At 38.2% G+C, this 288,358-nt stretch overlaps 2 protein-coding genes across 17 annotated transcripts; both read right to left on the bottom strand.

Annotated features, from left to right (window-relative positions):
• Positions 80,728 to 89,203, bottom strand: KCNJ8 (potassium voltage-gated channel subfamily J member 8). The gene is made up of 3 exons (XM_003126434.6): positions 88,797 to 89,203; positions 87,442 to 87,872; positions 80,728 to 82,396 (listed from the first exon to the last, which is right to left on the bottom strand). The coding sequence occupies exons 2-3, from the start codon at positions 87,813 to 87,815 to the stop codon at positions 81,496 to 81,498; spliced, it is 1,275 nt and encodes a 424-aa protein (XP_003126482.3). The 5' UTR covers positions 87,816 to 87,872; positions 88,797 to 89,203; the 3' UTR covers positions 80,728 to 81,495.
• On the bottom strand, positions 111,547 to 248,599 carry ABCC9 (ATP binding cassette subfamily C member 9). Of its 16 annotated transcripts, none has more exons than XM_021092242.1 (41): positions 247,333 to 248,445; positions 244,328 to 244,387; positions 242,854 to 243,015; positions 239,047 to 239,188; positions 234,171 to 234,292; positions 230,192 to 230,358; positions 228,900 to 229,142; positions 226,512 to 226,706; positions 223,972 to 224,124; positions 223,315 to 223,470; positions 221,644 to 221,778; positions 219,680 to 219,842; positions 214,659 to 214,699; positions 213,597 to 213,739; positions 204,905 to 205,013; positions 200,483 to 200,590; positions 191,444 to 191,516; positions 190,343 to 190,448; positions 179,089 to 179,127; positions 177,572 to 177,673; positions 175,024 to 175,108; positions 173,089 to 173,169; positions 163,749 to 163,886; positions 163,477 to 163,602; positions 159,319 to 159,415; positions 155,934 to 156,163; positions 154,566 to 154,714; positions 154,261 to 154,330; positions 151,251 to 151,408; positions 146,958 to 147,050; positions 141,423 to 141,525; positions 130,273 to 130,374; positions 129,333 to 129,453; positions 127,529 to 127,659; positions 126,383 to 126,461; positions 123,367 to 123,475; positions 121,956 to 122,059; positions 118,685 to 118,818; positions 116,577 to 116,639; positions 115,532 to 115,707; positions 111,547 to 112,018 (listed from the first exon to the last, which is right to left on the bottom strand). In XM_021092242.1, the coding sequence occupies exons 3-40, from the start codon at positions 242,993 to 242,995 to the stop codon at positions 115,570 to 115,572; spliced, it is 4,650 nt and encodes a 1,549-aa protein (XP_020947901.1). In that variant the 5' UTR covers positions 242,996 to 243,015; positions 244,328 to 244,387; positions 247,333 to 248,445; the 3' UTR covers positions 111,547 to 112,018; positions 115,532 to 115,569. The 16 variants fall into 16 exon arrangements, with proteins under 16 accessions (XP_020947901.1, XP_020947904.1, XP_020947903.1 ...); XM_021092245.1 differs by lacking the exon at positions 115,532 to 115,707 and adding an exon at positions 246,856 to 246,970 and having other exon boundaries at positions 248,094 to 248,444; XM_021092244.1 differs by lacking the exon at positions 115,532 to 115,707 and adding an exon at positions 246,856 to 246,970 and having other exon boundaries at positions 247,329 to 247,454.

The raw sequence follows: 288,358 nt of genomic DNA, 5'->3' as shown, positions 1-288,358 counted from the left end.
GAATAACTGACCTCCTGATAGACAAAGATGGGATGCTCAATCCATCCACAGACACCAGGCCTGCTTTGCTCAGTGTTGCATTCCCTGTGTCTAGTCCAGGGCGTGGCAAACAACGCATGTGCAAAGAATGTGATCTGGGGGATAAATGAGATGAAGGGCACGTGATGCTAACAAGCCCCTGCCTCTTTAAAAGCTGCACTACCATGATCTTTGTTGGATTCAACATCATTGTCTTCTGAATCCTCAGATCTCTCAGGTTTCTGACCTAAGTTTAGCAGGGAAAGTGATTTCCTTACTCCTCACTTTTCTGGGTGAGCTCTCCTCTGGCCACATCAGGCACATGCTCCTTCCGGATCAGTCCTGGATCACATGGGAGCTATTCTTGGGTTTTGGAACCATCAGCTCTTGCCAAAGGGTATGGAGCTGCTTGAAACTACATAACCATCTGCATCCATCCACCCTCCTGAGGCAATGTGCCCTTTCTCTCCTCCTGTTTACTCTTGGCCAGACTTGTGCAACAGGCCCTGAATATGAAAGTAGAATTTGTTTTATGTCATTATAAAGACATCCTTGGGACAATCAACCTCCCTTATTTTGGGAGTTCCCTGGTAGCCTAGCAGTTAAGGATCCAGCATCGTCCCTGCTATGGCTCAGGTCACTGGTGTGGTGGGTGTTTGAGTCCTGGCCCAAAAACTTCCACGTGCCTTGAACATGGCCAGTAAATAAATAAAAAATAAAACATCCCACATTTAGTTGTTTTTCTCTCCAGTCCAATTTTCTTGTTCTTTTCTATCTGATTTATGTGCTCTTGCTTCTTAGCCCTGAAGTATCTGAGATCTCCCCTGTTTAGTCCCTTTTTCTGAAGCCAGCCTCCTCCCTCAGTCTACCTCAGATCAGTTTCCTTGCTATAAAGACCACTGAAGAAGACAGTGCCTTCAGGAGGCCTCTCCAATTGTGTTGATAGCATTCTATCCCTTTCTCATTGCTGCATGAAATGAAATGAGAAAGGAGTTCCCTGGTGGCCTAGTGGTTAAGGATTTGGTGTGGTCACTGCTGCAGTTCAGGTTTGATTCTTGGCCTGGGGACTTCTGCATGCCGTGGGCATGGCCAAAAATTTTAAAAAGTAAAAAAAGAGCTATTATTCCTCCACTCTCTTGGTGTACCTTGGTTGTAAGAGGCATCACAGAGACTCTAAAGTTGCTATAGGAGTTCCCGTCGTGGCGTAGTGGTTAACGAATCCAACTAGGAACCATGAGGTTGTGGGTTCGGTCCCTGCCCTTGCTCAGTGGGTTAACGATCCGGCGTTGCCGTGAGCTGTGGTGTAGGTTGCAGACGCGGCTTGGATCCCGCGTTGCTGTGGCTCTGGTGTAGGCCGGTGGCTACAGCTCCGATTGGACCCCTAGCCTGGGAACCTCCATATGCCGCAGGAGCGGCCCAAGAAATAGCAAAAAGACAAAAAAAAAAAAAAAAAAAAAAAGTTGCCATAAACCTCAAACCCACAGCTTGTTAATGGTGGGTCATTCAGAGGATGTGAGTAGCAATCAGGATGGGACCGAGAGATTTTCTTGTTTGAAACCCACCTAGGTGATCAATATAGATTTAGGTTGCCCTTGGGTACAAGATAGCCACCGAATAGTGACTGTAACAAGCTAATACTAGAATTAGTGGAAATAGGACAAGTAGATATAAACCTACTGCTTTCTTCAGCTTCTTGTGTTTATGTTCAATGTCTTTCATAATTTGGGAGAAACTCTCTGCCATTATCTCTTTGATTATTCCTTCTGCCCCATTCTCTCTGGCCAGAGACCTGGACATATTCACAGAAGACAAATAAGGTCAGAGCTGCTGACACAAAATGAATGCGAAGGGACTGGAGAGGTGGGCTGTGCGAGTCCTTGTTGGCTCATGGTTAAAATTCAGCTTTGGACGTTCCCATCCTGGCTCAGCAGCAACAAACCCGACTAGCATCCATGAAGGCACAGGTTTGATCCCTGGCCTCCCTCAGTGGGTTAAGGACCGGGCATTCCCGTGAGCTGTGGTGTAGGTCACAGACGCGGCTGGGATCCTGCACTGCTGTGGCTGTGGCATAGGCTGGCAGCTGCAGCTCTGAGTCGACCCCTAGCCTGGGAACTTCCACGTGTTCCATATGTGGCCTTAAAAAGCAAAAAAACCAAAACAAAAACCAAAACAAAACAAAAACTAGAGAGAACTGTATAAGCATCTCCCTATACTCATCATCTGTTCCAGCAAGTACCAATTCAGGCTCACACCTTTTCCCTTTGTGCTCCTACTTAGCTTCCCCCACACCCAGATCATTTTACAACAACAGCCAGATACAGTTTTATTTATAAATGTCTGTATCATTGAAATATGGGAACTGTTTTTTTGTTGTTGTTGTTGTTTTTGGCCACCCCTGTGGCATGTGGAAGTTCTGCGTGGTGCGGAATCAAACAAACCCCGCACCATAGCAGTGACAACTGCCAGATCCTTAACTGCTAGTACAGCAGGGAATTTCAGAACTCTCTCTCTTTTTTTTTTTTTTTTTTTTTTTTTTTTGCTTTTTTAAGGGCCACACCCTTGGCATATGGAGGTTCCCAGGCTAGGGGTCCAATCGGAGCTACAGCTGCCGGCCTAAGCCACAGCCACAGAAATGTGGGATCTGAGCCACATCTGTGACCTACACCACAGCTCACAGCAACACCAGATCCTTAACCCACTGAGCGAGGCCAGGGATCAAACCCGCAACCTCATTGTTCCTAGTTGGATTGGTTTCCACTGAGCCATGATGGGAACTCCCAGAACTCTTTTTAACATAACTCAATACCATTTTCACCACAAAAATATTAATATCATCAAGTATTCCGTCAGCATTCAAATGGTCTCCATTGTTTCAATTTATTTCAAGTTTGTTTTTGTTTAAATCTAGTTCTAAATAAGACTCATGCTGTAACTGGCTGATCTGCCTCTCAAGTGTTTTTTGTTTTTGTAATTTTAGGGCCACACCCAAGGTATATGGAAGTTCCCAGGCTAGGGGTTGAATCGGGGCTATAGCTGTAGGCCTTCACCATAGCCACAGCAACTTGGGATCCAAGGTACACCTTCAACCTACACCATAGCTCAGGGCAACAACGGCTCAGCCCACTGAGTGGGGCCAGGAATTGGACCCATGGCCTCATGGATACTAGTTGTGTTTGTTACCCCTGAGCCATGACAGGAACCCCCTGAAATTTAATTTCTATGGAAAGGCAGGATAAAGTTTGATTCTTTGCCTTTATTTACCAGTCCTATCATTCTCCAAAGATGGCTTAAGAGTTTGCTTGCTCACTTGCTTGAATATTGTTACAAACCATGGACTATACATATTTCATGTGGTTTCATTTATTATTCTTATTGATGTTCTAATTTTCTAACTTTGGGGTGGTGGAAATCTTTTCAAGTGGAACCATGAGTCCTTCAGAAATGATCTGGGCAGTGTTTCTTGCTTTTTGCCTAAACAAGGGAGTTCTAGTTTATTTTGTAAATTTCTTGCTCCAGGTCTGGAATCAGCCATTTCTTCAAGAGCCCAAGATTCCATCCAACAGGAAAATAAAAAATATTTAGAGGTCACAATCTAGGCACTAAAGGTACTCTTACTACTGGGCTTGTCATTATTTCTAGGTCTTTTCAGAGGGAAGAGTTAGGTAATGCTTCAAATACTTTTTTTTTTAAACATAAATTTCCACATGGGTTCACACTGATATTTTCAATTAATATTCAAGAAGACAGATTTTAATTTCATTTCATTAACCTTACCATTGTATTTTCTTTTTCCTTTTTTTTTTTTTGGCCTTGCCATGGCATGTAGAAGTTCCTGTAGCTAACCCATGCCACGGCAGAGACCCAAGCCACAGCAGTGACAATCCCAGACTCTTAACCCACTGAGCCACCGGGGAAGTCATGCATTTCCTTTCTTCCATGCTGAAATTCCTGTTTGTCAGTGACACACACTATTCATTGACTTCGTTCTGCATGACTCACTCAACAGTCTCACTATGACAACAGCAACACTGCTACCAAAAAATATAAATTACTTTAACTGTTAAAGTGTTTTTTACAAAGGCTTTTTGTTCCTCCTTGGAGTATATGCCTTTAAGGATGTGCATAAAGATGACTGAAAGTTATTTGTACATAACTAAATATAGAAATAGTTTATGTATGATAAAATATTCAAAATAAAGTATTCACGTGGATCCCAACTCAAATTTATAAAACAGGCTATATTTAAAGAAGACTAGCTGCTGTTTTTCTTTCCACTGTGTATATTCTCTCTTAGCCTATTGGTAAGTATTTAAAAATTCCTGTGATTTATCCTATTGATATTTTAATATAAATATTAAGTACATGTGTGTGTAAAACATACCCACACTACTGTATATAAAATACATAAGCAACAAGGACCTACTTATAGTATAGGAACTATTCTCTTTATTTTATAATAGCCTGTATGAGATGAGAAAGGAATTTGATATGTATATGTATACATAAATAAATAAAGCTGAATCACTTTGCTGTACACCTGAAACTAATGCAACATTGTAAATCAATGATACTTTAATAAAAAAGAAAAATAGTATATATGCATCTGTGTGTAAATACTGTATATCAACTATAATAAAACACACACACATCTATCCTTTTTTGATAAATAACTGCATATCATACAAATTTTTCTCAATAAAATATCCCTCATGATTCACAGAAATCCAAGAAGCATGGACATATTTCTCACTCCTTTTTAAAGTCTGCCGAATACTCCATTGAGTAAAGATGTATTCTTTAACTCACCAGTCCCATTAAATGGACATTTGAGTTATTACCAGTCTTTTGATGTGATAAATAATGCTGCAATGAATAATCTTGAGCAAAAGTATTTTTGGTTTTTGCTTGTCTATCTTTAGGATTGATTCCTGGTAGTAGGATTGCTGGATTAAGGGTTAAAGGATTCTGTAATTTTTTTTCTAATCTTAACAGGTAGTCCCTGAGGTGCATAACTGTTGTCATTTGTAACATACACACACACACACACCACACTATAAACACTTTTATAAAACTACCACCACTCTTTTAACAGTAATTTGAGAAAATGCTTGTCATTTCTTAGAATGAGAGATGATTGTTCTCCTTAAAAACATTTTAAATGATTTTTCCAAGAATAATTTCGGTGTGATTCTCTCTGTGATTGCTGTTTTATTTTCCTGACGAAACTAGAAAGCACAAAGTGTAAGGTTTAATTTGAATATAATTTCTGGGATTTATGTAGTTTAACAGGTTTTGCACTGCAATTCCTTTTTGGGTTTGTATGTTAGAGGAAAGTCCTAGAAAAAGCCAAAATTGAGAGGAGCTAAATTAGTTGCTATGATTTGCTGGAGATGGACAGTCAGGCATCTAGGAGAAGACTGACAAAACTACCATTTTCACATTTAGAACTTTCCATGTAGTCCTTGCCAGGCTAGAAAATTCAGAAGTATAATACTTTTTCCAATATCTAAAGATGCTCTATCCAGCATGATGGAAAATGATATGAGAAAAGGAATGTACATATATTTGTGGATGGGTCACTATGTTGTACAGCAGAAATCGATACAACTCTGTAAATCAAATATACTCCAAAAAAAAAAGCAAAAATAAAAATACTCTAGCCAGACCTCACAAGATTTACAGCCTGTACAAAGGGCCTTGCCCTGTTTTTGCAGCATTACCATTTGAAGTCATCCAATATCGTATAAGAGCTCTTTTCCTTTTCTGTATTGAAAGCATGGCTGTGTCACTGAAAAAGTTAATCAAACATCTAAATGGAATATCCAGTGTGTAGAAGGAGCACAAATAAAAATCCACCTTTGGAAGTTCCCGAAGTGGTTCAGCGAAAATGAATCTGACTGGCATCCTTGAGGACCCAGATTCGATCCCTGGTCTTGCTCATTGGGTTAAGGATCCAGCATTGCTGTGAGCTGTGGTGTAGGTCTCAGATGTGCTTCGGATCTGGCGTTGCTGTGGCTGGTGGCTACAGCTCTGATTTGACCCCTAGCCTGGGAACCTCCATATATGGCCACAGGTCCAGCCCTAAAAAGTAAAAAACAAACAAACAAAAAAACCTCACCTTTAATTCGGGAGAGGCATGGAACAGGCATGGTTTTAGTTAAAGTCTTTTCCTGGATTACCACATTTAATTTTCTTTTTTTCTTTTTTTTTTTTTTGCTCTTTTAGAGCCTCACCTGAGGCATATGGAGGTTCCCCTGCTAGGGGTCTAATTGGAGCGACAGCTACCAACCTATGTCAGAGCCACAGCAACGTCAGATCCGAGCCACGTCTGCAACCTACACCACAGCTCACGGCAATGCCAGATCCTTTAATCCACTGAGCAAGGCCAGGGATCGAACTCGAAACCTCATGGTTCCTAGTCGGATTCGTTTCCACTATGCCACGACGGGAACTTCATGGCATAATATATATATATATATATTTTTTCATTATAGCTGGTTTACAGTGTTCTGTCACTTTTCTACCACACGACATGGAGACCCAGTTACCTCATCTAATTTTCAAATAGCCTCATCAGCATTTCAAAGTCACCAAATGGAGGATCTGAGGTTTTTCAATCCCATACAGATGGTACAGGTGGTATGACGTAGGAAGTAATCTGACTTCAGAATCCACACTCTGAAGCAAAAAGGCCATAGGACTCACTAATGTGGGCTGTCTAGGGCTGCTAAAAAGAAGTGTCGGGTATTATTTCTAATTTCCAATCAGTGCTACTCTGTTGAGGGAAATGGATGCAATTGCATGGGAAAGTGATAGGAGAATGCATAGGTACTGTTATATTACATGCAAATGTATAATCGTTATCAGTCACAGCAAACGGTATGCGAATGCACACTTGTGTGCATGTGTGGGCTCTTAGACATGCGTGCTGGAGAGCTGGAGTGATTATGAAGGAAGGAATGAATTTAATCTCTAAACTAGACTGAGCTTGCTTCCAAACCTGGTTTCTCCGCTTACTCCCCCGCTAGGCGTGGACAGTTCTTGACTGCTCTGAGCCAAGTTGTCAGCCCTTACGTAGAGATAATAATTCCCTCTTCTTGCCTGACACACATCCAGCCACCCCTCAAATGATAATAGTAGCGATCAGAATGGACGTGTATGGAGATCATCTTTGAAGCATTTTCAAGGTAGCCGATTTCCAAATTTGGCAAAGACACAGATAGTAGGAGAGTGCGGAAGGAAATAGGCAGAAAAAAAAAAAGTATGAAGACTTGAAGGCGGAAACAAACAAGTTGTCCAAGTGTTCAGTGAAAGGTTTGGTTTCTTGTACGGACGTCACTTGGCATATGTGCAGCAGGAAAAGATTCTGCTCAGCATACATCAGAGGGTGGGCATAAAAGGAGGTTAAGATATGATAAGAGTGACTGTGGACACTCCCTGCACCGTCATAATCAGACACTTCACAAGTCTGCACTGTTGAAGCAATGGTATCCTGAATTTTACCTGATTTTATCATGTTGATAACTTTGTGGGAAACGTAACATAAGAACCTGATAGATGGAAACAGTTGATGAGTTGTCCCCTTAATAGCATATCTATCAACTTGTAGTTCTGGATTAAGAGCTTTGGGGGCAGAGTTCCACCAGAAGGTGAAATGAACGCAACATTCATTATATCTTTTCTGTGGTCCTTAGGCCCTAAATCTCAAAACACCTTTATGTTCCTGGATATTGAGGAAAAAGGAACAGTGCAAATTCCAACTAGTCTGGGTCAAACAAGTGACGTAAAACATCTGGTGGTCATTTTGGAATCAAACATTTTCTTAACATTTTGTAAAACAATACATTTCTCAAAGACACGAATGGAATTTTGATCTCTCGAATGTATCGCCTGTATTTTTGCATCTTTACCACCAGATGGCAGTAACAGCCCATTCATCCATTTCTTCCCTTCCTCTCTCCCTCCTGCTCCCCCCTTATTATTCTCCTGCTTGATGTTCTACAAATGGATCAATGGCTCTAAGTTAAAAGTGATGGCTCAAAATTCCCACTGTATTCACTATGACAAGTCAGCATGCTAGAGTCATAGTTCCCCGGTGCAAAAAACCCCGGAAAATTGTACATTGAGGCAAGCACAGGAAGTAAGGCCATATTCTGTGGAAGTTGGAATGTTCTTAAGTAAGAAATGCCTTTAGTAAACAATAAAAGATTTCCTTAGATTCTATGCATAAAAGCGTATGAAAAACTACGAGTTCTGGGTGTGGTGGGGTTCTCTTCTGGGTTTGTGCTACAGGTTGCATGTATGTGACTTTAACAATTATCCTTGTCACATCCTTGGCAGGACTCCTTAAGGATGAGGGAGTGAGTTTATCCAGAGGTGAAGAGGGACCTGAAATGACCCTGGTCTCTGTTCCACTTAATCGTCATTTTCCTTACTCAGTTTGCTTTAATGCAGCATATTTTCTTTTATCAGATATTTTCTCCAAGAGTGATTTTCTTGTTCAACTATCCTGGATTCATAATGAGCCCATGTTTTAGCTTGGGAAGCAATATTTTTTGTGTAACCCCCCCCATTTCTTAAAAATATCTATGAAAACCTTATAAAGGTTGAGAAAAAAACAAACAAACAAAAAAAAACAAACCCATCCTCTAATTGTGCTGAACCCGTCTCCTTGAACAGTCTTCTTTAAACTTGGCTTCATGATGCTGTTTTAAACCAAACATTCACACTCAAAATTTGAGAGACATGGAAAAAGAGCTAGAAATGGATGGGTCTTTTTGTCCATTGTATTTTTAGATTGTGTGGTTTATCTGGACCATTTTCAATAGCTTGGAGTGGTTAGTTAATCTGATTTCAGCGCAGCAGGGAAAGATGATTTTCAGGGGTTCCTCTGCTATCAAGGATGTGACTATAGATCAGGGAACACAAGTGTTATCAGTGAGACATGGTTATCTTTAAGTTATAATCCACAGGAGTTCCTGGTGTGGCTCGGCAGAAATGAACCCAACTGGTATCCATGAAGACGCAGGTTTGATCCCTCGCCTTGCTCAGGGGGTTAAGGATCCAGCGTTGCCGTGAACTGTGGCATAGGTTGCAGACTTGGCTTGGATCCTGAGCTGCTGTGGCTGTGGTGTAGGTCAGCAGCTGCAGCTCCTAGCCTGGGAACTTCCATATGCCACAGGCGCGGTTCTAAAAAGCAAATAAATAAATAAATAAGTAAAATAACAATCTACAGGTCTAAGTGTGACTTGTGCACTTTTGCATGCCAGATACATGGATCTGGGCATGTTTTTATCCTCAGATATACAATGGGGATTTTAGCACCTACATGGGGATTCACTGAGACATGGCAGCCAGACAGGAGATACTCAACAAAAGCAAGGTCCCTTTCTCTCCTTCTCAGCCTACTGCCAGAATAAACATAGACGGATTCTAGCATAACTTAACAAAGGGGCAAAGCACTATCTTCCACATTGGTTGCACTCTAGAAACATTCATTTCCCTGTTTTCCTTTGTCTTGGAACATTTCTTTTTTTTAAATTGAATTTTTTTTTTTTTTTTTTTTTTTTTGTCTTTTTCTAGGGCCACACCTGCGGCATATGGAGATTCCCAGGCTAGGGGTCTAATCGGAGCTGTAGCCGCTGGCCTACACCACAGCCACAGCAACTCTAGATCCGAGCTGCGTCTATGACCTGCATCACAGCTCGAGGCAACACCGGATCCTTAACCCACTGAGCAGGGCCAGGGATCGAACCTGCAACCTCATGGTTCCCAGTTGGATTTGTTAACCACTGAGGGATCGAACCTGCAACCTCATGGTTCCCAGTTGGATTTGTTAACCACGAGGGAAACACCTTGGAACATTTCTAATGGTAATTTACTGGGGAAAAGAATTTTTAGCTCTCATGCCTATTGCAGCATTTTGAAATACCTCTGAGTATCTCCCTCCTCAGCACACTCCCAGAACTGTACTGAATTCGTAAAATGGGAGAAGGGAGAAGGAGAAGCAGACAAGACAAAAGAAATTACTTTTCTTTTCTTTGAAAAGAAACAGTGCTACTCATTGAAATAATTTAGTCGTTACTCAACCAAACCTGGGTCTGTTCACCTGCATGCAGTAAAGCCAATCTACTGACACTGGGTTATGGTGAAAGGAAAGTACAGCATTTATAGCACTTATATACAAGGGGTGAAGGCAGCTAATGATCACAAAGCCCAAACTCTCCAGTGGGTTTCAGGGGAGCATTTTTAAAGGCAAAGTAAGGGAGGGGAGTTGCAGGGTCAGCTGGTGCACAATTCTTTGATTGGTTGATGGTGATGTAAGAGGGCAGTGTCACAGGGGTTAATGTTACTAATTCCCAGACCCCAGTAGGTCTGGGGGCTGTGTGTACATGGTTATCTTGTAGTTAATTTCTTCTACTTGGTGAGGCTTTAGTATCTGTAAAATAACTCAGGAATGTGCATCAGATAGTGTTATCTATGTACTTCAGGGAGGAACTAAAGATTCTGTGACTATTGTATGCCTGATTTACTCTTTAAATGTTTACCAGTTTTGTACACAAAAAGACAACCCACAGAATGGGAGAAAATCTTTGCAAGTGAATCGACTGACAAGGGATTAATCTCCAAAATTTATAAACAACTTCTGTAGCTCCATAACAAAAAAACAAACAAGCCTATCAAAAAATGGGCAGAAGATCTAAACAGACAGTTCTCCAAAGAAGACATACAGATGGCCAAGAAACACATGAAAAGATGTTCAACATCACTCATTATTAGAGAAATGCAAATCCAAACCACTACAAGGTACCACCTTACACCGGCCAGAATGACCATCATCCAAAAGTCTACAAACAATAAGTGCTGGAGAGGGTATGGAGAAAAAGGAACACTAGTACACTGTTGGTGGGATTGTAAATTGGTGCAACCACTGTGGAAAGCAGTATGGAGATTCCTCAGAAAACTAAGCATAGAACTACCATTTGATCCAGCAGTCCCACTTCTAGGTATCTATCCAGAGAAAACCACGACTTGCAAAACACATGTACTCCAATGTTCATTGCAGCACTATTTACAATAGCCAAGACATGGAAACAACCTAAATGTCCATCGACAGAGGAGTGGATCCAGTACATATACACAATGGAATATTACTCAGCCATTAAAAAGAACAAAATACCAGCATTTTTTGCAACATAGATGGACCTAGAAACTATCATGCTAAGTGAAGTCAGCCATACAATGAGACACCAATATCAAATGCTTTCACTGACCTGTGGAATCTGAAAAAAGGACAGACTGAACTTCTTTTCAGAACAGATGCTGACTCACAGACATTGAAAAACTTATGGTCTCGGGAGGAGACAGAGTTTGGGGGGTGGGGGAATGTTCCTGGGCTGTGGGATGGAAATCCTGTGAAATCAGATTGTTATGATCATTATACAACTATAGATGTGATAAATTCATTTGAGTAATAAAAAAAATGGAAAAAAAAATAAATGTTTACCGGTTCTCCTGGCCTAATGGTTATTTTAGTCACTACGTGTTCACACTCCTTTAATCATTCATTCTTAAGTCAGGCTTTTGTGACTCAGGGGAGGCCTGGGAGCAGTGGAATTGGAGGTAGGGGTCTTTCCCAGGAAAGCCCCATAAGACTCTGCTTGGTCACAATTGAAATAATTTAATGATGACTAAATAAGGTAGTTAATGGGTCAATGCTTTGAAATATTCTGTCAAAGGGACAAAGGGAGCATGCTTTAATATATAAGCTTTTCTAAAAGCCTGCATCTTTGCGTGGTGTCTAATATCTGTCTCTGCTAAAGAGCCACAAACTCACATATTTCTGGGAGTTGTGGATCTGGCTACTTAGCATTGACTGATTAATACTTTATTTTCACATAGCTTTAAATGTTATTTTTTAAAATAGTGGATAATGTTCCCATGGAATCTTGGCATTTTGAAGGAATAACTTGTGTGTTTAAAAATTTGCTTGGGGACATCTGAGGTATTAGGAACTCAAAAACCACATGGCATTTTGGCAGACCTGACTGATCAAATGGTATTTGTTCAATGGTTGCCTTATTCTAAAATGTTGAGTGCTCAGTAGCTTCTGGAGCTCAATGTGGTGGTTGAAAAGTTTTCCATTTGGGGAGTACTGATTCCTGATAATCTTCCAGTGGTGACCCAGGGTATTGCTTTTTTTCTTTTTCTTTTCTTTTTTTTTTTTTTTAAGCAGCTCTTCCTGATGCAGATATGGGAAGACTGATAACCTACTCATTATCCTTAGAGAAGCTTTGAAATCCTGTGAAGGTACCAAAATGCAGTACCTTGAGTTTGAGGCATTGAGTGTTTTCTTCAGTAATATCAACTGCATGTAGTGGTTGAACTCTGTCTTTGCAAAGTTAGAATTTTTTTCTCCCTACATTTAGATTTAGACTGCCTCAAGCCTAAAAAAATACTGTTTTGGGAAGCTGTATAGATGCTTTTCCCCCCAAGAATTTCTTTACAGGAGATGAGAAGCCAAGACAGTGGGATCACTGAGGGATGTGGAGACCTACTGCCACTTCCTATGAGGAGATAACTGAACTCAGTGGAAAGAAACTTCAATATCTGTCCTTCACAAGGAATAATGTATAATTGACTCTGACCGTCTTGGCAGGACCATGTAGCCAAGGAGCAGAAAAGGGAGGAAATCTTAGAGTTCCCATCATGGCTCGGTGGAAACGAATCTGACTAGTATCTATGAGGATGCAGGTTCAATCCCTGGCCTTGCTCAGTGGGTTGAGGATCAGGCATTGCTGTGAGCTGCAGTGTAGGTCACAGATGCAGCTCTGATCCAGTGTTGCTATGGCTGTGGTGTAGGCCAGCAGCTACAGCTCTGATTTGACACCTAGCCTGGGAACCTCCGTATGCTGCAAGAGCTGCCTTAAAAAGACAAAAAAAAAAAAAAAAAAAAAAAAAAGAAAGAAAGAAAGAAAGAAAAGGGAGGGACTCTTTACATATGAATGTATATACACATACATATGCATTACATATGTATATACACACATGTAGCAGTTTATAAAATATCAATTTATTTCCAGTTGAAATTCAGGTGTGGGAGGGTGTGGGGCTGTTGTGGGTTTTTTGTTTTGTTTTGTTTTGTTTTATTCCCTGAGGCTCAAAGAGGATCTGGCCCAGCTTTGCTGCAATTTGATTTTTAAAAGACTCTTGTACAAAATCAATCTAATTCTTCACTCCAGGATTTCAGCTGGAGTGGAATGGGATTTCCAACTCTTCCTACATTCTCTCAACTCTGTAACTACTTTTTTATTTTCTTTTTTCTGTTTTAAACTATGCATTATAATTTTTTTTTTGAGCTCTGGCCAAAGACCTTAGAAATTGCACCTTGTAACCATGGCATGCAGAATTTCCCAGGCCAGGGATCGAACCCATGCCACAGCAATGACAACACTGGATCCTTAACCCACTGAGCCACCAGGGAACTCCAGTGGTGATCACCCTTATTTCAGCCCCATTGTGCATTGTGGGCAGGTATCTCAGACATGAGATGAGACTTGAGAAATTTGGCAGTCCACATGCCTGAAACAGTTGCAAAGACTCTTGGTTGTCCCCCAAGAGGAGACACCCACTCTCTCTTTTTTTAAAAAGCAGAACTCCCAAGTTTTAGGTGGGTATGGCTGCCCAGCTTGTTAAAAACTAATTTCTAGTAAAGAGGAAAATAGCAGAAGTAAGATGTGCTTTTTCCAGATCAGTGACTCTTTCCTGGAGTGATTTTGCCAACCCCCCTCCATGTAGAAATTTCTGATTGTCACAACTTGGGGGGAACGTGCTATTGGCATCTAATGGGTAGAGGCGAGGTGATGCTGCTTAAACAACTGAAAATGCGCAATACCTCTTCCCCAAAGAATTATCTGGGGAGGAGAGTGTCAACAGTGTCAAGGTTAAGAAATGCTATTCTACATCATGGCTTTGAAAAAATGTACATGATACAACCACTATAGAAAACAGTATAGAGGAACCTCAGAAAGCTAAATATAGAATACTGCTATATGATCCAGCAATCCCACTCTTAGGTATCAAGCCAGACAAAGCTTTCATTGAAAAAGATACATGCACCCATATGTTCATTGCAGCACTATTCACAGTGGCCAAGACGTGGAAACAATCTAAATGTCCATCGACAGATAAATGGATTAAGAAGATGTGGTACATATACACAATGGAAAACTACTCAGCCATAAAAAGAACAAAATAATGTCTTTTGTAGCAACATGGATGGAACTAGAGATTCTCATACCAAGTGAAGTAAGTCAGAAAGAGAGAGACAAATGCCATATGATATCACTTATATCTGGAATCTGATATACAGCACAAATGAACCTATCTTCAGAAAAGAAACAAACTTGTGGACATGGAGAACAGATTTGTGGTTTCCAAGGGGGAGGGGGAGGGAGTGGTATGGACTGGGAGTTTGGAGTTAGTAGATGCAAACCCTTGCATTTGGATAAGCAATGCGGTCCTGCTCTATAGGACAGGGAACTACATCTAGTCACTTGTGATGGAACGTGATGGAGGATAATGGGAAAAAATATGTATTTACATATATATATATAACTGGGGCACTTTGCTGTACAGCAGAAATTGAAAGAACACTGTAAATTTACTGTAATAAAAAAGGTTAAAAAAAAGAAAATATGTACATACCTTCCTCTAGTCCTTTCTTTTCCTCCAAGCTATGAGTTAAGGAAAATTGGAGTAGTGTCCTCAGATTTAGAAACCAGACGCTTGGGGACAGCAGAGCCACCATGACAGCCCTGAATGGCCTGCCTCCATAACTCCACTACTGCCAGAAAAAAGAAGTAACAAAAAGGCATAAGGGAAATTTATCATCTCACATTTCCATGGGCCAGGAATCCTAGTCAAAATAAGGATTAACTGCGTCAGGATCTCACCTGGCTGAAATCAAGTTGCCGGCCAGAGCTGTCATCTCATTGGAGATGATAAATTTGTGTTTTAGCCACTACGTTTGTGATAATTTGTTATGTGACAATAGAAAACTAATACAAAATACAACTTGATAAGTTTTAACATATGCCTATGTGAGAAATCATAAACAAAATCAAGATAATAATCTTGCTTAGAACCCCCTTAATTTCCCTTATGCCTTTTTGTTATCTATCCCTCCCATCCCATCCCAACCTCCCATATTTCCAGAAACGCACTGACCTGCTTTCTACCATTGTAGATTAGTTTGTATTTTCTAGGCTTTCATAAAAATGGAATATACACCATGTACTCTTTTTTGTTTGACTTGTTTCACTCAGCCTAATTATTTTGAGATTTATCTATGTTACAGCGTATAACAAGTTTATTCTTTTTTTTGGCTGAGTAGTATTCAGTTGTAGGTGTTTCCTATAATTTACTAATTCATTCAACTGTCAGTGCACATTTGGCTTGTTTCTAGTTCTTAGCTATTACAAAAAAGGATGCTATGAATATTTGTGTATACGTTTTTGTTTGGATATATACTTGTATTTTTTTTGGTCTTTTTGTCTTTCCTAGGGCTGCACCTGTGGCATATGGAAGTTCCTGGACCAGGGATCCAATCGGATCTGTAGCCGCCGGCCTATGCCACAGCAATGTGTGATCCGAGCCGTGTCTGCGACCTATGCCACAGCTCACAGCAATGCCGGATCCTTAACCCGCTGAGTGAGGCCAGGGATAGAACCCGAAACCTCATGGTTACTAGTTGGATTTGTTAACCACTGAGCCACTATGGGAACTCCCTGGATATACACTTTTATTTCTCTTGGATAAATACCTAGGGATATGTCTTGATCATATGAGAGATACGTGTTTAACTCTTAAAAATTATTAAACTCTTTTCCATAGTAGTTGTGTCACTTTACAGTCACAGCAGTAGTATGTGAGAGTTCCAGTTACTCCACATACTTGCCAACATTTGACGTGGTCAATTTTAATATTTTTGATATTTTAGTAAACTTTAATGTTATTTCTAAGTCTCTTATCTCTATGTCTCTAATGGGCAGTAATGTTGAGCATTTTTTAATGTATTCTCTATATGTCTTACTTCATAAAGTGTTCCAATTTTGTTCATATTTTTAACAGGGTTATTTTTAATCTTATTATCAAGTTTTGAGAATTGTAATTATCTGGATACAAGTCTATTATGTGATTTGCAGTATTTTCTGTTAGTTTGTGCCTTATCTTTTCATTCTATTAAGAGACTCATTCAAAGAATAGACATTTTTAATTTAGATGATGTGTTCTAGGTACTGTGCACTTGGTGTCATATCTAATAAATTGTATCCTAACCCAAGGTCACCAGTGTTCTCTCCTACAATTTTTTCTCTAGAAGATTTGTAGTTTTAGGTTTAAAATTTAGGTCCATGCTCCATTTTGAGTTAATTTTTGTACATGACACAAAATTATGGATTGAAGTTCATTCTTTTTTTTACATATATAAGCCCTAATGTTCTTGCACCCTTTGTTGAAAAGACTGTCCTTTCTCTGCTGAATGCATCTGCAGCTTTGTCTTAAATCAATTGACCATAGATGTGTGTGCATCTATTTCTGGACTCCATTTGTTCCCTTGATCTATATGTCTTTTTTTTTTTACAATTTTTTTATTTTTTATTTTTTTCTTCTTTTGGCCACCCCATGGCGAATGGAGTTCCCAGGCTAGGGATTAGATCAGAGGCACAGTTGCGACCTACACTGCAGCTGTGGCAATGCCAAATTCTTAGCCCATTGTGCTGAGCCTGGGATCGAATCTGCATCCCTGCATGCTAGAGACCCTGCTGACCCCATTGAGCCACAGCACAAACTCTTATATGTCTGTCTTGACATCAATACAAAACTCTCTTGATTGTTGCAGCTTTGAGTCAGTCTTGAAATCAGGTAAGGTAAGTCCTCTAACTTTGTTCTGCTTTTACAAAGTAATTTTGTCTATCCTTTGGCTGTCATGACTGGTAATGACACAAATGTATTGTCCTTACACCATTTGTTGAAAATTTACACTTTATCTTCTGATATGCAATCCTATTCTCTTATAATCTGTTTAGATATGTGAGGGGTTTTTTTTGGCCACACCTATGCCGTATGGAATTTCAGTGGTCAGGGATCGAACCTGTGCCACAGCAGCAACCTGAGCCTCTGCAGTGACAACACCGGATCCTCGGCCAGTTGCACCACCAGGGAACTCCTGAGATCTTTTGGAGACTTACTATATTGTTTCGTTGACGTATTTACTTAGTGCTTCATCAATATTCAGTTTTAGTTACCATAGCTTTATAATAAGTTTTATTTTCAGAAAGAATGAGTCCATTAACCTTGTTTATTTTATTCAAAAGCAAAAATGCAAGTCAACTATTTTTCAACCATTTCTCTGCCATATACATTTTGATCATCTTGTCAAAAAACTAAAAAAAAATAAGCTATGGTATTTTTATTCAAAAATCAATAATTCAGGAGTTCCCATTGTGGTTCAGTGGTTAATGAACACGGCTAGTATCCATGAGGACATGGGTTCAATCCCTGGCCTCATTCAGTGGATTGAGGATTCAGTGTTGCCATGAACTGTGGTGTAGGTCGAAGATGGGTCTCAGACCTGTTGTTGCTGTGGCAGTGGCATAGGTGGGTAGCTACAGCTCCGATTAGACCCCTGGCCTGGGCACCTCCAAATGAGGCCCTAAATAGACCAAAAAAAAAAAAATCAATAATTTAATTCTTCAGATTAATTTGGTGACACTTAACATTATCATGTTGAGGCTTCTGAATCTTTTAGTATATTTTCTGATTAACTTAGATACCCTCTCCTGTCTTTCAATTAACTTTATGTATTATTTTCTCAATGGGCTTGCTTCACATTTGTTAGATTTATTCCTAGGCACTTGATATTCTTGTTGCCATTAGTAAGCCTATTTTATTTCTAATTTTTATTTTGAAATTCTTACAGTAAATTTCAAAATTCAGGGATGGTGGTGCATACTTGTTATCTGAGCTTTAACGCATGCATAGATTTGCCTAACCATTCCCATAATAATGATACAGACCCAAATCTATCACCCATAAAACTTCCCTTGTGCTGTTTTTTTTTTTGGAGTCACACACCCCTTACTTCTAAGTCCTAACTGATCTGTACTCCATCTCTATAGTTTTACCTTTTCTAGAATGTCATACAAATTTCATCTTAGTGTGTCCTCTTTTGACTGACTTTTATTTAGCATGATGCATTAGAGATTTATCTATGTCATTATACACATGGATTTTTTTCATTAATGAGGAGTATTTCATTTTATGAACACCCCAGAGTTTGTTTATGCATTTGCCCCTTGAGGATCATTTTTGTTGCTTCCTGTTTTGAGTGGTTATGAATAAAGCTGCTATTAAACACTCGTGTATAGGTTCTTATCTACACATAATTTTAAAATTTCCCTAGTCTAAAAACCTAGGAGTGAGATGCTGGACCATGTGTGTGACTTTATAAGAAATTGCCAAGCTACTATGTTGAATTCCTAGCTGCAGGCTATAAAAATTCCAGGTGTTCCACATCCTCCTCATCCATGCTTGGTATGGTCAATTTTTCAAATATGCCAGTCTAATAGGTGTAAAGAATAGATTTAAAAATATAATTTCTAGCGGAGTTCCCATTGTGGCGCAGCGGAAACGAATCTGACTAGGAAGCATGAGGTTGCAGGTTCCATCCCCGGCCTCACTCAGTGGGTGAAGGATCCTGTGTTGCTGTGGCTGTGGTGTAGACTGGTTGACTACAGCTCCGATCGGACCCCTAGCCTGGGAACCTCCATATACCAAGGGTGCAGCCCTAAAAAAAAAAAAAAAGACAAAAATATAATTTCTGATAGTTGCTAGTGCGTAAGAATATAGTTTTTTTAAAAAACATTTAGAATAGCATATAGACCAAATGAGTATTTATCACAACAGCTTAATGAATTAAACGTATCCAGGTAATCAGCAACCAGATCAAGAAACAGGACATTAGAAGAACCGAAGAAGCTTCTTGTAGGCTTCCTTCCATTATGCACATCCTTCTAAGCCCTCTTCTAACCTCTAATAGTGTAGATTAATTTTATCTTTTGTATATCACATAAATGGAATCATGCTGTATGTGGTCTTGAGCCCTCTGTTATTTTTTCTTGCCCTTTATAAAATGCTGAAGACAGAAAGAAATAATCCAGGAGCATGAAAGCATTATAATAAATCATAATTGACATTGTATTATTTTAAAATATTTATTAGAATTTATTAAGTGCCCACACTTAATGATAGGTATTGTGTTAACTCTAATATCGAGAGATAGCATATTATTAGAACTCAGTATTCCTAAAGTTTTCTTCTTGATGTTAATTTCTTTTCTTTTCTTTCTTTTTTTTTTTTGCTTTTCAGGGCTGCACCCACTGCATATGGAAGTTCCCAGGCTAGGAGTCAAATTGGATTTGCAGCTGCTGGCCTACAACACAGCTAATGGCAACACCGGATCCTTAACCCACTGAGCAAGGCCATGGATTGAAACTGCATCCTCATGGATACTAGTCAGCTTCATAACCTGCTGAGTTGCAATGGGAACTACCTATGTTAATTTCTTTAATTGTGATTTTGGCAGTTACAAAAATTATGACGATGGTTTACAACTGATAATTTATTTACTTAATTGTGTACAGTAGAAAATGTATTTTCTCCCCTTTTGGGAAGTGTAAGGTGGAGGCACATAGCTCCTTTCATCACTGTCCCCTTCTCTATCTATAGAAAACTCTATTTATAGAGTTTTCTCCTACTTCTATCGGTCATGGCTCCACACAGCAGCGTGGAATCACTGCCTGCTCACAGTGGAAGTGGTGAAGATATGAGGCAGCTCTTTCATTTCCATGTGGTATTTTCCCCTACAGAAATACCACCATTTCTGTTCTTTCATATTACTCTGGATCTGTGTCAGAATGGTAGAAGCCAGAGTTCCTGATGTGGCTTAGTGGGTTATAAACCTGATTAGTATTCATGAGGATGCAGGTTCAGTCCCTATCCTTGCTTAGTGAGTTAAGGATCTGGCATTGCCATGAGCTCTGGTCTACATCACAGACACAGCTCAGATCCTGCGTTGCTGCGGCTGTGGTGTAGGCCAGCAATGGTAACTCTGATTCGACGCCTAGCCTGCGAACTTCCATATGCGCTGCAAGTGCAATCCTGAAAAAAAAAAGAAAAGAATGGTAGAAGTCCACGTCTGCTGTCACCAAGTAAGTTCAACACATGATTTTGACTTAGTCTGAATTAGCCTTTATGAACTTGCCTTACCAAGTACATGCAAATTTGCTATCATACATTAATACCTAAAATCTTACTTATTTTTTTCTTTAGGACTTGCTGATAATAGGCCATTGACTTCTACCATCTTTAGTAATTCATATTTATAAATACACCCATGTACACATTCATATAACATACATTAGCATACCTGAGTTACTGTTGGGTAATTTTTCTCCTTCATCTATTCCATATTTTATAATAGTCTTGGCCAGAACAAATAGCAATTACATTTTAAGAACTCAGCATCCAAAAAACAAAAACAAAAGTAACAACAAAAACAACAGCAAGACATCAATACTCATATTTTCAAATAATCTAATAGTATCTATTGAATTGAGATAATTATTCTGCATTCATTTCTACATCTCCTGAGACCAAGAACAAATTATTGTTATATCAGCATCATTTTAAAATCCCAGCCATCAGGCAACGCAATTTAAAAACTAGAGAAAACATTTAAAAGGTAGAAGAGTCTAGGGATAGGTACATAGCTGTTTGGAGGAAAAAGCAGCTGTAAGCTTCGAACTACTTTTCCCTACCAGAAAAAGCATTTCTTGAAAGACATGACATTTTGCATAAATGGAATCATTACCAACTGCTGAGATGGCCAGGGGTGGGGTCTTTCCCCCTCTGGATCAGGATGAGTGTTTTGAAATTTGCTCTAGCAGAATTGCAGAGAGAGTGCTTCAACACATGGGTTCTGAGCCAGATGGCTTGGGTTTGAATCCCAACTACAGCGTTGCCTGACTGTTGGCTTTGTGATGACTGTGCTTTTCTTTCCTCATTTATAAAATTGGGATAATAACAGTGCTTATCTCATGGGGATGTGGAAAGGATTAAAAGTGTTTATGCATCTGAAGTGTTAGAAAAGTGCTTGGCTCAATAAATATTGACCTTTATTATTGAATAAATTAAAACATTAAACAAGTATTTATAACACAGTTCATCTTCTAGACCTCATTTTTGTCATTAGTCTGAAAACTCAAAGTGTTTTAGAACTAAAAAGACCTTTAGGAACCATCTATTTTAAATAAGAAGAAAGTAAGGTTAAGGAAGGTCAAATTGTGTTAAATCATTCATCTCGCTAGTAATAAAATAAGGATAGAACAAAAGTCTCTTAGTCTTACTGTTTGAGGGGAATTGACTCGTCTAATTATAACTGGAATTACAATCAAAAGAAAATGCATATTTAAATAGGCAGTCAAAAGCCTTAAGGGTGATGTACGTTCCACTAAATAAAGCTTTCCACTTGGTTCGCCATTTCCCCTCTTCCGTATTATCTGGGCATTATTTTGTCTTTTTTTTTTTTTGTTGTTGTTGTTGTTGCTATTTCTTGGGCCCCTCGGGCCGCTCCCGCGGCATATGGAGGTTCCCAGGCTAGGGGTTGAATCGGAGCTGTAGCCACCGGCCTACGCCAGAGCCACAGCAACGCGGGATCCGAGCCGCATCTGCAACCTACACCACAGCTCACGCAATGCCGGATCGTTAACCCACTGAGCAAGGGCAGGGACCGAACCCTCAACCTCATGGTTCCTAGTCGGATTCGTTAACCACTGCCCCACGACGGGAACTCCCCATGGGCATTATTTTGTTATTCACTTTGGTGGTGATGGATGCTTTGAAATATCTAGTTTCTTTGTATGATTTTTAAATTTGTTTTAAATGCTGCCAGTGCTCAGAGGAGCAGATATCAGAGTTTGACTAGGGGACTGAGTTTCTTAGGTAGTCTGTGATGCCATCCGAGTAGCTCCTCGACTTCTTCTGCTTCTCTTAGAAGAGTAAATGTTAAGTCAAAGATACTTAATCAGACAGGGCACAAAGTAGAGTGAGATATATGTTTCATTAATGTGCTCAAAGTAGACAAAATGGCTATTTTAGACTTCAAAATATGAATTTCTTATTTGCACCCATTGAGTCTGTGGTTAAAGCAGTCACAACATAGCTTTAATGCTGTTCTACATTTATCACTGACCCAGGAGAAGCAGTTATTCTCAAAAATGACCAAGAAAGAGATAGGACAGAACAGAAATGGTATGTTATGCTATACCTAAAAGAAAGCGTGTGTGTGTGTGTGTGTGTGAGAGAGAGAGAGAGAGAGAGAGAGAGAGAGAGAGAGAGAGAGAGACCAAGACCCTATTTTCTGGAAAAATGAATTAAGTGCTAAAAATTCAATAAACTTCTATTACCAGTTTATTAGGTGTCAGCCCTTTTTCTAGGCATTCTGGATACAGTGATGACTAAAATATGTCACAGCCAGTAAGTCTTGGGATCAGGATTCAGCTCAGCCCAGCTAACCGCAGAGAGTACACTCTTATTCACTGCTTCTTAAAATCTTCCTCTATACCAAACCTTAAAAAAATTTTTTTCATTCATAGCGAGTGAAGAAAATTGTGGCATTGCTTTCACACCAACACTTAGCATAAAAGTAACAAACACTGATATCTTGAGGTTGTATCTTCAATCATACAACCCATCTCCGTGAAATTTTAAAGTAATTTTAAAATGTAGATTTTTCTAATCAATTGTTATTTGGTTGTGTCTCAGTTTACACACTTTTATTTTTTGGAGAATAAAATTTTAAGTATACTTACAGTAACACTAAAACACATAAAATACTCAGGAAAAAACTTCATAATGGACATGCAATAACTAAACACTAAAAACTACAAACATTGCTAAGAGAAAGTACTGTCCAGCATGTAGAACAAGAAAGATAAAATAAAAACCATAAATATCACAAAGAATTACAGCCATCTCCACTTGTAGATGGCATCATGTTTACACAGGAATTTTAGCATCTACAAATCAACTAGTAAAGTTGAAAAGTAGAAGTTAGTAAGGTCACAGAATAAAAAGTCAATGTACAGAAATCAATTGTACTTTATGCATATATAGCTAACACTGAAGAAATAAAATTTAAAAGTACCTACTGAAACACATAAATTACTTCAAAAAAATTGGCAATGGGTACCCATTACATATACAGTTTAATTGACAATTATGGCATGAATTTTATATAAATTAAGAAGTTGATTCTAAAATATATAGGAAAATCCATAAAATGTAGAATATCCAAGGCAATTTTTTAAAAGGAAAACGAAGTTGGAAGTCTCAGACAACATAAAGACTTGTACTGAAATAAGAGGTTATTTGTACTGTATAAATATCAATGTATACATACTGTATAAACATCATTTAGGAACATTCACTTGAGATGGATCACAGACCTAAATGTAAAAACTAAACTTATAAAAACCCTTTTAAGAAAACACAGCAGGAAATATTTGTAACCTGGCTTTAGGACATAATATAGACATTTATATTATGATCACTACATAAAGAACCTAACTTTTTCTTTCTTTGGGGGGTCACACCTGCGGCATGTGGAAGTTCCCAGGCTAGGAGTTGAATTAGAATTGCAGCTGCTGGCCTACACCACAGCCAGAACAATGCCAGATCCGAGCCGCATCTGTGATCTACACCATAGCTAGTGGTGACACCTGATCATTAACCCACTGAGCAAGGCCAGGGATCAAATCTGCGTCCTCATGGATACTAGTTGGGTTCTTAACCCTTTGAGCCACAACAGGAACTCCTAAAGTACATAACTTTTTAAAATAGACACTTACACATATATTTCACAAGAGAAGGTACATAAAACATGTATTTTATATAAATTAAGAAGTTGATTCTAAAATATATAGGAAAACCCATAAAGTGTAGAATATTCTACATGTAAAATAACACATGTAAATACATTCATCATCATGAGTCTTTTAGGTAAGTGCAAATTTAAACCACCATAAATATCACCACACACATAAGAGGATTCCTAAAATTTAAAAAGACAATACCTTTGTGAAAATGTAGAACAGCTAGAACACATACACACTGCTAGTAACAATGTGGAACTGTACAACTGCGTTAAAAAGTGATTTGGCAAGTTCTGAAAAAGTTACACCTAAGATATAATTCAACTATTCCTTTCCTAGGTACGTACTCAAGAGTAATGATAACATATGTTAACCCAAAGACTTGTGTAGGAATGTTCAAACAACTTTGTTCATAAAAGTAAAAATTTGGAAACTACCCACATGTTTATTAACAGAAAATGCATGAACAGAGTATGGAGAAGCCATAGCCATATGATGGAATACTATACAGCGATGAAAAGAAATATCTATTGATACACAAGACAATACAATGGAATCCCTAAATTACCATGCTTAGTGAAAGAAGCCAGATACAAAAGAGCATATATTATTATATGATTCAGTTTCTATAAAATTTGAATTAATCTATAATGAGAAAAAGTAGATCAATGCTCGCCTCTGGATGACAGCAGGGATTGGGAATATTGAAAAGGTACACAAGAAATCTTTAGGGCGTGATGGAAATTTTCTGTATCTTAACTGAGGTTGTGGCTTCATAGGTTTATTCAGTTTACACACTTTCTGACAGGCAATTCAATGCGCTTATTCTTTATTTTTATGATCTTGCACTAATCTTTCCAAGCACTTATTTGGAAGGTGCTTACCTATTCTTTGTCCCTCCATATCCCAGCTTCTTCTGATTGGAGGAGGCAGCGCAGAGCTTCCTAAGAGCCAGGCACTGGCTTGGGGGGCTGCAGGTTCAGTTCCCAGGTCTGGCACTTACCTGTCTCATCTTTGACAACCGACTTAGCTTCTCTTACACCTCAAGTTATTTTCATCTGTAAAAGGTTATATATATCATGAAGATATCATTTACCTCAAATTATTATTTACCCTATAAATAAAGTACTCCTTACCTCAAGCCTGACATTAGACTGTATTCAATCCAAGTCTGGTATTGTTAGCCAGTATTGTTATTATAAAATGAAGGGTACAGGCCAAGAAGTTTCAACTCTAATGAGATTGAATCTATCACCCCAGAGACCATTAGGCTTTTCCTGGTGGTCTAGGGTATTTCACACTATTCAGACTTTTATAAATTCAACTGGAATGTCCTATTTTTTGTTTTTATTTTTATTTTTGGAATCTCCCTATTTTTGAACATTCTGAATTATACTGCTGAATCACATCTTCCCATCCTGCTTAGGACTGGTTGTGTTATTTTGCTTTCAAACACTGTCTCTCTTTTTTTTTTTTTTTTTTTTCTTTTTTTTTAGGGCCTTACCTGTGGCATATGGAAGTTCCCAGGCTAGGGGTCCAATTGGAGCTGCAGCTGCTGGCCTACCCCATGGCCACAGCAACGCCAGATCTGAGCTGTGTCTGTGACCTACACCACTACCCTGCAGCATCACAGCCAGATCCTCGACCCACTGAGCAAGGCCAGGGCTTGAACCTGCATCCTCACAGTTACTGGTCAGGTTTGTTACAGGTGAGCCACAATGGGAACTCCTCAAACACTGTCTTCATACTGCAGGTCCTGAAAGTGAAAACCTGTGAGGTTAAGGATTCAATGCCATTTCCCTGAGATAAATATTGGCGCAGCCACAGTTCTGGTCACCCACCGTTAACTCAGCACACTTTCTGGCATAATGCATTGCTTCTTTATACAAAGGTCCAGCAAGAACAAGTCCTTTCTTTACTACAGTCAAAACATTTATGGGAGAGGCTCCCATAAATCGCTCTAGTGCGTAACAAAGGGATAATAAAACTCAGGGATTTGGAACTCACTTTGGTTCTCATCTCTCCAGACCTTTGTGATTTAGAAAGTCCATATGTTAAAATCTCCGAGAGGCTGATTCAGAGAGAGCTCCTTTAATTCAGAGGTTGCTGATGACCTCTTATTTATTTGTTTCCTCTTATTTTTTTTCCAAGCTAAGATTTTTCACGGGACTTTGTATAATTTTTCCAGCTTTTCTGGTATAAACCATCTGTGGTCATTTTGCAGAGTCTCTTTAGGTCATGGGAAAGTTCTGTCTTTCCTGCACGACACATATATGAGTCTTGCTCACCACAGCCACTTTTTAGTAATGGAGAGTTCCATGTGTCTCTAAGGAATTGAGATGGAGTCACAACGCCAGACTTGCTGCCGATCTATAATTGTGAAAAAATTTTAGGACACTCGTACATTTAAATAACTGTTTTTAAATGTGACTTTTGCCTCTTTCTCATAGACAAGCTATTCTAGAATCCGTTAGAAAAGTTTTTCAAATGCTCTGTTTGATATGTTAGTAGTATATTTATGTCAGTATTCCAAATATCTTACACCTTTAAAATGACCAGGGAAACGATACGGACTATGAAATACAGTGTATTGTCAGATACGATGTCATCATTTCTTAGAAAAGTCACGTCTAGTCCTGATTGTCTTTTGTCAAGTCTTTATCACTTATCTTTTCTCATTCAAAAAATTCTTATCTTCCTTCAAGATCCAGTCCTTGTTTCCTTTTTGTTGTTGTTGTTCTTTTTGGCTGCGCCACAAGGAATCCAACCCGAGCCACAGCAGTGACCATGCCAGATCCTTAACCTGCTGGGCCACCAGGGAACTCTAAGACTCAGCCTTGACACCCTTCCTTGCCTACTGTAATCCACAAAGCCTCTGAATTTCAAAATAGAAATTGTTTTCTATTTCGATATTTGAACATACCCTGTCATATATATTTGAATTTTCTTTTATGTATGAGCCTGTATGGAGTGAAACTGAGCTCCTTAAGGAAGGAGAGAGACTAGCTCATAAGATTCCGTTAAATTCTAGACATATACCTGGTGGCTGGTAACCTATGCTTCTTTAAATAATAATTTCTAAAAGTGGCAATATGTACCCCTTTGGGGTATTCTGGGAAATATCAAGATAATAAGGCAAATCTGAAATGATAAAAAATTGCAATACCTTTATGTTTTTCTGTTTTTTCCTCTATGAAAATGTGTGTGTGAACAAACTGAGATCATAAAATATATGATTTTGATATTTGCTTTTTAACAACCCATCATGAATATTTTGTTAGGAAATATTAAAGAGCATAATCTTGCTAACCATCCTTTATTTAACCATTTACCTGTTGTTGGACATTTAAGCTTTCCAGTTTTGATTTTATTTTTAAAGTGCTTTATCTGTATATCCTCTTCCAGAAAATATTTACCAATTTATAATCCCACAACCTATCATAATGCTCTTTCATTCCATTTTTGCAGCTCTTGACATTGTCACTGAGTATATATACATATTTTAAAAGGTTATAGGCAAGGGTTTTCGTATTATTTTTAATCACATTCTTTGCTTATTAGGGAGGTTATCGAAAAGGACATTTACATTCTTTCTTTCGTGAACTGTTCATTTGTGATTCTTCCCCAACTTAATTTGCTGTGTGATGTGTTGCTGTCAGGTTCATAAGAACTTATTATATATTAAGGACGTTATCTGAATCCATACTTGTAAATTTTTAATAGTGCTTATAAATAATTGAATTTAATAGTATTTTCTTTGTGAGCCTCTTTGTATAAAGCGTTAAAATATTTATTTACATTTTCTCCTAACTTTGATTTTTCTGCTTTGAATTTTTTTTAATGGCCACACTCACAGCATACAGAGGTTCCCAGGCAAGGGATTGAATCTGAGCCATAGCTGTGACCTACGCCACAGCTGCGGCAAGGCTGGATTCTTTAACACACTGTGCCAGCTAAGAATTGAACCTGTGCCTCCACAGCAATGCCAGCCACTGCAGCTGGATTCTTAACCCACTGTGCCACAGTGGAAACTCCCTCTGCTTTGGAGTTTTAATATTTAACTTTATAATGCACTTGGGATTATTTGTTTTTCCCTCAAGTAATATATCAATTTCCCAGAATCATTTATTGAGTAATCTTTTTTCCTACTAGTCATACATTTCCTTATTTATTGCACTTTTTTTTCTGTACCTGGGACATGCAGAAATTCTCAGGCCAAGGATCAAATCTACACCACAGCAGCAACCTGAGCCATAGCAGTAACAATGCCAGACCCTTAACCTGCTGTGCCACCAGGGGAACTCCTATTGCATTTTTTAAAACTGATCACATTTTCTTACTCATCACAAGTGTATTACACACCAACTTCTTCTATAACTATGTGTATTCTTTGGCTGTCTCTTGTATTCCACTGATCTGCTCGTCCTTGTTCTAGCTCCACAGGTTTTTTTCTTTTTCATTTTTCTTTTTTTTCTTTTTTATTTTTTTATTTTTGTCTTTTTTCTATTTCTTTGGGCCGCTCCCACGGCATATGGAGGTTCCCAGGCTAGGGGTTGAATCAGAGCTGTAGCTGCCAGCCTACGCCAGAGCCACAGCAACGCGGGATCCGAGCCGCATCTGCGACCTACACCACAGCTCACGGCAACACCGGATCGTTAACCCACTGAGCAAGGGCAGGGATCGAACCCGCAACATCATGGTTCCTAGTCGGATTCGCTAACCACTGCGCCACGACGGGAACTCCCTTTTTCATTTTTAAAGTTTTATTGAAGTATAGTTGATTTACAATGTTGTGATCATTTCTGCTGTACAACAAAGTGATTCAGTTATACATGTACACACACCCATTCTCTTTCAGATTCTTTTCCCACATAGATTATCACAGAATATTGAGTAGAGTTCTCTGTGCTATACAGCAGGTCCCCGTTGGCCGGAGGTCCACAGTTTTGATTTTTATAGCTTTATAGTAAATCTTAACAGGTGGTAAAGTAAATTCTTCATGATACTATTTTGTCCTTTACAAAAATTCACAGTTTTTTCTTGCCCATATCAGCTTTCCAGAAGTCTAGGATTATTCCCCAAGGTAAAAATATTTGTCTGGAATTTTGCATAGAATTTCACTAAGCTTTAAGATTATTTGAGATGGCACCCATCAAAAAATTTATAGCATCAAGATGTTCTTTCAAGTCAGACTGATACTCCTCCCTTGCTGGAAGATAGCTAACTGCCTGCCTTCACTCCAGTTCAAGAGTACAAAGAGTGGGGTACTTAGCTGGTGGTGACTTACATCTACAAAGAACCCTTGAAGAAAAGAGTTTCCAAAGTAGGCTCTCACAGCCCCTATTTTATTCATCTGCTACCCTTCCTTTGAACACTGACATGATTTTTTTTCTCATCAATGAATCTCTAGCAAAAAAAGAAAAGCAAAAAAAAAAAAAACTTAGTGTTCTCTGGTGGCCTAGCAGGTTAAGGATCCTGCATTGTCACTGCTTATAGCTGGGGTCACTGCTGTGGCACAGGTTCCATCTTTGGCCCGGGAACTTCCATGCGCCATGGGCATGGTTACACATGCAAAAGAATTCTCAAGCAATTTATTTTTCTTTGTTGGAACAGACTTTATCAGCATATATTTCCTTTGACAGTTTGGTTTACACTGACCATGCCCATTTCTGAATTCTTAGTGCATTTAATTTTTTTCAAGTTCATTTATTTTATTATTTTTTATTACAGTATAGTTGATTTACAATATTGTGTCAATGTCTGCTGTATAGCATAGTGACCCAGTCATATCCACCTATCTAACTATCCATTTTTTTTCCCATACTATCTTCCATCCTCTTCTACCCCAAGAGATTGGCCATAGATCCCTGTGCTGTACAGTAAAGCAAATGTTTTAATTCTGAAACTTTTTAACACATTGGTAGTGGTTCCCATTAAGCCAACATTTATTAAAATATTGAAGTAAATGTCTTAAACATCTTTCTTATTTGAATAAGATTTAAAAATTTATCCCTGGAAAATTGCCCCAGAATCTCCTTGTCACACTGTAATAGAAACAACAAAAAATAGTTTTCACTCATCTAAACCTCCTTATCTGTCTATTGTTTTTGGGTTCCATTCAGTTTTTCGTTGTCTCAAATACATGTGTACTTGTTTCTGGTGGGAATTTTTGCTAAATGATATGTGTCTTTCTCTTCCTTTGGGATTTGAACTGTCCCAGAACCATTTTTTTTTTCTGTAAATTCTGCTCTTTGGATGAGAGTGTCCACATTCAGTTTCACAAACATCTGAATGAAATGTGTTTATTTTCCTTCAGAAATATGCATTATAAACTAAGTAAGTGGTCTTAAAATTTTTTTAAAATTATAGTTGATTTACAATGTTGTGTCAATTTCTGCTCTACAGCAAAGTGACCCAGTCACACACACTATACACACACACACACACACACACACACACATATACACACGCATTCTTTTTCTCATATTAACTTCCATTATGGTCTATCACAGGAAATTGGGTATCCTTCCCTGTGCTAGAGTAGAATCTCATCACTAATCCATTCTAAATGTCATAGTAGGGCATCTACTCACCCCAAAACCCCAGTCCCTCACACTCCTTTCCCCATCCCTCTTGGCAGCCATGAGTCTGTTCTTCATGTCTGTGAGTTGTTTCTAAGTGAGTGGATTTTGTCTTTAGAAAACTATAAAATAATAATTCAAGGCCTAGACCAACTGAGAATTTTTATGTTTCGAGTGAGTGTGAAAGGAGTAGCCTTATTTTCCAAAACTGACCTTGGGTAACAGTAGCTTGAGATGAGAAAACAAGTCAATGAGTTTGGATAATTCTATATATTTATTTATTTGGCTTTTGATCAACCATTTTGAAGCAAAAACAGCTTATTAGCAAGAAGGATACTTTTTCTGAATTCTTACTCTATGTTCTTCTCAGAATAACAACCTAGTAGAAGATAAAACATATCTAATTGACGGTGGCTGTGAATCCTAGGGAAGTATTAAGTGCAGAAGCACTTAGTGTTTTGGGAACTCAGAGTCTTTGAAAATTTCTCATGTTTTCTATGACAATTAGAAAAAAGAAATCTTGTCATCTTCTCATAACAGCTTCTGTCAGTAATACCAGGAGGATGCTTTAAAGACCATAATTTAGGAACACATTGGAAATAAGATCAAACAACTTCAGGAAGAAAACATTTTACTTTAGTTTCAGGATAAGCTGCAAAATTGGAAATTTTATGTTAGTGAATAAACTTGAGTAAATTATAGACACTAATACTTTAGTCTAAAAGTGTCTTTGGAAACAATCCTAACCATCAGTTACCATAGCAACAAGCCAGTAGGATGGACTGCTGAGAATCATAAGATTTTCCTCTATTTTTGAACTAACAACTTGGAATTTAATGGCAGTAGGATTCTTATGGTATTTGGAGCAATCTTCCATTGGAAATATCTATCTAAGGATTGATGTGGATTCCCAGACACTGTGTATATTTGAGAGACTGAACTCATGTGCATCTTCTATGGTTTGTGAAAATGGAAATAATGACCATTTTCCTTATTTAGAGGGAAAACAACTTTTCTCAGAAAAATGGATTTCTATTGCAAATATTAACTGTAATTTTATGTTATTTTAAAACATAAACATAGGTTATTATCCAATTTGCTTCAGATTCAATTCAATTTTTTTAAGAAAATGCAGTTCAATGATTCCAAACAGTAATAATAGTGTGCCTAACCACAAATATGTGAAGAATTGATTTTATATTTTTATTAAAAAATCTACCAATGACTACCAACTGGATTTTTTTTTTTTTTTTTTTTTTTTTTTTTTTTTTTTTTTTGCCACAGAGTGGCTTTGATGTGGGATCTCAGTTGCCAGACTAGGGATTGAACCCAGGCTTTGGTGAAAGCACAGAATCCTAACCACTAGGCTACTGGGGGGCTCCTTGAATTTTTCTTTTTTCAACGATGCATTTCCATGGTAGAAACTCTTGAAATTTCTACCCAAACATTCACAATTACCTCTTGAATGATGAAATATTATCCCTCGGTACTGATCAGCCCATGGCAGAATATCACAGCAAGAAATGCAACAATTACAAAATAAATAGATAATGCAACCTTTATTATTTATTTTAAAATATTAATTGGCCATCTACTATTACAAAGAGAAACCTTTGCCAACTGGGAGTTTACATTCTAGAAGGTGAGTTTAAGAAAAAAACAGGTATTATATGAGGCAGATGTTGACAAATTATGGCTCACAGACCAAATTTGTCCTATCACCTATTTGTGTTATTATAGTTTCATTAGAACACAGCCATACCCATTTCTTTGCATATTGTCTAGGGCTGCTTTTGCACTAAAAAGGCAATGTTAAGTGGTTATGGCAGACTTTGAACTTTAGAACTTTGATTCCCAAAGCTTAAAATATTTACAATCTTGCCCTTACAGAAAAGTTGGTTGGCTTCTGGTGTCATGAATTGATGGCCATAAGTGATGAATTTCCACATAGAATATTCAGGGAAATACTTTCTGAAGAGTAACAAATGAATAGACCTGAAGACAATGAGGAAGAAAGCCATGCAGATTGGAGAGAAAAGAATCCAGGCAGCATTGGAAGTTAACTGTACGCCAATAAAATTTTAAAAATTAAATTGCATTTGACTAAGAAAAAAAACAAACAATGTGTTCCTGTGGTGGCTCAGTGGTTAGCGAACCCAACTAGCATCCATGAGGACGTGGGTTCGACCCCTGGCCTCACTCAGTAGGTTAAGGATGTGGCGTTGCCATGAGCTGTGGTGTAGCTCGAAGACGTAGCTCAGATCCCTCGTTGCTGTGGCCCTGGCCTAGGCTGGCAGCTACAGTTCCGACTGGGCCCCTAGCCTGGGAACCTCCATATGCTGCAAGTGTGGCCCTAAAAAGACCAAAATAAACAAATATATAAATATAAGCAAAAAATTAAAAAAATCCAGACAAAATAAGAGGAAGTGAAATGAAGTGAGAGCGGGCTCGTATCTGAAAAACATCAGGGAGGCCTGGGAGGTTAGAGGATATCAAGGTAGGCGGAGAGTGGGAAGGGGCTGTCAGAGATAACAAAGGGGCAGATAATGGTGGGGCTCATCCATCCATATAGCGACTTTGCTTTGAGTCTGAGACTGAGTCACCGGGAATGAGACTGAATCATGGGGAGGTACAGAGCTGAGGATATGTCTTGTCGTGGCACGTCTTGTATCTTTAAAGGAGCTCTCCAGCTACAGATGGAGATTAAACTGGAAGGGAAGAGTGATGGGACCAGTAAGCTCATTTAGAAGGTTAATGACAATAGCCCAGGTGAGTGATGATGTTAGCTAGGACCAGGGTGTTGGTGGTAGAGAATGTAATAAGTAGTTGGATTTAAGAGACATATTAAAAGAGTAGCCAACAGGATTTGCTGAGGGACTGGATTGTGATGTGTGGGAGAAAAAGACAACTGAGAATTGACTCTAAGCTTTTGGTTTTAAGCAGTTGAAAGAAATAAGGTGCAAGTTATTGAAACGGGACTAGAGGAAGAAGGAGTTCATATTGAAACGAATCAAGAGTTATTTATTTGTTTATTTATATCTTTTCATAGTTTTTTTTTTTTTTTTTTTTTTTTTTTTAGTTTGACAAATCAGGAATAGTTTTACAACACAAAAAAAGAGCGAAAAAGATCTTTTAATAGGTGAAGACGTCAGAAGCAATTCCTAGAGCTGTAGCTGATGGTGAACTCATATCTCACTCTATTTCTAGTCGATTTCAAGATATTTTTCTTGCATCTCCTGCTCATCCTTCTTCTCTTTCATTTTAGGCTAGTGTATCCATTTCTGCCCCCTCCCCTTGTGAATCCACATTCAGCAAGGTGAGCCTCATTGATGTACATGCACAGCTGCCAAGAGGTTTTTTTTTTTTGGCTTTTTAGGGCCACACCCACAGCATTTGAAGGTTCCTGGGCTGAGGGTCTAATTGGAGCTACAAACTTCCGGCCTACGCCACAGCCACAGCAATGTGGGATCTGAGCCATGTCTGCAACCTACACCACAGCTTAGGGCAACGCTAAATCCTTAACCCATTGAGTGAGACCAGGGATTGAACCTACGACCTCATCATTCCTAGTCAGATGCATTTCCCTTGTGCCATGACGGGAACTCCCAAGAGTTTGTTTTTGAACACACAAATTTTGAGATGGCTCTTAACATCCAAGTGATCATGTTGTGGTGCCAAAGAGCTATCTGAGATGGATTCAGGTAGGTAGTCCAGGCTAGAGAGAAAAATTTGCAAATCATTTTGCCATAGACATGATAAACCATGAAACTGATTGAGATGACCTGGGAGCAAGTATAGGAAGACAAAAAAAAAAAAAAAAAAAAGGCAGTGTAGAAATCCACGGATTCCAAAATGTCATGTGCAAGAGGGTGAGGAAGAACCAATCATGAGACTGAGAAGGTACAACTGGAAGTTAGGAAGGGAACCAAAGGAATGCAGGGTCCTAGAGTTCTCTTATGGCACAATGGGTTGAGTGTTGTTACTGCAGTGGCTTGGATCACCAAAAAAATGTGGGTTCCTGGAAGCCGAGTGGAGAAGTTGATTGAAGATGGGAACAGTGATGAATTGTCTCAAACACTGCTGAAGTCAAGATGAGGACTGAGACTTGAGCTTCAGATCTGGAAATGTGGAGGCCACTGGGGACTATGTAAAAGGCAGTTTCAGTGTAGGGACAATAGACCAACTACAGTGGGTTTTAGAGAAAAACTGGATATTCAAGGAAATAATGTAGCTGTGGGGCAAAGGGAGAGAGGAAGAAGTTTTTCAGTGAAGTCCATCAGAGAAATGAGGCCATTGCTAGAGGGAGATTGGGGTTAAGGGAGAATTTTCTTTTTCTTTTTCTTTCTTTCTTGGCTGCGCCCATGGTGTGAGGAAGTTCCTGGTCCAGAGGTCGAACTGGCACCACAGCAGTGACCTGAGCCACAGCAGTGAAAACACCAGACCCTTAACCACTAGGTATACCCGTATAATAAGAATGATTATAGTATCCTTGAATGCTGATGGAAAGATCTCTTTAAAAGAGAAGTACATGACATGAATGAGGTCCTTAAGTAAATGCAAGGGGTGGGATTCAGCGTGTAAATGGAAGGTTCATCCACAGCGCAGGAGGGAAGATCAAACACATGAGCACATAAAAAGCAGTGTGATAGGTTTTGTGGTGGATCATGTGGATGTTATTCACAATCTGACTCATCTGTCTACAGAATAAGAATCTAGGTCATCATAGTGAGGAACTAGGAAAAAGGATGAGTGAATGTGTTGGGGAAATAAATAGTATTCTTCTGGCCATACTAAAGGCTTATTGCAGGGATGGTCCTTGTTTTAAAGGGAGCCCATCAGCCATGGTTGAAGGCTTTCTCTGGATTCTGTTCTCCTCTTTCGTTGTCTATGAAAACTAGACAGAGAGTAGTATTTAGCCAGGTTTGGAGTTTTGCCGGAGAACTACTATGGAGGTAAAAAGGAGCAAGAGAATATGTGTAAAGGAATAAAGATTCTGATGAATTCTAGAATCTAAGCTAGATAAGAAAGAGGTAAGAATATGAGGCAGGTAAGGGGTGGCAAACACATGGTAGAATAATTGGTGATGCAAAGATAGACCCAAATAAAGCTGAGTCATTGTTAGGGTTGTGGGTAAAAGTAAGTGACTTTGAAAGGCGGAATGTGGTGGTTGTAGAGAGGTGTGCTTAAACTGAGCTTGGGGAATGATGCAATTACTTGTAAAACATATAGAAGGTATCATGGTTCCAGAGGTGACTTAGGTTATGCTAAGGACAACCACAGTTCAAGGAAGGAGGCAAGTGTCTGAAAGGTCAAGTTGATGTTCCCCTTGTGGCTCAGTGGGTTACGAACCAGACTAGTATCCATGAGGTATGGGTTCAATCCCTGGCCTCACTCAGTGGGTTAAGGATCTGGCCTTGGCTTGAGCTGTGATGTAGGTCACAGATGTGGCTTGGATCCCATGTGGCTGTGGCTGTGGTGTAGGCTGGCAGCTACGGCTCTGATTTGACCCCTAGCATGGGAACTTCCTTATGCTGCATGTGTGACCCTAAAAAGCAGGGAAAAAAAAAAAGGAAGGAAGGACAAGATATTGGAAGGATTATCTCCCTGGGTATGGAAAACACCAAAAATTATAGCAGTCATTGTTTTGCAGTGACTGCTGCTAATATCTTCAAGGACTGAGGAGAGGGTCCTGGAAGTCCTCAGATAATTGGAATGCAGAGGCACAGTGAATAATATCACTCCATGGCATGAACTTGGAGTTCTGGAGATTTCACCCAAGAGATGACTAAAAAATTCAAAGATCAAAGTCCTCAGAGTTCCCTGGTGGCCTAGTGGTTAAGGGCCAGCATTGTCACTGTTGTGTCTAGGGTCACTACTGTTGTGTGGGGTTCAATCTCTGATCCCTGGCTGGGGAAATTTTGCATGAAACAGGTGCACCCAAAAAACCCCAGAAAGCAAAATTTTGTTTGCACATTAGAATCAGCTGGGGAGCTTTATTTTTTTATGGTTACACCATAAAAATAATATATTATTATTTTTTAAACTTCATTTGCTTTGTAATATGGTGAAAACTCTCTATGCCAATTTTTTCCTTTCCATTATGGTTTATTACAGGATATTGATAGTTCCCTGTGCTATACAGTAAGACCTTGTTGTTTATCCATTCTATATATAATAGTTTGTATCTGCTAATCCTGAACTCCCTCCCCTACCCACCTTCCCCTCAGCAACTGCAAGTCTGTTCCCCATGTCTGTTATTCTGTTTTTGTTTCATGATTAAGTTCATTTGTGTCATATTTTATATTCCACATGTAAGTGCTATCATTTGGTATTTATCTTTCTCTTTCTGACTTACTTCACTTAGTATGATCTCTCTAGGTCCAACCATGTTGGTGCAAATGGCATTATTTCATTTTTTATGGCTAAGTAGTATCCCCTTGTATTTATATGTACCATATCTTCATCCATGCCTCTGTCAATGGACCTTTAGGTTGCTTCCAGGTCTTGGCTATTGTAAATAGTGCTGCTATGAATATTGGGGTGCATGTATCTTTTTGAGTTACAGTTTTGTCCCAATATATACCCAGAAGTGGGCTTGCTGGATCATATGGGAACTTTATTTTTTGTTTTTTGAGGAAACTCCACAGTGTTTTCCACAGTGGCTAAACCAATTTACATTGGGGAGTTTTAAAACTCCCAGATTCCCCAATCATAGACCACACTAATTAAATCAGAATGTTTGCGGATAGGCAGACAGCATGAGGACGTCTTTCCAGATCCCTAGGTGATTTTAGTTTCAGTAAAGTTTGGCAACTACTACAGTAGAGTCGACCTTCTATTATATCATTTGGTGAGACTCAAAGTAGGACAAATTGATCTTGGCTGAAAGGCAGATTTATTCTGAAAATATCTCTACGTAAATGGGGAGCAGGAAATGAAAACAACATCGAGAACAATAACAAAAACAGCTGTTGGAAATCATCCGGAAACGGAGAGGTTATTAAGATAAGAAAGTTGACAATTTGAGAACTTGAGAGGGTGGTTTAGTTTAGATGATTAGTTTAATATCCATGAGACCTGGTGCCAGATACTTTATCCTCAGGCTCCTCATTTATAAAATGGAATCAAAATATATACCTTTCAACCATGGACAAAATCTGAATGTCCTTGGCAGAGTTCCCTTAATAAATATAAGTTCCTCCACTGAAAATATTTTTGTATCTCCTTATGTAATGCTCCTTCTTTATAGAAATTTTTGGTATGCTTTTTCACATATGTATAAAATTTATATGCTACATATAATTTGTAATATATGTGTATGTATTTACTGATTTGCTATCTAGCCATCTAACTATCAAATAAGATCAAAAGACAACAAGCAATAAGCTTGTTATGTACAAGAATTTTGCCAGGAGTTGAAGGCAGGTTCATTACTCTTCTTTCATGATAAAGTATGACTGTATCAAGCTCCCCATCTTGTGCCTTGTGAGAGAATTATAAATAGTATTTCTGGAAAAGGGAGAGAGGAAAGAGGTCACGTCTTCCTTGTCTTCTAGGTTCTAGATATTAAACTTTGGAGAGGCTGTACTGTTTAATTGTTTAAAATCACAGTCTGGAGTGAGTCATATATGCAGCTAAGTTTTATTTTATTGTTTTTTAACTAACCACTTTAAATCGCCTTTGAGGGCTGTTGAGATGATGCATATGCCAACTGCATAATTAGTACTGGGCACATAGTGAGCATTAGTATGTGTTTTATGGTCACTGTCAATCTTCATCATTTATAGCCACTTTAATCAGGACCATTTACTGTTTTACAGGTCAATATTGCTATTAGAAAAATTCAAAGTAATGTGTGACATAGAGAACAGACTTATGGTGTCCAAGGGAGTTGCGGGTGGGAAACAGATACAGTGGTAGTTTGGGATTAGCAGAGGCAAACTATGCTATATAAACTGGATAAGCAATAAGGTCCTACTGTGTAGCACAGGGAACTATATTCAATATTCTGCGATGAACCATAGTGGAAAAGATTATTAAATATTTAATATTAAAGATTATTGAAATAATATATGTATATGTAAACTGAATTGCTTTGTTGTATGGCAGAAATTAACAAAACATTGTAAATCAGTTATACTGTAATAAAAAACTGAAATGCACAAAAAGAAATGTGTGAAAAAACATAAAAATTCCTAATGTTAGAAAAATTGATATTTTATGATTTTTGACAATTTCCCTGACACTTTGTTTACTCAGGACATAAAGATTGCAAGGACAGGTATTTAATTTCCTCTGACGAAGAGCCTGGCAGGAAGTTGAAAAAAATTGACAAGATGGATTGTTCCTTAAGGCTTCCAAGTTATTTAAGACATGAACACCACTAGGACAGAGACATATCTAGGGAAAAAAAAAATTTTTTTTTTCAAGAGCCAGTGACCTATTGTCCCTTCTTACGATTTGCTGAATGTGATCTTTGCTCAAGAGGAGACACAGAGAGCCAGTTTTGTAGGATTCCAAGAGCAGCCTTCCAGTGATGATAAGCCAATGGCAACATTCTGCAATACTCTCAGGAAATCCACTGCTTTCTGGGTGAAATGGGCCCTCCCAAAGTAGCTTTAACAGCATGCTGTTATTTTACACGAAGCTATGAAAATGCCTGCATGAGAAAGAGACATTCACTCACTTTGATTTTTTTGGCTATTATAAATATGCATAAATTCAGCTTGAAATTTTCAAGTCTTGTAAAAACCCCAGAAAATTTCAGGTCATTTAACAAAACCCCCACTAAGCTGTCTCTTGGCACAATTCTCTTGTACTTAACACGTTTCTATGGGCCATAAATTAAACAAGCCCTCACAGGAGTTTAAACAGTTTATTTGGGGAGTGGTCTTTGACAAAATAAGCTAGAGAAGGGATATGTTCTGGGGAAGAGTATAATTTAGTGCTTTTTATTTTCTTACATTACCAAAATCTTGTATTTCACAAAATTACTTGATAGGTACCAACACAAGTATACAATTAATGTATTGCCATCATGAGAAAGGGACAATGCTTGACTGTAAAGGTCTTGTTCTGTCAAGGATATAGATGGCAATCAGCCGGAAGGGCTCTTTTTCTCCTATACCTAACCAAAGGTTGATTGGCAGACGCTTCCACCATGGCTTTGAAAGTCAAACTCAGCACCGTGGTCTCCACTTTAATCAGAGTATAAATCTTTTTAAAACCATGTGTTAAAGAGTCATGCAGAAAAGGGACATTTATGCTAAAGTTTTGCTTCTTTTTTTAAAAGCAGAAAACTTATACCTGTTTATCCTTAACAAAATCCCAAGTCCTATTGTTTCTAACTAACTTATTAAAGGTGTGACATTTGGCAAATTACCTTAACTCTTTGAGTATGTTAGTCTTTTTGGAGTAAGTATAAAGATTGAATGAACTAATGTGGGTAAAACGCTTAGAACTTAATAGCTGATCACTAAACATTTATTTCTACTCCCTAAATTTAGGCCATGTAGGATTTGCTATGACTTGAAAATTACAGGCAACTTGCTGAATCAGTTTATTTAACATATAATCTCTGCATCTCATTCTTCTTTTTACCTTTACTTGTTTTATTTATTTATTTTTTATTTTTATGGCTGCACCTGAGGCATAGGGAAGTTCCCAGCCTAGGGGTAGAATTTGAGCTGTAACTGAGGCCTACAGCATAGCCATGGCAACACCAGATCCACATCTGTCACCTATGCTGCAGCTTGCATCAATGCCAGATCCTTAACCCACTGAGGGAGGACAGGGATCAAACTCACAACCTCAGGGAGACAACTTTGGGTCTTTAACCCACTGAGCCATAATGGGAACTCCAGTCTTTATTTATTTTTTTAAATGGAAGTATAGTTGATTTACAATGTTGTGTTATTTTCAAGTGTATAGCAAAGTGATTCAGTTATGTGTATATATATATATAAGTCTGTTCTTTTTTTCAGATTCTTTTTCATTACACATTATAAGATATTGAATATAGCTCCCTGTTCTATAGAGTAGGTCATTTTTTTTTTGTCTCTTGTCCTTTTAGGGCCACACCTACAGTATATGGAGGTTCCCAGGCTAGGGGTTGGATTGGAGCTGTAGCTGCCAGCCTACGCCAGAGCCACAGTAATGCCAGATCAGAGCTGTGTCTGACACCTACACCACAGCTCACAGCAACACCGGATCCTTAACCCACTGAGCGAGGCCAGGGATTGAACCCGCAACCTCATGGTTCCTGGTCAGATTTGTTTCTGCTGTGCCACTATGGGAAATCCCAGTAGGTCCTTATTTCAATCTATTTTATATAGGGAGGTGTGTGTCTTTTAATCCCAACCTCCTAATTTACCTCTCCCCTTTCCCCTTTGGTAACCACAAGTTTGTCTTCTATGTCTATAGGTCTATTTCTGTTTTGTAAATAAGTTTATTTGTATCATTTTTTTTTTAGATTCCACATATAAGTGATATTAACCTTTCTTGCTGCAAATGGCATTATTTCATTCTTTTTATGTCTGAGTAATATTCCATACGTGTATATATATCCCATATCCTTTTTATGCATTCATCTGTCGATGGACATTTGGGTTGCTTCCATTCTTACTCTTTTTTAAAAAAGCTAAAATGAAAGTGGGAAATTGAGATCCTACTGTAGGTTCTGTATGTGGGCTCTTCCTCTAAACCTCTACTCCTGTAGATGGGCTCTTCCTCTAAACCCCTATTCCTCTAATGGAAAGAAGCTTTCCTCAGCCATTATGTGTGTTGCAGGTTGAGGTCCCTGAGAAACAAACACTAAGCTGGAGATTAGGATGCAGGAGGGATTTTTACAGAGGGCTCTTAGGCTCAATGCCTGTCAAAGAGAAGGTTAGCAAGCAGAACTAGGGGAGGAAAATGTCAAATTTCAAGACAGATTATGCAGAAGCCTTAGCCAACCCTCTGGGAAGTTATAGGGCCACCCTGAGTTGAGAGGAGAGAGATGAGGAGTTCCTGTTGTGGCTCAGCAGGTTATAAACCTGATTAGTATCCATGAGGATACAGGTTCAATCCCTGGCCTCACTCAGTGGGTTAAGGATCCAGTGTTGCCGTGAGCTGTGGTGTAGGTCGCAGATGTGGCTCTGATCCTGCATTGTTGTGTCCAGCAGCTATAGCTCCAATTCCACCCCTAGCCTGGGAGCCTCCATGTGCCATGGGTGTAGCCCTGAAAAGAAAAAAGAAAAATAATAAAGAGAAGAGAGAGATGGGCCTTTCTAGTTCCACATCAAACAGTTTGTAGATAGAGGCTTTCTTCAAAGAGGAATTGAGTTGGACAAAAGTCGGACAGTTGAGGCAATATTTGAAGGAAGCAGGTAGGGTCTGTGTGCAGGTAGCACTCCTGGCAGTGGGGGTAGTAAACCCTCATCACAGTAAGAGGCCCTGAGCATCTTACTTCAGTGTCCACTAGTCCCTGGGCCAAGAGGGTTCCCAAAGCCTGGGAATGTCTGCAAGGAGCAAGCAGTGTCACCCTGACAGCTGGTGCCATGACTATTGCATCAAGCGGATGTGGTTCCTTATTCGCACAGGTTGATGCTGTGCAAGCAAACACAAGCAGACATTTATCTAATTGAGAATGAGTGGTGATGAAATAGACAAGAGTAAATATTCACGTGTGAAAAGACATCAAGCATTGTGGGTGATAGAGTACTCCCACTGAGTAGGTGCTCAAAACATTTGTTGGATGAATAAGTGCAAGTGTCAGGGGGAGGGGGAGTTGCTGAGAGTCATGCTGTCATTGAAGAGGACACTGCAGAGTTAACTGGTCCTCTAGCCCAGGGAGGCTTTATGGAGGAAGCAGTAGCTACAGGAAAAAGCACTAAGCTTGGGGATGTTTTTGGCTATAAGATTTGTCATAGAAGTTCAAAGTAAGAAATGTAAAGTTGTTTAAGAGGGCTGAGGTTGAGTAGATTGACAGAGTGTTCTGTAAATTCAAATCACAAAAGAAGGGAAGCAGTGAGGAGTGACCTGGTGGAGCACTTTGATCACAAGATTTTAAGGAGTGTATCTGGGTATCATAGACCAAGTAAGGCACACGGAAGCTGGTCTGGGCAGTCACATCATTCTGTAGAAAGATGGCATGGGAGTTCCTTGGTGGCCTAACAGTTAAGGATCTGGCATTGTCACTGCTGTGGCTCAGCTTGCTGCTATGATATGGGTTTGATCCCTGGGCTGGAAACTTCCATATGCTACAAGCTCAGCCAAAAAAAAAAAAAAACAAAAACAAAAAAATAAAAGACAGCATGAAGCTGGGAGTGCTAGAGGAAGGGGTTGTTTCGCAAATATATGAAATGATGAAATTAGCTGTGGTAATAACAGTGAATGAAGCAGAAGTTACAGGCAAGAAGAATTGCAAGAATTGAGAGTTGTCATTGTGGTGCAGCTGAAACAAATCTGACTAGTAGCCATGAGGTTGAGGGTTCGATCTCTGGCTTCACTCAGTGGGTTAAGGATCCGGCATTGCTGTGAGTTGTGGTATAGGTTGTAGATGTGGCTTGGATCTCGCGTTGCTGCGGCTGTGGCCTACAGTTGTAGCTCCAAATTGACCCCTAGAACTGGGAACCTCCATATGCCATGTATGCAGCCCTAAAAAAAAAAAAAAAAAGTAGAGAAAGAATTTCAAGAATTGGTTGAGCAGCACAAACTTGGAAAGTAGGGGATAGATGGCTTCAAATTATTTGGAGTTCTATCCAGCTCGTATGAAGTTATGAAGACTGATTTTTGAAAAGAAAAATATTCCCCTCCACCCCTTTTTTTCTAATGACATCAAGATAAAAACCTACTGATTTGGGAAGGGCTCTAGAGGTCATTTGTTTCAATGCTTCCTTTTTTACAAGTGAGAGAAGCAAGGTGCAGAGGAATTAAAAGCATTCTCTTAATAGCAATGGAGTAGAATAAGTGAAGGCCTTTGAGTCCCAGGTTATTTCCTTCTCTCTCTCTCTCTCCTTTTTTTTTTGTCTTTTTGCCATTTCTTGGGCTGCTCCTGCAACCCGCATATGGAGGTTCCCAGGCTAGGGATCCAATTGGAGCTGTAGCCACTGGCCCATGCCAGAGCCACAGCAACGCAGGATCTGAGCCTCGTCTGCAACCTACACCACAGCTCACAGCAACACCGATCCTTAACTCACTGAGCAAGGCCAGGGATGGAACCCGCAACCTCATGGTTCCTAGTCGGATTCGTTAACCACTGAGTCATGACGGGAAGTCCAATTCCTTCTCCATTTCTCTTGGAGGCAAAGACGAGGATGTGGGTCATTTACAATCCCAGACTGTGGTACTACATTTACAAAAGGATATTAAAAAGCCATAGAGGTAAAAATATTTATTACCAACACTACACCACCATAATATATACTGGAGCTCCACCCTGGGGTCCAATCAGAACCATCTTATGGGCTTTAAAAAGATTAAAATTTTTGAAATATAGATCTCACTATATATATATATATGCATATATATGCATATATATGTGTATATATATATGTGTATATATGTATATATGTATATATATATATATAGAGAGAGAGATTGAGAGAAGGAGAGAGAGAGAGGGTCTTTTTAGGGCCGCTCCCATGGCATAAGGAGGATCCCAGACTAGGAGTCAAATCGGAGCTGCAGCTGCCGGCCTACACTACAGCTCACAGAAATGCCAGATCCTTAACCCACTGAGTGAGGCCAGGGATCAAACATGCGCCCTCATGGATACTAGTCAGATTTGTTTCCACCGAGCCACAACAGGAACTCCACAACGTATAATTTTAAAAGTTCTCTAAGTGATTTTGTTGCTGAAGAGAATTGTTTAAAATGTAACTATCCCCACAAATCAAATAGCAAAAGCAGTAAGTCAAAGATATTATGCCCACAGGAAAAATTGTATTATGCATGTGAAAACCAAATGGAATATATTTTACATGTGTATTTGTGCATCCTCTCAAATCCTTTGCTTGCGTGAAGTTACTTGCAGGAATCCTGGGTCTATTAGAGCATTTTACAGACAGACCAAGCTTGGCTCAGGACTCCCTGCACTGGCTTTACAGGAGACTAATGAGGGGATGAGTTTCATAACTGCCCCAGTGTAAAATATTATAGTAATGAAATATCTGAAATAATATATTTATGTAGAGACAACATGTATTGAGAACAACCCAGTTGTTGGTGAATATTTAAAGATGTGTAAGGTTTTACAAAATTTTTCTGTTTGACAGTTATATGAGTCAGTGTTCCAACAGTCAACAGATGGCACATTTATATCAGGATCATTAGAGGATTTTGTTCTTATTGCTGTTGTTGTTTGACTTTTTTCCCCAAGCCGAAGCATGTGGAAGTTCCTGGGCCAGGGATGGAACCTGTGCCACAGCAGTGACACTAGCACCCGTAGTGACAGTGCTGGACCCTTAACCTGCTACACCACTAGGGATCTCTCGAGGATGATTTAGTAGTGGGTCTATTTAGATGGATGTGGGGAGGATGCAGAGGAACCACAAAGGCTAGTCGGCCTGGCTAGAGTCAGAAGAGCTAGTACTGTTCTTTATCCCAAGGGAATGAGAGGAAGAAGAACTTACTAGAATGGAGAAGAAGAGGGTGGAGAAGGCCACCTTGAAAGCAGTGGAGTTCCATGGTGGCTAAGTGGGTTAAGGATCCGGCATTGTCACTGCTGGGGCTCTGGTTACAGCTGTGGCACAGGTGCCATCCCTGGCCTGGGAATTTCCACATACCATGGGCATGGCCAAAAAAAATTTTTTAATTAAAAAAAGAGAAGAAAGGAGCAGTGACCTTAGGTCAAGGGAGAGAACCAATTCAAGGTGGCTCCACATGGAAGGAGGCAGCAGGGGAACATTTACTCTGACTTCACTCTCCTTTCTCCCGCCACCTCCGAACATTGCGCTCCATTGACCAAACCCATCAAGCCATCAGAGTGCAAGGGAGTGGAGAGGACAGAGAGGGGAGTCATGGAGCAAAGGGCAGGTATCCATCACCAGAGTCCAGAGAGAGAAGCTGAGGCGTTGGAAAGATGAGCATCTATCAGTAACATTGTTAATTTATTCATCAGACATTTACTGAGTATTTGGTATGTGTCAAGCACTGTAATTAGTTGTTGGGAACAAGAAGATGAATAACATCAAGTCCCAGAAATAAGGAAGCTCACAGGCTAGATGGAGGGAACCACCAATCAATGCAAGATTGAAAATTACCTATATGTGGAAGGTTAAAATTCCAAATAAATGAAAACACTTTTGAAGAAGGATTTCAGCAGCTGTTTTTAAAAGGATATGTTCCTCCAAAGATTCCCTAAAGATAACAGGAAATCTACTTCCAGGAAGAAACTTGAATCTCATGGGTGAACAGGGAGAAAAAACAATATCAGGATGTTACATCAAGACCTGATAGCAAGGAGTTGATAAAAGCAATTAAAGATGTGCTGAAGCAATATAGATATTTTCCTAAATCTAGGAAGGTCTGTGTGTTTGTGTGCACCGGGCGGTGGTACACTTACCCAGGAATGCTAGGATGGAAGAACAGGAGAAGTTTTTGTAACAAATGTAGATTCTGTGTCAAATATTAACAAAGAAGAAATTCTTTAGGGAAATTGCACATGTAATTTCTTTTCCCCCTATGTCAACCTGTACCCAGAACTCAGCCCCCATCTCACCAGTTTCTACACGTAGGTGCAAATTCAATCACATCCGTTTCCCAAGAAAAGGCTTTGCAACAATCCTGTCCTATCTTCTGTAGATTTTTTTTTCTTCCTTTTTAGGGCTGTACCTGCAGCATATGGAAATTCCTGGGCTAGGGGCTGAATCAGAGCTGCAGCTACCGGTCTACACCACAGCCACAGCAACCTGGGATCAGAGCCTCTTTTGAAACCTATGCTGCAGGCTGGGGCAATGCTGGATCCTTAACTCACTGAGGGAGTCCAGGGATCGAAACTGCATCCTTATGGATACTAGTTAGGTTCTTAACCCAATAAGGCACAAAATTTTATAGACTTTTTTTTTTTTTTGGTCTTTTTAGGGCTGCATCTGTGGCATATGGAATTTCCCAGGGTAGGGGTCTAATTGGAGCTGCAGCCACTGGCCTACACCACAGCCATAGCAACGAGGGATCTGAGCCTTGTTTGCGACCTACACCACAGCTCAAGGCAATGCAGGATCCTTAACCCACTGAGTGAGGCCAGGGATGGAACCCACAACCTCATGGATGCTAGTCCAGTTCGTTAGCCACTGAGCCACAATGGGAACTCCAAAATTTTATAGATTTTTATGAAAGATTTAGTTAAGTTGGTATGGGGGATAATTATGATTATGAGTGATAGGCCATAATGCTTACCTTTTTCTCTCTTCCTCTTCCTCTTTTTCTTCTTCTCCTTCTCCTCCTCCTTCTTTTTCTCTCCTTTCTCCTTCCAGATTCTTCCCAGGAACTTGCAGTTATTTCCTTCTATCATTGTTAATCTTGTATAAAAAAGTAGTAGTTGTCAAACTTTAGCATTACCAAAATTACCCAGAGTGTTTGTTAAGACACAGCCCTGGGGTCTGTGAATTTCAGTTTCTAACAAGTTCCCAGATGATGCTGATGTTGCTGGTCTGGGAACCACATCTGGAGTACCACGGCTTTAAGTTGTAACACAACACATCTCTGAAGACTGTTTTCACCTTCAGGTGGTTTCATTTCTCTGTCGAGGTCATAGAGCAGGTGTAGAGGGATGATTTCAGGAAGAACGCTCCAGTGACTTTAGGAAAGAATGTCTCACTAAACTGGATTTGTCCTCTACCCTTGCCATCCTGAAAATGTTGTGTCCTTTGCTGAGCTGAATCAAAAACTTTCACATAAAGCCAAATCATAACATACACCTTGATTTAGTTAATTACATGAGAATCAGGGGAAGATAAAATCATCGCATGATTTTAAAAATTAATCTACCACTTGATAGCACTAGCATTTCATATAATTCTTATGTCTACTTTTATTGTTTAAAAAGGTAGACCCTCAGCCTGAAAGCCAAGTCAATATTAAAGAGATTATGATCTACTGAAAAGTCTCTCGGTGTACAAGTTACACTTTGATTTATTGTATTTCACTTAACAAGTATTTATCAATTCCTCATATATGCATAACACTTCCCTGTCCTGGAAGAAATATAAAATTTACAGGAAGGAAACAAACATATGCACAGAACACTAACGAAAGTGAACAACTAAATGATAGAAAGGAAAATCATTGTATCCATGTGGAGTAAGAAATGGCTTACCTCAAAATACCTAGCTGAACTTTTTTTAGGGGGGAGGGGGCTGTGCCTGCAGCATATGGAATTTCCTGGGCGAGGTTTGAACACACACCACAGCAGTGACCAGAGCCACAGCAGTGACAATGCTGGATCCTTTAACCGCTAACCACCAGGGAATTCCAGAGCCTTGATTCTGTAGTTTGTACAACATTTAAAACTTTGGTTGGTGGTATGTGTTTGGAGTAGAAGTGTGATCACATGGAGAAGCGCTGACCCAGGGCAAGCAAGGCTCTAATGGCCTCTGTGGGCTACCTACAAGTAACAGAGCACCCAGCCAGCAACAGAGCAAATAAAGAACTTTTTCTTTCATAATGAGTTGTCTGGGGGAAAGTAATCCAATGTGGGTTCCCATTGTCCAATTATATTGCCAGATTTCCATGGGTTTTTGTTTTTTGTTTGGTTTGGTTTTTAATTTTTCCTTCTAGTCTTGAGATGGCAGCTGTTAACTCTACCAGCCTCTTGTCACATTTGGAGCCAGAAGAAAGAAGGAGGGAAGATTCGGGTAAAGCTTGTCCTTTGTTTCCTTCTGGGAAACACTGCATTTCATATTATTTAACAGAATTTAATTTTCGTATTTTTCGCCATGTGTCATGTAGCCGGATCTAGCAGCAAGGAAAGATAAAAAAGTATTTAGCTAGGTACTTCCCACCCCAAAGACTATCAGGCTTCCATTACCAAGGGGGAAAAAGAGACAAATAATAATATCTACCTCAGGGAGGTATCTTGGAAAGCTGGGTTTTTTGGGGCCAAGCTCTCAGCATGCAGAAGTTCCTGGGCCAGGGATTAAGCCCTCATCACCTCAGCAGGGACCTGAGCTGTATCAGCGACAACATCAGATCCTTTAACTACTAGGTCACCAGGGAGCTCCTTGGGAAGCTGTTTATTACTGTCAGGAAGATAGTAGCTGATCCTGCTCTCCTGATGCAATTAATACTTGAGAATGTGGAAAATAGATTTAATAGCTCAAGCTCTAGCATTCCCCAGCTCTATAATTTCATCCCGGTTTAGGCACTCATAAAGTGTGTGACCTTAAACAAGTTACTTGCCTAACTTGAGTTTAAATTTAACACCTTCTTCCCCAGGGGGTTGGTGATTTTAAATGAGGCGCTAGATGTGGCATCCTTCTGTCAAGGCCTGGCCCAGAGTGAGTACTCAATAAATTAGAGGCCAAGGGAGTTCCCATCATGGTGCAGCGGGAACAAATCTGCCTAGGAACCATGCGGGTTCAATCCCTGGCCTCGCTCAGTGGGTTAATGATCCGGCGATGCTGTGGCTGGGGCATAGGCCGGCCGCTGTAGCTCCAGTTCAACCCCTAGTCTGGGAATCTCCATATGCTGTGGGTACAGCCCTAAAAAGACCCCTCAAAATAAAAAATAAATTAGAGGCCGAGAGTTTTAGTTGCTGAGATCTGTTCCAGAGAAGCAAAAGAACGAGTGTCTCCAGGATGGCTGCAGGAAGGATTATGCTGGGATGAAGGGAATTTAGAGACTGAGACAAAGCTCGTTACAGTTTCTCAAATTATTAGAGTTGTGTATATAAGCAAATTCTTTCCAGTCTACTTTTAGCCTGGCACTGGCCATGCTGCTAACTTTTACAGACTTGAGTGTGTCTGTGAGCCAATGAAAATGAACTGTAACTCAGGAAATGGAAGTAGAAGAGATTTAGTGCACCATTGTAACGTGCTTGCTGAGTGCTATGGGTTTTTTTTCCTCTGAATTGTGTTCTCTTCCTTGTGAGATACAAATGGCATGTTTTTAGGTTATTATCAACAGTTTTCTCCTCCTGATTCAACTCACTTCATTGACGATCGAATCTGCGCTATGGTTTTTTGCTTGATGTTATGAAAAAATAAGAGCTATGTTTGTTCTGGTAGTGTGGGCTGACTGATTGGTGCCAAGAGCCATTATAAGATGGCAGTGCCATTACTGTAGATTCTAGAACTACTCATGTGAAGTGATGTACCTGCAACTGAAATTGAAAGGAAGCAACTGGCAGGAACGCACCCCATCAGAACCCGCAGGTTGTAAAGCTACTGGAGGTCAGGGAAGGAATGCTCAGCTTCATTGCTGGGCCCAGAGTTAGCTACCAAAGAGGACAAAATCAAAGCCATGTTGAGTGGGCAGGACAGGACCAAGGGCTCAAGGGATGCATCCCAAGTAAACGCCACCATGATCTTAAGCGCCCAGGGTCTGTTGAATAACATAAACTTCCCAGCAGAGGTATCTGCTCTTTGGTCTCTGTTGAGGGCTCCCAGTACTAAAAGGAAAAAAAAAATATGGCTCTCCTTCTGCCATCATTCCCCCAAACTCATCTTGATGAGCTCAACCCATTTTTCCTTTTATTTACTTATTTATTTATTTATCGTCTTTTTGCCATTTTCTTGGGCTGCTCCTGCAGCATATGGAGGTTCCCAGGCTAGGGGTCGAATCAGAGCTGTAGCCGCCGGCCTATGCCACAGCAACACAGGCTGCGTCTGCAACCTACACCACAGCTCATGGCAATGCCGGATCCTTAACCCACTGAGCAAGGCCAGGGATCGAACCCACAACCTCATGGTTCCTAGTCGGATTCATTAACCACTGAGCCACGACAGGAACTCCCCCCATTTTTCCTTCTAATTAAAGAAACCCTGCTGTGTGCCCAGCACTGTTCTAGGCAATTCGGACTTGCTGTTCCCTTGTCCTGGAAGGCCTGTTGCTCAGATATCCACATGGCTTACTGCGTGTAGGCTTTCCTCCTTTGAATCTTTTACTCAAATATCACTTGCACAATGAGCCCTTTCCTGGCCTAGATCTTTTTAATCTTACCCCGTCCCTTCCCAGCCCTCCTCCCCTTCCCTACTTTGTATTCCATAGCACACACCACCTTCCGATATGCTATAAGATTTACTTATTTGTGTCATTTATCTCTTATGTTCTCTGAATAGAAGGTAAGCATCAGGAGTTCCCATCATGGTTCAGCACGACTAGTATCAATGAAGGACGCAGGTTTGATCCCTGGCCTCATTCAGCGGATTAAGAATCCAATTAGGTATCTGGCGTTGCTGTCAGCTGTGGTGTAGGTTGCAGATACAGCTTGGGTCAGGTGTTGCTGTGGCTGTGGTGTAGGCCAGCGGCTACAGCTCCAATGACCCCTAGCCTGGGAACCTCCACATGCCAAGTGTGCAGCCCTAAAAAGACGAAAAGAGCCAAAAAAAAAAAAAAAAAAAAGAAGGTAAGCATCAAAAGAAAATCTCTTCTGTTACTGTTGCAGCTCTGCTGCCTAAAATGATGCTTGGCACATAGTAAATCCTCCCAAAAGTATTTGTTGAATGAAAGAATCCACTCCAAACAAGCCCTTTGTAATCCACACAAACTCTAGTGCTGAAGAGTCTGCCCAGGGCTTATTCTGTGTATCTGGACTACATCCATCCTACTTTGACCCTAGTTCTGGCACTGAGACCTTTGACGGGAGGGGGGGGGTCCGGGAAGGTACCACCTTTTACACAATGTGAGCTTAACAAGATCTTATTCTAACCATGCGTATGTCTCTACATTACACTCTCTGCACGTACAGATGGGCCTTCCTGGTTCCTTCTCGGTTACTGACCTAGGTGGTAAGAGTTCATGTTCATTAGTTTCTACAACTCACTTTCAAAGCCCCAACCCTAACCCTGATTTCTCATTTCTACCTTCTGCTTTTGGAGGGATCTGAAGCTCACCCTATCTCATCCTCACCTGATCATGGATAACACCCATTAGATCCGCCAGGAAGCTAATGAAATATAAGTTTTTGTGATCCTCATGTACATGGATCTCATCAAAATCACGGTAAATTTTGTATTAAATATGTATATGACCTGAAAGAGGATCTCAAATTGTATAAACGTCAAGACTCATAAAACCTGAATCCATCCCTTCCCAACAGTTATTGGGCTTCTTATTTAATGGCTCCTGAACGAAGGAATTACCTGTCCTGGAGTTCCCCCTAATTCTCAGACTTTATTTCTCCCCAAACATAAACAAAACATATACTTTCTTTTCCTTCGGTTTTCATTGTAGATAATTCTAAAGTATGTCATCTGTTCACTCCATTTTTAATTATATTTTTCAAGCATGACAAATTTGGATAATGTGGAAACTTGGTAATTATTGTATTATTTAAATAAATGTGTTGAATGATAAAAAATACTAATTATTATTAAATATTATTAAGGTTTTCTGAGTTTTGTGCATTACTCTTGTTTTAGAGGTGAGGAAACAGAGGTCCAGAGATGTTCTATGTTAGTCAAGACCTAAATACCACCTAATTTCTATAGTAGGGTAAATACAGAAAATTTGTGAATTATACCTGAGTATAGGTTTCTGTTATTTATCAAGACTTTTTGGGCTCTTTGGAAAGGTGACAAACAGGAAAAATGTTTGAGGTTCTTGGTTTTCTGAGGTCTTGAGCCAGAGTAACACTTATATCCATATGACTGCATATAAAAATTTACCCTAAGGGGAAAAAAGCAGGAAAAAATTAATTTTACTGGCTTACTACTCCTATTCGTCAAATAAGACCAGTGATCATGAAGACAAGAAAGAATGGTAAGTGGAAATTAACAATTGTACACACAAGAGGAAGTTAAGGACATGAAGCATAATTTGCTTTTCATAATGTCATGCAATAAAACATTTTATAAATGCTGCTGCTAAAAATATGCATTCCCATGTTTGCTAAATGTCAAAAATCTGCTTTTAAAATTCAGTCAGGTAGCTAATTATGGGGTTGGATTAATAACACCTATTGACAATCCTTATGGTGATTATTTCTGGTATCTCAATGTTTTATTGCCAAGAAAGTAAATCAACACCAAAATTCACATCATATTTTTAAGCTGTCGTGATTTATGATTTGGTTGTTTGTGTGTCTGGCTTAAAGTGTGAGTTCAATGGCTGGGATCCTTCTCTCTAAGTGTCTTGCCTAATGCCAAGCATGCTGTTGGCTCTCAGCAAATAATAAATAATTTCAGTCATAACCCCAACATTCTTGTCTAGACAGTCTTCCATGTGGTGGTGGTGTTCCTGTTTCCATATTTTCGTCAATAATAACAGAATGAATTTTGAAATTTATATGCAGATTTAAAAAAAATCTCAAAAGCTTCTCAAAATAACCAAGTGGGAACCAAATTTTATTACAAAGAACATTTTAGAAATACTCTAATTGGTTTGAAGAGTTTTGAGAGTCCATTTTATACCAACACTTTTTAACAAAGAATGTCTTCATGGTATAGTAATCTGGGGATAAGCGGTTGCCATCTCTCCCTATTGATTCTGGTTAATGATCAATGACTGGGCTCCCCTCAAAGAATGGAGATTCCATTGTTTAAATGAGAATCTAGTTTCATTAAAGGTCACGCCAATCAGTTTACTCAATCCCTGGAATTCATAATTATCGTATCCTATTTTCAAAGGTAGGAAGTCCTGCTGCTCATAACTTCTTTATTCTTCCTATATGTTCAAGGATTTTTCAGACCTATGAAATGAAAAGATATCATTCATTAAACACAGCTAACATTTAGATCTGTGGCTGTCAAATAAGAGATGGCAACTCTCAATGGAACAGATTAGGTAAGCCATATAAAGAATGCTACCAACCACTTAAAGGTAATCTAACGCAGCAAAATACAGTTTATTAGAATGCAGCTGGGGCCCTCAGTCCTCTTCCAGGCCCCTGCCTCTGTTTCTTGTCATTTTTTCCTTGTCTTTTTGAAACTGATGATCTGGCTTTTGTAATTGTAATGTATACATGTAAGGATAACCTGACCCCCTTGCTGTACAGTGGGAAAAAAAAAAAAACAAAAAAACCCAAAATATAGGTATATGTCAACTGTACACCAAAAACTAATACAACATTGTAAATCAACTATACTTCAATTAAAAATTTTTAATAAAAGTTAAGTAAATATATATAAAAAAACAACAAAAAAACAAAATAGGAGTATGTTGGAACAATTGGAAACAAATTTTGTGAAATATATTCTGATTAATTCAGTTCTTGAGAAAACCTAGGTAGTATTCCTTTGTAGCTCCCATTTGCTTTCAGCGTTGATTTTCAATTAAGATGTTGCCTGGGAATTCCCTGGTGACTCAGGGGTTTAAGGATTCAGCATTGTTGTTGCCATGGCTTGGGTTGCTGCATTCCCTGGCCCTGGAACTTCTGCATGTGGGCCCCCCAAAATGTTTCCTGAATCCCCAATATATAAAAACGCATAAAATGACATCATTTTACTCAAAGAAGCCTGGCCTGCAGCCCCACCTACTTGGTTTCCCCTTAGACCCTGCAGGAGTGTTTGGGGAGCCACAGGTTTCTTTTGAAAACAAATGGCCTGAGTTGGTTGGAGTCTCAACTCCTTCATTATCTAGTCTCTGTCTACCTAAATAATCACATTTCCTACTTCTCCCTTGTTTTTTTTTTATGCTTTAGCAACATTGAATATTGCAATTTTTAGGACCCATTGGATATTTTAATATTGTCATTTACTGCACAAGCTATTGTTACAGACTAGAATGCTGCCCTCTTTTCTTTTGATCCCTTCCACTCTCAACTTTTTGGTAGACCTCTCAGAAGCCTCTTTGGATTTCCCCAAGAATACTGGAAATACCTGTATCTGTGGTTCCATAATATTTTATGCAAACATTGTGTATCTTAGTTACTGAACAGCTCTGAAATTGTGGACTGCGTCGATGCCCACCTCTGGAGCACGACCTCCTTCAAGTTATCTCCGTATTGTCTCATCTTTTTTGCCTCTGGTCCTTGTCTCTCTGTAGTTGATCACTGAGTACATATACAGGAAATAGGTTAACTCAAAAAAAATTTGTCTTTTTTTCTTTTTTTAACTTCTAAAATTAATGTATCATTGATTTTAAATGTTGTCAATTTCTCCTATACAGCCAAAGGACTCAGTTTTATGTGTGTGTGTGTGTGTGTGTGTGTGTGTGTGTGTGTGTATTTACCTTCTTTTTCTCATATTAGCTTCCATCTTGTTCTATCCCAGGAGACTGGATATAGTTGCCTGTGCTGTACAGTAGGACCTCATTGCTTATCCATCTACATGTGATAGTTTGTATCTACCAACCCCAAACTCCCAGTCCATCCCAAATTTATTTGACTCCAGTGAAAGTTTATTAATTTTCTATAGTAATAGTTGTAAACTTTCCTGGTTGTTGTACTTTATTTTTGAAAACTTGGCCCCACAGAAAACATTGTCATGAAATCTGATGTGAAAAGAAAAGTATATTCTACTGTATTGAATGGAAGCTACTATAACAGTGAAACTCTGGGTAGATTTTTTTGTTTTGTTTGTTTTTGTCTTTTTAGGGCCACACCCATAGCATATGGACGTTCTCAGGCTAGGGGTCGAATTGGAGCTATAGCTGCCAGCCAACACCACAGCCACAGCAATGCGGGATTGGATCCACCTCTGCGATCTACATACACCACAGCTCACAGCGATGCTGGATCCTTAACCCACCAAGCGAGGCCAGGGATGGAATCCTCATCCTCATGGATCCCAGTCAGGTTCTTTACCACTGAGCCATGACGGGAACACCCTGGATAGACTCTTTTTTATTGGGAAAGAATTCCTTATTATAGACATATATTTATGACTTTGAAAGTAAACACCCCAGAAAAAAACAAAATGAAACAAAATGTTTGTGATGCTCCCTTGTTCATTTGGCTCTGGAGGTCAGTTCCTTTAGTTCACTCACTAAATCATCCTCCTATTTTAACATGAAAGTCTTGATTTAAACTTCGACAGAGGGCAAAAAAATAAACAGCCAAGATAGGTCATGTGAGGATAGCAAGCTTGGCTCAATAATCTCTCTTATTCTGGAGTTTGATCAATATCTGTAGGTGAAAATAACTTTTATTTGGTCATTAAAATGTTTATGAGCTAGTTTCAAGTTTTCTGCTTTCCCAACTTGCTGGCATTATAAATGTTCAATAATTATCTATTAGTGATTTAAAGAATCAAATATGGACTTTAAGAAAAAACTTGTTGGGCATCATAGAAACCCTGGAATTTTCATGATCTTTATCTTCACACGCATATAAATAAATATTGATCCCTTACCCCAGTCATCTAAGGACTGTTGAATTTCAGTTATTCGTTTAGTTTGCTGGTTTCCTTCCACATTCCTTCCTTGATGCCAGAAAAACCCCACTTGGCTCTAGCAATTCCAAATCATTCCAACAACTTTTTAAGATTGATAAATATTACACTCAAAACTTATAAAGGCTACGACTGAGAATATTTAACAAATTGTAACTCATATTCTAATAGGTGTTGCAAGTCAAATCTATTAATTAGTGGGGTTTTTTAACCTATTATTTTCAAGATTGCTGTATACAATAAAGGCTTGTAGAGGATTTTTAGCTCTTAGTAAATGAAAGTTTAGAATTATCAATAAGATTGTTGAGATAACAATTAATTTCTTTTTGGTCCATTATATTACCTAATTTGATCTTAACAACAATCTTGTGAAATGATATTTCAGTTCTTCATATATTATTTTTTAAAAAAGGTTTACATTTCACAAATTTGTCCTTGGAAAGTTGATTAATTACGTCTCTGAATATGTAAGGATTCTAGAATCTGTGGTTTTACTAGTTTTGAAATGCTCTCAGCCATTATATCTTTAAACATTGCTTTTGACCATTTTTCTTCCTCTCTCTCTCTCTCTGGGACTCCAAACACAAGTATTGCTGCTCTTTTTACTCATCCTCTATGTCTTTTACTTTCAGGTTTTCCACCAATTTGTTTCTTCATGCTTCATTTTGGATTTATAGGTGTTTATCTCTTTCAGTCCAGTAATTATCTCTTCAGTCTTTTTCATCTGCTGCTATAATTGTTGAGTTCTAATCTATTATATATGTATATACATATGTATATATCCATTTCCAATTTACTGCTAAACTTTTTAATGTTGTCATTTCCTTGAACCTACTGACTATTGGTTTATTTGACTATTTGATTGCTGTTTGTTTGTTTTTCTGGCCCACAGTGTGCAGCAGCTTGATGTGGGATTGAACCCAGGATGCAGCAGTGAAAGCCTGAATCCTAACCATTAGACCACCAGGGAACTCCCATGAGTATTGTTTTAGAGTGTCTTTCTGATAACTCCAATATCTGCAGCTTTCGTGTGCCTATTTCTACTGTCCGTTGTTTCTGCTGGATTATTCAGGTCATCTTATCTCCTCATGTGTCATCATTTTATCATCACCTGAATAGAATTTGCAAATTCCTGCAGGATAAAAGTGGTCCTAAATTCTAGCTCACCTTCTTAAGCCTTTGTTTTTCAATGGATTTTGTCTCATCACTCTTTACTACCTTATTACCTCTTACGTTTTCAAGCAGAATTTTAAAAACACTTTGCCAAATTTTCTATTGTTCTCAGCAAGAATGTAGTTCTGAATTATTTACCCTGTGATTACCCAGAAGCAGAAGACTTTAGTTATTTCTCTGCTTATATATTTACCTATTTTTAAAATAAAACAATCTGGAAAGGATTGTATTTTAATATATAGCTAGTCTTAGGCACATAACAAGCTTATTTCAAAAAATATGTGTATGACATTTATTTGAATTTGAAATGCATTTTTTCTACAACAACCTATATACTGATTAAGTTCTCAGGCCTATTTATGAAAAAAATTGATTTCTCTCATGTCTAGAAGCAAAACCAGATCCTGGGATTCTCTCACAGGTTTTTTACTGAGGATGTGCTCTCAGAAAAGAAACCTGTGAAAAACTGAGGGAAGCAAGGTAGGACAAGGGAAAAAGGCAAGTGGAGATGGGGTTCAGCTAAAGTCTGCCTTCACCTATTCCTTGGTTAAAAATGTGCCACTGTGTGGTCCTCAATTTAGGTCAGGGGGCTGGGCTTTCATACCTGCAAATTAGTCAACCATTGGCCACAGGCTACCCCTAAAGAGAGAGGTTATAACTTTTGAGGCATTTCCATACAAGGTAGCTCCTGTCTGGTAATTCTGAGAGAGAGGTGTAATGATGAGCTCACAGTAAATGGGGTGATTGCTGCTTTCTCACAGGAATCTGGACACAGCATTGACAGCAAACTTCTACATCCGATTAGTTACCTGAAGGGTAAGAGAATATTTTCAATACTGTGGAATTTAATTTCTAAGAATTATTGTGTTTGTTTAAAAATATACATTTTGATTTTATACTCTGAATACCTGCCACACTTATCTCCCTCTGCTGAGGCCTGACCAGCTTTTCCCACACTTCCCAACTGCTAGGCAGAGAAATAGAGATTCTTTTTTTGTTTGTTTTTTTTTGTTTTTTGTTTTTTTGTCTTTTTGCCTTTTCTAGGGCCGCTTCCACAGCATATGGAGATTCCCAGGCTAGGGGTTGAATTGGAGCTGTAGACACCGGCCTACACCACAGCCACAGCAATGCGGGATCTGAGCCGCGTCTGTGACCTACACCACAGCTCATGGCAACGCCGGATCCTTAACCCACTGAGCAAGACCAGGGATCTAACCCGCAACCTCATGGTTCTTAGTCGGATTCGTTAACCACTGTGCCACGACGGGAACTCCGAAATAGCGATTCTTTATGCTATAAGCCATAATGGTAGTTCCAGCATCCTGGCACAGAGTGTTCTGGAAAAAAGATAACAAAAAGGTGAGAATATTTAGAGGAACCATATAATAATGAGCTTGGCCTGCTAGTGAGGAGCTAGAGAATGAGGACTATTATTAGATTTCCTAACTCTGTGGTTTTCTTATGTTATTTTTCCTCCCTTGATTGTCTTTCCTGCTTTTCTCACCTCCACCCATTACTTCCTCACAGCATGCCCCCCACCCTGGTCTTCTATGGAACAGAAAGTCTATACTGTCTTCCTGTTCCTTCTCCTTCAGTAAAAATACAAACCTTTTGAGGATTCTCTCAGACTGGAATTATCCTGGACAAACTCCTCTTTTTCATTTGGACTGTGTATTAGGAAAAAAAAACAACTAAGCTGCAAAGAAATAATTACTGTCCCATAATAAAGTGCACAAAAATTTAAAGTTATGCAGATTTAGATTCAAATCTATCTTGGCTCTATTAATTACTAAAAGTATTACAAATAATGATTAGAACTATTATTATTACTACAGTATATCAATATAACTAAGAAAGTTTGGGAGGGTCTACAAAGAAGAATCTGTAAATCAAATATTTTTAAATTCCACTTAATTTTATGGCTTTGTCTTTTATTGTGGTTTAAAAAAAACCGCATAAGATAAAATGTACCATCTTACCAATTTTTAAGTGTACACTTCAGTAAAGCTATATATATCGACGTTTTTGTGAAGCAGACCCCCAGAACTTTTTTATTGTGTGAAACTGAAAGTCTATACCCATTGAACGACAGCTCCTTTTTCCCCCTCCCCTAATGCTAGTAACCACCTTTATGCTTTCTGCTTCTATGAATATGACCACTTTAGCTACTTTGTATAAATGGAATCATACAGTATCTATCTTTTTGTGACTGCTTTACTTCACTGAGCATAATGTTCTCGGTGTTCACCCATGTAGTAACATGTGACAGGATTTCCTTTCTTTCTTTCTTTTCTTTTCTTTCTTTCTTTTTTTTTTTGTCTTTTGTCCTTTTAGGGCCACACCCACAGCATATGGAGGTTCCCAGGCTAGGGGTCCAGTTAGAGCTGTTGATGCCGGCCTACACCACAACCACAGCAACACCAGGTCCAAGCCACATCTGCAACCTACACCACAGCTCACGGCAACACTGGATCCTTAAACCGCTGAGCAAGGCCAGGGATTGAACCTGCAACCTCATGGTGCCTAGTTGGATTCATTTCTGTGAGTCACAGTGGGAACTCTGGATTTCCTTTCTTTTTAAGTCTGAATGATATTACATTGTATGTATATACCACATTTTCTATATCCATCCATCTGTTGATAGACATTTATATTACTTCCACCTCTTGGCTATTGTGAATAGTGCTGCTGCAAAAACAGGTGTGGAAATATCTTTTCAGTTTTTTTTCCAGTTCTTTAGGGTATATAGCCAGAGTGGATTGCTGGATCATATAGTAGTTCTCTTTAAATTTTTTAGGAGCTCCCATACTATTTTCCACAGTAGTTGTATAATTTTACAATTCCAGCAACAGTGAACAAGAGTTCTAATTCCTCCATATTCTTTTTTTAATTTGTATTCTGTTTTTTATTTTTTTGCTTTTTTGGGCCATACCTGTAGCATATGCAGGTTCCCAGGCAAGGTATCTAATCTGAGGTACAGCTGCTGGCCTATACCACAGCCACAGCAACACCAGATCTGAGCCATGTCTGCAACCTACACCACAGGTCACGGCAATGCTGGATCCTTAACCCACTGAGCGAGGCCAGGGATCAAACCCACAACCTCATGGTTCCTAGTCAGATTCGTTTCTGCTGCACCACGATGGGAACTCCCCAGTTCCTTCATATTCTCACCAACACTTATTGTTATTATTTTTGATAATAGCTAGCATCTCATTATGGTTTGAGTTTGCATTTTCTTAGTAATTAGGGATATTGAGCATCTTTTAAAGTATTTGTTGTATATCATCTTTGAAGAAATATCTATTCAAGCCCATTTTTTATTCAGATTATTTTATTTTTTTGTTATAGTTGACTTGTAGAAACTCCTTACACTTCTGATAGTCACCCCTTATCAGAGGCATGATTTGCAACTATTTTCTAGCATTCCTTAGGTTACCTTTTCTTTTTATCAACCGTGTCCTTTAAGGCACAAAATTTTTAGATCTGATGTAATCCCATTAGTCTACTTTTGCTTTTGTTGTGCTTTTGGTATCATAGCAAGAAAACATTACCAAATTGAGCCTGCAACCTCATGGTTCCTAGTCAGATTTGTTTCCACTGTGCCAAGACAGCAACTCCTGGATCCTGCTTTTATTCATTCAGCCAATCTATGTCTTCTGATTTATATTTATATTTAAATATATTACATTGTAACATTTAAATGTATTTACTTTATATTTAAAGCAATTCATATTTAAATTAGTTACTGATAGGGAAGAACATATTATCATTTTGTTGTTGATCATGTAGCTTTTTCATCCCTTCTTCTCTTTTTTTGTATTTTAATATTTTTTGTAGTGACATGCCTTGATTTCCTCTCATATTCTATTTTGCATATTCTATAGCTATTTTCTTTGCAGTTACATAAAGTGTTTTAAAGTTGCAGCAGTCTACTTTAAATTAATAACAAATATAATACTCTGCATATAATATTCTGCTCATTTACAGCTTCACCCCCTGACTTGATGTTATTAGTATTACAAACTACATCTTTATATACTGTTAATTTTTGCAGTTATAGATGATTTTTGTGATTTTGTCACTTAAATTCTATGCACAAAAATTACTGAGATACAGATTTTTATATTTGTCCGTATATTTACTTTTTTTTTTTTTTTTGTCTTTTTTCCATTTCTTGGGCCACTCCCACGGCATATGGAGGTTCCCAGGCTAGGGGTCTCATCGGAGCTGTAGCTGCCACAGCAACGTGGGATCCAAACTGTGTCTGTGACCTATACCACAGCTCCCGGCAACGCCGGATCCTTAACCCACTGAGCATGAGCAGGGATCAAACCCACAACCTCATGGTTCCTAGTTGGATTCGTTAACCACTGAACCACAACGGGAACTCCCCCATGTATTTACCTTTATCAGAGACTTTATATTTTTACTTGGCTTTATATTGCTGTCTACCAATCTTTTGTTTCAACTTGAAGGACTCCTTTTATCTTTTCTTGTAGAGCAGAAAGGCAATAAGGAATAAGTAATAAGTTCTAGTAATAAGGAACTCTTTCAGTTTTTGATTATCTGGGAAAGTCTTAGCTCCTTCTTTATTTTTATTTATTTTTTTATTTTTGTCTTTTTGTCTTTTGTGGGCCACACCTGTGGCATATGGAGGTTCCCAGGCTAGGGGTCTAATCGGAGCTATAGCTGCTGGCCTAAGCCAGAGCTGCAGCAACGTCAGATCTGAGCTGCATCTGCAACCTACACCACAGCTCACAGCAATGCTGGATCCTTAACCCAATGGGTGAGACCAGGGATCGAACTTGAAACCTCATGGTTCCTAGTCAGATTCGTTTCCACTGTGCCACGACAGGAACTCCTCTTTGTTCCTGGCATTTTACATGTCTCCTTGTGGTTCTCTTTGGGTTTATCCTCATTGAAGTGTCTTTTTTTTCTTTTTCTTTTTCTTTTTTTTTTTTAGCTTCTTGAATTTGTACATCCATTTCCCCCCTCAGATTTGGGAAGTTTTCAGTCATTATTTCTTCAAGTGGAAGTTCCCAGGCCAGGGATCAAATCTGCATCACAATGCTGCAGTGACAACACAGGATCCTTAACCAGCTTCACCACAAGAGAACTGCTCTTTTTTTTCTTTTTGCTTCTAATGATGATTTCAGATGACTTGTCTTCAAGTTCACTAATTCTTTATTCTGCCTTGTAAATTTAATATTGAAATTCTCTAGTGAGTATTTCACCCCAATTGTATTTTTCAGCTACAGAATTTGGTACTTTTTAACCATTTCTACCTCTTTGTTGATATTCTCATTTTGTTCAAACATTTTCCTGATTGCTTTCAGTTGTTTCTCTGCATTCTCTTTTAGCTGATTGAAGGTCATTTTGAAAGTTACTTTAAATTTGTTGTCAAACAGTTCAAAGACCTGCTATTTTTTATAGTTGGTTTCTGGAATTTTATTTTGTTCCATTGATAGAACCATGTTTTCCTGTTTCTTTGTGTGCCTCTTATTATTTATTTTTTTTGCTGAGTTTGGGTATTTATTAAAAAAAAAACCCCAAAACAAACAAACAAAAAAACTACCTCTCTTAATTTTTGCATATTGGCTCCCTGCAGAAGACCTTCATCAATCAGCCTGGCTAGATGTTCCAGGACCTTTAAAACATTTTCTGGTTTCTTACTCTCCTTGGTATTTGCATGTGGAGCTGTAGCTCTAATGTGCTTGGTTTCTCGCCTATTTTTAGAAGCTTCCAAATTATGCCACCAATCCAGTCAGCATTTGGAGGCAGGAGAGACAGAAAACCATCACTCATGCAGCTCCCAGATAAGCCATGCATTGGATGCATGGTCCACTATTTTGTTTCTGTTCAGAGAGATAAGTTCCATTATGGAGGACTTCCAGTTGCACTGCACTAGTATTATGCCACATTTGTGGAGAGGCATGGACTGACATGCAAAATTCACAAATTTCTACCCACTTTCCTGAAATCCTTTCTTAAAGGTATGGTTTTACATTGGCCTGGATTATGTAGCTTCTCAGATGGTCTCTGGATTTCTCACAGAAGTATTCTGGTCTGTATCTCATTGTTAACTTAGTGTCTCTTGTGAAGAAAGGAGGGCCTGGAGCGTCTTAGTTTCCCACCTTGCTTATGTCACTGTATGGGATTGTCTTTTGTAAAGTGAATGACCACCCTAAATTAATTTGTTTTGTAAAACCCAGTTGTTTTATTTTTCTTAAAATTGAATACACTGCTTTGGGAGTTTCATTGCTTCCTGTTCTTTGCGTCTTTCTAAGGAACCTAAACCTATATTAATATTAGTGTTTTGGCATAGTGCCTTCCCTACACATTTATTTATTCTCTTTATATATTGTTAACTACAAGTGAAGTTGTTAGCTAATATTTTCTGTGTTGAGCTATCTTTTCTAACCATTTGGGAAAATCTCTCTTGCATTAAAGTTACATTTGCAAAATGCTTTTTTAAACAATTACCTAAATGCAAACTTTTTTATTGAGCTATTTTTCAAGCATTATTAAATTCAAAACAAAGACTGTCTTCTACTACTACTTTATAAATAGATACAATTACGACTTAAATGATAGATTCCTGGTTAGGTCCTTGCCAAAACTTGTTTAGTATTTCGGCTACCAGTTGGCAAATCATAGAGCAGTAAGTTGTTTGCCCAGATCCCAAAAGAATATAGGTAGCTCACTGAAGAAGCTATTTTATGACATACTGCTTTTATTAATGCCTTGAAATCAATAAACACTGAATGCTGTGAATAGAGAACACAGAGTAGGACAAACTTTGGTTTTGAAAGTCTTTTCTGCCAAGAAAACACTATTTCCCTTTCAGCCCATCCCAATGTATTTGGAGAAGTGCTGCACTTTTTGTATGGGTAAACTACTGCATTTTTCTTTTTGATCATGGGAAAAAGGGACTTGTATTTATTTCCCCCTGGATTATTATTCCAGCCTAGAAGTCTTAAGTAAATTTTCCATGAAAATGGAACACTAGAGGATCTTTTCCTATATAGATCTGGGGGTTTTATTTAGAGTTTGTGTCTAGGGTAACTGGATATTGATTAGGAAAGTTAGTCTATGACTCCGAACACAGAGCTTTATAGGGTTGACTCTCATTCTCCATTCTCCATTTTTTGCTTCGGCTTTGTAACTGCCTCCAGCAAAAGCAGCAGGACTGGCCTGGACATTTCTGACAGATCCTGGCTTGTACATGTTGCCTTTCTCCAACCTAGGCTGCTTCGCCTGACACTCATATTGAGTCATCTTGAAATTTTCACAATGGAGCCTGCTCTCATTGTGTTTCCAGACAAGCTGTCCAGTCTTAACGTACCTTTAGTAAGGATTCTGATCAAAATGATTTTCGCATGATCTCAGATGGAGGACAAGACTATATTTGCAGAGACTAGTGGAAGTCTGGCTCTGGAAATGGAGCGACTGTTTACAGTGTGTAAAACTCAGTGGCCTGGTGGATGTGTCCTGAGTAAGACAGGGACTTAGACTAATCCCTCCGCCACTGTTTTATTATTTACTCTTTTTCCTTTTCCTTTTCTTATCACCTTTCCCTCCCCCACTCTTCAGGCACAAGGATTTCTGGGATGGTGAAGTAACAGCTTACATCTATATCTTTATAACCCTCCTCTTTAGACTTTCAAGGAGGTGAAGCCAGGTGCTTCAAGGTTGTCCTTTTGGAAGAAGGAGGAGAAGGAGAAAGAGGAGAAGAAGAGAAGAAAAAGGGAGAAGAAGGGGAAGAAAGAAGAAGCAGAAAAGTGTTCTAGAATGACATGTTTACATAAGATCACTCCAAACTTGCCTTCTGTGTGTTCCAGATGTTGTGTTATTTGCTGTACGTTTACCTCTCACACTGCTTCACATATACTCAGAACCACAGAACCACTGGAGTTTCCTTTCGCTTTACAGGGGTTGTTACCTCTGTTATCTCTGAAACACTGAAAGTAAAATTTTCCTTTGACTTTGCCCATAAGGGGGTTCTTGTAGCTGATCCCTCTGGGGCACTGAAAGTAAAGAGAATGCAATAGTGTAGGCAAGCGTATGCATTCTCAACTGTGATTTTTGGAGCAGTGGGGGAGGCAGGGGGTAGGAAATGTTACAATTTCTCAGTCTTCCTACTTTTATTTTTTAAAATAAAAAGCTTTGTTAATGAAGTGAATCATATGATGCTCGCTGAGTATAAGCTGTAACTTTCATCTTTCCAGACACGTTCTAGAATAAGATTCCACAGGGTAAGAAGCTTCCCTTGGGCCTGAGATGAAAAGAAGGTCATTTTCCCAGGGGAGTAACCCATCGAGCAAGCATTTAAAATAAACAAACTGCCTGGCTCTGACTTGAAATGAGCAGTAGTTATCGAGATTTACTGCAACTGACTTTGGACATTATCCAAATGCTGAATTAATACAGACTTCTTATTAAATAAAATGGAGTCTCCTTTTTGGCAGATGTGATAGAAAAGCTCCTTTTCCCAGATTCTGGGAGACTCAGTTACCCTCTCACCCCCAACATGGGTCACTAAGCATCGTAACAGGAGAATCAAAGAACTTGTAAGCATCGTGTAAGAGGTCTGATTTCAGTGCTCATAAAACAAAGTAGCACAGTTCATTTGTAATAAACAAAATTAGGACAGCCTTTCAAGCAAGTTTAAAAAGAAATCTAGCAACTCTTAGTTAAAATCACATCATGTATAATCGCATGATTTAAATCATGTAATATATGTGATATACATAACTGTGATAAACATGGTGTGATTTTAATATTTTTGTCTTTTTTTCATAAATAGCTATATTGGTCAGAGGAAACATACCAAGGCAAATCGATTTGACCCTTTCCTAAAGTTCACATTTAGGATGTTCATCTACAAAACACAGAGAGTTGCCTTACATAACCTTAGAGTTTACTTTTAATCTTAACTAAGCATCTATATATCTTCATTCTTTTATAGAAGATGAGAAATAACTCAGCATTTCTAAAGAAACTTGGCTCTCCTATGCCTGCCCTGCTAGCAAGCATTTAAATATAAGGATGTCAAAATTAAGATGTGATCCAGGCTCAGATTCCATAGTTGTAAAATAATTGAGGATTTGGAATTGGACGACGATTGCCTTGCTTTAGGGAAATGAATAGACACAGAATAAAAAGTGAATGACTAAGAGGATAGAACCAACCTCTCACTAGGACCATGGGAAAAATGACCACTTTTTTTTTTTTTTTTTTTTAAAGTGAGCTAAAGATGGAATATGATAGGATTCAGGTAAAGTGAACCCAGTACTTGGATCAGCAGCAAGGGCCCTGGAATATGAGCCTGGATCAGCATCCTCATATTCACCACCTTGACTCTCTTTTAACCAATAGCATATGGCAAAGATGATGGAGGATCATTTCCAGGATTTCGTTACTAAGATTGTAATTTGCTAGCTGTCTCTCTCCATTGCCTTCTTGGCTTTTGTGCTTTGATGAAGCATTCGGCCATGTTGGGAGCCCCATGTGGCAAGGAACTGAGGGTTGCCACTGGCCAACCATCAGCTAGGAGCTGAAGCCATCAATCCAATGTGTCACAAGGATTTGAACACTGCCCACAACCACATGAGCTCAGATTTTTTCCCAGATAAGATGAGACTTATTTGAGCCTCACGAGAGACCTTGAAGCAGAGGGCCTAGCTCAGACACTATGAGATAATAAAACATGTTGTATTTTAAGCCATTAAGTGTGGGATAATTTGCTACACAGCAATAGATACCCAATATGGAGACAGTGAAGATGTGGCTGCTAGTGAAGTATGAAGCTAGGGTGGAAAGCCCCCTCACTGAATGCTGAGGGGGTTGCTCTGTAATATAATGGTGAAGATAAAATCACCTCCCCAAAAATACACTCACACATATTCTTGGAGATCTTGACATTGGCAGAGGCTATTAGCAACACACTGAAACATACTGGGTACATGTTACATATGATATTTTCTATCATTTCTCTTATTTCCCCCTATGTCTCCAATATCCATTATGTCAAAAAGGAAGAGGGATGAGATGTCCCAATGACAGGCCATTCCTTTAAGGCGAGAGATGGGGAAAAGGATGAAAAGAAGAGGCCACATCATCCCATTCCTTTCAAATCCCTTGGACAACAGCCTTGCTTGTGATAGGACAGTAAAAGTTTTTCATTTAATATCTGATTAAAATTTTTTTAAGTGAACAAATGTTTTGGAAGCTGCCCAAGAATTCATTAAGAAATTTTCTACCCAGCCAGAAAGGGATATTTGACATAAGCCACATAGGACAGTGCTTGGGAAATAATTATCTGTTTCATGTCTATCCAAATACCTTCACCCAGTTTACGCTCTTTGTTAAGTGGTCAATGAATGACTACAGCCAAGAAGACTTCTGAGGCTCTGAAAACTGGAGGATGCCTTGGGAAAGGAGTTTTAGGCTCTGAACTGTGACAAAATGCTTCAAACCCTGGGAAGCATCAAGAAATAATTATCTTTGTCCACTGATGTGCAACCAATTGATTTAACATGGAAATTCCCACATGTTTGACAACAGTTTGTCAATACCTGTATGTAGCCTCTGATGAAACCTGACTGGGAAATGTCTTGAGTCAGATACACCTGGATATTAAATTGTCTGAAGATATGATTTGAAAATGACTATGACTTGAAGAGATTTATTTTTCTTTCTCTGTCACTTCAATACTATTGATCATTCCTATCCTTTGGAGAGTCTATTATTTAGGGCTTTTGTGACACTATTTCCTGGATTTTTTCCTTGCCTTTCTTACACTTCTCTCCCCACCCCACCCCGACCCCACACCCCACCTTTTTTTAAACAGATTTTCCCCTCTTTCTGACTCTCTAAAGTTTAGCAATTTTACTTAGCATTCTCTTGCCTTTCCTCTGGCAGGACCATCCATTTCTGTGGTCTCATCTGAGTTCACACACACACACACACACACACACACACACACACACACCCCTGTTCCTCATCTTCCATCTTTTGAATAATGAAAAAAAAAAAAACATAAATCAGAGCTATTCTTCTTTGATCCCATAATTCCCCTTGCTTCCTCTCCAACCAATTTCTCAGTTTTGTAGATTTCCTCTCTCACCAAGAGTTGTGTATATGTCTTTTTTTTTACACTCTCCTTACTCTGATCCTAGTCAATGCCCCCATTTCCTGTTGCCTAGGCGGGTATAGTTACCTCCAATCTGATCTTTCTGCCTCTATTTTCTCTGAATCATCCTGCATATTCTTCATAAGATCATCTTCATGTAGTGAAACCATGATCACATCATTTTTCTAAACTTTATCCTTCCAAATTAAATACATACTCCCCACTTCAACACCCAAAACCTTTACAATATGACCTTTCTGACTTAATCTCTCTTCCTCTTATTTATTTCTTCCATAAAGACTTCATTTTATCCCTTCTTGCTGTTCTCTAGGAAGCCCCTTTCTTTTCAAGTTGGCTCACGGCTACCAGAATAAATTCTCTCTCTCTCTTTTATTAGATGGTGATGATGCTGTTTAAGTCTATTCAATATATTCCCAATGTTCCTAGAGTAAAAATGGAAGCCTTTTGAGCTCTGACCCTCCAAACACTCTTCCCCTCAGTCATATGGCCTTTGTCTTATTTCCATTATCTCAGGCTTTTGTCCTTCTCATAGCCTCTCCCCTGCCAACTTCTTGTCCTGCAAGTCTCAACTGAAATTCCACCTTTTTGGAGAAATTTTTCCTTTTATTTTTTTATTTTATTTTTTACCTTTTAATATTATCCCACCTAAAAATTTTCCCAGGCCCTACCTGGTCAATCACATTACCCAGTTTATTTCCTTCATCACTTTTTATCTCCAGCTGAAATTATCCTGTGGTTAAAAAAAATTGAGGGGTCATGTTTTTGTTTCATGTCCTCCTTCACAATATTATAAAGTCAACTAGGCCAAGCACCTTGTCTAGCTTGCTTATAGCTGTGTTCCCAGCACTTACCAGGGTCATGCCACTTTGCTTAATAAAGGTATGCTGAAGGAATAAATGAATCGATGTTGCTTATTCTGCATTGATTATACTCCTTGCCAGCTCTGCCTGCTGATATAGTGCCCATCATTTTAGCCAATTTTGAAGTCTTCCAGTTCAAAAGACACAAAAACAAAGACACTCTCCAACACTATACACAAAAATAAAACTCAAAATGGATTCAATACCTAAACCTAAGACCAAAGCTAACACTCAGACTAAACCTAAGACTAAAACTAGAGGGAAACAGAGGCAGAACTCTTTTTGGCATAAATCACAGCAATATCTTGTTTGATCTACCTCTTAGAGAAATGAAAATAAAAACAAAAACAAGTGGGACCTAATTAAACCTAAAAGCTTTTGCACAGCAAAGGAAACCACACACAAAATGAAAAGACAACTCACAGAATGGGACAAAATCTTTGCAAATGAAGCAACAGACAAGGGATTAATCTCCAAAATATACAAACATCTCATACAGCTTTATACTAAAAAACAACCCAGTTAGAAGCTCTAAACAGACATTTCTCCAAAGAAAGACAGATAGCTTAAAAGCATATGAAATTATGCTCAACATCACTAATTATTAGAGAAATGCAAATATATATATATATAATAATTATATATTAAAATATATAATATATAATATATATAAATATATAAAACAATTATATATAAATAAATAAATTATATATAAAATATATTTATAAATAAATATAAAAATAAAGAAAATAAAATAATAAAAATAAGTATATAAATAAATATATATAAATAAATATATTTATAATATGTTTAAATATATTATATGTATATAAATATATAAAAATAAATAAATTATATATAATAATTATATATAAATATACATAATATATATAATGTGTTATATATAATAATTATATATAAATGTATATAACATAATTATATATGTAAAATATATATAAAATAATTATAAATAAGTAAATAATTTATATAATTATATATAAAATAATTATATATTTATATATATAATTTTAGAAAATATATTTATTTATTTATATATAATTTTCTTTTCTATCAATATTTCTAACATTATAGTTGCTATATCGTAGTTTTAGCAAATATATATATTATATACATATAATTTTCTTTTCTATCAATATTTCTTACTACCACTAAGGATGCACATTACCATAGCTGTGGCAATAAAAATTTTGGAACATATTGATGACATTAAAAAGTCATTGCTGGTTTTGTTCTGGGCGTCATAATTTTTTTTTTTTAAAGATTCCATATCTTGGGAATTCCCATTGCTGCTTAGCAGTAACAAATTCGACCAATATCCGTGAGGACACAGGTTTGATCCCTGGCCACGTTCAGTGGGTTAAGGATCTGGTATTGCTGTGAGCTTGGTGTAGATCACAGATGTGGCTAGGACCTTGAGTTGCTGTGGCTGTGGCATAGGCTGGCAGCTGCAGCTCTGATTCAACCCCTAACCTGGGAACTTCCATATGCCGTGGGTACAGCCCTAAAAAGAAAAAAAAAAGATTCTGTATCTTTTAAATATGTAATAAAATATTTACAGATAAAAGCATATAATGCTGGGAGTTCTTCAAAACAATCAGAGAAAGAGACAAAGAAGTATAAGGAGGCAAAAGGGGAAAAAACATTGGTCATGAGTTGGTCATTATTGATGTGGATGATACATACATACATGGAGTTTATTATGCTATTCTCTCCACTCCTGCATATGTTTGAAATTTTCTCTAAAAGAAGGTTAAAAAAAGAAAAGCCACATTTTTCTTCCAGTGAAATACAGTTGGCTTTAATGGTGGTTTGTGAATGCAAATCAGAGACAGAATTGTTTTATTTTGAATAAACATACAGAAAATCTTTTATTGAAATGGTACAAATTTCATTTAAATTTGATAAATTCTGCATGTTTATGGAACATTTCTTCTTTGTGATATTTATTATAGTTGCCACTCCAGCATTCCAATTAAGTTCTCTACACCTGTTCCTTTGTACATGACCTCCAAGACGACCCACGTTTCCACAGATATTGCATGTCCTGGACAACCTCATTCCACTCTAGAAACCAGCTTGCTCATTCTCCCAAATCTGGGATAATACTATTCAAGTGCAAAGGCCAAAGGAATGCCAGAAATCCTTCCTGCCTAGTGGTAGTTCCACCTAAAATGGAAATACTGTAAGTTGAGTTAGGTCCCCGGGTGACTTTAATTTTTTAAGATTTAATGTCAATGTCAGATTCAGGCCCTTTAAAGAATGCCAAAATTGTGATCTGTCAAAAAGATCAACATACATAATCTTTAAACATAAATTGTGACCCAATGTTAGGAAACGTCAAAGAGCACTGAATAAAACTTTATTTCCAATGCTACCCTCAACTGGGATCCTCTTCTTATTCTCACCATCACTTGTGGTGGCCCAATTCTCTGCAGGCCCAAAGCCCCACTCACCTTCCAAGAGACCTCAGGTAGTAGGTCCCAGGTGCTCCCAGTGCCAGTTGTTGTCCACATAGCAGCATACATCTCCACAGCCCCGAATTGTCCCCTTGTCACTGTCTGCTCCTGCTTCTGTTCCCAGACGCTACCATCTCTGAACTTGGCATATTCTTTCTTTTCTTCCTTTCTTCCTTTCTTCCTTTCTTTCTTTCTTTCTTTCTTCCTTCCTTCCTTCCCTCCCTCCTTCCTTCCCTCCCTCCTTTCTTTCTTTTTTAAGGTTTCAGCTTAACATTTATTGCACACTCACTGCCAGTCCTCAAAACACAATGGTTAGCAGTTTCACTTTCAAGGGCTTCACAGATATACCCACTTTGTTTTGTGGAAACACATAGGAGGGAACAGTAATTTGAGTGAGGAAAGAGGATTCTAGAGGCTTGGGGATGGATATTTTAGCATAGGCAAATTGAATCTGGCATTTTCTGACCTTTGTTGCAAAACCACTTGTCCAGCCATTCTGTACCTTCTTTTGAGTGAATCTGGATTATATGTCTCAGCTCTGATTGGTTTTCCCAGCAACTCCATTCCATCTTCTTTATATTTTCCAGAAACTCCTCAGGGTTTCCTTCCTACTGATGAAACTCTTTCTTCTTTATAGGACTGCACTAGTTAATCCTGATTTAAAGTTTTTGGGTTTTGTTATTTCAGTGACAAAGGGATGAGCTTATCATTTTGAGTAAAAAATCCCTCTTGCACTCACTCAGTTTTCTAATGATTCTCTGATTTTAAGCCATAAACCTCTGCAGGTGCTTCTGTCAACTTTAAACAATGGAGGAAATTAATATGAAAGAAGGGGAGGTCTGATGCCCTCTATTCTCCTTTCCTCCCTTAAAATACTCAATTCTAAAATATTTATGTTTGTGAAGTCAGACACACAACTTGGGGAAGAAGAGGGAATCTAGTTGCTGATAATCAGTAGTAATCAGTGTCTTTGGTGGAAGGTGGGTCCACTCTTTATTGTCTTCCCATGTAGCTATGGTGATTATTTTAGGAGCCTACTGGATGATCTAGAAAGAAGTGATTTTTCTTCCCTTTTCATTGGTCCCTTTTGCCTTCTCTGCTAGAGACTTTATTTTCAGTCCTTTGGTTGACACCACTGTGGAAGCCCCACCAAGCTATTTCTCCTGCTGCAAAAATAATAGTAATATCACGATAATGATTAAGATTCATTGAAGATATACAATGTTTCATACACTGTGTTGAACACAAATTCCCTCTAAATCCTCAAAATAAACCTATATATATGCTATATATTATATAAAATAAGTAACTGCTATATCACATACTATATACAATATATAATACAGGAGTTTGCATTGTGGTGCAGCAGAAGTGAATCCAACTAGGAACCATGAGGTTGCAGGTTCGATCCCTGCCCATGCTCAGTGGGTTAAGGATCCAGTGTTGCCATGAGCTGTGGTGTAGGTCACAGACATGACTCGGATCTGGTGTTGCTGTGGCTGTGGCATAGGCCGGCAGCTACAGCTCTGATTAGACCCCTAGCCTGGGAATCTCCATATGCAGTGGGTGTGGCCCTCCAAAAAAAAAAAGACAAAAGACAAAAAAAATATATATATATAATACATTTGTATAATTGACATAGTATATAACATATAATACGTATTATGTATCATATTGTTATAAAATATATATGTAAATATATGCTATTCATAATTATATACATTTTATATAATATGTACATATGTGTTATATATGTATTATTACATACAAGATAAATTGCTCTAATATAGTAATAAAATAATTGAATCTAAAGTGTTAGGCTCTAGGCACCTAATTGGTTTACAATTTGTATTCCCAGAGTTTAACACAGCGCCTGGCGGAGAGTAGCTGCTAAATAAGTAATTGTTAAATGAATGAGTATAATTATGCTTCAGCATGAGCTATAAATCTAAAAACTGTGATACTAATAAAGATAAATGCATTTTTAAATGGCACTAATTTTATGGGGTCGTTTAATAGTCAATCAATCTAGGAAAATTCAGTGCATTTACCACACAGTTAGAAAAGTAGATTTCCTGGAGTTCTCTGGTGGCTCAGTGGGTTAAGTGACACTGCATTGTCACTGCAATGCCTCAGGTCACTGCTGTGAAGTGGGTCAATCCCCAAAAAAGATATCCATCAATGTTGATTAGTTTTAAGTGGTTCATTTTTTTTTACCTCTCATTCTCTCTTTCACATACTGTGTTTTCTTAAATTCTGCTAAATTTTATTGAAGAAGTGCTCACTTCAGCAGCACATATACTAAAATTGGAATGCTACAGAGAAGATTAGCATGGCCCCCATGCAAGAATGACACGCAAAGTCATGAAGGGTTCCATATTTTAAAAAAAAATTATTGAAGAAAACTACGCATATAAAAAAGTGTCCAAGTTTTATTTCCCAAGGTGACTCCACCTGAGAAATTACCACATAGTTCAAGAAATAGAGCATTAACAGAATGGAAAAACTCCTCATGCTGTCTTCAAGGTACTGCCCTTAGGCTTCTAAGGATAAATGATGTTCTGACCTGTAAACACCACAGGGTTGTGCTGCCAGTTAACACCTTCAATTTCTCAAATTGTGTTTGAGAGATCTGCCAATGTGAGTAGTTGTAAATGATTAGTTCTCATTGTTCTATAGGATTCCATTGTATAACTATATTTGCAATTTATATATCTTTCTTATTAGAGATGAACATTTGGGTTGTTTCCAGTTTAGGACTAAAATAAAAGCAATACTATGAACATTCTTATACAAGCCTTTTCCATATATACCCAAAGTGGAATTGCTGAATCATAGAACTGATCATATTTAGTTTTAGAAGACCCTGTCAAACATTTTTTTCCAGATGGTTGACCCTCTCCCTAGTCATACATTAGACCCTTCCCCTAGTCATATATTAGAGTTCCTCATCCTCTCCAACATATGCTTTCATATTTTTTGGATTAACCATTCTAGCGTCATAGATGGCAATTCATGGTGATTTTAATTTGCATTTTCAGATTACTAGTAAAATTGAACACCTTTTGGTATGTGTTGCATTTTGGATGTGCTTTCCCACTTTTTTTTTTTTTGCCAATTATTTTTATTTGGTTTTCTGCATTTTCCTTGTGGAATGGTAAGAGTTCCTTATAAATTATAGATATGAATGAATCTTTTGTAGGATATGGGAATGGCAAATATTTTCTACCACTCTGTGGGTTGCTTTTCTATTTGGTGTAATTTAGCATTGTATTAATTAGGATAAAGGCTAAGCAATAGTATAGTAATAAAACATATTGGAGTTACTGCTGTGGGGCAATGGGATCAGTGGCATCTATGGAACCCTGGGAAGCAGGTTCAATCCCCAGTTCAGCACAGTGGGTTAAGGATCTGGATATTGCCACAGCTGCCTTGTAGGTCACAACTGTGGCACAGATATGATCCCTGGCCCAGGAACTCCATGTGGCCACAGGCAGGTAAAAAAGGGGAAAAAAAATAAACAACAACAACAGCAAAAAACAAAACTGTCCTGGTGTGGCCCTAGCCTACAAACCATTCAGTGTTCCAGATTATGTCCATTTTTTTTCCTTTTTTTTTTTTATCGAAGTAGAGTTGATTTACAATGCTGTATTCATTTCATATGCACAGCATAGTGATTCAATATTTTTACAGATTATACTCCATTAAAAATTATTATAAGGTAATGACTATAATTCCCTGTGCTATACAGTATAAACTTGTTGCTTATCTATTTTATAAATAGTAGTTTGTATTTCTTAATCCCATACCCCTAATTTGCCCCTTCCCTTCTCCTCTCCTCACTGGTTAGCACTAGTTTGTTTTCAATATCTGTGAACCTGTTTCTGTTTTGCATAAACATTCACTTGTATTTTTTTGGATCCATATATAAGTGATATCATACAGTATTTTGTCTTTCTCTGTCTTATTTCACTAAGCATAATATTCTCTAGGTCCATCCACTGTGCTCATTCTTTTTTATGGTTAAGTAATATTCTATTATATAGAGAGAATATATATACACATACGCATATACACATACCACATCTTTATGTTAAAGCCTGGTCAAAGCTGGTCTCTGACCAGGTCCAAGGGAGGGGAAAGAAGGTTGAGAAACACAAGCTCAGGGTTTTTAAAATCAAGAATGAGATGTGGTCCATTTGGCTTTTTTTTTTTTTCTTTTTATGGTCATACCTGAAGCATGTGGAAGTTCCCCGGCTAGGGGACAAATCAGATCTGCATCTGCTGACCTACACCACAGCCACAGCAATGCCAGATCAGAGCTGCATCTATCACTTATACCACAGCTTATGGCAATGCGAGATCCTTAACCCACTGAGAGAGGCCAGGGATGGAACTTACATCCTCAGGGATACTGGTCAGGTTCGTGATTCCTGAGCCCCGATGGGAAATTCCTACAGCAGTAATTTTGGAAGATAGAGAAAGCACAGAATTTCAACCCCCAAGACCTGCAGTCAATGGCGGGTACTTGATGACTTTTGAAAAATCTGTTAATATACATAGCTTCGGTGAAAAGTATATTTTCACTGAAGTTTTACACATACCTATTTTATCCTCTACTTTTTCAATATTTGTTTAATACAAACTGAAGTAGCCCAATAATATGTGGAAATCCAGTCTTAATATTTTCGTTTTTTTCAAGAGATTAAAATAAACACTGTGCAAAATAATAGTTTCATTTAAATTATCCCAGAGTATTAGAGTTGAGGGAGGGGTGTCATACAGCACAGCTAGGAAAATCTTCATGAGAACTGGAACAACGACTGAAAATGAGTACTAATGAAAATGTAAATACTTTAAAATGAAACTGGGCTCCAGAGTGGTATGTTGATCTGAAGTTAAAGGCTGATTAAGACTTTCATGAACTTAAACTTGAATCTGTGCAGCAAATTTCAAGGCAGTGTAATTGGAGTCACTTCCTTCCTAGGACTGTGGGGAATTCCCATCACCATTGATGAGAATTGTGCATAAAGATCATGGGAAGAGCATGGCCCTTGGGTTTCCTCTTAAACAGCCTGTAGGATTTGTTATGGTTATTTTAATGCACTGGTCCTTGGAGACACTAATTTCAGTTCTGCCTCTTCTTTTGACATGGTGAAAATGACAAAAGTTGGGGGTGGGAACCCCAAGAGATGTAGATATCTTTTCATTCTTTCTTCTTTTATTATTATTGCTATTATTTTTGTCTTTTGAGGGCCACATCTGCAGCATATAGGAATTTCTCAGCAACGGGTTGAATCAGAGCTGTAGCTGCTGGATTACACCACAGCCACGGCAATGTGGTATCCTTAACCCACTGAGTGAGGCCAGGGATTGAATCCACATCCTCATGGATACTAGTTGGGTTCATTACCCTGAGCCATGATGGGAACTCCACCCTTTCTTCTTTATAACTATTTTATTATTAAAGAGGAAATTTCTTGTTCTATAAATGCCAACTCCTTAAACAACAATAAAAATGATTGCAAACAGTGGAGGGGGGAAAAGTGCTGCCCCACATTCACTAAGCCACTAACTTCTCTGGGAGTTAGACTCTCTTTGGGAACTGAGGTCATTTCTTTAAGTCATTGCTGACATTTGAGTGTCAGAACACTTGGCCAGGGACGGTTAGAAATATCTGTGGCCAGGGGATCAGGAGTTTTACTCAGAGGAATTCTTGAGCCAAGTGGCAAATGGTGAAGAATTGTAGAATAAAACCATGGTATTGGGTAAAGTAGATAAAGTAGGAAACAATGATAGTTCTAAGGATGAGCAGTGTTCTATTTTCTCACCCAGCTCTCTCTCAGTAAAGCTGCCTGCCTGCCTTGTAATCTCAGGTAGGTCTCAATTTTGATTTTGAGATGGGAGTGTCTCTTCTGTAATTCTGGTACCTAAGTCACTTTTCCTCTACTGATTCTTCCCATCTCAGAGTATATGGGTGCAGAATCAGCGTCTACCTTACTTATAAATCTCTGCTCCTTCTTAAAGAAGAGAAATACACCTAGTTAATTTTTGCCAGATGGTGAATGTCAGACATGGTAAATGTTCAATAACATATTACTGGATGAATAAATAAGTGATAAATATGTTAAACCAGAAATAGCTTCTGTGTGTAAAATGCTCCCCTTTGTGCATTGTAGTATGCTACACATTATACTATTTGATGATAGGCAGGTGGCAGGTATCAAAGAATCAGGAAAAGCAACTGGGAGTGAGCAGGTATAAGGTCTCTGCCGCAGAATTTTTAAGAGATCAGATTCATGTTGCAAAGATCTTTTTCTTTATCCTAAAGAATGAAAGTGGTGCATTGAATTAGTCATATAGTAAGAATCAAATTTATTTCAAGGCAGTCATTCATTTCAAGCTTTTGCCCTTTGTGAATGAATTAAACTATTTTAAGCTCTTTATAAACATTAACTCACTTAGCCCTTACAACTTATGAGGTAGGTAATGATTTTAGGTACAGGGAATATGAGGCCCCAAAATATTAATTAATTTTGTCAAGACCTCACAGATGCTAAGTGTTGAAATTGAAATTTAAGCCAAGACAGTCTGGCTGCAGAGTTTATTTTCTTAACCACTACAGTGCACTTCCTCATGAGATGGCACTGGAGCAGAAATCCTAAATCATCACAGGAGGAGACCCAGGAGGCTTTCTGGGGAAGTGTTCTGGGTAGAAGCAAACTCATGATCCAAAAGTATGTATGACTCTGCTTCAAAGAACAGCAAGGCCAGTGTAGTAGAGTGGAAATGACCCAGAGAGAGTGGTAGTAATGAGAGGTAGTGGCTTGTGGGCCTTGGGAAAGGTTTTGATTTTCATTTTTAGAAAAAAGGAAAGCCGTAGGAGGATATTAAGCAGAGGCGTGATGTATTATGATTTAAAAGAATATTGTGGCTTTTGTATGATGACTAGGATGGAAGTGAAGAATCTAAATATTTAATATAAAATAATATTTAAATTCAATACACAATCACACACACATACAGTCTTCTTTTCTAAGACTAAAGAGTTCCAAAATTGCTTAGCCAGTTAAACATATTTTAACAAAAACAGGTTCTGAAATCATTGTAATCTTCTAAAAACATTTGTAGATTTTTATAAATTGATGTGACCTTTTGGGTGATGTGGCTGTCACTAGTTAAATGATGTCCCTGACTGAGGCATGACTTGATATAGGAGGCCTATCGATCTCTTCCATTGACTACCCCATGAAATTGATGGCCATCAGGTCCTTGGCACCCAGCCTTTGGTTGCAGCTGAAAGGTGGCTGGGGGAACCGCTCTGGCTCCCTTGCCAGATTTGCCCCTGGCTGCCAGGGCTCTCTGTATCACATGGAACCAGAAATCCTGCATCTCAGCCCTGATATATCTTAATTGTTACCTGGCCCGCAGCCCATGTTACCTTCACAAACATTGAGCGGCTACTGCACTGAATAGCAGCCAAGCATTGTCTGTACATGTTCTTAATGCAGGGGTTGCAGCTGCCTTCTGGGTCTGTTCAGCTGCTCTGGGGTGGGAGTCGGGGGGCACACAGAACTGCAGGAGGTCTGATATTCACCTCTGTAATCACTGGCAGGCTAAGTCTTATTAAGACAGATTGTTCTTTAGCAAACTATAAAGAAATGTTTCAATATTCTAACACTTGGTACACTGCATGCATATATACTGGGTGATGAGTACCCAGATTGGACTGAAGGAGGCCACAGTGATATAGAGAAGCGGCCATAGTCTGGATGAGGCTTTGCTAATGGATGGCATATGAGATATAAAAGAGAGGAGTAAATGGGAGTTCCGGTTGTGGCTCAGTGGTTAACAAACTCAACTAGTATCCATGAGGACGTAGGTTCGATCCCTGGGCTTGCTCAGTGCATTAAGGATCCTGCGTTGCCTCAAGCTGTGGTGTGGGTCACAGATACAGCCAGATCTGGCATTGCTGTGGCTGTGGTGTAGGCTGGCAGTTCCGTTCCAATTCAACCTCTAGCCTGGGAACCTCCATATGCCGTGGGGGTGGCCCATAAAAGACAAAAGGCAAAAAAAAAAAAAAAAAAGAGAGAGAGAGGAGTCAGGTATGACCCTGGTTTTGGCCTGAGTGACAGGAAGAAAGGCTGGAGTGGGGGGGGGGAAGGAGGGGTGGGAGAAGGGGCAGATTTTGCCAGTAGGAATGAAGCGTTTGCTTTTAGACATGATAACGTTTAAATGTGTATTAGGTATCCATGTGGAACATCAAGTACTTGTTTGATACACAAATCTGGAGTTCAAAGGTGTGGTTAAAATTTTTTAGAAATCATTAACTCAGTAACCTGTGAAATGTTCCTTAATCTGGTTAGAAACATGAGTGTTTTGTTTTAAGACAGCTTTTGAATATAATCATGATTTCCTATGCGGATATTGAAGTAAAATAAAGACAGACCCCAAAAGCTGTATACAAGAGTACCTGAGAGCTCAGCTTTCTGATGTTTAACTATGTGAACTATAAGAATAAACCTGCTGGTTATTAACTCTTTACTTGCCACTGTGCCCTCATCTCTTCTTGAAGAGACAGGAACTAAGGATGATTAGATCAAGCATTGACAGAAAATCTCACTTTAGCAATTGAGATAATGCTGTATTTCTATATGATAGGTCTGAATTCCAATATTACTGAGAAGGAAGTGTAGTTTTAAAATGGGAGGTGGGAGATCCAAAAAAAAAAGTTTATAGGATTTCCATGATATATTAAGCTCAACTAGAAAAGACAAGAGAACTTTCTAAAACTTGGAATAAAATGAAAATCTTAAAATGTAGCTCCCTTGGAACAACAGATCTCAAAGAGAGGGCCCCTCAGAGAGATCTCAGAGGCGAGTGTCATCACTCCGTGATATCTCTTTTACACCCCTCTAAAAATGTCTATTTCTTGAGCTTTAACTAGGGCTTTAATCTTGAGCTTTAATTTCGTGAAAGGGAAATGGCAAAACTAAAGTGAATACAAAAATTTCATTTTAATGAAATATTCAATACAGTGGAGGCTCTTCAGAAGAAGTCAGAAGCCAAAAGAAGTAGCTGTCACTTTGGAGAATCCAGTCCTGAATGAGACAGGAATGTTCTTAGCTCTTCTCCAAAGCTCCTTGGCCGGTTCTGCCAACAGGTGGCCAAGAAACCCTTGGAGGTCACTGTGAGGAACAAGCGAATGAACAGAATCCACTCAGAAATAGATTAGAATTAAGACGTTTCAATTTTTGCTTCAGGCTTCTTACCCTGTGTAGTTTTTTGTTTGTTTGTTTGTTTGTTTTAAGGACAAAATAGGAAAAAAAACCACGATTTTGGGTCCCATGATCCCTTCTATCACATTTCTAGAGTGGACAACAACAGAAACAGAGAGATCTGTGGTGTCGCCCACTGAGCATTTCAAGCAGAATCATTCCTTGGCCAGCTTTTCTAGCCAAGGTCTATATTACTCTGCATGTAATGTAATTCTTGTGTTTCAAATGGAGAGACACAAGGGTATTTCCTACTTAAGCCCATCACTGCCAACTCTGCATGGATGAAACAAGTGTGAGCCATGAACTCTCCACTTTGTGTTACTGTTTATTGACACTGAAAGCACTGCTGTTGGAATATGAGTATCATTTAGTGCATGAAGATCTAGAAAGACAAATGATTGTGTTCCAGCCCTGGGGCAGTCTGTCTGTGCCCTGCATAAATCCTTCAACATCTCATAAAAGACTTTTGTGGGGGGGTTGTCTTGCTGTCAGGATTCTGACGTGTTCTGATTTCCTTCTGGGGTCATAAACTGCACCTTGGGCACCATGAGGGAGGAGTTGTTCCGGCGGATGGAGTTGTTCCTCCTCATGGAATTGTTTCTTCTCATGGAGTTGCGCTTCCTCAGAGAGTTCTGGTGGGACAGTTCACTCTTCTGGAGGGTCTGAATAAGGATGGAAGGCTTCTCGTCCAGCTCTCTGGCACTGCACCTCGGGGCAGCTACCTTCACTGTGTTGCCAAATTTAGAGTAATCCACAGAATACACCCCTTCCTCCTCCGTGACGATGGACACAAAGCGATGGCCCCATCGGATCTCCTCGGCGATGTAGGAGGTTCTCGCTTGTGTGGTAATGCCCGTCGTTTCTACCACTCCCTCCAGGATCACAATAACCTCCAGGTCTTGGTTGGCAAGGTCGGTGGCTGAGATGTCATACAAGGGGCTGCGCTTGTCAATCACGTGGCAGATGATCAAAGGGGCCACCAGAAAAATGTTATTACTCTCAAGCGGGTTATCAACAGGAATGTCCAGCTGGTGAATAGGCACCACCTCCCCTTCGGGTGTTGTGGTTTTCTTGACTACCTGGATGCGCACAGAGGCACTGATGATCATGCTTTTCCTTAAGTCGCCCACACGGAACATGAAACACAGCTTGCCATTTCGGACGGCGATGACAGCATGGCGACTGAAAATCAAGGTTTCTGCCCTTCTGTGAGCCTGGGCTGTTTTCATGAAAATGCAGCCCAACATGACCGCATTGATGATCAAACCCACAATGTTCTGGAGAATCAGGACTGTGATGGCCAGCGGGCATTCCTCTGTCATCATTCTCCCTCCAAAGCCAATTGTCACTTGAACTTCAATAGAGAAGAGGAAAGCAGAGGTGAAAGACCTGTAAGAAATGAGGTCAGAACACAATGCCATCAGATCAGGTTTTCCATCATGAAATAACATGCTGAATTTTTTGTTTTCTTCTTCCAAAGGCTATTTAAAGAAAAATGTACTTTGTATTGAAGTATAGTTGATTTACAATGTTGTGTTGGTTTCAGGTATACAGCAGAGTGATTCAGTTTTTATATATGTATATATAATGGATAAGCAATGAGGTCCTGATGTATGTAGCACAGGGAACTACATTCAATCACTTGTGATAGGACATGATAGGAGATAATATGGGGAAAATAATGTATATATATATATATGTATGTCTGGGTCACTTTGCTACACAGCAGAAATTTAGAGAACACTGTAAATCAACTATACTTTAATAAAACAAAACCGAAAAGATATTCAGCTTAGTTCCCTGTGCTATACAGTAGGTCCTTCTTGCTTATCTACTTTATATATAGTAGTGTGTATATGTTTATCCCAAACTTCTAATTTATCTCCCCTCCCTTTCCCCTTTGGTAACCATACATTTGTTTTCTATGTCTGTGAGTCTATTTCTGTTTTGTAAATAAGTTCATTTGTACTTTTTTTTTAGATTCCACATATAAGGGATATCAGATGATATTTGTCTTCATGTGACTTGCTTCACTTAGAATGATAATATCTAGGTTCATCCATGTTGCTGCAAATGACATTATTTCATTCTCATTTATGGCTGAGTAATACTCCATTGTGTGTGTGTGTGTGTGTGTATATACACACACACACACACATATATATTGTATATACACACATACATACAACATATGTATACATAGACATACATGTAGATATCTGCATCTACCACATCTTTTTTTTAAAGATGATTTTTATTTTTCCATTATAGTTGGTTTACAGTGTTCTGTCAATTTCCACTGTACAGCAAAGTGACCCAGTCACACATATATATACATTCTTTTTCTCACATTATCTTCTATCATGTTCCATCATAAGCAACTAGTTCCCTGTGCTATACAGCAGGATCTCATTGCTCATCCACTCCAAACGCAATAGTTTTCATCTCTTAACCCCAGACTCCCAGTCTACCCCACTCCCACCACAAGTCTGTTCTCCAAGTTCATGAGTTTCTTTTCCATACCACGTCTTCTTTATCCATCAATTATTTATGTCCAAAGGCTATTTATTGCTTTTGGAAATACTTAGCCAAAGTAACATATCAAATGCCTGACTCCAAACACAAACACTTATACATTTTCTCTCTCTCCCTCTGCATGTATCTTACTTCCAGGCTTCTCTGATACACTACTATCAATGCTTCAAACCATGAAATGATGGACCTATTCATGTGAAAGCATTAAAATAATAAATAGACACATTCATATTAATAGGCTTATTTTACTTTGTGAAATACTTCACTTTCATGAAGGCATAGTTTACTTTGTGAAACGTTCTTCCAGGTCGATAACCATTATTTATTGCCTATGTGTGTTCAAGTGACCTGAGTCATATGGAACATACTGAGTAATAAGAGAACTTTTTATTATTTATAACCTTTCAAATCATATTCATTAGTGAACAGTGATTGCATACCTTACATAGAGAGAGTGTTATATTTTTAAAAAAAGAATGTGGTGCCATTTGAAAGGAACTCTGTTTTCTCATTGTCTCATTTTGTTATCTAGAGAATACTGAAGCTATTAAAGGAAAGATTTGAGGTAGAGATTAGTAACTGACTGTGTCAAGATCATATAATTAATAATAACTTGAATCCTCTCAATTCTGGCCTAGTTACTGAAAGAGGCACAGGGAGGGGCTAACAAACGTTAGGGTTTTTCTTGGGAAGCCTTTTCAAACTGTGCTTCTCTTCCTGATCTCAATGTAAACACTGGTTTGGTAGTTTCAGGGTGGACCTGGGCTAAGACTTTTGAAAAGCTTGCAGAAGACTCTGACTTATCTCCGTGGTTGAGAAGCACCACAATTGGTTATTCTTAACTTATTCACGTAACTACATATCCTACACTGTTCTGGCTTCTTAATAGAAACAGTCTCAGTCTTTGTTTGCCCCCAATCCTAATTTCGGACTTTTCTAATTTTATAGAAGACTGGCCATCTGTTAAAAGTATTAGCTGTCTATTAACTCCACACACACAAAGAGTGAGAAAATGTTTAAATATTTGAGTATTGAGTCTATACACTACACTTTGGTGGGACTGAGTGGTAAGCACACACAGATGATTTTCTTTCTATTCAGTCTCATAATCATGGATTTTTATTTTTTAAAATTGAAGTATATTGATGTCACAGATGATTCCTTTAATTAACTTTTAAATGGAGTGTGAAAATTGCATCTTTTACCCCTTTTGTTGCTAAAAAATTCATGGAAACTACAATAATTGCTTTCTGCACTAGCTACACACTAGATATATCATATGGTCCAAAAACATGGCAAAGAATAAGAACATACCCCAGAAAAGGGACACAAACACAACACTGATTTCTAATAACATATACTTGCTTTAGGGAACAGTGTAATGATGAATATGCTCAGAGGTTTCATTTTCATGGCTTAAGAGACTATTCACGTGCCATATTTTGTATGTTGTTTATTTTAGGAAAGAACTTACTTCCAAACATTACATGGTGCAAGACCCAGCCTTTTATGGACACCTGTTGTGCAAAACAGTCTCAAGAGATGAAAGTGTTTAGCTGCTCATTTGTTCTGCTACAGAAAGAAGGAGCTGGACTGAATGGTAAGAGGAAGTAGCTTGGTTTATTTCCTAACTCATGTTAGAAAGGCATCCACATGAAAGGAAAAGTGAACCAGCCTAGAAGGAGAATGGCAAATGTTAGTTGGACATACTGGAGAGTATTACAATGGGTTGTTTTCAGTTTTGGTGATAAGGGAGGACATTGAACTTATGAAAGGAAAGGAAATGCAAAGAATTACACATATTATTGTTCACCTTTTAAATCCCCTTTGGGAGAAAATAGAAAATTTTCTGTTTCTATTTTTTTTGGGGGGGCTTATGTATTATGTTCAGTTTGTTATGATTAATCTCTATGTTGCTCTGAAGTGTAAGTAGTACCATATCATATAAAATAAAACCAGTAAGATTTTCACCATAAAAGATGTCAAATAGTATATTTTTTTAGGCAAGAAGTGCAACTTAAAACGCTAAAATTGTCATGCTGATAAAATCGACTTTGTCTCATTATATTGGCGACACTTTCTCACAGTGAACTGAGTAATCACACAAGCAGGAATCCATCAGAATGAACATCCCACAGAACACATCTTATGGAAAAATAAAAGCTAGTAGTAAAATAGCTTTCAATAACCAGTGCGCTCTATCAAGTTTATAAAAATAAAACCATTGAATAGATACCACTTTTGATGATATGTCTCTAATAAACTGCTTAATACCTTATTTTCCACAGGAAAAGCCCACATTTTGGTCTTGTGAATAACAGCTGTCATTTATTTTTCCAGGTTTACCTTTTGTTTCTCTCATCTTTTTATGAGTATCTACTCCATGTTCATTAAAAACGTATTTTGATAGGAAAAAGATTCACAAATATGAGTGCCAATAAATTTCTTAAAGAGAAATATTATAAGGATATTTGACCTACAAATACTGTTAAATACAGTATTTTAGTTGTTTCCTTTATTTGGTGTACTAATGACCACCTATAGTATATTTTCTTTGAGACAAGTTTAAGACAAGAAAATAATATCTAATGGTAAAGCCAATGGATCAATTCAATATAGTTTCCTCTCAAAATCTGAGCTGAAATCTGTAACATGATCTCTGTGCACAAATACTGTATCCCCTCTCCCCCGCCCCCTAGATATGCTGGCATCTCAGCTACTCAGGGAATGGAAGGATGGATAGTTTACAGTCTGGGTTTCTGCCGCTTGCAGTGGTATGATAATTTCATGAGATTTCAGGGTCAGTAAAGGTCTCGTTCTTTACAGTTTCCTGACAAAATTAGTGCTTGTTCAAGTTGCTTTACTATATGCATTATGTAAATTGTAATATTATTCAAAAAGTATCCTGGAAAAGCTTCTAGTATTATTATGTTTCACTTCAAGTAAATATTTTTGCATTTTATATAATTATCTCTTTTGATTTTCCAGCAAAATAATTAAGACATATCGCCCCAAGTCAATGTTCTTAAGCCATGTGAAAATATGAGAAGAGAATCACTGAAATAAAATTCACTTTTCTTATCTTTGAATATTTATGACATAGAGAAAAAAAAGCAAAATTAGGGCAGTCTAAGAAATGTCTTCCTGTCCTACTAAAACTTTTAAAGAAAACCACAACATTAAGTCACTTCTCCATAGTCTATTCCATGAAAAATTTGGAGCAATTTCCATTAAATTATTTTTTTCTAGTTCTGAATGTTAGCATAACTTTTAATTTTGGAATTCAATGCAAGCAACCAGCTATTTAAGATAATCTTGAAAAAGAAGGGCTTATATTTATTTGTTTAATTTCTAGTGTAATTTTTTTTGCTAGGACATCTCTCCACCAGTGTCTTCCCGTTTTCCTCATGATTTCTGAAAATGTCACAAGTAAGAGAAGTCGTGGAAAAACATTACTAGCATTTGTACAATATTTTTGGTTGATCGGAGGTATTTCCTTGTGGATACTGGAACTATGGACAGCAGCTTTTTCATGCTGAAAACTGAACGTGCATTTTTTTTTTTTTTTTTTTGAGAAGGACACTTTGTGGAATCTTGTGAACCACAACCATTTTTAAATAGCCGGTATAATATTTTAATATTTTCAAGGCCAGCCTGAGTGTTGAAACTCTGTATTTTCAAAGTCTCCTTGTCCATCAAGCTGCATCTAAAAAGATCTTAAAAAGACTAATGCGTTAGGTTATTTTCTTGTTTTTGTTTTGTTTTACTTTTTTTGTTTGTTTCTGAAGGTACTAAAACAAACTTGGGCCACTTAAAACAAAACAGCAGAGTGAAGAAAAGGCAGTTCAGTATTTTTTTCTGTACTGTTTCCATCCCTGCCTCATCCACTGCCTTCTTACCTGACATTCGTCACACACACAGTGGACTCCAAACCGCTCTTCTCTGTCCCGCCTTTCTCCATGTAAGCATAGATGTCCCCATGGGCAAAGGCCACCAGCCACCACATGATGGCGAAGAGCAGCCAGCTGCAGAGGAACGACATGGTAAAGATGACCAGCGTGTGGCGCCATTTCAGGTCCACCAAGGTGGTGAAGATGTCCTGGAGGAACCGTCCTTGCTCCCGGATGTTCTTGTGCGCCAGGTTGCAGGCCCCGCTCTTGGCGATGAAGCGGGCCTTGGGGAGGCGGTCCCGGATGCGCGGTTTGCGCAGGTTCTCTGCCGCGATGCGCGCCAGCACATACTCCTCCGGGATGATGCTCTTTCTGGCCAACATCGTCCCGTCACCATAGCCAGCCTATACACCTGTCTCTGACCTGCCTCTCCTTCTCTCCTGCAGGAGGGAAACGAAGATTAAAAAACTTTTCTCCCCATTTCCTCACCGCTTCAGTCCTTGCATTAAGGGGTGCGTCTATACATTCGAGGTGACGTGCAAAGCTAAATGCATGATCTTACTCATCGAGTCTAGATAACGCTTAAGTTCTGGGATCCCGGAGAAATTAATTGGTATGAATCTGAACTGTTTTAATATTCCTTATCGCTTAGAACACATAAGGGCATAGCCTTAATTAAACAAAACCAGGAGCCGTCCTGTAAACAGCAGGCTCAATGATAATTCTAAGGTTACCCACGTCTGTTGATTAGTGCAAGGATACAAACGCGCAGCGTCTATGAGAAATATTAAGGCCAGCTGGGTATCAGGATCTGATCTATTTACTAAAGTATTCACATGATATAGCAATACTGAAAGTAAAGAGGGGTAATTCTTTTTCCAATATTTTTAGAAATAGGCAGAGCAAAAGGCCGTGGCCTCCTGAGCAGTATAAATAACACGTTTCGTGTAATTCGACAAAATAATAAGTTATGTGCTATGTAACTTGAAAATCACGAAAAAGTATTTCAGACAAGAAAGAAGTGTGAGTTGCATTTAAGAAAGAAAGAAAGGAAGAAAGAAAGGAAGAAAGAGAGAGAGAAAGAAAGAAAGAAAGAAAGAAAGAAAGAAAGAAAGAAAGAGGAAAAGAAAAAAGAATTCTCCACTGGAACTCTATAACTTGAAAACTTTACGACGAAGGGATCAAACATACAAGCTGCAGGAAAAACCCGGATAGCCTTCGGGCTGCGGATAGAGTTAATTAAAGAATGTGCCCCGAAAAATCCATCCGACGCTTAAACCTCTCCCGTGTTTTGCATTTTAAATCATTTGTGGGGGCGCGGACAGCACCCCCCTCCCCTACCCTGGAGGAGCGTTGAAACTTACAGACTCTGGACAGCTGGCGCGGCGGCCGCACCTCTCCGCACACGCCTCGCGGGCAGGTCCCTCGATGTCCCATCTCGGCGCGCGGGAGCAGGGGCCGCGACTGCCGGAGGGACAGTTCCGGGGACCGCGTGTCCTAGGGAGAAGAGTTAAAATAATAAAAGGTGCAAGTGAATCTGAACGCGGGGAGGGCTGGAGGAAGGGGGATGGGTATAGCTCTTCCCCTCCCCCTGCTCGGTTCTATTCCCCGGCCACTGCCGGTGGCGGAGGAGGGGCTGGGGGAGAGGAGCTGGGGGTGATGCTCCACAAGTCAGCCTCCCAGTTCGGTCTTTGACGCGCCCCAGACCTCTGAGGCCTCCGAAATTGCCCAGATGGGGGCGGGAGGGATTGGCTGGGAAGGCGAGTACTGGGAGGTAGGGAGCCAGCCAGGAGGAGGGGCGACGGAGGGAGGGCGGGGCCTGTAGGACCAGCTCCTTTTCCCAGTAGCTGAGACCCCCTGCCGCCCGCGTGACATGCACGTCTTTAAAAGGCTCCCTGCTCAGGGGAACGAACTTTCTGAGTTCACTGACGTAAAGAGATTTTTTTTTTTTTTTAAACCTGGGTAGATAACTGTGCTACTTAAGATTGAATAAAACCAGATATAGAGACCAGAAAATAGTCTCTGAGACGTCCAGACTGTGCGCACACATACTTATTTACATTAAATTCCTGTCTAGTAGGGGTGATACAAGTGAAAGATGTTCTGAAAACCAAAACCCCTACGTATATTTCTTCATCAACCGAAGCTAGTTCTCAGGGACCAAAAAAAGAAAAAGAAAGAAAGAAAAAACACTCAAAGTTTCTTCCAATAAAATTTTTTTTACCCTAAACAGGACTGCTGTCAACACTTTAGAACTCAAACCGTTGTTCTTCAGTAATTGGTTGCTTTCTGAAATGTTGCAGCTTCTCCATCTTGTCTAGATGGCCTGAATGATAAAACAGAGCAATTGCGCACAAGAAAGCTTATACAGTAAATATCTTTCTATAACATTTTGAAAAGGAGCCAGCAAAGACAAATGTGCTTACTCCCACAGGTCAAGCCTCCTGATTTGGCTCTTGTGTTAATGGAAACTTTAATTCTTGGAAATTTCATGTATTTTCCAAGACTCAGGGCAGAAAGTGTATGGAGCATAAACAATGTGTTCATTTAATTACTAAGAGACCTAAAATTAGTCTTTAATGAAGGCAAATGAAGAACCATTTTTTCCCTTTGTGGATAGATCTGCTTAACCCCTTCAAGCCTGAGATCCTAGTCAGATAGTGGTAGCTGTTCCCTCTACTGTCGTGAATTTTTGAACTTTTACAGTAATTTATGTAGTTGTTTTACCACAAGTGTGTGGGGATCAAATTGTACAGTTAATCCCCTCGTTATTCTGCTTTACAATTGTTTGGTGTACAGTTTATTCCCTGTTATTTTAGCTGGGGGAAACATTTGTTGAACACTTCATAAGGGAAGGAATATACATATATACGTGTGTGTGTATATATCACAGTTGCTGTTCTTAAGAGGTAGACAATTGTAGTATGAGACATGACTTTGATAATAAACTCTAGTACAAGCACTGATGTGATTAAAATAAGAACAGAAATATAACTAAAGTGCCCTGGAAATTCAAATAAGAGATATTAAGACGAGAAAACTAAGGAAAGAAAGCATTGTGGATTTTTTGGCATCTGATCTAGTCTTTGAAAGACCAATGTATTTGCATTTGCAGAAAAGCTGAGGAAAGACATTTCACTGAGAAGAAAGGTCATGAACAAAGTGACCAAGAATTGACAAGAGTGGGCCATGTTTTAGTAACAAACCAATATAATCTTCATTGATGAAGCAAGGTAAGCAAAATAACAGGATTGGATGCTTGAGGCTGGTGCTCTCTGGGCAGCCTCTGTTGCCACCACTCTGAACACACAATAGGTTATTCATGTAAGTGTCCCATCTCCTGCTCTGCTCACAGCCCATGAAACTGGGGCTGCTAGAGGACAGGGCTGTGACTTGTTTATCCTTGTATCTTAAGCTTCTAGCACAGCTTAAATCACAGAGCGGCTCAAAGAATACTTTTCAATTGTTGAATGGGAAACATAATATTGAAAACCATGTTGGTGCTTAAAAAAATACATAGACAGTCTTAAATACTCAAAAAAGGAGTCTGGACAGTCTTCAGGGGGTGGCGGTAAGTCACGGAAGGATTTTTTATTAGAGAATACTGTAAGTGCCTGCTTTAGCAGAATCAATCAGGAAAAAGACGCCCAGATGACTTTGATGGTTACAATGCTAAGCAGAGTCCCTTTAGGTGCCACAATTCTGTGATTGGCAGAAGGGAACACTGGAAACTATTGTGTTAGTTAGAGAAGAATTAGGTCTGGGGCTAATAAGCAATGTCAGTGGACAATATAAAATATGTGCAAAAGGAAGGCTATAGAGTCAATATTGGGAAAAGTAAAGTCACAGATGACTCTGACATTTATTGTGATGACAGAAAAATAGTAAGAAAATTGAATGAGAAGAGGTGAACTGTTGAGGAGTATTATGAGAAGATTTACAACAAATAAACCCATGTCTGAATCCTATGAAAATTCTGGTCTTTCACTATAATACATATTTAGGATTCATTTTTTTCCCAAGATATATTCTTCTAAATATGCAATTTTAAATCAAGTGTTGACTTGTTCTGAAATGACAAACTCTGTACCCTACCTAAGTCAAAATAAGGGCACTAAGAATGCACATAATCAAGGTTAATTTTAAGACATTAATCAGTCAATTTTTGTCGATAATAAATCTAAAAACAAATAGCAGCCTTTCAAAGAAAGGTGGGGAGTGTATGCTGTAAAAATATTATAGACTTTCTTTTTTCTTTCCTCTTTCCATTCCCTTCCTGACATCTAAAAAAAAAACTCATTCCTTTCACTGCTTTTTCTGCACTGAGTGGAAGCTGCATGAGGGCAGTAGTTTGTTGTCAGCTACCACAGACCTAGTGTCTTGGAATTGTTGCTACCTCTTAGAAGTAGGTACTCAACAAGTATTTGTCAAAAGAAGGAAAGAAGGAACAGTGCTCTCAGCACAGTGTTTCTCTCTTTCTTGCACTTAGTCTGACTCTCCTCTCTTCTCCTTTTATGTATTTGTAATAATTTCTCACAGTTCTCATGGGTAATCTGAAGCTTAGAAATCTCCTTGGAGTTGAGGGCCATATCTGTCTACAGATTTCCTTACTCATCACCTCTCCCTTCTGCCTTTACCTTTTCATTCTCCTCCCTTCAAACCATCCACTCCTTCCTTCCTCAGCAACTCTCCTAACCATTCCAGATCCCCAATACTTAAACTTATTTAGATATTAAACTTGTTTAAACTTGGCTTTTGCTGCCTATGTTTCTCTTGACAACTATTTAGCCTAATGAAGACATATCTGTATCCCCAAAGGTCCTTCTGGATACACAGTAGCTGCTCAATAAATATTTATTATTGACTGATTTCTAGTTTCTCCTTCTTCAGTTCTTCTCATATCATGGTCCAAATAATGAACATATAAATTTACCTCTGAAAAGTTTATGAAGGAAATCAACGTTTCAAGATCACATTGACTACTTCAGGCTTATCTATGGTCTATTTATTTAATCACTATTTTGCTATCCTCCATTTAAGGTTTTTTTTTTTTAATTTAGGTATAGTTGATTCAAGATATTGTATCAGTTTTAGGTGTATAGCAAAGTGTTCAGATATATATGTATATTTATTCTTTTCATTATTCTTTTCCATTGTGATTTATTACAGGTATTGAATATAGTTGCCTGTGCTTGTTGTGTGTGTGTGTATATATATATAGCATATATATAGAACAGTTAAGAAAACTTTATAATATACTTTATATATATACTGTTCTATAATTTCATAATTGTTCTTTTATAAATGAGGACTAATTTGTGCTTTACTCCTAGAGGAGACCTATAATAGGTTTAGAACAGAACTAAATTTAAATCTTATGATATTCTCAACTATTCAGGAATCCTGTAAGAATCTGCTCATGTTACATACCATGAAATTTATGCAATAATTGGGAAGTAATTCAAGGATATCTATTAACTTATAAGTAAACATCTCCTAAATGCCTTTTAGACCCTGTGAGCATTTTAGTTGTGGATAAAGAAGTTTCTGCAACTCTCTTTCTCTTAAGAAACAAAGTTTGTCAGGTGCCTTCAAATAAGTGGAGGAAGGTTGATTGATGCTTTTTCCATTTATCTACTGCTTTGATTATCAGATAAAAATCAGTGAAGTCTTTGGAAGGACTCTTGAGATAAGGGGTGAAAGAAATCCTTGCATTTGATGACCTCGCCTTTGACTTGATTTGTGAATTTGGAACTCTTGCTTTTCCTGAGCCATAATAGACTTAAGAATTTGGAGAGTCTTCAAAATGACAATGGAAACGATTCATGTTAGCAGCCCAAATAACAGTTGGTCTATTTGCTTGGTATGCTGCATTATTAGTGTCCTCATATAAACCACTTTGGAACATATTGCTTTGGAATCAGCTTAATAAACTCTTACATAAACTAGTAATCAAAACAGCATGTTACAAACTCACTTTTTTGGAGTTATCATGAAATGGAAATGACAATATAACTCTTCGTACTTATCTGTTCCAAAGTGTTCAGAGAACAGTTCTTTTTGAGATATGTATCAAATTCTGTGCGAAAGAGCTTCACTTGCCTTTAAATTAGGTCACGATTTTTCTTCAGCAATATCCATTAGAACCAGCAATGAAAAAAATCTCCATCCAGCTTGCATGTTCAACTCTTTAAACATCTACCAGTTCACAGGTGTGAATCTGTGAGTCAGGAAGGGAGCATTCATAACAATTGCTAATTAATTTTTTTTTCAATATACTAAACTTTAAAAGTTTAAAAAAATTTTATTATAGTTGATTTAAATTGTTCTTTCAATTTCTGCTGTACAGCAAAGTGACCCAGTCATACACACTTTCTTTCTCATATTATCTTTCATCATGTTCCAGCATAAATGATTGGACATAGTTCCCTGTGCTATACAGTAGGACCTCATTGTCTCTCCATTCTCAATGTAACAGTTTGTGTCTATTAACTCTGAACTCCCAGTCCATCCCATTCCCTCCTCCTCCCTCTCCCCCTCGGCAATCACAAGTCTGCTGTCCATGTCTGTGAGTCTGTTTCTGTTCTGTAGATAGGTTTTGTGTCATATTTTAGATTCCATATTTGTGATATCTTATGGTATCTATCTTTCTCTTTCTGACTTCCTTCACTTAATATGAGAATGTCTAGTTCCTACATGTTGCTGCAAATGGCATTATCTTGTTCTTTATTATGGCTGAGTGGTATTCCATTGTGTATATGTACCACGTCTTCTTAATCCATTCATCTGTTGATGGACATTAGTAGTTTACACATTTTGACTGTTGTGAACAGTGCTGCAATGAACATAGGGGTGCAGGTGTCTTTTTGAATGAAAGTTTTGTCTGGATATATGACCAGGATTGGGATTGCTGGATCATATGGTAGTTTGTTTGTTCTTTCTTTCTTCTTCTTTTTTTTTTTTTTTTTTGGTCTTTTTTGGGCTGTACTCTCAGCATACGGAAGTTCCCAGGCTAGGGGTTGAATTGGAGCTGTAGCTTCCAGCCTACACCACAGCCACAGCCACAGCAACGCCAGATCCAATCCGCATTTGTGAACTACACCACAGCTCATGGTAACAACAGATACTTAACCCACTAAGCAAGGCCAGGGATCGAACCTGCATCCTCATGGATACTAGTCCGTTTCGTTACCGCTGAGCCACAACAGGAACTCCTCATATGGTAGTTCTATATATTTAGTTTTCTGAGGAACCTCCATGCTGTTTTCCATAGTGGTTGTACTAATGTACATTCCTACCAACAGTGCAAGAGAGTTCCCCTTTCTCCACACCCTCTCCAGCATTTGTTATTTGTAGTCTTATTAATGATGACCATTCTGACCGGTGTGAGATGGTACCTCATTGTAGTTTGATTTGCATTTCTCTAATAATTAGTGATGTTGAGTGTTTTTTCATGTGCCTGTTGGCCATCTGTATGTCTGGAGAAATGTCTATTCAGGTCTTTTGCCCATTTTTCAATTAGGTTTTTTTTTTTTGCTGTTGAGTTGTGTAAATTGTTTGTATATTTTGGAGACTAAGCCCTTGTTGGTTACATCGTTTGCTACTGTTTTCTCCCATTCTGTAAGTTGTCTTTTTTTTTTTTTATGGTTTCCTTTGCTGTACAAAACTTATAGGTTTGATTAGGTCCCATTGGTTTATTTTTGTTTTTATTTCTATTGCCTTGGGAGACTGACCTAAGAAAACATTTGTATGGTTTGATGCCAGAGGATGCTTTGCCTATGTTCTCTTCTAGGAGAGAAGATGTCTTGTCTTATGTTTAAGTCTTTATGGTTTCTTGTCTTATGTTTCAGTCTTTAAGCCATTTTGAGTTTATTTTTGTGCATGGTGTGAGGGTGTGTTCTAGTTAAAAAGTTAATTTTTATTTTTTTTTTATTTGTATTTTTTGCTTTTTTTAAGGGCTGCACCCACAGCATATGGAAGTTCCCGGGCTAGGGGTCGAATCGGAGCTGTAGCCGCATGCCTATGCCACAGCCACAGCGATGTGGGATCTGAGCTGTGTCTGCAAGCTACGCCACAGCACATGACAACGCTGGATGCTTAACCCACTGAGCGAAGCCAGGGATCGAACCTACAACCTCATGGTTACTAGTCAGATTTGTTTCTGTTGTACCACAATGGGAACTCCAAGATTAATTTTAAGTTTAATTTTTAATTTTAAAATTTTATTGAAGTATAGTTGGTTTACCATGTTGTGTTAATTTCTGCTGTACAGCAAAGTGACTCAGTTACACATATATATTCCTTTTCATATTCTTTTCCACTATATAGTGTATCACAAGATATTGACTGTAGTTCTCTTACCATGCAGTAAGATCTTGCTGTTTATCAATCATTACCTTTCAACACACAGCAAGCTAAACAGGACAAAGTCCTTGCTCCAATGCTTTTTTAGGGAGGAAGCTATTGGTGAACAAGTTGGCAAGTAATACATTCTATAATTATCTACAGTGTTGAGATTTATAAAAACAATAAAGCAGGATAAGCATTACTATTAACAGGTTGCAGAGATTGGCAATTTTACGTAGAGTTCAGGAAATACCTTTGTAAGAGAAGCTGAAATTTGAAAAAAGAATCAGCCAGGGACTCAGGTAGCCCAAGAGCAAAGTATAAAGGCTTTGAAATGGGAAGAAACTTGGTGTATTTGAAGAATAGTAACAAGATCGATACATCTGATGGAAATGAGAAATAGCAGGAGATGAGATGGGGAAAGTGGAAAGTGTATTTATAGATCAATCCATCTCTCCATTCACCCAGTGAATAAAGGTTGAGAGTCTGCATATTCTAGGTGATAAAAAAACACTAAGCTAACCCTTGGGGCAGCTGTGTGAGAATTAGGTTATTTTTCTCATTTTACACACAAGCGGATTTTAGTATAGCACAGTGACATGTGCAATTAAATACCTAGAAAGTGGAAAGATAAAATGAACCCCAAGCATCTGATTCCTAATCCTAAACCCTTCCTTGAACAAGGGGATGATTGTTAATCTATGGTCCAGCTATGTGGGAAATACCAGGTTATGTCATTTTATGTCTCTCTGGGCTTTTATGGAGGAAGGACAGACTAAGATATAATATCTTTGGCCCCCAAATTAAAATACCTTTCATGAGAAGGTGTAAACACTTCTAATAAAGCACTTTTATAAGTTCCCCTGGAGACTCTCTTGCCCACTTAGGTTTAGGAACCTCACAGAATTATTATGAGGACAAGATGACATGGTCCATATAAAGTCCTAAGGATGGTGACTAGTCTGTTTGTTATAAGTACTTGAAAATGTCAGGTCTTATTTAAAAAACTAGGACTGGTTTTGGTTTAGTGATGGTCAAAAAGATCTCAGAGCTGGGTCTGGCAGTGGGAAGGGGGGATAGACTCCTAGATTTCTTAACTATTTTTTAACTATTTTCCCCAGTCTAAGACTAATTAAACACACGTTAATATCATTTTATAGACTTGAGTATTATTTTTGAGACCGCACCAACCTTCAGAATGCTAACTATTCAATGCTTATACTGGCCTCTCCTCAACTCTTGAGTTTAATCAAGGCACAGAACTGAAAGAGGGCCAGTCAAGATACTGGTCATAAAAGAGGGACCCAGGCAATTAACCTGTCTGGTTTATTGTAATATTGTCTCCAGGAGAAAAGTGGTTCCTTCAATCAAGTAGAGAGTACCTGTGGTAATTATTTTCTGCTGGTAGGGTCCAACATGCTAGTCCTAAATAAAGCTGGTAGGGTCTCTTCCAAGAGAAGATGAGGAATAGCAGCTATCACTGGTCATTTTTCCAGGCCTTGAAATTATGCCCTGATTTTCTCCTGCCTAAGAAAGGCAAGCTGTAAGAGCCTGGGATCTGTCTTGCCATAGGCTTTTCTGAAGCTCTTGGAAAAAGAGCAATTCCCAACATATCTTGATCCATTGCTAAGCCTTCACGTCACTGTGTTTTGAAAAGTCTGTGACTCATGCAATGCTTGGAAAGAGAAACCTGACATTTTCCAGAACTCTTGGTAGGGTGACTCCTTATTGCCACCTTGCAAAAATGCCTGCTGAGACGGGATTAGAGAGGTTGAAAGTTTTAAAATGATATTTAGACTCATTGACCCCAGTGATCATTTGCCAGGGTTTTGTTTTGTTTTGGTTTTTTGTTTTTTTTTTCTGCTATTAAATGGCCTGGATTTTCCTTTAGGTAAAAAGTACCTGTGCCAGAAAAGCTTTCACAAGATCATTTTTCTAAACAGGTTCATGTTAGAATTAAATATTTGATAATTATCGCTAATTTAAAAAGTCAAATTACCTCATTTACTCTTAGAATAAATGGAATAATAAAATGATCTCTCTCTGTAAATATACAGAAATTTATTATGCAGTTAAGTCAATCTTTTTTTTTTTAATTGAGGAATTGTGGAAGATGCATGAAATATACCTTTTGTTTTAGTTCACGTAGTTTTAGAATCGTAAAGATGTGGGATCATTGACCAGTCTGCCAATATCTCGGTTGGTGGCTTTAAGCCATGCGCTTAATCACTCTGAGCCTCAACTGCCTGTTTTGTACAATGGAGATCCTACCATCTACCTCTCAGATTTGTATAGATTAAATGAGATAAGTATGTAAAAGATTTAGCACAAGCTGATGACACTTAAAATATAATCTTTTGGGACTTCCCACTGTGGCACAGTGGGCTAAGGATCAGGCATTGCTGCAGTTGTGGCATAGGTCATAGCTGCAGCTCAGATTCAATCCCTGGCCCAGTAACTTTGTATTGCACTAGGTGCGGCCAAAAAAAAATTTTTTTTCTAAAATAGTGATAACTTCATTAATTAGTATTTAATTTATAATTATGTATATTTTTCTTAACCTGCATTTGTTGGTATTTTCAGATCAATAGTTAATAATAAGGGTGGTTACAGGCATGATTTTAGTGATTTTGAGAAAGTGCTTCTGGAATATTACAGTTTACATGGCTATTTTAAGGTAGTGTGCTTTTTCTACTTTTCTGTCTTTAAGATCAATAATGGATGATGAATTACATAAAAGACCTGTTTAGTATATACCAAAATGACCTTTTTTTTCCTTCCTTGTCCTGTATTAAAGTAAATTAAGTCACTAGGTTAAAAAAAGGTCAAACTGGGAGTTCCCATTGTGGTTCAGCGGAAACAAATCTGACTAGCATCCATGAGGACTTGGGTTCAATCCCTGGCCTTGCTCAGGGGGTTAAGGATCCAGTCTTGCCATGAGCTGTGGTGTAGGTCGCAGACAAGGCTCGGATCTAGCATTGCTATGGCTCTGGTGTAGGCCAGCAGCTACAGCTCAGATTAGACCCCTAGCCTGGGAACCTCCATGTGCTGTGGGTATGGCCCTAAAAACAGACCAAAAACCCATGTCAAACTATCTTTTTGTTTGTTTGTTTGTTTGTCTTTTTGCCATTTCTTGGGCCGCTCCCATGGCATGTGGAGATTCCCAGGCTAGGGGTGGAATCAGAGCTGTAGCCACCGGCCTACACCACAGCTACAGCAATGCGGAATCCGAGCCATGTCCGCGACCTACACCACAGCTCACGGCAACGCCGGATCCTTAACCCACTGAGCAAGGCCAGGGATTGAACCCACAACCTCATGGTTCCTAGTCGGATTCGTTAGCCACTGAGCCATGACGAGAACTCCATGTCAAACTATCTTTACACTCCTGTGAGACACTCCACGTGATGAATTATTATTTTAATATAGTGCTAGATTGTTTTTCCTAATATATATTTAAGATTTTTGCATAAATATTTATAAGTGAAATTGTTTTGTATTATTCTTTCTGTCTTATCTCTGCCTGATTTTGGAGAAGCGAGGCTTGGTAAAAGCATATTCCTTTGCTACAGATTGGAATAGTTTAAATAGAATAGGGATTAGCTACTTCTTGAAATCAACTGAGTCTCAGCTTTTTAGGAATATTTCTTGTCTCTTTGAATCTTCTTCATTCTCTTTTCCCCCCTCTCAGATCCCTATTTCAGACCTTCTAAGTCTATCCTCCATGTCTTTTCAGTGCTTTTTTTTTTAATGGCTGCACCCACAGCATATGGAATTTCCAAGGCCAGGGATTGAACCTGAGCCATAGCTGTGATCTGTGCCACAGCTGCAGCAACATCAGATCCTTTAACGCACTGGCAGGTCAGGGAGTGAACCCGTGGCTCTGTAGTGACCCTAACCACTGCAGTTGGATTCTTAACCCACTGTGTCACAGCAGGAACTCCAATGTTTGTTTTTGTTTAAATTGAATTATATTTGCTGTACAGTATTATATGTTACAGGTATGTAACATAGTGATTCACAATTTTCAAAGATTATACTCCATTTAAATTTTTATAAAATATTGGCTATATTCTCCATGCTGTACAATAGATCATCAATGTTATGATTATGAAACATAGTATTTTGTATCTCTTGATCTCCTACCTCTAAATTGCCCCTCCCTGCTTCTGTCTCCCCAGAGTAACCACTAGTTTCTTCCCTGCGTTTCAGTGTTCTTCTTTTCTACCAGCTTGTTCTGTGCCACATTCTAGGTACATTCCATATCTGTTTCCAGTGGAAGGAAGTCTTTCATCATTTAGACCTAATTGCTGTTTAATCTGTCCACTGAATTTTTAATTTTAATGGCCTTTTTCTTTTTTGTGATTTTTAAAAGTAAAGCATAGTTGATTCATACTTTTTTTTTTTGTCCTCTTGCCTTTTCTAGGGCCGCTCCCGCAGCATATGGAGATTCCCAGGCTAGGGATCTAATCGGAGCCGTAGCCACTGGCCTACACCACAGCCATAGCAACGAGGGCTCCAAGCTGTGTCTGCAACCTACACCACAGCTCACGGCAACGCCGGATCCTGAACCCACTGAGCAAGGCCAGGGATCGAACCCGCAACCTCATGGTTCCTGGTCGGATTCGTTAACCACTGCGCCACGATGGGAACTCTGATTTATACTTTTAGTGGCCTTTTTTCCTGTAAAGGCTATTTAGTTATTTTAAATTAATCTGCTCTTTTCCCACCTTTTAAAAACCTATGTATATATACAACTATGTAAAGTCCATACAGATCACAGATAAAGACATCAAACATGTCTATCACCATAGAAAATTTCCTCCTGCCCCTTTCCAGACCGTAATTACTCCCCACCTTAAGTCTGTTTGACGTATTTTATCATCAGTTTGTTTTTCTTGTAGCTGAGCTTGGTATACATGGAATCAAGTATAAAGATAGTCTTTTAGTACCTGCTTTCCTTCATTCTACGTGGTATGAAGGATAACTTCAGCTATCTTGTTTCATACAACAAGAGTAGTATTTCGTTGTGAAAATTAGCCACCATTAATTCATCCATCCTCCTGTTGTTGAGCATTAGGGCTGTTTTTGTTTTTTTGTGGTGTTTTTTTGTTTGTTTTACTCTTATGAATAAAACTGCTCTGAACATTTCCGTACAAGTCTTTTTGTGGACATAAACACTCCTTTTCTTGGACTTACGCCCCAGAGTGAAAATGTTGAGTCCTGGTATAGACGTGTATTTAGCCTTTGTAGAAACAGCCAGTTTTCCGTACTGGTTGTGCCATTTTTCACACTCTCTCCAACAAAGTGTGAGAATTCCATCTTCACCAACACTTGGTATCATTTAGTCTTTGTGGTTTAGTCATTTTAATAGGTGGGTAGCTGTTTCTTTTTGCATTTTTTTTTGCATTCCAGATGAAGAATGATATTGAGGATATGTTCGCATTCTTTTGGCAACCGCACATATTTTAAAACCTCTTATAGATTGTTTTATTATTTCTAGTTCTTGTGCTAATATCCCTACTTATTATGTCTCTTGATTCCCATGCTGGAGGTCTTAATTTAGAATGTGAGTTAATTTGTGGTTGTTGTTGTTTTTTTTTTTTTTGTTCTCCCCAGGAGATCTGTATTGTACCCCCTGATTTTACATTTGCCCTTTCCAGGACCCCAAGAATATCAATATTCTGGAGCCATTTTTATATAAAATTTCAGCTTGAATACATCATCTCATTATTGTAAACTGGAATCATATCAAAGGTTTTAAGAGGAAAGAAGCTTATTTTTCTGAGTTTAAAAAGTCCATATATGGAGTTCCTGTTGCGGCTCAATAGTAACGAACCCCACTAGTATCCATGAGGACACTGGTTCAATCCCTGGCCTCGTTCAGTGGGTTAAGGATCAAGTGTTGCTGTGAGCTGTGGTGTAGGTCACAGATGTGGCTCAGATCTGGCATTGCTGTGGCTGTGGCTGCAGCTCTGATTTGACTCCTAGTCTAGGAAACTCCATATGCCACACTTTTGGCCCTAAAAAGCAAACAAACAAACAAACAAACACCTATATTATTAAGATGTGGTGTATGTAGTGGGTTCTAAATGTTGATATTTCAAATCAGAATGTGTTTTTCAAATCATTAATTCTTTCAACAGCATTTAATTTGAGATATACAGAAACTCAGTGAGGCTGGTGGACAGCTGTTATCATGATTTCTTGTCTTACTTTTTGCAAATGAGAAAATGGAAACTCAGGCTTTCAGTGGTAAGGCCATGCATTCGATATGTGAAAGAGTCAAGACTAGAACTAAGGTCTTCTAATTCCTGATCCAGTTCTTTTTTTCAGCATATTCTACATAGATTTACACAAGTATTTGCTATATATAATAGCACATACATATCGTATATAAACATTTATTCCCAAGGAAAGTTAACTGATTTATTTAATAACTAGTATAGTACATGGCTATATGAGAATGAGCCTGGAGATCGGATTGCCCATGGTTGCATCTGGGTCCCACTAAACCTTTGGCAATTTGGCTAATCTGGACCTCAATTCCAAAGTGGCGATAATAATGCTTACCTCATAGCATTTTTTCAAGATTAAATGAGATTCTACTTGTAAGGCTCAAATCGTATCTTCTCTATATATGTTAGCTATTATTATTATCCTTTCGTCAAGTTTTTTTTTCATTTTTAAATTTTATTGAATTATACTTAATTTACAGTGTTGTGATAATTTCTGCTGTATGACAAAGTGATTCAGTTACACTAGTACACACATTCATTCTCTTTCAAATTCTTTTCTCACACTGATTATCACAGAATATTAAGCAGAGTTCTCTGTGCTGTACAGCAGGTTTCTGTTAGCCAATCATTCCATATACTACATTGTGCATATGCCCATCCCAAACCACCAGTCCATCCCTCCCCCACCCCACCTGTCCCCTTTGGTATCTATAAGTTTGTTTTCAAAGTCTGTGAGTCTGTTTCTGCTGTGCAAATAAGTTTATTTGTATCCCTTTTTTAGATTCCACATATAAGTGATATCATATGATGTTTGTCTTTCAGTGCCTAACTTCACTTAGTATAATAATCTCTAGATCCATCCATATTATGGCAAAAGGCATTATATCATTCTTTTTTATAGCTGAGTAATATTCCATTATATATATACACCACATCTTCTTTATCCATTTATTTGTAAATGGATACTTAGGTTGATTCTATGTCTTGGCTATTGTAAATAGTGATGCAATGGGGTGCATATATCCTTTCAAATTATGGTTTTCTTCAGATAGATGCCCAGGAGTGCCACTGCTAGATCATATGGTAGTTCTATTTTTAATTTTTTTGAGGAACCTCCATACTGTTTTCCATAGTGGTTGTACCAATTTACATTCCCAGCAACAGTATAAGAGGCTTCCCTTTTCCCTCTCCAGCATTTCCTTTCAATAAATTTTTAATGACATGGTTTATGCAATATGCTCTCCACTGATATTTGCATTGATTTCACATTGCTCCTCTCTTCTTTGCCCCTAGGAATTTGCTTCTCTCATAATGTCTGATACAAGAGGGTGCTAGACATTACAGATATTATACAATATTTAAATCATAAATCATTATGTCATCTCTATGCTTTATTGGCACATGTAGCTAAGCTTTATTAAAATATTATTTAAGCCAAGAATTTCCCATGAAATATTAGGCTTGCTAATTTTTTCCCTATGTTTTTGGCCAAAAGCCTAGATGCCTTGTGTTTCCAATATAATATTTTACTGCATTTAATATGTGCTGGAAGTTCAGGCAAGTAGGAACAAAGAAAAGAAATGCCTATTTTCAGGTGAAATTTTGTCACCCTAGCTCTGCCTTTTGCCACTTTCTCTTTCCTGTTTGCCAAGAACACAGCAAATTCTGTGCCTGAGCCAAGTGCTTGGCACTTATAAATGGATGTGATAGGTCACCAGCAAAAGTGGGTGCCTCTATCTAAGGTATGCCTGTGATTGTCATAACTGTTGGGGATCCTTAAATGAGTGGGATGGTGCAATTCTAGATGAGTGTTACTGCTCAGTTTGAATGGGTGGCTGTAAGAAAGTGTTTCCCAGGCTGCGTGTGATGCAGTCATTCCCACAGGGAAATAAAGCTTGAGCTTAAAAAGTCAATATTTGGAGGTGATTACTTATGGCAGGAGATTTTGTCTTGTCTTGTTTTAAAAGAAAATTACATACTTTTTTGGACTTTCCTTCTCTTTGGAGTAAAGGTGGGGTATTCAAACATGTGATGAGTGCCCAAGGATTTAGTCAATTCCCTCCCTTAAGTGCTCATGAGATTGAAGAATAGTTCTCTCTCCCTCCAATTTGCTTCCCTCTCCCAAAACAATCAGTAGCCAGCCCAATCTCATCACTCTTTTTCTGTTGTGACTTGTGTTTGTATTCTTGCTTTCATGTCACTCAGACTGTTACATGCTCCTCAGCAGAAGCCATTATTTCCAATGGCTCAGATCCAGCTACAGCTTTTTAGGACAGAGGTTGATCCTTGACCCAATGGGAAGTAATGCAAATTTGACCAGTCACACATAAGAGGAGAAGATGAGCTGGACAGAGTAGATTCCTCACTTGATATTGGAAATAGAAAATGTGAGAAGTGGAGATAGTGATTTGAGTGCCCAGGTGCTCTAAGATGTCCTCTGGGATAGGAGTGGTCAAGAAGATGAGGAAGGAGTGGATTGAGGGATGGACGAGGGACAGGGGGCAGCAGAGAGGGCAGAAGGAAGATGAGAAGCTTGAGATCGAGGCATAGAATTGGGAAGTGGCCTGGAACCCAGTAATTCTGAGTTTCCTATATTCCAATGGGCAGATATCCTTTCAATGCCATGCTATCTCTCTATTCCTATTCCCTGATGTTTCAGAGTGCCATTGCTGGAGCCAGAAAGACTTTATCACTTGGGGGTAATTCATTTTAACCTCAGTTTTCTCACCTATAAAATAAAAAAATAAAGATAGCTATTCCAAAAGATTTTATTCTATTTTTAATATGGTGGAAAACTTTGTAGTACCCCAAAAATAAATCTTTCTGAATCGTACTTCGTTATTCAAAGGGGGCACTTGGCAGATATTCAACAAATTATCAATCAAGATGAAATGAAAGAAGTTTATTTCCATGAGCCTGCCTTAGTAGGGAGACAACCATCTTTCAAAAATGCTCGGCTTACTACCTTTCATAACAGTTATTATTTTCCCTTTGTTGAACTAAAAAAAGTGTGATCACCATAACCCAGTATTGTGTTGCCATTGTTATCTTAAAAACTGGTGGAAAAGGTGGGTTGAACTTCCTACTTCTGGCAATGTATTGTATTATTGCTTCTCAGCCTTTTGGCTAAGATCCAGTGGGAAAAACTTATGATTTATCGAGAAGTGAAATTTTCTTTTTTTTTTTTTGTCTTTGCTTTTTAGGGCTGCACCTCGTGGCATATGGAGGCCCCCAGGCTAGGGGTTCCAATCAGAACCATAGCCACTGGCCTACACTGGGATCCGCACCGCATCTGCAACCTACACCACAGCTCACAGCAATGCCAGGTCCTTAACCCACTGAGTGAGGCCAGGGATTGGACCCTGGTCCTCGTGGATGCTAGTCGGGTGCTAACTGCTGAGCCATGATGGAAACTTCCAGAGAAGCGAAATTTCTTCCTCAGGTGACTTTTTGTCTGGGAGAAATATTTAAAGAATATTGTGATTGTAAGCCTCTCTTTCTGCCATCCATTCTAAGCACTCATATTGGCTTGTATGCATTTTGTTAATTTGTGTTGTAAAAATGCATAGCAATTATACACTTCCTTAAGGAGGCAAGTTAAGATAGATGTGAATATACACACCTGTGTGTGTGTGGGGGGGTACCTATGCATACTGAGAGGTTGGGAGATGGATTGTAACCTGTGAACGAAGATTATCAGTAAACTTCTTTGGAAGATTCTGTTTATACCTACTTTCAAAGGATTGATGAATATTTCTGGTATCTGAAAGAAAAAGATTCAGGATTTTAAACAATTGCTCTTTACTTAACTAGTGTTGGAACAAAGCTCCAACTACTATGAGTCAAAGTTCAAATACTTAGATATGGAAGAACTGGCCTAAATCCACTTGGCTCTGATAATATTAAAGGTCAACAGTCTTTCACTTAATAAAGACCGATAATTTTGTGTATAAATAGCACACACTGTAGCCCTCTCTAAGAGAAAAATGGGAATGGAGCAACATTAGCCAGAGTTGCACTGTTGCTATTACATGAACAAGTTACTTATTTTATGCAAAGGGCAGATTAAGTGATAAGAATAATGGTCTGAAAACAAAGCTCTTTGCCATTAGTATGTAGCATACATTTGGAGATTTTTTTATTAAAGTATAGTTGATTTACAGTGTTGTTCCAATTTCTGCTATACAGCACAGTGATCCAGTGTCACACACACAAGTATATATACACATTCTTTTTCTCATACTATATTCCATCATGTTCTATCCCAAAGGATAACATAGTTCCCTTTGCTGTAGCACAGGACCGCATTGCTTATCCATTCTAAATGTGATAGCTTGCATCTACCAACGCCAAATGGTCTTGATGGTTGGTGGCAACGAGATCACAGAAGACATTCTTCTTTGTGTCAACGAACTGATTTATAGCCAAGTATGGTTCTCTTGGTCTTTATCAATTTACAAATAGGGCATTGCTAATCCACAGCATGAATGACTAAGGGGAAATAAGCTACAGTCCATAGAAAAAGAAATTATTTAAATCCTACCAAGTATGGTGTTCCCAGCATGGCTGAGTGGAAATGAATGTGACTAGAATCCATGAGGATGCAGGTTTGATCCCTGACCTCGCTTGGAGGGTTAAGGATCTAGGACTGCCGTGAGCTGCAGTGTAGGTCTCAGATGTGGCTTGGATCCCACATTGCTGTGGCTGTGGTGTAGGCTGGAGACTACAGCTCCGATTCAACCCTTAGCCTGGGAACCTCCATATGCCACAGGTGTGGCCCTAAAAAGACAAAATAAATAACTAAACAACTAAATAAATCCCACGGAGTAGATATGTAGAGTGAATATATCAACTTTTATACATCACCTGCAGGAGAAATGTGAAGGTGCAAAGAGGAGTAATCATGACATGTAATTTGCTTTCCTTTCCATATTATAAAGCATTGATAGTAAAATCTACCCAAATCAATCCCATTTATATATTATAAACATTTAGAAATATGAATTCAAACTCAGCAGAATAAGGTACAAATGATTTAATAGGTAATTCAGATGTGGGGGAAAAAAGTTTTACATCTTTGTGTAAAAGCTTTCCTTTTAGATCCCACATTGCTGATTAAACCACAAAACAAAAGAAAATGGCATTCAGAGTCCCTGTTTAGACCTTCTCAGCTGAGATTCAGTTCATTTCACTGTTTCCTTTATAAAGGCATGATGGCAGTTCACTCAATGACACCGAGAAGCTTGTTTTTGGCAGTCCAGGATAGGTTAATGTCAGCAAAGATAGGAAGCATGTGGAAATCACTTTCAGCATGTTATGGCTCCATATTATGCACAATAAAAATGACAGAAACAGACTCACAGACTTGGAGAACAGACTTCTGGTTGCCAAGGGGTAGAGGAGAGGAAGTGGAATGGACCAGAAGTTTGGGGTTAGTAGGTGAAAACTGTAACAAATAGAATAGATAAGCAATGAGGTCCCACTGTATAGCATAGGGAACTATATCCAGTTTCTTGGGATAGACCATGATGGAAGCTAATATGAGAAAAAGAATGTATATATGTGTATGACTGGGTCACTTTGCTATACAGCATAAATTGATACATTGTAAATCAACAATTTTAAAATTTTTAAAAAAGAAATGAGAATGATGACTGAGGTATATTAGTGATTCCCAAACTTGGCTAATTATGAATATCATCTGGAGGCACTTGCTAGAAATTTAGATATAAGCTCTTTCGCCAAAGAGTTTGAGCTAGTTGAGTCTCACTAATACTTGAGCAAACCTGTTGTAAATGAAGTGTAGCTACTAAAGAAAAAAATTAAACTTAAGTTACAGAATACTTGACTACTGTTTCTTATGCTAAAAGGCTAAGACTGGAAGATTGCATTTAGGGAGTTCCTATTGTGGCTCAGCAGGTTACGAACCCAACTAGCATCTATGAGGATGCACGTTCAATCCCTGTCCTCACTCAGTAGGTTCAGGATCTGGAGTTGCTGTTGCTGTGGTGTAGGCTGACAGCTACAGCTCTGATTGGAGCCATAGCCTGGGAACTTACATATGCTACAGGTGCGGCCCTAAAAACAAAGAAGCAAAAAGCAAAAAAAAAAAAGACTGCCTTTAACGTTGGATAATGAGTTAATGAGAGAATTATCATAGTAGTATAAATCGCAGAACTTCAAAAAATGTAGTACAAAATAAGTTATAAAAGATATATTGGGGGAGTTCCCATTGTGGTGCTCTAACTAGTATTCATTAGGATGTTGGTTCAATCCCTGGCCTCAGCCAGTGGGTCGGGGATCTGGTGTTGCCATGAGCTGATGTGTAGGTTGCAGGGGCGGCTCGGATCCTGCATTGCTGTGGCATAGGGTGGCAGCTGTAACTCCCATTCGACCCCTAGCTTGGGAACTTCCATATGTTGTGGGTGCAGCCCTAGAAAGCGCGCACACACACACACACACACACACACACAAAGAATGGATCAATAAACCTTGGGGATAAGTCCAGACATCTAGCTATTTAATTAGAGATGTAATAAATTTATTGATAAAACAGTTCTACTTGATGGAAACTTCCCTAGAGTACATATATAAATTTAATGAAGTGCATAACTGTGGCAGATGTGAAACAAAATTACCAAAGCGTGATCAGGTACTATGTTATCAATTTGTGTCAATTTACATCTATTTGATGGGTCCTAGTTGATACCCAATGGTATCATAGGTGAAAGAGTAATCACCTTCTTAAACTAAGCAAACAGAAAAGTAATTTATTCTACGGTACTAAAGAAATATATTTTCACAGTAGAATGAATACAATGCAGAAAGTGAATAGTTATAGGCATGTGGCTAGTGTGAAATTAATCAATGGATCAATCAACTGTACTTTTTAGGGCCTCTGTGGTCCAGTAACTTGTGTTATATGCTGAGAGCACAAGACAAATAAGACATGGTCATGGACCTCAAGAATCTGTTCCTTAGAAGGGTCTTCTCTTATCTAATCTAGAGTGAAGTTGACTTTTAAAGTGATCATGAGTAACAGCATTAAAGTAGAGGATGAACAATCCTTTAAGAGAAGTATTTTTTTCCCTCAATAGTACCAGTAACCTATTTCACATAAAGGGGTGCATATTTTTTGCTTTTAACAAATATTAAGGATTTAAAATTGGTAAAATCAATTTGGTTAATTAAATGTAAAATTTATTAATGTGAAACTTGATTAGATAAAGGCTGGTCTTTTATAGATATGTACCTATTTAGTAAAAAATTATTTCAAGGTGAGTCATTTCTATATTCAGTAGATCACACAATACATTATTGAACCATTTAAAACATCATCCTTGACTTTATTCAGTCAATTTAGTTTTGTAAACAATTAAACACTCAACTTAAGTGACTAAAAGTTATGAGGAGGCCTGACCACTTAGGTATAAAAATGGTAAATGTGACTTTCTATTTAGTATAATTAGATACGCTTCTGCTGACATTGCCTGGATAGCAGTATAATTTACAAATATTGTGAGGGATTATTTCTGTGGGTAAGTCCCCATATCTCTATGAGAATGAGGTATATAACCTGGTAACAAGCTTCATGTAAATTCAGCCTCACAAAACATTTGCATGCCAGAAATATTCTGAGGAGACTGACGGAATGTTTAGACAATATTTTCAAGATCAAATTAATAGTTACTGATTTTGTTCTGTTTGGCTATTAGGAAACAATATGAGGATTTTTCTCACAGTGAAGTTTTATATATACAATAAAAGGTGACAATTTGAGCTAAATAACAACATTTTTTGGTTCGTCGTTGTGAAATTTATTTTAGGTAAATGTCAGGACTCTATGTTCAGGTGAAGGCTCAGTCATAGGTTCTGGATAAACAAGTATTACTGACTTCCCAAGCTACATACTACAATAAACTGCACACTACAATAAACTGAACACAAGAACTATAAGGAGGGAGCATATATTCTTTTCCCATCAATCATAATTCTTCAAAGTCTTACAATGCACATGGGTCCTCACTTGAAAATCAAGGATATTTACACTAGATGGGCATAGAATTTCAGTTCAAAGTTTGGCTGCTAGCATGACAGTGAAGGTAACTTTTAGTATTTTTTGCATTTATTAATTTACATTTAAGCAAAACATAACATTTATATCCCATAATTTTTTTTCTTTTTTGGCCACTTTGTGGCATAGGGAACAGTTCTGAGCCACAGTTGCAACCTATGCCACAGCTGCGGCAACGCCAGATCCTTAACTCCCTGTGCAGGGCTGGTGATCAAACCTTCATGCCCACGTTGCAGAGATGCTGCTAATACCATTGTGTCACAGGGGGAACTCTATCCCATAAATTTTGATGCACTCTAAACATGCACATTAAAATTAGAATAACATTTTTTGACATACTTTTTTACATGTACATTAAAATTAGAGCAGGAAAAAAGTACACATGTGTGACACCATTGGACACAAATGTCTAAAAGAAGTATACTCTTCTACCAAGAAATAGACACACTATATATATATATATATATATATATATATATATATATATATGTATATATACATATATCCTGTGAAAATAAGGCCACTTGCCTTGCTCCTGAATCTTGAGTAATGTGGAATTTTAGGGCCCAAGGATCCTAATCACATCTAATGATTAATTAAACCATAGAAAGCTTTAGCTGACCTGCCACTGAAAGACTGAATCTAAATTACTCTCTGAATTTCAGACTGGAAAAATCACATCATGCTTGATATCTTAAGAACTATCCTCTTACTAGACAGGGAAAAAAGGAACCTTTGTAATAATTTTTCCAACTTTCAAACTCTTTTCATGATCTTTCTAGTGAATGTTTTGGCTTTACAGAGTTATAAAGGTACTAATTTCTTGGTGACAGGAAATGATTTAGATGAAAAAAAAGAGACCACTAAAAGAAACATAGTACTACTAATGTTAATAATGTAGAAAATATTCTCAGACAATAGATAATGAATTTGAGCATTTAATTTTTCTAACTGATTAAAAAACCTGTCCTCCTTTTATTTTCTTCCAGTGATGTCTGGAGACACCAATAAAAAGGAAAATATTTTTTTTCACTTTTTTTTAATTGTTATTTCCCCATAGGAAAATATATTCTTACAAATAAAAGTATAATAATACTGAGTACTCATTGTAACTTCAATGGGTAAGAGATATTTACAAGACTTAAAGTTATGAGGAAAAATAGCAGTTGAGGAGTTCCCATCATAGCTCAGTAGTTAATGAACCCGACTAGGATCCATGAGGATGAGGGTTTGATCTCTGGCCTTGCTTAGGGGGTTAAGGATCCCGCCTTGCCATGAGCTGTGATGTAGGTCTCAGATGTGGCTTGGATCTGGTGTAGCTGTGGCTGCGGTGTAGGCCATTAGCTACAGGTCTGATTAGACCCCTAGTCCTGGGAACTTCCATATGCTGCGGAGTGCAGCCCTAAAAAGCAAAAAAAAAAAAAAAAAAAAAAAAAAAAAAAAAAAAAAAAAAAATAGCTTACACATTTTATTACTATCTGATATTCTTCAAGGTAATGTGGCTTAATCATTAGAAAAACATCAATAATGAACACATTAAGCAGAAATAGCTTGGGAAGCAAAGCAAAACAAAAAACAGGAAGAAGAAATGTCAACAGAGTAAAAATAATACTCACTGGTAAAGGGACATTGTTACTAATTACGAAGATCAACAATATAACAAGTAAGCATTACAAAAAAAAAATGTGCAAAAGTTTAAGATACCACTTTGCAAAGATTTAGCTGATGATCCATTAAGCAGGTTATGACTGCATTATTTTAAATACACTTAGGGTTTTAAGACATTCTTTCACATGTCTGCACGAACAAAAGAAGCAAATACTCCATCTTCCCGGGCCAAAAGACTTTCTGGAGTGTCATATTCTAAAATATTTCCTCGCTTCATCACAATAACTAAGTCGGCAGTCAGAATGGTGTGGACCCGATGCTGTGAGTGAAAAGAATATACGTATGAGTTACAAATTTCAGGGCACAAGCCAAAGCAGTGGAAAATGCATATTTCACTGATTATATAAGTACTGTTCTTTATCTTAGGGAGACAGGAAATACAAGAAGTTCAGCCCCTCTTTTTCTTTCTTATTTAAAATAGGATTTATTTATAAACTTTAAAACACAGGCCAGTGTGGCTGGGTCTTATACAATCTGTATGAAATGGAGTGTAGCTAAAATAGTAGTTTCATCATTTTCATGTAAGTATAAGTAGGCTAACACATGCAAACACATGCCTGACAAATAATTAAATGATAAGAGGAGCCATTTGCGAACCAGTTGGGTTATAGTTTAGTCTAGACTAAAATTATCTCTTGTGTGGAGACAACGAATTTCCTGGACTAACACACCATTTGAAGGACCCTAGAAGGTAGTTCAATTCTGAGAAGACCATATGGGGAAGTCCATTCTGGCATGCGTGTTAGAAGGAATGGACTTTAGGCATGCTGTCTCTTAATCTTCACAGATCACTGCCACTCATTCACTCTCTCTTCTCACATGGTGCCCTTTGGAGAAAAGCTTTGGTATTGCTAATTAATCACAATTAAAGCTACCACCTACTGACCATACATTATATGTTAAGTACTCCACATACATACTTGTTAGTCATCAGAACCTTCCTCAGAGGTGGGTATTATCTCTCTCCACTTTACAGGGGAGACCACACTGAGGCTCACAGAAATAAAGCAGAATAGATCGTACAGATAATAAGCAGCAGAACCAGCATCAAAACCAGGCTTACTTTGGAGGATGGTTCCCCTGTCCTTATTAGCATCATAGTTAAGAATGCAGGCTCTGACACTAGAGGGGACTCATGTTTTGGTTTCACCACCTGTTAGTTGTGCAATCTTGAGCAACACACTTAACTTTTGTATGCCTCAACTTTCACAGCAGGTAAATGATGGTGGTGAGAGCACCTGCCTTGGAGACAGTGGTGAGGATCAAATGAGATAATCCATGTTAAAAAAAAAAAATCAGAAACTAGTCTTGATACAGATGAGCAAACAACAAATTCAATGACTATAATTTTTTATTTTTAGAATTTACAGGGGACAAATCTTTGCAGTGGGCCTTTTTACTCCTCTTGCTAAGATAAATGCTGTCCGATAGAAATATAATGTAAGCCATAAATGTGAGGCACATGAAATTTTAAATTTTACACCTTTTACAAGCACAAATAAACAGGTGGAATTCATTTTTAATAATGTATTTTAACGCAATATGCCCCAAATGTTATTTTAACATACAACTGCTATAAAAATTGTTAATGAGATCTTTTCCTTTTTTCTATTAGGACTAAGTCTTTGAAATCTGGTATGTATTTCATACAACACCTCTCATTTAGGACTAGCCACATCTCAGGCACTCAAGAGCCACAGGGGACCAGGGGCCACCATATTGGATCTGGACAGAGCAAGTCAAAAACATCTGCATGCGGATGGAAGTGCCAGACCTAGGAATACCATCTGTTTAGCTGATACACAATCTTCCAAAGTCCACCTGAAAGCCACCCCAGAAACAAAGGCTTATCATTTGCCCTGGGCCATGCAGATGGGGTAGCCTCAATGTTCATGCTTTCATAAAAACATACTTGCTGTCAAGGTTGGGACTCACAACTAGAGAGGAAAAGCAGCACATATATATAGACTGTGATAAAGATACCAGTTTAGAACATGCACCACTATTTTCAAAACCCATAGACAAATCTATGTCATTCACTAAATATTGGTAATTAGAAGTATATATTTTAGGAATCATCACACTTTGAAGAATAATGTTTGTTTATCTTTGAGAAAAGACCAGAGCCACTTGCAACCCCATTCATTTAGGAAAAAAAAAAAAAGAGTTGTTTAATATCTGATTTGCATTTCACTTCAGGAACTTAGTTGTTCAATAACCATATCATAGATATGAAAAGAAAATCCTTGGCTTCCAAATCCATAAATAGAATATTATAAACATGGCATTGATAACATTTATTTGTTTTTAAATTGAAAATTTTGGGGTTTATTCCATTACTCCAAATTATTTTTTTGCATGACAAAGGGTGGTGTCAATTGTCAGTGTTGATGACATTTTCAAAATGCTCTGGATAAATCAAGAATGAAGAATAGATCTCTTTCATAAAGAGATGCCATGCACTATTTGGAGGCTTGAGGGCTTCTTTTCAGAAGCCAGAGAAAGTTATATTTTTAAGTTATGCCACAATTTTCCATAGCCATTCACAAAAGTAACAAAATAACTTTTATCAGGCAAGGAAAACTAGCCACACTTAATAGAGCCGAGGCTGCTGTCAGTACAGCAGAAAACTAGCCACACTTAATAGAGCCGAGGCTGCTGTAGGGGTCTGCTGTAAGTCAGTGGAGTTTTTCCTCCTCTGAGCCTGGTAAGAGAAGTTGGTCACACAGTAATTTGTTCTCCCTACAGCTTTCTGTGTATCTAGGGGAGAGAGCTCTAGGTATCCTAACAACAAAACTACTTGGTACACTAATGGTCTTGACGTGTACCAAGATACTTGCTGTCAAGGTTGGGACTCACAACTAGAGAAGAAAAGATATACAAGTATATAGAAAAGTATTCAGTGAATGTAGGAGAATATAAATCAGGTAAGAGAACAAAGTTTTTTGGTGAAAAAAAAAATACAATCTATGTTCAAGCAATCTTCCAGGTGTCAACTAAGTGGGACCACCCAATGGTGCTTCATACAGAATAGAGAAAACTAGTCTTTTGAGTGGGCAAGGGCCTGCTTTCCCCGTTGCCTTTAACAGGCCTTTTCAGGAAGAGCAGGAAGATCTTACTCTCCCCCAAATACTACCTCACCAGTAAGAAAGTTCTTGAAGATATCATAGAACCATTTTTCAAGTTAGCCAAGTCTCTCACTCATTAAATCATTCACACTTTAGTGTGAATGAGTCAATCAGGTGACCGACCCCTGGGCAGAAAAAATTAGAGTTCCCTGGGGGAGAGTGAGACAAAGCGGGTGGGTTTCTCTTAAAGGAGGCCCAGTTTACAGAAGGAGGGCCCTGATGGGGACTCGTTTCCAGGCGCCTTGCAAAAGCTGCACTTCTTTCCCCCATGCATCATTCACAAAACTGGAAGCACAAGCAAGCACTCCACACATAACTCCCATATCTCAACAGTTCAACTTAAGGAATTATCAAAGTAAACAATGCATTCTTCAGGACAGGTAAGGAATGTGTGTGGTACTTTAGGGACACTTACAGAACATCCTGAAAGCATAGAGAAATTGGTCTTTGGGAGAGAGGTGAATGTGGGGCTCCTCTTTTTTGTGCATGGATACAAATGAAAACATATTCATGTGCCTCATTTGTACTGAGCATAACTCGGGAACCTGGTTGAGCTGATGTGTAATACTCTCTTGTTAGCTTCCTCACCACCTCCCACCCCTTTAATCTCTGCCTCACTCAGGGGAGGTTGCTAAGATAACTACCAGAGCATGGGGTACTTGGCAGAGTAGCTCAGGATGGTCTACTTGTTGGTCATCACCAAAGTGGAAAAGAGGCCATTCTTGAGAGCGAGCAAGTTTGGAACAGTATCACACTCCACTAATATACCCTCAGATAAGACTAAAACAAGGCCTGCGTCCAAAATAGAAGAGACACGGTGCTGGAGAGAAAAAAAAAATAAAGGAAGAGAAGAGAATCAGCAAGAGGGAAAAAGTCCAAGAAACTCATTTAAAAAATAATTTTGCTAAACTTTAAGCCTAAATGTCAGTTAGAATCCATCCATCTGCAAAGAAGAGAGAAAACCATGGCGTCTTTGAGGTAAGCTATGATGTGCGTTATTATGATTTAAGCAATTCTTCAATTTGATTGGTGTTAGCTAAAATCAGAGAAACTGGAGTTCCCTGATAGGCTAGTAGTTCAGGATTTGGCATTGTCCCCCCCCCTCCCCCGCATAGTGCGGGTTTGAATGATAGCCTGGGAACTTCTGCATGCTGAAGGCACTGCCAAATCAATCAATCAATCAATCAGGGAAAGTATCTGTCTCTGTTGGTATCTCATTGTCTCCTTTTTGCAAACTTTTAAGTCAACAGAAACAGAGAAATGAAGTGTAAATAGTAGCAGAATAGTCAGTCAAACCTATGAATATTGCTTCTGAAACCGCTCATCAGACAATTAAATTATTAAAAAAAGAATCAGCCCAAATGAAGTACCATCTGTATCTGGGAAAGAAGCACAGGCTGTGATCTTCTGGAATCCTGACATTTTGGATAATCTTTCATTGTAACCCAGGGAAGGTAGGTGGAGCAGGAAATTTGGGAAAAAAAAAAAAAAACCAAAAAAACCAAAAAAACCCAAAAACCCAATGTAGCAGCTTTCAAAGCACAGCTGTTCTTTCTTGCACAGATACAGAAATATTAACAGGAATATATGATTTGACGTAAGTACACTTCAATTACTCAAAAACAAAGAATATTGCATCTTGGAACAAAAACCAAAGAGGGGTAGGTCAACCCTGTCTCCCATACTTACAGCTATTGTAACAACGGTGCGGTCTGCAAAAGCTGTCATTACCACTTTCTGCAAAATGTTTTCCTGCCAAAAAAGAAATAAATAGAGTCTGAATTTTCTCTGGACTACTTTCTCCTGTCATAGTATTTTGTCTCCAAGGACAATGCTTTAACATGCCCAGTCTCTTCTGAGAACTCTCACTCCTAAGTCTTCTGTACTTCTTCAAAATACAAAGAAAACTCAGTGATCATCTGAGAATGACTGACAGATTTATTGCCAGGAAACTGAAAGAGGAAAGTGAAACCAAGTGGGAGGAGAAATGCTCACTTAAGTTATGCCACCAAAAGAATGTATTCACAACTAATCAAAGCCTAACATAGTGTTAAGTTTTGGGTCAGAAAAGGGCAAAATAAAATATATGCCAACAATTTAGATTTTGACCCATAAAAGGACATTCCAGGCAGGAACTATTTTTATTTCTAGTACAAACTGTTGTTATCATTTTATTTTAAAAGATGTTCTGGGTAAAGATTCTATTTCTCTCCTAGGAAAAAAGCCTGATTACTGAAGTCTTGATATGAAGAAGTTATTTCTTCCAATCACGTGGCTTACTGCTACTAATTCATTCTTTTTTTGTTTTTGTTTTACTGCAGCTTATGGAGGTTCCCAGGCTAGGGGTTGAATTGGAGCTGCAGCCGCTGCCTACGCTACAGCCACAGCAATGCCAGATCCGAGCCATGTCTGTGACCTATACCGCAGCTCATGGCAATGCTGGATCCTTAACCCATTGAGGGAGCCCAGGGATCAAACCCACATCCTCATGGATACTAGCTGGGTTAGAAAACAATGAGCCACAACAGGAACTCCCTATTAATTCATTCTTATTCTCCCTCTTTCCCTCTCTCTGATCTCTAGGCAGTGTTATCCTTATAACAACCTGCAATATTATTAAGAACTTAGCAATTAATACTAATTTTGATGTAGTTATGTTTACTTAGTGAGGTGGCTTCATTAAAAAACTCTTATTGCTTTAAATTATGTTAACTCTGAGAATATATAATTTTGTATAGGTACTTTAACTGATTACTCTTGCTTAATACAAAGAAATTGTGTCCAATTGTCATTTCCATATATAACTTGTTCTTAATAATCTTGAAAATGTTTCAACTTTTAGGATAGTTTTACTTAAAGTGTACAAGAAATAAAGTTTTAATTTTTGTTCTTTCTGATGCTAAACTTTTAATCTCAAGTTAACTTCGATAAGAACATTAATCGCTAGCTCATACCATTTTCCGATTAATGTGACATTTTCCTCACTCAATTACAGCCTTCCAGATAGATCTTCTTGGACATGTTTGACACTTTTATGATTTCTTTCAAAAGGCAAAGATTCTGCCTTGTTACTATGAATACATTAAGAAGGTCACTATAAATTCTAGCCATTATTAATTTTAAATGAATCCCTCTTCAAATTGCATTGGAAAATGATTGATTTTGATGATCAATAGATTCTAAGCGGAGATCTGCATACTTTATTTTATTTAATTTTTGCATTCCTTGTTTTAGAATTTCCATGGCACAACACTTGAATACTTGAATACAGTACAGTACTCTCATCAACTGAGCCCTGGAATTTTACTGTTTTGAGCATTAATCAAAAAGTGATGGCAAATTTATTTTATGTTTTAAAAATTTATTTATTTATTTATTTATTTATTGTTTTTCTTAGGGCCACACTTGTGGCATATAGAAGTTCCCAGGCTAGGGGTCGAATCAGAGCTACAGCTGCCAGTCTATACCACAGCCACAGTAACTGCAGATCCTTAACCCACTGAGTGAGGCCAGGGACCAACCCACATCCTCATGGTTACTATTGGGTTCATTATTGCTGAGCCACAGTGGGAACTCCTATTTTATGTTTATTAACAATAGGAATTCCTTTAAAACAAGAGTCAAGTCTTTATTGAAATTCTCAATGTGCTGCATCATCAGTTGATCAAGGCAGTGAATGAAAAGACACTCAAAATAAGAGTACTGGAGATTCAGAACCAATAGGGAAAAATAAATTGTAATTTTCCCGTGCATTTCTTCAACTCGTCAATTTAAAGAAGCCAAGATAATTCACTCACTGTGGCCATGTCGATGGAAGCTGTCGCTTCGTCCATGATGAGAATACTGCTCTTTCGGACAAAGGCCCTGGCCAGGCAGAAGAGTTGTCTCTGTCCAACGCTAAAATTCTCCCCACCTTCAGTGACGACTGCATCTAAATCAGAGAAGGAAGCAAGGACTTCACTAAAGAAATCACACTAGCACTTTCCTGGGGCAAAGTAGTAAAACCCACATTAAGTCTTATGAGAGCATGCTGGAGACCACTTGGTCCTGGTGCAAGGATTTCTCACTGGGAAAGCAAAGACGAACTTGACTTGGGAAAATGAAGGTGATTTTTGGCTCTCCTATATACATATATATTTATATATATTTTTTTGTCTTTTTGCCTTTTCTAGGACCACTCCCACAGCATATGGAGGCTCACAGGCTAGGGGTCTAATCGGAGTTGTAGACACCGGCCTATGCCAGAGCCACAGCAATGTGGGATCGAGCTGCGTCTGCAACCTACACCACAGCTCATGGCAATGCCGGACCCTTAACCCACTGAGCAAGGCCAGGGATCGAACCTACAACCTCATGGTTCCTTGTCAGATTCGTTAACCACTGAGCCATGACGGGAACTCCTGGGATCTCTTATTTTTGACAGCAGATGGTGAATTGCCTCCTTTGAGTAGGATATAAAATAGTGTCAAACATTTTAAAAGTCTGGAAGACCCTGGGGATTATTTAATCATTTAATATGATTGTCTAAGATAATCCAATATAATTATCCAAGGTCCAGAGAGATGAAGTGGCTTGTCCAAGATGACACTGCTAACTGGTGGCAGAGCGTGACAGGAAACAGAATATTCTCAACTCCAATACCTGTTCTCTTTCCATTATATCATCCCACTGGACTACTATAAGCTCCAAGAGGGTAGGGTTGTGTTTATTTATCAGTAAATCCCCAGAACTTATCACTTGGCATCTGACAGTAGCTGAATGAAACACTGCTGCATGGATAAATGTGTTACATCCTCATTAGAGTTTCCTCTTTTGTTTAGTTTTGTTTACGTCCACATTTTACAAACTACTACTGGGAGTTTCGCTTAAGCTCTGTTTCCAAAATAATTTATTTTATTAGAATTCTAATACTTTTTAAGTAAAAGAGTTCTGAGGGAAATTTTGATGGATTATTGTCTCACTCAATCAAATTCTTATAATTTTTTTCATGTTTTGGGGCTATGAATTTATTCTTCAATTTTTAATTTTTTTTGATTTTTGCTCTTTAGGGGCGCACCTGAGACATATGGAAGTTCCCAGGCTAGGGGCTGAATGGGAGCTGCAGCTGCTGGCCTATACCACAGCCACAGCAATGCCAGATCCAAGCCACACCTGCAACCTACATCACAGCTCACAGCAAAACCAGATCCTTAACCCACTGACTGATTGAGGACAGATATCAAACCTGCATCCTCATGGATATTAGTTGGGTTTGTAACCTGCTGAGCCACAATAGGAACTCCCTTATTCTCCAAGTTTTAATGTATACAATAAATAAGAAAGAAGCAAGGATGAGGAATGCGCTTCACCAGAGTTGGCCTGAACCAAAATATCTCTATCATTAATGTAGTCTTTATTAAGACAATGAGCATAAACAATATTCAATGACACAGTGTAAATACAACCCCCCTGTTGCTTACACTGTACCATAACCCCCAAATACTATGCTTATGATTCCAAACAGGCACCTGCAAGTCTCCTGTTAATGATGAGAACTATAAGCATGTAATTGCCTGGCTTTCCAACTATTCATGGGGGGGAGGGGAGAGGCTCTAAATACCTAGGGAAAAAGGTTTATAAGCATTATCTCATGTAGACTTTTCAATCACACACACTCACTGGGCTTTCCAGAGGAGATGTCAAAAATTATTATGGGAAATTCCATCCAGATTTCTGGAAATATTCCCACAGTCTGACACTGGCAAGGTCAATGAAACTCTTTAAAGACAGACTGTCTCAATTTTTGTTTGTGGGATAGCTTTTCCTTGGGACTTAATTATAATCATAAGAGGTATTGTTTTTGAGTAGGTCCCCTTTCCCAAATAAATGAACGAAGAAAGCTGATTTTATTTTGTAGGTTGTTTTAAAAAAAATAGATACCAAAAAACACAATCAATTTGGCAACTACTTATTATGTATTAAAATGAGAATATCAAACAGCTATTATCTTCCTTATGTTTTCTTAAATGAGTTCATAATTTAAGGAAACAGAAATCCAAAACTACAGGAGTTTATTTTTATGAATTAAGAACTGTATCATGAGCTCTCTGTTGTTTCATTAATCACTTATTCTTTTGTTAATGCATATTGTTCTTTTGTTATGTTATTTGTTATATTATACTGCCTCTAGGACCAAAATTATATCAGTGATGGTTTGAGTATATGTTTCATCTCTTACACAAGAACCAAAACTAAAGCTGCAGCTGAGCAATAGAAAATTAGGTGGCATAAGTAAAAGGAATATACCTTTCTGGCACAACGAAGATGGCTGCCAACGTGGAGAAATGCTGACTTCTAAACGGCACCAAGTGCTCTTTGGCCCTAATAGCCTTTTCAGTCTTCTTATCCATTTACTGAGGGCAAGTGATTGTGTAAATCATATGAGCAGAATGACCACAAGGGAACATTCTAATTAAAGTGATCTGGGAGTTCTCATTGAAACCATCCATGAGGATGAGCGTTTGATCCTTGGCCTTGCTCGTGGGTTAAGGATCCAGCGTTGCTGTGAGCTGTGGAGTAGGTCGAAGATGTGGCTTGGGTCCTGCATTTCTGTGGTTGTGGTGTAAGCCAGCAGCTGCAGCTCAGAATCGACCCCTAGCCTGGGAATTTCTACATGCCATGGGTGTGGTCCTAAAGTGAAAGAAAGAAAGAAAGGAAGGAAGGAAAGGAAAGAAAGGGAAGGGAAGGGAAGGGAAGGGAAGGGAAGGGAAGGGAAGGGAAGGGAAGGGAAGGGAAGGGAAGGGAAGGGAGAAAGAAATCTCTACATCAAGAGCAGAAAGACCAAAGAGTTAAAGAGATTACCTAGGGTAGTTTGGAGTGTTCTCATAGAACAGAATGTTATAAGGTCCATCCTCTTGCACTCCATGCAAGAGCACCAGGTTTTGAAGGGTCATAATGACTTTCAGGAGATTATTTTAAATTGAAGAAGACTGACCACTAGAATTATGTGATTCTAGTATGAAATGTAGACAGAGATGTGTATATTTCATTGCATGTGTAAAAAATAAATGGAGCATTTAGAAAATATACCTAGACCTCCTGGTAGAGATTTGACCATATTCTTTAACTGAGCAATTTCTAGAGCTTCCCAGAGTCTGTCATCTGTGCATTTGCACTCTGGATCTAAATTAAATCTGCAGGGGAAAAAAAATCAGTTAATTAGTCAATAAATTTAAGAAAGTGAATTTTTGTGTATGTTTTCTTATTGCTGTTCTTTCCTTAAAAATGTAAATCCTATTTGCTTTGGTTGCTGCTGTATCTGCAACCGTGCTTAGAATAGAGCAGGTACTCAATTCATGCTTGATGGATGAATAAATGACCTTAATAGTATTAGCAATGGTTTTGATGATATAATTAGTACATTTAAATGCATTATCAGATATGATAAAACTCATTAAATTGGATTTGTCTACTTTCACATTATATTTAATGTAACTTGAAAGATGTCTAGTACATTATTCTTACAGAACTGATGTTAAGTACATAAATACATATGCGAACATTTAATGCTATTTCAGATGAGCTATACTGCACTAACCACAACAGCAGTATTCATAATAAACACACTCAGGGATATAGATTTACTACGATATTGCTAAACAATTCGGTACATCCAGAACTTTTAACTAAAGTAATTTTACAGTTGAATATTCAGCAAACCTACATACATTTGCTCTTCAACACAAGGAATATTTAATAAAAGGTGGCAAATGCTTTGCAATCAATTGGATGGGCAGGGGAGAAAGAGAAAACCAAGGGTGAAAGGAATGAGAGACGTGACCTGGTGGGCAATACCATGGTGGACTCTGGAATTGGGTAAACTTTATCTGAATGGAAGTTCTACTACTTACTAAGCCTGTGAACTTGGCAAAGCTATAGCTTCTCTGAGGTTCAGAATCCGCATCCGTAAAATGGGGACACTAATATATATACTAGAACAGTACTCTGAGGATTTCATAAGACAGTGTATTTAAAGCACCTCACAGAGAGTAGATACCCCCATTCTTTTGGAGGGAAAAAGACTGTGGCAGTGTCTTCAAAGCAATTTTGGCTGAAAGAGAAGTTGTGAGTGGTGGAAGGGAATCAAGGTATTAACTAAACTCATTATCTATCGAGGCCAAACCAAGCACACAAGAGACAGGCAGGGTATCTGTAGGGTGGACACCTTAGAAACGCCTGCCAAGAATCACTGCCCCCAAGTATAGCGGATAAAGTTGACATTTGTGGAATCAAACAGGAGAGATGAGCTCCTGGAGGCCCAAAGGATGGGCTTCTATAGGTTAATTTAGCTACTGCATGTGCCCCAGTGCAAAGTGTAGGACAGAATATTTAACCTTAGGTCCTCTCACACCTACTCGAAAATCAATTCTGAGTAAAACCTTCCAGTGACCCAAAGGGTAAATCCTGAGGCACACGAGTTTCTGTTGAACACGTTACTTACCGAATAGAACCGCTGAACAGTACTGGATCCTGTAGAATGATTGAAAGCCTAGAACGTAGTGTGTGCAGGGGCAGTTTTGAAATGTCTATTCCATCAATGACAATCTTTCCTGTAGAAGAACAAAAATGGTGGCATACAGTAGAGTCACAAATATGATATTTGTTTACAAGTTGGAAGTACTTTCCGAGTCCAGGGTTGAAATTCAGAAGATGAAGTTTTCCATTTAAAGTGTTAAAAACATTTTCATGCATCCCTAAGAAAAATACATATTTTGGTGATAGTTTCTCTTTCTCATGTATCTTCTCCTAAAGGGAGTCCCACTTTTTATTCAACTTATGTGGCCCATACAAACCAAAAGCATTTTTTTCTCCCTCAGTGGTCCTCTTTGTTCCAATATCCCTTTATCCTGTTCCCTGTTTTATTTTCCTTCATAGGACATTCTATATATGTTTATTGTCCTTTTTTATTGTCTCCCATCCCCATCTAGAGGATAAGGACACTGAAGATGGGAATTTGAGTCTGTCTTATTCGCTCCTTTATTGACTGAACAGTACAGTACATTACAAGGAAGAAAGTAAATTCTATGACATATGTATCAAATTTTGGTGACTTTCTCCACACTCTACATAGGCTTGTGCAATCTTGCTGTCCCTTCCTTACCTTGATCCATCTATTTTATCATATTGTTTTGGGCAAAGCAATTTTGCCCTTTGAGATGAGCATGCCAGAAGGAGAATGGCAAGTGGAGTTCCTTTTCTAGCTGGATTTGTATTCAAGAGCTGGTAAAGTGATTAGCTTACACTTTCTTCCAAGAATGCTACATTATCTGTTAAAATCTCAAGTGCCTAATGCTAGTAAAAAGAGTATCAGTCAGGAGTTCTTGTTGTGGCTCAGCAGCTAACGAACCCGACTAGCATCTATGAGGATGAGGGTTCGATCCCTGGCCTCACTCAGTGGGTTAAGGATTCAGCGTTGCCATGAGCTGTGGTGTAGGTCACAGACACAGCTCAGATCCCATGTTGCTGTGGCTGTGGTATAGGCTGGCAGCTGCAGCTTCGATTTGACCCCTAGCCTGGGAACCTCCATATGCGACTGGTGTGGCCCTAAAAAGACAAAAAAAAAAAAGAGAGGGAGAGAAACAATCAGTCACTGATAGTCCTCATAGAGCCTGAAATGATGTTTCTGGATCCAGGAGGAAATGGTTAATCTAATATGTTCCATCATAAGCACAGTTTTTAAATGAAAAGTTTCAAGCAACTATCTTTGGATCATGTAATTGACTTATATATAATGCAAATCCCACAAAAATCCTTAAAGTAGTTGTGGATTATTACCAGCCACAGAAAGAACCAGATGCTCACCTAGAGGCAGATGCCTATCCAGATGCCTATCCAAACCCCAAAGAGCCTGCAGTGACCACAGTTCAATGTCATTATCTATAAACTGACCTCTTTATTTCACAGAGCTTTTGTGTAGATTAAACGAAATACTCTAAACTGTCAGTTACAACAAAATTGTGAAGTACTATCATCACTATCATAATCATTACAGATTATAACAGTAAGTACTTCTTGAGCTGATGGAACCTGTTTCATTCAAGATGGCTGGCCTACTTATAACCTTACTGGGTAGATTAAATAATGTGACATATTTTTTTCTAAAGCTGAGATTAAATTACTTTCATGATATTATTATTAATTATTATGCTATTAATAATTTTATGGATGAATAAGTATTTTTGTATATTGTCACCATGTGCTTGGCACTTTATAGCAAAGGCTGCCTCCTAACAAAATGTTCAAAATCATTAAATTACATTATTAAGCAGATGATGGTTATGAGTCATGCACCAAAATTAAAATGCAGATTACTTATCTCCTTGCATTTTTTCCTTTGATGTAAATATATATATGTGTGTGTGTGTGTATATATATATATATATATATATATATATATATATTTTTTTTTTTTTTTTTACAGCTATATCTGCCTCATATGGAAGTTCCTGGGCTAGGGGTTGAATTGGAGCTACAGCTGCAGGCCTACACCACAGCTACAGCAATGCTAGATCCTTATCCCATTGAGCAAGGCCAGGGATCAAACCCAAATCCTCACAGAGAAAGCATTTGTTTCTTAATCCACTGAGTCACTACAGGAACTCCAAGAGATATATATCTTTTTCTTTTTTGGCAGCCCCGCAACATACAGGATTCCCAGGCCAAGGACCAGATCCAAGCTGCAGTTGCAACCTAAGCTGAAGTTGGGGCAATGCCAGATCCCCTCCTTTTTTTTTTTTTTTTTTTTTTTTGTCTTTTTGTCATTTCTTGGGCCGCTCCCATGGCATATGGAAGTTCCCAGGCTAAGGGTCAAATTGGAGCCATTGCCGCTGGCCTACGCCACAGCCACAGCAACTTGGGATCAGAGCTGCGTCTGCAACTTACACCACAGCAATGCCGGATCCTTAACCCACTGAGCAAGGCCAGGGATGGAACCCGCAACCTCATGGTTCCTAGTAGGATTCGTTAACCACTGCGCCATGATGGGAACTCCAATGCCAGGTCCTTAACCCATTGTGCCAGACTAGGCATCAAACCTGCGTCCCAGCACTCCAGAGATGCCACCAATCCCATTGTGCCACAGTGGGAACTCCCAAGAGATATATTTTTAATTTTCAGGAAGTGAGACAGTCTCTCTCCCTTCCTGTTGAAATGCCACCTCCATCTGCTGAGATTCAAAATGGCTTGTTTTCATTTTACCAATATAATAGAATTCTTTAACAATAATCTCTAGAGGTGAGTTTAGGGCTAATACTTTATTTCCCTGCTTCTCTGTCTTTTCTTTCCTCCTAGACTGTTTATCTGGGATACTTGCCTCAAACCATGGGTTGTAGGACACAATGTCCTTATAAATATTTGCTTTTCATTTCTGTAGGAGGAGGTAAATTGATGTTGCTTTTTTTTTTTATTTTAAGGAAAAGCACCACATGGCTAATGAAAGAGTTTAGTTAGTAACTTACCATCAAATATATCAACCATTCTGAAGAAAGCAAGTGATAACGATGACTTCCCACTTCCAGTGCGACCACATATGCCCACCTGAAAAAGCAGCTGTCACTCACAGAGAAGAGGACTCGGAAAAAAGACAGAAAATAGGCAAAAGGATCTTTAACTCAGATAAGACACCATGACAAAACTGCACCTCTATTTATTTACTATTTATTTATTTTTTGTTTTCTGGGGCAGTACCTGCAGCATACAGAGGTTTCCAGACTAGGGGTCAAATCAGAGCTGTAGCTGCTGGCTGTAGCTGCTGGTTTAAGCCACAGCCAGGGACATGTGGGATCTGAGCTACATCAGCAACCTACACCACAGCTCATGGCAATGCCAGATTGTTAACCCAGTGAGCAAGGCCAGGGATTGAATCTGCCTTCTCATGGAAATTGGTCGGTTTTGTTACCACTGAGCCACAACAGGAACTCTCAAAATTCTATTTAAATAGTTAAATTAAGATCATCATTCTTTTCCTTTATAACAATTCCCCTATGAATGATCATTATTAAGATAAAAACATGGGGTCTTCATCAAATCTTCAGTAATTCCACTCTCTTTTTCTTTTTTTTTTTATTGCTCAAATGAATTTATCTCTTTTTCTTTCTATACAGTTGTGTCTGTTTTACCTCTGTGGCTTCATTTTTGCATTTAGTATACAGTTGACCTAGTAAACAAATATTCTATTATATCCTAGAAGTGGTGATATTATAGCAAAAAGTAAAATGAGTACGTTTTTCTGCACCCCTGCTCTTTTTACAATAACGAATATAAATCATGTGGGGACTAGAGCTAGTACAAATGCAAAGGTTCTCAAGACGATATCTGGAATGGCCATGAGCAAAAACCCAGACATTTTAAAAAACATGCTTATTGTTTATTTCCCTGATCTTCATGGGGGAGTGAATGAATTGCAACATAACTTAGAGAACATGTATTTTATCCAATCTTTCTCTTTTTTTTCTCTTTTATGCAGATAATTTGATGTGTAGGGAATATTACAGAAGCCCAGTAAGCCTATACTTGGCGGGGATGGCTGAAGAGCTCAGGTGGTAATGGAGCGGGTCCATCAGAGATTCTGTACAAAATAAAATAAATGGCAGTGAATTCCATACCTTTTGCCCAGGTTTGATGTAAGCCTTGACGTGTTTAAGAACAGGCTTCAGATTATTTTCATATCTGACACACAGATCGTGAATTTTGATCTCTCCTTCCTGAGGCCAATGTTCTGGAACTTGAGAAGGATCTGGAGGGTGTCGATGGAATAGGGGAAGAGAGGGAGACAGAGAGAGAGAGAGAGAGAGAGAGAGGTAGAAACACATGCAAACTTATATACATTTATACATACACACAGGTAACTCTCTTCTAAACAAAGTAATGTGGTACCAAATTCTGGGGCTTAAAAAATTTTTTTTTGGCTGTATCTGTGGGAAGTGGAAATTCCCAGTCCAGGAATCTAACCCATGCCACAGCAGCGACCCAAGCTGCTACAATGATAATGCCAGATCCTTAACCCACTAAGCCACAAGGACTCCTGGGGTTCTTCAAATTAAAATTACATTCGGAGCAAAAGCTTCTTGATTAAGAACTTTTAAAATAGTTTGTGTGCGTGCGTTGTGTTTTTCCGAGCCTTCACTGGCATTTTGTTTCCCAGGTGTGCATCATTCAATTCTGTTTATGATGGTTCACTTGTGAGTAGATTCATGTGTTTAGTCAGTTGACTATCAAACATTCAAGTGCTTAACATGTGAGAGGTGTTGTGCAGGTCGTTGGGAGTATGGAGATGGAGGATATGCCTCAAGGTGCTCACTGGGTCCTGGGGGGTGCATAGAAGCAAGTTGGCCCCTCCAGGACTGCGTGGAAAGTCATATGATGGAGGCCAACCCGAGATGCTCTGAGAGCAGAGATGGCAGTAACCTAAGAGTTCCAGGAGCGTTTCAAGAGCAGATGGTACCTGAGATGAACTGAAGGATGAGTGATAAGGAAATTTGTTTCAAATATATAAATGGAGAGAAAAACAAACACAAAAGAAAGCATAGCATTGGAGTTCCCATCGTGGCTCAGTGGTTAACGAATCCAACTAGGAACCATGAGGTTGAGGGTTCGATCCCTGGCCTTGCTCAGTGGGTTAAGGATCCAGGCGTTGCCGTCAGCTGTGGTGTAGGTCGCGGACGTGGCTCGGATCCCGAGTTGCTGTGGCTCTGGCAAAGGCGGGCGTCTATAGCTCCGATTCGACCCCTAACCTGGGAACCTCCATATGCCATGGGAGCGGCCCTAGAAAAGACAAAAAAAAAAGAAAAGAAAGCATAGCATGTTGGCATGACCAGAGTAAGAGGTGTATAGGTGGATGTTTTGAGATGAGACTAGGTAGGTGGGAAAGGGGTGTCAAAGGAAGGGTCTAGCAGACTGAGCCAAGTTACCTGGATTTTGTCCTCAAAGACCTAGCGAGCTATTGAAGGATTCAGACAAAAGAAAGCATTTTAAGCAGAAAATTTACATCTAAGGATACCTATTCTGTTTTCTGTATTGAACCTCCTGCCAGTTTTATTCTGGCAAAGCTAAGAATCTCAGAATTTTAAGATCCAAGTATCTTGGCATCTAAGTTAATACAGTTTTGAGAAAGAGAATACAACAGGTCATAGGTTAGGTTGGTAATTAATATAACAACATTCAAATATTTTTATCATTCTCTTTCAATATTACTAAATAATATCAATTTGGACTCTGGTTATACTCAAGACTTTTCAGGCCTAAATAACCACATCTTTTCATGCTCAGCAAACAAAGTCAAGATGAAAGGGGATTCTCCCCATGTGGAAGTGGAAAACAAAAGCAAAAAATGACAATATGCCTGACACACAACTAATATTTTTAAAAAATAACTATTTAAGTGAAGAAAAATAATATTCAGCACAGTACCCATGGTGCCTTCATAGTTCTCAGACTCCATAGTCAAGAAACTGTTCACTTTCTTCACTGCCCCCATCTGGACCTCCAGGTCGGCCAAGTTCCTCACCACCCAATTCAAATAATTGGTTATCTGTGTCAGGTGACAAAAAAAAAAAAAAAAAAAAAAGAACACACATAAAATGAAGTAACAGTTTTTGTAAACACTGGATACTAGGGGATAGGATGACGGAGGCAGCTCATGCAGGTACAATTCCTAAATGCTGCAGGCTATCAGAGGCCAGAGAGGACGTCACGATATACAGTTGGCAAAGAAGGTATCTGCTCCTCCTCAAGGATCCTCAAATGTCACTGTTCTGTCAACTGTCCTGATTCCTCTTCACAAGGGATAGTTGTATGTACCTTTGTCTCCACTTACCTCATTTATATTCATATTTAAGTTAGTGTCCCTCACTGGCTTGTGAGCAACTCAGGACAAGAATCCCAAACAGCCTTGGGAGACCTCTGACCAGAGGATTTGAGGTATTTCTAAAAATTGGCTCACAATATCAGAAATGGATCCATGCTGTTCTAAAATGCTGCATTTGGGCCCAAATCTATTTTTTTTTTTTTAATGGCCGCATCCACGGCATATGGAAGATCCCAGGTCGGGGACTGAATCCAAGCTGCAGCTGCAACCTAGGCTGCAAGTGCAGAAATGCCTGATCCTTTAACCCACGCAAGGCCAGGGATCAAACCTGTGCCTTCGCATCTCAGGAGACGGTGCAGTCAGATTCTTAACCCACCGTGTCATGGCAGGAAGTCCTAAAATACCCTCTTATTTGCAGGCTGTCATCTTGTTATGAATTTCTAACTTCTGCCCTAACATCCATGAATAAATAAGTGTTGATAATAACTACAGCAAGTACCTCTGATGCTGCACCAAAGGAGAGAGATTTTCATCCATACTTACTGTAAGTGCATACAGAAGACCCAAGCCCACCAATCCAGAATTGGAAGACCCACTGATGGATGCAATAGATGCAGTGAGGACAATGCAAGCTCCCAGATAATCCTAAAAAGGAGCAAGAAAAAATGTTCAAAGACTTTCCCCAAGCTCTTAAACCAAAGATCTCAATCAACTCAGATGATCACTGAGAGAAAAGGCATTACTCCTTGTGTGTCCTGTTAAATTTCAGAAGAAGGTTACAGAAGGTAGGGAGGAATAACAACTGACATGATAAGGGAGTGATGCAAGACTTTGATTTTATCCATGCAGATATGTCCTGGAGACATTAAATACCTTGTCAGAATTAAGCTGCATATATGGCACAACCAGGATCAGACACGGAGTTTTCTCTGCCTTCCCGCCCTCATCTACAGCATAGTATCAGCAGACAAGCAATTATTTTTTAACTTAACTTACTACCTTAAGTGCACTCATGCTTATCACCAGTGTTGGGATTATTAGGTCTCTTGTATGCTATGCTAAAATCCTTGCAGAAATTTGCCTCTGTTGGGATTTGTATCTGAAATTTTGTCAGCTCTCTGGTCTCAGAGTAGGGGACATTAAATCTACAGATTTCATGAAAATAGGAAGAAGGGTAATTTTTCTTCCTGAATTAGAACTACAGGCATGTCTTAGAGTATCTGAATTGTCTATGACTCCATGATAAACTCTTTTTAGAAATTTGGAAAATTCATGAAGACCAGCTTTAACTCAAAGGGGACATCTGTCCATTTTCTAACCCCCTCTTCTTTCTCCATTTCCCAGCATTTCTAAGCATTGCTATGTCACTTATTTGAAAAAGAAACATTTAAAACTTGTCATGCTGATGTGTCACACATCCCGGAAGCAGATCTAATTTCAGTCATGAACACCTTGTAGAATTATCTCAAGACTCATCTTACTGGCTATGACCTTCTCTAGCCAGAAACATCCCTGATACCTCCAAAAAAGAACTACTAAGCCAGTGATAAGAACTTAATGACAGTAAGAGAGTGTTTAACATATTAATATCAAGAATGAAGTTTCTCAAATCAGCTCACATGTGTGCATCCTTGTGTCTTTTTAAATAGCTCCAAAGATCTAACTGTTGGAGAGCAATCAATTATCCAGCCTTGGAATCAGAGATCTGGGTTCAAATAATGCCTTGGTCAATTACCGGCTGGTTACAATTAGAGGAGTCATTTAAACCCCTTTGAGACTTTGAAAGCAATAGAAAAAGATGAAATATCAGTGAGATTTACCCACTTCCATGTCACAGGATGTCTTCCCCCCTCTGAATGATTTTCAAATGTTTGAAGCAAGCTTAAAAGTTTGTGTGCATCATAAAACATCAAAGCTTAAAACAGGCACTAAAATTTAATTCTGTAATGATTCCCATGATCTTTACAAAGAATAAAGAAAGAAATCATGAGAGTTAATCCTTTGAGGCAGTAAATTCCACAGAGGTAGTAAATGCTCCTTTGATGTCTTCTTCACTTCTTCAGATGTATCCATTTGTTAACAATTTGTCACATCCCAATCAGACAGCTCTTCCTTTCCCCCCCTTTATCTGAAGCAACAGCTACACGAATGCAGCATCTAACCAGCCTGGGCTGCTCTTTTATATTTTATAAATGCCAACATGTTCTCCAAATGCTTCTAAAATATTTGCAGCAATATGAATTATTCCTACCCCTGCCGTTACGAAAGTTAATACTTTCAAAGTTATGTTATAAATGTGTTATTTCCATGTTATCTTTTCTAAAAAGACACATAAAGCATTTGTGTGAAAACTCTCAGAAAGTAAGTTAGCACCAGGGGATACTTCTAGTAAAGCACTCCTGGCTTGATATTAAGAAATATGCCAGTGTCTGAGAATTTTTCGTGGGTAACATATAAGTTAAGGGTTTGGAGCAAGGTATGTTTTTATTAACTTCTACTCTTCTCAGCTGACCCCACTGAAGAGCTTCATTCATTCATCCATATATTCTTTTTTTTCTGATTATAGTTGATTTGCAATGTCCCAATTTCTGCTGTACAGCAAAGTGACCCAGTCATACATGTATATACATTCCCTTTCTTATTTTATCTTCTATATATTCTTTAAAGGTAAACACGACTTCCTTGTTTAGGATTATCAGTGCCTTCCTATTGCACTTATAATAAATCCATCCTCTGATGAATTACAAAAGCTTATATGATATAAAGTCTGGATTCTGGAAACTGCCTCCTCTGACCTTATCTGAGATTCCATTTTGCACCCCACTCTGCTCCAACCATGCTGGTTTTCCTGTTCTTGGCCAGATAAGCTGGGACCTGGGACCTTTTGCCAGAGAGCTTGCACCTCGACAAATGTCCAGGTGAGCAAGAGAATACAAAGAAACTCTGAGGGACTAAAACCAACTACCTGTGCACAGTTGGGATAATTATGAACAATAAGACAAAAAAGGCCACAAACCCAGGGCTATTTCTAAGATGCCAGGAGCAAAAACAGGGTCTTGTGCATGATCCCTGCATGCAGTCCCACCAAAGAGGTGCGTAGACCACCTTAACTATACCTCCTGCCCAACCCATAGATCTGCCCCTAACCACCCCATTTAAGGAATCAGCTCACTGCCCCACTCCCCACTCCCACCTCCGGGAGCAAGCAAGGGCTCTGTTACTTGTTTTTGCTCCCTTGTGCTGTAGCCCAGCTCTCAACAAAGCCCTGCCTGATTTTCTCCTATGGCCCCTTAACAATTTCTACTTATTGGAGTCCAAGGACCCAGGATGGTCCTGGACTATATGGATATAGTCCAAGAATATATGGATGAATGAATGAAGCTCTTCAGTGGGGTCAGCTGAGAAGAGTAGAAGTTAATAACACTGGGAATATACCAACTTTGTTTCTGCCAATGACTCTGCCTAAAATGTTCCCCACAGGTCTCTTACATGAGCTACTTCTCATCATTTAAGAGTCACCTCTTCAATACACCTCTCTGGAGAGGCCTTTCTTTCCTGGCCCTTCCCCAGCCCTGGAGCTGTTCTCTATCCCACTGTCCTGCTTGATTTTTCTCCTCACACTTAGAGCTATCTGAAATTATCTTATTTGCTTGTTTTTTATTTTGTTTTGTTTTGCTTTTTAGGGCCGCACCCATGGCACACTGAAGTCCCCAGGCTGGAGGTCGAATCGGAGCCACAGCTACCAGCCTACACCACAGCTCACGGCAATGCCAGATCCTTAACCCACTGAGCGAGGCCAGGGATTGAACCTGCAGCCTCATGGATCCTAGTCGGGTTTTTTAACCACTGAGCCATGAAGGGAACTCCAGTTATTGTTTGTTTTCCTGTTCATTGTCTAGAATCTAAGTCCACGAAATAGAGTCTTTGTCTAAATTTTACCACCCTCACCTCCAGCAATAGGAATAATGCTAAGTATATTAGAAGGTCCAGTGATTCTTTATGACTAGATTCTTTGACTCCTTCATAAAAGAGTCACTGAATTTTTCTATGAACCAAATATCTTCTAAATCTAGACTTCTGATTTTTAAAGGATTCCCATGAATCATTTAAGTTTCTACCAATCTCATCTCCAGACTTTTAAGAGTTGAGTATGTAAAACTATTACAGGTATGCATACTTAACAAGGTGGAAAGTCCAAAATGAAGTTTTACAGTATTAAAAAAAATTTTTTTTATTAGAGTATAGTTGATTTACAAGGTTCCTTTAATTTCTGCTGTACAACAAAATGATCCAGCCAGCCATACATGCCCAATTTATTTTTTCCATTTTCAATTAGGTTCTTACCCAAGAGACTGGAAACAGTTCCCTGTGCTATACAGCAGGACTCATAACCCATCCATTCCAAATGTAACCACCTGCATTTACCAACCCCAAACTCGTCATCAGTCCCCCTCTTTCCCCCTTCCCCCCTGGAAAACACAAGTCTGCCCTCCATGTCCGTGATCTGTTTCTGTTTTGTAGATAGGTTCATTTGTGATGTATTTTAGACTCTGTGTATAAGTGATATCATATGGTGTTTGTCTTTCTCTTTCTGATTTATTTCACTTAGTATGAGAGTCTCTAGCTACATCCATGTTGCTGGAAAGGGCATTATTTTGTCCTTTTTTATGGCTTGATAATGTTCCATTGTGTATATTTACATCTTCTTAATCCATTCATCTGTTGATGGACATTTAGGAAGTTTTATAATATTTTATCTATAATATGACTATCTCTTAGAAAGCTGTGCTATGTATAAATGGTAGGAGTGCTTTTCAAAGTGAAAAGCACTCTTACTTAAATCAAGAACTTCATCCTTCAGGAGTTCCCTTCGTAGCTTAGTGGTTAACGAACCCAACTAGTATCCATAGGACATGGGATCAATCCCTGGTCTTGCTCAGTGGGTTAAGGATCTGGCGTTGCTGTGAGCTGTGGTGTAGAACTATCTTCTACTGGTAATGCTGGTAACAGGTAAATAGCCTCATCCTAGCAATGGAGTCAGCAAGAGAAGCAAGAACAAATGAAGAGAGGAAAGGGAGGGGGCAGATCAGTAAGTTAAGTCAGTGTATGTTTTCTGGGTCTCTCTCATTGCGCTAATGTTTTCAAAACTACTTCTAAGCTTTTCAGTATGATCATTAGACATTATTATTTTTTATTTTATTTTTTTGGTCTTTTTGTCTTTCAGGGCTGCACCTGTGGCATATGGAAGTTCCCAGGCTAGGGGTTAAATTGGATCTACAGCTGCTGGAACTATATACCACAGCCACAGGAACTCAGGATCCAAGCCACTTCTGGAACCTACACCACAGCTCATGGCAATGCCAGATCCTTAACCCACTGAGTGAGGACAAGGATCAAATTCAAGTCCTCATGGGGGCTATGTTGGGTTCTTAATCCACTGAACCACAATGGGAACTCCAACATTATTATTTTAATTATTAGTCCAGTAACTAAACTATGCCAACATTAATAAGCAAAGATAATGAATAGAGATGTTTTTGACACCTCAGCAATAAGGCACAGTCTTTTTTTTTTTTTTTTTTGGCCACATCCTCAGCATATGGAAGTTCCCAGGCCAGGGATGGAACCCACATCACAGTGGTGACCCAAGCCACAGCAGTGATAATGTCAGATCCTTAACCACTAGGTCACCAGGGAACTCCAAGGTATAGCCTTTTGAAGTACTTTTAGAGCAAATTTTTCAGGGGATGGCCCCACTTCCAAAATCTACAATCTAGTACATTCAAATAGATATGACTCAAAGAGCCAATATGTCTATAGCTTAGTACCTAAATCAAAGCTGTTTCATTATGAAAATATTCTTTACCATTACGTTTTTTTTTTTTTTTTAAAAAGTGCCGTTTGGTTGTCTCTTAGTTATACCAACAAGACAGTTTTTAGTTCATTTCTGGATTACTACCACAGCTCAATTAATGTTTTTCCCTAAGGAATTGGAGATTTTTTGGCAGCATCTGATCAGATTTTACCTCGAGCTGCTGAAGAAAGGAAGCTTCTTTGTGTACAATGTTTATCAAGAAATCTCACAGTAAAATAACTAAATACCAATCTCTTCCCTTCAAACAGTCCAAGAGTATAGATGTGTAAAATTAGCAGATAATGTAAGAGCTTGTTAGCTTCCCATTTTCCATTTCCTTTACCATTAAACTTAACAAGTTCAATGAATTGCAAAGTGATGCTACTGTTACATCTTCTTCCCCTTCCTCTGCGAACATGTGAACAGAAAGACGGCTTCAAGGCAATAAATTAAGAAAGGAGAAGCAGATGGTCTTAATAACTCACTTATAGAGAGTAAATACTTAGGAATCACCAGCAGCATATATTCTACTGCTAAGGCCTTCCACATCCTACCCAATGAATTCAAGGTGAAAAAACTCCTTCAGTCAAAACGATGCAATGGAATGAGAGCATCTACTTAGGAAACAGAAGCTAGGACATATATGAATTAGTCCTGGTCAAAGAGGGCCGGACTATAGGACATTTTATCAGGATAGTGATAAATTATAACTTCCATTGAGTTTGTGAATTCAACCCTCCCTTCCAGAAGGAAAGCCATTGATTCCTAAGTCAAAAGAGAGGCCCCTCATCAGATGATTTTTCTTTCTATGGCCTCATCTGTGGCCTATGGAAGTTCCCAGGCTAGGGTTCAAATCTGAGCATAAGCTTCTGGTATGCCACAGCCAGGGCCACGCCATATCTGAGAGCTGCATCTGTGACCTATGCCACAGCTTGCAACAGTAACCCGGATCCTTAACCCACTGAGCAAGGCCAGGGATCGAACCAGCATTCCTGTGGACGCTATGTTGGGTTCTTAACCCACCGAGCCACAACAGGAACTCCAGATTTCTAATGATCCAGTGACCTCTGTCTTTACGTCGGATTGCAGTGAAAACTGTAATTTTCCAGAAAACAAAGTTGTACAAAGCTAACAGCAACACCATCTCTGACCTCCACATAGCCCTCAGAAGTCCACTGGGTCTATGAGTCCACTGAGTGTCTGGTCCTTCACAGAACAAGATCAGCACACACCTGTCTACAGTAGAGTTATGAACACACAAAAAAGCTCTGGGCCGTTTCACAAAGTAGACTCTCGTGCAAGCTCACCCTGAAGACTCTTTTCACTTTAGCCTGTTGATTCTAAAGAACTTTTTTTTTTTTTTTTTTTTTTTTTTTTTTTTTGGCTTCTTGATGTGATTTTTCTTTTATCCTTTCACCACAGAGCAAGACAAAGCCTTGGAAAGACAGCCTTTAGATAGAGTTACACAATTTTCGCAAATGGAAACACCGATGCCAAAGAACTGGAACTGTTTAGTGCAGAGGGATGAAGAGACAACCCCGTGCTGAACACAAGAACGTAAGCAACATTCAAAGGTTAGGCTGTAGTGACACACTGCGCATTGCTGTGGCCCACTGCCCTTGGCACCTGGGGGAGAAACACTCTCTTCCATGGCCAAAGCAACCTGGGTGGTCCCAAGCTGGCTACTTTTCCCACCAAATTCATTTAGATTCGTGTCCTCTTTTTGATTGGAGTGTGTTGTGATGACCTTTATCATTTATTTTTTCCCAATTAAAAATGACTCTGAAATGAATATGGTGGGCATGGTCCCTCTTCCACAGGGAATCCTGTTTAGCCAGAGAAAGGGAACAACTTGTGACCTAACATGACCAGGAAAAGGAACGAGAGCCATATATTTTTGAAAAAAAAAAAAAAAAAAGATAATAAAGAAAACTTGGATGGGGCTCAGGGATCTACCCAAAATTCAAAAAAGGTGTTTTTACTCTGGTTTCTCTTCCCTCCTTCTCCTGGAGACTGTTCTGTCCACAGAATTCAGTGGCATTGCTCCAGAAAACTAAAATTGAGAATGAGGAGAAGGGGAAGAGAAAAATAGCCACAGAAAACCATGATAGGTTTTCAGAGGAGAAAATTGATCAGTTTTTTTCTGGCTATTTCTCTTTCTCCCCATTTAGGTCATGAGTCCATGAATGAGAGTTGCTAAAATCTCCAGATCTGCATCAGGAAACCTGCTGTCCTCTTACTGAGTTCTGCCCAATGCTGTCCCCCTTCCTGCTACCACTGAATTGTGTTTCTACTGTGGGAACTCCAAGAATATTTGCCACCAGCAGATATTTTTGTTAACCTACTGAGTACTATATCAAAGCAGAGTGAATGGAGGGGGCTGGCTTGATACCGTAGATAAGCTCACTGCAGTCACTGAGCCAAAGAAAAGTTTTCATTACTTGTTTTTTGGAAATGACTTATAAGGCAGAATATGTCCAGCAGTGGGGTCTGGAGAGCGTTCACACCCCCGCCTCCAAAGTCCTGTATCTCAACGTTCATATTTACGACACAGGATCCATTTATTTCAAACTGAACTTGTGTCTCCAGTGATGGGGACCCATCTGCAGAAGCACAGTTGTAATGAGGTCATTTACTTGTGCACAATGAGGAGAAAGGTTATTTCCTAATTGGAGCTATCTACATTATGCATTCAACACTCCTACTGTGGCATATGTTCCTGGATTCTAATATTTATGTTCAAGTAAATATTCTAATGTTTTCGTACTCTAAATATTCTGATGCTAATGAAAACTTGCAGTGTGCTTACAGAACAGAAAGAAGATGAATCTGACTGGTTTTAAATTGTCTCTGGGATTATCCAGAAGAGTGTGTGTGTGTGTGTGTGTGTGTGTGTGTTTGTGTGCGTGTATGCAAGTGTATACGCACATAACTTACTGATACACAATAGATGAAAAAGACAAATCCCATACAAAGGACTTTGAACCTTGACTTCCATCAGCAGATACGCGTGGAATGTTGCAATAAATCAACACGTTTCTTACCAAAATTTACCTTTACTCATCAGAAATAGAAGCAAAGGATTCTTTAACTTTCTTGTGTTGGTTTTTAAGGGAGCGCTCTGGTGATGAGACTAGACAACAAATCATGGAAAGACTACAATACATAGAAAACAAAGAAAAGACACAAAAGCAAATGTAGTATGAGGTAACTGAATGAATGGCAGATTCTGCCTTTCTTTTTCTGAACATCAGTATATTTTTTAGATTTCGACAGGTGGAATTAGAATTTTTTTTTTTTCTATATTCAAGTAGGTCCAGCTGTGTTTTCACCGGGTGACGGGTGAAAGCAGCGGGGTGTGAGTCAAGCTAAACGAACCCATCTGAATCTGGCTGCTGTTCCTCTCTAATCTTCCCTGACCTTCCCTTTCTTGGCAGTCTGAAAGCTCTAATATCTTGTCTTCTGGCTATGAGAGCAGAACATATGGTTTGCTTGAAGATTCTTGTTAAACATTTGTCCATTAACCTGACAGTAGGAAGTGCTAAAGAGTAGAAACAGGAGTTAAGTCAGACCCTCACCTCAAGTCCAAAGCAAACACACTCGCCCCTAAAAAACATACTTGATCTTCAACTTCAGGAAACTCAAATACAAAGGTAAGAATTGACATTTTCCCCTTGTGATCTTATGACTTGCCTTGATTAAGCTATTTCATCATTATAGTTCTCTTATTCAGATATTATTTCATTTCCTTGGAGAAAACAGATTTAAACAACCAAACGAACACAAGCTTAAAACAAGGATTTAGGGTCTGGGTAAGATGTAGGAATAACATTTTGGATCTGTTATAGATCTTAAACACTTCACCTGCTTTTATGCTATTCATAGGTAATTCAAGAGAAATGCTGCCTTGCCCCCTCCCCACCTCCACAGCTACCTGGAAGAAATTTCTCATTATCTAAAATTTGTGGGAGTTCCCCTGTGGCTCAGTGGGTGAAGGATCTGGCATTGTCACTGCTGTAGCTCTGGTTACAGCTGTGGTGCAGTTCAACCTCTGGCCTGGGAACTTCCACACACCATGGGTACAGCCAAAAAAATTTGTGAAATATAACTGTGTTATATTGTGGGATAATTTCTACATAATAACTCAGTGGTAGAGAATCTCTTTAAACTAGTGAGACACTATGACAACTACAGCTTATGAGGGGTCCAAGACACCCTATCAGTCTGTAACCACCCATCAATAGCACAGGTTTTTTTTTTTTTTACTTTCTTTCTATTTTTATGGCCACACTTGAAGCATATGGAAGTTTTGGGGCTAGGGGTCCAATCAATGCTGCAGATGAGGCGTACACCACAGTCACAGCAATGCCAGATCTGAGACTCATCTGTGACCTATACCTCAGCTCACGGCTACGCTGGATCCTTAACCCACTGAACAAGGCCGGGGATCAAACCTGCATCCTTGTGGACACTATACCTGGTTTTTTTTAGGGCCTCACCCTTAGCGTATGGAGATTCCCAGTCTAGGGGTCTGATCAGAGCTACAGCTGCCGGCCTCCATCATAGCCACAGCAACACAGGATCCAAGTTGCATCTGTGACCTACACCACAGCTCACAACAATGCCCACTGAGCAAGGCCAGGGATTGAACCCGCATCCTCATGGATACTAGTCGGGTTTGTTAACCACTGAGCCATGATGGGAACTCCTATATCGGGTTCCTAATCCACTGAGCTGCAACAGGAACGCCAACAACTCAGGTTTTAATTTAGACTCCTTCCCTTCAACCTTATCAAATTCTCATTATCATCTGCCCTCTCTGGTCTGCTGAGTTTGGCAAGAAAGCCTGCATGTGGTAGGGATGCTTAATCAGTAAAAGTGAGGTTCTTATAATAATATGGATAAACATACTTTCCCTTTTCCCAAACAGATAATTATTTTTGGAAAAAAGATGACAGTCAACTCTTCATGTCCACCATAGCAGCTCATTCATACTGTAGAGTATACAGATCAGTCTGCAAAGGCATCCCCTTCCCTCTGGAACTTGGGTCTCACTTGGCTCCTACTTCATTCATCCTCCAGCTGGTTGGCTTACAAACCCCTTCCATGGAAGGTATTATTTCCTTTCATTTATTCATCCATCCATCCATTCAAAAGGTATTTGTCGAGTGCCCTTGCCAATCAGTGAGCCAGGGGATTTATATCATTACATTTAATTCTAACACCCCCTTGAAATAATATTTTTACTCCTATTTTATAGGTGACAAACTAGGATCCAAATAAATTCATTAACTTGCTGGACCAGGTCTGTATCATGCTGTGGCTTGTGCCTAGTCGCCTACTTTATATAAGACAGAAGAAGGCAATAGATGATACACTGAATTTTTTTTTTTTTTTTTTTTTTTTTTTTTACATTGTGGGCTAACGTGATCCTTCACTGGCTCAAAACATAGAAAGTCACCGTGTCTCCCAGGCCCATCCAGCTCAGTGAAGGAAATGAGTACATCTGTTCACTTGTCAAATTTGCTCTTTTGAAAAAAAAAAAAACAACAACCCTCAAGTTATATAAATATTTGCTATTCCATTAACTTATGTAATCTAGCGACTAATGAACACAAAATGAATTTTTTGCTGTGGGGGCTATTTGCCTTGCCATTAGCTAAAAACATAATGACAAATCTCATCTGTAACATAAACAAACCTGAGCTATTTTAAAGTCCAGAAAATGTGAAGTGAGTGATGAATCTCAGTGGAAGCCTAATTTTTACAACTGTCTCCCTCTTTGCATCAGGCCTCTTTTCTGTTTGGTTTCCATTTCGAAATCACAGAATGAACGTACCGTTCTGACCTCTAGCCATCTGTTGGCAGCTGAGAGAAATAAGTAGGCAATGTTGTTTGTGTCTGTCAGTTCCAGCATACGTTGCTTAAATCTGGTTTCATGCCTGCAAAGAACAAAAATATTACGATGTTAGCCACACAACAGGAGAAATAATAAAAACCAGTCACACTTTCTACTACACTATTTACTCAACATGGTGACGAACTGATGGGATGGAAAGATTAGTAAATGGATGCATACTTCCAAATAAAGGCCAGCTGCTACTGCTCTCCTGCACCCTTACTGAAAGATGCTGTGCTGCAGTGTTTCCTTCCTGTCTCAACCCTGCTATGGAAAGGACTCTTTCCGATGACAAAGTGCTATTAAAGATCATTTGAGGAGTTCCCATTGTGGCTCAGTGGTAACGAACCCGACTAGTATCCAAAAGGACACGGGTTTGATCTCTGGCCTCGCTCAGTGGGTTAAGAATCCAGCATTCCTGTGAGCTGTGGTGTAGGTTCACAGACACAGCTTGGATCCTACGTTGCTATGGCTGTGGCATAGGTTGGCAGCTGTAGCTCTTATTCGACCCCTAGCCTGGGAACTTGCATATGCTGTGGGTGCAGCCCCAAAAATCAGCAAAAAAAAAATGTTATTATGGCAAATAAACCAACATAAGTTGTACAGAAATGCAATATGCTCTGAAATTAACTCAACATTGTAAATAACTAGACTTCAATAACATTAAAAAAATGGGACTGGCACATACACACTATTGTATACAGAATGGATGGTCTATGGGGACCTGCTGTATAGCATAGGGAACTCTATTCAATATTCTGCAATAACCCATATGGGAAACGAATCTGAAAAAAGAATGGATAAATGTATCCATATAACAGAATCACTTTGTGGTACAGCAGAAATTAACACAACATTGTAAATTTATACTTCCATAAAATTCTTAAAAATGAAAAAAAATGGTTCAGGAGTTTGGAATTGCCATATGCACACTATTGTAAATGTTATGGATGATCAATAGGGTCCCGCTGTAGAGCACAGGGTAATCTACTCAACATTCTGTGATAACATATATGGGAAAGAATCGATAAGTGAATACGTATAACTGAATCACTCTGCAGTACAGCAGAAATTAATACAACATGGTAAATCAACTTATACTTTAATAAAAAAATTTTTAAATGAAAAAAAAGACGTGCAATATACTCCACCTGGTCTTTATAGCATGCATTTGACTTTTCCAAATGTCATGATTGGAGTTGAGTGGGAGGTACCAGAAGAGACCCAGGGAAGACAGGAAACTATGCATTTGTAACCGGTAAATAGATACTTAAATTTTTTTCTTTTTGCTCAGTGTTTCTGGGATTCAAAGAAGAAAAATGTAGTGGCAGCAAGTGGAGGGTGAGGGTCCTTGGAAATGGCAGGTGTTCTTGTGAATCAAGATACCCTCCAAGTTCCAAACTATTTGTAAGAATGGTCATTGCATGAAAGAAACTCTTGGTGTGTGGTACTTACACAAGGGGCTTATGACACATACAGTTTAGATACTTAATTTGGCCAAATTAAGTTCATTCTTGGTGATCAACATAATCAGACCAAATTCTGTGTAACCTGTGTTAAGAAGGAAACTTATAGTAAAAACCTTATCCGTTCGAACATGTGAGCTACTCTCTCAGAAAACTCATGCTACATGGTGATAAATATTTTCTACACCACAAAAAATAGCCTTTTTTCATTTTTAAGTTATTTTCCCTGAGTAACAGAAACAATGGAAAGCTGGATCATATAATCAAAATAACGGGTTTGAAGTTTGGAGGAAACACCAAATCAAAATGTAGTTTATTGAACTTTCTGTGGCCAGGGCTTATCCTACATAGACCTCTTGTCTATGGATTATTTTTGCAAGGAATAGTCAGATTTCATCTGACAGCCCAGGGAGGGGAGGCGTGATTCCTATTTGATAAGACACTGCTCCAAGTCTCCCTCAATCTTCAAATCAATTTGCAGAAGTTTATAATAAGCCATCACTATGTCAAAAATGAAGAGGTCCAGGGTGGGGTGTTCACTTGGCCCGTGAAGCCATCCATACAGGCCAATATAAAGCAGATACTTGATATCTGTCCAATTAATCTGATCATTCCAATATGCCAAACCAGAAAAATCAGATAATTGAGTCAGACAGCAACCTCTGATCTACAATAATCAAAGGATTCAGCAATCAGAGCCAAATAATTACCTCACTTGGAGTAATGTAGCCTTGACCCAAATGCCATGCACAGGAGGACCTGGGCTGAATGGCAACGGATTGGGGCAGGGCTAAGTAGTCAGGGGAACTGGTCCCTTCGCCATGACCCTTTTTGAGACGGCTAGAGTGAATAATTCTTAGTGGATTTCAACTGTAAACAGATATATCCAATTCCGTATCTGCACCATTGGGTGGATTTTCACCCAGTCATTCAGAAACATTTGGCAAGCACCAACGCTGAGTGAGAGAGACATTAGAACATAATGTAGGAGTTCCCGTCGTGGCGCAGTGGTTAGCGAATCCGACTAGGAACCATGAGGTTGCGGGTTCGGTCCCTGCCCTTGCTCAGTGGGTTAACGATCCGGCGTTGCCGTGAGCTGTGGTGTAGATTGCAGACGCGGCTCGGATCCCGAGTTGCTGTGGCTCTGGCATAGGCCGGTGGCTACAGCTCCGATTAGACCCCTAGCCTGGGAACCTCCGGGAGCGGCCCAAGAAATAGCAAAAAAAAAAAAAAAAAAAAAAAAAAAAAGAACATAATGTATGTACAAGGCATGGCCTCCTCCCCTAGAGGAGCCCATTGTTGAGTGAAGGGGGTAAGTGTGGTCTGAACAAGTAGGAATGATGCAACAGAAGCCAATCCTAAGGGACCTACACCCCGAATGTTACATGAACATAAAGGAAGGAGATGCCTGCACTGACCCCGGAGGATCAGAATGTCAGGGAATGGGTGGACGGTGGGAAGAGAAGGATTAAGCAAGGTTTCCCAAAGGACAGGCAAGATGGGCTGATGAGGTTTTAAGGAAGGGGCTGAATTTTTCAGGTGAACAAGGAAAAACAAAACATTGGATGTATCGGGAACAGTATGAGCAAAGGCACAGAAATAAGAAAACTCAACGTATTCAGGAGATACAAGGTCCTCTCCCTGTGGAGGGCTGTGGTGACGGGGCTGTAGTGATGGAGAGATTGGGGTGGGGGAGGGGGGAGGTTGGACCAAAGCCTATGGCCTCCACTTAAGACAAAGATCAGACACTTTAGTGTGACAAAGTGCTTTGTCTGGGACTCTTCTCACTCTTCCTTTAGTTTGGGGGATACTGTTTCAGATACACCCTTAAAGAGTTTGTAAATGGAGCTGGCAACAATCTGAAGCAGCAGTAAAAGGGGAGGGGTGGAAATGCAGCGAACATTCTTTCTGTGTGTTTCTATTTGGCAAGAAACCTTCTGTTTTCCTAATGGAAACTTTGACACACTCAGTCTGTATCTTTTCATCCACATCCAGCTCATCTTCTGAACATTCTTAGACCTTTATTCTGTCAGACCAAAAAAAAAAAAAAAAAAAAAAAAAAAAGAAAAAAAAAAGAAAAAAAAGTAGGAAAGGTCACTGAAATCTCAGTCTAATTTAACTATGATCCTTTGGTGGTAAACGACTCAAGGGAGTTCATGCTGCATGAGAGTACACCATGAACCCTGAGCGCAAGGGAGGGAGGCGGCCTAATCAGTAAATACTAACTTTCCAAAGTGCTGATGACTCTGGGGACTCTCACTAGCCTGGAAGAAAGGAAGAAATAGAGGGGAAAAAAATGTGTTTGATTCCTAACCACAAGTTCCCAAACGTAAAGATTCTAGAATTTGTTTTCATGGTAGCAGGATTATCCCCACACTGTAAAACCTCCATTGTTTTAAAAATGCTGATGTTTGCAGTATATAATATTTCCTTTAAAAGTCAACCCTGGAAGAGCCACATCTGGATGAGTCTGATGCAGGTGCTCCTACATGAAAGTAGGGCTGTCTTTTGTTTCTTCCAATCATAATTCAAGCCTTAGGGGACATGTGATAGTCTGTCCTGCTGATGACTAACTCCCTAGAATTTTCCTGATGTAAAATTAGGACTAGTCAAGCCCAATTCTGCTCATGTGTCTAGTGAAGATGGTAAATGAAAAATCTAAAACCTTAACTCTTGGTAAAGTTCTCCTTTCATTCGAAGCTGCCCTCATTTTTTTCTAGAGTCTATACCTGATTGCAGTCCTCATCATGTTCAGAAAATGACCTCATCTGGTTCTTCAGGGAGAAAACAGAGGCTGTCTTCTTGCACCTAGCCACTGTTCCACCCACAAGCTTGCCTGAATCTGGGCATCGCTTGTCTCCACCTTCCCTGTTATCCCGTCTATTTTTCCCTAAGGTGTGTATCTGGGGTGGAAATGAAAGGCTATATGTCTTTGTAGTCTTTCTTGATCCACAGCAAGAGTAGCACCTGGCATGTGTTCAAAACTCAAATAAAGTAACTTGAAGGGACTTGTTTGGTGAAAAACATAATTCTTAATATGGTGTACTAATAAGTGCCACTGGGCATTGCTGCCTACTCTTAGAACATAAATTTTGTGTTCATACCTGTATTCAAAGTCAGTATGTGGCTTTTCCATCTCCAATAAAAGGCACTGCACACTCTGATGGGAAAACACACCACTGAAGAAAGTGTAAACACTTCATGATGAAAGCCAGGTAGAATTATGTGATGCATTATTGTGCAATGCCTGTTGCAGATGGTGGTTGTATCTTTATATTCTACTTTTTAACTCAATTATACATTTACATATATACAATATAATTAAATATTTCTTAGGTTAGAAAAATCTCTAATTGAAATCAATACATGTTTACATTTAGTACAGCATAAAGATATAACACTTTAAGATGTTAATTTTCTAGGTAAATGAAACATCTAAAAGATGTCAGCTTCTTCTTTTCTGATTTTAACCTGAACAGGGAAAACAGGACCAGGACCAGGTGATTTTTTTGAGTGTCAAGAAAACACTTTTGACTAAAAGCCTGGGATATTGCTCTATTTACCAACATTGAAGAAAATGGATTAAATTCTAAAATAACTTTGGTGCAATAATATTTCTTTGATTATTACTATTATCAATATATTTAAACTTGTAGATCCAGTGCTTCTTTGCAAACCACTGGGGTTAATGCTTTCCATGCATTATATTAATTAGTGTGACAACTCAAAGAAAGAAAACCGATTTTCCCACCTCACAGATGAGGCTAGGAATTTAAAAGCCTGGTCTAAATCACACAGCTAGTATCTTTGCAACCCAATGCTCAATTCTTTCTTTATTCTGGTTAAAATTTCAAATGATTAAACTCTGTGATCATTTAGTGCCACATTTTTCTTACTGTCATGCTCACAGTGGGCATCCAAAAACAGAAGCCATTATCAGTTATTTATAGGTAAATATTTGTCAACAATGTAACTGCCTAATCAACAAAATGAAAACATGTTTACTCACCTAAATGCCCGGATGGTGGTGAGTCCTTCAGCGGTTTCTGAGAAGTGGCAAAGCAGAGGGAGCTGGGTAGTATCATCAAGTTCCTGGAGGTCTCTAGCACAGAAATAGGTGCAAAAATAAACTTCATATTCATTCAGACCCAAAGTCCACTGTGCTCATTCTAAATTAAGGTTCTTATTTGTCACGGCAACTATTTTCCTCTAGCACTCCATTAACAAAAACTTCAACAGCTGACAATCTAAAGAGGAAGAGAGGAGTTCCCTGGTGGTTGGTGATTAAGCAGCCATGGCGTCACTTCTGTGGCGTGGGTTCAATCCCTGGCTCAGGAATTTCTACATGCTGGCAGAAGGGTCAAAAATAAAAAAAAAAAAGAGAGAGAGAGAAATATGAGTACATAATGAATATGGGTCCAGGCTGAATATGATGTGTGATACAAAAATATCAGCTTTGTATTATAACTTAAGTAAACTGTTGTGGGAACACAGAGGAATGAGCAATTATTCCATATGTAGAAGAAGGGTAGTATTTTTTGAGCAGGTGGAATGTAGTCCAAATCTTAAGCAAGAGAAGGGCTTCCACCAAAGAGACAAGAAGTGCATTCCAGCTAAGGGAACAACAAGAAGCAAATGGAAAAGACTAAAGAACTGGCAAGTTCAATCTGGCTGATGCCCAGGTTCCTTTGCGGGTGTTGTAGGGGAAAAGGCTGTACAAACAATGGGTGTGACTAGATTGTAGAGGATCCTGGATGGGCTGAGAAAAAATCATGGAGGACTAGAAATAAAATGATCAGAACTGTGTTAAAGCAACAGAACGTGGCAGACAGTGTAAAGGACAGAAGAGAAGGAGTGAGTTCGGATAGTCTGTACAAGAAATTTTAAAAAAAATTTCTGAATTAGTGTGATGCTGGTGCAATTTAAAATAGAAGGAGAAGTGAAGTAAGCCAGACAGAGAAAGACAAATATCATATGATATCGCTTGTATGTGGACTCTAAAAAAATGATACAGATGAATTTATTTACAAAACAGAAATAGACCCACATACATAAAAAGCAAACTTATGGTTACCAAACGGGATGGGGGGGTAAATTAGGAGTTTGGGATTAACATATACACACGACTATATATAAAATAAGTAAACCACAAGGACCTACTGTATAGTACAGGGAACTCTACTCAATAACTTATATTAACCCATAATAGGAAAAGAATCTGAAAAAGTGTATTTTATATATATACACATATACATACAGAATCACTTTGCTATATACTTGAAACCAACACAATGTTGTAAATTAACTACACTTCAACTTAAAAAAGTAAAATAAAGAGAAGAGAGTCAATATGGCTTGGTTGATACTTAGGAGACTTGGAAAATAACAGTGCTATTTACCAGGATGAAGGACAGAGAATAAAGACATTTGAAGAGACAGCTAATGAATTTGGCTTGGGCTACCATGAGATTGAATCTCTGTCTAAATGGAACTTCTATTCACTGGTCCACTAGGAACTATATATTTATAGGCATACAAAGTGCTCCATGAATGTCTGGTGGACTAGTGGCTAAATTGGACCCTTTTCCTAAAGATGCACGCCCACGATAACCTTTCCTTAAAACACGTAAGCTAGCCTTTCTAGAAGACAGGCCAAGAGTTATACCTCATATTGTATTGCCAAATATGCATCTTTTTTTTCTTTTGGCTGTCCCACAGCATATAGAGTTCTGGGCCAGGGATCAGATACGAGCTTCAGTTGAGACCTAAGCCACAGCTCCAGCAACACTGGATCCTAACCTGCTGTGCCGGGCAGGGGACTGAACTGGTGTCCCAGGGGTCCCAAGACAGTGCAGATCTCATTGCCCCACAGTGGAACTCCCCTCTTTTTTTCTTTTCAGACTTTTCTCTGCCTTTCTCTAGGTCTTTGGGATTGAGGCAACTAAAATAGCAGCACTGACATGCACCTGAGTCGAGAGAACTGATTACACTGTGATATAATCTTTGCTCATTACATAACCTTAGGCCATTCTGGGCTACCTGGGTAGTGCCATATATACCAAGTCTTTCTGAATTTCTAAAATGGATTTACTCACTTCAGAAACTGCAGGTGAGGGGAGGGAAAGAGAGAAGGGGGAAAGAGGAGGAGGAATATGAAGAAATGTGAAGAGTTTCCTATTTTTAAACATAAAACTAAGTGGCTATTTGTAAATTTGACACAAGCAACATGTGGTCACTACAGTGAGGTTTGTCGTGAAGGGAAAAAAAATCAGGGAAGGAGAGCTTCTGTTTATAGGACTATGTTTTATGAAACCAAACAGGTGAGGGTACAGCTTGATCTTGTATTCTTTCAAGAGGAAACGCTTACTTACAGAGCTAACCACACATTAGGTCTTTGATTTTAGATATTCAAAATTTCATGGCACTTCCTGTAGCCAGTCCCCCATCTTAATTCCCTTTGGTGTTTACGAAATAGTCTGTTCAGGAGTTCCCGCTGTGGTGCAACAGGATTGGTGGTATCTCTGGAGCGCTGGGACGCAGGTTTGACCCCCAGCCTGGCACAGTGGATTAAAGGATCCGGCATTGCCGTATCTGTGGCACAGGCTGCAACTGCAGCTTGGATCTGGTCCCTGGCCCAGGAACTCCATATGCTGAGGGGCAGCCAAAAAAGAAAAAAAAAAATGTCTGTTCAATTGTCTGAGCTTTTCAACATGGGTGAGTCCTGCAGAACCTCAACACCTAGAAGGGTCTTGGAGAGATTTAATATCATGCAGTCATGTTTGCTAACTTTCAGAGAATTTCAAAAAGGATTGCCTTATAATCCATTATCAATGTTCACTCTTTAAAAATGATCACCCCCTCCAAATTTTAACTATAAATGTTAATAGATTATGCTTAAAATGAACAGAACTAGCAATTCAAATGTGTAGTGAACTAAGAATATTTGCCTAGCACTTGCACTCAATTTGTATTGCCCAGGGGCAAAAACAGGTTCAAATGAGTATGAGATTAAAATAAAACATGACCGTTGAATATCAGTGGTGAGAAGGCAAGGAGAGGTTTGGAAATAGCCAGTAGAAATGAAGTAACTGAACATTTTTTCCCCTTAAGGAAGCAGCATCAGCAACACTGCCAGAAAAAGATGAAAGAGCAGATTTAATGGCCAGCCTCTTCCTTCAGGTCTGAATTTGCTATGAGAAAAGGAAAGAGGCTAGGGATGAAAAAACACTTAGATTTAACATAGGCTCCTAATATTTGAAGGATCCTCATTCATTGCTCCAAGGGAAAAAGAACCATATTTTTAAAATAAGAAATGTTGCAGGTATAGTCAGAGGTTCCCAACTAAAATCTTCCCTTTTCCTGTTACCTGATTTTTTTCATTTCCCTCGCACTCAAGTCTTATTAAATATTTTCATTTTTACTGAATAAACTCAATATCTGAGGTCCTATTAAAGCATTTAATTCACATATAAGGGCAACTTTATGTTTCATCTTCCCAAGAGACTGTAAGTTTCTTGAAAACAGGTCCTTGTCATCTTCTGTCACATGGCTTACATAGTTATTTACCACAGAGTAAATAATAAGTGTTTGTTGAAATAAAGTGATGACGGTAGTGATATTTACTATTTAAAGAAGGGCTTCAGAGTTAAACTGGAAATTTCAAAATAACTGGTACTGTATTTCACTTAATCACTCAACATCTCATCAAATGACAAATCCTATATTAATGGAAAAATTTAAAATTCATGGCTGGATAGTCAAGTGTGTGTTAAATGAGCCAATATAAAACATTTCCAAACTCTTAAAGTTACAGCACTCCTATCAGACATTCAAGATTCTCTTCTTTCATAGTTATCACTCTGATTTACTTCTTTAACCTTTTTTTTACCTCACTAATCTTTTACAAGATCTTTAGCATTTGAAAATACTTGATCCTTTTTCACACTTGTGGAATATAATGATATTAAATCACCTATTCTTTATGTTTAATTTAAAAAATTCTCTATCAATTTCATGTTCAGAAAAAAAACTATGGAATGAAAAATTTGGCAGTCTGTGAACTCAAAACTCAATAGATAAATCCACATGTCCAGAACCATGTAAGGCTTAGGCAACCAATTACAGAAACAATCAAAATACATCTCCAGATGAAACATAGTATCCGGATAGGAGTCACCAAATTTTAAAAACAGGTTTCATTTCCAAATGTCATACTTTATCTTGAAAAACATTACAGCTAATCTGGATCACAGAAAATCAAAAACGCAGGCTTTTGAGATGAGGTGAGCATTGTTTTACTTACTTAGAGGCCACTCGGAAGTATTTCTGGATAAAATAAAAGGCTACCCCAAGAGGCACAAGTGCCACCAGGAACACAGGGGTAGCATAAGAAATCATGCCAATGGCAGACAGGCAAAGCAGCGTTGAGCGAGTTAGAGATTCCAGCGTTGGAGGGATGTGCTATTAAGAAGGTGGTTTGAAATAAAGTGTTAGCTTAAATAGAACTTTAATTACAAGGCAGCAAAACATTCATTTCATATTAACCTTAGGTTATATAATTTGTTCTAAAAGTAGTATATAGACATTTTCCTTGTAAGCAATTCATCCCTCCTTCAATTTCATTCACTCCCTATTGTCTAGTAATATTTATCCATCTGTCTACCTATGCACCTACATCATCGGTCAGTTATTCACCTATCTACCTATTTGTCTTATGGGGTTTTATACAAATTGCACTATACTCTAAATCTTAATTTGTCCATTTGCTAGTTTTGTTTTACTAAACAAGATGGATTGTAAATCTTCCTATGCCATCATATACACATCTATTTTTTAGTGGCTGCATAGTATTAAAAACATATTTAGTTATCCCTCTATTGCAATATATTTAAATTTTCTGTAATTGCGTGCACATATTTTTTGCACATTTCATTAGATTTTTTACCTTCCTTATTGATTTTTAGGTGCTCTTTACCTGTCATGGATGTTTACCCTTTTTCCTTACATATGTCGCCAGTTCTCACCCAATTAACCTATTATATTTTAAATTTGTCTGGTGCTTTTAGCTGAATAGAAGTTTAAAATTTTAGAGTGGAGCTCCCGTTGTGGTACAGCAGAAACGAATCTGACTAGGAGCCATGAGGTTGTGGGTTCAATCCCTGGCTTCGCTCAGTGGATTAAGGATCTGGCATTGCCTTGAGCTGTGGTGTAGGTCACAACACAGCTTGGATTCTGTGTGGCATAGGCCGGCAGCTGTAGCTCTGATTTGACCCCTAGCCTGGGAACTTCCATATGCTGTGGGTGCCGCCCCAAAAAGCAAAAAACAAAAAACAAAAAAAACTTGAGTCATTTCTGTTGGCTTTTTCTGAAATTTGTGTCTTACTTAAAAAGACTTTTCTAAAACTACTGTCCTATATTTTATTTTGTACTTTTATGTTATTATATGGCTCTCTACATTGCATGTGAATTTTGTCTTGTATTTTATTTTATAGACAGTGAATTATCCCAATCTAACTGTCTCATCCTAAGGAGTCTGTTTGTGGAGTGATCCCTTACTGAAAAAATAAGCTCCTTTTCTTAGTGATTGAAGATGTGCTGGTGTTTTATATTTTTCCTTTTTTTTTTTTTGCCTTTTTCTAGGGCTGCTCCTGAGGCACATGGAGGTTCCCAGGCTAGAGGTGGAATTGGAACCATAGCTGCCAGCCTATGCCAGCCTATGCCAGAGCCACAGCAATGTGGGATCCGAGCCGAATCTGTGACTGACACCACAGCTCACGGCAACTCTGGATCCCCAACCCACCAAGCAAAGCCAGGGATCCAACCCACAACCTCATGGTTCCTAGTCAGATTTGTTAACACTGAGCCACGAAGGGAACTCCCTCCATTTTTTTTATCTACCTGTTTTCTGTGATCACCAGAGTGTTTCAATTTTATAGTATTTTTAGGTGTTAGGGAAATGTATGTATACGTACACACATACACACGCCACACACACAGGATTTTTATGATTTCCAGGATTGTTGGATCACTTCTCTTCACATTGGGTTTACTTCTATTCTCACAGTTTTTGTTGTTATTATAAGTGAAATTTACTTTTCAGGTAATTTTTTAATTGGTGTTGAGAAAGTTCCCAACCTTTATATCATATGTCTTATGCAGACACACTGCTAAACTTTCTAGCTGGTTCTTTGTTGGATTCTCTAGGTAGCAAAAGTATCTTTCAAATAAGGGGTATTTTGTCTCTTCTTTTCTAATGCATACTCCTTAGGAAGTGTTTTAGGTGCAATGTGACCTGACACGAATGCTATGAAAATGTCAACATTTCTCAGCATACATTCTCCACAGCTGCATGCATCAAGCGTTCTTTTTCTAAACTGATGGTAATGTAGGTGTTCTTAAGGCCACTCTGGAAAATCAGAAAAAGAAAGGGCTGGATTTGCTAGTTCTTTGCTCACTTATCCTAAGAAGTCTGTTCGTGGAGTGATCCAATTTCAGAGTTTGAAGTCTTTAATTTCAGGACAAATGTCTAGAGGCATCAAGACCTAAGACTATATGGGGCATCCTTGAAATAGTCCCCAAAACATCATACTATCTAAAGTTTCTCACATACAAGAGCCAATGTAATAAACTTAAAGGATAGTTTTAATAAACTTAAAGACAACTTGGTATTCCATTCTTTATTCCTGGGAGATACTCTGCTGTAATACTAAACTTCAAAGACTTTACTGTGAATTGAGATATAACTGATCAAAACCACTTCTTTTTATGATAAAAAAATTTCAATGTTCATTCTTTGCTATTTCTCTTTATTTGCATTCATATTTTGATTCTCTAAGTATCCTCTCCACAGACATACGTTATTTAAAGTTAAGGTTTTCTTTTAAGATGTTACTCTAGAAGTCATTTATGTGTATAAGTGATTCTTTTTTTTAGGGTCGCACCTGTGGCATATGGATGTTCCCAGGCTAGGGGCCTAATCGGACCTACAGCTGTCAGCTTGCACCAGAGCCACAGCAACCCCAGATCCAAGCCGTTTCTGCAGCCTACACCACAGCTCACAGCAACACTAGATCCTTAACCCACAGAGCAAGGCCAGGGATCGAACCTGCAACCTCATGGTTCCTAGTCAGATTTGTTTCTGCTGCGCCATGGCGGGAACTCCCATATATGTAATATTGATATGAATGCACATGGGCTTTCACTAAGGTTTTAGAAATCCTCTATTGTTAAAGGAATCCTAGTTTATCTTAAAATATTATTGAGCTTACCCTGAGAATTTCACTTTTGAACTTGGAAGTAACTCAAGCACTCACCTGATCGATGATATTTGTATCAGCAGAAAAGCGATTGAGAATCAGTCCCAGTGGGGTGGTATCAAAGAATCTAGGCAGTAAACAGATTGGAATGAGTGATAATCCTCAATCACCTGGAACCTGAGCTCTGCTAATGGACATTGTGGGGTCATGAGAAGGAGAAGATCCCTATTTATCTGCTCAAGGACTGAATCAATTCTTTAAAATTTCATGTCACTTAAAACATGAAAAGGCATATTTTTAGGATTTTGTGTGTGGGAATTAAAAAAAAAAAACCTATTTTTTTTTTTTTTTTTTTTTTTTACCTTATTGGTCCAAGAATTATCTTATTGAGGAGATTGTGGTGAAGATTTTTGGCAGCTGTGAGGCCCATCCATTCCACAGTGAGAGATGTGACAAGGCAGAGGAAAATGCCTGCTCCACAAAGTATGCTAAATCCAGCTACATAGAAGGTCTAAGATGCAACCAACATATACAAAAAGAACACATGAAATTATCAATTGAGTTTTTTCCTTACTGGAACACAAAAGTTAGGTAATGTCATCAACTTCACTATCTTGCGTCAGTTTAGATAGCTGAAGGAGGGCTGTTTGGGGAGACTCGGGGCGGTTCCCCCTCTCTCCCCCCTCTCCCTGCCCCATAATCCCAAGTCCATGTCCCCACTTGCTTCCTTCACACTCCTTCAAGGTTTGCTTAAGAGAAGATAAAGCATTAGAGTCTGTTTTCTTTCTTTCTTTTTTCTTTTTTTTGTCTTTTTGCCTTTTCTAGGGCCGCTCCCGCAGCATATGGAGGTTCCCAGGCTAGGGGTTGAATCCAAGCTGTAGCCACTGGCCTACGCCAGAGCCACAGCAACGCAGGATCCGAACCGTGTCTGCAACCTACACCACAGCTCACGGCAACGCCGGATCCTTAACCCACTGAGCAAGGCCAGGGATCGAACCCGCAACCTCATGGTTCTTAGTCGGATCTGTTAACCACTGAGCCACAACAGGAACTTCCTAGAATCTGTTTTCTGATTTGAAATGTTCTTGGTCTTTTACATTATCTTTGATAGAGCTCATCTTCGATATCCTTAATCTTAGAATGACCAGCTAACACACTGGAATAGGTAGTTAAAAATCAAATACCATCAGAATGTCAGCAAAAGTCCTTTATGTATATTACACACACACACACACCACGTGTACAGCCCCCTTGAATCCAAAGCCAAGCATTATCTTTAAATGCTTCTTAGGATATCCTAGGTCTTGCTCTAATTAACTGATTGAATCATTACAAAAGTCCTGTGACAGACACGGAGAACAGACGTGTGATTGCCATGGAGGGTAAGGAAGAGATGGATTGAAAGTTTGAGATTAGCAGATGCAAACTATTATATATAGAATAGATAAATGACAAGGTCCTACAGCACAGCGAACTATATTCAATATTCTGTGATAAACTGTAATGGAAAAGAATATAAAAAATGATGTGCATGAATGTATAACTGAATCACTTTGTTGTATAGCAGAAATTAACACAGCATTGTAAATCAATTATACTTCAATAAAAGAAATTTTAATAAAACCACAAACGTCCTATGATTTTGGGGCTATTCACATCTAACTAGGTAAAAGGGTATCACTGTTAATCTCAACATTTCCTTGATGATGTAAAAACAGAACTCACGGTACCTGATCAGTTTTTCCAGTATTCTTTATATTGTACTCTGAGGTCCAGGTGGCCAGCCAATAGTCGATAGCTACAATGACGGAATGCTTCAAAAGCTTAGAGAAAATCATCAGGAAGAGCAAGAAGAATCCTCCAGAAGTGAGGTATCGCCAACAGGTCTTCCACGGCATTTTAGTCCTGAGCCTCATTACAGTGGACATGTTATCATCCTCTTCTTCCTCCTCTTCTTCCTCTGCATACAAAACACTTGTTTAATCTTCCAGCAGGCATTGGGTAGATAGAATGTGTATTATCTCCCCTCACAAACAAAATAACTGCCTCAAATTTACAGAAATACAGGAGTTAGTTTTACAAATTTTAAATGCTTTGAGCAGGGAAAAACATCATTGCCTTCCTTCCTTCTTTCTTTTTCTTTTTCTTTTTAGGGTCGCATTCACAGCATATGGAAGTTCCTGGGCTAGGGGTCAAATCGGAGCTGCGGTTTACTAAGTTATTGAAGAAATTGTGTTTCCAATAAAACTATGTGCCTGGCATGCAAACATTTATAATTTTTTGAACTCTAAATTTCTGAATGTGTAAAATTGCACCAAGAGGAAACAGGCTCTGAAATTTGCACATAGCTCCAGAGGGCATAATCCATAATCTCTATGGCACGTCTGAAGTGTGATTTTGGGGGAGCATGCACAAAAAGAAACCTTCCAGAAGGCAAAGCCAGGGGACAGAGGACAATGGGTAGGGAGCTCTACTCAGCTGTTCAGACTATCTGGAAACTTCCAGACGGCTAGTCTAAGAACATACTCCATTATGAGGACAAGGAATTTTGGCATTTCCTAAGCAAGAAAATTTGATCATTTTTGTGGCCCAATAACTGTTGTGCATTTCTTTTCTTTCTCCCTTCCTTCTTTCTTTCTCTTTCTTTCTTTTATTTTTTGCTTTTTATAGTCACACCTGTGGCATATAGAAGTTCCCAGGCTAGGGGTCGAATCAGAGCTGCAACTGCTGGTCTACGCCACAGCCACAGCAACGCAGGATCCAAGCCTTGTCTGAGACCTACACTACAGCTTGCGGCAACATTGCATCCTTAACCCACAGAGCAAGGCCAGAGATCAAACCTGCATCCTTATGGATATTAGTCGGGTTCTTAACCAACTGAGCCACAATGGGAACTCCTTATTGTGCATTTCCTATCCTCTCCTTTCCCAAAGGCAGTTTCCATTGCAATAATCCTGTGTGTACTTCACTACTATGTAGTGAGCATGTTGGGGGTAGGAAAGATAGGTAACTTGTCTTTGGTTTATAGGTCACCAGACCACAGAGATCTAACTATGGACAGGATAGAAAGATTAAGCATCACCAAGGAGCCTAATATTTGAGTTGGATACAAAAAAATGAATAGGTTTCAGATAATCTACCTTTTGGTAAGGGTGGGTCCAATGTTTAAGAACAAGATTAGGAATTTACAGAATCAGAGGTAGACCTCTGCAGACTGCTAGCTGCCTCCTGAATATCCATTCTCTGTTTCCATATTAAATGAAGTAGCAACTTGCCTATGGCTGTTCAGCTAAAGATAACATTTCTTCACTTTCCTAGTACATAATTTGTCCGTGTGATGAACTGGCCAACGGTTAGTAATAGAAATAATATGGGCAACTACTTCCCTTCTTACTGGTTTTGCCTGAGCAGACATACTGACAGCACCAGGAGCAGCGATCTAGTAGGTAATAGGTACCATACTGGGCTCTTTCATATATATTACCTGCTTTTACTCTGTAAGAAAAGTATTATTATCTTATTTTATACCTGAGAAAACAGATTAACAAGGCAAGCCCAGGGCAGAGCCAGCCTCTCAAATGCTATGCTCACCACTGGCATATTGGAGAGAATAACTGGGCATAACCTCAATTTAGACTGCATTAGAAAGAATGGGTTTCAATTCTAGAGACTGTCAGTTTACAGCACCAAACATTCTTTAAAAACACTTTTATTTTTTTTTTTAAGAATTTTTTTTTTTGTCTCCTTTTTTGCTATTTCTTGGGCCGCTCCTGCGGCATATGGAGGTTCCCAGGCTAGGGGTCGAATCGGAGCTGTAGCTACCAGCCTACGCCAGAGCCACAGCAACGCAGGATCCAAGCCTGCGCCTGCAACCTACACCACAGCTCACAGCAACACTGGATCATTAACCCACTGAGCAAGGGCAGGGACCGAACCAGCAACCTCATGGTTCCCAGTCGGATTCGTTAACCACTGCACCACGACGGGAACTCCTAAAAACACTTTTAAATCTAAGAAATTGAAGAACAAAATTCATTCATTCATTCATTATTTACTCAATGAGTATTTGCTGGAATATGGAATAGTTGTCTGAAATATAAAAGTAGCACATTTTGGTGTCCTTCAGCCCAAAATTGTGACCTTCTCTTTTGTGTGTGTGTGTGTGTGTGTGTGTGTGTGTGTGTGTGTGTGTGTGTGTGTGTGTGTGTGTTTGTCTTTTAGGGCCGCACACGGAGGTTTCCAGGCTAAGGTCCAATCGTAGCTGTAGTAGCCAGCCTATGTCACAGCCACAGCCACAGCAACTCAGGATCTGAGCCGCATTTGCGACCTACACCATAGTTCACGGCAATGCCAGATCCTTAACCCACTGAGCGAAGCCAGGGATTGAACCCATGTCCTCATAGATACTAGATGGGTTAGTTAACTGCTGAGTCACGCCGGGAACTCCAACTTTCTCTTTTTAAATTGTAGTATGTGGTCTTAAGCCAAAACCGTACAGCAAAAATGAAGTAGAATGCAGTTACTCTATGGACTTAAGTGTGGTTTATCTTACAAACTGCTTGGCAACAAATGCCAAAGCAATGTTACTATTTCATCTTATTCCTCAAATTTTCAACAAACCTTCCTCCTCATACCTTATTAGATTCAGAAAACTGAAACAAAGCAAAGATTTTTCTAATTATCTTACTCTCCGTTGCTATTCTATCATGAAAACCCCAGAGGAATTTACCAAAGGACTCAGGTATAAATCGTTCAAAGTAGTGTTTTCTACATATTCACCATTTATTCATTTCCAAAGGACAGAATTATCTGAACAAGGGTCTAGACCTGTTTAGAAACCACTGCCTTTTCCTATCAGCTCTCTCACATATAACACAAAAACACTCAGACACACTTTGGGAAGCTCCTCGAGATGCCTGTTGGTTGACTACACACACCTTTCCTTCACTCCTGTTCTTCTCGTTTTCAGTTTTATGTATTTGATTTGGCCTTTCTCCCCCATGCAGAGTGACTGGTCATTCCTCATGGGCATATTCACACATCAGTTATCAAGGAAAGGCCCCCACATCTTATTACCCATTGGAATGTTTCAAATATATTTTTTAAAAAGTCTACCTTCATCTTCATCCTCCAGTTGGGCTTTAGCCTCTCTTGAGTACATGGCTCTTCGGAGTGTTTTTCTCTCTAAAGTTGTTTGGTCAGCTTCCATATCCTGCAGTAAACATTGTGCTATTAATGGAGGAGCTCCCAGCCACAGGCAAGTTCAACTGACCAATCAGTGACCCACGCGTACCAAGTACCAATCATTGGTTATCTTTACACTCCACAGATGGACAAATTCTGTCACTGGAGCAGGTGCGGAGCAATGTCTGGGGTTTATAGGAAGTGCGTCAGAGCTCAGAGGCAGTAAGAAGTCAGGAAGAGTAGTAACAACATGATGGGACCGACCCTGGGGGCAGAGGAACACCTCCCAGAGCCTTAAAGTCTGGTCCCACCATTGCTACTTGTTTTGTTTATTTATTTATTGCCTTTTTTTTTTTTGGCCTATGGAGGTTCCCAGGCTAGGGGTCTAATCGGAGCCACAGCTGCCAGCCTACAGCATAGCCACAGCAATGCCAGATCTGAGCATGTCTACAACCTAGAGCACAGCTCACAGCAACACCAGATCCTTAATCCACTGAGCGAAGTCAGGGATCAAACCCGCAACCTCATGATTCGTTTCTGCTGTGCCACGTCGGGAACTCCTGTTTTTATTTTTATGTCACTTTCATGTACCCTTGTAATTTTTCTAACTAAAGATTCACCTATGTTTATAGATCTATTCCTTTAAAAATGCATGTCGTTCTGGATGAATTAAAGCACCCTCAATCACCCACTATTATTAGGAATCATTAAATGGACATGAGGTTTTAATGAGCATCTCACTAAGGGAATGGCACAAAAGAAAGGGACTTCAGAAACTGAAAGAAGGTGGGTAATTCTGAAGCAAAAGGGAAATGAGGGTATTCAACTGCCTAGCAGTTTAGAAGAAAGCCCTGGGAAGGGAAGCTCGGCAGAAAGAGAAGGGGGAAAACGCTACGAACAAAGTTGGTGAATGTTTAAGAGTTGTTCCGGACTTGTCCTGTGCTGAGAAAGGGAGAAGCATTTTGTTTTCTCCAGTCCTCTGCTAACAATATTCCACCCCCTTGACTTTAGATCTGGAGTGGTAACATCAGTTCAGTTACAACTGTGGAGTTAAATCAGCTTCTTCAGGACAATCTGGGAAACTAACCATATCCCTGTTTCTTTGGGGAAATGCATTCTGAGTTCCAAACACTGATCCACAGACTTTTGGAATCTATGGTAAATTGAGGGCTTCCTGTACATGCTGATACCAAAAAAAAAAAAAAAATCACAGTTCAGTTACATTGATAATTCAATAATTCTCTAGTGATCAATCTCTGGGTAGTGGTCTTGTTTTGTTTCTGTTTGTTTGGCCTCATACAATATGTGTAACTTAGGAGACCTGCTATTTTAGAAAGTTCTGTTGCTTTCAAGTTCTTGGTTGAAAGAAGAGTAAAAGTGAAAGTGTTTGTTGAAGAGAATTTTTTTAGAGACAATTCCATGTTAGCTTTTAACTATGCCTGATGATATGAAAACCCACACTTGCACATGACAGTAAATAAAACACAAAATTAAAAAGGACCAGATATTTTGTGTACAGTGAAATGAAATGAAATGAACCTGCACACAGAAAAATGGAAGATTTGGTTCTTGTTCAACTCACGGATCCGTGTGAGAAAAAGACTTTAATGTTGAATCATTTTTCTTATGAGTAAATTCTCATATTAGGCTTATTTGAGGTTAAATACTTTAAATTCTGTTGCTATTTGGATTAAGTTACTATACATTTAATTCCATTTATCCAATAAATATTTACTGGATGCCTGTGAACTGTGAGGTCAAGGTGAGGAAACTCCAAAGATGCTAGTTTCTTTTGCTTGATAAAATTATGTAGATATTGGGTGATACCATTGAAAGCAGAATTTTTAATAACATTTAAATCAACTGAAAGTTTTATCTACTTTTTATAGCTATCATTTCTATCCTTTTAAAATATTCCTTCCTGGTTACCCCTTAACCTTTAAACCTATAGGTCTGTCTAGAGCCCTTCAGTGAGATGCTTTGTGAGTCTTCTATTTTCACTCCCTTCTCTGTTTGCTTGATCTACTCTGGCTCTAGGCCAGCCTTTCTCAACCTCAGCACTACTGACTTCTTGCCAGAAAATTCTTTGCTGTGGGGGCTGTGCTTTGTTAAATGTTTAGCAGCATTCCTGTCCTCTACCAGCTAGATGCCAGTAGCTCTTGGCCACCTCTCCCCATGTTGTGATAAACGAAAACATCTCTAGATGTTGCTAAATGTCCCGCAGAAGATAAAATCGACCCTGGCTGAGAACCACTGTTCTAGGCAAACACTCAATCCTGCCACATAGCAAATTAAATAAGAAGCTGTCTTCATGAACACTTCCCCAAGGTGCTGTGTCTTCCCCACAGTGTGGGGAAGAGGATGAATTCCAGATTAATTTCAGGCACCTGCCCTTCTCTAGCTGCCCTCCCTCCATCCCCAGGTGAGGATTCTGTGCAGGTGCATGATTCTTGCTAGCTCCTACTGGCCACACTTTCACCTCACAACTGGATGCACCCTTCCCACATTCTGACTTGCTCTGTATCTCTCTTAGCTGATTTATAACCCTGTGATGTGTCTTTGCTTATAGACATATGCTATCTCAAGTGACCATTTCTAAATACAACTTAATGGACTTTCTTCTTGGCTTGCTCAACATTTAGTATTACTGTAAAATCAAGCCAAGAGAACTGTCTCTCTCTTTCTTTTCCCCCCAGATCTTCTTTCCAAAGTAAACCATAAATAGTCCACTCCTTAAGCTTACATCATATTCTGCTGTCCCTGGAATCTAGAACACTGAAAAAGATGTCATTTGGAGCCATCTCAGTTAAGTTTATGATCAAGCATCCCAGACATAATTCCTAAATGGGCTCCTGTCAATTGCACCTTGTAATGTTCTTACGAATAGTCTCATTTCAAATGTCTGTGATTTGTCCTCTTTTACTTAAAATTTTTTACATATCTTTTCTTCCTTAGGTAGTTTGCTTTTGAGATCTTTGGCAAACCCATGGAAGACAAAGTAATCTCGTGATTCGTCTGACTTTTTAATCTTCCTTTTGCTATGGAAACATAGATAATTATTTTCCTTTGTAAAATAAAACATTTTAATTTCTTGAGAAATTTGCTGATATAAACATTTTCATTCTATAATGTTCATTCCAAGTCAGGACTACCAAATTCTGGACACTTCCTAGTCCTGACTCAAGAGAAAAACATTTTGAAAATTTACTAATTTAACTTAGAGTTTCTCCTCTCAACCACGAGTTGTTCTCTCATCATGCTCCAACTTGGTTTCCAACTCTGTTATCATTTCATTCAATGTTATAATTACATCATACAAAATCATATCGTGGAATTACACTGGGCATGGACCTGGTACAACTTACTGTATGTACTGTACAACTTAGGCAAGTTACTTAGCCTCTCTGAACCTGTTTTCTCATCTATAAAAGTGAGGTCATATTTTCTTTGCTTATTTTTCATATTTTCAAGGCTTAATTCTGGGGTTTTGTGAGAATTAAATGAGATCATGTGAAAAAAAAAAGGCTTTGTGAACTTTAAAAAATATACAAATGTAAAACTTTATAGTTATTTCCTCCTTATGACTTTCATTCATCCCCCAACCCCATCTCAGACATGCTTTACCAGTGTACCCACAGCTCAGCTCTTCCTTCTTTCAAAATCATCTTAGAATTTTTTTTTTTTGCCCATAACCCTCCACTTGTAAGTGATGAGTGAAAATACTCTCTTATAACAGATGAGAAAAATAAAACATAGATGAGAAAAAATAAGATAAAGTGAGGCAATGGTATGCTTGAGCAAGTAGTTTAAGTTCTAAACACATGATAATTGCAATATGCTTCAAGTTCAAATAAATCCTCTAAAACCTGACATTTCATCCAAAAGATATCATTAAATTTTTTTAGTGTTGAAGTAGCCTATCGACTAATGATATATAAATGCACAATTATTTTGGATTTCAGATGAGACCTATTAGATTACCAAACATTAAAAGGTAATACATCTTAAAAAGCATTTTTAGTAATTATATACTATATTCCTGATTCTTCTGAACTGAACTCTGAACTTTTCCGAACTCTGAGCAATTACCTTTTCTAGTTCTTGATCTTGCCGATTCATAAGTGTCTTCCAGTGCTCATAAAGCTCAACATCTTTGGTTTGAATGTCCTTCAAAGTCCCCTCTCTTAGTACACTTCCATCTTTCATGGCTATGATCTAAGGAAAGCACACAATAGAAGAATTGCGACAAAAATCCTTAATTGGCCAAGTGAATTATCTTTATCTCAGACAGCATTTTAATGTGTCTATGCATTTTATATAACTGTAATAAAAAAGTAATGAAGTTTCTTTTAAACTCTTACCCAGTCAGCATGTGTTAGATATTGTAATTTGTGAGTCACAAGAACAAGTGTCCTCTTGTCATCTTGGAGAAATTTCAAAATCCCTTCCTGCATTAAATGGTCACTCAAGTGAATATCCAAGGCAGAAAATGGATCATCCTGCAACAAGGAAAATGGAGAGGTGATGAAAAGTTTTTATACTCTCTTTGTAATTCAGCTCCTCCATAAAGTAGGAAAAGAAATAACTGAGGGTAAATTATCCCACAAATCCAATTTATAATAAACAGACTCTGAATAACTTTAAATTACAGGAAAAGGTATTGAAATTAAAATGAAGCTTTCATTTTCTTCCACCTTAAAATAATTTTGAGTAAATAACAACGTTCAAAGTGATTTGAATTCTTATACATACAATCTCCAAGTCCAAAAGCCAACATTACTCAACAATCTAAAACAAACAAACAAACAAAAAAACCAAAACAAAGAATGAAATGATAATTGGAGGAAATAAATTTTAGATAATAAAAATACACATAGACTCTGGACCAATGTGGCAATAAAGGAGGCTCTTGAATTTTCTCTCCTACCATGGACACACTGCATGTACACAGAACAAATCTCTCTGAAAGAAATACAGAAACTAGTTGAATAATTCCTAGTGACTGAGAAAATACATCAAAATAGGTAGGAAAGGCTGAGACACACTCTCACCATAAACTCCATCACTGGGAAATTCACAAATATGTGGAGATTAAACAACACACTCATGAACAACCAATGAATCAAAGAAAAAAACCAAAAGTGGAAATCAAAAAATATATTGAGACAAATGAAAATGACATACAATCTATCAAAACTCAGGGGTTGCAGCAAGAACAGTTCTAAGAGAATTTTATAGAAATAAAGGCCTATATTAAGAAAAAAGAAAGACTTCAAATAAAGAACCTGACTTTACACTTCAAGAAACTAGGAAAAAAAAGAACTAAGCCCAAAGTTAATAAAAGGAAGGAAATACCAAAGATCAGAGTGGAAATGTAAAAGGTACAGATAGAAAAGATCGAATAGGAGCTGGTTTTTGCAAAAACAAACAAACAAACAAAAAAACCAAAAACTAAATATACAAACCATTATCAAGACTCACCAGGAAAAAAAGAAGAGGGTTCAAATGAAATTATAAATGAAAGAAGCAACATTATAAGTGATACCACACAAATACAAAGGATCATGAGATTACTATGAAAAATTATACACCAGCAAACTGAACACCTAAAAGACATGCATACATTTCTAAAAATAAATAACCTACCAAAAAATAAATCATGGAGAACGAGAAAATCAAACAACCAATTACTGGTAAGGGGATTGAATCAGTAAGCAAAAACATTCCAACAAACAAAAGTCGAGGACCAGATGGCTTCACTGGTGAATTCAACTAAACATTTAAAGAAGAATTAATAACCAATCCTTCTCAAAACTTTACCAAAAAATAAAAGAGGAAAGAATACTTCCAAACTAATTTTACAAAGCTAGCATTAACCTGATATCAAAATCCGACAAAAACACTCCAAGAAAATTATAGACCAATGTTTCTTTGCACATAGATGTAAAGATCCTCAATAAAACATTAACAAACCAAATTCAACATTCATTAAAAACTTCATACACCATGATCAAAATAGATTTATTCCAGGGATGCAGGGAAGGTTCAATATTCTCAAATCGATCAATGTGATACACCACAATAATAAAATTAAGGATAAAAATCCTATGATCAGGAGCTCTTACCGTGGCACAATGGGATCCGCAGTGTCTTGGGAGTACTGGGAGGAAAATTCAACCCCTAGCATGGAACAGTGGGTTAGGGATCTGGCACTGCAGAAGTTGTAGCTTAGAGTGTGACTGCAGCTCTGACCTGATCCCTTGCCCAGGAGGTCCATATGCCACAGGGCAGACAAAAATGAAAAAAAAAAAATCATATGATCAACTGAATAAAAGCAGAAATAGCATTTGACAAAATTCAACATTCAATTATGATTAAAAACTCTGAATAGGTACTCCCCCCATGGAGCAGTGGGTTAAGAATCTGACTGCAGCATCTTGGGTCACTGTAGAGGTGTGAGTTTGATCCTTGGCCATGTGCAGTGGGATAAAGGATCCAGCATTGCTGCAGCTGTGGCTTGGATTCAATGCCTGGCCCAAGAACTTCTATATGCTGTGGATGCGGCCATAAATTTTTTTTAAAAAAAGAAAACTCTGAATAAAGTGGGTATGGAGGGAACATACCTCAATATAAAAAAAAAAAAGTCACATATGACAAGCCCATAGCTTACATCATACCAGGAACAAGACAAGGATGTCCACTCTCACTACTTCTAGTCAGCATAGTACTGGAAGCACTATGCCAGAGCAGTGAATCAAGAAAAAGAAATAAAAGGCATCCAAATAGAAAAGGAAGAAGTTAAACTGTCTCTATTCACAGATGACATAATATTATCCATAAAAGACCTAAAGATTTCATCAAAAAACTGAGAACTAAGTGAATGAGTTCAATAAAGTTACATGATACCAAATCAATTACAAAAATCAGTTTGCATTTCTATACACTAATAATACACTATCAGAATGAGAAATGAAGAAAATAATCCCATTTGCAATTGTGTCAAAAAGAATAAAATACCTAAGGAATTAATTTAACCAAGGAAGCTGAAGACCTGTACACTGAAAATTCTAAGACACTGCGGAAAGAAACTGGAAAACACAAATAAATGGAAATATATCCTGTGCTCATGGGTTGGAAGAATTAATATTCGTAAACTATCCACACTATCCAAAGTGTTCTAGAGATTCAATGTAACCCCTGTCAAAATTCCAATGACGTTTTCCACAAAAATACAACAAATTCTAAGCTTTGTATGCAACCACAAAAGACCCCTAATGTCCAAAGTCATCTTGAGATAGAAGAACAAAGCTAGAGCCAACACACTTCCTGATTTCAAACTGTATTACAAAACTACTGTAATCAAAACAGTATTTTGCTGGTACAGAAACAGACACATAGATTAATGGAACAGAACATAGAGTCCAGAGATAAACTCATGCATATATGGCAAATTAATTTACACTAAAAGAAGCCAAGAATATAAAATGGAAAAAGGATAATCTCGTCAATAATAGTGTTGGGAAAAGTTAACAGCCATGACAAAAAAAAAAAAAAAAAAAAAAAAAAAAGGACATGGACCACTGTCTTACATTGTGTATAGAAATTAACTCAAAATGGATTATGCACCTGTATGTTCATTGCAGCACTATTCAAAACATCCAAAACATGGAAACAACCTAAATGTCCATCGACAGATGAACAGATTAAGAAGATGTGGTATACACACACAATGGAATACTACTCAGCCATAAAAAGGAATAAAATAATGCCATTTGCAGCAACATGGATGGAACTAGAGACTCTTATACTAAGTGAAGTAAGTCAGAAAGAGAAAGCCAAATACCATATGATGTCACTTATATCTTGAATCTAACATACAGCATAAATGAACCTTTCCACAGAAAAGAAACTCAAGGACTTGGAGAATAGACCTGTGGTTGCCAAGGGGGAGAGAGAGAGAGAAGGATGGACTGGGAGTCTGAGGTTAATAGATGCAAACTACTGCATTTAGAATGGATGGACAGTGAGATGCTTTATAGCACAGGGAACTATATCCAGTCACTTGTGATGGAACATGATTGAGGATAATTTGAGAAAAAGAATGTATGTATATAGGTATGACTGGATCACTTTGCTGTACAGTAGAAATGGACAGAACACTGTAAATCAACTATAATGGAAAAAATAAAAAAACATAAAAAATGGATTAAAGACATGAATATGAGACTTGAAACCATAAAATTCCTAGAAGGAAACGTAGAGGGCAAGCTCCCTGACATTGCTTTTAGCAATGCTTTTTAAAAAATTTGATACCAAAAACAAAGGCAAAAAAAGTGAAAATAACAAGTAGGACTACATCAAACTAAAAAGTTCCTGCACAGTAAACCACCAACAAAATGAAAAGACGACTTAATGGAATGGGATAAAATATTTGCAAATTGTATATCTGCTAAGTGGTTAAGACCCGCAAAATATAAAGAACTCATACAGTTCAATAGAGGAAAAAAAAAATAAAAAATAGGCAGAGGATTTGAATAGATATTTTCCCAAAGAAGGTGTTCAATGGCCAACAGGTACATGAAAAGTTGCTCAATATCAGTAAGTATCTGGGAAATACAAATCAAAACCTCAGTGAGATGTCACCTCACACCTGCTGGATTGACTGTTATCAAAAATACAAGAAATTACCAAGGTTGATGAGAATTTAGAGGAAAGGAAACTCTTGTGAACTGTTTTTTGAAATGTAAATTGGTGCAGCCACCAAGGAAAAAGTACGGTGGTTCCTCAAATTTTTAAAAATAGAAATACCAAAAAAAAAAAAAAATAGAACTGCCATTTGATCCAGGATTCCATTTCTGGGTATTTATTGAAAGGAAATGAAATCTTTATCTCAATGTTAATTAAAACCTTCCATGTTGATTGCAGCATTATGTACAACAGCCAGATATGGAAACTACCTAAATGTCCATCAATGGATGAATGGATAAAGAAAATGTGATTATATACACACACACACACACAAATGGAATATTATTCATCCATAAAAAGGTAGGAAATCCTGCCTTTTGCAGCAACATTATGATAAGTAAAATAAGTCAGACAGAGAAAAACAGATACTGTATGATCTCATATGTGGAATAATAATAATAATACAAACCTGCAACCGACAAGGGCTTAGTCTCTAGAATATATAAACAACTTATACAACCCAACAGCAAAAAAACCAATCAATCAATGGAAAAATGGGCAAAAGACCTGAATAGACATTTCTCCAAAGAAGATATACAGATGGCCAACAAACACAGGAAAAAATGCTCAACATCGCTGATTATAAGAGAAATACAAATCAAAACTACCATGAGATACCACCTCACACCAGTCAGAATGGCCATCATTAATAAATCCACAAATAACAAGTGCTGGAGGGGCTGTGGAGAAAAGGGAACCCTCCTGCACTGCTGGTGGGAATGTAAACTGGTACAGCCACTATGGAGAACAGTTTGGAGATACCTTGGAAATCTATACATAGAACTTCCATATGACCCCGCAATCCCACTCTTGGGCATCTATCCGGACAAAACTCTACTTAAAAGAGACATGTGCACCTGCATGTTCATTGCAGCACTATTCACAATAGCCAGGACATGGAAACAACCCAAATGTCCATCGATAGATGATTGGATTCGGAAGAGGTGGTATATATACATAATGGAATACTACTCAGCCATAAAAAAGAATGACATAATGCCATTTGCAGCAACATGGATGGAACTAGAGAATCTCATACTGAGTGAAATGAGCCAGAAAGACAAAGACAAATACCATATGATATCACTTATAACTGGAATCTGATATCCAGCACAAATGAACATCTCCTCAGAAAAGAAAATCATGGACTTGGAGAAGAGACTTGTGGCTGCCTGATGGGAGGGGGAGGGAGTGGGAGGGATCGGCAGCTTGGGCTTATCAGACACAACTTAGAATAGATTTACAAGGAGATCCTGCTGAATAGCATTGAGAACTTTGTCTAGATACTCATGTTGCAACAGAACAAAGGGTGGGGAAAAAAATGTAATTGTAATGTATACATGTAAGGATAACTTGATCCCCTTGCTGTACAGTGGGAAAATAAAAAAAAAAGAAAAAAGAAAAAAAATAATACAAACCTGAACTCAAATTCAAAAAACAGACTGGTGTTTGTCCGAGGTGGGGGTGGGGTGGAATTGGGGAAAATGGTAGAAGTGGTCAAAAGTTACAAACTTCCAGTTGTAAGATAAATATGTCCTGGGGATGTAATACATAGCACTATGACTATAGTTAATAATACTCTACTGTACATTTGAAAGTAGTTAAGAGAACAGGTCACTAACATTGGGCAATTTTTCAAACTCACTCACTTCCTTTGTAAAATAGGGATAATAAAGCGATTTGTCAGGGAGCATGTTGGTTTGCTTCAAAGATCAAATAAAATAATGTAAAAGTCTCTGTAGAGTATTTTTAGTGTTATTTTATCATTATTTTCTTATAAATAAAGCTGTAGTGACTAACACTGTGCTAATCCCTTTAAAGCTCCACAGTGAGAGTTTAGTGACATCCAAGAATCTCTTAACAAGGAAGAGTGCAGTGGTTAAGGACACAGGCTATGGAATTAAATCACCTGGCTTCACATGTTTGCTTCACTATTACTGTCTGTGTGACCTTGGATAAATGATCCCCTAAAACCCCACTATTCTCAGGTGTAAATAGCAGTTATTATGAGAATTAAATGAGTTCATGTGTATAAAGCAGTTATTGTGTAAATAGCAGTTATTGTGAGAATTAAATGAGTTCATGTGTATAAAGTTCATGTGTATAAAGTACTTAGAATCCTGCCTCAGTCACAGAAAGCCCTTAATAATGACTACTATCACGTATGTGCTTCTGGCTTCCTTACAGGACATCTCAGGGTTGCAGTGAAATGTAAACATTTCATACAACTTAATAAAACAATCCAGATTTGATGGATTGCTAATCATTTCTCACGATTTGGTTTGTGTATTAACATTTGGGGGAGATGTTTCCTTTAAAGAATGCAACACCAAAAAAAAAAAAAAAAGAGAGAGAGAGAGATCCTGTCGTAGCTCAGCGGTTAATGAACCCAACCACTATCCATGACGATGCAGAGTTTAATCCCTGTCCTCGCTCATAACTATCTGCAGAAAGCAGAATAATGGTTTCTAAAGATGTCCATGTTCTAATTCCCAGAACCTGTGACTATGTTACCCTACATGGAAAATGGGTCTTGCAAATACAGACACACTTCACTTTATAGTATCTCACAGATACTTTTTTTTTTTTTTAAACAAATGGATGGTTTGTGGCAACCTTGCATCCGGCAAGTCTGTAGGCATCATTTCTCCAACAGCATTTGCTCACTTCGTTATCTCTGTGTCACATTTTGGTAATTCTCACAATTCTGCAAGCTTTGTCATTATTATTATTATATTTGTTGCAGTGATCTATCATCAAGGACCTTTGATGTTACTAGTGCAAAAGGATTACAACTCACCGATGGCTCAGATGACATTAGCAATTTTTAGCAATTAAGTATTTTAGCAATTTAAAGTAGGTACATTGTCTTTTTTTGAGAGATTTTGCGCACCTAACAGATTACAGTATGGCCAACATAACTTTTATATGCACTGGGAAACCAACAAGAATCATGTCACTAACTTTATTGGGATACTAGTTTTATTGCAATGGTCTGGAATCAAACCTGCAATATCTCCAAGGTCTGCTTATATGATTAAGATGAAAGATATTGAGATGGGAAGATTATCCTGATGTGTCTAAACTAATTACATGAACTCTTGAAAGCAGAGAACTTTCTCAGGTGTGAAGAGAGGGAGAGGTGACAAGTAAAAATGGTCAGAGATGCTGGCTTTGCAGACGTTATTAGCTTTGCAGATGAATGAAAGCAGCCATGAGCCAAAGAATGTGGGCAGCCTCCAGAAGTTGGAAAATACTACGAAATGATTTTCTCCTGGAGCCTCTAGAAGGGTACATAGCCCTGGAGACGCCGACCTTAGTCGTGTGATATTCATGTTAGTTGTCTCATCTGCAGAACTGTAGGATGATAAATCTGTTTTGGCAATTTGGCCATCTAATTATGGCAATTTGTTATAGCAACAATAAGAAACTCATACACTGATCAATAAGGAAAGGCTGCAATCTATCTTCAGGGAGATTCATCAAGAAGTTGTTACTCTTGCATTTGGAGTGGATAGGCAATGAGATTCTGCTGTATCTATATATATTTAGATACAGGAACTATATATTTAATCACTTGTGATGGAACATGATGGAGGATAATGTGAGAAAAAGAATGTGTGTGTATATATATATATATATATATATATATATATATGTACACATATGACTGGGTCTCTTTGCTCTACAGCAGAAATTGACACAACACTGTAAATCAATTATAATAAATTTTTTCTGAAAAAGAAGTTGTTAGGATACAAAAAGCAATTCCATAATGAATGGCTGGGAATCCACAATGCTAACCCTTTGACTTTGAATTCTATAATTCTACCACTGAACTCAGGGTCATTAAATTGAAGGGCAGTGGAATGAAACAGAGTAGAACATGGCACTCAGAGGATCCTGGTCCCTTTCAGATGTCCCAGTCATTTGGTCCTCAGGTGATTCAATCATTAATTGATTCCAAAGTTCAAAAAACCATTTCTAGTTGTAGGTCCCCCCTTTATGAAGAGGATTTATAATTACATGGGTTACCACTAGGCTTTTATGGTGCTTTTTTCTGAAAAACTGGGAGGACAGGTAATCTTAGAGACATTAACCTGAAGTGAATTTCTAGCACTACCCCAATTCTACTCCCATCTCCAGTAAGATGCAAACTTAGTGGGAAACTCCAAAACCAATCCACTTTTGGAAGATGTTTGATTTCAGGTGGAGTTAAAACTCTAAAGAGGGACTAAGAACCAGATTTATAAATGGTCAATAAAGACACAGGAGAAGGCAGAGGAAGGATGCATTTACATAGCCTGCTGGTCTCTAATATCTGCTATGTAGTTGTAAGCTATCTTGGTCACATTCTGCTGGAGGAACCAAACTAGAGCCAACTGATAATCAACATAATCATCAAATTTTATTTATGGATCCATAGGTAGAAGAAAGTTGTTAACCCAGGATAGACAAGAAAATCATCTATAGAGTTTTTTAAGATACAAATTTTAGACTCTGCCTTTACAAATTATGCATCAGTAGGTCTAGGGTGGTATCAAGACTTCTAAGAATAATTGCAGGAAGCTTCACTAATAAATCATAGCCACAGCCTGAGTTGCATACTTACCCCTATGTCTACCAAGAGTGTATTTTTCCAGCCCTTCTTTCTTTGCCAACCGATATACATAAGAAGTCCTTTGATCCTGTCCAGTGCATACAACACCATCCAAAACTCTTTCATTAATAATCCTCATGGTTAAAAAACTCAAATGAACAACCATCTGGGCACCTCAGTCTCCCGAACACCAATCTGTTGATCTGATTTGTACTTTGATGATTTGTTTCCTCTTAATTCTCTCTGATTTCACAAGCTAAACCATCTTTCCTTGAGTTACTTGTCTCTTGAAAAACTCATTTGTCCAGAGGGAAAAATGAGGGAGAAAGAGAAGGAAAGGCCATTATTCTTACCAAGAAGACAATGTTGGTGTTTTGATAGAGAGCTCGGGCCACACAGATTCTTTGCCTCTGACCCCCACTCAGGTTGATGCCCTAGAGAAGAAATATCCATAAACATCCACCTTTTCCCTTAGTAAGTGAAATCATCTTTCTGGGAAAAAAAAATTCCCTTTAAAATACTAATGTCTCTAAAAAAATCATAAATTGATGGTAATTTATTAATTAAATTGTGATAATATTGCTAAGGCAAAATGAAAACTATCTAGTGGTCAACACAAATTATATGAAGATAATTTTTGACAGATAACATCAGTCCTTCTTTGTACAGAGAGCTCGACTGTACAAAAACATTAATAACCAAAAACCAAGGCGAGTGCTGAAAACTGCAAGTAATTCCATAATTGTTTCTAGTTTCATGAATTGTCTGTGGTGTATTTAACACGTGCCTCTTAAGTTTGACACAAGTTTTATTCAATGGAACTCTTCAGCAATATGTTTTTATAATCAAGTGGTAATTATAAAAATTCAAAAAACTAGTATTTAGGAGTTCCCTTGCAGCAAGCAGGTTAAGGATCCAGTGTTGTCACTGCAGTGGCTTGGGTTGCTGCTGTGGTACACGTTCAATCTCCAGCCCAGGAACTTCCATATGCTATAGCCGTAGCCAAAAAAAAACAAAACAAACAAACAAAAAAAAAACTCAGTAGTGTTTATTGAGCACTAAGTACATGCCAGGCTTTTGTGAATGACTTTACATTCCTTATTTCTCTTATTTGTCATAGTAATTTCAATGTGTAGGCATTGTTCTCCACATGGAAACTAAGGGTCAGAAAAGTTCAGGTCATACTCTTAAATACTATACTATGCTGCAATAAAGAACAGCCATAAATAATGCTGACTATGGAATCAGACCAATCCCACTTGCATCAGAGACTCTGATTGGGCAAGTTCCTTTGCTTTCAGTCTTTGTTTTCTTACCTGCAATATGCAGATAACAAAACACCCATATAACAAATTTGTTGTAAAGGTAGATAATGCATGTAACAAAAGCCTCTGCCTAGTACTGACACCTATGAGAGTTAAACATTGTAGCCAATGGCACAAGCATAAATATTTTTCAGCTGGTCGGAATTGTAAGACATCAAAGTAAAACATGTTCATACAAAGAAAAAAGAACTCTTTACCCGCAGAGAGGAAGAAGTTGAAGGAAACAATCTCGGTTTCCAAGTCAAAGCAAACACCAAGTGAGTACATTTGATCAAAGGCAGAGGCTGCTTCATTCCCCTTGAGAACTTTTGAGCGGCTAGCAAAATGTGAGGTGTATGCAGGTTACTCAACCAAGGCTTAAGAGGGTGGCATCAAGAACTCCTGTGCTCCTGCTTCTGGAACTTGTCACTAAGAAAACCCACAATTCAGGAGTTCCTGTCATGGCTCAGTGGAAACTAATATGACTAGTACTCATGAGGACTCAGGTTTGATCCCTGGCCTCCTCACTCAGAGGGTTAAGGATCCAGTGCTGCCACGAGCTGCAGTGTAGGTCACAGACGTGGCTCGGATCTGGCGTGGCTGTGGTTGTGGTGTAGGTTGGTGTTGGTGGCTACAGCTCTGATTCAACCCCTAGCCTGGGAACCTACATACGCCATGGGTGCGGCCCTAAAAAGACAAAAAAAAAAAAAATGAAAGGAAGAAAGGAAGGAAGAAAGGGAGAAAGGAAGGAAGGAGAGAAGGAAGAAAGAAGGAAGGAAGGAAGGAAGGAAGGAAGGAAGGAAAGAAAGAAAGAAAGAAAGAAAGAAAGAAAGAAAGAAAGAAAGGAAGAAAGAAAGAAAGAAAGAAAGAAAACCTACAATTCAGGAGCACTCTGATTTTGTTAAGCTCCATGAAAGGTTAAAGCCAACCAGATGATTTTTCAATATTTTTATTCATCATTTAATTAAACTATACATAGCTCACCCTCTCTCCAATTTCAGTTTGGTCTCCAAATGGTAGTAAGTCAATATCCGGCTGAAGAGAACAGGCATCTGTGACAGCTTTGTACCTTTGGGAGAAATGATTTTGAGTTTTTCGATCATTACTAAAATACTGTTTATTAATGAAATCCCAGGTTCAATGTCTTGGAAGCTAAAATAAAACACTTATTGAACAACTTAGTATAGACCAACATCTATACTAGGTTTGTAGATATGAAGATAAATAGATACTGGTTCCCACCTTTATAAAACTATTAATAAGGTCCCATTGTATAGCACAGAGAACTATATTCAATATTGTATAACAACTTATAATGAAAAAGAATATTAAAAAGAATAGAAATATACGTGTATAACCGAATCCCTTTGCTGTACACCTGAAACCAACACAACGTTGTAAATTAGCTATAGTTCAATTTTTTTAAATGGCTAAATTTTTTTTTAAAAACCTATTAAATGGAGCAAAAGATTGATTACAGGTAATAAAAATGTACCTTGTTAGGTACTACAGATGGGTATGTACAAAGTGCTCCTAGATTATGCAGGAAGAAATGATGCTCTGAGACAGTAGTGACATCTTCACAGAGCTGGTGAATTACAAGGTGTGTCCAGGAAGATGAGTTGTAATTTTCCATGATTGAAAATGAGGGAAAGGAGGCTTAAGGATCTGCAGGAAGGTAGGCAAGTTCATGGTGCATATGAGGAAGAAGAGGAAGCTCACTTGGGCTAAAGCATAAGTTATGGTGGGGACCTGTGCCCAAATTCACAGTGCTGAAGGGAGGAGAAAATTGGAAGATGATGAGGATGGACAGTACACAAGTTGAACAAAGGCTGGACCTGGAAATAGGATGCACTGGACATATAGGGAAGCATGGGGACTGCGAGTCCTGGGGAAATTATCAATGGTTTCATTTTCTCAATCACCTCGTCTTAATATAGTCAAGTCATTTTTCATTCTTCCCTTTTCTTCTCCTTGCTCTTATTTGCTCGTCCTTACTCTAGAATGCTCTTCTGTCAACTGTCCCTTCTTTTTCCATTTCTACAGTCACTGTCAAGTGCAGGCAACAAACATGGCATGCCTGGATCATCATTCCAATAAACTTCTAAATGTCCTTTTGCTCCTAATGCAGATTCATCCCACATGAATCTGTCACGACACAGCTAGATCACGTTTACTTTTTTTTTTTCTTTTTACAGTTGTACCTGTGGCATATGGAAGTTCCATGGCTAGTGGTTGAATCAAAGCTGCAGCTGCTGGCCTACTCCACAACCACAGCAACAGCAATGCAGGAATCGAGCCACATCGGCAACCTATGCCACAGCTTGCAGCAGTGCCAGATCCTTAATCCACTGAGCGAGGCCAGGGAGTGAACCTACATCCTCATGGATACTAGCCAGGTTCTTAACCCACTGAGCTGCAATGGGAGCTCCCACATTTACTTTGTTAGTCCCCTTTTTAACACTTGCTGTGTCTCTCAAGAGAGCTAGGATAATGCCCAGACTGGATTTTAAGGCACTTTACTGCCTCATCTCAGCCTTCCTGAGATCTAGTTTGTCATTATCAATATTCACAGATTCCTTTCTGTCTGGTTTGTTCCCAGGCCCCAGTCTTTTGTGCTTTGAGTATTTCCTCCCACACTCTTTGCTTTCCTCTCCCCTCCCCCTTCCTCATGCCTGTCCCTCAATTTAATTCTCTTTGACTTTCAGGACCCAGCTTCGGGTAAGATTCACCCCTTGTGAGGGTGGCTTAAGGGAAGTGTCACACCTTTATTCATACACTGTTGAAAGGCAGCACATTCTAGCTGCTCTCAGTAACCAGACCCCTCAGATCCTATACTCTTCCTTTTCTTTCCATGGTTAACCTCCTTCTGCTCTTTACTGGGGTTTTCCTTTTGTTTATCAACAACCTCAGCACCACCATCACCCCCAACTCACGCGCGCACACACACACACACGCACGCGCGCGCGCGCGCGCACACACACACACACACACACACACACACACACACTTCCGTTTTGGCTTTTTGGTTTTGGTCTACAAATTGTCCTCTCTAAGTGTATAGGACAAGCTGAAATTTCCAGGAAAACTTCTCTTTTAAAAGTTGGCTCAACAGACTTGGTGATGAGGATGGAAGCAGGGCAAACAGAGAAGAAAGTCCTGACATAAAGATTTCAGAAACCAGGAACCAAATACAGGAATCAGAAATAGTTGTTCATGGGAGTTCCCCTTGTGGTTCATTGGAAACAAACCCTACTAGTATCCATGAGGACACAGGTTCGATCCCTGGCCCCACTGGGTTAAGGATCCAGCATTGCTGTGAGCTGTGGTGTAGGTTGCAGATGCAGCTAGCTCCCATGTTTCTGTTGCTGTGGCTGTGGTGTAGGCCAGCAGCTGTAGCTCCAATTTAACCCTTAGCCTGGGAATTTCCATATGCCACAAGTGCGGCTCTAAAAAGACAAAAAGGAAAGGAAAAAAAAAAAAAGGAAACAGTTGTTCATTTTAATTCTAAGTGTTATACATTCAAAATTACCTCTGCTTGTTGAAAGGACTTCCAAAGGTAATATTTTCTTCCACCGTAGCATTTAATAGCCAAGGCTTTTGAGCTGCATAAGCCACAGAATACCTGCTCCTACTGGGAAATGGAAAAGAAAAATAAAACATCAAAATTATGCAAGGATGCTGTGCTGTATCTGTATTTTAGTATAACTAAGAAAAATGAAAGTTGATAAAGTATCTCAGAAATGGAGAACTTCTAAAAAAGAACATTTTAACAATCATCAATTTTATTATTTATCAGTTAAATATGTCACTAAATTAAAGGGTTTAGATTTTAATTAAAACAACACACAATGTGCAAATTTGACTTTGCTATTCTAAAGAAGTATTTTAAAATATGAACTATTAATTAAAATTTTATTTCTAAAATGACTATTTTATTTAATTAAAAATAATTAAAAAAATATTTCTCTCTAATAGCTCTCCAATAGCCATGGAGGTTTTACTTTATATTAAAAGCACTTTACATAACTATGAATCTTACATAAATTCCTTAAAAAAAGACGGGAACTGATACTATAATTAATATATGTGTTTGTGGCTTAATCGCATTAACATATTTTAAGCTAATAGATAATGTAACTATTTCAAAACAAAAAATAATATCTTGAATAGTCCATTTCAATATTGAAACTACACATTTAAAAATCACATATTTCAATACATATTGAAATAGTTTATTTTTAAAAAAATGATAGCCTCCTCCCTGTCTTCCATTTTTTTTGGCTTGTAAATTCTACCAGATGTCTATACATCAGATTTTAATTTTCAAAATTAGGAAAATGCATGTGAGTTGAAGATAAAAAAGACAAGGGGACTTGGGTAGGGAAGGGGTCAGCTTCAAAATCACATTTCCACAGTTAGTTTACCATCTGTAAGTATTAATTAAGGAATTAAGGTTAAAAGAGAATATGGTTAAGAAAAAGAGTAGTTAGAAATGCTCAGTAATCATCCTGAAACACTGTCTTAGGGCTTTAGGAGACATGGCAATATATAGTATCTAGTAGTCTCTTAGATAATGATCTGTGCAGTAAAACAGTGGTTCCCAACCTCTGGCATGTCTGCTTTCCTCTCCCCCAGGCTACCCCCTTTTTTTTTTAATGGGTGAAGCACTTGGCTTTCACTTCTAGCTTAGAGGCAGATCCCATCACTGTTTAACTCATAAATTCTTGCTTTTTTTTTTTTTTATGAAATCCCATATCCAATTTGCTAGGAAGAGTCTGAGTTTCAACCAAAGGTGAGACATGTGTGACTCATGGAGAAGATAACAGCTGACACAACAGGCCATTTTGTTTGGCAAATTAATTCTTTTTAGCAGCCTCCAAATGTTGGGAACTACTGCTATTAGAAATATGCTAGCACATTTTAATAAAAATTACTTGGTACTTTCTCAGAATGAATAAAATGACAAGAAGTAAGAGACTGAGTATCAGGTAAGGTCTGAGGAAGGAAGTTATTCATATTAAATGCAGATTAAAACAGAAATAATACCTTCTGGTTGCTTCAAAAGAAGGTTCAGATTCATTTACACTGCAAGTATGGTAAACAATGTTCATTAATTATGAAATATAAGTATAGAATGAATGTGTGCACATATCAGGTAAGAGACAAACATTGGGCATATTAAATAGCTACTTTACCAAATGGTTTTTGATATCAATTCCAAAGACAAACCAGATGAATGGCAGTCTTCTTTTTCAACTTTATCAGCTAGGAAACAATTACTTAGTAAGCTTCCAAAAGAAAGACAGCACTATTCTCCTTCATACAAAATTTGGGTTTATGCAAGGGCTTTGTTCTAGCCCCAACTCTGCTCCAAGTAGCTGGATACATCTAGGTAATATTTCCAGAATAGTTTCCTAGTCTATATAAGAATTTGATATTTCCAAGCATGCCCTACCTTTAAAATTCAAATTTAATCCACTTAAATTCCTAATGAGTTACCTACCCTACGGCAAGAGAAGAAATACTGTTTGTGCTCTCAACTTGAAGGGTTTAGGCACAGTCTGGCCCTTAAGACACTGGTAAGAAAGATGGACATGCACAATGCATGGTCACACCTGCAACATTTGAGTACTAAATTAATTACTGATTGATATATTTGTCTAAAACGAGATGTTTGACTAATTAAATTTAGTCTTAATCGATATTGTGGGGAAAGAACACCTGAGGACCTATTCGTTTTATTATTCTAAATTTAATATTTCAGTTGAACTCCATCATTTTGAAACACACGAATTCAAAAACCACACACATAATGAAAGTCAACAAGAACTCCAAAAACAGATCCTATTTCACATTCACTTTTGTGGAGAAAACGTCCCTAAGTATGTTACCTAGTGACATTCGACTTAGTGTTTGTAATGATAAGATTTTTCACAATTGCACATTTCTAATGACAGCTTGGGATGGTTAATAGAGGCAGGGAAAAACAACCTTAGACTAAACATTCACTCTTAATAATGGTTATTCCCTGATTTAAGTTGCTCATAAAAATAATGAAATGCACAATTTCCCAAGTGATATTTTCCACACACGCTTTAGATGCCAAAAAAAACTTGGATTTTATTTTATTTTATTTTTAGTGGTAAAAAGCCAATAAATGACTGCAGTAGTTTTAGTTCATCTGAGGAAGAGAGAAAAGAGATGAGGAAAAGCAGGTGAGTGGCAAAAATTAATGGATTAATCTGCCTACGGCCGTCCAGGTGGAAATGCCCATGAGAAATTTGAAAATGTCAGCCCAAACTGGAGATACGAATTTGAAAGTCATCGAGTTTTTTCAATTACTATTAATTAAATGCAACTACATGCATTTAATATCAATTCTAAAACATTTGTTGATCACTTCCTTGTGCCAAAATACTAGAGATAGAGTAAACAAAGAAAAGTTATTCCTTCTTTTGTGTTGCTCTCTGTTTTGTGGGAGTGTGACAAGGGAACAAACACTATGATAGGTTCAGCAAAAGGTGATATCAGAGCACAGATGCAGGAAACTCAATCCACCTCTGGCAAATCCGGGTAAACAATGGAATTTATGCCAGATGGATAAGTAAAAGTGGGCTAGATGAACAAAATATAAAGAGTATTTCAGACCAGTTAAAATACGTACTGGATGACCTTGACATATCCTGGTCATACGAGGAGCTGGTATAAATTTATCTTGGCTAAAATGTGGGTGTCTATGGTAAGTGAAGAAAAGTATGATTTTAAGAAAAGTGGTGAACTTAAAAAAGGATGCCCAGCCAGAAAATGAAGGAGCCCATAAACCATTTTCAGAGTGAACTTTTTCCACAGAGTAGTAAAAAAGCACTGAAAGGATTTAAACAAGGGAGATACAGATTCGGTTCAGAAATATCACTGATTGCCAAAGGGAACAAATGAATTGGAAGGGGAAAGACTGGTGGTAATTCAGAGACCTCTGGAGCTGTAGGATTCTAGAGAAGGGAAGGCAGTGCCCTGCATTAGGGAGATGGGGAATGAATGAGGAGAAGTAGACACGTTCAAAGATACCTAGGATTGTGTGATTGACAAGTTGAGGAAGAATGGAGAGGAGGAAGGAATCCCAGACAGGGAACACAGATAAGGAAAAGTGCACATGGTGGGGGGAAGAGATCAAATTCAGCATCAGACACGTTCAGTTTGAGGTACCTAAGGGATGTCAGAATGACCATGGCCAGGAAGCAGAATGTGAAGCTCAGGAGAGAGATCTGGTCAACAAATAACGATTTTGGGATGATTTCCCCTCAGAATATATGCCTTAGATACCAAGGACTTTAGGTTCTTTCCTTTGCCAGTGAAAAACCAATAAATGACTTTGACAATTCTAGCTTATTTCAGTTAAGTGAACAAAGGGTCAGGAGCAGACAGAGGAAGCTAAAGTCATGGGAGGCTATGTGGATTGCCCAGCAAGTATATAGAGAGGCAGAAAAGAAGCGGGGAAAGATGGAACCTTGAAAAACATCACCCTCTAACAAATGGCCAAGGAAAAGACATTTGCAAAAGCAAGTGAAAGGAGCAGGCAAAAGTTCTAAGAGGTAAACTTGACTGTGAGTTTTACTGGAAACTAAGCAGAGAGACATTTTTAGGAAGAATGGTATGAGCAACAAAGTCAAGTGGAAAGGAAGTCAAGCAAGGTAGTGATCAGAAAGTGTGCAGTAAATTTAAAAACTAGGACGGCACTGATGGATTGGATAAGAGGTAGACACCAGCCTGAAGTGGACTGAAGTAAGAGGGACATAAGAGGAACTGGGGGGGATGAGGAAAGACCTTTTTTTATCTAAAAAAAAAAGAAGGTGAAAGAGTGGTAACTGGAGGGGCTGTGTACTGAAATTAGAAAGATGATGGAGATAGAGAGAGGGTGTGAGGAGGTGAGAGGGTCCTATTTTTCTGCAAGTGGAAATGGAAAAAACCTGGGACTCAGCAAGATGTGAAAGAGATAAAGAGCAAAGACAACATGTTTTGGCTTTAGGACGTCTCAGTCTAGTGAGGAGAGCAGCTCACATTTGTTCTTTGAACAAAGTGCAGAGGGACTGGAAGAGAAGGTACATTTCAGTCCACCTGGGAGAGTAAGACAAGGTTTTATGAAAGATACAACATCAGAGCTGACACAAGAAAAGAAGAGTGAGACCACCAATCTGAGAAAATTACAGAGGGACTATGTGCATTTGAGAACGAGCTTCCTGGAGCACAACAGTAAGGGAGGGAAGTGGAACAGCAGGATATGAATTTAAGAAGTTCGTAAGACAGGGACCAGTTCATGAAAGGCCCTTTTGTGCAAAGAAGTCTGGAGTATTTTATTTCCTTTCTGCTTTGGACAATCAATAAGAGAATTACAGGAGTTCTCTTGTGGCTCAGTGGGTTAAGTATCTGGTGTTGTCACTGCAGTGGTTTGGGTTGCTGCTGTGGCATGGGTTTGATCCCTGGCCTGGGAACTTCCACATGATGTGGGTGCAGCCAGAAATAATAATAAAAATAAAAGATTTACTAGCAAGAAGGTAGTAATTAGATGTTCACATCAAAAGTAAAAACTCACAACAGTGTGGAGAAAGGTAAGGGAGTTATTACAGTGAGTAGCTCACATATGCGATAAGTATCTGAACCAGGAAAATAATTAAAATGTAAGGACTGACATAAGAAAAGTGATTGGTTGGATTCTGCAGGCAATGGAGAGAGAGAAGAATCTCGGTTGAATCTCTGGGATCTGACTTGGGCACTCACTCGCTGATTTCAGGGGGTGGGGACACCACCCTTCCAAGATTCAGGAGGAGAAGCAGGTTTTGGAAACAGCAGCAATATGAAAGGTATGAGCTCAGTTTGGATGTGTTCAGTTGGCTGCTTGTATACAACTTTTTGGAAAGAGGTATTATGTTTTCAGAAGCAAGATCTTGGCTAGAAATGTACACTGGTGTGTCCTTAGTACTTAGAGAGCAGCTAAAGTCAAAGATACAAATAAAGGAAGGAGGAGTTCCCATTGTGGCTCAGCAGAAATGAATCCGACTAGGAACCATGAGGTTGCAGGTTCGATCCCTGGCCTTGCTCAGTGGGTTGAGGATCCGGTGTTGCCAGGAGCTGTGGTGTAGGTTGCAGGTTGCAGACACAGCTTGGATCCCACGTTGTTGTGACTGTGGTGTAGGCCGGCAGCTGTAGCTCCAATTCAACCCCTAGCCTGGAACCTCCATATGCTGTGGGTGTGGTCCTAGGGAAAAAAAAAAGTAAAAATAAATAAACACATAAATAAATAAATACATAAATAAATAAATAAAGGAAGGAGATCCTGTAGTAGACTGCAGAAAGATTGAAGGAGAACTAGAATATTCTTCCTCACCTTCCATCGCCACTTGTCCTTACTGTTTAACTCATTAATTTTGGCTTATCCTTAAAATGTAAGTTCAAGTATCATTCATCTATGCATCCCCTTAAAAAAGCCTTGTTGACCCCACAGACTCAACTCAGGTCACCTATGATTGGTTCTTCTAAAACCCTGTACGTTTTCTTCCTGACAATGGCAACAACTGAACCAAATAATTATGGAACTATTTTCTTCCTTCCTCATGGCCTTCTAACAGTATGCTTCCTGAGAATAGGGGGCTGGTTCCCTTGTTCAATTATTTACCCCCCAACAGTGAATACAAAGATTTGCATGTTGTAGGCATGCGATATACAATTTTTAAAATGTAAATAAACGTGAAAGTGTCATGGAAATCAAGAAAGGAGTTGGTTTCCAGGAGTCATCCATGGTGAACAGTTTCAAAGCTATGGAGAGGTTAAGACTGAGGACAAAACATGACAAGTGAGCATTTAGGAAGTCAAGGCGAGAACTTTTCAGCCTGATTGCATTGTTCTGGGTAGAAGGAAAGCAAGGAGATTAAGTGTGGGTAAATTACTCCTTTAAAAAGAGAAATGTTTCAGGCATTTATGAGATAGGCAAGACTTTTTTTTTTTTTAAATGAAAGCTCATGGAATGAAGAAAGAAAGAAATTAAAGACTTCTATAAGAAATAAGGCTTAAATCCTGTAGTAAAGTCCTGAAAAAGGCATGACGGCATATGGTGGATCTTCACTTCTGAAGACCTCCCCTTGCAGGATTTAGCTATATTTTCCTTTAAGACTGAAAGTTAAACATCTTTTACTAGCTGCAGAGGAAGAAAGCAAAAGTAGATAAAGATCCATTTGTAGGTAGCCATTTCTCACAAATAAAAAAATTGTCCTCTTTCATTTTCCAAGAGTGATATGGCCCTTAACTTTCAGAGCTCCTCTTTCCAAACTTCTCACTTGGCAATATGTTGCATCAAATTCAATTATGGAAGGTTATTTTCTCTCTTCCTAAATAAACACATACATACTCAAATAAATAAATAGCATTATCTCTGAATTCTAACATCAGATCCTATTTGACTACATGGAAATTACCAGTTCCATGTTTAAACTCATCACCCACCACTCAGTGTGGCAGTGAACAGTGCTAGGCAACTGAGACAGCAAAGAGGGCAGATGGAAAATTCCCTTTAGGAAAGTGACATCCAATTATACTTCCATATGCAGGATTTGGGTGTACTTTCGTTCAAAAGTAAAAGTTAGCCCTGGTATTCTAGCAATTTCCGAGTTCATGATTGATACCTTACGGAATGGGAAAGAGTGACTTCTGTAATTTTAAATCAGGAACCATATTTGGAAGAAGGGGACGCAAACATGTTATATCATGTCTGACCTAGAAAAGCTGACTCAGTGTTGCTGTTATCCCTTCATGCCAGGCAAAGTCACATAAAAAGAAGCAACTCCTCAATTCACCAGTCTTACAGTAACTGAGCCACTATAATTACATCAAGACAATACAAAATAGAACATCGGGACAAATAGGGTCTGGCAATAGCATGACTGATGTCATGGGCAAGGTGGAAAGGAAAAGAAAGGGAAACCAAAGATAGATTATGGCTACGTCTCACATGATTACCACAATAATTATACATTCTGAACTCTCTCATGGGAACCGTCCATCAGGTAAAGCATTTTAGTTCCAGTTCCTAAAACATTAGTAGGAATTATTATTTATCATGACAACCAGGAAAGGACAATTTCAGTCAGGCAGAACATTGCCTTTTCAACAACCATAAAACACATCCATGAAAAAAAGGAACCCTCCTACACTGTTGGTGGGAATATAAATTGCTAGAATCACTATGGAGAACAGTATGGAGGTTCCTTTCAAAACTAAAAATAGAACTACCATATGGTCCAGTAATCCCATTCCTGGGCATATATCCAGAGAAAACCATAATTCTAAAAGATACATGCACCCCAACATTTACTGCAGCACTATTTACAATAGCCAAGACATGGAAGAAACCTAAATGTCTGTCAACAGATGAATGGATAAAGAAGATGTGGTGCATATATACAATGGAATATGCTCACTCATAAAAAAGGATGAAATATTGTCATGTGCAGCAACATGGATGGACCTAGAGATTATTGTACTAAGAGAAGTCAAAGACAAAAAGTCATATGATATCACCTATATGTGGAATCTAAAAAAATGATACAAAAAATAAAAACAGAAACAGACTCACAGACTTTTTGAAAATAAATTTATCTTTACCAAAGGGGAAAGTTTGGGGGAGGAATAAATTAGGAGTTTGGGATTAACATATACACATTACTATATATAAAATGGATAATCAACAAGGACCTACTAGCATAGGGAACTCTACTCGATATTCTATAATAACCTATATGGGGAAAGAATCTGAAAAAGAATGGATATATATATCCATATATATATATATATATAATTTTTTATTTGTGAGAAATGGCTACCTACCAGTGGATCTTTATCTACCTTTGCTCTCTTCTGCTGAAGCTAGTATAAGATATTTAACTTTCACTCTTAAAGGAAAATATACCTAAATATATTTAGATACTTATATTCATTTTACTGTGCACCAGAAACTAACACAACATTGCAAATTAAGTATACTCCAGTATAAAATAAAAATTAAATTAAATTGATAAGAAAAAATAGAGCACACTCAGGTGCAGGAGCAAGAACTCTGGCATTTTGACAAGTCTGGAGAATTTTTCAGTCCCTCCCTGTCTCTCTCACATTTCTCTTCTGGGGCTACTCCATGTCAGAGGTTAAAGGTAGCACTTGCCAAGGAGACATCTATAAATGTCTTTGTGTATCAAGTTCTACCCATCCATGCATGTGTGTCCTGGGGGAGTGACAACACCCTTCTCCGTCCCAGAGTAAATATTTCTTGCTGCAACAGGACAGAGTACTTTATAGGACTTGGCTCATTCCATCTATGAGGGCACATTTAAAAATAAAATTCATGCGACCAGAGATATATTCAATGATGAATGAATGACGGCAAGACAGTTGGGGCCTTACTATAACATCTAGTTTATTTTTTGCTTTATTCTGCCTTGAGCTTTAATTTTTTTTTTCACCTTTTAGGGATGCACCTGCCGCATATGGAAGTCACCAGGCTAGGGGTCGAATCTGAGCTACAGCTGAGGCCTATGCCACAGCCACAGCAATGCCAGATTCCAGCCATATCTGTGACCTACACAGCAACTCACAGCAATGTTGGATTCTTAACCCACTGAACAAGACCAGGGATCGAATCCACACCCTCATGGATACTAGTTGGTTTCATAACCTGCTGAAGCACAGCAGGAACTCTCTTGTTTTGAGCTTTAAAAAATAGCAAGCAATTAAGTCTGCTGAGGTAAAGGATATCTTAGCATTTATACATCATCAACCTGTCAATATTGATCACGTCTAAATTAGCTTTGCTCTAATAACATTTATGCCTTTCTTTATTGGACTAGGCAAAACTTTTTTTTTTCCCAGAATGAAAAGTAATTGCAAATAACTCTTTTAAAGAAGGTCAGTATCCTCTGAACTTGCTTGATCTTAAAATGTTTTCTTAGATACTAAGGATACCATGGAAGAAAATTAAGTAGTTCTCATAAAGAAAAATAACATTTGCATTAGCTTATCCAGTTTCTTAGAGGGTTAGTTTTTAATTTGTGTGTGTGTCAGAGCCAATCCAAATATCTTTGGAAGAAAATTTTTCTCCTTTGACCATGAAGAGATGGGATTATTGACTATTAAAGCAAATGTTCATAAAAAGATGATTTTTAAATTACAGTGATTTTATAAGTACTTAGAATTATCATAAATCCTTTATCGTATCTTCATCCTACTGACTCTGAATTTAAGATCTAAATTTTCATTAACTTTTTATTTATTTATTTTTTTTGTTATTATTATTTTTTTTTTAGGGCCACACCCTTGACATGTGGAGGTTCCCAGGCTGGGATTGAATTGGAGCTGCAGCTGCACTGGCTTACGCCAGAGCCACAGCAACTCGGGATCCAAGCCGCCTCTGTGACCCACACCACAGCCCATGGCAACACCGGATTCTCAACCCACTAAGCGAGGCCAGGGATCGAGCCTGTGAACTGATGGATGCCAGTCGGGCTTGTTAACCACTGAGCCACAATGGAAACTCCTCATTAGCTTTTTAAAATTAGGATTTATGGGAGAGATTTCTTTCTTATTTCTTTAAATTTTTTAAAAACTTTATTGAGTAAATGTGTGTTTTTATCTCTCGTTTCCCTCTTTGACTAGTTTCCATGAAGCTGCAAGAGGAATTGGGGGCCCATATTTTATAAACATGCAAGAATCCAATACATGTGTTTCTACCTATCAACTGCTCAGATTATTATTTAAACCTTATTTCTCTTCTGATATATTTATTTTCAAACTTTATTATGTTATTTTAAATAAAATAATTCACAATTTTTATGAAATTAGATACCGTATAAGTGTTATAAATTTGCCTAAAATACTGTGTGTGCGTATATACATGTATATATGTATTTACTCTTGCTTAGAAACTCAAGAAAATAAATAAGTAGACTGTATAAACTACTTTCCTAAGTCCCATATCATTTATTTATCCATTCACAAGTCGTAATGATTATTAATGATAATACTGGTAGTCAATTTGGCCCAAGTGAAGCTAGGATCTGGAATCTTACTTAAATAACACTAGAGAAGACTATATTATACAAACATTCTATTTTTTTTTTTTTTTGTCTTTTTGTCTTTTTGCCTTTTCTAGGGCCGCACTCATGGCATATGGAGTGCTGTGGCCTACCTCAGAGCCACAGCAACTCGGGATCCGAGCCGCGTCTGCAACCTACACCACAGCTCACGGCAACGCCAGATCCTTAACCAACTGAGCAAGGAACCTCATGGTTCCTAGTCAGATTCGTTAACCACTGAGCCATGACAGGAAGTCCCTTTACAAACATTCTAGAAGTATAAAAATAGTATCTCAAGCTGTTTCTATCTATGTCTCTCATTCTTTCTCTCTGTGTTTTGTTTGTTTGTTTTTGTCTTTTTAGAGCCACACCCACAGCATAAGGAGGTTCCCAGGCTAGGGGTCTAATCGGAGCTGTAGCTGTCGGCCTACACCACAGCTCACAGCAACACCAGATCCTTAACCCACTGAGCGAGGCCAGGGATGGAACCCAAAACCTCATGGTTCCCAGTCGGGTTCGTTTCCACTACACCATGATGAGAACTCCTTTCCTCTCTGTTTTAATGCTAGTGAAACAAGGTAAAAACAAAACCCAAATAAGCTGATTGTAACCAAACATGTCATGCAATATAGTTTAATCTAGTAAGACCTGATTCTCAAAACCTGCATTCCTCCAAGATGGAAGGTGATCACCAAGGCAGACCACATACCACCTAGCACCCAACCTTAGTGATCAATAGGAACCTGTCATGAAGCAAACCAGTGATACCAAAAATAGCATTTACAGTTCTGCTGTTTCCAGCTCAAATTACACAGCCAAACATTTCTGTCTCTTAATTGGAGTTTAAAATAGAATCTATTCTAAAAATACCTGTAAATAGTTTTTACTCATTCTCAAGAGATGTCTGCGTATGTCAATAGTAAACTGTGCTACAGTGGAACTTACAATGGTCAGTACAAAGGTCTAGGGCAAGGTTTCACAACCCCAGCACAACTGCCATTTGAAGCCAGATCTTGCTGTTGGAGGGGCTGTCTTGGGCGTCACAGGATCTTTAGTAGCATCTCTGGCCTTTACTAACTAGATCAGCAGTAGCCAACTCCCCTGGTATGACAACCAAAAATGTCTCCAGACATCACCTAATGTCCCCTGGGAGCAAATTCACACATGGTTGAGAACACTGGTCAAAAATTTAATATTTTAGGTAAGGGGTAACCATTTTCTCCATAAACTGCTTCTGGGAGGTCTACTAGGTAGGTCAAACTAAATCAATATGATTTATTCGTTATTACACACTTATATAATATAGTTCTGAGTCACTTTATTACTACAATGTGCCGTGAAGAACCAAAACAACCATTCATATATTCAGAAGAAGTACCATGTTAAATACCTCCTTTTCCATGTCTCTGGAGTTGCATAGCATACTAGTCTGACATAGCCATATCTCCAACTAAATATTTCCAGTGTCTAGTTTAAGCTGGGTGTGGAGAGAAATGGCTGCTTTCTCAGCCCCTTATGACACGTTTGGAAAAGATTGTATTTCCTCTCAGACCATTAAGGCTCTGTGTGAAGGTAAGCTTTATAAATAATGCAAGTTTTCCATAACTTCTTTGATTATAGGGATGCATTTGTAAGTTTTATTTCCTTGTTTTTTATTTTTTACACATCTGCCGCATATGGAAGTTCTCAGGCTAGGGGTCAAATCAGAGCTACAGCTGCTGGCCTACACCACAGCTATAGCAACATGAAATCCGAGCTGCATCTGTGACCTACACTGCAGCTTTCAGAACACAGAATCTTTAACCTGCTGAGCGAGGCCAGGGATCAAACCTGAATCCTCCCAGAAGCTGGTCAGGTTCTTAACCTGCTGAGCCAAAACAGGAACGCTAACATTTTATGTCTTTCAATGTTACCCACTTAACTAAAAAAAAAATCTATCTTTACAATCCCAATCTTACTTAAAGGCAACATACTAGTTTATACTATTATAAACCTCTATAATCAATTGTTTTATAATTTTAAACTTAGAATAGTTAAGATTTCCACTAATTTGATTTTTGTTTTTTAAAGCTGTGCTTATTTCTGAGGAGTCCTCAGACTCCTAACCTGGGAATCTATTGTTCTGATTTCTTCTCTTGGAAGATCATGAGATGTAAGACAGAGCAACAGGAACCATTTCAAAATATACATACTTGCTCCAGTGAACTTTCCCTTCCAGTGTCTGCATCTCACCAAGGATGGCAAGGAGGAGAGAGGACTTCCCACATCCCACTTGGCCCACAATCATGGTTAACTGACCTAGAGAAAACCAACGAAGGATAAGAACTGGACAACATGGAATTCACTTAGTACAATAAAATCAAAACCGAAAAGGCTGATGTTTCACCATCAATGGCCCAATGGTGGTCTCAGGCCACAAAGTATTCTAAACACCTCCTTTCCCTGAAACTAAGTTTTATTTTTGGAAAAGGGACGAAAAACTAAAATCTATAGATATTGACATGCTGTTTTTAAAACTCTTAGAATAACTGACACTAGGAAAGAGAACAGGGAAATACTCACCTAAATCATCTAGTTATTATTTAATCCATTCAGAAAAAAAGACAATTCTAACAAAATAGATAATTGAGATGAAAGTGATTTGGGTTGTTCTTCCTTTGACTTTCACGTATAATAGAAAAATTCCAAGCTATTGAACATGAGGCCAAGTTAAAAAAAATTCCTATTCAATGATCCAGACACTGACAATAACAACAATTAGGTATTGGAGTCTTAAATATCTTGAAAACTTCATCATTCTTCCTCAGGGATAGAAAACTATTTTTTCATACACCTTTTCTTTAAAGTCTTTCTTCAAAAAAATGAGAAATCAACTACTCCATTATTTAAATGCCACAAAACACCTAGTAAACTAAAAACAGTTCATTTGGATGGTAAATAATGTGTTCAAAAGTCCACACTCTATAGTGAAACTCTATAGTGAAAGGTCCACACTCTATAGTGAAAGGTCTTGTGATTTCCAGTCATTCTCTCAGTGATGCAGAGGCCCATGAGCTCCACAGTGCAAATAAATAGCTCAGAAATGTTTTTGTCTTTAAAAAGTCTTTCTTTTGGGTCACTTTGCTGTACAGTAGTAGAAAAGTGACAGAACACTATAAACAAACTATAATGGAAAAAATAAAAATCATTAAAATAAAAAGTCTTTCTCTCCTCATTTTAGGCTCAGTTATCTTGGAAAACCATGATCATAATAATTAACAATTACCCAAAATTGAGTAACAAATGATCCTTACCTGTTGGAATTTGAATATTTATATTAGATAAGGTAGCTAAGCCACTGCCCCATGAAAAGTATCCATTTGTGACCTAGGAAGTAAGAATATAGAAATTAAATTATAAAATTACATAAAATGTGATGTTACAGAATAATTCCAATTAAAGTAAATTTTCTTTATCAAACACTGTATAAGGCTTTCAACACAAGATAGAACACACAGTGGTGAAATTCTAATTTAGAATGATAACTATTTAGAGGCACAAATGAAAACCAAAAAAGAATGGCCCTGAGAGGAGGGTCTTTGAGTCAGTGGTGTTATGAAGAATGTAAAAAATTGTAAGAATTTTCTCTGAAAATTTGGGACTGCTGGATCATTTATTTGTGAGCATTCTTTTGAATCGGAGCTACAGCTGCCAGCCTACTCCACAGCCACAGCAACGCAGGATCCAAGCTGTATCTGTAACCTACACCACAGCTCATGGCAACACTGGATCCTTAATCCTCTGAGCGAGGCCAGGGATTGAACCCCAGACCTCATGGTTACTAGTCGGCTTTGTTTCCTCTGAGCTGCAATGGGAACTCCATATGTGAACGTTCTTAAAAAGCAATCACCCAAATATTTTCCAATGTTACTCCTACATTGATTATTTTCTCATTGCTGCAATTCCCAGAATCTTGGTGATATAAAGTAAAGAATAGAAATAACTGCAAATTATTCCGACAAAATGTCTCCTTAGGAAAGGAGAAAGTTTTGTAATGAATGAGTGTTCTGAACTATGTGGATTTATTGCTAATTATTGATTTTTAAAGAAAAAATTAAGGGGAAGGAAAAAAAAGCACAGAAATGAGGCAACATTGCTTGGCAGTATAAATCTCAACAGCCAGCAAACAAAAAACATATCCCAAAGCAATCTATTGTTTTAATGCCCTTCAAGAGGACTTGATAGTTTTAACAGCTATAAAAATGGAAAACAGAAGAGGTATAATTGACCCCACAGATTGGAAGGATGAAAAGAGACAGATAAGGGGAGGGAAAGCGCCTGAAAAATTAAAGGAAACTAGTAAGGCCACACCTCGCTCATACATTAATATTTTGTTTCCAAAACCCAAGTGATGAAATTTTTAAGCACATTTTTGTTTAGGAATTTTGCAGAATAAATTGGTGACATCTAAATTATAGCTAAAAATATCCTTTAAAAGCTGAACAATTTAAAAAGTGCAAGTTGCTTGAAAAGGCTAGATTGTGTTTTTTCATGTAAGTTTTCTCCCGCTTGTAAAATGTATGGCATTTAATAACATCTATCACATAGATATACATGAATTTAGTCCTGGAAGGACAGTGGCATGGAAGGGCTGGATCACTGCTCACTTTGCAAATATTTGCTGAGCACCCAGTCTATGTGAGGCCCTGTGTCAGGGATGATGTGGGCCACAAAGATGTAATGAATCTTCCCTGGTCCCTTGGAATTTACAGTTAGTTGAGTAGTTAAATGAAGACAAGACAGTCCGAGCTAAGTAACAAACAGGGCAACAAACAGACCAAAGTGCAATAGCAGTTCAGAAAGAAAATCATTTATGTCTACCTTGAGGAAAAAAAAAGAAGAAGAAGAAGAAAAGAAAAAAAAGACAAATTTTTAAGAAAGGAGGACTTTTAGCTAGTTTTGGGAAAAAATACTGAATTTCAACAAAGGCATTTCTGGGTAAGGAGCTACAAAGTGAACAGGATCAGAAAACCTCTGTGAGGTCCTCTGATCATAGATGTGAGAAAGATAGAACATGCTATAGTTTCACAAAAAGTGTGAGAGGAAAGTCAGAAAGCTGCAGGGAAGAACCAGAGGAAGGCAATGTCACCTCTTGATTTGGTCCCACACCAGAAGTACCAAAGAGATTACCACTTACCTAAGGGGGTGTGGGAATTAACTTTGACCCTTCTCCTCCACCCTGCTCAAGTGGGTGCTATATATATCTCTGGTACTTCTTCGTAGAACCAAATTAGTAGGTGACCTCAACAGAGGAATGAGTAAAGAGGATGTGGTATATACATACAATGGAATACTACTCAGCCATAAAAAAGGAATGAAATAATGCCATTTGCAGCAACATGGATGCAACCAGAGATGCTCATATTAAGTGAAGTAAGTCAGAAAGAGAAAGACAAATACTATATGATATCACTTACACGTTAAATCTAAAATACAATACAAATGAAGCTAGCTATAGAACAAAAACTAGCTCATGGACATAGAGAACAGACTTGTGGTTGCCCAGAGAGAGGGGGTTGGGAGAGGGCTGGAGTGGGAGGTTAGGGTTAACGCAGATGTAATCTATTATACACAGAGGGGATAAGCAAGGTCCTACTGTATAGCACAGAGGACTATATTCAATGTCCTATGATAAACCATAATGGAAAATAATATTTTTAAAAGTATATGTATGTATAACTGCATGACTTTGCTGTACAGAAGAAATGAATACAACATTGTAAATCAACTACACTTCCACGAAACACACACACAGTTAAATCCCCCATTGCGATTTGCTCTTCCATTCCCTTTTACAAAATCATCTCACTTCTCCCCTATCAGGATTAAAAACCTGGTTTCCCTAACTAGCTGCTTGACCTTAGAAAATCAGCTAACATATTAATCCCCACAAAGCTTCATGAAAGGATAGGTACAAAGATGGTCCTCACAGCCTGGTTTGCAATGGAGGGAAAATGGAGCCAATGCAGCAGCCATCACTAGGGGACAAGTAAAATGCAAGGATACACACTATACAATCAGTGGTGCAGTCAGAAGGAGCAAACACCTTCTGCAGCTCCATACCAAAAACTCAAACAACCCCATCAAAAAATGAGCAGAAGATCTAAACAGACAGTTCTCCAAAGAAGACATACAGATGGCCAAGAAACACATGAAAAGATGTTCAACATCACTCATTATTAGAGAAATGCAAATCCAAACCACTACAAGGTACCACCTTACACCGGCCAGAATGACCATCATCCAAAAGTCTACAAACAATAAGTGCTGGAGAGGGTATGGAGAAAAAGGAACACTAGTACACTGTTGGTGGGATTGTAAATTGGTGCAACCACTGTGGAAAGCAGTATGGAGATTCCTCAGAAAACTAAGCATAGAACTACCATTTGATCCAGCAGTCCCACTTCTAGGTATCTATCCAGAGAAAACCACGACTTGCAAAACACATGTACTCCAATGTTCATTGCAGCACTATTTACAATAGCCAAGACATGGAAACAACCTAAATGTCCATCGACAGAGGAGTGGATCCAGTACATATACACAATGGAATATTACTCAGCCATTAAAAAGAACAAAATACCAGCATTTTTTGCAACATAGATGGACCTAGAAACTATCATGCTAAGTGAAGTCAGCCATACAATGAGACACCAATATCAAATGCTTTCACTGACCTGTGGAATCTGAAAAAAGGACAGACTGAACTTCTTTTCAGAACAGATGCTGACTCACAGACATTGAAAAACTTATGGTTTCCAAAGGAGACAGGTTTAGGGGTGGGGTGATGCTAAGAGTTTGTACAACTGTAAATTTAGTAAATTCATTGAGTAATGCAAAAAATAAATAAATAAATAAATAAATAAATAAATAAAGAGAAATTTCTGCCAAAAAAAAAAAAAAGGAAGGAGCAAACAACTTCAGGAAATCAAAAATATAAATGCTCATGACAATACTACACATTTAACAAGGATATGAGTATCTGTAAGTGCCTATACTGAGCACATTACTGCTGACACCTTAATGTTAGGAGGATGAGGGGATTACAGACATAAAGATAAGGGTTAAGGGGAAAGAATAATTTAAAATACAAAGGCAGGAACCAGATAGACACAAAAAGTCACCTACTGTATGATTCTATTTTTATGAATTATCCAGAATAGATAAATTCATAGAGACAAAAAGCAGACTGGTAGTTGGCGGGGGCAAGAGAGATAGGGTTTCCTTTTGGGGTGATAAAAATATTTTGTTAACCATATAGAGGAGATGGTTTAACAACACTGTGAATCTTAATGCCACTGAATTGTTGACTGTATTTTTATTTTTTGCTTTTTAGGGCCTTACCCACAGCATATGGAAGTACCCAGGCTAGGGGTCAAATCTGAGCTACAGCTGCAGGCCTCCACCACAGCCACAGCAACACCAAATCTGAGCCACTTCTGAAATCTACATCACAGCTTGTGGCAATACCAGTCCTTAACCCACTGATTGAGGCCAGGGATCGAACCCACATCCTCATGGATTCTAGTTGGGTTTAATACTGCTGAGCCACAATGAGACCTCCCTGCTGACTTTAAAATGGTTGGTTTTATGCTATGTGACTTTCACCTTAGTTGAAATCATTAACAATTTAAAGGTGGGACCTTACATACCATTGTCCATTTTTTCCTGCTAAAAATAAGGAAACAAACTGAATAAAATATCATTCGTTAAAAAAAAAAAATCTCATTAAATCAAGGAGTAAGGGAATGCCAAGTAAAAGTATAAGGAAAAGTACAAAAAGAAATATCATCCCCAGAGCACCAAAGTGTCATTTCCTCCAAATGGTCAAGAATAGCTAAGATGTTTTGGAAGAAAAAAATAAAATGTAAGAACTTGTCCCAAAAATGTCAATGTTTATTATAAACCTATAATAATCATAAGAGTGGAATATTGAATAGGCAAATAAACCAGAGAAAATAAAGAAATATGTGTGACTGGAGTTCCTAGTGTGCCTCAGCAGGTTAAGGCCCTGACATTGTCTCCCTGAGGACATGGGTTCTATCCCTGGCTTCCCTTAGTGGGTTAAGGATCTGGTGTTGCCACAAGCTTCGGTGAGGTCCCAGATGTGGCTCAGATCCTGCATTGCTGTGGCTGTGGTGCTTCAGCCAGCAGCTGCCACTCCAATTTGACCCATAGCCCAAGAACTTCCATATGCCTCAGGAGCAGCCATAAAAAGAAGAAGAAAAAAAAAAAGAAAGAAAGAAATATGTGTAACTAAGCCAAAATTAAAAGTCGGTGGGGACAGTGATTCATGTCTGGTGCCTGGACAGCCTGACATCATACAAAAAATTAAATTAGACCTTACTGCCACTAAATTTACTACTACCACTAAATTTACTACTGCTAAATATACAGCTAAAATTATTTATTACTGATTTCCCTACTAAGTCACAACCTTACTTCACACAAAGATAAAAATTGATTCTGGAGTCCCCGTTGTGGCACAGTGGAAACGAATCCGACTAGGAACCATGTGGTTGCAGGTTTGATCCCTGGCCTCACTCAGTGAGTCAAAGATCCGGCATTGCCATAAGCTGTGGTGTAGGTCACAGACGTAGCTCGGATCTGGTGTTGCTGTGGCTGTGGCATAGGCTAGCGGCTAGAACTCCAATTTGACCTCTAGCCTGGGAGCCTCCATATGCCGCGGGAGCGGCCCCAGAAAAGCCAAAAAGACAAAAAGACCAAAAAAAAAAAAAAAATTGATTCTAGGTCAGTGAAAATACTGAAAGCAAAAGATGTAGCTTCAAAGATTTTTTTATGAACTTATATCAAGTATCTTCATAATTTTTAGTGGAAAAAGTTTTCTTAAATGAGGAAAAAAGCAAAGCATTAAACATAAAGGAAAAGGTCTATAAACTAGACTACATTAAAATTAAGTATTTCTGATACCGTAGAGTAAAAAGCCAAGATACAGGCTGAGAAAAGAATTTTGTAACATATATAATTGCCAAAGAAGTAGTGCCGATGTATTTTTTTTAAACAGGAGGAACAAATAACCTGCAATTCACAAAAGGAGAGCTCCAAGCCCAAATCGCCAATATACATAGGAAAAGGTGCTCCATCTCATAGGAAATAAAAAAAAAATGCAAATAAAAACCATAGCGAGGTACAACCACACCTCCTCCCAACACAGAACACATATTTTGACAAAACATTGGAAGCACTGGTGAAGATGTTGACCAACTAGAATTTTCAATCACTGTTAATGGAAGTGTGAATTGGTACAACCACTGTGGAAAGCAGTTGGCCATTATGCAGGAGAGCAGAAGATGAACAGACCCTATGCCTCAGCAATTGTTCACAACAGCCTCAAAATGAAAAATAGCCAAAATCCCATCTGAAGTAGAATGGATAAATAAATTCTAGTACATCCATACAATGAAATATTACACAGTGATGAGAATGAATGACCAAATGTGTGGAAATGGAGCTTCACACAGCAACATGGTAAGTTATACTCACATAATGCTGAGCAAAAGGAGCAAGACACACACTTACATGCACATATGCAAACTTAAAAAAACTAGAACATGTCTTTAAGGAGGCATATATAGCAAGGATAATAGAGAAAATGATGACCACAAAAGTCAGGGCGGCGAAAGGGAATGCAGCTAAATTGTGCATTGGCAGGACCTTGGCGGGAGCTGGCAAGGGGTTCTTTACTTGGTGGTGGTTGCACAGGTGATCACTTTTGCACTTAAGGGTACACATCTATTGTGTGTACTTTTCTGTAGCTAAGTTGTCTTTCATGGTGGAAAAGGATTCCAAAATGGCAAATGAGTTATTACCAACTTGGGAATCACTACCATGAATAAACAATGAATTTGAAACTTCAGTGGCCATTCAGGGCGGTAGCCAACTCCAGACCATTGATGAGCAGGGGATTTTGGGGGAGGGGGGTTGGTGGGATTTTTTTGATGCATAAAGAGTCAATTCTGGGGAAAAAATCATAACAGCCTCCCTTTTTCCCATTTGAAATGAAAATAAATTGAATAAGGCACATGGGAAAGATGCGGTTTTAGGTTCCCACTATATTGAATAGAAAATGTCAATTTAAACTGACTCTTTTTTCAGTCATTTAGGTAAGAGTTGTTTTCTGGGCATGTTTGAGAACTGGCAGTGTGGAAGACCCTTTCTCGTCTTTCATTACTTACTTTTTCGTGGCTTAGTAGTTTATATGCTGCTTGTACATTATAATTGTCTTGGGAACTACTGGAACTGTTTTCAAAACTAATGCCCAGGTTATTTTATATATATGTGTGTGTGTGTGTATAATATTTATATATAAATGTATTACATCATATATTTATATACACTATATATTTATAGCATATTTATATATACTATATATACTATAGTATACCTGTATTTACTATCTATACTATATATATATTTTAAAGCTTTCTAGGTGATTCTAACATACAGTGCAGTTTAGGAATCACTCACTGTTCTTCGAAATTGCAGGTGATATATTGTAGCCTCAAAACGAGCATATTAAAATGGCATCCCCACCTCAAGAGGGTTAAACCACAGCTTAGAGACGAATACATCAAATTAATGGCAAAGGGAGGGCCAGTGTTAGCTTATTCCAACCAACTACACGTTTGTTCCCGTTGCCAAGGTGTCCTATTGTGGGACAGGGATGATGTCAGGCAATGAAGAGAGAGAGAAGAATTCAATGCGGCTCCTCTTGGCTCTACTGCACACAGAGTGTCCCATCACTCTCTGACTGTGCTGGGCTGGGCTGGGCAGGGAGTCTGACAGCCTCAGCAGCCAATGCTACTAATTTTCTCAACAGCTAGTTTCCAGGACTCCAGTGGCTCTGATGTCTGGAGACCCTTGACTGCTGGAGGCATCTGTTCCCATCCCTGAGCAGCCCTGACCTCTGTCTGGGGCTGACCCCAGCTATCAGTCTTCAGCCTCTGCTCCTATGGTAATGGTTATCTGTTCTAGGAAACATATGTTTGGGGAGAGTAGAAATGGCTGAGTTTGAGATGACTCAAAAGGCAGTATTGGAAAGTGGGGTGAATGCATGCAACCCTGGTCTAAGCCTTTCCTGGTTGAAGGTAACTGCTATCTAATTAATTTTTATTTTATTGTATTTATTTTTGGTCACACCCACAACATATGGAAGTTCCCAGGCCAGGGGACTGAATCCATGCCATTGCACCAACCTGAGCAATTATTTGTAATTTTTAAAAAGTTTTGGGGGGAGTTTCTGTCATGGTGTAGTGGTTAACGAATCTGACTATGAGCAATGAGGTTTCGAGTTCGATTCCTGGCTTCATTCAGTGGGTTAAGGATCTGGTGTTGCCGTGAGCTGTGGTGAAGGTCACAGATGCGGCTTGGATCCCACGTTGCTGTGGCTCTGGCTTAGGCTAGCAGCTATAGCTCTGATTAGACCCCTAGCCTGGGAACCTCAACATTCTGTGGGTGCGGCCCTAGAAAAGACAAAAAGACAAGAAATAAAAAAATAAAAAGTTTTTGGGGCAGTTCCCTTTGTGGCTCAGCTGGTTACAAACCTGACTAGTATCCATGAGGATGCGGGTTTGATCTATGGCCTAGCTCAGTGGGTTAAGGATCTGGCATTGCTGTGAGCTGTGGTGTAGGCTGCAGATGTGGCTCAGATCCCACATTGCTGTGGCTGTGGCATAAGGCCTGCAGCTGCAGCTCTGATATAACCCCTAGCCTGGGAACTTCCATATGCTACAGGTGCTGCCCTAAAAAAGCAAATAATAATAATAATAAATAATAAAAAGTTTTTGGCTGTGCTGTGGCAAGTGGAAGTTCCCAGGCCAGGATCAAACCCACACCACAGCAGTGACCTGAGCCATAGCAGTGACAATGTCAGATCCTTAACCTCCTGATCTAGTAACTCTAATTGCTATCTATTTCCTTAAAAATAAGGAAAAGATATAAATAAATTAATTTGCTCTATAAATTAATTTGCTTGGTCAATAAATGTTAAGAGCACAAAAGGAAATTCATTGGATACTAGCATCTAATGCAGATTCAGAAGAAAGAATCACTCTTGGGTTATTAAAACGTACTCTTGGAGCAAATCTGCAGCTGGCAGATGAGGCAACACTGAGAATTATAAACTCATCAGAATATTTTTGAAAATGTTATGAGGATCACTGGCCACTCTAAAGAACTTGAAAGGCATGATGTAGGACACTTTGGCAGAACTTCACCATAAAGGAATAACATCCATGTTTCTATTCATGCAAGAATTCAGGAAATCAAATAACCTTTATTGCAATATCCTCGGTCTCGGCGGGATGCAGACGTCGTGTTGATTGCTCATAGCTGTCCAGGTGATATCTTCCAGGCTGCTTCCTGTTTATAGTTTTCGGCGGCTGCATTCCAAATGGAAAAGAGCACAAGTTGAAGCTTGAAAAAAAACCAAGGTTTTACTGAACATTTACTCAACATTGCTACATCTCCACTTAAATTCTAAGGAAAAGAAACAAGTAAATGTCATATTTTCAACATTTCTATTGTTAGGTCATTGGACTTGTAGATGTTCCAACAGTACATTTTTGGTCACCTCTGAATCATCTGATTTTGAATCTGATACATTCACATCTATCAAATTGGGCTACACATCACCTGAGGATCCATAGTATAATACGGAAAAGCATAAAGATCTAGGATTATCGATTTATTCATTACCCAAAGACATATACTATTTCATAAGGGGATCCATAGTACCATAGAATGATCTAGTCTTTCTCAAATGTTAGAGCACTGATCCAAGACAAAGGATGAAAACATCCATGATACAGACTGAAGCTAAGGCTGGACAATCTTCACGTACTTAAAATGAACTCAAATTAGGTCCTATCTAGAAACTTTTTCTTCTCTAATTTTGAGTTTAATCTCACATAGAGACAAATGACTAAAGAAAAGGTATAAAATTCAGCTCTGTAAACTTCTGAGAAAAAAACATCTAGGCTCAAAATTTGTCCCAGAATCTAGTGAGCAAGCATTTTAACATAAATAATTATCTATCTTAAATATGTAATAAATATGAAAGCTAAATAATAATCCACTTTAAAACTGTTAAATTACCTACAAAAACAAAGGATTCTAGAATTGTGAAACATTTTTTTTTTTTTGGCTTGGGATGTCAGGTTTAGCTTTTTGATAAATCCATTGAGTTCTGTTATGGGAATTAGGAATGTCCTTAAATAACCAGTAATTTCATCCAAACAAGATCTCACTCTCCATCAATTAGTGGATCAACAGAGTATCAAACTATCAAATAGCACACTGCTAGGCTACAGGCAAATCAATACACAGATTACAAAGCCACTGCGGAGGACGAGCAAGGGTTCTGTCGTTCAGAAAGTGCCGAATGAACTTTAAATTCTAAAAAGAGAAGGGGGAGAGAGTGCAGATGACATTTTTAGTTTTGTTTTTCTTCTCACAGTCCTCACAGATGATCTTACATGGGATGATCTAGGAAGTCACTAGCCCTACAGCTAAGTATACTTCCCACACAAGACAGGTCTACACCTGTACACATATTCTCTGCCTTCAAGAGTCTTTATTTCCATAGTAGTGTTGTCTTTAGAGGCCTAGAAGGAATGACTTCATGTTATTCACACAACCAAGCAGAGGGTTGGAGGAGGAGATGTGTTGACAGAGGTTTGAGTTGGAGTCTCACAGATGTAATTTTAAGAGACTCTGGCTCTAGAATGTCACTAATTCTCCATGGAGAGTCTGCAGCCAAAACCACTTAGCTCTAAGCTTTTACAGAATACATAGCATCTTAAGCGCTCTCAAGAAGGAGTTTCCATTAGTGTGCTTTTCAAACACACAGCTTTTTTCTCTTGGTTTCTAAAAGTTTGTCATCTGTGGCTTGGCCCATCAGCAGTGATGAATGGCCCCCAAAGATATCAGAAGTCCAGTCTGGTTTCAATAACCCTGAAGATATTGGAGGCCTCTGAAGGGGATTCTTTTTTCTTTCCAACCTTTTCTCAGTTCAATTTTTAGTCTATTCCTCATCTCATACAAATGACTCTTCAGATTTCCCTAACTCTCTAAACTTGACCCCCTCCCTCCCCCTCCCTGAGGTCATCTCACACTACTCATCTCCACATCTCTGAAAGATGATCTAATAAGTTCTTTGCTAATTTCCTATTATCCAAAGTGCAGACAAGGCTGGTTCTAATCAAGTGCTTGCCTTTCCCGCTGCCTCACAGCATACATGCTCTGCGATATCTTCGCAGCTTGGTGTCCGCGTCCACACAAGAGCACACAAGCATTTTTGGGCTTTGTCACTCTAGTGTCTACAAGCATGGGTGGTAGTTCCTTCTCAGACAAAATCACACCAGCTCAATATAATAACTCAACAGAGAGTTAAAAAAAAAAAAAAACCCACCAGAAAGGCAGAAGAAAACAGTAAGGGGATTCTTTTTTCTTTCCAACCTTTTCTCTGTTCAATTTTTAGTCTATTCCTCATCTCATACAAATGACTGCTTGTCTCAACTATTTTTAGAAGTTTTAAATACGATGTGAAAAAAAATTTAATATAGATTGACTTTCTTGGTAAAGGCTTTCTGAGCCTCAGTCAGTTCCAGTTGGGACATTGCAGCACATATGTTTTCGTTTGGTTATGTAAGTGGTTAAGTATATTCGTATTTTTCCCTAAGAGTAAAGGAATAATTATTAACACCTAACTCATTGAATAACTTCTTTCTACTTTACCATTATGAAAGGTACATAGTAATTTTAAAGACTTTCTTCAGAATTTTTCAGACACAGCTTTCAAGAAATAGATATAATCCAGTCCCATTATTTTAAATATTATCTAATGACCAATGGTTCATAAATTTACATCTCTAATGGTGATTTCTTTTCTTGGATATCAGTAAATATTACAAAACCATCATGTTCAAAAAATTCCTCTGGATTCCTCAACACCAACGTTTCTCAGTCTCTCTCTTTCATTGACTGGTTCCACCATCTACCCAGTAGTGAAGCCAGTAACCTAGGATTCATCTTGGAATCTTCTTTCTCTTGCGTCCTCTCCATTCAATCTATCAGCAAGTCTTTATCAGCCCAACTTAAAAATGGACACTGAATTTGAAAATTTCCTCACAAGGTCCACCGCAACTGCAACAGATGAATTCTAACATCATCATTTCTTACCTAAGTTATTATAATGACCTCCTTAGTGATCTATCTGTATCTGCCCCCAGTGGCAACTCTCCATCCAGTGGCCAGAATGATCCTTTAAACATATAAACAAAATTATGGAGTTCCTTTCGTGGCTCAGTGGGTTAAGGACCCAACATAGTATCCATGAGCTCGATCCCTAGCCTCGCTCAGTGGGTTTCAGATACGGCATTGCTGCAAGCTCTGAAGTATAGGTGGCAGATGCAGCTTGGATCTGGCCTTGCTATGGCTGTGGCATAGGCCTCAGCTGCAGCTCTGATCTGACCCCTAGCCCAGACGGGCATAGCCATAAAAAGAAAAAATATATATATATATATATACACATATGAACAAACTTATATGAGTCCCTACTTTAAAACCCTCCAATGATCTCCTAGCACATGCCAATAAAATCAAAACTCCTTCTCTGGTTTATGGGACTCTGAATCTTTGCTTTTACCTCATTTTATCTCTCCCTTCTTTGCCAGACTTCAGCCAACAGTGCCCCTCTGTTCCTTGAACTCAACAAATTAATTCCCACTTCAGAGTCTTTTCATCCCCTAGTTCTTTGCCTGAAATGATCTACCGTTTCCCCAGGTCTTTGCATAAGAGGCACCCACTCTTCATTCATTCTCAGCTCAAATACCAGCTTTTTCATTTCTTGGAAAAGTACACACTGCTTTGAAGATCCCAGTCACTCTCTAATACTTTCTTTTATTTTCTTTCCACAGAGAAATGACCTCATTTCTTCACTTGTTTATCATCTGACTCCTGCCTCAAGAAAGCAAAACTCTGTGACAGAACGATGTTGCCCGCCTTGTACACAGTCACATAGCAAGGTCTTGGCCCAAAGCATTGGGTAGGTGATAAGTCTGGGAACACAAGCAAATATATAATACAGGTCATATACCATGTAAAACATGACAAAATAATATTGACTGTGTTCCCAGGGTTCATGTAGATGTGAGTAAATATTCACATAACGGATGAAAAACTAGTTCAAAAGTTATAAGACCCGAGTTTTAATTCTGCCTCTGCCACTCGTTAATCTTATGACTCTAGTCAAATGACACAAAGTGCAAACTCAATACATCATCAAGGAAATAAAATAGGTAATATAATATTTTAAATGAATCAAAAGCCATGATGCATCAATAAGAGCTTTTTAAACTAAAAAGTGCTAAAAGATATAAGATATGGTACAAGAGTTGTAAGCTTATTTTGTATTATTTTTATATAAAGTTTGCAGTGGACGATCTTCCTATGCCTTTTGATTTCAACATGTACTATCCCCCTTGGGATAAGCCTTTGATGATTTATCAAAACAAGACTTATACATTTGTTTATTGAGTATAGATATGACGGGTTTGTTGTAGAAGCAGGTGGCACTTATCCTTCGTGTAGGTTAAGTGAAAAGCTTAAATGTCTTCTAATTGCACCAATTTGACATCATCCATGCTCAAGATTGTCCCCTGACCACAGCTCCCAGAACAAAGAAAAGCACTTACAACGCCAGTGTGTTTCTTACAGGATTCAAAGGGAAGAGAACTTTCCCCACTCCTCCAGCTGTCCTCCCCAATCTCATCACTCAAGAGAAACTCATTCAGCTTTTGAACACTGCAGAGGCAAACAAACAAGCACAAAGTAAGGATTAAAAAAAAACAAAACAAAACAAAAAAACCACCACCACCAAAGTTCGATCTAAACAAACTTACTCCCCAACTCATTATCATGTTGACAAAGGCACTTCTGAGAGTCATTTCTCAAGACTAAGTAGGTCTTGAGCTAGGATGCAGGGGACTGATGAGCTCCTGGGACCTGGGAAAAATTTCTGAACAACAAGAACCAATTGATCACCCTAAATTCAACTGAATATCTTTTGCATTTTTTTTCCTTTAGCAATTATATTTATTGTCAATGATAAAAGAATTGGAGAGGAACTTGAAACACAGTGGTTATAAATAGTAACACCAAAGATGTAAGTATCATTACTCTAATTTTACAAATGAGAGGAAAGAAAGTGCAGAGAAGCTAAGTAACTAGCCTAAAAGCAGAGAAGGTAAGTAACTAACCTAAAAGCATATAACGCACAGATCAGGGGTCTGTGCCCACTATGCTTTCTTGCTTAGGCACCACTGTATATATTGCACGTATTTTCCCAATTTGTCAAGGAGAGGACCCTCTAGAATTTTGCTACACAATATGTTGGCCAAGGATCAGTGGCATCAACCTCACCTAAGAACTTTCTAGAAACAGAGAATCTCAGGCCCCACCCAAGACCTTCTGAATCAAAACCTGCATCTTAACAAGATCCAGAGATGCTTCATAAGTACAATATAGTTTGAGAAGACCTGTTCTAGAGGACTGGTTTATGAACATTCTTTACTGTGGTCTTTGGAGGCTGGGCACAAGATCCCTTGGTCCACTTGCTCACCTGATTCTAATTTCCTCAAACCCGTGTCATAAGATCAACGAAAAAAGAAAGAACGAAATAAAACAATAACATTACTTGAAAATATCCTCCCATAAATAAAGTGATATACCAAAGAAAAGTCTGTGAAGTTATAAAGTTAAGAAATGCTCTTTTTAGCATGCTAGGATAGTAACAGTGGACAAACTTGCTTGGCACATGCAGCCTCGACTCCAGGGGAAAGATTGTAGGAAACTATAAAATGAACATTTGAAATATTTTTTTTAATGTCTCATTTGAGCTGGTAGTCAAGTTAAATGCTTCCAGATAGGTCTACATAGTTTGTTTTTGTGACAGATTAATAAAATAAAGTACATTTAATTCAGTCCATTGCCCATGAATCGTAAGCCCTTTAACTTTGAATGCCATAGAAACTGCTTTCTTTCTTTGGAAACATCAAGGTAGATAAAATCCACTGGGGAAGTCTATCTGTTTGCTTCTAATTTCATTTACAGGAAACTAAAGGAAATAATTTTTTATTGAAGTATAGCATACAATATTTTAGTTATGGGGTACAATATAATGATTTATAGTTTTTAAAAGTTATATTCCTTTTATAGTTACAAAATACTGCCTATATTCCCTGTGTTGTTCAATATATCCTTATGGTTTATTTTATACACAATCATTTATACCTCTTAATCCCCTTCCCCGATGTTGCCCCTCCCCCTCCCCTCTCCCTACTGGTTACCACTATAGAAAAGCCCTATTTTTCTTTTTCTTTCTTTCCCTTTTTTTTTTTTTTTTTTTTGCTTTTTAGGGCCACACCTGCAGCATATGGAGATTCCCAGCCTAGGGGTCGAATCAGAGCTGCAGCTGCCAGCCTACTCCACTGCCACAGCAACACCAAATCCTTAACCCACTGAGTGAGGCCAGGGATTGATCTCACGTCCTCTTGGATACCAGTCGGGTTCATCGCTGAGCCACAACTGGAACTCTGAGAACCTCTGTTTTTCTATATTTGTGAGTTTGTTTCTTTTTTGTTATATTCATTAGTTTGTTGAATTTTTCAGGTTCCACCAAAAGAAACAATTATTCAAGAAAATCTTAGGCTGAATAATAATCCATTGTATATATACACTGCATTTTGTTTATTCATCTGTTGCTGCACACTTGGGTTGTTTCACTTCTTGGTATTGAGAATAATGCTACTATGAAGATGGGTGTACAAATACATATTCTAGTTTCTGCGTTCAGTTATCTAGGGTATACATCCAGAAGTGGATCTGCTGGATCATACGATAATTTTTGTTTAATTTTTTGAGCATCTGCCATATTTTTTTCCATGGTTCTGGAATTCTGATGCACTTAAATATATTCAAGTTATGACAACATGGATGAACCTTGAAAACATTAAGTTAAATAAGATAAGCCAGATACACAAAAAACAACAATTGCATAATTCCACTTCTATGAGGTAGCTACAATAGTCAAATTCATAGAGACAGAAAGTCAGTGGTGGTCACCAGAGTCTAGGAGTAGAGATTTTAGAGGAGTTATTGTTTAGTGAGTATCGAATTTCAATCAAGAGGATGAAAGAGTTCTGGAGATGAATGGTGGTGATGTCTGCACAACAACGTGAATGTACTTAATGCTACTAAATTGTACACTTAAGGTTTAATAAATTATAGGTTCTATGTTATGCATATTTCACTGCAATTTGAAAACGAATTTCAAACCAAAAAAAGAAAGAAGAGCTCTGGGCTTTCCACTCCCTTCGAGTCTTTCTCAGCAAAGGTGACCATAGGGACTTGGAAAGACAGTGTTAGAAATACCTTAAGAAATGGCATTTTATTCATCTCAAATGGCGGTATTCCTTCTTTACTTTTATGGACTTTAACTGTCATTCTGTTTTAATATTCTGAAGAGATTGGATTTTAAGGACCACAGCTTTATCAATCAAAGAAACACGTCTTCAATAATCTCACACTACATCTCTGCACACAAAGGAAAGTTTGGGGCCTGGTTCACATGCCTTTGCAACTCTAAGTTTAGCAGTTCCTGGCTCACCTTACTCAATGAATGTTTGTGGAATAAATCAAAAAAGGAATAAACCAGTGTTCAGACATTTAAGTAAGGTCAGTTGATTTGATTCTCCATTTCATTTTTCTAGCATACACACACATCTTACTGAAGCTTTTATGAAATTAATGAGCCCAGGTCTTGCCAAATATTAGGAAGCAGTGGTCCCTGAGCATGACTTGAGCATGGGGAGAACTTTCTTTCCTCTTCCTAAGATCCCACTTTGGAACCCCAATTATAATGACCATCAGAGGATTCCATTCTAGCTCTTCTCTGAACCTCCCCCTCCATGTCCCCTCCCTTGTTCCCATTATTCCAGGCTCTCTGGCTGAGGGTCTGCTGCACTGCTATTCTGTTTGTTTTGTTACTGTCTATCTCTCCCACTAGACTGCAAACTCTTTAAAAGCGAAGATTTTCATCTTCAGAATCTAGCCCAAAGCCAAAAATATAACAAAGCAATTCCTCAAGAAATGTCTGTTGAATGAATAAATAGGTAATACAAAAAGCATTTCCTGCTCATATGAGGGCCTTTCAGAAATCACAGAGGCAAGACAATTATGGAAAATGCATGAATCCTGACCAAGGGTGAAGTAATTTCCACCATGCTGCCAGGGTTATATTTTTAAAATGCAAATCTGTTCATACAACAGTCCTTTCCTTAAAATAACAAATGGCCACCCTGTGCCTTTCAGTATCCTTAGCATCATCTACAGGCCAATTGGGATTTCACTCTCTAGCTTCATCCCCTGATATTTTCCACATCAGGACCTTTCTCCAACTATAGACAATTAATTATCTTTAGTCCTTAGAAGGTACCAGATATCTCACCTCTTTGGCTACTTCGCATATGTTGCTCTCTCACATAGAACATGTTTCCCTTTTCTCTTCACCTGGCCAAGTCTTACCTATTCTTTAAGATCTGATGAAGGGGTAGGGAGTGGGATGGACTGGGAGTTTGGGGTTAACAGATGCAAACTATTACATTTGGAGTGGATAAGCAACGAGATCTTGCTGTATAGAGCAGGGAACTATATCTGGTCATTTGTGATGGAATATGATGGAGGATAATGTGAGAAAAAGAATATGTGTATATATACATATGTATATATGTATGCATGACTGGGTAACTTTGCTGTACAGTAGAAATTGACAGAACACTGTAAATTGACTATAATGGAGAAAATAAAAATCATAAAAAAGGATCCTATGAAGGAGCTACCACCTCTTTTAAACTTTTACGGATCAGACCATCTCCCTTCTCTCTTGATAAGTTTCAATGCGCCTGCTATAAGGCCAATGGCATTTTGTGGAGCTCTCTAGAACAGCATGATACACTGTGTTGCAATTCATTCCCCTTCTTGATCTCTCCTGCTGAAATGGACTCCTGTGGCTTTTGCTCCATCTTTCATCTTTGCCATCCCCAACACCTAGCAAGGTACCTGAACTGCTTAATAAATGAATGTGGACCCATAGAAGATATGGAGTCTAGTAAAATGACAGTAAATTAGTAAAATGGAAATTTGCTAAAAATCTAAAATATTTAGGCAATGTGCTGGACACTTTTCATGTATTATCTCATTTAATTCTCTCAACCACCACGGTACGGTGCTCAAGTAAGGAAGTTGAGCTATAGAGGCACCCTATATATGTTCAAGTGTGCTTGAACAGAGAGTACACCACAGCTGTGCCATGATCTGAAAGCAGGTATATCTGATATCAACCCATTTCCTATCTTGCTTCCACCACCTTTATTGTTTGTAATTTACTAATTTCCCATTTTTTAAGGGAATTCATAAAAGTATTTAAGGTTAGCTATCCATGTTATTTTGTTTTTTCACTTTTCGAGTTTTACTTTGGCTATTTAGATACAGCTTGAGTACCTTGCATAGGTGCTATTTTCATTGGGAGTAACTGATTTTGTTGCTGGCAGTAATACGTTTTTTTTGTGTGTTGGGGGGAACCATGACATTTTTGTAAATATGGACCAAGTCGACCTGTGAGCATACTCTATGATAAATATCAGTAATAATTTATTTGATTGAAGGTAACCACAGTAGACTAGCCAAACGAACATTCTTTGGGGAGGTACATGGGATAAAGGGCACAAAGTTATCTTCCAACAAAGTGAGGGATTAGTTTTACACATTTTTTCCCTTGGTTAATCATATCTTTGGACATAGATATTGCATTATACATCAAATACCAGGAACCTAAACTCATATTATTTATAAAGGATACCACCTACCAACTTACACTTTCTTCCAGAAAAGCAAAACACAGAAATTCTTTTCTTTCTTTTTTTTTTTTGTCTTTTTGCCTTTTCTAGGGCCGTTTCCCACGGCATATGGAGGTTCCCAGGCTAGGGGTCTAATCAGAGCTGTAGCCACCCGCCTACACCAGAGCCACAGCAATGCGGGATCCGAGCCGCATCTGTGACCTACACCACAGCTCACGGCAATGCCAGATCTTTAACCCACTGAGCAAGCTCAGGGATCGAATCCGCAACCTCATGGTTCCTGGTCAGATTTGTTAACCACTGCGCCACGAAGGGAACTCCCAGAAATTATTTTCTTACAAACAAAGCAAAGAGGACAAGTAAGGTGAGCATCCTGAAAAATCACTCTTATTCAAGTATTTTAATACTTTAGAAACTAGTGACTTTCCTACTCCTCTTCAATTTTTCCCTCTGTTTTGTAGATGTAGACTGGAACACATCATCATAAAAGGTTCAGAAAACTCAAATGATGTGGGGGAAGGAGGTAACAACCTGAATCCTAACTGCTTCCTTCTTCTGTTTTATTATATACATACAGGGTCCCACTCATTGAGCTCAAACACACTCAAAGACAATTTTGTCCAACAATTTCATCTAAACATTTTGAAAGGAAAGTATAGAATTTTTTGAAGCAAAGAATTTTACATGGCATGGAATGTTCCTATAGCAGAGAAGTTTACAAGTCTCTTATATGCACACATAGCACAAGTTTAGGGGAATGCCACACCCATACTAACCCACCAAATTTCTGAATGCATTTCAGAGCATGGCAAAGAATGCATGACTTCCACAGTCCTCAAGAGGACGTTTTAAAATCAGCTCACCAAGGGAGCACCCACTGTGGCTCAGAGGAAACGAATCTGACTAGTATCCCTGAGAATGTGGGTTCGATCCCTGTCCTTGCTCAGTGGATCGGGGATCTGGTGTTGCCTTGCTCTGCGGTGTAGATCACGGACACGGCTCAGATCCTGTTTTGCTGTGGTTGTGGTGTAGGCCAGCAGCTGTAGCTCCAATTCAACCCCTAGCCTGGGAACTTCCATATGCCATGGGTTTGGCCCTAAAAAGCAAAAAAAAAAAAAAAAAAAAAAAAAAAAAAAAAAAAAAAAAAAAAAAAACCAAACCAAAACAAACAAATAAAAAACCCCAAAAAACATAAACAGTTCACCAAATCTCCGATTATGAACAGACTGCTCAACTCTCTGTGGACCAACTGGGCTCCCAGACACAGAAGAAAGTGCCAAGCCCAGTCAACACTGGGAAGATGCTCATCTGGGTGTCTGTTCCCAGAACCAGCTCACAGTGGGAAAAAAGGACTGGTCTCCTCTGTTGACTGGTCATCTCTGAAGGATCCCCACATCAAGCACTGAAATTCACTTTAGAGAAGCAAGTTTTTATTAGCTGATTTTCTTTGGCCTATAGCTTGGGAAGTCTGGAGCTGAGCCCTGAAAACAGACTGGTTTTTATCAAACTGGCAAATGCATTTTCCCTGGAACATACAGAGGAGAGACTGCTACACAGAAATATACAGAGATTATTTCCCACCCTCAACTCGACTAGGATTTACTACATAGATTGTATACTATGGACTCGGGCATCCACACCCCCTGATTTATTAATTTTTTTCAGAGCAACTCTTTAAGTCCTTTTGGTGCTTGTCAACCTCCTGATTTCAGAAGCATTATCTGTTATTAGTTATCAACTGCTTTCTAGCTCCACTTGGAGCGCAAAGTCAAATTCAATTTAAAAAGGCAACTGTGAGAGAGACAGCTATTAAATGAAGTAAATGAAAATAAGAACCAAAATAGCAGACTCCGGCCATTTATCAGTTTTACTGTTTGAAGTAGCTTCCCTTCCAGAGCACTGCCTAATTTGGAAGTGGTGCTACAGGAATCAGTCAGGGATCCACACAAAGGTTTCAGAAGGCAGAACAATAAGAAAAGACAACGAGGGCAGATGAGGCCAAAGGGCTTGAGCATTAAACTCTTCACAGTTGCAGAATTGGCTACTAATGACACAGTTTACAGAACAGGATTGAAATCACGTTATGTTATTAGGTCACCTGATCAGAACCTGGTTTATAATCAGCTAAGGCATAGGCAACTCAAATGATTTTTTGGCATTAAGTCGTCGTCATGAGACTAAGATAAACTATAGCCTAAAACTGGAGACTTTTGGTATCTTGAATATTAAATATTAGTTTTCTTAGTAATACACAAACATTGGGAAAGTTATCTCATTTTAGAAGATCTTACAAAAGATCTTCTACATTGCTATCAATGGCAACATTACACCTTGTGTATTTAAGGCCATAGTTTGCCAATTTTCTTTCAATATTGCAAAAGAAATCTTGGCATTTCTTTCAAAGGCCAGTTATGAATATGATAATGACTGTTTATAAAATAAGCTGCAACTTATAAGATTTATAAAATGTTATAGCAAAAAGGAAAAGACTGTAAGACTGTCTTGTTTATATTTATAATATAGACTCATACACGATAGACTGTGGGACATGCAGCATAGCATAGTTTGGTAACATATTTATCATATAATGTAAGTAAAAATGGTGGAGAAACAGTCATTATCAGATCCTGTGCACTATGGGAAATTGTGAGTCTATTTTTATAGCTGTAAACTATGGGAAATTGTGAGTCTAAGATGATGTCTACACTGGTTAGAAACACTACAGAAACACGGGTAGAGTGAACAAAACAGTGCACTCGGTTTTGCAAAGTCCTTCCACTTGCAGAGACTATGAACCCAGGGGATGGGGTGTGCCAAATGATACTAAAATTAAGATGGAAATATGTGTTGATGTGAACTTTTTCTGTCACTGTTGGTAAAAATATAAGCTGGCACAGCTTTGCTGGAAAACACTATGGCCATGTTCATTAAAAACCTTAAAAATCTGTACACTTTTTCACCTACTTCCCCTTCAGTGGACATCACAGCCATACTCAACAAGGACCTTAAGAAAATGCATACTATTAGAAAAAGTATTGCCACTTCCAGAAATCTGACTTTTGAAAACAGAGAAAAGTTTAAAGATCAGAAGATGCTGATCTCAAATGTTATTTATATGATTTACCTTATGGTGAAAATAGAAACATTCTATCTGTCCGATAAAGAGGTAGCCCTTCAATAAATTAGAATACTTCCAAACAATGGAATAGCCAGTAAACATCATGCATTATGGTGTTAGTGAGGGGAAAATAAGCCCCCAAAATTCAACATCTTTATTTGAGAATAATTACTTTTATCTGAAATAAATAAAAGACTGAAAGGTAGCACAGCAAAGTTTTCACAAGTTGTCTCTGACAACAAGTTCTCTCTAGGCAGTGAGTGTATGTTCTTGCTCTACTTTTTCTAATTTACTACCATGAGCATATAATATTCCTGCAAACCAACACAGGACTCCAGACATTTCAGCGCATACCTGATGATGGCTTTGACTGCAAATCTGACCACTGTGGAGAGCAGGAAGAGAGGGGTGACCAGGATGTGGAAAAGAGACAGGGAAGCAAAGGCCTCTGCAGGTTTGAGATTGTTCCCGCTGGCGTATGCGTGGGTCACAAATGTCTGTGCAAAGAAAAAGGGTTTCTTTAGAGAAAGATGGAGAAAGTTTTTCACAAATGCTCACATTCAAATTTAAAAATCTAATATATTCTTGCTATGCCAATAAGTCTGCTGCAACTCTAAAAACAATTACTTCACCCAAATTACTCCCTAGAAAAAATAATACTTGCTATTGGTAAAGTACTTCACGGTCTCCATTCATTCCAGCAGTAAACTTGTGAGATGGGCACAAAAGATTAGAACTACAGATTGGAAAATGGACTTCTGTCAAATTACTGAGTAAGGGGAATAACCATGAGCGAATCCAGAGTTCTTGATACCTAATCAGACTCTTTTCAACCAATGCTAATTTTTCTGAGAAAAAAAATAAGGAATGTTCCATTGTTTAAGTTTCCTAGTGTGGAATCACCAACACTGGTATCCAAGGCAGATTTATTTGCATTTCTAAACACGATACTAGTTCCTGGGTTTGTCCTTTGCGTTTGAAATATAATGTAATTATTTAGCATTTTTCTGGTTGCTGATCTAGCCTTACCCTAGACTATCCAGGGAATCAAGTCATGGAGGTTAGAACAGTAAATTCTCAACCTCTGTTCATTTTGCTCTCCAGGGCACATTTAGCAGTGTCTAGGAATATTTTGGATCATAACCGGGGCGGGGGGGGAGCGCAGATGGCATCAAATAAGTAGAAGCCAGGGATGCTGCTAGACACCCTAATGCAGAGGACAGGTTCTTACAACAAATAATTAATTATTGGGGCCAAAAGGTTCACAGCACTACAGTTGGGAAGCCCTGGATTAGAACTACTGCAACAGAGGTAATAAAGAGAAAACTGAAGGTGAGGTAATATATAGTCTTGTTCCTAAGTCATTTCCAAACACTAGATTAGTTCCATTTTTAAAGGTAAGAAAAAGTATCTTACAGCAAGAACAGCCGCTATGGGAATTGCTGCATTCATGAAGACTGTGGAAAGAAATCAGATACATTAGTTTCATTGAACTGTGAAATACCTTCAGTAACTTTAGTTAATCATCCATTTTTACTTTAACTTCCCTTGAAGACAAGAAGGGCCCAGTGCATTAAATAACATTCTGTTTGGAGTCCACAAACATTTCCTAGTTGGTATCTCCTGGTTCACAGTTGTATGAGCTCCCAGGCATGAGTCTTAATCATAAAATGTTTTTTTCTTCATAGAAAGGTTATTTTTTACAAAATGTTACAAACAGAAAAAATTAGTTAAAATAATTCTTTCATGACCAAAGTTATTAGAATTTAACAAATATGCATTCTTCAGAGTATTTGCAGTCTATATTTGGTTTGGGCCATAAAACTGACTTAAATATATGAAAATTGGGATATTACACAGATGAAAAACAAGAATTTGACATACATAAAAATCTCCATCCAGAGGTGATATTAATTTTCACTTATAGACCTTTTGCTTAATAAAATAACCCCATGTCTTGAGTCCTCTGCTTGTTTAAATAGCTCTCCAGGAATATGCTGCACTATCATTTGATAAGCAAGATATGCAGAACTTAAATAAGGAAAACATATTTTAGGCTAAAATACTGGCATTTAGAAGTCAAAGTAAAAATAAAAAGCCAAGTTGATGATTTATAGTTATATTTTTCATAAACCATAGAGTTTTAGGGACTGAGAACCTGAAGATTAACTACATTGTCAGTAACAGAGCCAAGCAATGGCAGAGCGAGAACTAGGATCTAGTTTTCTTGACAGTCAGAAGAGAGTTCATTCACAAACCATCACCAGGAGTTCCTGCTGGGGCACAATGGAAACAAACCTGACGAGTATCTATGAGAATGTGGGTTCAATCCCTGGGTCGGGATTGCAGTGCACTGTGGTACAGGTCGCAGGCGCAGCTCGGATCCTGTGTTGCTGTGGCTGTAGCGTGGGCTGGCAGCTATGGCTCTGATTTGACCCCTAGCCTGGGAAGTTTCATATGTCATGGGTGCAGCCCTAAAAAGAAAAAAAAAAAAAAAGATCCCAAAACGAAACAAAAACAAAACACCCCAAACTATCACGAGCTCTCATGATCCACTCTCATGAACTGTCCCTACACCCTTTACATAATCAGCCTGTGTTTTTGCAGATCCATAAGGAGCTTAGCTATCAAATCTGAACTCTTGTACAGCACCGGCAACTCAAACAAGGTTCTGAGCTTCATAACAGCACAGATCAAGAGCCATACTTCTGTCTTCATCTTTCTCTGGCTATTGTTACCTTTGTCCCACATGTATTTCTTTTGCTTCCTCCATGTCATTATTTACCACTCATTGTATATAACTTTAAATAAGTAATCTCCTCTTGATGAGGAAGAGTCAGAACAGCTGTTATTTCATTAAAAATCATTTATCTGGCACTCTGCACCCAGTGCAGGGGGTGGGGACCTTCTTTCCCCATCAGGAATATGAGAATGAGATGCACAGGGTCCCACAGCTGGCTCCTCAGACTGCTCACTACCACTTTGCACTCCCACTCCTCAACAACTCAGAGTTACTCACTTGTGATAGGAGTATTTTCACACGCCTTCTCATATTTAATGATTACAACTATCCTGCACAAAAATGAGGAAACAGCTTAGGAAGGATAAGTAACAGTCAAGATTCCAAACTAGGAGATGACAGAGCTTGGATTAAAACCCAGACTTTTCTGGTCAAATGCTTCATGTTCTTCCCACTTCTCCATACAAAACTCTCTCCAAGTGAAGAGAAAAAAAAATAGCATCGTTTTGTCTTTTAATGATAAGTTAAATCCAGAAGCAGCGCATGAACACTTGGCAAATGGAGATGAGGAAATTATTTAACAGAATCTCTTTCCCCCCGGCTATGATCTTGAGTGACAAGAACACTGATTCATAGAGATGGATCTTCAGTTCCACTAGTATTTGCCCCATTTAACTTTGCTTTTCAATATTTTCCAATGTCATTGATTGAATACTTTTATGTTACAGTTGCTTTTCTAAACACATGACATACATTACCTTATTTAATTCCTCAAGGTATGCCTAATACAGCCCAACTTCCCATGAGGAAACTGAGATGTCACCAAAGGCTGACCAAGGGTGTATAGCAGGCAAGGTGCTGAGGCAGGATTTCATTTCAGGAGAATCTACCTTCTTAGCCCCAACAGTAACTGCTATGGTATACAGTTGACATTTTTCTTGTCTTCCTATAGTGTTACTCAAATACTATTTATAAAATATTTTTAATAGTTACAGAACCATGTCACATTCCTTGCCTCACTGGATTCTCCCAATATATCTGTGAGAAAGTTATTATTATCATTACATTAACTTTTAGAGGAGTATACTCGGGAGAAGGAGGTTATTGAGCAATAGCTCAATAGCCAGGTGCTTTATCCAAAATAATGAACAGGGACTTCCTGTCATGGCTCAGTGGTTAACGAACCCAACTAGTATCCAATAGGATGCAGGTTCGATCCCTGGCCTCGCTCAGTGGGTTAAGGATCCCGGCGTTGCTGTGAGCTGTGGCGTAGGTCACAGATACCCTGCTGTGGTTCTGGTGTAGGCTGGCAGCAACATCTCTGATTAGACCACTAGCCTGGAAACCTCCATATGCCGCGGGTGTGCCGCCCCCACCCCGCCAAAAAAAAAGACAAAATAACGAACATAAAACACTTGACATAGTGCCTGGAATACAGTCAATTAACTAATCAACCAACATTTGTAGCACTCCTTAATCTATTTTTGTTTTTCTTAAATGGCTGCATCTGTGGCGTATGGAAGTTCCCAGGCTAGGAGTCCAATTGGAGTTGCAGCTGCAGGCCTATGCCACAGCCACAGCAATGCCAGATCTGAGCTGCATCCATGGCCTACACTGAAGCTTGTGGCAACGCAGGATCCTTAACCCAGTGAACAAGGCCAGGGATGGAACTCGCATCCTCAAAGACTCTATGTCAGGTTCCTAACCTTCTGAGCCACAATGGGAACTCCTCCTTAATCTATTTTAATCTTTACTACAATCCTACCTGGTGGAGATTGTTATTATTTAATGTTACAGATAAAGAAATTGAGGCTTGGAGTATAGAAGCAGTAATTTGGTCAAAGCCACATGCTATGAAGTGGCAGAGCTGAGATTTAAAGTCAGCTCTATTCAACACACATAGCTGAAGCTCTTCACCACCACTAACACCATATGCAAGCAAATCACAAAACTTGGAAGTGCTACAAATGGAAATTTACACTATTGATTCAGGAACTCCTGCTGCCTATCGTCAATACATGATTATACATTTTCACATTCATGACTTCTTGTTTTTCTCTTCTGGTATGGCCTTCTCTGCCCTCTCTCCTTTTATCTCTGACTTTCAAAAACCAACCCAAATCTGGTAACAGGGTTAAGGTAAGCTGACCACCCACTCCTGCCATTTAGTAGCTGGGGGAAATTCAAGATGCTTAAATGCTCTCCACCTCAATTTTTTAATTTGTCTAATGAAGTTAGTAATAAAATTGAAATCATTGGAATGCTGTGAAGGCTATATAAGATGACAGGCAAAGTCACTTCTGGCAATAATTGACCGAGTCTCTCCATGTATTTTTGTTATTATTGTTATTATCATTGTCATTATTTCTGGCTGCATCCATCCTTCTCTTGAGAACTTCAGTCCACTGAAGAGAGGAAAGTACTGTAGGAGCTCCCAGCTTAGAGAACTATCACATAAGCAAGTGGATATCAATCATTCTGACACCATATTAGCAGTGGTGCAGAGCTGGAAGGTAAATCTTCTTCCCATTTCATTTTTAACACATTCAACATGAGAGCTAGAATAAATGAACTATATAAACCATGTATTTTCCTTAAATCCGTTTCAAAAAAGAAGTGTTCATAATCTCTAAGAACTAATGTAGCTTAGAATTCAAGAGGAAACAATATATAAACCTCCAAAACGTTAAACTGTTGAAAGTCTTGGGAACCACAGAAATGAGCAAAACTGACACACAAACCAAATCAAACATCAGTGGTAGCAGTATGGCTAGAGTTCGTAAGAACTGTACTAACATAAACTCATTATTTTTGAGAGCACTCAGTGTCACTCTTTGAGAGGAAAAAAAAAAAGATTTTGTAACAATTGCTTTTTAAAAATTTGAGTTGAGAAAGAAATGCATTGTATTTTAAAATTCTTGAAAAAGTATTAGAAAAGAGGGTTTTATGTGAATGAAGTTTGGTTTCTTTCACCTGGAAATGTTGCCTTTTTTTCTCCTCAGTTTTCAAAACCAATATTTCAAGTACAATTTTCGAGGAAACATCATAAACTCTCAAAAAGATAGGTAAGACAACTGCAGATAATTTTAAAGGATCTTTGGGGATAAAGTCAACAGTAATATAATCAAATCAATTTAAATAAACAAATTTTTGGAGTTTCTGCTGTGGCGCAGTGGGTTAAGAATCCAACTGCAGCAGCTCAGGTCTCCTCAGAGGTGCAAGTTTGATCCCCGATCCTTTATAGTGGGTTAAGGACCTGGCATTGCTGCAGCTGGACCCAGAACTTCCATATGACGGGTGCGGCCAAAAAAATACGATAAATAAATAAATACACTAAAAAAATATTTAATGAAAACCCATTCTCCATCACAATTGTAACTGCTAAGAGGATTTCAATGATCAGTATTTTAATCATCACCATCCCCATTTTACAGATGAAGAAACCAAGGATTTCAGAAGTCAAGTAACATGACAAAGACACACAACTTGTAAAGAGTAGAATTCAGGTATACTTGACTCTAAGTTTGTCCTAACTCGTCTTTAAATTTAAATAGCCTCATGTGGCTCATGGTTACTGGACAACACAAATGGAGAAAATAAATGGGCTTCCTCTGATGCCTGGAATGCCTCAATGATCACAACTGAAACTGATTAGACCACATGCTCTTTGGCGGTTGTCTGAGCAACAGTGACTTACTGGAGAGTGATGTGTAAAGAGCAAAGGTTTTGAGACTGGATAGTTCTTTCATTCTTGTTTCTTCCACACTCTTGCAAAAGATGTGCTCCCATGCGTACAACTTTAGAAGTTTGATGCCTTTCAATATTTCATTTGTTTTCTTCAGTCTCTCAGTGGAATAATCCTATAAAAGAAAGGAATAAAAAACAATGCAAGCTGTAGCCAAGTAAATCAGAGAGGCAAGACCATGTACTGAACAGGGATTGAGCAGAGCTTGATTTCTGCCTGCCTCTGCCACTAATGATGGTTGTGAGATTCCCAGGAGAAGTAGTTAAACTCTATGTTTCTGCCTCCGATGTGAAAATGAAGTGTTGAATGAGATGGCCTGAAATTCTTTCCACCTAAAAACTTTTTATGTCTCTGTTCTTTGGTTTAAATCAAAGCAGTGTCTTAAGTTTCACATGATCTGCTTGAATAATGTTTGCAGATACTACATACAGACATGTAGGGAAATGATAAAGAGGCTTCCAGTGACTCCTAGTATCTAAATCATTTCTTCCTCTCCTTAGCACTGTCACTCAAACTTAGGAGAAGAGAAACAATGCATTTAAGAAAAGTTAGTTTGCTTCTGATTTGGGAATATGAGGGACCAGTGTTGTGTGTGTTCATATTGAGTCCTCATTAGGCACTTATCAAAACCAAGTCTCTTATCTTTAACCTCAAGAGATTTCTACCTCCTTCTTCATAAGTCCTTGTGTAAGAAGACCTAAATTACATTCGCTGATTATCAACAACTTGGATTAACTGTAGAGAGATGCATACCAGATACAAAAGCCTCTCTTTGGACAACTGTTTCAGCTTCCTCCAAATATTACATTAGAATTACTAGGAAGGTACACCATGTCCTATGAATTCTCAAAAGGAGCTGCCGGGTGGCCAAAGGCAGAGGGAAGGAAGGAGAGGCAGCAAATGATCAAATTTTATTCATCTTTCTGTCTCTTGGAGTGTCTCAGCTGCCTACCAATGATTGTTGGTGAATGACTGCAGTATGAATAGTTAAATGAAAGTCAGATGTTGGATTCTCATGTCTCCTCTTTCTGTCCCTCTTCCACACCTTTCTGTAGCCATGTCCTAGAGGAAAGAGGGTAGGTGACTCAGACAGAAATAATGGCTAACCTTGCCAGAAGCAGAAGAAAAACAATGGGTAAAAACCAGTTGTGTGACCTGTGACTTGCCTGTCACAGTGGAAACACCAACTTGGGAACAGTCCACCAGTGGCAGCATCCCTAACATTTCACGCCTGATTTACAGGCAGCCTTGCTCATATTTAATCAAACTTTATTTCTAAACATGCTGTCAACAATTTTATTTTTGCAAATATTTCTTTAAAAGAAGCCAGTTCTTGCTCAAATAACATGATTTCATGACAAATTGAAGCCAGGGAGGGTCAATAATCGAGCTTTTTCTTGCTCGCCAAGTTGACCATGAACATACTCAGGCAGAGCAGCTGCCACTGAAACATTTCAGTGTAACTCCATAGCTCCTTACGTGGTCTGATTCAACCCTAAGGACATTTAATTTCAGAAGCACTGAATCTGACCCTTTATCTGTTCCTTGACCCATTTCTACCACATCAGTAACTGACATGCAATGTCTACATAATTGAATGCACATGTTTTTATTCGCTAGTACACATAAGTGTAAATAACTACAAGAAGATCTGAAGCTTCATCACATCATAACACATAAAAACATCAGGCATTGTGATTCTGGTATTTAGAAGTCAAGATCATTGCCTTCGATTTCAAACCCTCTTTGCAAAATTGCTGTACAACCCAGAAAATTCACATTTGCTGCTTAAGAACTGAAATAAGTAGAACGATTTCCAAATCATCCTGAATGGTACATGTTAATTTCCTATATATTCAAAAATAAAACAGCATCATTCAATTTTCCTAATAAAGTTTCCATAAGATATTACTTACAAGTGTGCTCTTTTGAGCCTCTGCCAACTTTGTAGCAATGAAGTATTGAATTGGTGCAAGGAGAACAATGACAGCGGCACCAACCAATGCACTGGATCCAAGCAAATTGTAGAGCAGAATCACTCCCATTATGATCTAGCAAGGAAAACACATGGAAATGGGTGTGGGGACCACTGCATGAAAGGAAGTATTTTTCAGTGAAATTGTAGTATTTCTTAATTATTGTAGTAAGTGTCTTTGAAAGTCAACTCAACCTCGACAGTTGGGTTTTACTAAGATTTATCTGGGGAGGGCTAAGTAGCAGGAATTTATTTTTAGTGTGATGACATGTACAGCTGATGTCAAACCAATTTACTGCACAAAGCTACAGGGGGGTTGCAGGACCTTCCAACCAAAAAGTCTTCAATTTTTTAAAACGACATGAATTTTTTCTTGAACATGTTGTCACCCACCATTGTTCCATATTCTCTTGGAGTTGTATTCGCTTTTCAAAGCAGGGAGGATGGAAAGTAAGAGGCAGCATCATCAAGGAAGAGAACAAGGATGGTTGTTTGTGGACTAAATGCTCTGAGCTCTTCACCTCCTCAATGACCCCACATAATGACGAGAAGGGTGGGGATAACTAAAACTGTGAAGAAGCTAAGGCTGATGCCCTCAAACCCAAGACTGAATGACTAAGGCCTACCCTCTCCAGGCTGTCACTCTCTTCTTCATTCTCTAAAAACTCAGGCTTTAACCCTACTATCTTCTCTCACTGAAATTTTCGTTTTCAAGTAGCTCAGCTTATCAAGGCTCAACTAATAAATTGTACCCATGCAGTTAAAGCCTTTAACCCATGCCTATATGCCCATGATAGCAGCTTACTAGTTACCTTCTGGAGGCACATTTTTAGTGCCTAACTTTGGGAATTCTAATCAAAATGAAAATCTCCTCCAGGTGACTCATCATGAGGGTACTCATTCAGAGAGAGCCTGGGATTTTTGATCCATTTTATTTTATTGTTTTATTTTATTTTATTTTATTTTATTTTATTTTATTTTATTTTATTTTATTTTATTTTATTTTATATTTTTTGTCTCTTTGCCTTTTTCTAGGGCCACTACTGTGGCACATGGAGGTTCCCAGGCTAGGGGTCTAATCGGAGCTGTAGCCTCTGGCCTACACCAGAGCCACAGCAACGTGGGATCCAAGCTGCGTCTTTGACTTACACCACAGCTCATGGCAACACCAGATCCTTAACCCACTAAGCAAGGCCAGGGATCAAACCTGCAACTTCATGGTTCTTGGTTGGATTCGTTAACCACTGAGCCACGACGGGAACTCCTGATACACTTTAAATTATACCATGTAGACAGCTACTTAGTTGACCTGTGTATAAATACATTTTGATAAAATGAAACAAAGCATACTTCAAATTTTACTTTGTACCAAGCACTGTGAATGATACACACTTTGATTTGATTTGGATTTCCCTTATGAAAAGAATGCATATATATATATATGTATGACTGGGTCATTTTGCTGTACAGCAGAAATTACACACCATTGTAAATCAACTGTGCTTTAATTTAAAAAAAATTAAATGAAAAAGCAAACAAGAAATTTAAAAACTTCGTTATCTTCTTGCTCTTATTTCCTTTGTGAATAAGAATCTTACTTATATTGACCTACCTGAACAGGCATAGCCCATAGATTGGGACACAGGAACAAGAACCACATGAGTTGATTGGTTTCAATGGCGACCAAGTTATTGATCTGACCCAGTGTCATCTCACCCATGGATAAATTAGATGTAGAAAGCCGAAGGATTTTATTGTATATCATGGCCTGTAAAAAAAAAAAAAAGATGTATTCGTGGCTTTAAACTTAATAATCAACATTATGCTTATTTATTCTCATTAAAAAAATAACATTTTAAAAATTTTTGAAAAAAAAGAAAGAAACCCTCTAATTCATCTTAAGTCAACCATTATTTTCATTTTAGTATTGTTATTTTAGTCTTCACCCAAATTAAAACTTACTTTTTCTGGCAATATAATAAAAACATATATTCAAATTTAAACATAATCTCTGGAACAAACAATAACAAAAATATGTGAATGCATGACTTCAAAATATTTTAACATATTATAAATGTTATTTTTAATTCAGTGGGTGTGTTAATTAGCTCTGTGGGGAGGGTAGTTATTAACTAGATCCTAGAAGTATTGTTATAATATCAAAATGAAAATAGAGGGAAAGAAACAAAACTAAAGTTTCTACTCTTCCTCTCACTGGCTGGTATGTGGCATTTTGAAGAAGCCAGGATCATTCAAAGCATGTACATACCAGCAGGGCTCCACGGAGGTTAATGCCAGTCTCTATGGTTACATAGTAGGAAGCCTGCAAAAACGTCCTTTGCAGGATAAGAGCCAAGAAGAGAAGAACTGCCAGAACATAAGAATTTTCAAGAAATTCCTTTGATGAGAGTTTTTCTGAAATCTTATCCCAAAAGAAAAGACATAAATTAAAATTTTTCATATACTGGTGTACAGTTTACATTTATTAAATGATACATGGTTGTTAAATCTAAAAACTCAGTGTCTTTATAAAACAGCAAGGCAATTTTGACTTTTACTTACAATGTCCACATATACAAATCAAACCAGTTCAATGTATAAAATCCTACACTGCTAATTAAGTTTTCTGGAAATGCTTGATTGTAGAAAATAAAAGAAAACTAAAAAAAAAACATTTCAATTTTTTTTTTGGAGTACTTGTTCAACAAAGACATATTCTACCTTAGTTAGCTGGAAAGTAGGCAATGAAAATGGAAGTTGGTTTAGACTGTAACTTACAAGTAGAAGCTACAAAACTGATAGTCCAAAGCAAGGCCAATAAAACCAAAATACAACATCCATAGCCTTATTGACTTAAAATAATTCTACACAGTGGACTTTTTCTGATTTTCACTTATATAATGAAATAATTGTATAAAATACATAATTTGGGTATCTATTTTGCCCACATGACACATCCAGTGACAAAACACAAACTTATGAAAAATGGTTTTAGTCTGATTATGATTGAAGTCATCATAAGATTATATAAAGTTGATTGCTTTTTGTTTGAAACAGCAGCATATGGTAACTTCTTTGATAGAAAACTGTGGCAAAAGCAACACTTGAATAAACACATCATGCCACTTTGGGTACTCTTTAGTTGTGTTTTAGATCCATTAATTTCTACTCTGGCCCCTTCTTCTTTCATGGGGATGCACACAAATGTTTAAGTTCTCTTCCTTCTCAGAAAAACATGGGGTTAATGTGTGGAAGGGGGAGGGATGATGGAATTCTATGTGGAATTTAGTTATCTACATGTAATTAGGCTGGTAAGGACAAAACCACCACAAACTGTATTCAGTGGTAAAATATATGGTTCACGTCAACAACAATTGAGCACCAATATATGCAAGGAACTTGGCTAAGCATTGTGAGCACAAATGTGAACTGTTCACAACCATTCTGTTTAAAGAGCTCACAACCTAGAAAGATAAGCATATCCATAAATAACATGTTTCATTATAAATAGCATTTATGTTAAGTGCCAACATGAAAACGATGTGATAGGAGAGTACAAAGGAGAGTCACATTCTAATGAGGACAATCAGAAAAAGCGTCACTGAGGAGGCAGCATTCATTGCAAGCTCTGCAAATTCATACAATTTTTTTTTCTGAAGTTAACTTTATTTTTTTAATTTGTAGTGATTTTTATTTTTTCCATTATAGTTGATTTACAGTGTTCTGTCAATTTTCTACTGTACAGCAAAGTGACCCAGTCTCACACACACACACCCACCCATTTATATATTCTTTTTTCTTGAATTATTCTCAATTTTAACAGGTAAAGAAAAGAGGACAGGAAACCAGATTGAGAGAATAGAAAAGGAAAATTGATTCACCTAGACTAGAGTTTCTATACATGAAACTAAGGAAATTAACTCATTTTAGAAAGAAACTGGGAAATAAATGATGCAGATTTTCTTAAGAATAGAAAAATAAGACTACAAATTGATAACAGCAAATCCCTTATACTATATAGCCTCTAACAGTAACATAATACCTAATAAAAATATGATGTGACTTGCTCTGATCATTGTGAAACAGACTGATAGCTTTTACTATACAACAAAAAGGATATGTGCATATTACAAATCACATTGCTAAAACGTCATTAGTCATAAGCCTAAGAAAAGTGACGCAGCCACCCTCATGTACTCATGCATGAAAATTCTTTACAGGATTGCTGTAAAGACCAAATAAAATAACGCGAAATTTTCAAACATCATTTCTGGCACACAGTAAATGCTTAGTAAATGTTCATAGCCTCTGAACCTGAGAAATAATTTTGTTGGTTGGATCCATTCAATGAATACATACCTATATAATTTTTTCTCTAAGGAAAACTACTGTTTTCCTTCTTTTAAAAAGCATTCACTTCTCATTGGGAATTAATACATACACACTACTAAATATAAAATAGATAACCAACAAAGGCCTGCTGTATAGCACGGGGAACTATATTCGATCTCTTGTAATAACCTATAATGGAAAATATTCTGAAAAAGAATAGATTTATATATGTATATATATATATATGAACATAAGTACATGTAATATATAATATATAGCTGAACCACTTTGCTGCATACCTGAAACCAACACAATGTAGCAAATCAACTGTACTTCAATTAAAACAAATTATGAAAAAATTCAATTCTCTATAAATAAGCCTATGCGAACTGCTCATCAAATGGTATTTTTAAAAAGTAAGAATTACAAAGAAATGTGCCAATAATATGTTTCCTTTCAAAAGCACCACAAACTTACTCCTGTTGCGTTATTTGTTCCATTCTGGGTTTCATTCACACGCTGAACGATTCCAGAAATACAGAGAGGCCCAGCAAAACCCAGTAAGTCGGCAAGATAACGAAATGTGCTACTAAGTAGAATCGGCCGTCCAAAAGCTGTGTACATTGCCAGCCATATAGATGGAGTCCGATTTGGATGATCTGCCACTTTTTTCTGAAAGAACAAAAAAAAACTTGATGAACCAAAATAAAATAATAGAGCAACAATTAATCTTACCAACTATAGAAATCTTTTCTTATATTTCAAAAGATTGAAAGTAAATGTTTCAATGCAGTACATATAGTTTAGTATCCTTACATTCTTTGCAAACAATAGCTACTGAATGTGTTTAAATTATTATTATAGTTGCTTTATAATGTTGTGCCAATTTCTGCTGTACAGCAAAATGACCCAGTTATATAATATATATACACATATATACATACATATATATACATTCTTTTTCTTATGTTATCTTCCATCATGTTCTATCCCAAGGGATTGGATGTGTTTTAATGAAACAGATTTAATGAAACAGATTGATTGAAACAGGCCAATTTTTCAAACATTTTGTATTATTTTTAGTTGTCAAAGGATGACCCCAAATTCTAAGAACCAAATTAATTTTAATTCCCTTTGATTTAGAAAATAAATAAATCTTTCATGAATATTACCAAATAACACTGTACGGAAAATGGTAAAATACAACAGTCCAGATTATTGACAGTCTATTTATGATGACTGAAGTTACTAGATCACAGGATATCAAATCACTATAAGCTAAAAAAAGAATATCCCAACTTCAAATTTTTTCTTCTCCAGGTATTTCCCATCTCCATAAATGGGAGTGGGATGAGGTGGGGGTGGTGATGTCAATATGTCATAAAGTTATATTAGACTTAACGTATCCTCGTTATTCCTTAAAGTGCAAAACAAAAATGGCATATTTGTTTAAGCCAACTCCTGACTTCGTACTTCTATAATCATTTGTTCAAAAGATTTTAAGGCCTGAACAATCATAATTACATCTTGGAGAGGAAGTGGATAAAGCTTTTTCACTGTTACAAAGAAGCTAACTCAATGCGTTAGAGTTCAATTGTGTTTAATATTCAACTTCCTGTGAGATGAATAATTTGATAATTTTTTAAAGTTTATTGATAAAAGACATTAACACCCCAACTTCAAGCAAATTTGTGTTATAAAGAGCACTCAGGAAACTTAAGCTAGGCTTAGGCTATATCGTTAATCTTTACTTTAGAAAATGAGCTTTAAATATTATGCAATACTTTTCCCAGAGGTGAAACCAGAGACATGACTCAGGTTCATTTGTAGTAACCATTTCCTGCAATATTAATTTCAAAACACATTTTTGACACAAAACAGAGGTCATTTTCATCATTTACCATAAATGCTTTGTTGATCTTGATTTAGAACAGCCAAAAACTCTCTGATTCACCATACCCTATTCCCTTCCAATGTCACTGTGAATACTCGTATTTTTAATTACAATAATATTTGTAGATTATGGCAATATAAAATACATTGTCCACTGCAGGTAGCATACATGACTACTCAGAATGATAACAAGATAAACTGAAAATATTCAGAGTCTCCTGTTTAAAATTTTAGAAGCAATGAAAAATACTCAAAGAAAGTACCAGAAGAAACCAATTTTGGCAGACATGTAGGATGATACATGGAGTAGGCAGGTGAGTCCCCTCTAATTTAGTTCCCCAACTTTGAAATATAGAGTCCAAAATTTAGTTAATCATCTATTTAAGGACTTTTGCTTCTCAAAATTAACTTTTCATGGATATGATCTATTTTCCTTTCAAATAACAAAATTATTGGCAAGATACTTGAAAAAAGACAAAAATTCCATGAATTATTAATATTGCTTAATAACAAGGATTAGACATACATGATTACTGAATTTAATTCTTACTTTCCACTAGAGCTCAGAGAAAAGACAGAGCTCCCTCCAACCCTCTTCGTCTCATGCGGGGCAACTAACCCAGCATTTTCACTGGCTCTTCTGGCATATTCTCAGCAGCCCAGTTAACAAGACTCAAAGCTACTGGGGGAGTTCCCACTGTAGCTCAGCAGTAGCGAATCTGACTAGCATCCATGAGGACTTGCATTTGATCCCTGGCCTCCCAGTGGGCTATAAGGATCCAGTGGGCTATAAGGATCCAGCATTCTCATGAGCTGTGGTATAGGTCAAAGACACAGCTCAGATCCCGTGTTGCTGTGGCTGTCACGTAGGCTGGAGGCTGCAGCTCTGATTCAACCCCTAGCCTGGAAACTTCCATATGCCTCAGGTGCAGCCCTAAAAACAAACAAAACAAAAACCTGATACTAAATTACCTTTTGTTCTTCATAGGCATCTTTCAGACAAACATAATTTGTTACCGCCCTCATGGCTATTGGTAATTTTCCAATGGCCTTCAGATCAATAGGCTTCTTATGAGCAGATATAATGAGCGTGTTCATCCACCAGTACGTTGCTTTTGACAGTAAATTCACAAACGGCTGGAGAAATCTCACTCCCAGATCCTGGAGGTCTTCAGGAGGCTTTACTTTCTGAGGATTCATGAAGAACACATATCTCTGTGGTAAGAAAAATTCCAAAGAATAACAGTTAACCTCCTTCTTTTTCCACAGATTAAAAATAAAATGTTCACCTTTTTTATATTTTCATTTCAGTAGGCTGAAATTTATATGTTCATATTTTTTTTCCATCCCTTTCTGAACTATTCTTTGGAGGGAAAAAAAAAATCCCTTTTGTCGTGACTATATTCTAGTTAAATTCCAGATTTTCATTTAATACACTTGAGCCAATACTAAAAAATCAATTATCCCTTTAAACCACATTTCTCCCTAAGAATCAATCTTTCTGGATATACTTTCGTGATACTTCATGATATTTAGTAATAGATTCAGCTACATGAAGATTTTTACATTATGTAGATGGTTTAAATGTGTTATCAAAGCATTATTGAGTCACTCCCTGTTAATTTGTGGTCTGGCTGATGTTCACTATTTTCCATTACCCACTGAAGCATGTATCTTGCCATTCAGAGCAAAGTCAAAGTGCTCAGACAGAAAAATGAACATTGAAAAATCAGACACTAGCATGTCACATAATAAAACTGACAAGGCTATGTGGCGGGAAGTGCAATAGGTCTGTAATCACAGACCAGGTATGAAACTTGACCATGTTACTTTGGCTATAAAGCTAAAGTTATGTCTACAGAAGTTTTTTAATCAATGAAATGAGTACACTGGATGAGATGATCTTCTTCTCAGATTGAAATTTCTGAGAATACACTAGTTTGATTAAACCAAATTTGCTTTGGACCAATCACAGATGATGGAACTTCCTGGTGAGAACAATTTCATCTATAATAGGGACTAAGCATAATGATGGCACATCACAGGCACCCAATCAATATTTACGAATAAATAAATAGATTCTAGGTTTACATTGAGACTTCTGGAATATTAATGGTCTGAAACTGAGTAATTAGTTCAACTTTATACACATAGATAATATATAATTGTTTATCCTCTTAAATACTAATGATTTCTAGCTGACTATGATCTTTAATATTTGGGTTTTGAATTCCAGTAACAAGCAAAAATCATTAGATACCTACTCTGACCCTAATGACATTGATCTCCACAGCCATCAGAAGTCCATTCAAAATGACCATCATGCCGGTGATACAGAATCGCAGGTCTGACACTCCCCAACCAGACTGCCAGTATTTGACCAACTTTATGGTTTTTGTGATAAAGGCCATTACCCAATACAGGAATAAGGCTGGAAAAATAAAAAGTAAAAAGAAAAAATACAATCTTTCACAGATACTTTTAATAAAAGTCACTGAAGTTTCAATATGAATACAATGCTTTTTAACAACAAAGACAATTTAAGATATTCTATTTCCAGATTATGTTATTTGTTTATAAAACAACATATATGCTTTAGTGTACTTTTGGACTTCTGAATTGAAGGTATAGTAATGACTTGAAAATATTAGTGCTTCCGCTCTAACTATGTGGGCTAGACGTGAAGATAAAAGGGGACATGTAAATAAGGATAGGCTATACTTTTCAGAACTTATGTATAATTCTACAACCTTTAAAATTGACTTTATCTTTTGGTCCTGTGTTTTTAAGAGGCCGTGATTATGTGATGAATTCACACATTGGTATCTGTAATCAAGACAGAATGGTGATAGCATAAAAATCCATGAATGGATCAAAGGAATGGAAAATACAGAGCCAAGAAATAGATTGTACTAAAAAAGTCATTCACTTTAATTTGTTACAAAGGTCCCAAAGCAATACAATGAGAAATGGAGCATCTATTCCACAAATGGTGCTGAAACATACAAATATGCATTTGGGAAAAAAAAAAGGACTTTGACGCCAGCCTTATAAAGCATACAAACAACTAATTGTAAATGGATAAAGTCCTAAAAACAAAAACTGTAACTATAAACCTTTAAAAACCAGGAGAATATGAGGGAAACTTATTTCGACAGAAGGCAAAGATTTCTTATGCACAGAGAGCAATAACTATACATGAAAAAGTAAATTATGCTACATCAAAATTAAAATCTTCTGCTCATCAAAAGACATTGTTAAGTAAGTGAGTATGAAAGCCACAGACTGGAAGGGAAATATTCTCAAAACATGTATCTGATGAAATACTAGTTTTGAGTATGTACAAAATATTCCTACAACTCAATAACAAAAATGCTATCCAATAAAAAGTGGGCAAGAGATATGAATAGTCACTTCACAAAGATAAAAAATAGCCAATATTCATCAAAAAGTGCTCAACATCATTAGTCATCAGGGAAATGCAAATCAAAACCATAATGTGTTATCAGTGCACACTCACCAACATGGCTAAATTAGAATATCAAGATCCTCAAATGAATGTGAAACAACAGGAATTCCTACACCCTGTTAGTTAGAATGTACAATAAACCACTCTGAGAAAAGATCTGGTGGTTTCTTCCAAATATACACATTTATGTACCTGTCCTCATTCCACGCCTAGGGATTTACCCAAGAGAAATAAAACATGTATCCTCATAAAAACTTGCACATGAGTGTTTATAGCAGCTTTTTTCGTTCATGATGGCCAAAACCTGGAAACAGTCCAGGGGTCTTTTGACAAGAGAATGGAAAAACTGTGCTATATTTATACAGTGGAGTATGACCCAACAATCATAAGAACAAAATATGGATTGATACCACATAATGGAGAAGTCCCCAAAAATCATGCTGAGAGAAAGGAGTCTTCCAGAGAAGAGTTTACACCATGCAATTCAATTTACTGACATTCTAGAAGAAGCACATCTAATCTATGGTGGGAAAAAAAAATCAGATTAGATGTGCCTCCACAGAGATGGAAATGAAGACTGACTGGTAAGGGGCACAAGAAAACTGTCATGGATGATGGTGATGTTCTAGATAGTGATACGGTTATACTGGTGTATGCATTTAGTAGATTAGATTTCTGTACTTTGGATGTAAATTTTATCCCACAAAAAGAACAAATATTTAATTTTAGTTAATGATAAGCATGCTGAAATAATCAGAGAGTGATGCATATCAACTCCTGCAACTTACGTTAAAATGCATCAAAAATAAGATGGATTTATGGAAGAACAGAGGAATGGAAAGATGTAGGTATGTGATAAAATAAATAGAATAAAACGTAAACCGAAGAATTGAGGTGGTAGATACTTGAGTGTACTTATGATTTTTTTAACTTTCTGTGTGCTTGGTGCTGTTTATCATATACTGTTGGAACAAAATTACTAGTTCTGTGATTTAAAATAAGTGTGGTTCTTCAAGGTCCAAATATTTCTCTCCTAAAACAAGGAGACCATTAGACTAGCTTTTAACTCTGTTCTTCCAGAAATATAATTAAATTGTTCCCTCTGCCTTGTGCCTACATAAAAGTTTAGAGGCTGATTCTGATTGCATTTCCTTCAAAATATTATGAAAAAGCATACTTCCTTTCTAACTACATTGCATAATTCTTATGCCATCATCAGTTCTTCAAAAACTTAATGTCTAGCGAATCAAATGTCCAATATTATATACATTTTTACTGTTGCCTTTTTTGGCATCTACTTAAAAAGATTTCCTTGATAATATCTGCTTATTTTATATCAAACAACTTTCTTTTCTTCTTCTTCTTCTTCTTTTTTTTTTTTTTTTTTTTTTGTCTTTTTTAGGGCCACACCCGCGGCATATGAAGGTTCCCAGGCTAGGGATCTAATTGGAGATGTAGCCACTGGTCTACGCCACAGCCACAGCAACATGATATCTGAGCCGTGTCTGCGACCTACACCACAGCTCACAGCAACACCAGATCCTTAACCCACTGAGCAAGGCCAGGGATCCAACCTGAAACCCATGGTTCCTAGTCAGATTCGCTAACCACTGAGCCATAACAGGAACTCCTCAAACAACTTTCTATTAAGATAATTCTGACCTGGACAGCCTTTTAAATTAATATTTAACCCAGACAGCTTGTTTTTATTTGATTACCTTTGCCCAGTCATATAATATGATGCAACACAGAATTAAATAATCAGCATATTTCCACCTATTCATTTTTAATTTTAATATCCTCTGATTAATAAAGTAATACTTGTGCAGTTATTCCTTTTTGTAATGGCTATATCAGTAGTCAATGTCATTTTCATCAAACAGCAATCAAGTGAAATCCACGAACCTTAGAAAATTGGAAGCATTCATTCACACAAAGAGGCACAACTCTGCCTACCATTTTAGAGAGCACACAGGCCCTGGCAGCCCATGCATAATTCAGGTTCCATACCTTCATCTCAGCTTTCCAGATAAAAGTGTACACCAAGGAATGCAAGGATGGATTGGAGTGTTACATTTAGCTATTTGGGATGAGTTCTATTACTTTAACATAAAGCAAAAAATAATATTAAGAATACTTTTGACAGTGTCTAATAGCCACAGCACAAGGAGGCAAGATAGGCTAAAAAAAATAATGTGAGGCAGAGTTCCCATCTACACGGAGCTACAGCTCCGATTAGACCCCAAGCCTGGGAACCTCCATATGCCACGGGAATGGCCCTAGAAAAGGCAAAAAGACAAAAATTAAAAAAAAAAATTAAAAATAACGTGAGGCATGATGCAGGTGTGAGGGGCTGCCCTCGGTAGTTTAAAGCAGGCAATGAAGCACACTCTGCTGCAGAGAGGCCCCCTGAGGCCTCGACAGCAGATGGAGGAAGAGTGTGACATTCCCACAGCATCCACAACAGACTTAGATCTGCAGAAAATGCCTCGGGACTCCAAGCCAGAAGCAGAAACACACAGTCCTAGCTGAGATGACTTGCTCATCATCGCATGTTTGAGGGGAATGGAGTTTTCACTGCTTAGAGCAGCTCCACTTATCTTTATCTCCACACTTGATGGGAGACTACAGAGAAATTAATTATTGCGGTTTTCCCATGTCTTCCAATCCCAACCCACAATGAGCATGTTTACTTTGAGGAGAAAGATAAACAAACAGGTCTCTGGGCGGGGGCCAGGGGGTGGGGGGGGGAAGCAACACTTGATCATACTTACCTAAAAGTAACTTGGGAAAATTTGATGTTTCAATATTATGATAATATACTATTGATGTCGTAGTGGCCACAAATCCCATCACCGCAGGCATGAAGAGGTGGAGATGTCGTGACTCTCGCCGTCTATGGAGAGTGGGACAACATCAGTGTCTACAGCTGATGATTCCAGATAGGTTCTCATTTTGTTTCCAACTTTTCCACTAAAATGCTCTCTTGGCAGGATTTAAAATACAGCTTGAGGTATTTTATATACAGAAAGCTAAGAGAATATATAAGGGAGGCCCTATCAAGAGATGTAATTTTGCTAAAAGAATTTATCCTAATAGGGAGGGCTGGGTAAATACAGATTAAACAAGACCTTACAATGCTCACAACAGAAGCAAATACATAACTATTCCCACATAGAAGGTCAGAACTGCTGAAATAATCTAACACCTAAAGCAGGTAATAACTCTCAATTGGAAATGAACTCTAACATAGGTGAAAAGTACACCTGTTCTTCTGACAGTTTTCTCAAACTTTATGGCCTTCATTGATTTCTCCATTTTCATTAATTTATTCAATGCATATGTGTTTGCTGGTCCAGACACTGTATCAGATTCCAGGATGCCATAGTGAATAAGACAAGATATGGTATCTGTGGTCACCATGTCTAGAGTCTATTGAGAAGAGCAATAGGAAATTATAACACAGGTGAAGGAACTAGGAGCACATGCAGGGCTTAGTGTCCAAGACAGAGAAAGTCTTGTGAAGGATCTGACTTCTAAACTAAGACCTGAAGGATGAGGAAGTGCTACTCAGAGGAAGAAGAGAGGAAGGCTGCTCAGGCAGAGGATGTAGATACATTCAAGGGTGTTGCAAGCAATTCAGGATGACTTCAAGGACGAGAGACTTCATTCTGAGGGCAATAGAGAGATTCAGATGGATGGAAAATATGCCAGGACAGATGTGCATGGTAGACAGCCCTCAAGTCCATTTGCATAATGATGCTGCACAATTAAACATTTATATTTTCTCAAATTACTGAAATACTTCAGTACACAAACAATAGAGAGAAGAAAGTAACTAGTTCAAGAGTGAAGGAAAGAGGCACATTTAGGAAGGTCATTTCAGAAGAGGTGAAGTTGATAATGGCAACTGAAATATAGAAAGGAATCCACTAATCAGGAAAGCGATGATCACTTTAAAAACAGGAAACAGAGTGTGCAAAATTCCAAGTGGTTGAATGCTCTTTCCATAGAAAATTTGAGATCAGATGTATTATGAAAAGCTTTATACAGCATGGTAAGGAGCCAAACCTAATCTTGCAGAAAGTGGAAATACTTTAACAGGAAAGTGGTACAGTCAGATCAGGATTTCAGGTAGATCAACCTGGTAATAATGTGGATGACGGAGCTGATAGGTAGTGTGTGGGTTTGAGGTGAGGGGAGAGACAAGGAAGAAGGAAAGTAGTTAGTATATTATGGGTACAGGCCAGGAGATAGATGATGAAAGACTTAGTCAAGCTTTGCAGCAGCAACATGGAAGAAACAGAACACATGGAAAAGACAGTCAAAATGGACAGAAATTTAACAGCATTAGAGTCTGAGTGTGATGGTGATGGAGATGGAGAGAATAATTCCCAAGGTGCTTGGGTAGATGGTGGTGTAACCAAATTAGATTTTAAGAGGAAGAGCCCATCAGAGAGAGGAAGCTAATACATTTCAAGAGGGATGCAAGGATTGTCAAGGTGTCTAATGAACATGCAAAAGAAACTGTCTAACAGGTGAGTGTGTGTAGAGGTTTGGAATATGAGCGGTGACACATCTGGAATCATCAATACAGACAGGATAATGAAAATGTGATAGTACTATGACGCCATAGAGCTGGCTTAAAAACCACCCACCACCTCCCAGAAATAGTTCAAATGGTCAAAAAGAAAAAGTATGATACAGAAATTAAGAAATGCTTCTAGAACTCTTTAATTATTGAATAAAATAAAGAATTTTAGACAACCACTTACTATTTTAAAAATTATAACATGAGCATATTACCTATCAAGGTCTATTAGATGTGGTCAAAACCATACCCAGAAGAGAGTTTATAACCTTAAATATATTCAGTAGGAATCGATTTAATAATTAAATAGTCTGATTCAAGAAGTCAGAAAAAGAATAACAAACATCATAAGGGAGGCAGTGATAAAATATTAATAAAGATAGCAATAGCTCCAGTAAGGTTTATATTTATGGCATTCCTTTATTAGTGATTTAACATATTTTTTAACCATGCTAGTATTTTTACTACCATTACTCCCACATTGTTAACTGCTTTACACACAAAGTAGTATAGGCTTTGAGGAGTGCCCCAAATCCCACTCTCTACTTTAACCTGTATTATTTTTAAAGCACGTTTTGCAGACTTGAGTGTGTTGGAAACAGCAAATATTTGCCATTAGAGCAGAAAATCTTTAGTCAGAAAGTTAGAGAAAAAGCAAAAAGCTATATACCATGGAAAACAAAAGAACATTTCAAATGTGAGAAAATTACAGAAATAAAAACCTAAGTGAAAACACAATAATAGTGAAGATTTTAACATACTTTTAGAATTTGATGAATTAAATAGCATAAAAATAATCAACATACAAGATTTTAGCAATCAGTAAATTCAATAAAATTTTATCTCCTATAAAGAATATGTATTATTTCCTAATACTCATTAATTATATTAATTAAATAATTAAGTATTTGACAACAATGAAAATGTTAATAAATCCCCAAAGGTACTCATTTAAAAAATTACATGCTCTAATAATAAACCAATCAAATTAGCCTAGAGAGCAAACAGAAAATGGCTCCTAGACCTAGGAGAGTATCTCAACCAAACTAAAATTATTTAGGCAGAATTAAAAAAAGAGAATGCTTCCTATGAAAAACTGTACAAAACAGGATGTTTCAAAAGAAAAGCAATAGTTTTAATATTTGTATTACTAAAAAAATCAAATATTCAGTTAGGAAATGTCACATTGTTTCACTAATTGTAATGAGCATTTATTTTAAGTAAAAAAAAAAAAAAAACAGTTCACAGAAGTTCGTTAAAAAATAAAGGAGGAGGAGTACTCTTGTGGCTCAGAGGGTTAAGAATCCGATGTTGTCATTGCAGTGGCTTGGGCCACTGCTGTGGCATGGGTTCAATCCCTGGCCCAGGAACTCACACATGCCGTGGACTTGGCCAAAGAAAGAAAGAAAGAAAGAAGGAAAGCATGATCAGTTTGTCAAATATAACAAGTATGTTAAACAGGAAAAGATGTTCATTATTAATGTTTTTTGAGATTCTTATAGAAACAGTTTCCAGAATAGGCCAAGGCACACAAGAAAGTAAACTAAATCTTTGGGTTCAGAAGTAACTGGAAGATTCTTTTTGAGAGTCCTGGGTGAAAAGAGGAAGGAGAAGAGGCTGTAGGTCAAGAATCGGGGAGGACAGTGCAAGATCAAGAGTGTTACTTCTTTTTGTTTTTAGCATGGGTTTAGCCTTGTACCACTGCCACGGCAAAACAAGTTTCTGCTATTAGTGTATAGCCTCATGATTAGTTCAGCCTCTGTTCTAAGACTCTGACTGAATATCGACCATGAGGCTGAAAAAGAAGAGTCATCCTTGCCTATCTGGTGTCAAGTTTCTAGGACATAGAGGACTTCCACTATCTTATACTTTATACATTCACAGAATAACATGGAGAGTCAGCCTATACGGTAAGGGAATAAAAAAGATAGAAGACTAGAATTGGCTATGATAATAAAATATAATACAATATGCCCAAGACTTTTGAGTAATTCTAAAAAAGAGAATAGCCAATAAGCTCCTGAATGCTTGGAAACATGACATATCTTAGGGTCTCTGATTTTCTTTTTAATCAGAAACTAAGATGTGCACATATATACAAAAAAAGCTGTCATAAAATGTTACAAAACAGTTGGCTCCATGACAAAAGCTTTAAAGTTTCATTCCTTGTTATTGCAACAGAAAAACATAAACAGATGTCAGAGTACATTCTTATTAGATAAGAAGAAAATTATTTTTGAAGCTTTCCTTTTTCGAACTTTAAAGACCTCATATTAATTCTTCAGTGAAAGATATACCATTTAGCATACTTTCATGACCAAAATTTTCCTATGACTTGAGTTTATTTTCTGTTACTATGTGATAAATATATTTCCCCCATACTATGTTCAAGCTTATAAATAGAGTTTATTATATTCTAACTGCAAAATACAAACTTCTTCTTTTGTTTATTTTTTATTTTATTTTATTTTTTTCAAACTTCTTTTGTTAGAATGACAAAATCCCTAGTTAAATAGGAGTGTTATAATAAATCCTGATTTTTAAATAATTATATACTTTGTCTAACTTGTAGCCAAATCTTTAGTGGTTCTCAGATTCCTTTAATCTGTCTTTGCTGTTTTAGAAAATAAATCAAAATATCTAAGAACTGGTTATATATTTACACATAAACACATACATATTAGAGCTATATATCAATATAGACAATCTTTCTTGCTATTTGTATTTATTTGGAAAAATAAGATAGACATCAAAGTGTTTAAAAGGAGAGAACTTCCTGCTATGGCTACGTAAACATAAGACGCAAAGAATCAGAAAGGACAGAAATGAGCCTAAGCCACAAAGCTGTGAACTTGTGTTATCAGAGAAAGGATGCGGCACCACAAAAAATACAAGCAACATAAATGATTATCCTATAAAATGGGTGACAGCAGTGGAGCCTAGTAAGTGACAACCAAAAAGTTAAGATCTACCTGGTACACTCTTAAGTACCAGCCATATCAGCATACCCACCAGGATAGGGTAAACCCAGTAGTTGTAAACCAAGTGGAGTCACTTACGAATCTGAAACGATGCCTTCTGCTATTTCACAAACATGCACAAATAGGAGGGCAAATGTAAGAATCCATCTCAGGTTATGTCCAGGAAAATGAAGCCATGTGTTGTGATGAATTTGTACTTTTGAGCTTTGACTCCCCCACCCTGAAAAAGACAAAGAGATAAAGGACAGATTATAATCGTGGCAATAACTTACATTGTGATATGCTTTGGGGAAGAGTTCCTGAAGCCTTATTCTTTTCCAGGATAATAATAGAAATCCTGGCCTATTTTCATTATGTTAAAAAAAAAGAAAATTTCAATTAATTTTTACAAGACTGCCCAGCTTAACACATTGACATTTGTTGCATTGCTCAGGAATAATGCAAACTCTGGATGACAGTGTGGTTGTTTCATGCTAATCACAGCTCTTCTTTCGGACAGGTCTCTGATTCACTCAAAAGAAGAACAAATTCATGATGATATTAATAAAAAATAATTTGGAGTCTAAAATCTTTCAAAAGATGGGATCTGTGGGAGGATTAATAAGAAAGCCATATCTGGTAATGAAATAGGGACACTTTTGATTGAGTCAACTCTTAATCATATGCATATCATGCAGGAAAAATGATAACCTCTGACTGAACCAGCAGTAGTAGTGGTATTTTCTCAAAGAAAGCTCAGGCTTTGTCCACTGATGAGATTTGAGTGGGCTCAAGAACATTATAGGTTCACCCTTAGTTCATCACTGTAGAAAAAAAATTAGTTACCAGATTATATTTGAGTAAAATTTTGATGGTCTCCCCTTAAAACCATGAGGAATGCCAACTCAAATAAGGTGTTCCAAGAAAGGACCCTGCTCATGTCTCTTGTGTCACCCTCTTTTCTCAATTTTTAGCTGTAGAGAAGCCCCACATACATCAAGAGCAAATGGGGGTTTGAGGTTAAAATATGCAAGGAAGTCTGCACAGACAAAAGGGACCCCCTAAAGCATTCTTTGAAAAGAATACTGATTCATGTCTTAGTTGTTCCCAAATGAACTTCATTATTTGAAGATCAGTTACAGTTTATATATTCCACTAGAATTTATACTGCAAACTCATGCAGGCAAGCTCTGGCTTCTTTTTTGCCACACTATAATTTTACTTCTACCTGATACTTCTATAAAATTTATTTATGATCTCTCACTAACTCAAGTAGTCAATGTTATGGATGAATAATCTGCATTTTCTCCACCACTTCTTTCCTTTTGATAACATTAATTCCATTTAATCTTGATTCATATACTCTTTTGACAGCCTCCATGTTCCATGCTAAAGATATCATAATTATTGCTCACAATAAGTTAACTGGATGTCAAAAATGAATTAATAACTGTAGAACTGCAGTTTTAAAATGTCCTACTTTTAGCCAAGGGGCATTCTTTAATCTCCTACAACTGTCACCTCATATATAACAAATAGTGTTTCTATGTATGGCCACTCTGGTCCCAATATATTTAATTTCCATACATTTGTTTGACATGAATGACTAGGTACCAAGAGTTATGCTGGCCTCTGCATAATACGTGTCATGTAACAGAAATTCTTTGATCACTGTTAGGATGCCAGGCACACAGTAATCTCTCAATTAAGATTTGGTAAATGAAAGGAGGTTCCCGTCATGGCTTGGTGGTAATGAACCCAACTGGTACTCTTTAAGGATGTGGGTTCAATCCCTTGCCTCACTCAGTGGGTTAAAGACCCAGCATTGTTGTGGCTGTGGCTGGCAGCTACATCTCCGCCTCGACCTCTAGCCAGGGAACTGCCACAAGTGCGGCCCTAAAAAGACAAAAAAAAAAAAAGAAAAAAAAATTGTTAAAAAGATTTGTAAAAAGATTTGTTAAAGAAATAAAAGCTTACAAATTATTTTTAAGCCTTCCTTTAAAGCAGACCCTTAAATTATGACAGCTTTCTTAAGAAAATTAGTCTGTTAACTTTTTCATTTATCTGTGTGAGCAAACACAAAATTCAAAATAGTGGCTATCTCTTTTTAAAGGACAGGACCACAGATATAGGAAGAGTAAGAGGATCAAGAAATGGTATTCATACTGTTAGTTTCCTTAAAATGAGTGTGGTAGGTTCATAGATATTTATTATATTAGTTTCTGTCACGTTTATATAAGAAAAATACTTTATAATTTAAAAAATGCTAAAGGTCTATTTTGGTTTTTTTTGGAGAAATTATACAAATAATGCATAACTGCTCTAGATAATTGGATTTTGTGCATATATAAACTGTAAAATAATAAAGAAATTGTATTTTTACCTTCTTTTTATTTTTATTTTCTTTTTAAGCACACCCACAGCATGTGGAAGTTCTCAGGCCTGGGATCGAATCCAAGCCACAGCTGCAACCTATACCACAGCTGCAGCAATGCAGGATCCTCAACCCACTGCTCTGGGCTGGTGTCGCCACAGAGACAAGCCAGACCTTTAACCCACTGTGCCACAGTAGGAACTAATTTTACCTTCTTTTTATTTTATTTTTTAAAATTTACTTTGTTGGAATATGGTTGATTTATGATGTTGTATTGGCTTCAGGTCTACAGCTAACTGAATCAGTCACACACATAAATATATACATTCTTTTTTCCAATATAGGTTACTACAAACTATCGAGTAGATTTTCCTGCATTATATAGTAGGTTCTTGTTAATCATCTATTTTATACAGTAGTGTGTATATGCCATTCCCACCCTCCAGTTTTTCCCTCCTCCCAGCAGTTTCACCTGTGGTAACCTTAAGATTAGTTTTGAAATCTGTGAATTTGTTTCTGTTTTATAAATAAGTTCTTTTGTATCAATTTTTATTAGATTCCACATATAAGTGATATCATGTGATAAGTTGTCTTTATCTGACTTACTTCACTCAGTACAATAATCTCTATGTCCATCCATGCTGCTGCAAAAGGCATTATTTTTAAATAGTTTGCACAGGCACTCTTTCTACCTGAAATATACCTCATCACTGCTACTTTGCATGTTCTGTATTCTTCAAGTCCCCAAACATGTCACTCTTTATGCATTGTCCCCATCAGTCCCAAGAAGAGTTAGTTACTCTGGCAGACTAGAGCCCAGGATAATTTGTTCCTGTGTCTGTAAATGGGCTTACAAGGAGGTATAATCATTTCCCTTGACTTTGACACATTTGTTTCACTGGAAAATTCCTGCAAATATTCCAGGCTAGTACTATGTTTTATCCATTTTCCATTCTCTTCACCTAAACACACAGCAAGCACTCAACAAACGCTTTTGGTCTACTTCACATAATTCTCTATCCCTCTCTTTAAAAAACTGCTGTTTCTTGAAGTTCATTTCTTGACGTCTTATCAATAGGCTACCAAATGCCAAAAAAATAAGTAACTGAAAAACACAAAATACTTGTTCCTCTCCCACAGACTTACATGTTAGTTCTCCTGTTGGAGAAATTACATCAACATTATACTAAATCTCAGCCATTAATTAGACTTTTCTTGGAGTTCCCTTTGTGGCTCAGGGGTAATGAACCCAACTAGTAACCATGAGGATGCAGGTTCAATCCCTGGCCTTGCTCAGTAGGGTTAAGGATCTGGCATCACCTTGAGCTGTGGTGTAGGTCACAATCGAGGCTCGAGACTTGGATCCCACCTTGCTATGGCTGTGGCATAGGCCTGAAGCTGTAGCTCCGATTCAACCCCTAGCTTGGGAACTTCCATATGACACAGGTGTGGCCATAAAAAGCAAGAATAAATAAATAAGACTTTTGTTATAAACACTAGGTGATGTTACTATAGGACAGTAGATTCCTTACCAATAAACAATATTGGGAAAGTGATAAACAACAGGAAGACATGAGGGACCAGATTGAGGGCATCCACAAAGCAGGGGTTTTGTAACACACCATCGTAGATATTATATGAAGAAATGTTGTTACCACAGAATGAAAGGCTCATTTCTTCTTATACAGTTTACTCTAAAAGGGAAAGAAAGAGGGAAAAGTCTATTATTATTAAATTCTCCTTCATAAAATTATAGCCTTAAAGAGGAGTTATATCATAAAAGTAATCCCCTTTCTCTTTGCCATTGAGGAAATAGGAAACTCTATGACAAAGTTATTTGAGAGTTACCTATAAAGGTCTTAAACATTCCATAAGGTCTAGTTTTCAATAGGCTTTTTTTTTTTCAGAGAAACGTATACCATTTTAATTTGGAAAATACATAATTAATATCTACCAATAGTGGTATCTCAAAGGAGCATTTGTCAGAATAGATGATTTCAAAAACCAAAAATGGCTGATTATCAAGAAAAAGGAGGAGGGAAAATGAAACTGAAAAGTCAAAATGGTGTAATATCCAATTTTTTCCCATAGTCATTCATTAAAAACGCTTACACAAACGACTTTAGTCTAATACAATTTACTGTACTATTTCATTAACTGCAGGAAATAGTAACAGCGACCAATGTGGCTGCAACCAGCTTTTCTCTGAACAGTATTAAAATCAAATGTTTAAGATAAATTAAACAGAATTCAAGTGACATGGTAACAAGACTACTCAGTTCCCAGAGTCAGAGAATGATCTTAGAAGCAATGCACCCAACTCAAGTTTTGAAACAGAAGATGTCTTTTTATTGGAAAGCTGTATTCCTTTAGAGGAGAAGTGGACAAGTTTTGAGAGGAAACAGAGGACAAGATTACACAAGATTTTCTTTGCCATTGTTGGTTGGGACTCTGGCTTCCCCTCTGAGTGAAATGGAGCCACCGAGAGGCGGGCAATCAGAGAAGTGACAAGTTCTGACTTAAGTTTTAAATGAATTCTCACTGCTGTGCTGACACATGGTACAAAGCAAGGGTCAACTTCACCCAAACACTACTGTGAAATGCCAGCAAGAGTTTCAGCATTTGGAAAACTTCTTTTATAATACCTACTATTTATTTAGCACCTACTAAATTCTGGGAATTTTGCATACATTATTTAAGCCCTCAGAGCAACATTTGAGGAGCTCTTTGCATTTGGATGATATTGAGGGGCAGATAGGTTCAGAAACTTGCCAACTAGTAGAGTAGCCAGGGTCCACACTCATGTGTATCTGACTATAAACTCTGTTCACCCCACTCCATCACACAGCCTCCAACCTACTTTTTAAAGAAATCGCTTATCTATCATACTAAAATAAGTAGAAGTTTAAATTCACTGGACTTTGTTTCTTTTCCATTTTTCTGTCCCCCTGGATTCTGAGGTAGATTATTCAAGTTTGGAAAAGTTTTGAATAACTAAAGTAGTACCTTTTCTCTCTTCCCTTTCATTGATTATTGATTTAGCAATGGTCGCAAATCATTTTTTTTCTAGAAAAAAAAAAGAAGCACATTACACAGAAAAGATCAGTAATCGCAGGCAAACTATTGGAGAAACAAAATTTTAAACACGTTTTATAAAACATTATATGAACAGAAAAACTAGTTAGAAAGCCTGTGTGTTTACAGTCTGTAAATGTTCATATGGAATTCCTCTTGCATATTATTTCTAGTAATGTATTTTTTTTAAAAAATGCTCTCTAGTCAAGATTTTTTTTCATCTTTTAAAAAATGTTATATTTAGAAGAAAATCCCCTCAAGTTGCCAAATCCTTACCAACTCCTAAGGTTCTAAGCTAGATAAAAGAATTTTAAAAGGACTTGAGATTTTTAAAATAGCAGTAAGATGAAACTTCTGAGTACATAATTGTATGTTAGATGTATTTCTGATAAAAATGGAAAAACAGAAACTGAAAAATAATAGTAATGGTATTTTAAGATTACTTCCTTGACTTAGCAGAAATATAAAAAGAAACTTTAAGCTCACTCTTAATTAGAAGCTATGTATAAACTGTTTCCTAGAACAAACTAGATGATAATTTTTACATAGCTAGTTTTATAACCTTATCAAAAGTTACAGTATTCCAATTGACTACATTTATAAACCTTGCTATTTAATCATTACCATTCAGCTAGATGCTAAAATATAATTTGCAAAACATGTATTTCATTAGCTATAAGCACTGTTTGCCTGGTATTTAATCAAGCCTGAAACTTACTAAGTAAGTAACCTTTCGAATATGTGTAATGGTGAAAAGAAAAGATCAGAGAAGTACAACGACCTGAAAAAGTTAAAGAACATTTTCAGCCATGCACTTGAGAGCTGGAATTACAGGCCATTAATTAACCGCAAAAATACTTATTGATGCTGACCATGTGCTATGCACTAGGAATTCAACAGTGCAAATGACAGAAACAGCCCCTGTGGTCTTAGGCGATATAAATCAGACTTAGACTAATTCCAATCGTTCTTGGTATAATGTAACAGTTATGATCTAAAAGACAGGGAAATATACAATGACATCATCACATTAAGCTGTATACTTCATATTGGGAAAGTAAAAACTTCAGAACGATGTTTTCCTTCTACCATAATCTTAACCTCACATTTCCCCCATGGCTCCCAACCTGTCCACTGTCTCTCACCACATCTCCCCTTTTGTTTCTTCTTCTGCCCCCTCTTCATTTCTTTCTCCCTTGCCCCTTACGCTTCTTTTCTCCAACACCCAGCGGGCATGTGGCACAGTCTTAACAGCCAGCCCTTATCACAACCCAACATGGATAAAAAGAGGGAAAGCGTAAACTTATTGCAGAGCTGTTAAAATTTTTTGTGTTTACCTGAGTTATTTTATTCAATCGAGATTTTGCAATGAATTCTTAAATCTCCAATTGTTATTCAAGGTCTCCCGCTCCCCCAACCCGGGTTAAGTTAGGAATCCTTTGGGAAGGGTATAAATTGCTGCTCTTGCTGGATGCTGTCACATGACACCCTACGGCCCTGCCCCTTTTGCAGCTGTCTAGTTCAGCTAACACTGACCGAGGCCCCAGCATCAAGGAGGAGGGAGAGCACAGAAGGCCGGATAGGAAGGCATGACATTTTTCCCCACACAAGCATAAACGCACAGAAAGATGTTTAAGTGCTTATGACAGCTGATAGGGTTGGAGAATTTGTCTGAATAAACTTTAAAGACAAACAACAAAAGTGAAACTTCAATTACAGGGATGGTCTGTAGAGCAGAAAACATACAACAGAAATCTCCTTCATGACCAAATTTAGGATTTCATGGGAAGACCACTACCCTCAGTATTCATATTCCTTGAAATGCATTGTATTAAGTTCGACATCCTTGGGGCTTATAAAATTGAGATTCACTTGATGCATATAAGGTAAATAAGTGAAAACTAACACTCTCTTGTTCACCCAGCAGAAAGTGTCAGTTCTGATGAAAGAGCAATCCCAGAAAAGGTAACACACTGGAAACACCTGAAGAAAACATGCTAAATCTAATGAAAAAGCTCTCATTCTTACACACGAAATAACTCATTCTTTAGTTATTCAGAAATTAACCAAATTATTTTGTGAGACAGAAGCACAACCTTTTAAAGAACTTACTCAGGGCTTTATCATTCTCTTGAGCATGTTCAAGATCGAATCAGTTAGGAAAACAAATGTCATAAGTTATTTGCAGTTATTCAGTACAAAGTTTACAAAATGTCAACAAGAAGATGTCTGTCTATCTATCTGTGAATGACAGATGGAGGCAGGAAATCACTAGCAAAAGTGACCAGACTTCTGATTTAATGCCTAATCTGAAAGCACTCCTCCAAGTCCTATTGCACACCAAAGGAAATGTTGGAACTATACAGCAGATAAGCTTCCTTAGACACACACTCAGGTTTTTTTATTATTATTATTATTTTCAAATGGCAAACTGGACAAACAAAGCAACAAATAAATACCTGCGGCAAACGCTTGAAGCTGCTTCAAACTCCTACTGGTGAACTTGCACTACCTTCCAAACCCCGGCTTCCTACACTGTCTTAGGTGCAAATTTTAAACCCGGACACAGAACTCCTACACAGCAAAGAGTAACATAAATTAAGCAGATAGAAAGCTACTTCGTGAACAAGACGGGAAATGTCAAACAGAAAGAAAGAAAAAAAAAACTGTAATAACTCTTTGCACTTTATCCAGTTGGTTTAAGCAGGAGCCCGCCAGGGTTTTGTAAATAAAGCTGGAAACCTGATCCCCACGCCCTCTCTCCTCGGGCTGGGGCCCGGTCCCTTAATCCTAGAAATAGCGACCGCGAAGGCAAAGCGCTGCGAGAGTGCGCGGGCGCCTTTTGGTTGCCGAAATGTTAGATCAAAATCGACAGTTTAAGAGTTATTCTTAAAATTCTGAAATGATATATATGTAAAAGACACGAACTCACTTACTCCGAAGGCAAAGTTTTCCTTCCCTGGCCGAAGCAATCAGGGCGCCGAGCGGATTATTTTTAGGGTGGTGGGGGATCAGCTGCTGCCTCCTATCGAGTTTCTCAATAGCACAGACTGCTATGGGCTGGGGCGGACACTGCGACTCAGACGCAGGAAACTGGGCAGAAGCCCCGAGCGCCGCGCCTCGTACTGGAGACCCTCCCCACCCCCGCTCGGCCCAGCTTTCGGCACCGGAGCTGCAAATTTGGGACGCGCAGACTAGGATTTTACAAAATAACGTTCGTCCCCACAATTCATTAGACATTGAAATTTACAATCTACAATTCCGTTATCACTGGAGTCGGCTTTTCCAAAGTTAAAACACGCAAGGTCACTTGCACTTGTAATCGTTCCCCCAGGCTCTGTGTGCGCCTTTTTATTAACCAGATAAGGAAGCAGATTTGAGGGTTTCATCACTGTCCCCCATTGCGGACCTGGGAAATAAAGGCTTCATTCCAGGCAGAGGAACCGGCTGCCTGGCTGTATTCGTGCGTGCCAATGTCTCGCAGGAGTAAGGCAGGCTCAAGCTGGGGCCCCAGCGCCCCGGGAAACTTGGTGACTCGTCTGGACCAGTTGCCGCGCTACGGAAGAGCGAGCCTTAATCTTCGTCCCCGAAAGTGGGGCTTCGACTTCCACGGTTTATAAACAGTTTTCCCACTCTTAGCTCCCGACCAGAGAGTGCAGACATTCTCAAGGAGATAACATGTTTAAAATACACTCACCCCACAAGAACTCCCCCTCAGGACGCATGCCATAAATTTTGTCCCAGGCAACCCTCTGTAATCAACATTCGTTTTTATCGGGGGTCAGCGCTCAGTCAGCTTGAAATAACCATTGTTTTCGTCAACTGTCCTGATCTGATAAAGGATGGTCGGCCCGGCTGGCTGGTGCCTCCGAAGGCTCGGTGCGCGACCCCCGAGGGGCACCGCTCTAGGGCCGCGGGCAGCTGGACGTTGTCCCGGGAGCTGAACCCCAAGCCCCAGCGGCCGCTCCGACTCTGGGGCAGAGCCGCCCCCCGCAGGCATCTCCGGCTGGGAAGGTCGCTGCGTTCCTGGGTGAGGCCCGGCCTCATTGAAGCTGGAAGCCACGGCCGCTAGGAGTCTGCGGGGCCTCGTGGGGCGGCACCCGGGAGGGTCCCTGAGTCTCCCGGCCCGCGGACTTTGAAAACTCTGCTACTGCACCCTGGACTGTTTGCCGCGACGCGGGCGCAGGGAGAAAGCACGCTTGTAGAACGCGGATACCAGGACCGTGGCCAGAACCCTAGGGACCCGGCGAACTAGCCAGAAGCGGGACCAGAGGCTCCCAGCGCTTCTGGGCAGAGAGAACTGGAAATGAAGGGTGCAGATAATGCCCAGATATAGACCCTGAGTGTGCCCACACAAAACCAAGTTGACTTTGGGACTTTAAAAAGATGTATATTCCTACCGTTAAGCTCATTTGTTATGCTTAAATGTCATGCCTTAAAACATTCTTTTTAAGTCAAACTTTGAAAGTATGGAAAAGTATATGAGCCCTCAAACTTCTAAAACTACTGAAAACATTTTGTTACATTTTAACAAAAACAAACGGTAATGATAAAAAGCATGGACTCAAGGAAGCTAGCCTGCTGTCAAATCTTGTTACCCAATTAGTTGGTTAGCTCAGAGACTTTGGACAACTTGTTTAACCCCTCTGTGTATCAGTTTCCTCGCATATTCAACAGGACAAATTAAAAAAAAACTGCTTCATAGGCTTGATGTGAGAGTGAAGGAGATAATCCCTTTAAAGTGCTGAGACAGTGCCTGCCCTGTCAGTAAAAGCTAATAAGCGTACGTGCTATTTTCATCATTTTTTCCATGCATTTGTTGGGGGGGGGGCGGTGGTCTGGGACTGCTGCGTAGGTAAGTGCCCTGGCTAGGGATCACACCCCTGCCACATTTGTAACCCAAGCCACAGCAATGGCAGTTGGGAGTCCTTGAGCGGTAGGCTATCAAGGAATACCTATGAACATTTTATATTGTTGGCAACCTCAAAATAACTTGTCTCCTCATGGTATCTTTCAAAACAATTATTTTCTGGTTGTATTTTGAAATCTTTATAGAAATTATTTGAATGGCTGCATAACATTTCACTGTGTGGCTGTATCTTGATTTTAAGTCCATTTTTCTTATTGTTGGACAGAATTGCCAAATTTTCACTACCATATTTAATCCTATGATGAACTTTTTTATAAACAGGGGTTTTTTGGTAGCAAATAATTTCTTTAAGATATATTCCTTGAAAAGTAATTACATGATCAAAAGTAATAAATGCTTGCTGTAGAGCAGAAATTGGCACAATGTTGTAAATCAACTATATTTTAATAAAAGAATTTAAAAAGTAATAAATGCTTTTAAGGCTGTGGATATAGAATGCAAAATTACCTTTCTAAAAAGTTTGCATTAAGGAGTTCCCGTTGTGGCTCAGAGGTTAACGAATCTGACTAGGAACCATGAGGTTGTGTGTTCCATCCCTGGCCTTGCTCAGTGGGTTAAGGATCTGGCGTTGCCGTGAGCTGTGGAGTAGGTTGCAGACATGGCTCAGGTCCTGCGTTGCTGTGGCTCTGGTGTAGGCCAGTGGCTACAGCTCCGATTCGACCCCTAGCCTGGGAATCTCCATATGCCTCAGGAGCGGCCCAAGAAATGGCAAAAAAAAATGACCAAAAAAAAAAAAGTTTGCATTAAAAAAAAGTTTAGAGTTCCAGTCTTGGCTCAGCAGTAACAAACCCAACAAGTATCCCTGAGGACGCAGGTTCAATCCCTGGCCTAGCTCAATGGGTTAAGGATCCTGCGTTGCTGTGCCTATGGCATAGGCCAGCATCTGCTCTGACTCAACCTCTTGCTTGGAAACTTCCATATGCCGCCGCTGTGGCCCTAAAAAGACAAAAAAATGTTTTCGTAAACTCCCTCCATACTCAATAAGATGACCTATTACACTTATATCCAAACGACCCCTGAATCTTATCTTTTAAAAAATTTTGTAACTTAGATAACGTTATTAACAACCAACCCATTTTTCAAGTGTTCATTAATCTTTGTATCCATTCTATTATGAACAGCTTGTTCACATACTTGTCCATCTAATGCGCTTTGAGAATGTTTCTTATAAATCTTTTTTGTCTTTTTATGAATTTTTTTTTTTTTTTTTGTCTTTTTGCCTTTTCTAGGGCCGCTCCCTCAGCATATGGAGGTTCCCAGGCTAGGGGTCTAATCGGAGCTATAGCCACCGGCCTATGCCAGAGCCATAGCAACTCGGGATCCGAGCTGTGTCTGCAACCTACACCACAGCTCCTGGCAACGCCAGATCCTAACCCACTGAGCCAGGCCAGGGATAGAACCTGAACCTCATGCTTCCTAGTCGGATTCGTTAACCACTGAGCCACAATGGGAACTCTAGTCTTTTTATGAAATTTTAATAAGAGAAAGCTACCAATTCTGTTTCATATATGACAATTTTTCCCCAATTTGTCCTTTTAAAATGATATCGGTCCTACCTCTACAAAAAACAAAAAGATTGTGTTCATAATTCTATAAAATTTTTTAGAGCATACACCATGTGCTACATCTCCTGCTGTGTTACATAGAGGTCAGTGATGACCTGCAGTATCTCTGCCTTCATGGTTCTTCTTCCTAAGGGAAAGTCTACTTAGGCAAATGTGCTGCCTTTTTTTTACCACCATTGCATTGTATTCTGATGCTTAAGTTAATAAATATTAGCCTACTTTCATATTTGTTTAAAGATTTTTAAAAATTCAATTCTGGAATTAATTTTGGCATGTGCCATGGGATAAGAACATAAGTTAATATTTTGTTACATCAACATTATTTACTGAATAATCTTATTCTTTTACCCTGATGTATTACACTGCCTTTGTCGGTATTATAATATGATCTCTTTCTGAGCTCCCTGCTCAGTTCAATTAATATCTTTCTCAATTCTTCCTATTCTATTACTATGATCAGGTGAAATTATTATAGCTTTAAAGTATATTTTAACTCCAGTAGTACCAGTCTCCTTTTAACGCTTTTCACAATTTTCTTAGCTACTCTCTTTTGGAGATTTTACTAGAGTTTCTTTAAATCTAGGAAGTAATTTATAAAGAAATGTCATATTTTTAGTATTCTTTCCCATTTAACTCTTTATTTTGGTCTCTATATTAAATTTATATCAGTCTGTATGTTTCTTGTAATGATTGGTTATACAAATTCCATATATTTATTTTCATAGCTTGTACTGCTATTAAGAATGCAATATTTGTTTATATTTTTGTGTAAATTTTGTATTTATCTTATATCCAGCCACTTCTCTAAGCTTTCTCAAAAATCCCAATGCTTTGATCTGGGACTTCCCAGCCTCCACAACTGTGAGAGATAAATATTTATGTTTAAGCCACTCAGTCTATGGTAATTTGTTGCAGCATCTCACCCTGATTAAACCAACTTGTTTTCCTCTATCAAACACCTATTTCATTAATTCTGAATTCCAGAACAGTGTTAAACCACAAAAGAAGACAAAACTTTTTGTTTTCATCAGAAATGTATATACATATTAAAATCAACTTTGTTAAATATAATTTTCATAAAATAAAAACCTTTCATTATACATATGAAATCTAAAATGTTTTGATGTAAACATGATCCCAAAAAGACATAGAATATTTCTCTCTCTCCAGGAAGTTCTCTTATGCCTCTGGCTAGTCAATTTCACCATTACCCACCCAGGGTCACCACTGATCTAAGGTCTATCACAAGAGATTTGTTTTGCCTATTTAGAAAAGTCACATAAATGTAGTCATACTGTATATATTATTTGTGTCTAGCTTCTTTGGTTAAGCATAATATTTTTGAGATTTCTCCATGTTTAGGGGTACAACAGTAATTTTTCCTTTTTACTTCTGAGAATTCCATTGTAGGAATATACAATACTTTTTATCCATTCACCTATAGGTATACATTTGGGTTATTTCCAACTTTTAACACTGATAAATAAAGTTTCAGTGAAATTCTGTATGTATAGTTTTCACTTCTCTCAGGTAAATGCCAATCAGTGGATTTGCTGGGTCATGTGGTAATCATACATTACCGAAATTGCCAAAGTATTCCCCCAAGTGATTAAAATATTACACATTCCTTCCAGAAAAGCATGAGAGTTCCAGTTGCTGCACTCTTGCCAATATTTAGTATTGTTCGCTATTTTTTTTGATATTAATCCTTCTATTGGGTGTAGATTGGTTTATAATTGTGGTTTTAGTTTGCGTCTTCCTTATGGGTAATGATTTTGAGCATATATTTTCATGAGTTTGTTAGTCATTCACATTTTTTTCTTGTGGTAGACATAATTCTAAGATGACTTCCATGAACTTTGCTCCTGGTATTACTCTCAAGATTACATTATGTTACACAGCAAAAGGAATTTGCATATATAATTAGACTTACTAATTACTTGACTTTTAAATAGGCCAATTATCCATCAAGATGGGCTTAAGGTAATCACAAAAATCCTTTTAAAAGCAGAGAATTTTCTCAGGCTGATGTTATTAGAAGAGAAAATTAGATAGTTCTGAAGAATAAGAAAGATTTGATGTGAAGGAGCTTTTCTACTGCTCATAGGAAGAGGACCAGAGGACAAAGACTTGAGAGTGGCCTCTAGAAGCTGAACACAGTTTTAAGCCAACAACCACCAAGAAAACTCGGACTTCATTTCTACAACTGTGAGAAATTGAATCCTGCCACAGCTTGAATGAGCTTGGATGTTGATTCCTCTCTAGAGCTTCCAAATAAGAGCCCTTAGAGCCAACACCTTCATTCTGGCTTGAAAGACCCTAAGCAAGCACCCTGTTAACTTCACCTGGACAGCTGCCCTACAGATGTGTGAGATAATAAATGAGTATTGTTATAACCCACTTACGTTCATGGCAATACGTTAAGCCACAAAAGAAAATTCATATATTTCTATTGTGAAGTGTCAGTTCAAACTTTTGCCCATTTTTTTTTAATTGGCTGCTTTTCATATTACAAAGTTGTAGCTTACTTTACATATTCTAGATGCAATATTTGTCAACTATATTGTGTACTGAGAATATTTTCTACCAGTTAGTAGCTTGCTTTTTCATTTTCTTAGTGGTATATTAAAAAATATTTTCATTTTGGTCAAATCTATTGATCAGGGAGTTCCCATTGTGGCTCAGTGGGTTAAGAACCCAACATGGAGTCCGTGAGGATGTGAGTTTGATCCCTGGCCTCACTCAGTGGTTTAAGGATTTGATGTTGCTGCAAGCTGTGGCATAGGTCATTGATATGGCTCAGATCTGGCATTGCTGTGACTGTGGTGTAGCTCTGATTCAACTGCTGCCTAGGAAATTGAAATATGCTGCAGCTGTGGCCATAAAAAGAAAAAAAAAAATCTAATGGTTGATTTTTTTTTTTTACTTACTAGTTAGTGCTTTGATTTCTTCTCCAAGAAATTGTTGTCTACTCTTAAGTCATAAATATTTTCTCCTACATTTTTTCTAGAAACATGAAATATGATCACACCTTTTTGGGTCTGTAGTAAATTTGGGGTGTATTTTTGTGTATGGTACAAGATAGAGGTTGAATTTCATTCTTTTATGTATAAATTCAGTTGTTGCAAACTCTTCTGTTCCACAATGCATTATTTTAGCTCTTTGGTCAAAAATCATTAGATCAAACATAGGATTCCTCTTGGGCTTTCTGTTCTACTCTATCCATCCATATGTCTTCCCTTTTGTTATTAGCACCCCTGGTACTTGAACTTTATAATAAGTCTTGATATAAGGTAGGATAAGTTCTCCAAATTTGTTCTTCATTTTCAAGTTTATTTGAGCAATTCAATGCACTTTTTATTTCTGTTTAAATTTTCAAGGTAGCTTGTCAGTTTCTACAAAAAATTTTGCTGAGATTTTATTGTGATTGTGTTGTATCTATAATTATCTGCCATGCAGAGGCATACAATAAATTCCCTTAGTTATTCTTTCAAGTTTTACTTCTCCAAATGGATATTCTACAGGCATCTTTGGTAAATCCTACAATATTATCTGCTCAGCATCTTTGTCCTAGGAATTTTCCATTCTCAGTTACTGTAGGAGCTGCAGTGTTGCTTTGGACCCCAGCCTCCTAACCATGCTCATTTGACATTTAAGGGGGTAAGTGGTCAAAGCTAGACCAATTAGGGCCTTTCCCAAATATTTGGAAATTGGAACTGAAGAGAAAAAAGAAAGAGAAAAAAAGAGCTCAGACTATTCCCAGGTGACTGACTCTGATAGAAAGTAGAGAAAGAAGGGAAGCAGAACTGCAGAGAGCAAAGACTGACGGCACAAGAGAGTCTGGATGGTATTTGGGTCCCTTAATCTAAGCCAACAGCCAACCTCTTCTCAGTGTCCTTAAGTTGTCTACTACAATTCACAGACTTATCTTTCTCCCACGGTTTGCAGATTTATCTTTCCTAACACATATCTCATCACATAACTCAACCCCAATCCCTCAAAATGTGGTCCACAATCACCTGCAACAGAATGTTTGTTTAAAAGATAATTTCTAGGCCCAACTCTGCCCAGACCTATTGGATCGGGGGAAGGGATCCTCCAAAAAGAAACCAATATATTTTTATAAGCATCCTAGGTGATTCTCAACACTATTCAATTTGAGAAAAGAATGACCTATTCAGTAAAAGCCTACTGCTTTAGTTTACACTCTAATTTTCCCATTTCTATTTTTCTAATATCATCCAAACACCTTATGCTCTAGGCATAGGGCACACCCACTATCCATAAAGAAATCTTATTTTTTATGCCTTCTAAGTCTTTGCACATGATTTAGCTCTACTTATCTGAAACACTCTTCTTTTCCTCTTCTAGGTGTTAAACATGGCTTGTTAATTATATTTATTATAATGCTCCATGATTTATGTTCCATGATTGCTGATGGTTACATCTTTTATTGAACTAGTCCTGTATAGTCTTATTTATGTGTCTCTCTTCCCACGAAGTTTTGAACTCAAAAATTTCAAAGCTAGGACTGTGTCTTCTTCAACTCTGTAGCTTCTCTCTCCATTACATTATCTGGCAAACAATAGAAAAATCAAGAAAAATGTGTTAAATGGAATCTGAGTTTTCCAGATAATTGTCTGCCTTTCATTTCTCTGTGGTGTTACTACAAGCCAAGAGAGGCAGAAAGGAATAGAATGTAGAAGTAGGCTCCTGTGATACAACAAGGAACTACATTGCATGGCTTGAAGTAGCCCTCCTAGAGCCTAATGACACAAAAGTCTTGGAGTCTAAGGCACCTGAAAACTGAAGGGTTCCTCATTCCAGGTGGTCCATAGTGACCACCCAAGTTCAGGTGTGTGGATATGAACAGCCAGAGGCATCAGGAAATAGTAGCGTCCACTTGCCCACTAGGATTCATATTTGGAGCATATCTGCAATGCTGCCTTTTCATTGGTTTGGTAGAAAATCTCCATGATGTTACCTTCATGAGCATTGAATTGGGCTGGGCAAACCTAGATATGCTATTTATTTCTTGGTGGACATCAACATTGGCTTGGTGAAACAGAAAAAGAGAAAAACATATAAAATAATATCATGTACAAATTAAAAATAATATAGATAGAGAATGGGATACGGACCTCAAATCTTTATTTGTAAACTAAAAGTGTACTGGAAAGGCTCCAACATTTTTCAGATTTAATGAAGTCATGATTTTTGGCAAGTCTACTTCAGCAATTATTAGTGAAGACGTAGACTTTTGTCATTAGTTAAATGAAGGTCTTAAGGAAGCTATACATTTTTACTTATTCAAACTGAAAATAGTTAAACTTTTTACTATTAATGTATAGTAAAATTAAATGAGTTTATATCTTGCTAATTTGGGTATTATAATAAATCTGATTAAATTATTTACATCGAGTATTTCTGACAATTACCCATCAACTTAATATTGTAAGCATTTCAAAGGTAATAATTATATGACTCAAAAAAGTAAACTGCTTGACATACTTAGAAAACTATTAATACTTGATATGTTAATTATAAGCTTTCCCATATAATCCTTTAAACAGACATCCAGAGATCTTATACTAAATTAATAAGCATTAGTTAAAAGTCATGTAGTTTCTTTCCCTTTTGAATTCTATAATTGCTTATTTTATTAAAACTTGCTTTCTCTTATTACATTTAAATTTTTTAAGAATTTAGTAGGTAAAATTCTAGAAGCAATTTCTAATTGATATTATACAGTTTGTCAGATCTGCCCAAATCTTAGAGAATGTATTTCAATGTCTAATTATAATATTTTTCCAGATTCATCTAGGTATATATAAAACTTTAGATGTGTATTGTGTGTGTGTGTGTGTGTGTGTGTGCGCTTGTCTACATCATATGTTACATGGTGTTTACAAAATTAAACACTGGGTGTTTTAAAATTATCATTATTCCTTGTGTATCTAACGATGCACTCTTATCAGAGTATAGGAGGGTGAAAAGATATTTCTCCAGCCCCTTCCAAATTTCCACTTGAAATATGACAGAGAAAGTCATGCTTGTGCTGCCAAGGATCAGAAGCCACAAGAAAAGTGGATTCTTTGGGTCAGGAAAAAAATCACTAGTTTCAATGAAAACAGTATCTGTTTCCTAACACTGCCAACCTCTCAGTTTTGGCAGCTGACCTCAAGGTCAAAAGTCCACTTCAAGGTAAAAATTTCTTGTTGTTTTATGTTTCAACTTAAAAATACATGGAAATTTTGCATTTTACCCTGTAACCCCACCACCACCACCACCACCACTACCATCAGCCATATTCATGTTCTAAATCCATATTTTCCAGCACCTGACATGCTGCCTAAATGCAATAAATATTTGTTGAATGACTAAATAATATATCTAAATTGACATTAATGGGAAAATAGTATATCGTGAAGTAAAATCAGTGCCTTTGGAATATGTTTCATGATTACTCTATGGTGTTGAGTATCCAATGCACATAATCTCAGTTTGAGAAACATGGTGATTATAAGGGCCTCACAATGAATTGTTTATCAGGATAATTTCCAGAAATACTCCTAAATACAGGTGATGCTGAACCATTGTGCCAACTACAGCTCTTGAGCTAAAGTAATTACAATTTAACTTTAATCTTCATTTCCTTATTCAGTTAGCTATGGGATAATGAAACCACCATTTAAACAGTTCAGATTCAAACTTACCATTGCCCAGGTAGTTAGTGCCTCTTCTCTTTCTGCAAATTGTGTCAATTCTTTCTTTGTCTGCCTTGCAAAGTAGAAAGCTGAAAAAAATCATTTTTATAACTTAGGTAGGAACAGAAAGTTTTGGGAAACAATAAAACTATACAGATAATTTGGCCAGAGAAGGAGCCTGAAGGGGATAAAGAAAATCTTTATAAGCAAGCCTAAAGGCATAAAAATTCACTCCTTTATTCATGAAAAATAGCAATAGTGACAATTGCTAGCTATGTACCAGGCATTAGGCCAAGCATCTTGCTCAACCACATTACTGCATCAGCTAAATACTTTACAATCCCTTTTATATTGGTAAAAAAACTTGTGAAAAGATGATAAATGTATTTCCCGCCACCCCCAACACCAACCCATTGGTACTTGGAATATAATCAGGATTTGAGGAGCATAGAGAACACTGCTGAGTAGACATAAGTAGACAAGAAACTGCAGTACATTTGCTCCACAGTTACAGTAAGGGTTAGATATAATTTTAGAGGACAGTAAGGAAAATCCAAAATATCAATATTGGACTGTAAACATTTCTCCATATCTTTAGGACTTCAGTAAAATCTAAACTTTTTTTCTGAAATGAAATGTATATTATTAGTGTGTCCTATAGGCATAATCAAAATGTAAACTGTCTATAGTATATTCCTTCTCTTTCAATCTATCTCTTTTCTCACTCCTAGTCCCACCTCTCAAGTCTCTATTTCACTGCTCCGGTAACTCAGATTTAAAGCCTTGGTGGGATCTTGAATGCTCATTTTCTCTTATCCTTTTCTCTTCATTCTCATACAGTTATTAAATCACTCATGTTATTCTTAGCAACAACTTCCTTCCACCTCATTCTTTTTTTGAACTTATTTTTTTACATTAAAAAATTAAAGTAGAAAAATTTACAATGTTGTGTCAATTTATGCTGTACAGAAAAGTCACACACACACACACACACACACACACACACACACACACACATATATATATCCCCTTTCTTATATTATCTTCTATCATAGTCTATCTCAAGAGACTGGATATAGTTCCCTGTGCTATACAGTAGAACCTCATTTCTTATTCATTCTAAATAAAATAATTTGCACCTACTACCCCAAACTCCCAGTTCATCACACTCCTGGCAACCATAAGTCAGTTCTCTATGTCTAACCTCCTCCTCTTTCTTTTCTCTTTGCCTCCCTTACCTGTTAGAGTCTTATTAGTTATTAATGTTTCAACCACTTAATTGGTCTCTCTCATCATTAACCACTTTACACATACATATTATATTAATCTTCCTAAAATGCATCTCCAATTATAGAACCACCACACCTGCAAATCTTTTATGACTCACTCCGTCATTTAAGGTGCTCACCAAGAGGGCCTCATCCTCATTGACTCTTTATATTCCAGCCAAAGTCTACTACTTACAGCTCCAATATACTCCCTGCTTTAACCACTGCAATGCCCTAACAACCTCAGTGCCCTCTCTAAATGCTGGCCTGTTTCAACACTCTTACCAAACACCACATTTTCTGTATCACTGCACACTGGATCTAGTACAGTGGCTGCCACGTAGTAGATGTGACACGGATTGCTACAGACTTTGCATTCTATAACCACAGCCATAGCACCACATCAGTGTGGCTTTTGCAGTGTTCCTTCCACAGAGAATGGGCTTCGGTCCCAGCCTGCACCCACCTCCCAAGATCAAGATAGCCTAGAAGGCAATTGTCTTTGTGTCCACCACTATGTCTCTTCTCCCTTCAAGCACAAGGCATAGGTGACCCAGAAGACAAATGAGAAAGGGCCAGGGGACTCTAATCAAACAAGTAGTCTTGTATCATTTTTTGTTATAGGAATACCATGTTTTATTGTGCTTTCCTTTATTGTGCTTCACAGATGCTGTGTTTTTTACAAAATGAAGCTTTGTGGCAACCCTGTGTTGTTAGATGATGCTTGGCATTTTTTAGCAATAAAGCATTTAAAAAAAAATTGTATTGAAGTATAGTTGATTTACAATGCTGTGTTAGTTTCAGGTATACAGCACAATGATTCAGCTATACATATATATGTTATATATATATACACACACACACACACATATATATTCTTTTTCAGATTCTTTTCCCTTATAGGTTATTACAAAACTTTGATTATAATTCCATGTGTTTGTTGGTTGTCTATTTTATATATAGTAGTATGTATGCGTTAATTCCTAACTCTTAATTTATCTCTCCTTCATCCTTTCTTCTTTGTTAACCATAAGTTTGTTTTCTACATCTGTGAGTCTATTTCTGTTTTGTAAATAAGTTCATTTGTATCTTTAAGTCTTTTTAAAATGAGAGCAGAGGAGTTCCTTGGTGACTCATCGGTTTAGGGATCTGGTGTTGTCGCTGCTGTGGCATGGGTTTGATCCCTGGCTTGGGAACTTCCACATGTCACCGGCATGGAAAAAAAAAAAAAAAAATGAGAGCAGCGATTCAAGAGAGAAAATCTGCAGAGGTTAAGAGCGTGAGCTGTGTTCTTGGAGAGCGATCATTGAGGACACTTGGAGGTGTGAGCTCAGTAGGATTTTGAACCCAGCGTGTTGTTTTTAAAACATGAACTTAGTTCTGAATCATGCTATAGTTATAAGAGTTGAGCAACAGACCAGAGCAGTTTCCCCAAAGATGGTTTGTAGGAATGAAGGAAATTCATAATGTTTATATAAAACTAAAAGCATAAGATCTCTATCATCATTACTATGTGTCTTATAAATCTGGAAACACAGATTTATATATATATATAGACATTTAATACTGAATATTTACAAGCTCCTATTGAGGATGTGAATACCAATGAACTTCCTTAGGAAATACTATAAAAGGATATAAAGTTAGAGTCAAAAAAAAAAAAAAAAAAAAAAAGAACATGATGTTGTTCCTGGAATAGCAGATCACAGAGGCTAATCTGGGAAACAGATCCTGAGGGCATTTAATAAAGTCAGATAAGCACTAAGATTACATTGGCCTGGTCACATAATAAGTTTTTTTTTTTATTCTTTTGCAAATGTGAACTATTTAGAGAGTGCATTTCCCTTCTTTAATGATTTATTTGGGGGAAAAGATAACTTTCTTAAGCAAGAGAAAGTGCAATTCATTAGATATTGATGAAAATGAAATCCCGGAAATCCATAAATTGAAGCTCTGGGTTCTTGAAATGAAGCATTTGTTTCTTGAAATGAAGAGAATTAAGACGACTGATTTATTTCTGCCAACAGACATTTATTGATGGGCTACTATGTGCCTCATTTGTCGGAGGAGAAAATAGCATTGAGCAAGATAGACCTATCTTTTCCTTTCTAGAACTTTTAAGTCTAGTAAGGAAAAAAAGCCATGAAATAAACATTTTTAAAAATACAGTTGTGATAAGTGCTGCTAAGGGAAAGTACAAAGTATGATGACAGCATATTATTGCCTGACCAGACCTAGTCAGGAATGTTTTCCCACGAAAATGACATTTCAGCTGTAGCTTGAGGGTGAGAGGGAATAACGCAGGTGAAAGGTAAGAGAGGTCAGGGCAGATAATCAGGTTCTAGGTCAAGAGAATATGTGCAGAGACCCTGCAGTGGGAGGGGCTGCAGCTGCACGCCTTTGGGGCACAAATAGAAGAACGTTAAGGGCAAAGAAGGGTCAGGCAAGATGAGACGGAGGGGCAAGGCCTGGGAAAGGCACAAGAAAGATCTTTGCATTTTATTCTAAAATCAATAGGAAATCAGCCAGCAGGTGAATATTAGGAGACTTCTTTTCTTTCTTTTTTTTTTTTTTTCTATTTTATATAAACCCATATAGAGATCGTTTATACTCATGTTCTTTCTTGTATCAAGTTGTATTTTTGATATGTTACTAAGATTAGGCTTATTGGTAGAAATATCTTCATTTCTCAAACTATATATTATCTATATCTAAATATGTGTAGAGAGAGATATTAATATAATATTTATATCTCTCTCTACATATATAGGTATTTTTCTCTCTCTCTCTCCATATATACGTATATGAAAGTCCACCTTTGGAGGAGGACTGTCTAGTGTGTGTCTGGAGTGTCCAGCCTCTGTGATCTTAAGGTCTTAAGCAAGACTTGCATTTTAATGTTCTATTACACATTATTTCAATCTACTTAGTGCTGTGTTAAGGAGACCCTGGAAAGTCTAGAAGGAACTGTTCAAACTTTAGGGTAGTTTTTACACAAGATTAAAATAAAAGATAACATGCAAGTCCTTGGGAAGCTGTAAAACTTCATAAAATGGTAGGATGTTAGTATTACTTGGTGTTTATTTATTATAAATTCTTGTTACATTGAAAAGATCCCTTCTGAAAATATTGTATAGGACTTAAACCAGACTTAATCCAGGTTCGATTTGTTCGGGGCTTTTCTGTACTTAGTATCTAGTCAAGATTTCATGGGTTTAAACTTAGCAGGGAAAGTGAAGAGTGTAAAAAGAACAAACTAACTTCACTTAAAACATTTTCCATAATTCTCCTCTTTCCATCCCTCTCCGATTTTTTATTTCTATGGAAAAAGACAAGTGAAATATTTCAAGTAACTATTTTAAAAGGCAAAGAAGAAGCTATGTGGAGTGCAATCTCTTTTGAAATACAGCAAATAACCCAATGGACATAATTCACATCCCATATCTGACCTATTAATTGTAAAGACCCAGAGAAAATACCTTTCCTCACTGGGAAACAAAATACTAACAATAGTTTAGTCAAAGGATAGGAAAATATACAAAACTTTAAGGAAAAATTTACTTAAAGAGAGGCAGCAGATGAAACATTCAAAGTAGGAAGTTTGGTGTTCCTACCAAGGCACAGTGGGTTAATGATCCAGCATTGTCTCTGTGTAGTTCAATCCCCACCCTGGCGTAGTGGGTTAAGAATCTGGCATTGTCATAGCTGTGACAGAGCTCACAGCTGCGGCTCAGATTCCATCCCTGGCCCAAGAACTTCCTTATGAGGCAGGAATGGCCAAAAAAGAAAAATAAATAAATAAAAAAGAATTCTGAAGGGAAAGGGAAAAATGCAGAAGAAAACTTATTAGACAAGGGAATTTCTTTTGAATAGGAAGGAGAAAAAATACAAAATTTCAGAGAGTTTCCTGGTGGTCTAGTGGTTAAGATTCAGCACTTTCACTGCTGCAGAACAGGTTTGATCCCTGGCATAGGACCTGAGATCCTCTATCAGCCCAGTGCATACTACAGCCACAATAATAATAATAATAATAATAACAACAACAACAATAAAATTTCATTTGTTTCATGTGAGTGGTAAATTCTTCTTATAAAGGAAAAGGAAAACCTAGAATAAATATAACTAAATCCAAGTAGCCCACAGTGAGTATAAAGTGGGACTGCTCTCTTTAGAACTGCTAGGAGGATGTTTAATTGTTTTGCACAGCAATTGTATGCATCCATGTTTCCATTCAATGGGGGATTTCTTTCTAGTTCAGGCTCAGACTGGAAGGATGATAATATAAAGCCCATGGAAATTAACATCTTGTTCAAAGTCATATGGCTAACTATAAGGCAGAGTTAAGATTCAAACCCAGGGGAGTTCCCATTGTGGCACAGTGGTTAACGAATCCAACTAGGAACCATGAGGTTGTGGGTTCGATCCCTGGCCTTGTTCAGTGGGTTAACGATCTGGCGTTGCCGTGACCTGTGGTGTAGGTTGCAGACGCAGCTCGGATCCCGAGTTGCTGTGGCTCTGGCGTAGGCCGGCAGCTACAGCTCCGATTAGACCCTAGCCTGGGAACCTCCATATGCCAAGGGAGCAGCCCAAGAAAAGGCAAAAAGACAGGAAAAAAAAAAGAAAGAAAGAAAGAAAAAGGATTCAAACCCAGAACAGTCTGAATCCAAAATGGATTTCTTTTAACAGTATCAGCTTGACTGTGTGCATGAGCAAAAGTTAATAATGGAGGTTCTAGGACAAAGAGATATTTTGTTGCACAGAATATCATAACACAGAACCATATGGAGCCAGGATACCCTTCCCATCACACTCTCTTGAAAGCAGATACTGAGGTGAGTTGTGTGGGCAAATTGTTTGCTAGCGACTATAACACCTAAAAAAGAAAGAGGAGGAAGTAGGATTGGGCAAGGGGAGCTGTCAGATCGTGACACAGACTTAACAAAAGCTGTGCCAGACCATCAGGGGTCTCCAGAGCAAAGATGTCCAAGACTAAGCCCTTGAACCACCTTGGAGTGTCACTTTTTTCCATTATTGGCTGGGAGGCTTGCTGAGAACTTGACTTCTGTTCAAAAGCTGAGGCACATCCTGAGGGGGTCCTTGCTGGAGACGGTCAGCTCCTGCACTCTTCGTGGCTGGAGAGTAGACCCTTTGGAAGGGAGATCTGAGCAGTACACCTCAGCATCTGCACAGATACCCAGAAGAGCAGCAGAGTTTAGAAGAATCGGGAAGAGCAAGAATAGAGATCATTCTTCTGATCACCAGCCGCTTTCCTGAATCACAGCAGTTTGGATCTAAGAATAAGATAACAGGAGTTACCGGCATGGCTCAGCAATAACCAACCTGACTAACATCCATGAGGATGCGGGTTTGATCCCTGGCCTTCCTCAGTGGGATTCAGCTTGGCCGTGAGCTGTGGTATGGGTCACAGATGTGGCTTAGATCTAACATTGCTGCACCTATGGCACAGGCTGGCAGCTACAGCTCTGATTCGACCTCTAGCCTGGGAACTTCCGTAAGCTACAAGACAAAAAGACATACTTCTATATACTAAAAAGAAAAAAGGAAAAAAAAGAAAGAAAGAATCAGATGACAAAAACAAACTATTTTTTTAAAAAAGTGAATCCTACTCACATGTCAAGAAACCTATCCCCCAGAAGATGTCCCCAAATAAATTTAAGCATATCCAATGGGTGTCTCACATGAGCAATAATAACATTCTCTTGACTGCCATGGGGGAACTTGTTTTTCTTAACTCCCAGTCCAGATCCCAGAGAAAATGGTTCTAATAACACCTAAGTTGAGAGGAGCCTAGATGCCATTGCTACCCCCTGACAATACCACTGTCCAGACACTGCCCCACAGGAAGTACCACTGAGAATCACAAGTAGCCCAAGACCAAGGGTTCTTATCTCTAATCAAGGGTTCTGATGTCTTATGTGCAGAGAATAGAAGGCACCAAAACCAGCACTTTTCCATTATCCATACCACCATTGTAACACTGCTGATCTGTCCCTGGTCAACATGGATGACCTTGTGTTACTAGGGTCGCCACTTCCAGAGGACTCCATGTTTCATGGAGACTGTAGAACAGCTTTTTGAGGTTCTGCTTACTTTTTCATGACAGCTTCCTTGCTTTTTGGTTGAGGATGACTGGGCTGATTGATAATCTAAATGACAGATGCAAACACACTCCCTTCTGACAATAACATCCTAGGTTTGACCCAGCTCTGTACCTGTCCCCCCTCTTACCTTAGAAGGAGTTTTTTCTTGGTAGGAAAACAGCCCTTTGTTGTGCTGCCCATTCCTAAGCTTCCAGACTTATGAGAAAGTCTTACATGCTAGTATGTATTGACTGGAAAAAAAAAAAAAACACAACCTAAAAGCTAAGAATTATATTTTATTTAGTGGACTTTCTAAGGGTTTCCAGCCAGGAGACAAAACTCTCAGATTGGTCTGAGAGACTGCTCTAAAGAGGCAAGAGGTGGAGCGGGGAGGCAGGAAATATAGGAGTTTTTGCAAAGAAGACCAGGTAGTCGGAACATCAAAAGATTACTGTTAATTAAAGAACATCGGATTATCTCAGGTTAAGGAATTTAATGCTTTTCTATGTATGGGGAGATTCAAGAGTCTGGACTCACTGAAATCATTCCTTTGATGTGCACCTCTGCTCTCTGGGACCAGAATCCTGTGTTTTCTCATCCTGTTTCCTCAGGGCGCCCTGTCTGGGGGCAGAGGGGGGCTGTAATGTGATGGCTTAATGGCTGTGACATCCTTTGTTTACTGATTCGGCAGACACTATTTTTTTATTCACAGATGCAAGCAGAGATGCCTAGTATGTTTGCGCAAGAGTTTTCTCCAGTTCCTGAGAAATGAAGAATTACCATCGGAAAGGAACTGAATAGCTGATAATATTTATAGCACAATCTCTGTTAAAAATTGAATGCAACTATCATCTACAGTGTGAACAGAGTTATTCTCATGGAATCCTTTTTCAGTCTTTACAAAAAGTTAAAGAAAAACTCTTCCTGACAGAATTGTAGGTCCACATGGCCATGATTGGTACAAATCTATTGACTAAACTGAACAGAAGCGGCATATAACATACCTCATAAATAGTCTTAAACATCATTCTGTGTGTTAAACTAATATCAACCTGGAATGCTTGCAGCTCAGCTACTTGCAGAAAAAGTCAAAATATTGCTTAGCATTTTGGAACTCTAGCTGAAGAGTTCCATTGCTTTTGAATCATTTGACAAAAGATTTACTTGCTGGAAGCATACATGCTCCTCATGCAGCTTTATATGGGCTGTTACCTTATAAGACAATGTTAGGAGGGGCAAAGCTGGAAGATGCAATATTGTATCAGTACTTTTAAGAAAGTACTAAGGAAAAAAATCAGAAGTCAAGACTTCAGTCCCATTTCCTGTCACACAGTCGGCATATGGGGATTTTCCAGTTCCTTTGCGGTAAAATGAAAGCTGAGAAAGACTGTATTTCAGTTGTTTCGCCAGCTAGCTCAGAAACCTCATATTATTTTCTCAGGCAAAAAGTATAAAAGAGAGACTTTTAAAGTCAGTTCTTTTCATGCTACAGAAATAAAATACAACTGTAGGCCATAGAGCACACAAGTATATTCATTCACCTCTTCTGGTTACTGTGGTGATGTGTTCTTCCTGTTTATCCTTCTTGGGGATATCAGCTTTTCTACACTTCAGTTCCTGGAACTCTTTGACCTCTGTATCCCCTCTCCAACTTTTCTCCATTCCTGATCCTAACAGGAAATGTTAGGGTCCACTCAAGACCTCCTGGAGTCAAAACTGAGAATAGCAGGGCAAGAATCTTACTGCCAGTTTGAATCTGAAGTTCTTTCCAAGTAAAAACTCATCTAAAAGAAAAGACACATAAGCTCCAAAATGGAAAGATTAAGTAAGTTGAAAACCAAAATAGAAGTAAAAAGAACCTTTTCACAGACAGGTGCATGGCCTTACACTGGACAGGGTGAAAGAGAGGACCTTATTGCTTTGATGTGAATGGCATTTAACATTCTTTTTTTTTTTCCCTTTTTCAAGCCACACCTGTGGTATATGGAAGCTCCCAGTTTAGGGGTCAAATTGGAGCTACAGCTGCAGGCCTATGCCACAGCCGTGGCAATGCCAGATCCAAGCCTCATCTGTGACCTCCTCCACAGCATGCGGCAATGCCAGATACTTAACCCACTGAGTGAAGCCAGGGATTGAATCCGCATCCCTGGGACACTGTTGTGTTCTTAACCTGCTGAGCCACAATGGGAGCTCTGCATTTAACATTCATTGGTTAGAATGATTCACCTCGAATAGAGGAAACCCTGGGAGCTCCAATGACGTCCACTATCACATAAAAGCAAAGCAAATTGACCAAAGGATCATACGCAATTCAGGACTTGCCCTTAATTCAAAAAACAGTTAATGCCGCAAGTATTTATTCAGTTCCCACCATGAAAAGGCTGAGCTAAACTGAAACTTTGGGTTAAGCCAAGAACACTTAAGGTCAAAGGACGAAGATCAGCCAAGGGAAATGATCTGTAATAGAATAAAAACAGTAACAGATTCAGTTTGACCAGAGTCTGGGGGAAAGGACCAAAAGGAGAGGTAAAAAGATGAGAGGAAATATATTAGATCCAAACCAAGGAGAACCTTTGATGGCAAGGAATTTTTTATTTCATGAGGAAATAGGAAATAATTGGATATTGTTAAGCGAGAAAAAGACATAATTAAACTTGTGTTTGAAGTAGATGAAAGTGATAGTCTCTGCAGGTTGGGCAATGGGAAAGAGACCTGTTCGAGGCAGAGACATCTACTAGCTGTGAGATGGGCTTGGTTTTCATGGACCAGAAATAAGAATAGAGAAGTTAGGAGTTCCTTAGTGGTTCAGCAGGTTAAGGATCTGGTGTTGCCACTACTGTGGCTCAAGTTGCTGCCATGACACTGGCTGGATCCCTGGCCTGAGAACTTCTTAATGCCATGGACATGGCCCAAAAAAAGAAGAAAGATGAAATGAGAGGGGAGGACTCATGGAAGCAGAACTGACAGGACTTGGGAGTTAAGTACATGAGAGATCAGGAGAAGGAAGTCAAAGCTGAATCAGAACAAAGTATTGTGGTTTTGGTGTGCCTCTTTAGAAGAACATGCTGAGAGAGAGCAAAGGTATTTAGCATTAGAGGAAAGTACAAAGGCACTTTAATCTTCAACTCATTTTTATTTTTTATTATTTTTATTTTATTATTATTATTTTGCTTTTTAGGGCCATACCTGCGGCATATGGAGTTTCCCAGGCTAGGGGTCAAATCGGAGCTACAGCTGCCAGCCTATGCCACAGCCACAGCAATGCCAGATCCGAGCCGTGTCTGCAACCTACACCACAGCTCACGGCAATGCCGGATCCTTAACCCTTTGAGTGAGGCCAGGGATCAAACCCAAAACCTCATGGTTCCTAGTCAGATTCGTTTCCACTGCACCACAATAGGAACTCCCTATCTTCAACTCATTTTTAAACTAGTGGCTGAAAAGTAATAATTACCACTCTGTTCTTTTTCTGTACAGGGATCTATGCCCTTACAAATAATGCGTAACTTTATTATATTCTTGTGATTCTTTCACAAGTATACATTTAAGCTTCCTGTGGTCTTGTATATAGACTATTAACAAAACAGTGTTTATTTGCTCAAGGTAGATATTTTCTGAGCCATTTAATTCATTTTTTGAAAAAATATTTATCGTAGGCTTAAAATTTAGTTTCCCCAGATGATAGAGATAAAAAAATACAGTATTTATGGGTTCCTCTTGTGGCTCAGCTGGATAAGAACCTGATTAGCATCCATGATTTGGGTTCAATCCCTGGCCTCATTCTGTGGGTTAAGGATTCAGCATTGCCTCAAGCTGCTGCATAGGTCACAGACCCAGCTTGGATCTGGTGTTGCCATAGCTGAGGTATAGGCCTGCCGCTGCAGCAGCTCCGATTTGACCACTAGCCTGGGAGCTTCCATGCACCACAGGTGTGGCCCTAAAAAGAAAAAAAAAAAATACAGTATCTGCCCTCAAAGAGGGCATGTTATATTATTTTCTTAAAACTTAAATATTTTTATTTATTTTATTAAAGTATAGTTGATTTACAATGTTGTGTTAGCTTAAGCTGTGCAGCAAAGTGATTCAGATAAATATTTTTCAGATTATTTTCCTTTGTAGGTTGTTACAAAATACTGAGTATAGTTCCCTGTATTATATTCTTATAACAATAACAGGTGAAAGTTACAATGGGACTTCCCATTTCTGTAAGTTAATGGACAAAGCTTGTGTGAAAAATCTGCCATACTACCAGCTCTTAGAGAATCTGGATTTAAAATAAGAAAAGACTGATGCAGGGCTAAGCTCTCCCCAAAGAAAAAGAAATATATAAATATCAAAATCAAAGAGCTGTAAGTTCATGAGTTTATTGTTTCTACTGAGGCAGCCCCAGGAGTGGTGCAGGACAGATGTGGAGGGATAATGAGGTCAGCTAAGACCTGGATTGAATTGTAACCCTTGTATAGGACAGGAGATTAGGGTTTGGAACTGAAATCTTGCTTAAAAGCCTTTTCTGGAGATGTGCCCTTAATGTAAAGAGGAACTAAGTAGGGGGAAAAAATGGCTCAGCTGCCCAGGGAGCTGACATGCAATACTTTGGGTGAAAACCAATCTTAAATGAGAAATCAGCTTCCGGAGCCTTCACTTTTTGGAATAGAAACCCACATGGTATCAGAGAATCCTGAAGCTAAGAAGCAAACATAAATATTGGTCCACAGCCAGTTATGCTCTTAAGTGCCTGGCAGAAGCCAAGGCAAATGGCCTTGCAGAGACACTGTAGTGGAGAATGTCAATGTCTGTGCCTTCCCCAGATCCCCTGGACCCATTCTTACTGTTTCTTGGGGGGTGAGAAACTCTCTCTTTGGTGTGTTTTCCTACCTGGCACCTACTGGGTCTCCTTTTCCATTTTAAAAAAAATTTTTTTAATTTTGTGGTGTTTTGGGGGGGTTTTTTTGGGTCTCCTTTTTCAAAGAACTTCCCTCTAAGGCCCCTCCCCTACCCTACGTTTTCCACAGCTCCCAGTCTCAGCTGGAACAACGCTGCAGCATAACTAACTTAAATTTCAGAGTCCCCTACAGGATCATTCTGAGGTCATTTTCTGTGGGACTTTGCCTGAGGTCACCGCCCTTGTTGGGATTTCTCCTCTTCTCTGTCCTATTTTCCCCCACCCCCACCCCCACCCCACTCCCTGGAACACTTCCTTAATAAGTGTGACCGCTGGATTCTCATCTCAAGTGTCTGGTTCTAAGGAACATGATCCAACACACTCCCATGGAATTCTCTTAGGAAAATAAACAAGCACCTCTAAAGACAGGCTCTCTAGAAAAAAAATAAAAAAACATACAAGGGGAAAAATCCAACTGAGACTGTCTGCAAAAATAATGACAGAAGTATTAGTGCTACTAAGGACTTTGTGTACTAGAAAAGCAACTTGAAGTATCAGCATTGTCAGTGAGCTGTGGTGTAGGTTGCAGATGCGGCTCGGATGCTGCGTTGCTGTGGCTGTGGCGTAGTCTGATGGCTGCAGCTCCAATTCGACCCCTAGCCTGGGAACCTCCATATGCCTCAGATGCAGCCCTAAAAAAACCAAAAAAAAAAAAAAAGGGAAAGAAAGAAAGAAAAACAACTTGACAGAATATATAAATGATCCAGGATACTGACAGAACTAAAATGGAAAGTATGACAAACGGTTTGATATACAGGGGAACGATGAGAATGTTTGCTGTGGGTCTACTAGCAGTTCCTCAGCAGAGACTAGAGCATGGTGGAGAGGAGAGATCTGAAGAAGTATTTTCTGAGTTTGGCTCACAGAAGTCATGAAAGAGAGGAAACAACACAATTCCCACGTATGATGAATAAAAAGTAAATGCACTTTAAGGAGATATTACATAAAGCAAAAGCAGAGAGAACATCTTAAAAGCAACCAGATGGGAAAGACAGATTATCGATAAAGACACAGTAATTAGACTACCAAGAGAACGCAATCCACAGCAGCCACGGCGACCAGAAGACAGCAACATAACCTCTTCAAAGTGGAAAATAACTGTCAACATAAACTAAACTAAACAAAATTGTAATGTCACTAAAGAAGTAGGAGGGGAAAAAAAATACATTTCTGACAGTGACTGTGAGATTTTATAATGTAAGTAGTAAATTTTCACTAGGGAAAGCAATTAACCTCAGGAGAAAGGTCTTAGATGCAAGAAAATAGGTAAACATACACGGACCCAACTAAACAGCATTGACTCTAAAAAATTCCATCTGTTCAACAGAAATGCTTACTTTGGGGAGGTGGGGACTTAAAAATATGATGAATTTTAACAATGATGTGACTAGAGAGCAGAGATCAGAACTGGTGGATTTGTAATTTGATATTGTCTGAGAGGAAAGATACTGGTTATTTTTACACTTTCTGTCTCATATATGAACACTGCAGATTTATCTACTTAAAGAATAGAGTGAATACATTCTTGCCATATAATATTAAAGGAGAATAAAAGAAAATTTTGAAACAAAACATGATTTATTCAATAGAGAAGAGAAGAAAGGACACAGTGAAATATAGAAAGTGGAAAACCAAATGATATCACTTATAACTAGAATCTAATATATGGCACAAATGAACCTATCTACAGGAAAAAAAAAAACAAAAACAAAAACTCATGGACCTGGAAAACAGACTTGTGGTTGCCAAGGCAGAGGGGGAGGGAGTGGGATGGACTGGGAGTTTGGGGTTAGTAGATGCAAGCTGTTGCATTTGGGGTGGATAAGCAATGAGTTCCTGCTGTGTAGCTCGGAGAACTGTATCTAGTCATTTGTGATGGAACATGATGGAGGATAAGGTGAGAAAAAGAATGTATATAAATATATACATATGTATGACTGGGTCACTTTGCTGTATAGCAGAAATTGACAGAACATTGCAAATTAACAAAAAGTAATTTAAAAATCTTTAAAAAACTAAATGAAATTTTAAAAAGTAATTAAACAAGTAATTTAAAAAAGTAACAAAAAGTAATTAAAAAACAAAAAGTAATTAAAAAATCTTTAAAAAACTAAATGAAATTTTAAAAAGATGAAAGCAGAAAACCAGAATTGGCTGGTGGTGCCAACTAATAAGGCCACGTGGATATTAGGCAAAACAGACATATGGACAAGAAGGAACATTATTATATTTTAAAAGAATAACTATAACTATAAAAGAAGCAATTCCTCAGGAAGATATATAAATTCTGAACTTCTTCATGCACCTAACAATATATAGGAATTAAGATAATATGAAAAATGAAAACAGACATGATTACAAGGAGAAAGTAGCAAGATCGCAATTGTGATTCTAAACTTGAGAACTGCTCCTTTGGGGGTAGAACAAACAGAAGAAAAAATCCTAAAGATAAGAGTTCTTTGAACAACACAGTCAATATACTTGATATAATATATGTAGAGAAATATTTGCATCTAATCATCAGAAAAAAACAATTTTGTAGCACTCACGGAACATTTACAAAATTTGACTTCATATTAGGCTACAAGGCAAGTCTCAACAAATACCATGAAATTGACCTCATACAGACTCATATTTTCTTACTAAAACAAAACTAAAAACAAGATAATCAAGAGCCCATATATTTGGGAATTTAAACATATACATTTTAGTAATTAGACTGTCAAAGAAGAAATCTAAATTGAGATAAAACAGTTTATGTATCATGAAAACACTGCATATCAAGACAAACAGGATAAAGTTAAAGCAACACTTAGATGAATTTTAGAATATTATATTCATATGTTAGTGAAATGAGTAAAATTAGTTTTAAAAATGAATAGACTAAGTATCAAAATCAGGAAGTTAAAAAAAAAAAAAGAGTAAGCCCAAAGAAAGTAAAAAAAAAAAAAAAAAAAAAAGTAAACCCAAAAGAAATAATAAAGACAGGAACAAAAGAGGGAGTTCCCATCATGGCTAGGTAGTAACAAACTCAACTAGTATCCATGAGGATGCAAGTTTGATCCCTGGCCTTGCTCAGTGGACATTGCCGTGAGCTGTGGTGGAGGTCGAAGACACTGCTTGGATCTGGCATTGCAGTTGCTATGGTGTAGGCTGGCAACTATAGCTCTGATTCGACCCCTAGCCTAGGAACTTCCATATGCCATGGATGTGGCCCTAAAAAGACAATTAAAAAAAAAAAAAAAAAAAAAAAGGAACAGAAAATAATGACAAAGGGGGAAAAACCCAGTATAGTGGATTAGGAAGTTCTAAAGCATTGTGATCATTTATGATGGAAGTCTGTATGTGCAAGTTTCCATCTGCCATCAATGGCTTCCAACCCTACTCCTGACTAGGATACAAGGCCCTGTTTCCCACTCTAACCCACTTCCTACAATTCTTCCTCTGGCTCTCTCTCTTTGTCTTTCTCAAACATGCTCAGCTCCTTCCTCCTGGAAGACCGTTGCACTTACTCTTTGCTCTGCCTGAAACACTCTGCCTTTGCATTCCAAAAGTATCCATTGAGTTCATGTTTGCATCAAAAAATAGATGTTTATTGAGGATCAGTTATAGTCTTGGCACTGTCTTAATCACTGGGGCAGTGATTGGAAGAGAAAGAAGTTTCTACTATGGTAGAGTTTATGTCCTAGCAGCTGACATCTTTTATCATTCAGAAAGTCTCTCCTGATCATTGAGCTAAATATCAATGTTATTCACTTTTTCTGTTTTCCTACTTATTCTGTACCACATCTTTTAGGTGAGAGATCTTCTCTATCTTGTCCATCACTCTATTCCCAGGGCATGGAATGATACTTGAACCAATTATGTGTTCAGAGAATTGTTGTTGAAAGAATGAATATTAAAATGAATGAAAATGAATGCTGAAATGAGTGAAAAATGAATGGTGAAAGAATGAATTCATAGAAGGTATCTCAAAGGATGAAAGGATTATAATTATATATGAAGAAAACAAGTCATCTGCAGCAAAGGTGTGTATGTGTGTGCACATTTGCGCGTTTGGGTGCGTGCCTCTGTCTCTGCATGTATATGTCTATAATCAGGAAAAAAAAAAACCATGTAAAGGCAAGAGAATGGATATTATGACAGAGGAATAAATGGTTAGATATGGGCATGGACCAAAACCAGTCTGTGTGACATGCAAAGGAATTAACTTTTCATCTTAACAAAAAGTAGTCGGTGTGATGGCCATTTGTTTCAACACAAGGTGGTAATTTTAAATCCATGTTTGGGGATTGGATTTGAAAAGGTAGGAATGTTTCTTCTTTGTTTAAACAAACAAAACAAATGTTTCTTCTTTGGTTATAATTACTTATTTTTATGAACTCAACTTTATTTAGCATAGTATTTTATGACTACACAAGTTGTATAATTGCTAAAAGGACATTTGATAAATAACAACTGTAAATCATGTTTTATATAAACATAACTTTTTTTTTTTTGTCTTTTTGTCTTTTTGTCATTTCTTGGGCCGCTCCCTCAGCATATGGAGTTTCCCAGACTAGGGGTCAAATCGGAGCTGTAGCCACCGGCCTACACCAGAGCCACAGCAATGCGGGATCCGAGCCGCATCTGCAACCTACACCACAGCTCATGGCAACATCGGATCCTTAACCCACTGAGCAAGGGCAGGGATGGAACCCGCAACCTCATGGTTCCTAGTCGAATTCGTTAACCACTGCGCCACGATGGGAACTCCCCTAAACATAATGTTTGAAAGAATTGTATATCGAGCATTAGAACACAGTTATGTACAAACTTAGAATGTATTTTCTCCTAACAAGTGTCAAGTTTATGAGCCCGCTTGTGTCTGATGGTGACCCTGTCATCATCACCATCATCATTACATCTAACATGTACTGAGTGTTTCGTATGTTCAAGACACTAACTCATTTAATCTTCTCAAGAAAACCTTGGTGCAGGGACAATTAATTGCTCTGGGTCATGTGTCTAGTAAACGGAGTAGCCAGAGTTCAAATGTGGTAGTTTAGCTTGAAGCCCATGAACTGTTACTCCACACTGATTCTGTCCTTTCTGACAAATTCAATCTAGTTTGTCCTCTGATCTCTTTAAATGTGTCCTGTATGGCTATGTGTCATCTTCTCATGACGTCTTTCTTCATCTCCCTGCTTTTCTCTGTCCAACTCCAATCCTGTTTCTCCTCCCAGGTCCTGCAACTGATGTTATCCTCTGGTTTGCCCCCTGGAATTGGAGCTTCTGGCTAACGACAAAGTCACAGCCAGGTGTTTCCAGAGGGATGGGAAGGGGTCCCCGTGCTCAGTCAGATTCAGTCAGATGTCAATTGTCTCCACCAATGGGGGGGTTCTGTGTAGGAGGTGTATGGGGGTTTCTTAGCCAACGTGCATCCCTCCCAGCTCCTCAACAGTGGTGTATATGTCCTTCCAGGTGCACATTCTGCTGAACAACAATCTGAGTGACTCCTGTCTTTCTGCTCAACTTTGGGGTGCCTTCAGGTGGACTCTTGAGCCCTGGTTTCCACACCTTCTAGGAACAGGGATATGGTGACCCTCATGCCTCCCCTTTACAGGCACCCTGTGACACTCACCTGCCCAGCCGGCATCCTGCTTCAGCAAATCTCCTCACTAGTGCGTTTCCTACCTTCAGAAATCTCTAGGTGAAGGAGTTCCCATTGCAGCTCAGTGGGTTAAGAATCAAACCCAACACAGTGTTGGTGGATGCGGGTTCTGTCACTGGCCTTGCTCAATGGGTCAAGGATCCAGCATTGCTGCAAGCTGAAGCGTAGGCTGCAGCTGTGGCTAGGATCTTGGATATCGTGTTGCTGTGGCTCTGGTTTAGGCCCCCTGCTGCAGCTCCAATTTGAGCCCCTAGCCCAGGAACTTCCGTATGCTGAGGGTTCGGCCATAAAAAGAAAAAAAACAAACAAGCAAACAAAAAACAAACAAATATTTACAACCTCCCAAATTTCAAAATATGCAGATCTAGTGCCTCTTCCAACTGGCGCTAGTTAAATGTGTCAGGAACTATACTCTTTGCATAGGGTGAAGCTTTTCTCTCTCCCCTTAGGGGACTGTGGGAAACCCCCAATTTGCAAACCCAATAGTAGGTGTCCCATAATTTAGGATTAGGAAGCAGGGGACTTTCTTTGTGCTCAAAATGTGAGCTCCTGGTATCTTTCGATCTCCACTATGGGTTTAGCAAATCCCACATACCAGAAACAGATTATTGGAAAGCATCTGAGTTGATCTAGCATATCCATGTCAGCACATTCATATCAACACATTCATTTTGTAGAAACACCAAAAGAAAATGCGTCTACACTACTTGCATTGGCATAAGGAGTTACAGGGATTTTCTAAGGTATTCATGACTTCTGATCATAAACATATCCTATTACACATTCAGTTCAAATACATTAACATTAAAACCACCACTTTTAAAAGTTAAGAGCAATATAAGCTGAGCTTTCTTTTTTGGTAATAAGATGTATAATTTACTTTTGAAGGATTAAGTTTTCTGCTAAATGTCAAATGCCAAAAATTGGAGATTTTTTAGATAACAGACACATTAACTGCAGGAAACTTTAAAATAAAGCCAACCATGTTTTATATCAATTCTGATCATATGTATTATGTTGCTGTATTATAATGTGATGGTCACACACTTAAGTATTTGTATAATGCTTGGTTCATATTAAGCCTGTTTTCCAATTTGAAAATGTGGTTGGCACCACCTACCTCGTTAGGGTCCAAGAGAAGCCTAAGGGACAACTTATGTAAAGTGCAAGGACAGACATTTGGGACATGTTAATTATTTCTTTTGTCCTTGGTACTGCAATGTTTCCCTCCTAATTCCTTGTATTTGATTCAGATTTTCTTGAATTAAAAAAAATGTTTTTTAACCAAGACCAACATAGTATATCCTCTGCATAATGTAATTATCATTCATTCTAAGTCTTTTGTTTTCAGGGGTGTACTTTTTATGACCAGATCATAATTATATTGCTCTTGGTCAGACACTTTTCTACCTAGTTATTCTTGCCTGAGGATTAGCAATACTTGGCAGCAAAGTCCTTAAGAGTGATATATCCTCGTTCCTGGATAATGGATACTGTTTAACGTATAGACTTGAAAAGTCCCAGTCCTGGGAAAAATTCCCTGAAAAAGACTTCGGCTATCCAAAGCGGCATACCCAACTTCCGCCATCTAACCTCACTTAGAAGGCGCTATCCTGTCTGGTTATAGAAGTTGCTCACCATATAGATTGTTAGGCATTTTACCACTTGTCAGCCATTTGTTTCTGAAATTTTCTGATTGTCAATAGTCCTATAAGGATTGCGACTTTCATATGTCCACAGCTTTTCTTCTGCAGTATTGCTCCCCCTAGTGCTGAGTTAAGGGACTGAACACACGTGAGACAAGGTAAGCATTTTGCTACTTAAGTAAAAACGTTGCAGATAGAATGAGAGCATTTACACATTAAAAGGGTTTCTGCAAAGCAGGGGTACTGTCCTATTCACCACCTCTCCAGCATCGAGGTGCAACACTGACTCCTAACAAATATCCTTTGAACCAAACTGCCCAGACAATATACTCACAGAATGGAAAAATACAAAGACTGTCTCTATTTTAACATATTTTTTTTAATTTAAGAGGTGTCTTCTAAGGTGGCACTTTGATTTTTAGAAACATCTTATAAAATGGAATTTTCTAACTAGCTATGAGAAAAGGAATGATTCATTTAATATTGTTCTTACCATTTTTCAAAGAATGAGAAACATGATTCAAATACACTTGGAAAGAAGCAAATTAGCAGTTTCCAACTTAGAAATGCCTCTGACAGTTGCATATGGTGTCCACAGACTTTTGAGAAATGTTTCTGCAAGTCACAGGCTAGAGATACAGAACTGCCATGAATCCCACAATTCTTCAGGGTTGGCAGAAGATTCTAGCAGATCATCCTTTACTCAACAAGATCTGCCTTGGGAGAATTGTCCCACACTATCTCCTCAACAGCCAGCCATTTGCTTCCAGTCTCTTCTTTACTTTCCATCTCTCTTCCCCAGCAACCCTACATCTATGAACCTCCATCCTCAAATTGACTGTACTTTACTCTTTTGACTTTTGAGTTGCTGGTTTGGATCCATGCAACTGTCACTTCATATTTGGAGCAAGGAATTTCCATTGAAGTAGGTGATAATAAGAAACATTGCCAGTTTTTCTACATGGAAGGTCATATACTACCCAATATAGTCTAGGATACCTATAGTCTTGAAAAAACATTCTATTGCTTTCATAATTCACTGCAGAAAGTAAAGCTTGACAAGATTGCTTTGGCTGGTGGAACATGTAGATCACCCAGTGGCTTTCACTCATGTTCCAGGGGACTGTATCAGAGTCCCTGGAAGAAGTATAATATCTAAAATAGCCTGTGTTTTCAACAGTAGAGAAATACAGGTCTAGTTTAGAGAGGCCCTCTCTTAAGAGTTATGAGGGTTTAAGTACATGACCTTATTAAAGTCTCAGAGTGATAGCTCAAAATTACACAATCCATGTACTGCAACAGTCATCTCAAAATAATATCTTTCTTTAAAAAAAACCCAAAACTTTAAAGATTATACATGGTCCCTCTCTTCTTCCCATCTTTGCTTCTTCCATTCTACCACTTTTCATATTCATATCCTGCTCTCGTCACTTTCTTCCTGATTCCTTGGAAGAACCCAACTGGGAAAGGGAGAAATGGCCTCAGAGGGTGAAGGAGGAAAGGAAACTTGGCAGACAGAGTTAGTACCTCTAACATGGCCAAAAGTAAAAAAGAGGAAAATACACGTATTAAAGTGTTTTGAGCCATCTCATAAATGTATGTATTAGGGTTAGAGAAGGAAAAATGGCAACAACAACAACAACAAAAAATGCATTTTAGTCTCTTAGAGCCCTAAGGGAGAAAAATATCTCTTATAATTTCTATTTTGGTCATTCTCTGAATGTTTACATAAGGTTTAAAGACATTCTCAATGCCTCTTTAAATTATGGAAGCAAATAGTTCTCAGCTTTCCCTCCAATATTTACAAGACCTCCTTTGAGAGCAAGTCTCGGCATTGGCAGAAGCAGCTGGTTGGCGTGGGCTACTGGTTTAAAGTCAAGGAATATTATTATCAGGTTAGTCACAAGAGTAAACAAAGCAATAAGGCAAAATGGGAATGTAACGAGGGTTTCTACCCTTCAGGCTAGTGGTCTATCTAAAAGAATTGGATGAGACTATTTCCTGTGATAATTAACAGAAATACAAAAATATTGCTGAGGTGCAACATTTAGGAGTAGCATACTTCTTTATGCCTGGATTATTATATAGACAATTTACACTTCATTAGACATGATTTCTAGACTGCAACTTCAATTTTGATTAATTAATATTAATTAATCCCAGAGAATTTTTGGTTACTAACACTCCATTATATATATTTCTTTTTTGGCTGCATCCGTTTGGAAGTTCTACATTTGGAACTACATATGGAAATTCCTAGACCATGCATGGAATCTGAACAACCTATGCTGCTGTGGCATTGTCAGATCCTTAACCCACTGCAGTACATCAGGTGCACCCATTATATATACACATATACATATATATATATACACACATATGCATTATACATATATATATATTGGCTTTTGGCTTTTTAGGGCTGCACCCGCAGCATATGGAGGTTCCCAGGCTAAGGGTCCAATCGGAGCTGTAGCTGTAAGCCTTCGCAACAGCCACAGCAACTCAGGATCGGAGCTGCATCTGCAACCTACACCACAGCTCATGGCAACGCCAGATCCTTAACCCACTGAGCAAAGCCAGGGATCGAACCCGCATCCTCATGTATACTAGTCGGGTTTGTTAACCACTGAGCCATGATGGAAACTCCCCATTTTATATTTTTAAATACAAAATTTTCTCTCCGTAGGGCCAGTATAAGGAGCTCTTATGCTTTTTCAGGATGGAAGAGACTGCTTGGGAACGGACAATTTCCCCATTTGTTAGAATATAACAACAATGTATAATGTGTGTGTGTCCGAGAGAAATGGCTTTTCCAGTTCTCAGGAGAAAGAATCTTTCCCATCATTCTCTTTAAGATCCTACTTCAGAGTATGAGTTCTGCCTAGCATTCTGTTGCTGGTTTCCTGTGGATTCTGATTCTTAAAATTGCTTGATGTATAACTGAGAAGGAAAGTGTCAGTTAGGATTGGGTTCTGCTGCATATAACAGAGACCCTCCTAGAGAAATTGAAAAGCCTGAGATTATGCTCAGGTGTTTGAGGAAGATCAGAGAGTGCAGCCCAAGACTGATCCAGGAGCTCTGTGGAGTCACAGGGACCCCAGAGATGCACCAAGCTTTCTCATCCACCACGCATTTCTGCATTTTAGGAGGCAAGAGGTAGAAATGGCAGAAAGGCCAGAAGGGGCATGCCAGTGTCTTCAGGAAATTTCCTAGTGGTTACACATGTTTACTTCCACATTACTGATAATTCTAAATAAGATCAAGGTAGAAAGAGAGAGGAGGTATACTGGGCTAAATAACAGTTTTTGCGGAAGATGATAATGACACAGCACAGCCTAAAAGGCACTTTGAAATCCTTAGATGAGTCATGGAAAAAAATTAGTGGAATGAACACAGCAAGGATCACGTTTCTTCGGTGCAGAAAGACAAATAAGAAATCCCTTTCCAATACTCCCAATAAAATACACAAAGGACATCACATGTGAATCTATGACAGCATGGGTTTTCAGTTCCTCCTTTCCCAGAAGCAAAGTGATCAATTAAAATAATGTGTTAGGAATTTAAAAAATTTGACGGTGCCCATTTTTTTCCTTTATTCTCCTTTCCCATTTTTCTTTCTTTCCACCCATTTATTTTTCCATATCAATTTTAGAGTTATTTTTGAAAATAACTAATATTTAAAAAATAGGATTTCGAAATTGCTCTTTTTTTGAAATGGACTAATAACAAATCTTGGCTCATGACACATCCTTATTGTTTGCCCATGCATGGTCTGCTTCTATTTATTTAGTTAGCTAGTAATTTTTTTTAAGGCCGCACCCACAGTATGTGGAAGTTCCCAGGCCAGGAATCAACCTTAGCCATAACCTATCTGCAGCAACGCCTGATCCTTAACCCACTTTGCCTCAACGGGAACTCCAGCTAGTAATTTATTTATTTATTTATTTATTTTTGTCTTCCTGTCTTTTCTAGTGCTGTACACAAGGCATGTGGAGGTTCCCAGGCTAGGGGTCTAATCAGAGCTACAGTTGCTGGCCTAGGCCACAGCCACAGCAATGCCAGATCTGAGCCGTGTCTGCGACCTAAACCACAGCTCATGGCATCCTTAACTCAATGCACGAGGCCAGGGATTGAATCCGCAACCTCATGGTTCCTAGTCGGATTTGTTAACCACTGAGCCATGATGGGAATTCCCAGCTAGTAATTTTTAATAATAAAATAAGCACCTGCAGACCTGACACTCCAAACAAAAGCTAGAATCTTAACAGCAATCCTCAAGTCTCTCCCACGCAAGGCCACCATTGCACTTCAGATTACATTAAAAGATTTTTTTCAACTTTGCTAGGATTTAATTTATTAAATTCTTATTTTACATGCCCAAGAGCAGATCCACAATAGTTTTAAATGTTGTGCAGTTTTAAATGCTATTTATAGCAGAGGTTATATTGGTTTGATTCAAGGTGGCAAAGTGCTCCGTTAAAAAGCTACATTCCCAGTCTCTCTTGAAGGTAGGAGTGGCCTGTGCGTAAATTTTGGCCAATAGAACATAAGTGAAAGTTTTTCAATGACACTTCTAAAAAGTTTAATTAAAGTGAGAACATATAACTAGGGTACATGCACCATTTGACCTTCACATTCCTGCTGTTGGGACTATGGATGTGATGGCTGGAGATCCAGCAGCCCTTATAAACATCGAGCAAACTTGATGATAGGAAAGCCATTTTCCCAGAATGATAAACCAGAAAGAGAGAAGAAGGCTGTAATTATAGAGTCAAACTAACCCTGGACTGTCTGTCTCTATTTGTTCATACTGCTTTTATTTTCAGTCCTTGTTTAGCAACAAAATGCATTTCATAACCAATACACTATTGTAAAAGGAATGTCAAAGTCGTATATAATAGTTTGTGATTTTTTAATATAAGAAAATTATTTTATAACCAGACATATTACCAAACTCTGTTTATTAGCAACAAAATACAACAGAAATATGTAACTGACATACTGATATGAACAGGACTTTTCAAAGTTGTATTTTATAACTTTTGATTTTTAAATTTGGGGAATAATGGTTTTATTTGTATTGATTAATATTTATTTCTGTTAAAAATGAAAACTCACTGAGTTTCTTTTGTTGTTTTAATAGTTTTGCTGTTGAACTGTTAGACTTTTTAATCATCTTATCATCTGGAAATAAAATTAATGTCATCTCTTCTCTCTAATTAGTGTGCCTCATTCATGTTCAGGGCTTTTAAAATTCTCTTCCTTGGCTTAACTTTCTACAAAGCCAATTCTGATTTTTATTGATATTTGGTATTATCTTTGACTCCGCTTTGTCAACTCAATTTACATTATGAGTTCTCAAATTTTTTATAACAGAAAAAAATAAATTTCGCATTTAAAATAATGCCATTTTTTTCTGATTTTTAAAATGAACAATTCAGGATTTAAAATGAGAGAATCCATTTGAGGTTTTTCACTACTTCAGCCCCAAACTTGATACCTGGGAACCTCCGTATGCCGTGGGCGTGGCCCGAAAAGAAAATAGTCTGTTCTAAAAAGAACATATGGTACCTGCCCTCTTTCAGTATTTCTCTTGATGATAGAAATGGGTAAAATTTTTTACATCAGTGGGGATGGGAGATACAGTTTTAGCCCTTGAATGGCTACAATAACAAATACAAATGCCCCCCTAATTATCATTCAACAGGGATCGAACCTGAGTCTAGGTTTTTGACACCTAGGTTTATCCTGCACTATTAAGGAAAAGGTTTTTTCTTGGCACATTGCTCATGACAATAAAGACCCACTAATGACATTAAAGATTCAGTCTGAAAAGGCTCCTTTCCTCTCAGGAAAGTCCTCAGGAAGGGCGATAAGACAGAAGAGTGTGTTGAGGCTTCTCTCAGAATAACCAAAGTGCTACTACTGATTGGTCCTCTGCCAAGTTCAGCCAAGAAGAACCTGCTGTGAGCCCAGTGGATCCTTCTCACAATATTTCCCACAGAAATAGGTTTATATGAATTGATCAAAGTTTTTCCCCCCTTAATCCCAAGATTTTTCAAGTTGTTGGTTTGTTTTCCTCAATTCATGTATTTCCATTACATTCTCCATATGAGAAAATCATTACAGTTCTGCTACCGTGGGAATGTCTTGTTGTTTAAAACAGATGTTAATGACAATTTGATTAAAGGGAAATGTCAGAAAAGTCAAAATGACTGTGGGAAAGCGTGTTAATACACTCTGGGGTCAGAAAAATATAACTGTGTAGTATTGACACACTTGGACAACTAATGCCAAAATTCTTCCTTTGGTTCTTTGTCCACATGAAGGAGACTTATAAGCCAATCCCAGAGCTTCCTATACTAGAAAGACATATTCACAAATGACTGGTTTTAAAACTTTTCTTATCAGTTATTCCAGACTATTCCCTCTGGATTCCTTATATTTTATCTGATATAAGTGAATATAGTCTTAGTGTGTGGAAAAAAGAAGGAAAACCAAGATGGGGCTGAATGAAATATTTACTAAGGACATAGACTGCTTAATCTTCTGAGATCCTCCTTAACTGTTCTATATGAGAGACCCTTCTCTCCACTCAGGGGGTGACCCCTTTGGGCTATGACTCATTTCCTCTGTCTCAATTCAGTGACATGGAGCTTCTTCTGAGGTCTTCCGATGGGATGCTGAGGTCACTACTCTTGAGAGATTTTCTTGACTTATTCGTGGGATTCTTTCCTTGCACTGTCTTCTCACCCCCTTGGCCAGCTTCTTTCCAAGTTGAAGGATAAAAGAGGAATTTTTCAGGGTCTTGTAAGTTCCCATTTTGTTTCTTCTTCCCCTCCTTCTTCTCCCTCTTCTTCTCCCCCTTCTTCTCCTTCTTCTTATTCTCCTTCTCCTCCTTCTTCTGCTTCTCTTATGTCACACCCATGGTGTGCAGAAGTTCCTGGGCTGGGAATAGAACATGAGCCACAGCACCACCTGGGGCCACAGCAGTGACAATACCAGATCTTTAACCCACTGAGCCACCAGGGAACTTGCCCTTTTGCTTCTTGGATGAGGCTGCTGGGAAAGAAGCCTGGCCACTTCAGATTCTTTAGCTCCTATTATTGAAACAGAAAATTTTTGAAAACTTGAAATGTATGCACCAGTCTTGTTCTGTAATTGGTTTCTTCTGGTGAATCCATAGCTTTGCTTATTATTATTTTTGCTAACTTTCATCTGGGTCTTGAGGGAGCAAGATTCTAAGTCTCTGAACCCCTAGGCTACCCTAACTTGCAAATGTTCCCACTCTACCCTAACTTTCCTATGTAGGAAACCTCAGTGGAGAACTCAGGCTTTGTGGGGAGAGTTTAAGCAGAGGATACAGGACAGAACCATGAGCCAGTGACATCCTGCCTGGACCATAGCTCTTCTTGAATAAGGTGATAAATTCAGATGTCTAATTAAGTCTCTGTCTTGGTCATCATTGCTTCTTATATAGAAGGGGAAGAGTAAAAGGAAGTTTGGGTGCTAGAATGGGTAGAATTCTCCCCATGAACAGCTTATTTTGGTACACTTGGGTCAAATCTACATTATGTAAACAAAGGAAAATAAAGTTATGAGCAATTAGCAGTTGAGTTTAGGCAGTCAATAAACTATTGGTTAATTATCAGCCTTAGCCGTTTCCTTCGACTAAATTCATTAAAAGAATTCTCCAACACACACCTCAATGTAGCTTGCCATGGATTTCTAAAGAGTTAGAGTGTAATTTATAACTTAAAACTCTGAGGTTACACACACACACACACACACACACACACACACACACACAGACTGGAACCAAGAATAAAAATAAAATTTTATACAATTCTTTTCCTTCTTTAGAACATAAATTTTATCTTAATTCCTTGATTAATGACACACAAAATATAATATATAAATAACTCAACCCATGAAACTATTAAAATTAGGACATTATTAGAATGATAAAAGCCTTCCTGAATTTCTAAAAGGATTTTAAAGATCTTTTCAGCATGTAATTTTTTATTTGCAGGTCAATAAAAGGAGAGGATTGACAGAGAAATTTCCAAAGAACTAGCATTGCATTTCAAAGACCTATTAAAAAGTTAGATTTTTACCAAATTCTTTTAAGCTAATCTAGCATATTGAAATATAGTCAAAATACAACTATGGGCAAAAAAAACCACCCAAGCAGCTCCTAAAATGGTAGCAACACACTGAAAGGGATTCCTAAATTTAACCAGGATTTCTGTCAACTGCTGCGTGTTATTCTTTAAACTTGCCAATAGCCATTGCAAAATAACCTGTATCAGCAAAAGAAACTGCTGCAGTTATATTTAGGATCTATGTAGTGAAACCGCTAAACTCGCAGGTATTATTAATGACTTTAACATTTTTGAAAGCACAAGTTGATGAAAGAACTGGCAAGCTTTAAAACTGCTAATTAGCGTGTAATGGCCCTTGAAAGATATTTAACATCTATCTAGTAATGTATGGAAACCCTGCTCTATTTCATCCACAAGTATTTATTAAACACATATTACATAGCAGGTACTTAAGCTTTGGTCTCTCCAGGGATGTCTAGACTTATTTCTCTCATATTAATGTGCTGTTCTGCTCATTTGTCCAACAAGTTATTTAGTAAAAAAGGTATTTTTAGCACCTACTATCTTTCTTTCAACATGCACAACCAAACTTGGAAAGCGGTAACACGATAAAACAATTAAGAAAAGTTACTTGACCTAAATAACACGATAAAACAATTAAGAAAAGTTACTTGACCTAAATGAGTGATATACACATATTACAGTTAGTTACATAATCTATATAGTACAGTTGACTTTATAAAATGGTTGTCTTTAGACACATTCTTCTTAAGTCAGTTTTGAAGTAGATGCTGAATCCCCTGCAGTAGATTGTATCTTTTGGTTTTCATGAAGTCAGTGACGGTAAATACAAATTACATATTTTTCATGAATTTTTTTTTATGGCTGCACCAGCAGCATATGGAAGTTCCCAGGCCAGGGACTGAACCCTCACCCCTGCAGTGACCCAAGCTGCTGCAGTGGGAATTCATGAATTATTTTTGATAATTAGAAATTAAGTATTTAACTTTTTAATGAATATGCACTTTTGTCTTTGGGAGCTCAGCATTGCCTAAACACTTTATTGCAAAATACTCAAGGGCTACAAAACAATAAAATACAAGTAAGTAGCTGCCAATTTCCATTATAAAATAAATGGCACTGGAGGAAGTGCTTAGACCATATTCTCTGTGACCTGTGTGAGGACTGCTCTGCATATAATTGCCTACCTTAATTTCATGTGACTCTAAGCTATTATTTCTTCCAATTCACCCTCACCCTGGTACCCTAACCTGTGGCCTGGCAGCTTCCTGCCTCTTGTAGACAATGGCAGGGCACAGGGCATAACTGGCAGGTCCTTTAAGTGGTTGGCAAGGGCAGTAAGTTTGAATATTTCTCAACCATCCCCAGAAACTGGCAAGAGTTTACTATCTTTAGATGTAATCACTTTGCATTCCTCAATTTAAAGAGACAGGTGAGTCACACTGCATGAGGGTTGGGTTAGGAGAAAAGAGACAGGCTATTGCTGGCTGTCTTTCATTTTTATCATATGTTAAAAAGAATCTTCAATACACACATCTCACCTGATAAAGTACTACAGAAGCTAGAAATGAAAAATGGCACTTTAACAAACTGATGCTGGATGATTTCAATGCAACTATCAATAATAATACTTAATTGGGTGTTCCCACTCTGGCTTCATGGGTTAAAAATCTGACATAGTATCCATGAGGATGTGGGTTCAATCCCTGGCTTTGCTCATTGGGTTAAGGATCTGGTGCCATAAACTGTGGCATAGGTTGCAGATGTGGCTTGGATCCTGGGTTGCTGTGGCTATGGTGTAGGCCTACAGCTGCAACTCTGATTCAACCTCTAGCCCAGGAACTTCCATATGCCACAGGTGCAGCCCTAAAAAGAAAAAAAAATAAATAATGCTTAATTTAGAAAATAAAAACTGTGAGACAAATCCTAAACCAGTCAGGAGACCAAGACAATTGGTATAAACTTGAACTTTCTAGAAGTACCAAAATATACAGCTTTCCCTCTTATTTAGCACTATTATTATGGACTCTTTCAGGTCTTTTGATGTTTCTGAAGACTCTTTCATTGGCTGGGGTAATAGCCTGTGTGATCCTTTGCTTCTCGGTTACAGAAACCTCTGGAGTTCAGATTGCACCTCAGTCCTTGAGATGAAAAATATTCCTCTATGTACCAAGAACTTTGGTTGCAGGAGACGGAAACTCAACTTGAGCTAGCTTAAGCAAGAATCGCAAGAAAAACAGCAGCAGCAGCAACAACAACAACAAATGATATTTACTGGCAAGCTATTGGTTTCATTAGCAGAATTAAAGCTGAAATGCCAGGCCTTAGGAAACCAGGAGTTCGAGTAGCTTCAGGACCGTCAGGGACCAGAACCCAGGAGTCCAGCGCCACCAGGAGTGTGTATGTATGTGTCTCTCTCCTTCTCCTTTTGCATCTTTCTGTATGTTGCGTTCATTTCCCTCAACGTGGATCAGCTCCTTACACACAGCTGGGGTTCTAGCCTGTGACAGCTGCGGGTTCAGATTCTCCCAGCTTTCCTACCCAAGAAAGGAATCTTCTCAACTGAAATATCACAGCTCCATTTCCTTTAAAGATAAAACATCTGGCAATGCTAAAAGTCTATGTTATCATTATCATTAAAATGACAATAAATGTAACATTTTCCCTATATCTTGGAAATCACATAGATGTTCATCACAATAGGACCTCAAAGGGAGTTGTTTTATTTCCTTCAAGTGTTATGGAAGCAGTGAGATGAGATTATAAACTAGGTGGAGTGCCACTAAATAGACCGCTGGAACCAGCACTCAGAAACTGAGCTGGTTTCCAGTCATTTTCGTTTCAACCTTAGTATGTATTAAATGCAGAAGAGATAGATGATCTGAGAAAAGCTGGGACCTGGAACCTGGGACCCTTTGCTGCAGTGACTGCAGTGGCTGCAGTGCTTGCACCTGATAGATGTCTCCTCAAGCAATAAAATACAAAGAAACTATAAGGGACTAAAAATAACTGGGTGTCTAC

This window comes from Sus scrofa, chromosome 5 (assembly GCF_000003025.6).
Source record: "Sus scrofa isolate TJ Tabasco breed Duroc chromosome 5, Sscrofa11.1, whole genome shotgun sequence".
Classification (NCBI taxonomy): Eukaryota; Metazoa; Chordata; class Mammalia; order Artiodactyla; family Suidae; genus Sus; species Sus scrofa.
The sequence above is the reverse complement of the archived record's forward strand: the minus strand, read 5'-3'. Positions and strand labels throughout refer to the sequence as shown.

Bases quoted from the DNA above. Each gene is read 5' to 3' on its own strand.
- KCNJ8 (XM_003126434.6), bottom strand. From the start codon at position 87,815: ATGTTGGCCAGAAAGAGCATCATCCCGGAGGAGTATGTGCTGGCGCGC. The intron at 82,397-87,441 runs GTAAGAAGGCAG...CATTTCTTACAG, and splicing joins GTGTGTGTGACGAATGTCAG to GTCTTTCACCTCTGCTTTCC.
- ABCC9 (XM_021092237.1), bottom strand. From the start codon at position 247,636: ATGTCTAATGAATTGTGGGGACGAACGTTATTTTGTAAAATCCTAGTC. The intron at 173,170-175,023 runs GTGAGCTATGTA...TTTCTTCTCTAG, and splicing joins AAACTGAAATTGGAGAGAGG to GGCATCAACCTGAGTGGGGG. The intron at 130,375-141,422 runs GTACGTTCATTC...GCTCCTTTTTAG, and splicing joins GATGGCTAGAGGTCAGAACG to GATTATCTGGGAGCTTGCAT.